This window comes from Nipponia nippon, unplaced genomic scaffold (assembly GCF_047370975.1).
Source record: "Nipponia nippon isolate SJK-2023a ecotype South Korea unplaced genomic scaffold, ASM4737097v1 scaffold_9, whole genome shotgun sequence".
In the NCBI taxonomy this organism is placed as follows: Eukaryota; Metazoa; Chordata; class Aves; order Pelecaniformes; family Threskiornithidae; genus Nipponia; species Nipponia nippon.
Genome location: NW_028262413.1, coordinates 30,192,729 through 30,463,924, shown reverse-complemented (window position 1 = coordinate 30,463,924; position 271,196 = coordinate 30,192,729). Strand labels below are relative to the sequence as shown.

At 38.6% G+C, this 271,196-nt stretch overlaps 3 protein-coding genes across 6 annotated transcripts; 1 reads left to right on the top strand and 2 right to left on the bottom strand.

Moving 5' to 3' along the window:
• Positions 1–120,612: 120,612 nt before the first annotated feature.
• VPS13C (vacuolar protein sorting 13 homolog C) lies at positions 120,613–222,206 on the bottom strand. Of its 4 annotated transcripts, XM_087743245.1 has the most exons (85): positions 221,994–222,206; positions 220,274–220,317; positions 216,217–216,259; positions 215,324–215,419; positions 214,473–214,574; positions 211,941–212,003; positions 209,795–209,860; positions 207,567–207,676; positions 206,647–206,706; positions 205,979–206,038; positions 205,122–205,202; positions 200,862–200,919; positions 200,406–200,533; positions 199,404–199,510; positions 198,564–198,735; positions 198,040–198,102; positions 196,709–196,844; positions 196,063–196,157; positions 194,064–194,206; positions 192,473–192,665; positions 192,211–192,325; positions 191,744–191,880; positions 190,895–191,021; positions 190,158–190,275; positions 189,678–189,807; positions 189,212–189,290; positions 188,085–188,224; positions 187,338–187,491; positions 186,823–186,899; positions 186,615–186,674; positions 184,758–184,911; positions 183,300–183,416; positions 181,855–181,958; positions 181,383–181,550; positions 180,272–180,576; positions 179,803–179,950; positions 178,860–178,968; positions 178,282–178,415; positions 176,073–176,229; positions 175,244–175,323; positions 174,330–174,389; positions 172,999–173,164; positions 171,846–171,962; positions 171,192–171,295; positions 170,567–170,734; positions 169,826–170,130; positions 169,289–169,433; positions 167,977–168,133; positions 166,986–167,116; positions 165,751–165,920; positions 164,965–165,203; positions 161,438–161,667; positions 160,535–160,627; positions 158,600–158,965; positions 157,238–157,327; positions 156,656–156,811; positions 155,336–155,600; positions 154,358–154,518; positions 153,723–153,844; positions 153,183–153,477; positions 151,481–151,870; positions 150,330–150,434; positions 149,395–149,559; positions 148,908–149,036; positions 148,028–148,161; positions 147,513–147,639; positions 145,821–146,056; positions 145,334–145,484; positions 144,124–144,264; positions 142,958–143,039; positions 142,787–142,856; positions 141,822–141,933; positions 140,701–140,814; positions 138,994–139,130; positions 138,658–138,739; positions 138,132–138,245; positions 137,802–137,877; positions 136,979–137,142; positions 135,702–135,747; positions 134,551–134,674; positions 133,731–133,845; positions 126,534–126,625; positions 125,115–125,238; positions 124,771–124,854; positions 120,613–122,355 (listed from the first exon to the last, which is right to left on the bottom strand). In XM_087743245.1, exons 1-85 carry the CDS (start codon positions 222,091–222,093, stop codon positions 122,254–122,256), a joined length of 11,289 nt encoding a protein of 3,762 aa, XP_087599371.1. In that variant the 5' UTR covers positions 222,094–222,206; the 3' UTR covers positions 120,613–122,253. The 4 variants fall into 4 exon arrangements, with proteins under 4 accessions (XP_087599371.1, XP_087599372.1, XP_087599374.1 ...); XM_087743246.1 differs by lacking the exons at positions 209,795–209,860; positions 211,941–212,003 and having other exon boundaries at positions 221,994–222,205; XM_087743247.1 differs by lacking the exons at positions 120,613–122,355; positions 124,771–124,854; positions 125,115–125,238; positions 126,534–126,625 and adding an exon at positions 129,065–132,792.
• LOC148050252 (uncharacterized) lies at positions 221,249–247,274 on the top strand. Its single transcript, XM_087743249.1, has 4 exons — positions 221,249–221,402; positions 233,723–233,864; positions 237,764–237,873; positions 247,187–247,274. The coding sequence occupies exons 1-4, from the start codon at positions 221,287–221,289 to the stop codon at positions 247,242–247,244; spliced, it is 426 nt and encodes a 141-aa protein (XP_087599375.1). The 5' UTR covers positions 221,249–221,286; the 3' UTR covers positions 247,245–247,274.
• Positions 247,275–266,850: 19,576 nt separating this feature from the next.
• LOC104016753 (C2 calcium-dependent domain-containing protein 4C) lies at positions 266,851–268,693 on the bottom strand. Its single transcript, XM_087744103.1, has 2 exons — positions 268,569–268,693; positions 266,851–268,297 (listed from the first exon to the last, which is right to left on the bottom strand). Exon 2 carries the CDS (start codon positions 268,240–268,242, stop codon positions 266,941–266,943), a length of 1,302 nt encoding a protein of 433 aa, XP_087600229.1. The 5' UTR covers positions 268,243–268,297; positions 268,569–268,693; the 3' UTR covers positions 266,851–266,940.
• Between the last annotated feature and the right edge of the window lie 2,503 nt (positions 268,694–271,196).

Here is a 271,196-nt window from a genome sequence, read left to right as displayed (position 1 = left end):
GTTGTATGCAAAAGACACAAAGCAGCATCTTGAATAGCTTTCAAAAATAGTAGAGAAAAAAAGATTTTCCCTGAGGAGTAGCAAGGGAGGAAGATTCTGGAAGTCAGTGCACCCACAAAGGGCAATAAGTGAAGAAGGTTTTGCAAGAACAAGAAACGGCTATAAATCTAAGAGCATTTGAAAAGGAAAGACTTTTGATATGTTTGTTCCCCATGTCTCCACCCATCGCATAATCTCTAATCATTAATGTAACGAAAATCTCTGCTGTTTTAAGGAGCTGACTACTCAAGTTGGTCAAAAGAGAGAAGTTGATATGAGCAGATGGTAAAAACTGTAGGTGCCCTAGGACAGACAGATTACCAAGAATTTATGATATAGTGATTCTGTTTCTCTGAGTCACAGCAATGAATCTACATTTTCAGATTGAGCACTCATTTTATGTCTTACGCTCAAAAAACGTCAGGTTGGAACACTCAAAATATATAAATTAAAATCCATAAAGTGACATCGCTGAGTTAAGAACCTGAGGGCCAAAACTGTGCTGTCATAAAAAGAACCCACCACTACTTACTATCTTCAAATGTGAAATTGAGATAGAGATATGTATATTGTCATTTCATGTAAACTTTCCTTACATCAGCTGTAATAAACAACTGAAGTAATATACAAATGGATTTAAAAATGTGTGTGAAACAAGGGTGTAAGAAAGAAAAAGAGAACATTGTAAAGGTTGAGTAAAAGAAAACTTCTAAAAAAGATGACTGTGGTCATTGGGTCTAAATAGCACAGGGCATAAATAGTCTGATGGGGAGAGCACAAGAATGAGGCTCAGGAGATGGCGAGGTGTATTTTGTGCTTTGTTTCCTTAGATTCAGTGGGGTCACGTCATGTCTCAATGTCTCATCTTTCCCACAGAGAAAATAAGGAATAAAAATACTGAAACTCCTACTGAAGTATTTAGAAATCTGCTGATGGGAGAGCTTGGCATTATGACTTATGCAATACCTCCAACTTGTCCAGGAATGGATCTTCTGAATTGGTCAAAGAGGCAAGGAAAAGGTTAAAAAAACACAAATTGGGCGTTGGACTAGATGATCTTTAAAGGTCCCTTGCAACCCAAACCATTCTATGATTCTATGACTTAACTGATCCACAGAGATACAACATGTACCACACCCTAGTGTGAAGCAGTGGAAGGTTAAGGTAGGAATTTCCCCACAGGAGCTGTATCCTTGGTCCATTTCTCTAGGTCCCAGTACGAAATGGCTAGTGCCTCGGGCAAGCATTCCTACAGTCGCTGTAGTCAGCTGTGCAGAACTGTCTTGCGTTTTTTCCATTAACTGTTACCTGAGGCCCCAAAGCATGACATCTCTTGTCTCTTTTTGTGGTATTTAATAGCCACAAAGCAGTTGTTTTAAAGGCCTTCTGGATCACTGAATCCCAGAACTGGAAAGCAGATCACTACAGTAACTCCAAAGAGGTTAATGACAATGCTTGCTTCTCTCAGCCTCTCTTGGTGAGTTTATTATCATTGTTGTTGTTGTTCTGATGTGTGATAAGAAGCTATATGCACCAGAAACTTGTTTGATGGAATTTGCTTTCTTGACTTCCAGTGGAACCATTAGCCAGCACTCTACCCAGACCGCTAAGATCATGTAGGGACTTGTAGGGGATTGTTGTTCCTATTTATCAGGGGTCGAAGTCCCAACCACTTCAATGGGAGGATTTGTCTCTTTGCAGTAGAAATTTTATTTCTCTCATTAGCCTGCTAATGAAAAAAGACTCCAATCAAATGTGAATATACAGATACATCCAAACCAGATGCTTTCAAGGCTCTCTATTCATCAAAAAATTCACTGCTACTTTTAAAAGATTCATCATTGTTTTCAGAGCTGAACAAATAATTCATGAGTAAATTCACTAAATTCAGCCTACTTTGGTTCAAAGATTATCAATGTGAAGATCATGATTTCCTCAAATGTATTCATCTTTGAATGCGATGAATATGTTAGCACATACTTTGCTCTGTGGATCCTGATAATCCAACTGTAAACTGTATTCTTTGCTGTGATTTGTCAAAGTAATCAGATGGCACTTAGTGTCTCATCAGTGAGTGTGAAGGTACTGCCAAACAACCAAGATCGTTTCCATATTTGTGTCCATAACACTGTAACACTCAATCTGATAACTCAGAAGCTGGAACATGAAAAGTAAAAATGGCATCAAAATGGAAAACAAATTTAAAACAGATACACTTTACAGAGATGCAAAGTGTATGGCTCAGAAGGAAAAGTTACATGCAAATTTCAGACACCTTTTCTGCTCTCCAAATTTAGTCTAGGCAGGTATTGAGGACAGTATGGTTTTTTTACTCCACTACAACTGTAACACTACTTATCTCCAATTTAGAAAGCTGAGAGGGGCAAAAGGGGTCTCCAGTTTTATCTGTGGCTATGCAAATCTTCAGCTTAATTATGCTGTATTTCTACAACAAACTTTAATACCTTTTCCAGATCTAGTCTTTTATTAATCAAACAAGTTTTAATTCAGGTGTTACAGCTCCCATGAAGAAGCTATGATCCAGAGACCAAGGAGTAAAGAACTATTTTCATAGCTTTTAAAGAAAGGCTATAGTAATATCAGTGTAAAATCCCTAACAAAAACTATAGTCATAGAACTACCCCTTTTATTATACACTTCCAAGTCTTTAAATAGAAAAAAAGAACAGATGCCAAAGCAGAGCCATATGTTTTAATTGTAGCTGTATACAAGCATGATTTTATTTTTTCTGACAGAAAATCTATAGCTTGAGTGGGAAGTTACTGAGTGGAATCCTCAATGCCATATTTCTGGCTAAAGAAATAACTCCCTATAGAACATGTCAAAGTCTGAGCTGAGAGATTGAGACATTTTGATAACAATTCAATACTTGTCTCAAAACATCCAATTGCTTTGAAGTAATTGGTGGGAGGAGACAAGCTATTAATATTGGATTTATTTGGTGGAGTTTGTGTCTTACACTAAAAACAACCACTAGCTCCCCTTTAAATTGCTGGCAGGTAGCATGCATTTAAATCAATGGTTGGAATCCAAACTACCCTACTACTGCAATAGCCCAATATGCCTCTCGCTTATTATGTTAAAAAAACATATCTTCTGAATGTAGATGATGGAAAAAAAAATGGTTAATCAGACCTCAAATGTTCCAGTCCTGGCTGCAAAAATACATTTTTCTGTAAACTCTTACTTCACTAGATCAGCTTCAAAGATGTTGTGATGAACACACTTATGCTTACAGTGAACAAACGTCACTCTGGTGCAAAGGGCTGCAGCAACCTCCCTGCTGCATTCTACATTTCTAAACTTAAATTCTGTATCTTTAAATTTGAGCACTCCATGTGCAATTTGTGCAGCCCAGTCCAGAGGTTGTTTTCTGGGAGTACAACAAACCCACAATTAGCCAAAGGGAAAGGTCTGATGTAAGTTGATGGATGAAAAGTTTGTATGTGTGTGTGTGGGGGGAGGAACAGGGGATCTATTTTGAACTTATTTCAACCCCATTTACATGTCCCAAACCAAAAGACTTGATTTAAAACTGAAAAGGGTGGAGAATTTCCTGAGTATCTGCCTGGAAATGTTACCCAAACATAGCCTTCTGCCTTCAGGTGTCTAGTTGAAATTCAGGCCACACCACAAAGAAAGAAGAGTTATTTCCATGTGAGAGTTATTCAGCAGCTTCTGAATTGCATGGATCAATCCAGTTTCTGCTGGGCAGATATTGAGAATGAAAAAAAGCTACTCAAAACAATCATCCTCTGGACTGGCAGCCCCACCAGAGACGCCATCAGCTGAATGGAGAGGAAGCATTAACTGTTTGTGCTTTTGCTAAGGTCTTCTTCAGGACAGGCTACTGTGGGTTTGTGCTACAGTTATGATGCTCTAGTTGTTACGGATACAGCCAGCAGGACTGATTTGCTTCTGCTCAGTCAACTGCGAAACTGGACAGAGTTCCTCTGCTCTCAGCTCTGTGTGTGCACATGCAGGCTGGCGGATGTTTGGAGGCAAGAGGAGGTGGCTGGGTTTTGTACCATCTTCCATTTCTTTTGAGTTGACCCTGTGCTCATCTCACTGCTGGGTTTTGTAGCCCCTCTTAGCCACGGAACCCTGATCTAGAGCCAGGAGTCTTCTAGAAGCTGGAACACTGCAGGAAAACACTGGTTGCATGTGAAAAATAGACACAAATTAAACACAGGAAGATTCATTCAGAAAATATTTTCAGAAGATTAAGGGTACGGACGCACAAATGAGAAGGTAAAGCTTGATGCATAAACCAGGAAAAAATACCGCTGCACCACCTGTGTGCATTTGAAACTGTAAGAAATGAGCAGGCTGTACATGGAAAAGTCCATCTGACAGATTAACAAATTCAGCATGGATTTGTCCAGAGTTAAATCTGTCACTGGTACGATGGTGCAAAATTGCTTTTAGGGGTTCCTAGCTTTTTGAAACTGGGACAGCTTGACTTGACATGCAAAAGTGAATGTGTTAACCTGAAGCAAGGGTTTAGACAGAATTGTTTTTGTGAAGTGCCATTTAAAAAAAAAAACAAAACCAAAAAAAACCAAACTAAAAAAGAATAAGAAGAAAGAACAGAAGAAAACATCCCATATCATTCAAAACCACTTCTGATGTAATGATGGGTTAAAAACAACCCGCATAAATCAAGACCTTGCTGAAACCTATCAGCATCCATATTATTGAAGACTAAGAGCATAATCCATTTTTAAAAAAAGGAGAGCTTTTCCTACTGATTTATCAAAAGGCATCTACTGTAGTAGTGGTATTAGAACTGTGTCAGCTCCATCAACTTCTCAACACAGTGCATCTGATCTCAGATACTTGGACAACATAACTAGTGACAAGGTTGCAAGTCAGATTCGCTGCCAAGGATGCAATCCGAAGAATTATGAAACATCCAGGAGGTTAGAGCTCACAGACAGCATAAATTTATGGTATAATATGGGAGACAGATAAGCAGAGGGTATTGCAGTTGCAGGAAGATGAGCTGTTTATTTAAAGAAAGCAAATGGTGTTTTCTGCTTTTGCTGTTGATCATTCCTAAACTGTTCAAATTAATGTAATGACTAGAGGGTCTCTGACCTGGAAGAACAGGGGAAATTCTCTGTCAACATGAGTGATTACCTAAGCATACAGACAATAACGAGAGATATGCACACGCAGTTGAAGCTAGAAATCAGGTTTTATAAGCCTTGTACAACTGACAGCAACAATCAAAGGTTACTAAACAGGGGAAAACAGTATCAAGGAAGCATACAGCAGCTGCTATCTGCTATTACGCAGTGCTCAGCAGGACACCTTGTCTTCAGGTGATTTCAAAACACTGATGGTAATTCTTTCTGGGCTAGTAGCCTTTATCAGCAAGATTAGGAAAGGACAGCTACAGACATGGCACTGGGCATAGTAGCCTCAACATTTCATGTTATGAGCCAGAAATAAGGCTGTGAAATTAAGTAATCAACATTTGAGACCTGTACTAACATGGCTGGAGGAATGAGTGTTCCCTACCCAGCCAGGGCAACCCTGTCTGAGGTCAATGTAACATATCAACTCCCTGGAACGAGTACCTGAGATCTTTTCACTAGAATAGGAGGTGCATTTTGGAAAGGGAAATATTGAAATTGCTGCTTATTCAGATCCAGAACACAGGTAAAATCAAGCATCCGGCAGGCTATTGCACATTACTGGGAATCTTTCTATTTAAACGTTTGTGCTTCCTCTGCTTCAACACAGGTTTTAAGTGCTAGTGACAAAGGTACAATATCCATGGCAGGGTGCCCTTTTCTTGAAACTGCACATTGGCTACAAAGATGAAAGTCATCCAGACCTTCACATGCTCTAAGTCTGCAATATCACAGCAGCCCATCTCACTGTGGTGTCAGGCTGTGCCCTTTTAAGCAGAATGTGCTAAGGAGCACTTTGGGAAGCCAAAGTTAGATGAAGAGAGAGAATCAACCGTTTGTTTCACTGTTTTATCCCTCTTACAAGCCCAGAACTGAGGACTGTGGGTGATAGGAGGAAGTGCAGGGTCCCGTTGCAAACCAGAGGCTGTCTGAAGCAGCCCTCCCGCTCAGAAAATGCAAAGGTTTGGCCGTGGTCAGCCCTGTTGTACTGTGGTGCCCTTTCTTCCCTCCCCTGCTGCAGCACAGAGGCAGGCATAGGTCCCTGTCCTCAGAGGGGGTGTTCAGTAACACAGTGACACTGGAGCATGGCAAGTGTGACCTCATCACCTTTCACATGGTGATAGAATCATAGAATCATTTAGGTTGGAAAAGACCTTTAAGATCATTAGGTCCAACCGTTAACCTAACACCATCAAGTCCACCCCTAAACCATGTCCCTAAGCACCACATCTACCCGTCTTTTAAATACCTCCAGGGATGAGGACTCAACCACTTCCCTGCATAGCCAGTTCCAGTGCCTGTTCCAATGATAGTGATGGCTAGACCAAAAACACAAAATGAGGAAACTTTTGTTCTCTGGGCTGGGTTGCAAGAGCACTTTGGGAATTAAGAGTTCACAGTGTGCTTCAGTAGCACCTAGCTCAGTAGGATAGGGTACACCACATGGTGACAGACAAGCAGCAAAGGACAGAGACCACCAGACCAGAGTCCTGCACAGTTTGTTACTGCTTCCTTTGCTGTGGACACCTCTAGCCACAGCTGGGCTACAGCCTTTCCTCTAATGGCAGCCCCTCACCCTGCTGTCAGCGCTGGAGAGACTGAGCAAGCAGCGTGCCAGCAAGCTTCACAATTATGTTCTCTCCATGAAAGACACCTGCTGCAATTCCTTTGTCATAGTGGGGCTGTGATGTGAAAAGGAAATTGGGTTTTATTAAAAAATTGGACTTTATGAAAACACCCCCTCCCCCTGCTATCAAATGCATTTCTACAAACAGAAAATGTAACTCTGCAGTAGGGTTTTTTTTCTTTTTCTGGATCTGAATAGTACAGAGCAGACTGTGATATAAATGGAAACATAACAATCGTATAACAGACAAAGCAGTGCTAGGCTGTATCACTAGATCACTATGGTCTCCTTCATGAAAAGGAAAAGACTGGTTGACTATAAAAGAAAATATTAAATAGCTGTAGTTTACCTATAAAGCCTTTAAAGCACAGACGGCCATTATCTAGGGGATATTGATGCGGAGAGGTAACATGGGTTATGCACTATTAAAAAAGAATAAGACAAGGACCACATCTGACACTGTCAAGCAAGAAATATTTGCTCTTTCAGAGAGTGACCAGACCAAGAATCTAGTTCTGTTCTCAGAACTGATATCATTATTTAAAAGCACCCATACCTTCAGCGTAATGCACCCTTTGCTGCTTTCTTCTAAACAAAGTAGCTGGGCATTCTTCTTTTCATCTTAAGAGCCAGTCTTTAATTTTTGTTCAGAAATAGTTTTTAAGTAGTTTTAGGAATCTGCTTGTACCTGTAAAGGTATCTGTAAAGAGATCAAAATGTGGGCGACACGTGCAGTGATGCATCTTCCCTCTCTGACACACAAAGCTCAGTGTGATTAGGCTGAGGTTACATGAGCATCCAAGAGGTCAGTTGCTTATTGTAACTATACAATTTGAAATTAAAAAACTGAGCTGTAAAGCTCACAAGAGTGGATGTCTTAAAATCAAGGATGACATTTTTCTTTTCTCTTTTTGTTTCTATTTTTCCTTCCTTTCGTTCTTTCTTTCTTTTTAACAATTTTGCCACTAGGTCAGTTTTAGAAAGAGGTTCCAAGCCAGACCAGTGCCGAGGAGGAAGCAAGCCCATGAAAGCAGAGTACGTGGCAGGCAATACTTCTTGGTCTGAACTCAACCTTGAGAGATTTTTGATAAGTCTCTTGAAACAGTCTTTAGGAACCAATTTCATTTTCATCAAAGGTATCCTCTCTCTTTGCCAAAAAATGTTGCTTTAAAGCAGGACCAGCTTGAACTGCACAGCTTTCAGTTTTCCCATGAATCACACAGAAAAATGCATTACTTGAATCCCTACTTCAAAGATCTCTGCCATGTCTTGTGGAGTTGTAGCCTGGGTATCGAATGTCCCCCTGCATCTTGGGGAAGGGAAAACAGAGGGTTTCCCTTCTCCCACCCTAGAAAGTTATAAAGTCTTCATAGAAGCTTTATGTGAAAACAAACCCATTTTTCTTTTTCACCTCTACTTTCAGGAAGTGACAAACCTGATGCGCTAATGACCTATACTACAAAAATAATTTTTTAATATTTGTGAGAGGGTTAAATTCTGTTCCCCCTTCCCTTTTCACCAATCTTTGTCTTAAAGGGAGTGAAGAGTTGGTAACACTATGCCTTCCCTATGTCAGTATAAAATTCTCATGAGTACCCTAAATGCTGCAGCATAGTATTTCAATCAAACACCACAAGAGTGTATCCAGTGCTTCTGATTTTATCACAAGGCATACAATATTTGAAATCTTTGAGTCTTATGAATTTGTGTAAATTTTAGCCATTCTGCCTGTAGAGAAAAGAATGGAAGTACAATCCCAAGACACCCTACAGATACAAATACCAGGAAGCAAATGAAACTCATCTGCAACATATAAAAATCATGATGTTTCAAAGAATAATAACAACTTAGTTAATACCACTCCAGAAATAATAATTTTGTAATTTCATGGTCTACCTTAGGAATACCCAGCTAGGACTTTAAACACCTGTGTTAGTTCCAAGAAGCATTTTAGAAAAAGCAATTTCATCCCTATGCCACATAACCCGCTCCAAACAATGTTTTCCACAGTGTAATGTCTATTAAGTGCATCCCTTGGTGACAGAACTTGGAGTGTACTCTAAGGGGGCTGGCACAGGAAAATGTCATCACGTGCGTTTATGATGCACCTACTATGGCCAGGCCATTGGCCATTAAGACTACCCAACTAAAACAGCTGGTTTCTGCTCCTTACAAGCACCATTTGCATAGTAAAGACCCCATATTAATCAGGAACAATATAACCGCATAACCCAAATTAACCCTAAAAATAACTTCCAATATAGAGATGTGAAATACTTAGTTCATGCGTGTTTTCATTTCACGAGAGCCTTGTTACACCAATTACTCTTGTTGGTTTGGCAAAAGTTAGATTTGCTGAGAGCCAAATTCTGCACACAGATGTATGTGCCTGGCTACCACTGAAATAAAAATCAGAGGCTTTGACTTCCACTTTTCTTTTTATCCCTCTGGTCTGGAAGACAGTCTATCAATCATAGACAAATTGAATATGATGCACACCCACATGCACGCCCAAATGGCTTTATGCACACAAAAGAAAACCGGGCCATTTGCATTTAGAAGTGCTTTTATGAGGTATGCATTTAGTAACTATGTTTACAGCTGGGGTCTGGGAGACGATTTCAGGAATGGCATCCAGAGAATTGAATACAGCACTGGCAGTTGAATAAACACTTGCAGCAGCCTGATCCTCATCCTGAAAGTGGGTGGTATCCCTTTTTTTGGCAAGTATACCACATCACAGGGACTGGATGGTGCTATTCCCCTTTCTACCCCTTCTCCGTGCTCTTTCCCCTCTTCCCATTTGTCCTCCTTTAACATGTTCAAGGCTCTGGGCAGAATGCCACAGGAAAGGAATAAGAGAGAGACAGGAACCCACACAAGTAAGCGTTCTTCTTGTGGTTTTTTTTCCCACATTGGAGTTAGTTGAAGAGCGAAACTGTTAAGCATTCGGCTGCGGGCTTTATCCAAATCTGCACCCTTGGATGTCATTTCAACCTTGTTTTCCCTCTGATGCCCGCAGTTTGGCCAGTATGAATGTAATTTACAGCACGTGCAGTAAGGAGCTGTTTCATGAATTCAACACCCCTTTAGGATTAGAGATAAGAAGTACCAGTGCCGATCTGGATGCCTGCAAGCTCATCTTCCCAAGAGAACTACTGCCCCTAAAACCAGCAACTGTGTTATGGTGATTCTCAGCTCACACACAGATGTGGTGAGCACCTACAGCAGCAAGCATATTGCTAAAGCAGAATAATGGTTAAAACATAAGGTCATCAGGCTTGAAACGGCAACAACAGAGAAACCTTCCCAAAGCAGCTGCTGCTTAATTGCTGAATAAACTTTTAAGAATTTAGCCTGTTACCAAAAAACCCCACAGTTCCACTATATTTCAGTGGCTGAAGAGATTTGCATTGCATATCACCTTGGCATCTGATCCCACATCTCACGTTTGCATGCAGCCCCTATTAAACTCTAACCGAAGTTCTGGAAAGCAAGAACAGCACAAGACGGCACATACAGTAATGAGCTCCCGCTTCAAAATACAGCTCCTTCTTCATAAAGACGAGCCTATAATTCTGTCTTTGTAGGCTAAGTTATCAGGTTAAGTACAAATTTGAGAGAGAGTCTGAGGCATGTAACAATATAAAATTCTGCTCAGAACTATAACTGGAATGCTCCCAGTCCGCCTCTTCCCCATCATTATTAGGCAGTAAGAGGGAAAGTAGGAGACACAGAAAATAGGTGTGCTGCTCACCTTGTTTAATTTTACCATCTTACATGAATAAAAAAAAAAGATGAATATTTTATAACCTTTGCTTTCATCATAAATAATTTTGTGACAGTTCAGCATTCCTGTAGATTATTTACAGCTTTTTGGTTGATGTGTGCTCCAAAAACATAAAAAAATAATAATGGTTTTTTGGGTATTGCCACAGTAGCATGAGTACACCTTTCAGATTTGCTATATTCATTTCAAGGACACTCCAGGCTGAGGCTCCACAAACTCTCCCTTTTCACACAGCTGTTCTTTAATAAAGCACCAACAGTCTTGCTCCAAAAATGCCAAATATAGTTGAGAGAACTCCTTGATAACATGTTTTTGCTAAAAACTATTTATATTCATAGATTCCTGACAGTTTGCTTCATTTTGATACAGTCTCTCTGCATTTAGCCTTCCTATTCTAACTTTTTTAAACCTTGTTTTTGGTTTAAGATTCGGAAAAGAAACAAAAGCTCTCATCAGGGAAAAAGATATACAACTATGTAAACGACTTATTCTGTGCACACAATTACATGTAAATAGCCATGAATCTTTTTTTAAAGCAAGACAAAACATAAAATAGACTGCTTAGCTGTAAATTTAAACCTATTTCACTTTCAGGCTTCACTGCTTCCAGTGTGAATCAGCCTATTATCTTTAAGTATGAAATTAGAAAAAAGATTTGCTGTTTGTGTATACCCAAAGATTAACATTTCCCTGAGACTAACAGTGTGTTTCTTGAAGATGGAAAGCATATAACACCAAAACCACATTTTAATACTGCTTCTCAAGAACATTTTTGTTTTTATAGCAAATGCAGCTTGAGATTAAGAATATGCTTGAAAACCAGCTAGTGAAAAAGTGATATAAACCAAACCAATGAAGCTTTGTGGTGAAAGCAAAACAAATTACTACACGGCCCGAAAGTTAAAGACATAAAATCTGCGGTTTACAGTACATTTGCTTGCATCTTTTTGTGGTATGCAAAATAATGCATAAAAATTCAGGATTAAGCATATTTAAATGTCACTTGAATCAGAATTAGAATAATTGTTAGAATGTTATAATAAGGCATCTGTTTGGAGCAGCATCTTCTCTATAATTGCCTGGTCAATATTTTTAAGTTCGCTGAGGAATATCTAGCCAGAGGAAAAGCAGAATATATTATTGTTCCTTCCTTCACATTGCCTGAGCCTTCAGTCTTTCCAGGAATAGTAAAAATATGAAAATACTAACAACATGGGATTTCTCTGCTAAGTTTGCTTTGGGCTAATTCTCATCATTGGAAGACACAAGGGCAGAGCAGACTACTGCATTTACTTCTCAGAGATTTACATACAAGACAAAAGTAAAATCTACTCCTTATTTATTTTCTCCAATCTGCCTGATTTTTCTTTCTTATTGAGCTCTCTCCTTTCTTTCTAGCCCCCAACGGGCCCTGCACTAACACTAGCATAAATACGATCTCAAATATATTACTGTGGGTAACAATATGGCCTGCTAAGAATGACTGATCCCATAAAGAACTAAGGCAGCTTTGGGTAAAAGCTGGAGAGTTTCCTCATCCATTGGCAGTGGAAGTGCCCTGCGCCTTGGTGCTTGTACCTTTGGGTTCCTCTCCTGCTAAGGTCTGGAAAGGCTTCTAGCATAGGACTTGGCTCTCTTGCTCTCAAATCTTTTAATGGTAGTGAGGCTGGAAAGATACCACGCGAAGCCACCATCATTTTTTGTTTCTGCTGACCTACCTGAATCTCACACTTCTTGTCAGAGCAAAGATATGCTGGCAATATAAAGTCCTGACTGACTGTGCTAGGTTGCAATATTGTCCACTGAATTCTGAACAAATTCTGATACCCCTGCCCACATATGGTATTTTGTCTTATCAGGACCAAGCAAAGGTGGGCAGCAAGTAACGCAAGGAAAGAAGGGCCAAGTGCCATTACTAGGTGCTTCATGATCATTCTGAGGACATCTCAAACTGGCCAGGCACTGGCCAAATCATCACAGTGAAGTGCTAAGCAAAGAGATTGCAGGAGATTGGAGAGTGTCCTTGGAAGGCTATTCTGGGATGCAGTCATCTACACTGTGCATTGCGTGCTGGATGAGAGATTGAGATGCAAAGAGAGACTGGGGGTATGTGGGGGGTGTGCGTGTGGAAGGTTTGGGAGTTTCAGAGACTCATTCCCTGAAATTTTGGTAGTCAAGTCCTTATCCACAAGATATAGTGACCTAAATCTTGATAGAGAGCTCTTCAGACTGGAAGGCAAAATTGGAAAACAGAGGAAACACAGGTTGTTTGCAGTTCTAAGTACAGTTCACAAAACTTGTACAATTCGATCAGTGTCTGCAATCCTGGATAAACCCCTAGTTCCTACTTAACATGTAGAATCCAAGGTCTATGCATAATTTTTGTATATCAAGCAGCTGATGGTGCTTGAAGTTGCATATATGTGCAGTAAGTATAGTGGCTAGCTGCCAAAGATTTTCTAAACTGAATGAACAGGCTCACACAGAGAACATCAACCTGTCTGACACCATCCAGAGAACACCGACAATGGGGTTTGTAGCTCCAGAGTTTAGCTGTGTTTCCACAAACATCCATCTCTTGTTTCTATGTTCTTTCTTTCTTCCTCTTTGTTATTAAAATTGCAAAACAGACTTACGCCCACTCCAGACAGTGGAACTGTCTGGAGATTTTTAGCAAGGTATCTGGAAAAGGTGTACAAGTAAAACAGGATATGTTATACTCAGATTGACGTTCTAAGGAAGTTGTTCTTAGAAGGACACAACTTTGTAATTCTTCAGAGCAAATCTTCTCAGATACCATAGACATAGCCGTCTATAGATACCTCACTGAAGACCAAATCCTAAGCCTGCAGCCACAACAACTCCACCTTCCATTATCACCGAAGAATTAACTCCTTTAGTTGTGTTATTCAGTGGCAAAAAGCTGAAAACCAATCACAACAAATAACTGGAGAAAGGCTATTTGACCTTTAACATCAATAAACTCGGAAGTCATGAGAGGGAGTAAACAGGGAGCTCTATGAGCTTTTATTTAATGTTGTTTTTCAGAAGATAACTATATTTTGACTTATTTTATAGGTTTTGCAGTATCCTTTTTCTGCTATCACTAGTCTTGGCAGATTACTTAGCTTAAATATTTAGAGAATCAGTTGGCACAAAAAAACCCTTGACAGTGTAGTTCGACAAGATGAAAGGTGAGCAACAGGTGATGCGGGAGTTCACTGCGAGACATGCCACAGACCGCCACAACGACTAAATGTCCCATGGGCAAGGGGGGAAACAATAGTTTCTTGGAAAACAGAGTCAATATAGACAGGAGAAGATGTGAACGCGAGAGGGTTATCTATTTGAGAATTGAATCAGTGGAAGGAATGACTGGAGAACGAGAAAACAAGAGGCAGATAAGAGATTACAGACAGACGCATCACACATAGGTTTTAACTCTGCTGGAGCAGACTGCCTCCACACTGGTCTTCTAGGCAAATGACCAGTTCGTTATTTCATTGCCTACCAGTCATATAGAGCAGCTGGAGTATATGTGCCTGAGCAGTACTTGTTGTGGGCAACCACTGCAAAGCACAGCAGTTTACACATACACACTCCTCCAGATATAGAAAACAGATCCAAGAAATACACACTCCTCCAGATACAGAAAGAAAACAAATACACATGCCACTTCTCAGAGATGGAGTACCTCAAAGCAGCACTTTAAACTGGGTACTCTGGAAGATGAATGTTAGGCTTTCAGAATACATTATGGTAAAATAGGAAACAGGGAGAGAATAGGGAAGAGAAAAGACTAGCAAAGAGCTGCCATATGCATCTTCTCAACATGCTGTAAAGTTCTAAGAAAAAGGCATTAAAACTCAGTTATTACTTAATATATTGGCATGCTCCATCTAGTAGCTACCAAACCAAATGGGATGTGAAGGAATGAAAATGGACACTCGCACGGCTAGACCGCATACTGAAAACAAGGCAGGCTTTGCATTTTGACTGCATCAGCGCAGATCTGTGTGACGCTAAACCCGTCACAGCCTCCAGCACTTCACCCAGCCTTCTGAAGTACGCAGTGTAAACACAGAGCAGCCTGACCCATCACAGAGGATGTAAACACCTTCTCTGTCAACAGAGCTTTGCAGGATAGTTTTGACTACTTCTTCATGCGCCCTGGAGCTGAACTTTCTCAGAATAGGTCAATGTTTAGATTTCAGAGTGCTAGTCTTTTAAAGTGAGACTTCAAAGGTCAATGGATGCTGTGTAGCAAACGAGCATGAGCAAACACGACAACTACGGGTACTAACAGATGAACAGACTCTCTCTACCCTGGTCGTCTAAGCAAATGACCACTGAACTAAGTCTTCATACAGATTGCAAATTAAGGGACCCTTAGCCTCCTCACTAGGCAGACAACTTTAAAGGAGAAAATTAACCTCTGTGCACTATAGCCAATAAAGTATTAAATCTGTTGTAAAGGCTGTTCAGTTAAATAAGAATGTTGCAGATTAGCATGACAGAGAGAAACATACGTCCAAATACAAGGAAGACCATGCTTACTTCTGGATAAGGTAGTATTGCTAAATACTGTAATGACGAAAACCTGAGGAGAGCCTAGAAAAATGTAATTTGTACCAATACTTCTCCAGATGCCAACTTCTTTTTAGCAACACCAAACTATTCCTAGAATGACGACTTTCCACTTCCTAGTAAAAGTAGGATTTGGGAATCTTACAAGTCAGAAGTTAGTTAGGATTTTTATTTGTAATCGAATGCTGGACTAGGTAAATCAGTTTCCTGCCTTGACTACAGGGGGCAGGACCTAGTAGCAGGTATGATGAGGCTCTTGTTCCTAATATACAGGTAATACTGGTAATATACTTCACTGACCCTTTGTGAGACTATCCCACTTCTTATATAATGCTCCAGTGGAAAAGAGGGCCAAAGATGAAAAGAATGTAATCTTCCCAGGGAAGAGAACTGATTAATCCCTAAATGAGAAACATATTGCAAATAGATTGAGAAAGCTCCCCTACAGAACTGGAGGTTGCAAATAATCCATTGGAAATACTGCAGTCCTCACCAACAGCATTTTTTCTTGAAACTTCTGGAATTTGTTTGGAAATTGAATTTCAAGCTGAACCACCAGTGGACTTGGCAAGCCACTGTGAAACTCACTGATATTGTCACACAGTGTTTTTACAGGGTTATTACTCAGAAAAGCTGAAACCTTGATAACCCTGTTGGTATCTCTTGTGTCTTTTCAGATGAGTCCTTTTTTAACTGGAATTTATCTTACCCTTTGCTTCCCTTAATCCTGACAAATAGTGGTTTCATTTGCAGCAATATCCACATTCATAGGGAGTGACACTCTTCCTAATGCAGATCATTTAAAACAGTTAGCAGAAGGCCTTATTTATAGATGCAACATATATGTGTGAGATGGATGGGACCTCTGTGCAATAAGCAAATGCGTGTCAAAAGCAGACATGTCACTAGCCAGTTACTATGACTTATAAGATGAAAATAAATGTTTAGATCTGTGAAGTGATAAAATGTCAAAAGGGGAGGCAGAATGAATGGCCTCAAATGGAGGGCTCGTTTGAGTGATCCAGTCCCAGAAAGTTCGGTCATGCTGTCCTAACAACAAAAAGTCCCTACAAGTTTCTCCCATTGATCATATGCTTTTTGTACTTGCCAACAGAAATGTATATTTAGTAACTCCCTGAAAGATTTACATCTATTACATTGACACAGAATACAAATGAGGCATTTTAAGTGGCATTTTATGGTTATGTTGTAAAACAAATTGCCACATCTGCTTGAATTCTTGTTTTACCATACCCATCCTTTAATCTTCTTCAACCTGTCTTTGCTCTGAGACCCTTCTCTTGCCTAAGCCTCTGTTTTATACCATCCATACCATACCATTTTTCAACTTCATTCTGCGGAATATAGCCACAGTACCTTTGCAACTTGCCATATATTTCATTAAGTTGAGCTATTGTTCCTGTAACATAACAGAGGAACAGTGCAGTCACAGTTTTCTCAGATAATGTCAGATTAATCAATCATTTTTAAATACCAACAGGCACAAAGTATAAAAGTACTCAAAATCTAGTGTATATAAAGTGCTTTCTTATGAGGTATAATTCATCACACACCTTTGCCATGGTATCAGTAATACTAATTTTGCCCTTGCACTTCAAACAGCATATCACTTGGCACACATTTGTCTATGCACATTCTTAAGGCATGTAGGCTGCTAAAATTCTTCAGCCTTCCCCATTCGAAAAAGACAGAAACTAGCCAAGAGAGAAACCGTAAAAGCATATGCCCATATTTCTTCAGCATTAAACACCAGAAATCAAGAAGATTTGCATTGTTCATTTAATACTTTCCATGCAAACATAATGGAAAGCAATTTAACTGAGCATGGTGTAGTAGGCAGTTATTCAAATGCATGATATTAGGCACTCTCAGTCCTGTTCCTTCAGTGCTGAATGTAGCTTTTCTCCAGAGAGTTGCTGATCTCCCAGCTTGCTGCAGGATGTAGATGTGCTATGTGCAAGTTGACACTTATTTTGTCAATATTGATCATAAAAGAACATTCAGCTTTTGAAAGTTGTGCTTATTGATACCATCTTGTAACATTACACACTATACAGGAACATCTAAGTTGCACAGTAACCCAATAATGCTGCTAAGATCACATAGTAGTTAGAAATGGCACAGCATCACTAAAAGACCTGGCAAACCTTTTGAAACTAGACATCTGACAGAATTATCAGTCCACTGAGCAGGCATTGCCCGAGAATCAAATCCTCAGCAATTTCTGCTTTCTCTTCTCTTACTTCTCTTTCCTTCCCATCCCTGCCCTTCCCTTCTCTTTCCAAGCTCAGTTCTCCTGTTAGACCTAGAGTGGAACTGCATAGAAAGCAGATAGCATAAGCACCAGTACAGCACAGAACAGCAGCTCAAGAGCGCTGTGTCTTCCTAGTGATACCTGTTCTCCACTGTGCACTGCTGGTTCCAGTTCCTCCCTCCTGTGGCTGATGCTCTGAGCATTAATGCATCAGCACAGCATCCATAAACTACACACCATAAATGATCTCCTCACTAGCACTATCCAGGGCATTAATGGATGCCATGAGCATACTCACCAGCACCCTCTCCATAACCTCTGTAGAGAACCAATAAGAAAGGTCTAATATTCTCTGATTCAGTACATATATGTCACCAATTTCATCTGACTCCTCTTCATCTACAACTTTGCAGTCAGTAACACTTTCCCCAGTCTGTAAACACATCTCAAGCTGGCTGAAAAATATGCCCATCTCATTAAGTCCCAAAGAAGAGATTATTAATAACTATAAATAATAAGAGTATTAATAATACTAATAATCATCTACTTCAGTGACAAAGATGCCATCTTCCTCATCCAAACTGGGAACTTGAACTCCTTCCTTCATTTCACCACGATCTTAGTGAACACTAGCTTTCCATCAGATTGTCCCTGGGAAACTCCTAACACCCGCACCAGTTTGCTAGTGGCCATAGTCAACATCAACAGTAATATGTTAGAAATTAAAGTACGTAAAAAAAAAAACCAGCAGCCATCTAAAACATACAAACAAGACTGTAATACATAACCAGCCCCTCAAAGGTGTTAGTTTTTGCTTTCAGCAATCTAAAGAGTAGTTTTAACCAAGAAAAACACTTCTCCAGGGACATAGGTCACATTTTTGAGCAAGCCACTCACTACCATGCATGAATTCAGTTCATGCAGAAAGGAACCCCGTGGTGCTCATAGATCCACGCGTTCAGGTGTCTTCCCTCACCTCCTGCAGACACCTTTCAGCCCTTGCAGTGAAATCTGACGGTGTCATTTATGTGGACATGAAGGACATCTAGTGGAGTCTTGCTTGCTCCCAGCAGAATGCATAGTTTTAGCCTCTGATCCCCGATTTCTTATCCTTGTTCATGAAAACCAGCATATGCTTCCGTTCTCTGAGGACAGGCAGACAAGTCCAAAACCGTACAGATTTCTCTCTGCTTGTTGTCAGTAGAGATGTGCAGTTCCTCTCCAGCATTCTGCACTCCCTCTGTAGAGCGTGCTGTCTTCTGGTCTTTTTTGCAGTCTCCTGCACCTATATTACCCTCCTCTCCACTCAGTCTCCCAGCACAGAGGCATTTCTCTGCTACACCAAGAAGTCTGGAATAGTCAATACCACAACCTGCTGGCTTTCTAAACTGCACAGGGTAATTGGTGAGAATATTGTGCATTTAACCTATTCTGATCCACCAGGGATTACAGCCATGTAGACTTTCACTCTCTGGACTCATCTACACTGTAACACTTTAGGAGCATAATTCTTGGGCAAAACCCTCTTAATGTTATCCTAGCTCAACACCTTAGCACTGAGATTACGGAGGGCCTGAACTTTCCACAAAAAACAACAGAAGGCTTTTGTAGCTAGGGAATCAAACTCTCATATATGGCTAAGTACAATTAAGTCTGCTGTGGAAAAAACCCAAAAGGCTTATTCAGATTGCCTTGTAAAAGCTTAAACATAAATATTTAATTCAGAATATTTTCTAAATTCACTTTCAAAAACCATCATTCACAGTATTTCAAAAGCTGAGGCACAGAGGTGTTTTATCTCTAAAAGAACAAGTAAACAAATGCAAGTTTTCCCCTGTTCATTTAGCTGAATATGTCAAAGCAGGAACTTGCTAAAAAATTAGGAAAGATGTAAATAAGAACCAGTCCAATAAGTGGGTATTTCTCATGGTAAAGATATAACCTGAAAAGGAGGAAGGGAATTCTTGTAAATGAGATGTTTCTACTGGAGTAAAAGCAAATTGCTGTGTTTTGTGTCACTGGATTGCTGGAGTTAACATCCCCTTCCCACAGGGTATCTCTCTGGTTCCCTGAGTGTTACAGTGGGTGCCCTTCAGGGACTGGTGGGACACACTTGCCCTGCAGGACCTGTGTTTTCCAGAGGCTGCCCCACCCAGCTCCATCTTTCCCAGCCCCAAGATAGCAGCCAGATCCATACAAGAGAAACACAGTGGCAATGCAAGCATGGTCAAATTGTGAGCACTTTCCCTCTCTTATCTTAATTGAGACCAATCCTATAGCTAGACAAGACAGCTGAGCCCAGTAAAACAAATCACAAAACCATTAAGGAATTCCTTGTCTCAGATTGCAATGAGGGGGTTGACTGCAATGCGTATTGCGATCTTTTTTCCTCAGCCTGATCCTAATCCCTCTGTACCTCCATATAACTCAGCTTCAGATGGCCAAACTCTGCCTGTCCTTCCTCTGCTGCAGCAGACATAACCTCATCCCCACTGACTCCACAGGGCGAGCCAAGGCCAGCACAGGGCAGGTGAAATCCCCTTACATTCTGCAGTAGGGGAAGTGCCACTTCTCTGCAAGAGACTGCCAAAGGCTGTGGAGGCTCACACATATCAACTGGGGCAAATCCTCCCATGTGCAACACAGACATGGGGACCATCTGACTCACTGCCGTGCCCCGAAACCTGGTTCACCCCACCTGTCCCCTATTAGCTCTGGCCTCCCCTGTTCTGCAGGTGCTGGAGAAATCCATCCCAGCCGGCAGCTCAACATGTGCGCAGCACTGCACAGTGAGCCTGACACCCAAACACTCCACAAAGGAGTGACTCAGACCATGCTGAGAATAGACACAGTTTCCATTCCCGGCTACAAATATTTTTAGCTGTTCTAACAGAACAACTTGTCAAGATGACCCAGGAAGTGTTTTAAGAAGAAAACATGATAGAATGTATGGACAGAGCTACACAATGTGGATGCAAAGACTCTAATGCAAGAAGCATCTTGTGCTGGAGCTGGGATATATGTATGTCTCCTGGACCAGGCAGTGTATAACCTTGAGTCCAGTGCTTGCATCTACTCCACTTACCCTCTCCAGAAGCTATTTCATTCACCCTGCCTATGAAATCAGCATATTAGTGACGGGTAGGAAAGACAGAAAGGGGATATCCAGAATTCACTAAATCAACGCCTGAAACACTGTCAGCAACGTACTGAATTTCTAACAGTTTTTGAAGCAGACTTTCTAAACTTTTTTATGATTTGTTTTATCATTTTTTTGCAGAGACCAGATTCAAGATTCATTATGTTCAAATTTTCTCTCTGCCTCACATGGGAGTAGGATTCAGTCCAAACAATTCCTCAGCAGGGCTGACCAATACAATTTTGGCTGTCCATCAGTTACCAATGCTGTCCTACTTTCCTCCCTTTCAAATTTGAGGGAAGTCCACACTTGATTTTCTTCATAAAGGAAAAGTTCATCTATCTTACCTGAATGCCAACACAAGTGTTGCAAATTATTCTCAGGTGGGATTACAAACCTTGTATGAATTAATCATTGTCCACCGTACTGGTGGAAACCTTAAAATTAGGCTCTCTAACATATTGAGTAATGGCTCCAGGAGTTACCAAACACCTCACAGAATTCTTCCAGGCTAAAATTTTTCATCAGCTTCCACAGCATCCTGACTAGGTCTATGCCCTTTTTGTCACTGCCCTTACAGCTTAGCTTTCTACCATCATTCTGGAACAAGTTCTACTGCTCAGAGCAGCACATGCAGGACGTCACACGGGCAGTTTGTGAGTGAGTTAGCCATTCTGCTCTTTTCAGCACATTGAGAGCAAAATGAAAGGGTTTAAGGTTATTTTAAAATAATACTCAAGTAGATTTCCACCAAACACTAGAGGTGCAACGATTGCCATCTGAGGAACTGAATATGGGCATAAAATGCTCCTGGGAATTTGCACCACAGCATCTAATTTTTCAGAGCAAGCAGCAAAGTCTGAGTTCTTTGATTTCTCATTGTTCAGGTGGAGACAAACAGAGAAGCTGGAGTGAGGGGTTAAGGTGGCTCCGCATTTCTGGAAGTTGAACAGACATGTCTCAGCCTCAGAACTGAGAGCTTGAGAACACCAGGTTCACTGGTGATTTTGGGAATGCATGCCATGAAGTTGTATGTAGGTACACAGATGTGGTGAATTATGCCTTCAATGAGCAAACGCTCTTGCATATAAGGATTCCGATCCAGAGTAACCATTCAAAACCTAAATGAGTAAAGAGAGTAGAAGTACATAAACACCATGAACAACTCCTGTACCCACACACGTAGGAACTCCTTTTGCTTGCTAAAGTTGCCCTTCTCTCTGTGCTGTGATTCCTCTAGACTATACAGTTTTGCTACTCTCAGCTAGATAAGTCACTAATAGCAATAATAAAAGTCATGAAGAATACATTTAACAGCAAGGTACCATGTCCTGTGGAAATTATTGCTTTGTATTAATATTTATTGTTTACCAACTGTATAATAGGAAGGCTAAATGGTCTACTTGAATTGTTTTGTGAGGATGCATTTATACTTACAATGTTTAATAAAACATTTGCCAATAGCTATCCGAATAACATGTACATATTTTTAAATTAGCCTGTCGGCTAGTCTATAGAGGAAATTATCCTCTGTTATGCTGGTGTGTTTAAGCCACTTCTGTCATGCCATTACCTCTCACACAGACACCCTAATTTCAGCTTAACTAAAGCAGAACTCCGTGGTCAGAATGCTCCATGGGAAGAGTTATGTTTGACAAGTGAGTGGTTGAAAATTCTCACCTTGTCTTATGTTAATACAGCTTTCCCAGGGCCCAGATCCATAATTCTGCTTCACAGAAATTTTATAAACATGCATGTACATACACACACACATATTGCTCTTAATTTATATAGAACAACCTGCATTATTGTCACAGAGCAGCTACACTCTGGCCAGGAAAATTTAGGTTACTACATACAAAAAAAGAGTCCTACTGTTTATCCAAAACCAAGGATCACATCTGTGCCGACTGGCAGTTAGGCAGAGCCATCTGTCATTTTGGGGTATCCTAATGGGATTTGGCATCAGAAGATGAGGTTCTGTAACCAGGTAAAGATCAAGGGACAAGAATGCCTCGAGGCTTCAATTACCCACAACTTCACATTGTGCTGCCTTCAGAAATCTGTTCCGGGAACCATATTAAGTGCAATTCATTGATGTTTATGGTTCGCATTTGCTGTTCCTGGAAGCAGAATAGCTTGTAAAATTAGCAGCTGTAGCTCTATAGCTGGGAAAAGGGCAAAAAGATTGAAATAGTGGAATTTTGATTTTATTTCTTGATAATTCTGACTTCGGCACAAATCCAGTTTAACAACGCTACCTTCAAAATGCCCTTTATTTCCAGGTGACCATTCTGTATTTACACCATGTATAGGGTCTATTTTATTCTATCTGTACAGTCTGTATCCAGACCCCCAGAGACCCCTATTTCTGGAGCCTTTTTTCTTTTTATATGCTGAGTGCTCTCTATTACCAAGAATTTTGGTAGTCATTTTATGAGCCTGCAATTAGATATTTTGTGAAATGAAACAAACAAACAAATCACCATGGAGAATGTACAGTTCTGCTGAAAAAAGGTGGATAATTCCCCACCCATTATTCAACAATAATCCAAAATGGATTATTCCAATTAGAGATGTGATTTTGTGGCCGAGGCACTGCACTGATGCAGATAGCTATTTGTACAAATTAGAGCTACAAAATATCTTCCCTGCCCAGAAAAAAGCAGTAAAGTTCTCAGTAATATTAGTAATGTATAATATGATTTGCAGCCAGGACAACTTGTATAAACTTGTCTAGGTGTTATGAAAAAAGCTCTTCTATGAAAGAATCCACATTTTTGAGTCTGCAGAAACAAAGATGCTATTAAAGCCAACAAAGTTTAAAAGAAAAAACAACCCCCAAACCCCCAGAATGAGATGCCAAACCAAATATTGTTACTGACAGAAGACATCAAGTCTTCAGGCCTGAAATATTTCTAATATCTTTTATTTTAGAATAATCTGTGAATCTGTTTCAACATAGCTGTGCAACTGCCAGTATAATGAAGACAATGCTAGTAACAATGCCTTGAATTTTTTATTTGAGAACTGTTGAAGTTCCCAGCAGAAGTAAAACCACTGCTCCACTTGATTGTCACATGCTCTGAGGACAGACTACTTAGGTGTAATTCTCAACTGAGAAGCAAAGTCAAGACACTTAGTTATGTACTTCATTTCCTCTGAGACATTTCTGGAAGAGTTGCAGTACGGATAAACGGGGACTTACGCCGAAGTTCTCCACTCAGACCTTTGGCTAAATGCAGCTTTAAGAGGACAACAGCTAACAAGTTCCCAGGATAACTTTTCCACACATGATTTTTCTCTTGGCCATGTACTTTGTTTCTTCTTAAAACAGCTGTGTTAGGCCCCCCTGCTTGCTCTCCGGCTGGCACACCGGCTCTCCACTTCAGCCAGCCAGGCTCTCTATTGTCTGGCCTTCCCTTCTGTGACGACTGCCAAGGGATTGCTTTGAACCTCCTGCTCACAACCCTAGCTCCCAAAGCTGATTCCTTCTGCTCTTGGATAGCTCAGCTGGTTATTGAATAGCTATTTAGATAACTGGTCAAGCATTCCCTTTGCAGAATGGTATACTCTAATAAAATAGCTGGAAAGTCATTGTGTATGTGAAACGAGGTGGGTTGGGATGTTCTGAGGCACCCATGTTAGAAACCTAATGCCAACAGACTGCCGCTTTGGTGGTTGTGATTGCTCTTCTCCCAGGCCAAGCATCACAGGACACAAAGGTTGCCTGGAAACCGGACTAAACAGCAGGATGCTCAAGAGTATTTTTAGAGGGTGGCACTATCACAAGAAGGATGCAATTTCCATATTCTGTTAAAATATTTAATCTCTTTTGGAATGCAACTGGAACTTTCTGTGCATGTTTTTACTAAGAAATAATTTTAAAAAGGTATTCTCTTACCAAGTTTTCAAGTAGCCAATGGTCACAAGCAGAAAAAAAAGTACTAAATCGGAAAAAGTCCAGGGTGTAAACACTGGGAGAGACTTTGGTTTTTAATTCCCCTTGTCAATTCCATACAGCTATGTTCAAAATAAAGGAAAAATAAGTATAATTGCTTGAAGAGCTTCTCTCTTTTACACAGAACTCTGCAGCAAATGCACATCAACAGACACAAGGTAAATTTTTATATACTGCTAATTGAACAACAGATCTCAACAGCAGAAACAATGTCACTGGCTCATGCTTAGCACCATTAGAGAGGTGCTGTGCATGGGACTCTCTGCCTCACGGCACGGTGACACTTCTGCCCTCTCACCCTTGCCACGAGAGCAATGCAACACTGAGAGCCAGCCCACACTGCAGCAGCAGGAAGGAGAAAGAATGTTTAGAAGAGGGTGCCATGAGTCTCTTGAGCTTATCTGCAGGACCCAAGCAGCCCACAGCCGCTACCAAAGAGAAAAGCAGGTTGTCAGCAAATACTATTTTCTGCCTTTGAACCTGAAAAAGAATGTGATGGACTCACGAATGTTGCAAAGAAAGAGGAGCATACATGTCCAGTGAAGCTTTTCTTCAGGATTTAAATATTCTTTTTTCCAAATTTAAGAAAGCTGCATTGTTCGTGAAATTTAATGCTCTAACTTCGTCCATTTTCAGAAGGTAAATCCCAAAAAGCTCAGTGTGGCATTTTTAAACAACTGCCACCACAAATCTCCAGAATTTTGTGTTTCTAACCTTGCTTTTAAGTGCTTGCATGACTAATAAAGTGTGACATTGCTGAGATTTGCTAGCATTCTTTTCTGTAACATAAGTTCTAGCTGACAAAAATATGGCTAAATTTAGATACCTGCAGCAAACAAGAACCTTCGAAACAAAAGCAGGCTTAAGGATTAAAATTGGCTATGACATGTTTGTGCTCCAACATACGCAAGTTGACATAACCCCTTGTCTGCTGCCCCATTCGCAAAGTCACGGGCTGGCTATGGAAAGTAGTTTGCTGAATGCTAGCTATAAAAGCATTAGTTTCCTGTGCTGCTGCTCCAGCGGGTTGTGCCAGTATGGCAGGTGGAGCCTGCTGGGTCTTTCAACTACAGAATTTTTTTTAAGAAATAAGCCATTAACTAGGGAAAAACAGACGGAAAAAGACCTCCTCTGTAGATAACGAATTGGTGTTAAGAAACATTGTTTGAACTGCACAGAAGACTCATACCAGGATCTCAAAATTCTAAATACATTCAGATACTATATTGCATTTTCCCAGTTTTCTACTGTCTATGTGCTCTTTAAATGGGGCAAATCCATCTGAATCCTTGCTTGTTTCTCCTTATACATTTCCTCACATATCCCTGAAAAATATGAACTGCGGTTCAATATTAGTTCAATAACAGACAAATTGAAGTCACTTGATGGTTTATCAGACACAAATATAGAAGATCTACAATGGGAGTTACACCTAGAAAAGAGAAGAAAGAGACTGTTTAAATCCTGTAGCTGAATTTCAAGTGTCCAATTGTCTCTTTTTTTCTTCTGTTTTCTTTTTCACATTGTGCCAGACAGCTACCCTAGAAGCCACATGAGGATGATATATCAACACCACTGCTTTCTAGTACTTCTGCTGGTAGAATTAGCCATGTTATTTAAATGTCAATTTACTGCAAAGAGAATTTCTTGTAAAAAAAGAAAAATCAAAATACCATTTGAAATTGAATTTTCAAGCCATTAACTTTACTAGGCTAGTCCTACTGGCATATTGAATGTCTGCTAGGTATTCTCATAACAAGGCCACTTCTTCTAGTTCAAACTTTGCATTAATGCACCCTAAGAAAAACAGTCAGCTCATGCAACAGCAGAAACTAAAATAAGGAGCCCAAATAATAGACCTGCTGTGGAAAAGCCTTCTTCTTTTTCCTCACAGTAAAATTCAACTTTTCTTTTCCGAAAAAAGCCACCCAAAAGATGCTAGGACCTCTCTGTAGTAACAGGAATCTACAACATGCATGAAAACTTACGTATTATGTTTCCTATTTATTTTCTTTGCAACTGTGTACTTAGTCCTGGAGAGAACACTGCTCTAAGTACATATTTTGAATTCACTGTCAGATTCAAAAACAAGCAAATGAAGTACCCAAACACAGCAGTGCATCCAGAATCATTTGTAGCCTCTTGTCCTGGAAAAAGCCAGAGCTGCAGCTCTGTGGGAAATTCCTGGCAGGTCTGATGGCTTTGTGTTCCCCATAGACTGTTCTGATCATGGCAGTAATGAACGCACCTTGCGATCTCTAAAGTTTGCAGAAAAATCCCATGGAATACCCAGCATTACTGACAGAACAGTTATCTTGTGCCAGATGCAAAAGCTTCAGACTGCTCAGGCCATTCATCTTACATTGCACCATGCCAAGCACCACTTAGTTGCCTGTGTCTCACAATCTTACACAATTATGTTGATCTTTAAGATCTTTAAATCAAACAAAACCTAGCCTAAATATCCAGAGCAAAGTCATAGGTTTAAATATTCTCTGTCAGATTTCACTTTCTTCTCTCATATTCCGTTTACCAGGAATGATGTCTTCCATATGCACCAAAGTCAGCTCCTCCAGTCTGTCAGAGGAGCGGCCCAGAGAGCTGATTAACCCAGTAAGTAGCTTCCCTTTCAAAACATTTTTCACTTGACAAATCATAAGCAAAACCCCCAACTACTTCACTTCTATTGTTAGCAGATCAGGACAAAGTGAAAAAAAACCAACATCAGAAAGACCCCAGTACTCTAAATCTATACACATTCTGAGCACATAAATAACTACAAAAAATCATCACTTTGGGGAAGTATTTTACTAGTGAAAACCACGACTTTCCTCATAATCAGCATCCTGTTCTCATTTTTCTTCTGACAGCTGTAGGACCTGTGACACTATTTCTATATTTAATCATCTCTGGAAGTTTCAGAAATCAGGAATACTTTAAGAAAAAAAAAAAAAAAAGGCAAGCAGTGATCTCCGGTTGCCCCCCCCGCCCCGTCTTCTCACTCCTCCAGGGAATGAAAATGAGGAGTCAGGAGGATTCTGCCAGTCACGGTCCCTATGGAAGAAGACAGAACACAAGTGCTCGCTGCTGGTTTTTGTCTGTCACCCACCAATGAGTTCCCCGGTACTCAGCGCTTAAATGACCTCCCACGCAGTTTTCCTGTATCAGGATAACTGCAACAGGAACACTACTGTCGCATTAGCTGCCATTAGCAGAAAGCTTCTAACAGCAGTGGCAGACAGTCAGATGATGCTTCTTTTCATCTGTATTGGGGCAACATGCAATCAACCCAAAAGGGATTAGCAGAGGCCACAGTCAGGCTGGAGATGCCAAGTGGGAGGATGGCCCCAGGCAATACATGCTGCCATCCAGGCTCTGGCTGTTCTAATGGCCCAAGAGCTGAGATTAACTCGTCTCCCGCTCAGCTCCCCCTTAGTAACACAACATACGGACACAAAGCAAGACACCTACTGCATAATCAGGCCTCTCAAAAAGCACTAGCAGAGTTCTCAGTAGTTCCTGTGATACCCAGTGTCATCAGAGACTTATGGCAGTGTCGTGCCTGGAGCTTGAATACCAGTAAAATTCATCCTACTGCCTCTAGGAAAAAATGCCAGGGGTCAGGAAAGGGCAGTGAAAACAGGCAAACCACACAGGAAGGTAGGTTGTCCTCTAATGCAGAGGAAGAGCAGAGATACACCAAAGAAAAGCAGGGCTAAAAATATCAAGAAGAGGGCAGAGGTGCTCACATAGTGCAGGCATACTGGGGCCACAGAAATGCATTTGCAGCTAGTTCTAACCCGCACAGATTGAAAGACAGGTACTTGTGTGGGGAGACTTGAAAAGGATGTTTTATTTCCCACCTCTCTGTACCTTTTTTCCCCCAGTTTTGTCCCTAGCAAAAAAAAAAAAAAAAAAAAAAGGGACAGAGAACAGGGAAAGAGAACAAAAAAAGTGTGGGGGGAAAGGTCTTAGAAAACCTGTAGTTTTTCGCTGAGATTTTTAAAGTTTAGGGACATAGTTTTGAAAACAGAATATTGGGTTTGCTTTGTTTTTAACTCAAAAAACCTCAGCCAGCCCTACTCTTAACTAACTTGCAGATAAAGAGATTGTTAAACTACTGACATGCACAAGGCAGAATAACATAGCGTCATCAAAAAGAGAACAAAAATGCTACTGGAGAGAATTAACTGTACAGCTCCATCTTCCATGGCCACAACAGAGCAGAAACACCTAAATTATCCACTTAATAAGCAACAAGAGCTGCAAAGCTGCAACCTCCCCTTGTAGGGACTGGGAACAAAACGCAAAGCTGTAGACTCACAGTCAAGGTTTCAAGCCACCCACGCTAAAATTAGTTTTGGAGCAACTGGGAGTGCAACACAGACAAGTCAATTCACAAACTAACAAAAACAACTAAAAATTATATTTATTAAAAAAAACCCAACAGCCCAACCCTTCTAGGACCATTAAACACAAGTTTAGAGTATGCATCTCGACAACGTGGAAAGTAGCTAACTGAATCCAGCTCTTAGAGACGGGGCTCTGTTTAAGAATAGATTAATTAATGATTTATTTAAATTGATCTAAGTTTAGATTACCTCTGAAAGAGGTAGATCTGCTCTGTTTCTGCTCACCTGTGTTTTCTTGGTTGTTCCCTTGAAAAGGCTGCTCAGTATTGTGACTCCGGACCTGAACTAGTTGAAATCTTTCTTTTTTCTTTATGGCTTAAATTTCACTCAGATCAGCTTCTCATGAATATTAGGATAAGGAAGGGAGGTGTAAGAGGAAGACAGGACGGCTGAACTCCTCCTTTTAGTGGCAGAAGAAAAGTAGAGAGCCTGAAATCAATGGTGAAAGGGCACTCTGCTTTGGATAAGTGTTTATTGTAGGAAATATTACGTGTGGTGCATACATTGGCCATATCAACAGCAATGGTGGAAAGCGCCCCTTAGATGTTATTTTGGATTGTTACTCATTTGTAAAGTAAAAGTGTATTTATAAGAACTTATTTACTTATTGGTACTTGTTACCAGGTCCTTCACGCACCCTTCTTTTTCTTTGATTTTGTTTATAGAGGCAAGGCCTTCCCAGATGAACACAGGCACTCCTGACATTGGGGTGTTCCCTCTGTTCATCTTCGGAAGTGTAGGTGACTTGAGTACGTTCCTGTGAAGGCTGGTTTCAGGGAGCTACTATTTTCTTGACCAGTTGTCCCTGTGAGTGAGGAAGGGTTACAAACTTGTCTCTGCAATTTGAATATACTAGCAAAATGCTCATTCTAACTGGAAAAGAAGATGCTTTTCATCTTTCATCTTTCATTTTCATTGATGACATTCATGTCATAGTTCAGAAGACCACACTTCAGCTTGTTCTTGGCTGAGACAGTGTGCTTTTAATTTATAAATTATGTCTTCTTAGAAAAAGAAAAAACCACTTCATTCTGCCAGTCATATTGTCCTTGTTTTTTAATTACCACCACCAAAGAGAAAAGGCTTTAATGCCTAGAAGAAATGTGCACATATTTTCTACCACAAAGAAATTCATCAATGTTTAGCACAATAGCGTGTAATTAATAGTTGTACTTTAAAATTCAAGCTAGGCTTATTGTAGTTGTTCGCCAAGAGATATACACTAGCACTGCCATACAGAATGTATTTTTCCTATTGTTTCTGTTTTTCAGTAGGTAGCAAGACTGTGAATACAAACCAATGCGGCAATGGCACAGCATTACCAGAACAACTGGCTGTAGCAGCCCCTTCCACTATGAAGGTTCACTACACAACAGTTACAGGTGAAAAATGAACAAAACAATTGTCTCAAGACCCCCCCCCACCTGCTTCACTGCCAGCTGCTTTCTTTTTTTGTGCTTCCCCCCCCCCCTTTTTTTTTAAAAAAAAAATCAGAACATAAGGATGCTTTACAACTGCACTGAACAAACCCTTTCTCAGGTGCTGCTCCCAGGTCTGATCCCTTGTTTTCAAACAGATGATCATTGTCCTGGTAAAATGCTGTGGGTTAAAATTTTCCAACCAAGTGCCTAGTGTTCACTGGCTGAGAAATGAGGCTGGTTAACTGAAAGGTGTTGCACACACACGGTTCACGTGAAAGGCTCCAAGACACAAGGCGTGGTGGTTTTAGCTGACACTAGTGTCCTCTGCTGTGTCTCTCTTCCCTTTCCCCACCCTAGATCACTGCCCTATTGCAAGAGCAGCTGAAGGCCCATAAGCTTACTCCAGTCAGTCTACATCTTCCAGTTATACAAACTTTTCCTTTAATGGCAATGATGGGTGCCAAAATTCACCTCAGCCTTGCCTCCCCCTCACTTCAGCCTGCCTTCTTGTTCCCACCCTAGTGCTACAGATCTCTACTCTCATATTTTTGTCAGTACAGCTGTGTGTGGAAACTGAATATCTGAAACTATCTGGGTTAAGGGCGGGGAAGATTTTGACTTTCATTTAAACCAAGGGGTGGGATCTTGCTAAGAAGTCAGGCGTGAGCAGGGATGACTGGGGCACAGGCAAACATTTCACTGGGCCACCTGGCATAACAGGAGTGGCACCTTTGAGCAGAGGCAGCAGTGGTGGTTTGGCAGTGATGGCTTCAACTGCTGCGGTCACATCTGCTAGGTCTCATCTGCTGCTATGCTGACTTCCAAGAAAATGGCACAGGTAAGGTCTGCTGGAAATCAGGCATATTATTTACAATCTAGTTTGCTGGCCTTAATAATGCACAGAGAAAAGCTCTGAAGCGAGTTTTGTTGGCATTGACTGGCAGTGATCGTCTCCCCAAGCTGTGCTTATTTCTTTCTCCTTCTGATGCCACCGCAATGGCAAGCTGACCCATGCTGGAAGCTGGGAGGAGAATCCTCGTCTGCAAGCAACAGACACAGAGGAGAAAACAGCTTACTAAATGTGATACCATATCTGAGGAGTTCAGATGCAGCAAGTTCATTTTTCATGCTGTCACATTCAGAAAACCCTATCCATGTGTTTACACAACGGATTTACCTGTGCATCCTTGTGCCCATTCACTCATCCAGTTGTGCCTTGGAGATGAAGTGGTTTGAGTCAGGAGCTTCTTAAAGCCTCTGAAGTGACAAATCCCAGACATCATATATGACTAGATTTTTCAGTACTGCTGCTTGCATGAACTGTTTTAGACTAGTATAACTTGTAACAGACTAATGGCATTTGCCTGAAATACCCTCTGCCAGGAGCTGCTGTTGGTCCTGCAGGGAAAGTGCGAAGTAGGTTTTGCTGACTCAATGGCAGAGCTGACTTGCTACGCCCCCCCCCCCCCCCTTAAGTTGGAGCAGCCTTCAAGCAGCAACCCCCAAACCTAGGTTTAAGGATAGGTATGGGTAGGGAATGGCACAAATCCTTGGTGTAGCTAAGTCTAAAAACAAAGCTTATTGTTATTTTGAGAATATTGTTAATTCATAAATCAAAATTCAGAAATATGGCTTTGATCTTTATATGTGTGTAGCTCAAAATCAAATTGGGATCTCCAGCTGTTTACAAATCTGCTGGTTCAGGAAGCAGAAAAAATGGAATCAATTATTTGTTATCCTGTCTGCTCCCACCTGTAGAGTTTTGCCTGACATTTGCTTGCAACTTCTGCAGAGCAGGGGCATTATTTTCCTCCTCTGCGGTTGTATAGCACCAAAGAACCTCAGCCGCACACTGCTTCCCAGGGGCAATTCCTGTACAAATAAGAACGTTACTAGTCCTGATGTACGGGCCAGTATAAACAAAAGCCTCAAAAACTTTTGTTGCCACCCAACACTTAAACATCCTGACTGCCCACAGAAGGTAGGTTCCCAATCTGGGCTAAGAGGTATCACTCCTGTTCTCCAGAGCAGCCAGCCCTCAGTCACTGGTTTTCTTCAGAAATATGACCCATCTAATGGTCAGCCTGCATCTCTGTTTGCAGTCATGTGAAAAACTGAGGGTTCCCCGAAGAGCTGGGGAGAGCAGAATGGAGAAACAGAGATGGAAAAAGTATTTTCAACCTACCCAGCAATTTCCACAGCAGTACAAATATGACCAGGTAGATAAAAATGACACTAAAAAACCTTCCTTCAGGACCATTCCTCTCCTCCCTGTAACAGCATCCTCCCAGGTGATAGTCACAGAAAGGACCGCTAGATGCAACTTTTCTTTGTAAATCCCCAAACCCAAGTTAGACAGTAAACTACTGAAAACAAGTAGTGCTTCAAATAACCTTTCACTCTTTCACTCAGTGATGATTGTTTGCTTTTTGTATTCAGATACAATTAGTTTTTAAAATAGGTAAGGCAAGTTCCAAGCTATGGAGTTTGTAATCCAGAGCTTATGAGCCTGAAGAAGAAAGTTCGAAGTAAAGCAGTACTGGTTTTCTTTTTTGTAAATTACTTCCACCCTGATTATCTGACTTTTTCGTCTACATAAAAAAGTGGAGAGTTTGGCTGTTAGTCTTAAATATTGGGAAATCCATGCAAAAGCACCTTGTCAAGCTGGTCAGGGCTGTCAGCTGTCAGTCTTGTTGAGGAACAATTCAGAGATTCCATAGAGATGAACATGCTGTTCACATATCTATAAATAAAAACTTCTATTTCGTTTGTGGTGAGCTAGAATTAGATATGCACCTACATACATCCAAGGCTATAAATAAAAATTAGTGTCTTGTTCATGGAGTTGAGCTGGACTTAGATATGCTAACTCTCTGTTTTTACAAATACATATTTATTGTTAGTATATACATAGCTGTATCTAGGACACCAAGTTTCTAAGAAGATACCCAATGATGGCCCTCAGAGCTCAGGTTAGGGTTGCCTGCAAGGAATTTCATCTCCCTATGGCCCCTTTCTAAGGGGAAATAACAAAGAAAGGAGGGAGGACACCAGAGTAGAGATAGTTCTTGCCAAACTCAGATATGAAAGACACAGTTCTCCCCAAAACATTTGCCATAACAGACTTTCACCTAGAATGAGAAGGAGGAATAATGGTGACCAGTCCTGATGGATAAGACATTACTACAGCACAAGGTTCTGCTGAGCAGTGACTAAGCCAAACAGAAAAAACGCAAGGCCAAGCCGTGCATGCAGGTAAGTGCAAGAGGATGTGTGGATGGAAGCCTGCAAAAGGAGGCTGCAGCAGTCCTCCGTCATATGACTGAGATCACGGATGCCACATCAGGTGGTGGTAAAAAAAGGCAAGAGGAAAGGTATAACACAATTCTTAGCTAGTAATAGCTACTCACCCTAGTTAATCTCCAGCAGGTAACATACATCCCTCTAGTGTTATGTACACCTCATGAATAGCACTTACTCAGATCATAGAATCATAGAATCGTTAAGGTTGGAAAAGACCCTCAAGATCATCAAGTCCAACCATTAACCTAACACTGCCAAGTCCACCACTAAACCATGTCCCTAAGCACCACGTCTACCTGTCTTTTAAATACCTCCAGGGATGGGGACTCAACCACTTCCCTGGGCAGCCTGTTCCAGGGCCTGACTACCCTTTCGGTGAAGATGTTTTTCCTAATATCCAACCTAAATCTGCCCTGGTGCAACCTGAGGCTTGTGCATGTCATTTCAAGTTTCTTTATCAATGCAGCTCAAATTCCCACTGCAGTCCCCAAACAGGTAAAAATGCTACACAGAGGCCTTCAGCTACAAGAGAGACATGAACCACAGTTCTGGAAGAGAGATTACCACAGGCTGATGTACATCTAGGCATACCATGTGCACATCTACATAATAGATATCGATAGGTAATAGATAAATCAGAGAATAGACAGGCATAAATATAAACAAATATAGCTCAGATAATAGATAGGCATAATTAAATTACAGGCACTAATAGATAATAGTTTTAATGGGAGAGATGGGTAGGGGAAGATCAAGCATATCTTTTCTCTGAGCTGAAACTCTAGTATCTCCTTTATTTCTTCACACTAGTCCTCAGCCATAAAGACAAAATTTAAGTCTTTCAGTTACATTACTGGATACTGCTCCTGGGAGGCAAATGTTTGCTTTGGTGCTGGTTATTTTCTGTCTGTCTCTAACACCAAAAGGACAGAGTGGACCCTGCTCTCAAACATCAGGATTACAGAGTTTCAGAAGGGGGTTTATGTAGCTTTTGTTTTAAGTATTTTTCATTTATTCCTGCACGACCTCTTCCTGCAAGATGCCTCTTGTTCTCATCAGGACTGAATGATGCTTAGGTTTATCTTTAATCTCTCTATTCATAGAAGATTAAATAAATGTTAGCTTGTGCTGTGGCCAACAGGAGCCTCCAAACCGCTAAACTGAGAGTTTTGGCAGATGTTGGCTTGTGGAAGCTGCAAGAACTCAACATCTGCAGAAATTCAACCCTTAGATTTTAAGGCATTGCTTTGTACAACTTTAGGTAGTCTCATGAGATTGGCCAGAGCTAGTGTGGCTTTTTAAGTTAACTCACTCCATCTTACAACTATCTTCAATAAAATATATTCATTCAGTTGGAATTACGTATTGACTCAGTTGTCATTTGCTTGCTAATAAACCATGCACTATGGGGATTTTCACCAGCTCATGATCTGTAATTAAGTAAGTATGCAAAGTATTTACCTCAAATCTTGTTAAACTGATAGCTTTGGCTCTGTTTATTCAGGACATAGCTTTTAGAAAAGTCCTTAAGGAAATCTGTCTTGGACATGCAGCACCATGAAAGAGCAACACGTTACCACAATCTGAACTATTGCTCATGCATTGTGCATTCTGGAACATAGCACAGCCAAGCCAGAATCACAGATGGTGTTTTACATGACAGCAGTCATGACTACTTGCCCTTGAGTCATTTGGAAAAAAAAAAAAAAGAATGAACCAAACTCTCAACATCTACCAGGTTTAGGTCACACTGGAGGAAAGGAGAGAGAAAGAGCAGCATCACTGGTTTATAAACATCTGATTTACACCCTAATAGGTAATTATGCCACAGCTGGTAGGGAAAATTTCAAACAAGCAGTGAAAGTAAACTAAATATAAAAATAAAGAATGAACTTACTTAATCCAACCTACATGGCCTTCTCAGTGCACTGCATCATGCCATTTCGATATGAGAAGGTCCAGAGCAAAGAAGTTATTTTGGCAGCTTTTAGGGCCAAAGTCAGTCCTACAATTCCTTCTTTGAGCATTTGCAGCTACAGAGACTATGGTAGCTTTCAAACAATTTGTTGGGCCATGTGTTTGTCAGAACAGGTCTTTTATTTGATAAAGGCAAGACAGAACCAATTGTAGCATGACTCTCCAACACCAAAACTAGGCCTTGAGCAAAACTGATAGACTGGATAAAGAGCATCTCCTTAATGAAACAGGCATCTTCACAGAATTATCCAAGTGCAAAGCTCCTGGCTCAGGAGTGGCCAGAGCACATTTTGCTTTTAACTTGCTAAATATCTCAGGTTTGGCAATTTATCAAGTTCAAATTAATAATTGATTTGGGGAAGCGTTAGATTTCAGGCCAACGTATCCTGTGTGCTGCTCTCAAACCATTTCTAGCAAATATATCCAGAGTGTCAGACACTCTGGTGCACTGGTGCATCCAAACCTAAAGCCAAGTCCCTGCAAGGACACCCTGGACACACCCTTACTTGCACAGGTGAGGCAAAATCCCGTATCCATGGTAAAAGCCCAAAGTGAGTACCTTTCTACCTACTTGCCAGAGATTTACCCAATTTATCTAAAGTAGCTGCTTAGAAAAAAGGATTCCACGTGATTGTTTAACATAGGATAGCACAGAAGACAGGTCTGTATCCATCCTTGCCTCTGCCTGTGAATGCCCCTGGAAGAAATCCCCTAGGTTAAACTTCACAGAATTCAAATGAGAAAGAATGGTGTTTCTAAGGAGTCCTTATGCCTGACACTTAGGAAAAATATCTACAATGCAAAGCATGTCATACTGCTAGTGGGAATTGCAGGAGAAGAGGGAACATTTTCTAAGACATCTGCAGGGAATATTTTACGAATTGAAGTGTGTTTTCTCTTAGGGGACTGTTTCATTGCTTCACTTGATTGATGATGTTTTAACGACCATGTTTTTAAAGGTTTTTCATAAGAATGAAATTTTGAATCAAGAGGCTATGACATCCCAAAGGGGAAGAGTGTTTTACTTAGGTAGCCAACCATGACATTGAGGGATTTCAAATGGAAGTGGGGAAAATAAAGGAATCTATGCAAAAATTAAACAGACTGAAAAAAGAAAATGGAAAAAAATGCTCATATAAATTGGTCATTTGTGGAATTTCAAAGTGTTCTGAGGAACCTGAACTAAGCAAAATAAAAAAGCAGAAAGGGGCATTAAAATAATTCCTGTAATACTCCTATTCAGATCACACTGTCCATTGCAGTGCAACCCAGTGTAACTGGACTAAATGCACCAGAAATAGCTCCATTTCTCTGCAGCTACTACTCTCAAGTAAATAGTTACGCCAAAACTGGAGACATGAAACCACTCACTTCCTGATCAGACTTTAACACTTGTCATTGCCACACTAGCACTGGTTTTCTAAAATCTATTGCTTTTGTTATGCTTGCTTGCAAAGGTGCAAGACTGGGGTAATGCCAAGTAAACAGAAGTACAGCAGTTCAAAATAGAGAGGCTGCTGACCATTTAAAATTGCCTTTCATCTCTCCAGCTTTTTCACCATAGCTGCTGAAAGCAGTTCTAACACAAAGGTCCAGGCATTTTAGTCACCATGCTCTGCAGGTCTCCATGAGACTTAGCCAGCCACAACGAAATCCTTGTTAACAGCCTCACTCTCACATTTACCCCATGAGTAGGAAGAGGAGTTGCACTGCCTGGATGTATTAGCAGAAATACTAGACAGCAGTTGGAAACATATTGTCCAAAAAAAGTGTACGTTGCGTGGATTACTCCTCACATTGCTTCCAAGTGTCTTTCAGTGACAACTTGAAAGAAAACACCAAAAAACTGCAGTCTGACATGGTTTCTTGATATAGTTGTGGAATTAATAGAGAGAAGGTTCAGGTCATTTCATGAGATGGGTGGGAACCCATTCCAAACCAGCGAAACTGCAGGGTAGGAGGGCTCCTGAACGGAGCTGCCTTTTCGTCACTCTCACGGTACAGTCACGTGGCTACTGGCCAGAGGCACAGGCCCCCTTCTCCCAAGACCAGAAGTACCTCGTCCCCTTACTGCCCAGTCTACCTTTAACGCCCACTGTTGTTTCTTTACCAATCAGTTCTGTTTAGGTTTGCAGGAGAGAAACAATCTAAACCCCAAGTGCTTCCTAACATTAATCCTGCTTTCCCAGCTTACTGAAGACCCCATTGTGCCCCAGTGAAGGGCTGGAGAGCCTGGCTGCTACGCTCTGCCTGCTGCGGTCCTCAATTGGAATGAAAATCAAACTGTTTCTGCTGACTCCCACTCCTAACCTTTTGCAGCAGACAGAATGAGAGCAAAAAAGGGATTCCACTGAGCAAAGAAACCAGGAGGACACAGGCGTGGGCAAAGCAGCCGAGGAACAGAAAGCAGCATTTGTTTTGACTGATGCAACCTGACAAAAGCCAAATTTGCACAGCTGCATATTGCTGTAGATGTGGCATGGACCACACAAATGATATTTAATGTAACAAATTGGTAATACATAAAGGCGGGTTTTTTCCAACTTTCACACATGAAAATTTAATACATTTCTATTTCAAAGAGATTCACACCATCCTTTTAGGCAAACCCTTTTTTTAGAATTAAACATATGATGGGTTTTATTGTACAAAGTAGCGTGGGTTCATGGGGGACCAAGCCATGAACAGTGACAACAGCAGTTGTTCTACTTCAGAAAGTCCAGTTGGTTGAAACCTGGGTTAGTAAACTACAAAACTTAAAGAAACACCTGTCTGCAGCTGGTTTAGGTTCCCAGAAATGTGCACTGCATGGTCAGAGGAGGGATGCTCAGGGAGAAGTAAGCAGCTCCAGCGTTAGCCTTCACTGCTTTTGTTCCCCTGGGAAATGTAAATCACCATCTGGCTACTTTTTTGATAAAGGAAGGGTTAAAAACCAGGTGTAACTGGAAAGAAGATTTCAGCTTCACTGAAGACACGCAACAAAAAAAATAAATAAATGCATAAACCTAGCTGCACGAAGCCATCTGGGATTCTCGTTACATATGGGCCTGAATTTGAATTGCACCTAACCAAACGGTGCTGGGGCAACTGTTAACTGGGGCGCAAGGGAACTGGGCTGCCTGTGCAAGAAGACTCTCAGTACCAAACACAGCCGAGACTAGGTTCTGATCTAGGTCTTGCCACAAGGATTCAAATTCACTGAGTATTAAAGCAAAGAAATGCTAGAACCTCTTAAACAGGCAGTTGGTTTCTCCTCCCCCTTTCCAAGGACTATTAGACCTTACCTTCCTCCTTAAAAGAAGAGTAATAAAGAAGAATAATTACTTTTCAAATTTATAGCAAGGTGTTGATTGAAAATATATAATTTTGAAATTTATGATATGACAAACTTACATTATGATATTACATGACTCAATCTGCCATTATTTTTCAACAGAAAAATGTTTTGATTGAGCAAATCCATTTCCTTAAACTTCAAAACAGGACAGTTGAAATAGCCATTTCCAAAGAACAGTAGAAGGATAAAATATCCTCTGGCAGCTTATCGGCAGGGTTTAATGCATGGACTGCTAGAGCACTGCTAGGGTGGGCTGTTTTCCATGCGTGGTATGCCTTATTGTACCACCAACAAAATGAGTACTGCTGGTCCTAATTGCTTTAGGACCTAATTACTGTAACACTTTTGAACCCAAGGCAAAAGTGTTTTGTTGTGGTTTATTGTGTTTTTTTAAATAAAAATAAAAAATAAACAAAAAACCCACACACACCCCAGTGCTGCTTAGGGAGCAACCCTGCTACCAAGGCTGTACTGTGCTAATCCACCAGCAAAACTGTGGAAAGCAGAAACAACTAACTTTTCAATCACCTTAAGCACTGGTCCTCCTCCCCAGAGATGGCAGAGCACGCTGTGGCATTTCTCAGTTATTTCTCTATAAGAAGAGGCGTAAGATTTGCATCATATATGAATTCAAAGTGGAGGATCCCCAGCCCTTGCCCACCTGTTCCTCCTGTTTCTTCCCATTCACATCACGTTGTCAGAGCACGATTACAATCTCCAGGTCCTATAACATCCTGGGAATAAATGTAGGCTGCTTTGCTATGCAACATTAAGTCTTTGGTCTAAGACTATAAAGAAGACAGTCCTGAAAAAGGTACATCAGGGTGTGGCCAGCCATCAGGCCAGCCCTGTACAGGAGCGATCACCCAGCAGTGCCAATCTCCACAACAGAGCCAGAGTTTTGTCTGCACTAAACCCAACATATTCTTTCAAATCATTCATTACAAGTAATGTGTCCCATAAAGTCCCAATGAATCCACTCTGCCATTGAAATATACATTTCTAAAATACACAGGATGTTTTCTAATACAATTTTCATTTTCTTTGTTTAAACTGAAAATGCAAAGAGCTCTAGCTGCCAGAGAGTACGATGGTAAGTGCTTTTAGGTTAGAAAAATACCATGTTCTATATTCCTTTCACATGAAGAGGACAGCATCAATGACTTTTGCAATGTGCAAAAATGTACAAACAGACTATATTCTCCTGGGCTAAGGCTTTGTACATATAGTCAGCTAGACATACAAGCTAGTTTTGAGATGTCTGCCTCAAAATGTCTTCCAACTGACTTCCAGTTTCTCTGCTATGTTGACATTTTCCTGTGACAGGTCTTTTTTGCACAGCGTAGTTATCTTTGCTTGGAAAAATTAAATTATTAGCTTGTGTACAACTTGCTTAGATTATATGATATCCATCCTGTCAAAAATGTATCTTAATTAGTTAAGACAACAGGCATTTTCCAGAATTGGCCTGTCAGATAACATATCCTAGCATAAGAGAATCTTAAGGGTGATTTCACTTACAGCGCTTTAGTAAGACTATATTTCTTCACCTTCTACATGCAAGTCTTTTCTTTACCTTCTTGAGGGCTGATACAGCTTATCTTCAGGTCACTGAGTATCATGAGACATCATTCTTAGAGCTTTAGTAATTTTTATTGTTTAAATATTTAAACAACAAAACCTCTGGGGATGTGGAATTGCAGTAGAATATCTACCAGAAATTTAAGGTGGAATACATGACAGAGATGTTTTATTTGTTCTTCTTTGGAATTCTCTGTTTCCTGCCTACCCAGAAAAGCATCATTTACTGAGATAAATCAGAATAAAGTTAAGTTTAAACATACTATTATGATAAAATAGAGAGATCACGGTTAGTACAAAAGTTTATGCTTTCTAGCTCCACAAGAGAGAAAAAAGAATCTAGCCTACCTTACAAAACCAACCAACCAAAGCTGTTCAAACTGATCAGAGACCATAAACACTGCAATACCTTTATTGTGCCGATATGGCCCTCCGTACAGGTCACAGAGAGGATGGTAACGCGCCCTATTGCTTAAGTTTCTTTCTTTGAAATTAACCTCAACGTCAGGTTTGTTGGCTTTACAGTAGTTGCTTTAGGGACAGTCAGAAATTATTGATGTAGTGTTCACTGTATTACGTTTATTTAGCAATGAAGGACGTATTTAAGTCTGGTTTAAGGTAGCGAGCCATGTACTCATGCAGCTGAACTCTTGAGCTGCTATGCCAACAGCAATACACACCTGGACGGAGTACTCACTTAACATAAATACACAACAAAGAAATGTAATTCTCTGAAATCCAAAATGGTGTAATTTGGGGGTAGGGGGTGGGGGGTGGGGGTGTTTCTGCTAATGAGGGGAAAGGAATCACACAAGCTGGACAGTAGACATCCCATTAAGGGCATTTCCTGGGAGTAAACTAACCCAAACTAGCTATAGCTCCAAAATAATGAGCTTTAGTATCAAGCAGTTCTAATCTGTATGCTAACCGCACATTTTTTTGTCCACTCAACTCACATGAACTGCAGGTGTTGTAGTGCTAATAACCCATTCGCTGTTCCTATTCCCTCTGTGCAGTAAACTGCTGACCATTACTCATTCTGTAGGTCTTTCTTTTAAAAGCAGGAGACAAAGCATATATGCAAAATGTTTGAAAACAACACAAACAAGAATTCAACTGTAGTGAAAGGCTGCTACTTGTAAACACTTACTGATTGAACTGGTCTCGGGTTCTAGATGTGCATGACACAGTCCTATTTGCAAGCAGTGTCAAGGAGATATGACCAGCAGCAGCTATCTGAATGTTTGACTTCTACCATGGATGAAGCATTACACACAAATGAACGTGTCCTTCCTGTTCAGGACACAAATCTTCGCTTTTTACCTTCACACAGCATGACATTCAGTGCCAGCGCCCTGGCTTTGAATGCTGCCTGCATATCCTCCAAAGGCATCTGGAAAGCACTGGACTAAAGCTTATGAGAGAGAGGGCAGAGAGATCATTTTAAAAGACATAGTTTAAAACACTTTCCAGAGCTTGAGAGCCAACCTTTGCATGAAAACAGCCATCACATTTCAGGTAAGAACTGCTTCTTGGAGTGGAGTCGTACAGAGCTGAGCTGTACTTGAGGAATCTCACACTCACCATGGGACACGCAGGCAGGCTGTTGTGAGACTGCCAGGAGATGGTTCTGAGAGGGCAGTAATGCCGCTGTTCACTAGCAGTTGGAAGTGACTGTGCTTGTGCTTGACAAATAGGAAAAACATTGTTAAGATGAAAACTTGGGAGGTAAAGGTGAATACAAAGGAAGTAGGAGAAGAAAAGAATTGTAGGGTAATCATAGAAATGGACATGATGAATTATTTGAGCCTAAACTGCAAAACCTGGGAGACCATTTAATGCCAGAGAGCCTGTTTCTCTTGTTTCTTCTACATCCCTTCCTTTTGCTCTGTAAAGGACTGAAGATTTGGTCCTTACTAAGTATAGAATAAGTATTCTCCATAACCTCTCCCACTACTGACTGCCTCACTACATGAGCTCATTAGTCTCCACAAAGCTCATTTAACCAAGAAAATAATAGAAATATTTCAGGATTTTAGGTGTCACAAATTTGATTTTGATATTCAAAATTGCCTAGCCAAACCTTCCCCTCTCCTACATGCACACACATACACACACATATGGAGGCAACTTCAAGCCACATCACCTTTGATGGGAGTCAGCTTGGTCTGTCAGTGTCAGAACAGGGACTACATAAACAGGAGCTAAAATCAACACTCCTAACAGCAGCAGAGCACCCATGGAGACTCTGAAACCATCTGTAGCCTATGGACAAGCCTGTCTTACCCTTGACAAGACATCAGGGTAGAGAGAGCCTGTTTCTCTTGTTTCTCCTACATCCCTTCCTTTTGCTCTGTAAAGGACTGAAGGTTTGGTCCTTACTAAGTATAGAACATGTATTCTCCATAACCTCTCCCACTACTGACTGCCTGACTTTTATTTTACCAACCTTGTTTGTCAGTAAACCTAGAAGTCTGAGGGATTTATTATCTACAGATTTCTAGGAGCCATGAGGAACGCAGGAATACACTGTCATTCCTTGTCCTAAAGCCCCCTTCCATCGCTGAATGACAGGTCTTTCTAAGTGCTTCTATATCGCTGTGGGACACTCCAGAGATAGCACTAAGTATAATAATATATCTGGATGGGTAATGATACAACTGTTGCTATTTACTGTTACAGCAATTTTTCTTTTCTTTGAGTCATTATTTTTTATTCTTTCCCTGGGAAACAGAGAGAGGTTGTTACAAATTCTTGAGTACAGTCATACAGGAACTGTAATGATAACAGACCACAAAATGCAAGCATTCACATCAGAAAATACCACAGTATACTCTGGAGGGGGAAACAGTCTATTTTTTCCTCAAGAAAATATTTTCTATAATAAATATATCTGGACAGTTCACAAAGTCCTCAGAGGCTAACCAGTTAGCTGTAACAAGTTCTATACCTGACACATTTTTCTTCAGGGTAACTTGCTTCATTCAGAGTTTTAATGTTTAAATAAACTGCTGCCCAAATCAATAATCTAGGAAATCATTTACTCTGGGAAAGTCCTTCAATCCTTCCCCCCTGTTTTAAGTCAATTTATATGCTATGCTTCAGCTACCTCCGGCTGCATTTCATTACCTTCCCACTCCATCTTGTAGCAGCCACTCTGTAGTTTTGGCTACTATTTTATCAGCAAGGAGGTCCACACTATTTTATTTTGTGCCAACTTGTCTCAGACAGCTGAGAAGCCCTTCTATCTTGTCTCAGGGTTTTAGATCACTGCTGTATTCCAGCAGAGACGGTGAAATCTGAGGCCAAACAGCTGGAACGTATCCGCTAGTCTTTGCCTGGTGACAGGAACTGAAGAGGTATCATTGCTGTTGGCTTTGATAATCTTAGATAAAGCAGGTGTGGGAGGAAACAAACCTATGCTGTATTGATCCGATCCTATTTTATTTCCTTCCCAGCACTACGTTTGTAGATAGCTTCTCTCCTACTCTGACATTTTTTAAAGATACTTAAATTGTCTATTAACAAAATAGTTTCACAAAGACTTCACAGAACAGCATTATCCTCTTCAAAACCCTTGTAACTTCAATGATGTATAGTCCTAACATCACAAAGCATTTAAGTAAATGCTTTAAATTAAGCTAGCAGATATTACTGTGCTAACAGAGATGAGACCACTCATATGCTTAAATCCTTGTCAGTAAATGCAAAGTTTCATTCTGCGTTCAAGGGGGCTCACCTGAGCAGGAGCAGATGTATAACATATCCAGTTTCCAGTATCCTTCCAATTCCTTTCCCAGGCATACAGCACCGTAATATCCAGAGATCCAATTAGATGCTTGGCCTCATGACATGAGGACACAGAGGTTACAGAACGTGCTTCATCTCAAACCACACAAAACAGGCAATGGCTGTACAGCTGAACAGCCTGAATGAGACCGATTCCAAGCCTTGCCTTTTGCCTCCACCTACCAAGGCCGCTGAGCTTGTTTTCCAGTTGTCTGGAAACAGGATACAGTTTCCAAAGGGAGAGGCAGTAGCCAGGAAGCGCCTGCCCTTAATGCTCTACACAGCCTCAAGCTCCCATTTATTTATCCGAGAATCTAAATTGGTCAATATGACCATTCAGAGGTATGTGACAGAAATTTTGTACCTCTTGGAGAATACCCTGCATACTCTGTGAAGACCCTTCAGCACAGGTGTCTGGTGGAACCTACAGGAAGAAACAAGCCCTTACCACAAAACAGACCATTACCAGAGGTGGTGCAGGAGATGAAGGGAAGAGATCCAGCTATTTTAACATGCTGCGTATTAGCAAATAATTAAAGACACGCTATCTTCCATCTTTTTCAGATACAGGAAGACCTTAGTGATTTCTTTTAAAGCCTTAATCAAAAAAGTAGGAAAAAATAAATTTACTTTGGGAAAGTTTTTCCACTTACGCCTCCCCTTCTCTTTAGAATTGGGGTTGCATTTCTCTGTACATAAACAGGGATCATTAAAAGGAAGGGAAACAGATTTCCCTCAGGCTCACTCCTAAATACACTTCTAGCCTACCTTAAGTAATGGCCCTCATTTACCAAACTGCTGAGGGCCTAGCTGTTCCCACTGATTTCAGCTGACTCTCCATGTGAACTGCTGAATACACTGAAAGGCCCTTACTCATCACTTAGAAGTTTAATTTGAGGTTCGTGCTTCTGAAAACCCACAAAAATCCTGAAAATTCAATATACTTGAAAGCTTGTGTAGTTAGCGAGCAAAACCTTACATTAATTTTTCAAATCTCTCTAGAAACAGAGCAATGGTGGAAATACTCAGAGCCACAACATCAAACATCTGCATCTAAGGCACTGATTAGTGGTGGATGGCCATCCCTCCTGCTTCTTCCATCTCTACCAGCTGTTCAAGTGCACAGCTGAGCCTTGGAGCTGAAACAAGAGAAAGCAGTAAATGCATATAGCTTCTTCTTGTCTTTATCTCTGAGGAAAGATAAGCAGGTCTGGGTTTCCTCTCTCTCCTTTTTACACCAATACAAGATGGAAAGCAGTATCTTTCCATTTACAGAAAATCTTTGTAGTTAACTACATAAACTCAAGAAACAAGTGTTTGGAAAAAGTGCAAATTTTGTGAAAAATGAAGGAACCATAAAGAGAACAACTTCGCAGACCAGGGAAACATCCAGAAACTACTCATTTGTTTCTCCTCGCTGTTCTGAGACTACAAACAAGAAGAGATGAGAAAAAAGGAGACACAGGGGGAGAGAGAGAGAAATGTCTACGATAGGACACTTTTTCGCCAAGAAAGCCTTCAACCTTTTTGTTTTATTTCTACTTTGGAAGAATGAACTATCCAGACTTGATTCTACCTGTCAATCACTGTCGACAGCAGCCTTGCTTGGCTGCCTAGTCATTAGGACTAGCTAATACACTCCCTCTACTCTGCCATCTTACACCAGAAAAGCTACCAGCTAATGAGATCCATACGAGGACATGATGGGGCCATCTCAAAGTAATATACCAGAGAAGAAAACTGACCAGAAATATTTCAGAAATTTTTGCATTGCCCATGGCTGTAAAAATGTATTTTTACTGCAAAAGAATAAAATTAAAAACGTCTTTAAAAGCCAACTGAAAAACATTAGACCATTCTGCATTTGGGAGGAAAAAAATCCAATACAACCAAACAAGGACCTTCTTACCGATTTGCCCAGATTACCAGGAAAGCTATAGGAGAATGCTAAAAGAAAACACTACGACAACAAACCGAGGAAGGTTCTGTAACCATAATGCTGTCATCCCAGAATAAACCTGTCAGTTTGTTACATATCCAGGTGTTGTTTTTCTGTAGCTTTTGAGATATTTAATGTGCAGTTCTACACTGTGAAGATGGCACCTTCTTACTCAACAGATCATCTCTGCTTACGTTAGGATTTCAGCTGCTTTTCATCATTACAGTTCTGCAGATCCAAGATGAGTCTGAGGGAGTTATCTACATCCTTGGGTTCATGTGTCACTGTAGCACAATCCTGTACTAGAGCATGTCAGGAACTGATCAGGGACTTGAATCCCTATTCAGTCAGAGGCTTGCATTAGCCACACAGCACAACAGAGCAAAAAGGCACTGCCAGTACTGCTAAGTTCAGATTCTTGGACCAGCTGTGCAGCCTCATGGGCTTCAAATTCTGACACCACCTACACCTGCGCAACCTCTGGGAAAGTCATAGGGTGGCACAGGTAGAAATGAGGGCAGCATTTGCACTGCGAAAACATTTCATGTGTGAACCAAAAGGAAGCTCGTTTCAGAAGGTCAATTCTTCTGCACAGCCCAGGCTCTTATGGAAGGCTTTTTAAACCAAGTTTAAGGACCACAGTGGCAAACAAAATGCATGCAAAAAATTATATAGGCAAGAATGTAGGCATCATTGATGTTTCATTTGCAAAGCCACTTTGCAGTGGAACTGTTCAAAGCAAGTCAGCATCACAACACTCTCTATTTTCAGAGAGAAAGGAAAAAACAAATGGATCTAGCATCTCTGTATGGAGATGCAGGGTTTGCTATACTGGAGCAGACAAATTGTCCAGTTTCATTCCCTGTTTCTGAAAGCCGCTTGCACGGCATGGTTTGAACAGAGGCAGAAAACAAAGCACTCACTCAAATGATGCATCCAGCCATTTGCGCCAGACCTTATCACGGGAGAAGACCTTCTTCCAGACCCCTTCAGATTATCTGACAAAACCACGAAGCCTCATATTTTGCAATCCAACTTACCATAAGTTGTTCTGAAACTAGGCTCAGGAAATAAACCATGAAAGTGACTTTTGAACTATGAGACATATTTGTTGAAGGAGGCAATGCGTTTTTAGCCAAACAGATATTTACAAATTTTTCTGTAAAAAGATAGTGTAAAGTAAGAGATCAAAATGTCATTAGAGCTGAGTGTTCTGCTGCTTTGAGTCTTCTTGCTCATCATACTTCGTAATAGCACTTCCACTTGAATTTAGAGATTCTGCTCACATATTCTAACACTCACTGAGAAGGGGAGGAAGACAAAGAGACAAGGACAGAGTGTGAGAGTCCATCTGAAAGCAGAGCAGCATAAGCACATACACATGTATCCAGTCTACATTTTTAGCATACTTCCTACTGAGCTTAACTAATCACCTCCATGTACAGCTAATAAGAAAAATTTCTTTGTACTTCCTATAGTATAGAGGGATGGTAAAAATTATTTTCTTGGGAATATAGAGCCTCAAAGGAAGATAAGATATGAAAAAAAAAAAAAGGAACACAAAAATAAACTATACTGTGCATTTGTTTGACATGTTATATACCACTTTACATCATTTGGAGTTTTATTAGTAGGGTAGCTTTGACCTTAAGGGAAACTATTTCAGGACCAATATTTCAAAAGCTACCATGTTTCTGTATAGTACTGGATAGGACGTTGGAAGTGAATGCAATATAAGAAGAACATGGGATTGAGAACAGATCTAGCAAATCTCAGAGCTTCCTCTGTTTTGTCATTTACTGAGAAGTGTGCAGGAAGAGGATGGTATTCTTTTAAATAATTTGCAAGCCCTTTATATTTCAACTTTTAGAAGTCACCAGAGACCAAACAAGCATCAGTATACATGCAGCTAGAGCAGGCATATCTTGTACATAAAGAGCAGTGTTTTCAGGTTCATCAGTTTTTGAAGATGAGGCTCCTTTAAAATGTTTCAAATACCAGACACAAGTCAGTACCCATAGCTGGAAACTCCTACTGTGGTTTGTTTCTTCCTTGATTCAGAGGATCATTAATGTGCTTTGTTACTAATATAGTTTCCAGGATCAGTGATCAGAATCTGTGGTATGTCTATGCCTGTGCTTGCTAATCTATGCAAGCTACAGAATTGACAAAAGAACGGATACAGGCCCCAGTTAAAGAAAACTCCTGAAGAAGCCAAAAGAGCTCTCAAAAAGCTTACACACCTGAGTTCATTTTTCATAATATGGGGACCACATTATTCTGGCAGCTGGCAACAGAACAACTGAATATTCACAGCTGCATAATGTCTGGGTGGAAACAAAGCTTTCCACATGGAAAAGTAATTTTATAGGAGCACTTATGATTTTTCCAGTAGAACACACAAACACCATGGTGTTTTTTGACAGGGGCACTACCTTGACAGAATGAGACGATAAACAGAGACCCAGAGAGCACAAATGTTTCTGGGGTCTGGATTTTCACATATTGGGTCATTGGTGGAACAATGGAACAGGACCCAGATCTTTGGGAATCTTCTGCAAGGCCTTTTCCTATGTTCTGCCTTATGTCAGACAAGCAATCAAAATAACCCATCCAGTAGCAATGGGATAAGCCCAACCCTCCTATTGGATTACTCAGACATTTAGGGGATATCTCTAGTACCCCAGCATTCTGGGTGCTGCTGCCCAAGGGTAAAACCATGAGCCATCAGCTGTTATAGCTGAGAAAAAAAATATTTCTAACAGGCATAATGTTTGGATTCCAAGAAACAGTATTTCATGGCTGGAAACCACTTCACAGCAGTCTTTCAGTTTCATATTTTAATATGTCATCTGTTGAGAACAAAAAGAACCATCATGATATTAAAGCAATTTCTCTTTGGCCCGTAGTGATCTCTAATTCACTGGACTCTGTAATTTGCTTTGTATTAGAGGTTAAGTATAGCTGCTGTAGCTGAGGACTGAAGGATGACATTATATCACTCTGCAGTATATTTCTCTCTCTGCATTGCATATATTTCATTTCTTACTAAGATGTGCAGAGAAAGGGAGTTCAGAATGCATACGCATACTAGGATGTGCTCATGCTCTGGAGATGACTTTAATATAACGCCAAAAAATTATATTAGCTTTGCCGCACAATTTATTCTTAAGGAACACTTTCATGTGAATACAATCATTCTGCTAGCCAAAGATGGTTTTTTACTTCTGTTGAAACCACATTTCTATTGTGAACAAATAAAACAAATCGCATAAAAGCTTTTTATAACACCCAAATCTTATTCAAGTAGGGTCAACTCTTGCTCTCTGACACTGCACTAATGCAGTAGATGTAATGCAGATGTGTGTATCAACATATAACTGCATTACAAACGTATTCAATGTATTTCCGAAACTAATTCGTTTGTCATCTAATTGCCCTTTACAAAGTGGCGCTGACAGGACAAACAGTGGCCTCATCCTTTCATTCACTTTTTAGAAAACATTAGGAACTCAGATCTAGGTGTACCAAGTTAGACAATGCAGATTGATGAGGCAGAAAAGACTGAAAAGACAGCCTTCTTCCTGAGGTATGACATTAGAGACTTCTGTGTAGGATGACTTTCATGGTAAAAGGCTTTCTCTGAGAATGCATAGCTCCTTGCTGCCCTACAGGAATAGCTCTGGAGGCTTTGAATAAAAGTGTCTTCAATTCAAGTACTGTGATAGCAGTTTCTAACTGAAGATGCAATCTTCAAAATCGCAGGATAGCCAACTGAAAAGAGCTTCCAGAGTAATAACTAAGATTAGACCTGCTGCTCCACAATATTTTGGCTCTAGCTTCAGGGCATCCCCTCCAAAAGAACTCATTGCAGCAATCAGCCAGAGACAGAGATGTTAATAACTAAGGAGGGTCCCATATAACAGACTGCATTTTCCTGCTTTGTTGAATAGTCCCAATTGTCTTGCAGAAAAGCAGCATGTGTCATGGAACACTACCCTTTTTATGTACAGAAATGTAGACATAGTCATGGAATTCATGGAAAAACTGAGGATTTAGTAGTCCATTGTATTGGGTTTGCATGGCAAGGTTTTGGTAGTGGGGAGGCTACAGAGGTGGCTTCTGTGAGAAGGTGCCAGAAGCTTCCCCTATGTCCAATAGAGCCAATGCCAGCTGGCCCCAAGACGGACCCGCCGCTGGTCAAGGCCGAGCCTGAGCCAATCAGCAATGGTGGTAGCACCTCCGGGATAACATGTTTAAGAAGGGAGGGGGGTTGGGAAAAACCTGAGCAACTGCAGCCGGAGAGAGGAGTGAGAATATGTGAGAGGAACAACTCTGCAGACACCAAGGTCAGTGAAGAAGGAGGGGGAGGAGGTGCTCCAGGCGCTGGAGCAGAGGTTCCCCTGCAGCCTGTGGTGACGACCATGGTGAGGCAGGCTGTCCCTCTGCAGCCCATGGAGGTTAATGGTGGAGCAGATATCCACCTGCAGCCTGTGGAGGACCCCACGCCGGACCAGGTGGATGCCCAAAGGAGGCTGTGACCCTGTGGAAAGCCCATGCTGGAGCAGGGTCCTGTCAGGACCTGTGGTTCCATGGAGAGAGGAGCCCAGGCTGGAGCGGGTTTGCTGGCAGGACTTGTGACTCTGTGGGGGACCCATGCTGGAGCAGTTCATGAAGAACTGTAGCCCATGGGAAGGACTCACATTGGAGAAGTTCACAGAGAACTGTCTCCCGTGGGAGGAACCCCACACTGCAGCAGGGGAAGTGTGAGGAGTCCTCCCCCTGAGGAGGCAGAGACAACGTGTGATGAACTGACTGTAACCCCCATTCGCCTGTGCCGCTTGGGGTGGGGAGGAGGTAGAGAAATTGGAAGAAGGTTAAGCCCAGGAAGAAGGGAGGGGTGGGAGCAAGGTGTTTTAAGGTTTAGGTTTATTTTCTTATTACCCTACTCTGATTTGATTGGCAATAAATTAAATTAATTTCCCCAAGTCAAGTCTGGTTTTGCCCATGATGGTAATTGCCGAGTGATCTCTCCCTGTCCTTATCTTGACTCACAAGCCTTTTGTTATATTTGCTCTCCCCTGTCCAGTTGAGGAGGGGGAGTGATAGAGTGGCTTTGGTGGGCACCTGGTGTCCAGCCATGGTCAACCCACTGCATCCATATTTTGCAGTAGTCCTTCTTTCTCTTCTGAATGAGCTAATTAAGTGAGCAATGAGTTACAGATAAGTTACTATGCAATTTCTCAAAACAACATTTTGGAAGATCTGAAGGTGGCTCAACCTAAGTTTGTCAGATAATACATATTAGTCAGTAAAATCTAACAGCTAGGGGTGCCAGAGTATCCTGAACAGAGGGGCTTTGAGCCCTAGTTTTGAAAAACAGGTGGACTGAAGCACATCTGCTACTCTTGGATATCTGCATATGCAGCAAATACACACTTGCAGATGGCAGGCTTGTCTGCCATTGTTACGACTAAAGGACAATTCCCTACAAAGCTTTTGGAAAGGAGTTAAATTAGTTGTAATGGCCTTTCTGCTTGCTTGTCAAACACCTTTCTTATTTGAGTTCAATGTCATCAACAACTCATTTGTTTACTTTTAGATTCAAAACAGAGTGGAATCAAACACTTGCATCCTTTTCCAGTTTGATTCACAGATATTAAGCCTAGAAAACATCTCTGATCTTCTTTTGATCTGCTTTATCCCTTTTGGTGATTTGTTTCTCTTACTATGTGCCTTCTAGCACATCTCTCTTTTTGGCAGGCAAAAGTCAACTCAGACAATCTGAACATCACTCTGTTCTGGTTAGACTTCCAGCACTGCAGAAGATTGCTTAACATTTACATCCTCTGAATCTCAACGTTAATTTATATTTAGAACAATTAATAAGAGACATTCCTATTGATAGGAAGTTTAGCAACGCGTGACAGAGTTCCTTTAACATCGTATTTCACCAGCAGTTCAAAATTTTCCTATCTAAAAATGGCTGCCTCACCTAAGTTTTTATGGCCTGGTTATAGGCCTGAGAAAAATGGCTTTAAAATAAAAATGCTGATGCAACATTAACTACAGCAGGCATCTCTAGAATAACATCTTTTGATAACACCTAAAATGACTGGGTTTTAAGGATGTTGTTATAATGAGAAAGGAGGGTGTTTAGAGCTGCAGGTGGCATTGTTTCCAATCTAAGAACACGACTGGGTGCAGAAAATGATGCGTTTCTTACTTTCAAATAACAAATAAGACTATGATATATGTTCTCTGAAAGGAGTAGGTGGAAAGCAGAGACCAATGTTGCTGACATAATGGAGAACAACTGACTTTCTAAAACAACATCTAGGTTCTGTACCATGATGTTCAAAGACATACTACATAGCATTGCATCAGATCCACCTTGGGATTTTGCTAAATATTAGAAAATGTTGTTAGCCAAATGTTTGATCCTTAGAGAAGGCTGCTTTCACAGCGATCCACATGTCTGCACCCTCCACCACCACTGAGAAGAAAAGACGAAGGTGGTCTCTGTAGCCCCTTTAACATTTTTCTGTGGAAACGGGCACCCCAAAGTACAACTGGATCAGGGATACCAAGCCAGCAAAAGGGATATGCAAACTTTCACAAACTTTTTCTAATACACACATACAAAGCATTAAATTCTTGAATGGAAAGTACCAACTTAATGCAAAAAAGAAAGGGGACAAATGATTTATACATACAGACATTTCCTTGTTTGGAGGAAAGTCAGAGTAGGGCTCCCTCTCTAACAAGAATAAGAGATACTAGAAGTAGGAAGGAAGCGAGCAGGAAACTATCTCAGTGCACGTTCCCGACACCCTTTTAGGGACTGCAGCAGTTTGTTAGATTCTAGATTAGGATACAAGAATGATAACAGCTGAGATGCCCAGCTAGAAAACTACTGTCTTGTTAAACCTAGGATGAATTTGTTATCTAGCAACCCCCTTCTTTCCTGAAAAATCTCATTCCTACAGTTCATATCCTTGTGTCTCATGTGTGTACCACAATCTTACAGTGCCATTTTAGTGGTGTTGCTTTCTAGCTTTATAAAGGTTATCATTTATCAACGTTGCCTCTCAAAGAAATCAATCTGACTAAAACCAAACATACAAACACATTTTCCATTAAGTTTTCGAGGTAATCACCACTGTGGTAATGATTCCTGTCATTTTTCTTCTGAAAACCTGAAAGCTAGGAGCTGAGCAGATTTTGGACTTAAGTTAAATATTGCATAGTAAGAGGAGGGATCTGAGCTCTTTAAACTCACTGGTGGGAATTCAGCTACAGCAATCACTCAAACACAACAATGTCTGTTCAAGAGCAGTTTAACAAACAATTATATCAATCTTAAAATATCAAATGATATTGAATTGTAAAAAAAGTGCTATAGTATAATAGTGAAAAAATTATTACAGTTAAAGGTTATGTTGGTTTTCTTAAAACTTTCAACAGTTACATGAAAAGAGAACAAAAATCTGAAATCACCATTTTTTATAATAATTTTTGCTCTACAGTTTGCTTGCAGATAGCTCTTTCTAATATTGGCAATTTAAATCCATTCTGTATTCCTAAATATACTTGCATAAATTATCCAAAGCAAAAGACAGAAACAATATCCTGCATCTCATCTTGCAAACAGGAATGTGATCTATTTAATCAAATTTCAAACTTGAGTTTAGCTGTCAATGCAAAAAAAAGTAAAAACATCCACACAAAAGGAATTTAGAAAGATAAGAACTGCCTTTTTTCCTTACATATTTATGTAAATTTTTATTATTAAGATATAAAATTATAATTAAGAAAAAATTATATAAATAGGAGATAAGATTACAGAAATATTGTGAAAAGAGCTGGCAACATAATAAGTTGTCCCTATAAGTCTGCCACCCAAACTAAAATATTCAATGTTTGGTACATTCCTTATGTTGAATTTCTGGGGGAAAGTTGCAACAAAAACTTCACAGTTTCAGTGATCTGGAGGCATAATATTTCTGTTTGGCTTGTGCTGAAAATCAGCAACTTTAGATTGTTTAGCAGCAGTGACTAAAAGATAAACAAATGTTCCAAGTCTCTTAATGACACCTGCACCTGTCAATACAAACCCCAAAGCTTAATCCAGGTTGGCTTTTTGGTTTGGTTTGGGTTTTTTTAGCTTGCATCAAGTATGTGTAATATAAAAAAAAAAAAAAAAAAAGAGAATGCAAGTAAAATAGTACATAATAAGCATATATGGGTCAAAGAAGAAGCACCTGGGCATCCCTAATTCTAGTATTCATTAATATCTGAATTAATAAATTATTTAAAAGCTTAATATTCTTTTCTTACTGTTTTCTGCATGCAGTATAGTACAAAATGTTACTAGGCATTTCTAATGCATCCACTTGTATAGCACAAGAAACTGGAAGTCAACAAGAAAAACTGCTGGGCAGAAATTATTTTAAAAAGAATATCCCACATGCCACACATACCCAACTGACACAGGTGAATCAGATCTCAAAAGGTATGACTAATGCAAAGACTTTAGCAGGATTTAGAGAAATACCCTCTCCTTCCAACATGGCTTATAATCATTAACCACTGCACTGGAATTCCCACTTGTTGCTTCATCTCAGAAGCTAAAGTTTTGTTTTGTTTTTCTAATTAACATTGCAAATCAGCATGGAAAGAATTTGCCAGACCTCATCTGTCAAAACACTTCCTGATATCGTGTGAAATCTGTGTTTCTACACTTCGTATTAGATGCAAAAAGTATGCTGGGGGAGACCTGAAGAGCAGTTAGCTTGAGAACTCCGAGTCAAAAGATGAGCTCACCATTACGTTCTTTAAAAAAAAAAATAGTTAAGAACAGCATTTCCACAAAAGCCAAGATTTCTTCCTTACTCAAGAACCCTGAATCCCTGTCCTATTAGGAAATTGGTCTTGATCATGCACCATATATCCAGTGTCTATCCAGATACCGGGATAAACTGGCAAATATGAAACCAAAGATTATTTTTACTGTTCTCCCTCTCTTTCTCTTATCTACCAAAGGACAAATTCTGCCTTGTGAGTTTCAGGGGAAGTACACCATTATAACTTAAGGTAAAGGAGGGTAGGAAGTCAACATTAATCAAATATAATCGATGAGTAACGAACAGTGTGCTGTTGTAAGAAACTCTAGCTGATACATTCAATGTGTTGAATGAACACTGCACCACAGATTACTTCATGAAGATATTTTAATTGCTTTGCTTTATTGCTTTTCTAACCCCCTTTTTGCTTTAGCTTTATATTGTGTGATAGAAGCCTGAAGACATTAGTCTTCACCACCACCCCTTTCCAGCAAGCTTTTAAAATGCATTTTATATTAATCATAACAGCGAAATTAAGTCTTGTCTCCTGGCCTTGCTTTCAGCATTTGGGGACCGAAGAAAGTTGATTGTACTGCCGTTCCTTGAAAGGGCAAGAGTGATGTATCTGTAACAGAGATTTCTTTCCTACCTCCATCAGAGGCAGAGAATGACAACAAATATTACAAACAGTTTCTACGGTGTTCAGTTTCCCTGCCAGTTAGTCTGTAGCCTCTTTTCTACATTGCTCCTCAGTAGCAGAAAACCATTGAGACCAAATTTTGCAGTGAAAAGTCATACTACAAATCCTCCAGAAAGAACAAAGTGTGTTCTGGAAACTCATGCCATGGGGTGAGGTGTAGCCACCCATTACATATGCTACTGCATGAGAGGGGATACTTTTTATTAAGGTTTTATTAGGTGAGTTCTGGCGAGTCCTTGGGATCACTGACTTCCTGCTGGGCAGCAGAAACAGAACCCCGAACCATATGAGAATCTGTAATGCTGGTATTTGTAACACGAGAGGGGCCTCTAAGTCAGTGACAGAAATTATTTATTTGGGTCCTGCATATTTCAGGGAAGAAAGGTGTGTTTCGCTTAAGATGTACTTGTAAACATGATGCCGTGTGTTGGACATCTAGGTACAATATATGGCCACATAAATCTTACTCAGTATGAAAACATTTGTATAGAATACTTGGCTATAAATAAGCTTTAAATACTCCAGCACTTTAAGAAAAATTTGTAGTTTATGGATTAAAATATGCATAAGTTTAAATTTATCTGCACATTTCTTCTTTGGAAACTGTTCCTTGAGAATAACATTAATATTTATTACATTTTCCATGTCTGAGCAATTATACGGGCATAAATTCTTCAAGAGCTGATTCTGCAGGACCTGAGTGGTTACATGGCATCCTATTTATGTCACTGGGATCTCAGGTAGGGACCTGTGCAAGATCTGTCCTTGGCCTTTAAGACATCCTTTGTTACATCAGCATTAGCATCCCATTTTACACCTATGGGAGGTGAGGTAGAAGGCCCTGGCATTTGTTTGCATTCAGCTTGATGGCCTCTTTCCCAGCAGTGTATTCAGGGCTGTGGAGCAGCTGCCCTCAAAAGTCTTGAAGGCGCAACCCCCTTTTCTCTCCATTTTCTAAGTGTGACCCCTTCAGTGGTCCCGAGCTCAATTCCTCTCCCGCTGAGGAAGGAGAGGTGGTGGCTAAAACTACTGAAGGGGCATCCTCTGCTTCCCTGCCTAGTGGTATGGGGCTGCTGGCAGCACGCACTCTCCTAGGGAAAGCCCTCGCTGCAGCCATTGCTTACAGCCAACTGTCATTTCTCCACTTTGGTTTCAGCAATAAGCCCGTTCCTCCAAATTCCTCTGTGGGCTTACCCAGAAGTTTGTATGGCTCTGACATGCTTTTATACCTTTCAGCATTTATTCTCATTTTCTACTAGAAAATACATATTGTTACAGGATCTTACGCAAAAATTGACAGAGCACACTGAATCATCGGATTAGCTGGCATACTTGATTTCTTCACGGTGGGTCCAAGAAAGGAATCTTTCTATCAAGAACACACTGTCAATTCTTAAATACTTTTTTTCCTGAACTACGATTAAAAGTTCTCCTTTCAGTAATCTATAAATGCAAAAGATATTGCAATGCAGTTACAAATAAGATACAGGCCAAAAAATCCTGGATCCATGCTGTCTGCACCCCTGAGAGAAACGGCAAAACAAATTACACTGAATGGAAAAGTAAATGATGGATCTACCAAATGAGAATGATTCTTCACAAGATGAACAAGTTAACCTCACAGTACCATTTCCATATGTACTTGCTACACAACCAAAAACCCCACTCTTTTTCCAGCTTTGGGAGAGCGTACCTTCAGCTGGCAAAGACAGAATGCTAGCCACTCAGAAAGGTGACTTTTTTTGGACAAATGAGGAAACTTAATGAATTCCCCACGCCACAGACGGCTGTAGTATATGTTAGAGCACCTGCTGCAACTCACTTCATATCACATTGCAGTTATGAAAAATAGTTTGCTATTTTGGAACCCCCTGGCAGCCAGAGCGAATCACTGAGGGCCCAAAGCTCGTTTATCTTTTGTCAGAACTGAAGCCAAATGAACGCCATCTTGCCCGGCAGCTGAAGAATGGGGGGAAAAAACACTCTGCAAGTAAAAATAACCAGAGGAGCATGCAAGAGTTACAAAGACAAGTGACTTCTGGCAGGTAATAAAAAGCTTTTCACAACTCACTCAAGCTTTTTAGACCACAGTATTTCCCTGCAAGGTCCTGAGAAAAGCAACTCGGGGCGGGGGGGGAGGGAGGGAGAGGGCATGGGGAGATGATCAGGTAGAAGTAGGAGAGGGAGTAGAGGAAGAGGGGAAGGAGAGTCTGTCATACACATGCTATCATGGCCTGCTGTTAGCCATGTGACCTCCTGGGTACATACAGATAGACAAGTTTAGGATTTTAGCTCCAGGTGACAAATGTAAGGAAGAACTACTCTGACAGATGCTCTATACCTCCAAAGCAGGAAAGGCAAACCTGAACACTTGCTTCTAGTCAAAACCTGTGAAAGTCGTAAGATTACAGGTGGAAGAAATTGTGTACTATATATCATGAGCTGGGGAATAGCTACTCTCTCAATACTGTTAACCAATAGAAACATTATCTGTGCCACACTCAAAGATCCACACTGTTTTAGCTTCCCACAACTCTGTTGAAACCAATACTTTCACCATGCGAGTGTTGACTTCCTCAAGGATTTTATGTAGTCTTAATAGTTTGCAAAAAGCACACAGTGCAAGGTGATGATAAACCCACTACGTATATCACAGTAGTTCATATGGGATCCTTCTTCACATATTTCCATTTTGAACATTTCAGTGAATCTGACTGAATTATTTGATTCATTGCATTCACTAAATTGAAGCAATGTTTCCTGATGCACACATGACCCTAGCAAATCTGTGATGACTGACATAAAGCAAAACCAGCTCCTCTAGAGTTCTGAAGTCCAGCAACGTGTTGGTGTGTTTTCCTTAGTAAAGCACAGTAATAACACAGGCAGAGGTACTATCTTCTACCAGACAAACTAGAAGAGCTTGAAAGCTAGAAGGTTTTGGCACAAAAGCCCTTTTCCTCTTTCGGCTATGCTAGCTGGTCTAATAAAAGATAGGCCTCCTGCAAACTTTGTCATGTTTAAACTATGCAATAATTGTATAATCTGAATGCGAGGAGTATCTCAATAGATGCGGACACACTATCTTTTCCTTTCCTGTTTCCCTTATGTCTGGTAACGTACATGCTCTTTCTTTGTGAATAGGAACATGTTTTAGTTGTCCATTCAAGCTTTAAAAGAATATGTTTTGTTCTGTGGCAGTCAAGCATACAGGAATCCTTGCAACCACTGTAAGAGGAATTTTAAGGCAACCTATTTCAGGGAAAAAGGCAAAGCCAGGCATTAACCTAGGTTTAATATGTACGACTGTTACATAGGTTTCGTGTTTCTAAGAGTAGCTACACTTTCCTCTCATGCTTCCTAATTATCTACAAAGTACTATTTCTGCTATTAAAGACACTATTCAGGTATTACTAGACATATACTAATAGATGAAATACACCAAAATATGGAGTGATTCACAGAAGGAAGTTACACCTTCAAGTTCAGTAAAAACTGAACACAGGTGTAACTTTTTTTTTGCCCAGCTGGAGCCACAAAGATTGTCCTTGGTGTTTATAATACAAGCAGCATTAAAATGAAGTCATTGCTCTTTATTTTCTGTACAATTAAGGGTACTTCTAGTGTAACATGATCTTCATATGACTAGATGCTCTGATACTAATGTTTTACCTCAAATAGAAAACTACAAAATAGGGAACAATGAAGGGAATCGAACAAAAACAGGTCAATGCTTTTAGATAGAAAGACTTTGACTCAAGATGTCACCAAAATATGTCATTTATTTTGTTGGCAGATTTTAAAAAATCTATTTATTTCTCTAATTTACAAATAACCACTGACTTTCAGCTAATGAGCCGAGCACCTGATTTAACTGTGACTGAAAAAGGCACAAGCACTTCTCTTGACTTCCCTGGGAGTCAGATCAGGTCTTTTAATTACCTTTTATTCTTTGTCATTTTGATAATATGAATATGATCTTAAACACTTGTCTTACTGGACTTCAACTGGAAAGCTAAAGAATTTTAAATAATTCTCACAAATCCAGTTCCTTTACTTGCATCAATTTAAATACACCACAGACTGTTCATGAGCTGAAAAAGAGAGTTTCAAAAGAGTAACAGAAAAGCAGGAAATGAGTGATGTAGCATCATAATTTACAAATAAAGCAATAATACAGCCTCTGTCTTAATGACCTGAGAAAAACAACACAGAATTCTTATGCAATAATGTCAATGTTTGTGATACTTTGAATCACTTCTTTAAAATTCTATTCTATAAAATCATGAAGTACAGAAAAGCTGCCATTATAGCCCCCAACTCTTCTTTGAGCTGAATCTCAGCAATGACATTTGGACAGTGAAATCTTATATCCGAGGTTTAACTTTAAAATCAAATTACAGAAATGGATCTGCTCCTCCATATACAGCTAAGAGGCACTAACTTGATAACTTAGTTCCTAATGTGGTTTCCAATATGTTCAAATATTCTGCTCCTACCCAGATTCCCTCTGCTATGTCTAAAGTGAATGGAGCTGTACAGTTACAAAATACACAGATTACATTAAATATTCAGGTTAATCATGACAGAGAGAGTATGAAGTTTTTAAGAGGGAGCCTGGCGAGCAATCAACATTGTCAAACGTGAGATCCAAATGCAATTAAATGCCAAATACTCTACGCTGGAAGGAATAATCTGAACCATACCAGCATCTTACAGGCTCCACATTACATCATGACAGATGTACATCATTGCAGGCAACTGAATGAAGACACAGTCCCAAACAAAAAAAAAATAATAAAAACCCCTAAGATGCAAAATACATTATAAAGAACATAAATTGGGAAAATAATTTTGATTCCATGTATGTAATTCAGAAATCTAATTTCCCTTATTGGATTGGCTTTTTTCACTTTGAAAAGAAGTAGGAAGACATGACGGAGCGCTTTATGAATGGCAAACACTAAGAATGATTAGAAGCATTGGAAAATCCTCGCTATATATGGAGCTGAAAGAGTGGGAGTTTTTAATCTGCAGACAAGCTAAATGCAAAGAGACCTGACTATTTTGACAATAGTAAACAGAAGTCTGATAAGAAGACTTCTTGTTAGAAATATATTCCTTCAAAATGGATAGAGGAGAATTATTTTCTTTTTGGTTTACAATTAGGTTGTACATTATTTCTTACATTTCTTATTTCTAGAGAGTGATGGCCAAGAACTTAGCAAAATTCAAACAGGCTGAGATACAATGCTGGGAAAAAAAAAATAAATTTCCCCAGTCAGGTATTTCCAGACCTTCCCTAGGACAGCCTTCAGCCATGGGCAAGTAGATAACAGCTTTACTAATGGACAGTTACACATATTACTAAAGCAGCCCAAGTGTTACTGCTAGAACCAGATTTTGTACACATCCAACACCAGTGATTTCATGGACTGCAGTCTCTGTTTCTGCCTCTGCCACAGGTTTCTTTCATCACTCTCCTGGCCCTGTACCTCAAGTTTTTCTGTTAGCAAAATAAAAATAATATTAATGATTTTACGAGGGAAGCTGTAAGAATAATGACTGCCACTTTGCCACACACAATGCTTTAGGAAAGTTTGTAATCACAGTAGAAAAGAACAAGTGCACCATGCAGGAAACTAAGGACACTTAACGATAACGAGATGACTGCAAGTGTTGGGAGGCATCTCAGAGCCTGAGGCTTCATTCAGATGCAGCCTTCCATGCCAAGAAGGGATCAGTCAAGGTATTTGTCATGTGACTTGAGTACAGAGAGTAATATTTTTAAAAATGTTTGTCATGTACTGATTCTATGCTTTTCTGTTTCAATACCACAGATGTAACATTTCACATGCCCCCCTCCTTCCTCAATCACTTCTTTATTTTTAACTGTAATTGCAGCTCCAGCTTTAAGCCAGTGTGGCCAACAGGCTCATTTTGTAAGGCTCTAGGAATCCTCTTCCCGTTAACAGGCTGAGGGAATCAAGCAAAAACCACCTCATCTTCAAGTAGAAAAGATTACCAATCGATAGGGCCTTTTACATTTCTGATGGTTCTCATAAACCAGACATTTTGACATAGGTAATGTTTGGACTTACAAATGAGACACCAGCTATTTCAAGAGCCAGCTGTTCAGCTACAGGCAAAGAGGTTTGTGGGCAACAGGGGCAAAAAGCCCTCTTGGAAATCACATGGGTAAAGCACTAAATCATGCCATAGGGGCTACACTAAGGAGGAGAGGATGTGTGAGACAGGCATACCTCAGCCTTCTGTTTTACATGACACCAGCTCTCTGTTAACAACAGGGATTTGCAAGAGATCTTTATATTAGCTCTTTACTACCAAGTGACCTTACTTAAACAGGGGTTCCTCTCTCTGGGAATAGATAACATCCAATTTGACAAACAAACCCTATATATAATATTATACAACCCACACTATTTAAAGCTTTTACCTGAAATTATTTTATGTTCTTTAGTGGAGCTATTCAGATGTAGAATGCTCATGACAGCATGAGTCTCCTGCTGTCCCAGAGGCATGTAACTGGGCTAGTAAGCCATACAGTTTATGGCTCTTTCAAATCCTGACAGTTCTCAATTTCACATGGAGACAAAGTCCTTCCATAGCTTCATTAAGTGACATTTAAGGACCTCATAAAAATTGTCGATAATTGTTGGAAACTCGGGGCTGAATTCTCAATACCAGACTGAACTTTTGCAAATGAATTTTCTGCATCAGTTTGGAAGGATTGGTTTGTCGCTTGTGGCATTCTCACTCTCACTTTCTCTGAGATTTCCCTGGTGCTTTATCCCATCCTTCTTAATAGAGGAATGTGAAGACAAATGTTTTCTACAAATTTCCTAATAAGCCATTAACCCTTTTCCTGAGCAAGCTTTTTAAAAGGTTAAACGTGTATGAACTTCCTGTGAAGCAGGTACACTTCATGCGGCAGCACAAGCAACATTTGTTTTGTGCTGCAGCTTGTTTTCATTTTACTTTTTTACACGGAGAAAGAGACTCTCATTTCCCATCCTATTTTGAAGCCATTTCACCATTCACCATTTTAAAAAAAAGAATGGCATATGTCACTTGAAATTTTCTCTTGAAAAATATTTATTCATTGAAGGAGCAGTGCTTCTTCCCCCTCTTTAAGAGCCTACAATATAAAATAAATCTAGGAAACTCAGGTATGCCAAAGCAGATCTCCCTATAAACACAATTGGAAAAGTTAAATCATACCACCACTGGAAAAGTACCAAGCCACTTATAGCAGAAATGAGACTATACTAGTACTTATCCTGGTAATATGGCCTTTGGACATGGAACTCAGTTCAAGGAAGTACCATAGCTACGGTGCATGGAATTTTGTGAACTGCGTTCTGCTCTTTCTTCTGCCAGAGAGGAAAAATCTGCTGTCTTACTAGAATACTGAAATTCTTTCATATGCAAATATGTCAGGCAACAGCATAGCCCCAAGGGTACTGGCAAAACCTGTGAGGCACCAGACTCCAGCGAGCTGTTCATTAAAGGCATGTTCTGATCAACAGAGCAAATTAAACGGATTCAAGTTGTATCCATTCTCTTCCTTCCCATTTCCCTTTTTAAGGGTTTGATGAAGTACAGGACACCTAGACTTACAAAAATTCCTGATCAGTTCTAGTTTCCTCGTCAGGAAATGCAAATGCAATGGATTGTTCAAAAACCAAAGAGCTTTCATAGGAATGTATCGAGTTCAAAGACATGCTAATCAGAAAGGGTTTCTTGGGTCCAGAGCAGATTTTCAGGTCAAAGTGAAAACCCTTCTTCTGTCTCATCAGTCACTAGCAGCCTAGCATCCACTGTGGGATGCCAGTGCGATGAAAGTAGCTGATCTGACACAGGGTCTTTCCTCTTCCTCTGAGCACAGTAGTGGTAGGCTTATTCACCTCTGCAGAGACACTGAGGGATACTTCCAAATCTGAAATCGTCATGGCTAAATACATTTCCTACACAGCTCTAAACTACATCCCTTGGCAAGTTTCTTTCTGGCAACACAAAGGTTATGCTGTGTCATCCTCCTGACATAGGAAAGAAAATATCACTTTGGGCAAGAATGCCCTTCAGACAAGGACAGGCTGTTTTTTGTCCTCAAACAGTACGACTGGTCCTATTTCTCAGTGGGATGCTCAAAACATTTCGGAGACAACAGACAAATTTTAAACCCAACGTGATGTTAAAAAAACCCAACCAAACAAACAAAACACAAAACCCAGAAAACCCCACCAATTTGCAGGTAGGAGAAATGAGGTATAGAGCAGAATACATTTCCCCAGGACCATCCAGGAAGCAAGGGAGCCAGGAGAGAAGAGCCCTGCATCTGCACTTCTGACAGAAAGAAGCACCTCCTTTTTCTTATACACACATATCATAAAAATTACTTGGCTGCTACCTGCGTGGGAAGAGAGCCTGTTGTGTGTTGTTTAAATGATCTAGCAGCTTACTTCCACAGAAAAGTCTTCTCAAATAGTTTTAACTACTAAACATCTGCTAGAGGTGTTTCTTATGCCAAACAAATGTCACATCAAGAAGGTCACTCACATTGTGCTAACACCTTAATAAGTCATTCTTTCTTTGTTTAGCTTGATGCTCTAATATTTAGAGACGGTTTGAAGTTTTCTACATTATTAGCAAGCAGCTTGTTCAGAACTATAGAGTGAAGGTTACATTGAAAGTGTCCTTTTTCTTTCAGACGAAGTTCATGTGCCATACTCCAAAGCAATCTAAGAAGCTCAGTCCTCATTAATCTAAGTTTTGAGTCTGAAAATAGAGTATCAAAAGGCTTTGCTCCCTTGCCTGTGCTGCTTAATTTCTCTCTCTCTCTCTCTCCACTTTCCTCCTCTCCATTTTATCTTTGTAGCCATAATATATAGCTTTTTAATGTTTCTGTGTTTGGGTAACAAGCTGAACTATGCACAATGAGATACAGAACAGAAAGTTATCCATATTTCAGATTCCAACTGTTTTGTAAATTCTTCCTGTTACAGTCTGTTCTTCGCCACTTTACATTATGCACCAACAGAAGGAAAATAAAGATCGCTAAGTACAGGTGTGTGAAACTTCCGCACGTTTCTATAGCAAGACTGAATCCCTGCTTATAGAAATTACTTACTATTGAGACAATGCAAATGATCTGTCATATACAGAGTAATTCAGCTCTCCATGTTGTAGAGGTGGCTGTGTTTACAGGCAGACTTTGAAATTCAGCTCTGGGGACTGCACTGGGTTTTTGACAGGGTATTTTGAGAAGGCTATGGGTCTGTACATTAGAGAAATAAGAATCAGAGAGCAAGATGGATCTCTTTCTAGTAAGGCGGTGGACAGCAAAATTGCAGATTCATCCAGCTTTGTGGATAAAACTAGCAGAATTTAGCTAATCCTCACACACAGGAGCAGTGCTGTTACAATTGCTCAGTCAGCCATTGTGGGGTGAATCTGGATCATTTGGGTTTTAAGACTATTATGATGGCTTTACATTTCACTGAGCAGACTACTACACATTTAATTCAGAAAGACAGTGAATTCTTAAATGTGGATTCCAAGTTCACTGTGCAGAAGAAAACAGTGGACAGTTCAGACCACTGTGGATATCATCACTTACCAAGTATCAGGAAAAAAGTTAGTTTTTCCAGTAACAGATATATAAATACAGCATTTCCACACACTTTGGGAGGAGTTATAGAAACACACTTCTGGGAAGAATAAATAGTCTTTATGCCACTTGTCTTCTGCCCTTCAACTCCCCTATCCTACCTTAGATAAAAAACCTAAAAATTAGCTGACCTTTTATATGTCTGAAATTAAATTTCTGTATTTTACTATACTACCCTGATATACTCATTGTTTTGTTCACAAATTCTTTATGCCTTCAAACTGAACTTCCATATCTTTACTGTTTTCTCATCAGTGGATTACTGCATTTTGTAGTTCACTGCTTTGAAAATATGCATTTTTAGTTAGCTTTTATGGTTAAAGCAAACACCAGAACAGCTCTTGTAAGGGACAAAGCAAAAGGCAAATTACAGAAGAGCAAGAAAACTTCTTCGGATTCACCTGTATCTTAGAGCTTTCAAGAAAAATATTGCAATTCTTATAAATGTAATCAGGATTCAGGTGAAAATAAAACAGCATATTTTTTATAAGAATAAGGCACAGTATAGGAAGAATAGCCTTAAATTTATTTTGATTAACAGCATTGCTTCTTGCCATCATTGCAAAACTGCCTCTATCCAACTTACAAGTTATTTTTACAATTAGACAACTACATTTGTGTCTTCCTGAAAATTCACTTTTTTCACTTTGCCTTCCTCATGTCTTGCCTTGAAATTGATTGGAACGTGGTGGGAGGACGCAAGAGGAATTCTTGCAGCAGAGATACCTGATCATAAGGCAACTGCACCTAGTCCAAAGACCCATGTCGCACAGCATCCTGCTTTTAACACTGCCCAAAAGCAAGTCCCTAAGGGAGAGTATAAATGCAGAATAGGCATATATGATGCTTCTTTTGAGTACTCTTATGGCAACTGAGTCCCCAGCTATTTGCAGCTCGGGATTTCCGGAGCTAGAGCAGTTTCTTTGTGTTTAACATCCTTCCAAGGATTTCTCTTCCACAAACATCTACAACCTCCTGTACAACAGTTCTGCTGGACTTATGGATAAGATTTTCACAAATGAATACCAAGCAATTTTCAAGCCAGAAATCTATGGAAAGAGGGGAGGCATGGCTTCACAAGTCAATGAGAAACCTATAGCTTCACCAAGGAACTTAAGAGAAAAAAGCATTTATCCTGCTGAAACATCTGGGTGATCAACATTGACTCTTGCGCTGCTAAGCTGTGAGGGCCCACCGCTAGCAACTTTAAGATGTAGTAGGAAAGAAAGACTCAAAGCTGCCATCTTCTGTGGCCAAGGAAAACAGCCTCACAAATCCCAAACAAGTCTCAAATGTTCAGACCGGAACAAGACATCCTGACACACATAGTCACACCCTGGCAGAAGTTCAGCACCTGGGAGAAAGGGCATTCAAGCAAGAGTGGACAAACCAGCAAGTGACCCTGCAGATTCCACAGCTGTGCCATTCCAAATGCTTGCAAAGCATCTGTGTCCAAACCTTTAACAAGCCTGCTTTTTGCACATGTCCCAGATTATTTTACTAACCTGCATGTGCCCAAATCATGAGCGGACCAGAAATTCCCTCTTCAGACCACATGCTCAGCCTGCTTAACTCCACCAATGATAGCATGCTTGCGCTCACAGAAAGGGAACCAGCTTGTAACTCCAGTAAGGCAAAGGGGTTTTAATTTCCCATATATTGGATGTCAATTATCCCTATTGACATTCAACTCCAAAGTGTTAGTCGTGATTTTCTGCTTTTATGAGACACAGTTGCAGTTTAGCTGATATAATTCAGAGGGTTTGTTTTTTAAATCTTTCTGCAAAGTCTGACCTCTTTTAATGACTCTCAATAATATTGCTTCATTTCATATATGTTAACACCTTTTTATTTCAAAATTGATACATACTTTTAAGCTACTACTTAAAAGATTAATCATTATTGACAGTAAATTCCAGGGCATTTTTTCCAGTCTTTTTGGTCTGTCAGCCATAAAAAAAAAAAATGTAAATTATAAAGATGTGTGTAGGGATCACTCTTGGCTATATAGGTTCTCACATGAGATCACGAAGACTGTAATATCTTTTGGTAACAGCACCATGGGGCCACATACTGTTCCAGAAGACATGTATCAATGTGATGTCTAAGTTAATCTGCCCTTTATGCCAAACTCCTACTGACATTGAAGAGTTCTGCATACACAGAGAGAGTAGATAGAATAAATACAAAAATAAAGTGGCAGCATCAACTGAAGTTCCTTGTTCTCCTGAGTTTGTCAAAGCTTTGTTAGTTGGCAGCTTTTCATACAATATTTATTATGGCTGCAATTTTTCCCCATTAACATGTTTTAATCTGGGAAAAATGTCACATTTTTCTATTTTAAATATACAAAGTCTGACATTTTTGTGAGCTCATCTTTAGTAGATTGCTTTCTGTTCTAACCTCAGAGGAGTGGGGAAAAGATGCTTCTCCTATCTATCTTCTTACTTCTTTTTCCTTTGAAGTCTATATATTCCCTGTGTTTTGGGTTTGTGTGGTATACGGATTCTCACAATAGAGTGGAAGTCACAGGTAGTGTTCAGGCCTTAAGCTATTATTGCTCAAACTACAAGTGGATAGAAAACTTCTTTGTTAATATCAAAGATAGAACAAGCCATATATCAAAGAAATGGGTCAGAGCTGACTCCTTGGGCAGCCTGGATTCTCTTTGGTGCATCAGCATTTCAAATTAGCAGGTGCACATGTGCAATGCATACAACAAATTGGATAATCTACTGCTTGACATCTCAAAAACATTAGCATTCAGTCAGTACTTTATCACTTACTCCACTATAGATGATGTACGTTGCAAGCAGCACAGGACAAAAAATCTAGACATGTCATAAGAATTCTTTTAGAACTTACCAAAAGGCAGTTTCTCCAAGCTAGTATTTCTTTCTTTTTTTTAAAATAGTTGACTCATACAAACTGAAATTTTTATCTGCTCATCTAGAGTTCATGCCACGCATCAGAAGTGAAAGCATAATTTTCATCCTTCTACATGAACTGAATTGTTGTTATCCAGTTTTCCAGATGTGAAAATCTGTCATCTCTGTCAATGTCTGTGTATCTAAATTTGTATTTCAGCAGTCTGGCTTACAGGTCTGAAACCATGCTGTGCATCTAAAAGGAAAAGGTAATTTCTTTCCCTCCTACAAGGAATGTCCTATTGTTATGATCCAACTTTCCTTTCAGAATTTGTCACTATCATTTTTTAATTAGGCATGTAATGCATCTAATATCCTTCATAGCCTTGAATTCCTTACTTAATCTGTATTCTTAAAGTTCAGAAATACCAGCTCTCCATTTAAATACCTGGGGAGATCATTCATGAGATAAATTTTTCTCTATATAGACAGGCTAGTTTCCCAAATTATGAAGTGTCTTTTAAAGGTAACATTTACATTCACATCACAAACATTCCATGTGAGAATCTTGTTAGGAATAAATGGATAATATTACAAAATAAATATGGCAAGTTCTGATTTCAATGTCTTTAGGGTGAAAGGTTTTTTACCTACATTTAATGCCTTGATGAATCTGTAAGACAGCAGTCTTTTACCATTAGTAGATCAGATTCAACAGTATATGTGCTGTTTTCAGCATCTTTTCCCCTCCAAACATTGTTTAATCACAGTGAAAACTCATTCACTGAGCTGCTTATCCGTGGTACTTAGAAACTTAATATGCATTTTTGATGCTATATAACTATCCCAATGGCCTACCTAGAGATCTGAACAAAAATGATGCTTTGCCTGTCTTATGGAAAGCAGAAGACATCCCTGAGAGAGTAGAGTGCGCCTCACAGGAGAATGCCTGAGTACTTCCAACCATATATCCATAATCTAACTCTAGATCCTGATTATGTTACAACAAGCCAAGCCACTTCCATGTAGCACATCTTTTCCTGTTAGCGCCCATGGCCTTTTCCAAAGTAGTGTGTCAGCAGCTGCATGCAAAACAGCTGAGAAACAGAATTGAAAATACTGCTGATAGCATGATGAGAATTAGTCAACAATTCTGCCAGTACAAGCTCCGTCCCACATCCAGCTGTCAAACAGGGGTCCGGACATTATAAGAATTCTCACTGTTTGGTCACCACCACTTTCCCTGATAATATTTTCTATCACCATGAAGTGTTGGCCTCCAGCTGGCAGAATAGTCAACAGGCAACTGCTCATCTTCGATCACTAAGTATATCTGCGACAGCACCATGAGACAAGCAGGAAGAGGTTGAGAGACATGTTGATTCCGGTTCCTGGTAAGAGATTACACTTCAATACTGAATGTTGATTTTGAGCATTATGTCTCTTTACCAGGAAGGATGAGAATTGGCAGAAATTATCACTACTAGGAGTTTATATCTGTAGAATTTACCAGCTGCCTATGACTCTCTGCTAAAATAATTTTAACTGAAGAAACGTTAAAATTGTAACTATATGAAATCTCAGTTATCCACATTCTGGCACATGTAGAGCTCTTGGACCATTCACTGTTGTCTCTTCAGAAAAATCTGCATATGGTGCTACCCAGAACTATACTAGATGGTATTTGGACATGTACCTGAGCCCTCCTCCCCCATTCAGTGGCTACCATATTACAAAGATCTACATGATGATGAAAATAAAGTATGAAGATATAGAACAAGAGCAGCATGGAGTCTAAAATGAAATCCTACACTGCACAAGGAATTCGCTTGTCTTCTGCACCAGACCATGACCAGACCTATTGGACAATTAGTAGAGTTGGCAGTTGTGGAAACTGCAGTGCCACTTCATACACAACTTTCCTCCAATACATTACAAACGCTCTAAGTATTTTACTATACAGGCAACATGAGGCAGCAAATTTATTACCAACTTGACTGCTACACAATTTTGCTACAATTCACGAGGCAAAAAAGTTTGTGGTTGGTTTTGTTTTGGGTTTTTTTTGTTGGTTTTTCTTTAAGGAATGAGGCTAGTTTTGTTATCCTGCTGTAACAGTTAGCCTGGCTTCTATTCCAGCAGCCCCTTCTGCCAAAATGGAGGGCACTACTTGGCTTTTTGCAAATCTTCTTAGGTCAAGCGTGTGCAGCAATCATATAGATCCTTTTGCAAGCAAAAAAGGATCAGAATTTTGTTGATCAGGAAGAAACTGGAGGAATCTTTCCCTCTTTCAGACCACCTTGCTTTGACCTTAGCTACTCCCCTCTCTTACATTTTAGTCCCAGAAATAGCTGTGTCAACTTCAGCTGATTTCCTTCCAGTGCCAGGCTCTCCTTTATTCTATTTCTGAATTTTTTCACACTTTCTACATCATCAGCTCCATATAAAGAACACCAGTGGAAATGGTTTCCCCATTTAGGTGGTTACTATTCACAGGGGATAGAGAAGTTAAGGTTATTTTACACCAGTACTGGTAGACTCCAGCCTCAACAGCTCTCCTCAGGCTAACAACAACACGCCAGTTAGATAAAATGTAACTAAATTTCACTTCATAGTTGCACCAATATAGACAGAAAAGCCTTCACATGAAGAGCCAACATATTTCTTTTTACAACCATCAAAATTCCTAAGAACAGGCCTGTGCTATCTAGTGGGCAGAAGACTTGCCTGGGGTTTAAAGCAATTTCCTAGAATACCTGCTGTCATGCTGAGAGGGTTGGTTCTGTGTCTCCCCTCTCCAGTCCCTGTATTATTTATTTCTCTATGTAAAGGATGAGTTCAGATAGAATAGGGCTACCTGCAAGGACATCTGTACACAGAATGTCTCACAGCAACTTGTTCTGGATGCTCTGGAACTGAAAACAGAGATTAGTTTAGTTTAATAAATGGAAATCTAGTTCTTGATAGATTTACAAATGATAAGTTCCTGAAACTTCAGCACCTCATGAAGGAATGAAGAGAAAATGCCTACTACTACTTTTTTGGGAAGCGTGTAATTTTTGCTTGAATTAACTTCTGATTCTGTATTTCGTGCCATATACATATATACATTTATATATATATATGTTGCAACTTGGCAAAGTCTTTGAAAATTGCAGGATTTCTCTTTGAGAGGCAGAGAGAGTATTTTACAGACATATGCCAAACGTGTTTCCTAACTCTGGAGTGTTTTTGTCTAGGGGAAGCAAGGAAAATGAATTGGCAATCTTCATTCACAGTGGATAGTCCTTCAATCGATATGGAGTCATCTGAAGTTGACCCTCAGGTAGGAAATATGAAGAGTTGTTTGAATTCTGTGCCAGCACCCACTTTAAAGAATGTACTGCTATCATTAGTTGCATTAGAGTATTACTCAACAATTACTCAACTTGGGACAACCGAGGGATCAGGCCCAGCCAGCATGGGTTTATGAAAAGGAGATCCTGTTTCACTAATCTGATCTCCTTCTATGACAAGGTGACCTGCTTAGTGGATGAGGGGAAGGCTGTGGATGTTGTCTAGCTGCACTTCAGTAAGGCCTTTGACACAGTCTCCCACAGCATTCTCCTGGAGAAGCTGGCCGCACACGGCTTGGATGGGTGCACTCTGCGCTGGGTTAAAAACTGGCTGGACGGCCGAGCCCAGAGAGTGGTGGTGAATGGAGCCAAATCCAGTTGGTGGCCAGTCACGAGTGGTGTTCCCCAGGGCTCAGTACTGGGGCCGGTCCTGTTCAATATCTTCATTGATGATCTGGATGAGGGGATCGAGTGCACCCTCAGTAAGTTTGCAGATGACACCAAGTTGGGTGGAAGTGTCGATCTGCTGGAGGGTAGGAAGGCCCTACAGAGGGACCTGGACAGGCTGGACCGATGGGCCGAGGCCAACTGCATGAGATTCAACAAGGCTCAGTGCCGGGTCCTGCACTTTGGTCACAACAACCCCATGCAATGTTGCAGGCTGGGGGAGGAGTGGCTGGAGAGCTGCCTGGTGGAAAAGGACCTGGGGGTGTTGGTTGACAGCTGCCTGAACATGAGCCAGCAGCGTGCCCAGGTGGCCAAGAGGGCCAATGGCATCCTGGCCTGTATCAAGAATAGTGGGGCCAGCAGGACCAGGGAGGTGATAGTGCCCCTGTACTCGGCACTGGTGAGGCCGCACCTCGAGTACTGTGTTCAATTTTGGGCCCCTCACTCCAAGAAGGACATCGAGGTGCTGGAGCGTGTCCAGAGGAGGGCAACGAAGTTGGTGAAGGGCCTAGAGCACAAGTCTTATGAGGAGCGGCTGAGGGAGCTGGGGTTGTTTAGCCTGGAGAAGAGGAGGCTGAGGGGAGACCTTATTGCTCTCTACAGCTACCTGGAAGGAGGCTGTAGCGAGGTCGGGGTCGGCCTCTTCTCCCTAGTAACGAGTGATAGAACGAGAGGAAACAGCCTCAAGCTGCGCCAGGGGAAGTTTAGGTTAGATATTAGGAAAAACTTCTTCACCAAGAGGGTGGTCAAGCATTGGAACAGGCTGCCCAGGGAAGTGGCTGAGTCTCCATCCCTGGAGGTATTTAAAGAACAGATAGATACGGTGCTTGAAGACATGGTATAGATGGACTTGGCAGTGATAGGTTAATGGTTGGACTCGATGACCTTAAGGGTCTTTTCCAATCTTGACGATTCTATGATTGATTCTATGATTAATTGCATTAGAGTATTACTTAATGGCCATAATTGAAGCACTGTCCGATTGTGCAGGATAAATACTATACAACTCTGCTTGTTTGAGTACCACATAGCCCATCAGTTTTTTTAGTGCCACACTAATTTGACTTTTTCTCAGTCTGATATTAATGCTTTAAAAATGTCAGTTTCTGTTGATTTAAGACCTGACACAAAAGGTTTAGCTGTTCCTCCAAAGAAAGCCAAACACACAAAATTACAAACCTGAAGTCTATATTTATTGTGTGATTTCATAAGATATGAAAGAGAAATATTTGTTTTCAGCTGCTGTTCCAGTTACTGGCATGTTACCAGAGCATGTGTAAATACTAGGATAAAATCCAATTTTGACAGAATACACTTCATCCCTACTTTGAGCAGCAAAGATATCACCAATGTATAGAGTTCATGTCCAGAATATTCTTCTGCCTTAGGAATGAATGTGAGTTATATGACACGTTTAGGATGAAACTAACTTCTGGAGCTGAAAAGTCCTGTTTTCCCTCCAGAGGAACTTCGTTCCTCCCTCCGGAGGAACAGCTGCCACGCTAAACCATCGGAGATCAGGACTGTTAGGCTGTAATAACTGGCTTTCAGTTGGTCTTCAGCTCTGCTACTGATACAGCATGATTCCATTTACGAGTCAGCTCCCTGATTCATAAAACTGGCTCTCTTACACTGATTTAGGGCTATGGCAGATCATCTCATTTGCAGAGACTAATAGTTACCAAACATCCATCAAGCCACTGTAACTGACAAATCGCGTGTCCTTGGTGTGCAGCACAGCCTGCAGCAGCCCAATTTCAGGCTGAAAAATAAGACTAATTACTTCCTTTTGTCTCAGACTAGGAGTAACCGTGTAGACAGCCACCACTAAGCAACTGGTGGGTAACCATGTTGCAGCAACAGAAGTCCTTCTCTGATTCCTTCCCATCCTCACTGGGTGGACTTCATTCACACCTGTACAAGTGAGAGCAGTATGGAGCCATGCACAATACTTCCTATGGAAACACTATGTGAAGAGAAAAACACAGCTGAATGACACTGGAGAATAGCATCTTAAGAAGCACTTGCTGCTTGTTGACTCCAAACCTGGGAATTAGGCAGATGATTTTTGAGCAGGGCTAAAGCTGCTACAAGACAACAGACATTTAGGCCATAGTGCACAATAGGTAGTCTTCGGTGACAGCTCTCCCTAGTGACAGTATTTTGTTACACTTCCTCCACATTCCCCTTATTGCTTGCTCTTCTTCCTCCTTCACTTGTGCCAGCACAGGCACTTAGCCTACCAAGTCGAGGAACTGATAAATAAATAAATTAAATATTAAATAAAATCTGGTCACCAGAAAAGTGGGACCACTGAGAAAGCAATAGATAAAAGAGCAGGAGGAGGAATACTCTCAACGAGTGTTGTGAACAAAGGTACACGCTCCTTGAGACCACAACCTTTGTGAATCAGAGCAGAATCTGAGACAATTCTTTTTGTGCCCGTGTAAGATTCCGACATCAAAGTAGAGGTTGATGTAATAGATCACCAGCAATGGAACAGACATGGTATCTGAAGACCAAGCAAGAGAAAAAAACCAACCAAACTTGCCAAGACTGCCAGGAAGCAATGAAAGCTTCAGGAGTTTGATCAAGGGGGACCCCAAAATTGTGGAGGGTGGCTCTTTCTCCTCATTTAAGATCTAGACCCCACTGGGGTGGCTGGAGAAGCTACTATCACATATGGCCAAATCAGGTGGTAAAACCAGGGGTACAGTGTTTGCAGTTTATCTGTCTCTGGGAACATGATCCAATTATGGGTCACTTGTACCAAAAGCAAAACAGGCTATAATCTTATTACCAAGATAGACTGATCATGGAGAAAAGGGAGTGAGGATATCATGCAGGAGGAAAAAGTCCACAAACCTGAAAGTGCACACAACACCAGAAAGCCAAAACGAAGTGATTAGCTCGGCTCCTGACCCCCAACTACCTAGCACAGCATTTATTCCTCAAATGAATAAACTCAGCTAACCAGGTCAAGTGAGGTGACTTGCAACAACGCTATCATCTTGTACTACCTAAGACTGTCATAGACCTCTTCAGTATATACCTAGACTCAAATATAATTCAAACAGCATAACATGCTAAGAGCCCAAAACAAAAATCAGAATTATTGAAACAGAAAACCCAACCAATCACCATGACTGCCTCAATATGGAGGAACAAGAAACTCCTACGTAGTGTCAGGTATTGCTTTCTGCCTCTTTCCTGTATCATCCATAGAAAGAAAGGAGGGCAGAATGCAATAGTCTCCAAAGATGGACAGTTTACAAATGAAGATGTTCTGGCACTTCATTAGCTCTGTGTGGGGTGCTAGTATCAAATTTCTTTCGTATCAGCCACATAGCTTTATTTAGCTGAAGTAGGTAGTGTTTGTCTGTGGAACCAACTATGTCCAGTCAGGCCCAGAGTTTCAAAAAAATGTTCTAGTCATTTATGCCAAAATACTTCTAACGAAAATAGCCCCCAAAAGGGAAAATGGCAGTCATGTATCTCTACTATCTGTTTATTAGGGCATTACTTTAAAACATCTGCAAGTCACAGTAGTAGCTAATGGCACCAAACAGGACTATCTCCCAAAACAGCATGCATGTTGCATTTGTCTTGCACACGACTTAGCAGTCCAGTAACTCTAGTAATATACTGTGCATGTGAATAGCACATGGAGAGCAAACAGGGGCATACATGGACCTGTGGTGAGGGGAGCAGGTGACCCACAATGCTCATGACATGGAGAAAAGACAACTGCAGGGAAAGAGGCTTACTGCTCTGCAAACATCAAGTTGTCTTTATTTGTACAGACTTGCTCAGTGTCAGTAATTTATCGAGTTCCTCTCTGGAAGGAGAGGAGGCAGAAGATAAGAAGACACTTCAGACACCAGCTCACTTTATACCTCACTAACTCCATCACATGGCTGGAAACTAAAAGATATTGCATGAATCTTGGGACGGAATATAGGCTGTGGATTTGAACAGTGCAAAAATAAGGATTCATGATATCATAGCTAAAAGACAACGCATCATATAACACTAGGATGGTCTCTGTGTCTCTTCACCATCCAGGATATCAGATAATCTCAAGCCTATTCCAATACACTCTTAGAGTAGATAGAGTCACGCTATCAGATGCCTCACACATACATTTTTAAATAAATGCACAAACAGATGAAATCTGACTGTAACAAGCTACATATATTCAGACATCATATAAATATCAGCTGTTATTTTCTTATAAATGCAATTGCCAATGTGTAATAAATAAAAGAACAAACCAACACTCTACCCTGCCAGGCAAGAAACAGCCAAGACAAGAACTCATCGCTACAGTTTTATCCTGCTGCCACCGCCGAGCTTCACTCAAAATTTGCCAGGCATAAGCTTCAGGTTTAAAATAACAGTGACTGCAAACTGGAATTTAAGGCAAAGCCAAGAACCTTTCATTCTTGCAAGCTAACTGCACTGACTTTAAAGTACTCGCATAGGGCAGAGTTTTGGCATTCTTTGAAAGAGATTTTCAGTTTTCAGTCTAGAAATAAAAGATGAAGGTTTTTTCTTTTTTGTTTGTTTGTTTGTTTTTTTTTTAAACTTTGGCTACAAACTATTTTTTAGCTTTTTTTCTCCTCATGGTTACGTGTACACAACAAAAAATTCTCCCAGTGTTCTTTGACTGGAAAAAACACAGCATCATTCATAGCACCATTCCTTACAGTCAAGTACCTGGTTGAAAAGCCAGATTGAGCCTCCAAAGGTAGCTGCAAACGGGAGCAATCCCTAGAAAGAAGTTCCAACTGTCAAGTTAACTTGGCTGCTAATTGGATGATTATTAGAAAACAGAGCTATCCTGTGATTCTCCCTTCTGCAAAATGGAAAGAAGGGCTGGGTCAGGGGGAAGTCTATGAAAACCAGTTGTTGGGTTGTTTTTTTTTTTTTAAAAATCAGCATTCTTAAGCTATCAGTGGCTGATCACTTGAAGGAAATATGCAGCTGTTTTGATTAATGATTGAATTTTAAATATTTATGACAGATGAAGTATGTATCTGGAAATGATTGGGGGTACTGCTGTTTGTCGTATGCTTCTCACCAGGACTCTACTGAAAATGAGATAATATCACAACAGGTTTTAATTCCAGGATAAAATATTGTAAGAAATTGTAGAGACAGAAATACTGGGGGGGGGCAGAATCTAAGTAGTTAAAAGCTGATTCAAGGCTATTTTCAGAATATTTTGAAATGAGCTTTTTTTTTTTTTCCTTAAAAATAATTTTCTGATGACTTGGTATTTAAAGTACTCTTGAATCACAACTTTTCATACGCATTTCAGCATTCAGTAGATATTTGCACCTGAAGTGTTTCAGGCAAGGATAAATAAAAACTGGGTGATATTAGTAACTGCTACAGTACCTGCAAAGAAATGATGGCCAGATTGCCTCTAAGTTGTTAAAGCTGGTCATTGCCTATCCAGACTGATACCATAGGTATGGACCTTGCTAGAGCGCAGGGCTTGGGGATCTGGAATTTTCAGTCTTCCTTCTTCAGCAAGGAGGACAGGGGAGTGGAAGATCCCAAGCAGACCAACTCCACGTTCTTCCTCTCTGTTCCCTTTTCCCTCAAGGTAGGATGGTAGCAGAGGTAAACATAGTCTCCTCATCTTCTCTGCTTTTGAGCTGCCATAAGGAAAAACATGCACTGACATTCTTTAATTTTCCATCCAGCATTTTGGAGAATTTTATACTGCCACAACTTTTTTTTTTTGTTAGGACAGTTGATGGCTTAATGAAGATCCCCTGGGAAGATCCTGTCACCCGGCAGATTTGGGCATGGGAGAAGGTCTTATCTTCCCTAAGGACCGTACTGTACAATGAGATGGCCCTCATAGTTAATGCAGTTCAGAGCTCAGTTTGTGCCTCCTGCTGGCAGAGAGGCACAGTGTGAGTGTCTGGTTTGAAACAGCAACACCAGACAAATGAAAAAAAACCCAAAAACAAACCCAACTCCCCCCCCCCCAAAAAAAAAAAAAAACAAACCAAAAACAAAAACCAAAGAAAGCCAACTGCTCACCAAGACCTAGAGATTTATACCTGGAGGTGAGAATTAACAGTGATGCATCAGCAATAGAAAATACTGTTGGGTGCTGTGGCATTGTATCCCTGCTAGTTAAAGCACTTTAAATATGCTGCAGTCTTTACATTAAATGATACTGTTGTATCCAAGATTCTTAGAAGTCTGATTAGGTTGATGCATATTTGAAAGAGAAAAAAAATATCAAAAACTGGCTATGTATGACATATGACTCATAAAGGATGTAAGACAACTGTACCTCATTTTTGTTGTACTACTTTTGGAAGATTCCTACAAATGCGTTGAGTTTCACAGAAAATGCTATTTATAATCTATATGCATTTACTGCTCGTATAATGTGAGGAATTTTTTTCTTTTTAATGAAAAAAATAAAGGAGCCCATGATTTTTCATGATCCTTTGTGTTTTGTTAAATAGTTATGAAGTAACCCAAAGAACTAGCTTGTAGCTTTCTGCAGCAATATTTTCATATCAAATGAGCACATTTTGATTCAGTCTCTAAAGACACATCTCTAGATGTATTGGTGGGCAAGTATATTGCAGATTACAGTAACGTACATTATTGATCCGTAGCAAAAACTTTGTGAGTGAAATTAAATTCCAAGATGGTTTGACTACATCTTTTCTATTTTAGACACCTTCACCAGGGCTGAAATTGTTTATCATATACTTCAGCCTAAGGCAAAAATTTAGGCCTGAGCTAGGATGCATTAAAACACACGTTCATAAGGCAGCTCTGGACACAAGAAGGAATAATATGCCACTGCAACCAGAGTATTTCTCTACTTACAATGACGACTACTAAAATTCTTCAGATATTCATCAGCTCCTGATGCTTACTTTTTGAAAAGTCTCGATAATTACTTCCTGTACTTGGCAATATTCAGAAATTATTTTCTGCTGCCACAAGAAATATTTAGGATGAAAATATTCTCCCATTGGTACCTTTCTGTGTGGTATTAAGACTGGGAATGTATTTATATTTAGTTTTCACCCCAGAGAAAAAGATTCTTGTATAATTCAGTACTACACTTAGAGAGGAAAAAACCTCTAGGCCACAATATGTAGTTAATATTCAGAATTAAGTCAGTTTATTATGCATCAACTGGTAGGTCAAACTCAGCTTTGTGTGCTGTAATTTATAATACAGCTTTATGCCCAAAGCAATATGGAAGCCCTGAAGCAACACTGTGAATTATTACAACTGAATCTGAACACTACCTACCAAAATGTATAAGTTTTCTTATATTTCTATTGCATGCAGGCTATAAACATGATGTCAGATAGCTCTATGCTGCAAGGACATCTAAATAAAATATCAGTTTCATGACCAGTGTCAGCACTTGGCAGTCTACTTCCTGCAGTCTTAGTAAGTGGTAGTCCAGCTGCTTCAGCTGATTTAACTAATTCAGTAAAAGTAATCTAAGGAGCTTTATAACTTTCTAAGAACTAACAGATTTTTCTCCCCTAATGGCATAGGAAATAAAACTGCACAGCAGTTTGGTAACAGTAGAGTTTTGCCCAGGCTGAGACTTTACATTTCTATTTTATATTTAGTGATCTACATGAGCAAGGCATGAAGCAATAGGTTCCTGGAAATCCTCATGAGCTAAAGCTGAACTACCCTACTCCCTTATGCTTCCATACTTGGGCTCCTTCCGGCTCCAGTTGTCTAGGGGCAAAGCTGGGCTGCCTTTGCAGTGCCACCACTATGGAGGGTTTGCTTCTGAATGGTTTAAACTATCCTATACATAATAAAGGAGAACACTGGAAATGGACATCACTGAAGCACTCAATCCAGTTATAGTCTCTTCAAATGCTGGGGAAATAAACTCCTTCCCTCACGTTTATCCAGACAGTGGTCTACAGACAGGATAAGATGACTCTGTAAAACATACAGCGCCTTTGCCACCCCTGAAAACTGGATATTTTTATCTTGATCATTTTAAAAGATAAGGGAGCTTAAGATCTGGGATCATTAGGCCAAACGTGTGTCAGAAGTATCCCCCTGAAGGGTACTTTCAGCCATGATGAGTGGCATGAGTGGAGATAGAACAAATTTCCATGTTAAATATGTTAAATTTTATTCTGCCTCACTCTTCTTCCATCACTAAGAGCTCTGCCCACAACAGGTGCATTAGCAATAAGTTTGCCAGCTCAGGCTTGATAACCACTTTTGTACACTCTTGCTAATACTCTTCAAGTAGTATGTGGCCCTGTGAAGAAAGAAATTTAAAAAATAACAAAACTCTATAATCAAACCCCATTGACATTGGCTAATTAATTCTGAGTATTTTGATGCTGCTTCTCGCCATAGCATAGCATATCTCTCTGAACTCAAAAGGAGCCTTATTTATACACTCCTTGGAGCAGTTTTTCACTTGTGTATCCCTATGACTACATTATAATGGATTTATACATCCTCCTGACTTACACTTCTTTGAGAGATCAGAACTAGTCCCAAGAGGTTTAAGCCTCACCTAAATTAGTTCCCAACGTGAAAGAATCTGCAAATAAACTAATTAGAGATTAATTGGCTAATACATATAGATAAGTTAATTAGGGATTAATTAGTGTTTATATAGTATAGTCCTTAGAAGATGTAAATTGCTCTTAAAGTACTAAGTATTATATGTCAATTTCTATGGCTGTCTGACAGTTCTTAGTTGCTGTACTTGCTGTTGTATCTACCAGCTTACACATCTCCACACAATTCCTTCTGTATAGTTTGTCATTATGAATTTGATCTTCTTGTCTTATAAAACAATTAACTGGAGAAAAACAAACAAAAAATCAAATCATGGTGCACTATTGAAATGCATATACCTCAAGAGAGGAAAATGTCCTCTTCTGTTGTGCAGAAAGGGTGACATAAACCTGGGAAGTCATGCTGAGCTCTGAGTTAGGTGGTTTCACAAATGCCCACGTGACCCTGGCACAAACAAGGTCTCTCCAGAATTTGGATCCAGATGCTTCTTCATAAGCTCTTCTCCTTTAACCCATCAACCTTCCTGAGATATAGGCAGGATTCACAGGAACATACATAAGCAAGACTGTGCCAGTATTACCTAGTAACATGAACTACCTTCCTATTCTACCTACCTATAACTTCCCACCTGGTTTCAACTGATGGTTGATAAAAATTTTATTTCCCTGGATCAATCTAACTCCATCCAAGAGCTGCTGTAATTCCTCAAAGACTGTATTCTATGGGCTATGGAAAATCTCTTACATTGTTAATATACTTCTATTTATGACATGCATTGTGAACTTTCTTTTATCAGAGTTTTCAGTCCCAAGCATGTATCTTCCTACATATTTTCCCCAGTTCTGAAGAGGTTACTAATTCTAAGGTGTTAATCAATGAAGGGGGGGCTATAACTGAGTCTTGAGTCAGCCCTAGAGAGAGGAAACTTTGAACTGCAAGCTTTTCATGGTGAAGTTTTCATAAGTCCTGTATGCTAATTTGCACTCTAAACCTGATACTTGTTATATATATATTAATAATACAGGCTGAGCACAAAGCTAGTGAAAATTAAGCAACTAATGCAAACCTCATAATACAATTGACCTTTAGGATAACCGTTCAATTTTCCAGATCACTCTGATGATGTGCACACAGGTAGAGCCTCAGTAACAGCACAAAGCCATAAGTTACAGGTCAGTAAAACTGAGCAGACTCCAGACACACAAACCCTATAGAAACAGTCATCAAAGCTGATACTTGAAGACCACAGAGGATACCATCAGGACTAGTCTGCTGAGAAAAAGGAAAAACCTTGTGGTAAATTTGTGCCCTGGGAAGAAAAACTTTAACATCATGGCTCTAATCGGTATTGGCAGAGTCAGTAACCCAAAAATGAACAAGTCTTCAAAGTGGATATTTGAGCAGAAGGACGATTATCGCAGGACTAAACATTAGCCAGGAAAGGCTTTTCTTGCAGAAGAATCCAGATAGCACCAGCTAAATGAGATGTATACGAAATCCCCTGTTGTTTCCAGCTACATGCACACATCCCACATGCTAGTAAAGTAATCAGAAAAAAACCTTTCATATAACTCACGTAAATCAAGCTCCTCAGTCACGCTTCTGAACCTTCTTCTGGCTATAACAGAGAGCTTCTGGCACAGCGTGCTGCTTGTAAGCACCTCTGGGAATGATGAATTGGACCAATAATTCTTTTCAGGTGGTTTCAGCTTAGCAGATTTAAATGGAGTTTTATTCTCTTGGCAAATAATGGGACTTGTTATGATACTACCCACAAGACAGTTTGACCAACTACAACAATGATGCAGTTTTCTTTTTTCTTAAGGTTTGACTGCACAATCCAAACACTATAGTTAGCAGGCAAATCCACAAACTGTGAAGAGGTTTTTTAATGCAATACACAAAGTTCTCAATTTACCTCTGTCTTCAGTCTTTATAGGAAGAGCTCTACCTTATATTGCCATACTGGGACAAACAACAGACACTTGAAAACAAAACCTCCATAATAAAAATATTTAAAGGCCTAGGTTTGCTAGAAAAAATTATATTCGGCTAACAAACTTCTCCAAGAGAGCACAATAAAACTAGTTAGCTAAAGAAGTTTGTTGGATCTTCAAAGATGTACTTACAAAAATAAAAGAACCAAGAACTGTCCTCCATTATTTTGGATACCAAGGGTTAATAACCTGCACACAATTTAAACCATACAGGATTTCAAATACAGAAAGTAACATGAATGAATACCAGGACAATAACACCACCTCTAACACCACTTACATACCTACTGCATAACAGCATTTACCAGCTGTTTAACATTAAGCCTCAGTTGTTCTCTGCTGATATGCAGAATACCTCATTCACAAGAGTTTTAAATTAGTTTAAATTCACCTCAAACAATATTTTTTTAAACTTATAAACATCTGACCTGCTTAATAATAAAAGTGATCCAGTAGAAAACTGGATGTAGAGTTGAAACTTGACTCCATTTACAAATTTCTTGCTATATAATTTGCAAGCTTTATACTTTCTCTGCTATAGTTTCTGCCATATTTAAAAAGGAGTTGACGTATATTTCAGAGCATCAGCATTTGTTCAACTATCTACAAAGCCTCAATTTGTCTCATCATTCATCACTCGTCAGTCTTTTTCTTCTTTTTCCACCTATGCTACAGTCCTTACACTTTGCTGACAAAGGATATCAGCAACAAGGGGCTGCCTGACTATGGAACACAATTAGCTTCAAACATAGGTAATGACAAATCATGCTCAGCACTATTTCTGTAACTGGGGCTATTCTTCAGCCCCGTAACCACATTAATCTTGAGTTCAGGACAACTAGCATTTGCCTATATGCATGAAAGAGAACCATGCTTATGAACCAGGAACATCTGCTGGAACAGTAAGGGTGATGGGAGGTGGTGCAGGATGGTGTGGTATGTGCGGAACAAAGAGGGTCAGAGTTGACCAGTGTAGATACTGCTGGGGTTTACCATTACTACTTTTGCTTGAGTACAATCAGAGCGGGTCTAACTTCAGGCAGAAGGTGACAGATTCTCAGAAACACAGCAAAAGACTCACTACCTGGGCACTGAGATTTAACCATTTTGCAAAGGGCAGCAATAACTAAAAGGCAGTAGCTGAATACAAAGGTTTTGGAGTGCACCCTTTAAAGAGACTGATTTCCTCCTAGCCTGCCTTTCCACCCTTCCCCCTTTCTCTTTCCACACAGAAAGCACTGTAGTTACATATGATAAAAAGCCTGTGCTATTTCTAGTCAAGGTCAGTAAAATAATTTTTGTATTTCTGCGTTTCAAGAAAAATTCAAAAATCATTACTACCCTAACTTGGATGGTCTTTTTCAACGCAAACCCATGACGGTGAATCACCTTCCTGTTCGTAGGTGCAACTCTGGCACCTGAGACATAAAATCTTCCTTATGGAAGAATATATTTCCCTAGCAAGGCTGGGGTTGGTGCATGTGCATTACTGTTACCTTGGCACATAGGAAAATTATTCCTGGATCATCCTGATTATTTTTTTTTTTTAAATTTCATTTAATTGTAAAATTCTTCAAATCATGTTCCCCATCTGGACTCTTCCAGGCTTTTCCAGGACATTTGTAAATGTTTTCATTTCCCTTCAGTGAGTACAGCCATCTTTTCAAGTGTAGCCTTTTCCCTGCAAGCAGGCACCACTTGCAGAGCTTTCATACCCAGAGAATGTAACACGCAGTTGAAAATGTGCAAAGCTAGTGCAGGATGAGTAAAAGCTCTTAAGTGTATGTTGCTCATTAATTAGTCAACAGAGTCTCCAGCTGCCTCTCTCATTCAAGGCTGTTTTCCTTTGCTTTTTTTTTTTTTTTTTCCTTCCCCCCCACCCCCAGGGAAACCAGCTCCATACATGCAGCTTGCTTTAAAGAGATTTCTGCTGTGCCTCTGATATCACCTATATTAAGTGCTCCATATAAAACCAGGGAGCACATTTTAGTAACGTTATGCTGACTCCTTTTCCTTGGAATCATTTATAATGTTTTTACTTTTTTTTTTTTAACTGTTAAATTTACTGGTATTGCACAGGGTTGTACTTTAATATGGACAAAGCATTATAAATCCTTTAACATCTACCTGTGTAAGAAAGAGTAAGTGTGTTATGCACATGAGCAGAAAACAGAATCCAGGCACTATATATAATAAAATCATGTTATCCAACCAGAAACATGGGGAATCAGTATTGTTAATTATTTTACAAGAGCGTTCAAAGGCATCAGGGCTAATGATCAGCTCTAGCCGTTCTAGACACTATACAAAAAATATTAATAGCTTCTGACTCCCAAAACTCACCATAGGTGCTAGTGTATAGATAAGTGCATAAATGTGGAAAGTGAGTTTTTTCCAGAGCCAGGACAATATTTGTGATGCAGCCTGGAAAAGGAACTTGTATCCCCTGGAATATAGTCTAGGGCTGTAACCTTGGTTTATCGTCAGTGATCTGTAACAATTGCTAACATTTCTCAAAAGCAAGGAAGATCTAAAATAATGATATTTCTCTGAGCATAAAGGCTTGTGTATTGACATGCATATATCTAGACATACAAATATATATTGCGCAGTAAAAGTTTTCCTCCTTGTTTTAAATAAAAGCTGAGGTTACTTTAACAGTAGCTGGAGGTTGACACCTTTATGGATTATTCCGTTTACCTTGCTTCTCAGTTTAAACAACCTATCAGACAGAAAATAATTCAGAAGTTCACGTAGAACATTTTGCTAGGATGTCAGATATTACAATGTGAGGGAAGTTTAATTGCTCTGTTTTTAAACCTAGCTCTGATAAAGGCCTAGCCAGCCTCTAAGTGTCCCATTCAGAAATACTTTTGGATTGTTTATGTCTTCTTTCACCAAATTTGTATGAAGGACAATCTTGAGCCATCTGGTGCCTATTTAATTTTTAACCACCTCTCACTTGGAATATTTCTTTCTTTATACTTATTTTGTCTTAACAAATTGGCCATAAGCTAAACTGCACCATCTGTGACTTCCAGTAAATACAACTGTTGCTAATGAAATTACCCAGCTTCATCATTTTGATTTAAATGCATTGCCTGCTTTTTCTATGACCTTTCATTGCTTGCCATCAAATCACAGCTTTCACACATTTAGATACACACTCATGTAGGTCAGGCTTCAGGAATAAATCTTATCTGTGAATCTCAAGAAGCCTGGCCAAGCTCGCTCAGCAGGCTGGCATGAGCTACCACAGCCAGGGCCGTGCTAAGAAATCATTATGGCATTTGTGACCATCCAGCTTAGGGGCTCAACTCAGCGTGTTTCATGCTCCAGGGCAGATCCCCCGCCATGTGACCAATTGGTCACTGTTTCTTGTTCTCTTGCCTCCCATTTGTTTGACGGACTGAATTAAGGATTCTGGATGCACTAGCCCAGTCTTTTGGCTACCCTATCTCTTATTCAATCGCAGGACAAATCTGACCAGATTGAACTGGAGGAAGAGACTGGGACCCTTACCTTAAAGAAAAATCACAGGAAACTAAGAGAAGCAATGGAAGATTAGTGGTGGAAGTGGGGTATATCATCACACCAATTATTTATATAGTATTTTATGTATAAAAGTAACCTGGTGTGATTAATTCGAATCTAGAGGAATTCATTCCCTTGCCCTCATGTTAAACTGGTAGGTGCCAGGCATTTAGTAGCATGCAAAAGAACTGCACCTCAATTTACGTCAGAAGGAAAAGATAAAGGTGAAATTTCTTTAGTCAGAATGTGATTTACTCAAGTAGGTATTCATCCAGTAGACACATGTTATTTCAGTGGCCATTTACATGGCCCCTGCAATATTTTTATTAGGAGCACAGTATGTCTGATACCAACAAAACTTCAATCCCTCAAACAGAGGGATGTAGCCCTGGTGAGCTGGAAAAAAAGGAGAATCATCTATTTCACAGTACAAGCATCTATTTCGGAGGTCCCTTAGGTGCTCTGCTAAGGCTTTGGTTCAACATGGGTTCCAAAGTACCATCCTGAAAATGCTGTCCTGGTGAGACATAGCTAAAGACAGCCTTTCCAACCTCACATCCAGAGATACCAACAATATTATGAAATCAGTTAGTGAAAGCACCAGCGGGTCAAGTGTAAGAACAGATCTGAGTACAGCATACACCTACTGTACCCTTCCCCAACCTCTTCCTTATAAAAGCAGTAACGCATATCATACAAATAATGTTCCATTATTTTACAGTGTGGCAAGACCACGAAGAGGTAAAACACGAATGCTGGAAGGAGTAAGGAATGACCAGCCACGTTCCTAGGTCACATAAATTGGCTTGCTGTCAAGCCACATATTTGCACCGGTTTGTGATCCCTCTGCCTTGGATGAGAAACTCGTAACCCAGGTGCATTCTGTATTCTAAAATGAACCCTTATTTCCAGTTAGCCAAAATGGTGGTGAAGAATAAAGCAAATCAATTTAACATTTAAAATCAAAAGATGAAACTGAATAGCTCAGAATAACTTCCTTTAAATAAGAAAGAGGAAAAGCCAACAGAAACTTGCAAAGATCAAAACAGAGTTCATATTTAATCATTGCTCAGAAATCTAACAACTAGTCAGCATTAGAAACACAATGTGATAAAGACACCAATCTCCTCTGTATACTTCTCCCCATAGCAGATGCTAGTCAGGATTATCACAATGGGCCAATGCAGCCATGGAGACAGCTTTGGATATGCAAACACCTTTCCCCAAACCATCCATTGCATCCTTTCTAAATGGACATACTTCTGTTTGACTCCCACTCAATGCCTAATCAACATGTCCTTCTAGCTGGAGTCATTAATTTAGCAAGGCCAGAATCCACTCTTGATCAAGCTGATGACAGGTTACATCATCATGTAAGTGCTACAATTTATGAGGCAGGCTAGAGGACCGATGAGTTAGTAGGTGGGTTATGTTTATACAGAGATATGTTGGTATCCAGATGGAAAAGGCAAACAGAATAAGAGCAGATGGCAATTACACTGGCATTTTTGATAAAATTTCAAAAGTTGGTACATTTTGTCAGAAAAAGACAGGGCTTTTGTAAATATGCTTGATACTTTCTTCCTGTCAAGGAAGGGGAATCACCTTTACAAATAAGCTTACTAGTTTTATTTAAACTTCCAAGAAGCCTGGCAGTGTCAGCCAGTCTTTGCTGCTCCTTTTTCCTATTTTCAGCACAAAATACATTGTCCTATTGCTCCCAGAACTGCTGTCAGTGCAAACTACAGGTGAACACACAGTTTATTTGCTTACTCCACTAGCACAATCCCAATAGAGGCTCATAAAAAGTTAGAAAGGTTAATAATTCATTACCCAAAAAGCACTTTTTTGGTGTAGATTCTATACAGTACATTAAGGAGACCAATGAAGAGAGGGCATTCATACTTTTGGAACTTGGGCCTTGGATGACTATCAGAAGCACTGGAAAGAAAGAGTAATTTTTTAAGTATACTGTGAAGAAAATGTATGTCTGGAATTAGGGATTTTGGCAGTGCAATAATCTTCATGATGTCTGGCAATATGAAAGTTTCTGTACTATCAAGCTGATGGTACACAGAAACAAGACTATAAAAGGAAGCAGTATGAATGGCATTGTTCATCGGGGAAGACTTCCAGAAGCTGGCAGAAACTTTTGTGTACAGCCCACAGAAACTGTTAAAATCTCCAAAATACAAGATGCTATACGGCTACCAGTAGATAAGCTGACTTCCTATGTATTTAAAGCAAGTAAGAACTGAGATAAAAAAAATATGTGTAAACTCCAACCAAAACCCCATACAAATCAAATGTACTCAGCTTTAATGAGAGATAAGATATTTAAAAAACCCCCACACACACCAAAAAAACCCCGAGCCCAATGCTTACTGCAAGCACCAAGAAAAATAGTTCCTCAAGCTTCCTTCTGCAACTCCCTTCTGTATGTGGGTGCAGTCTTCAAGAGACAATCAAAAAAAGTCAAGGCAGGGTTATAAACCAAGACTTTATAAAGGGCAATGGTACATTTTAGATAGGAAGAAATACCACTAAAGGCATGTACTGCCTCAATTGACTTGCTATGAACAGACACAAAACAACTTAAAACTCTTAACAGTTTGGGTTACACATGTTCTAATCTATATCAGCATGTCAACAACTGATAACAGAAAATCACAATGTAATTTGGTATGTTTGTTTAATGGGACTAGGCTTAATGTAAGAGATAAGGTTCTGCAAACCCCTTCCCAGAGTCAAAGCATACATGCAGTTAAACCTGCCTGATATCAATTACCCTGCAGTCAGGTATGTTTCACAACATACTCATGTTATATGGCTAGAACAGGACGACATTTAAACTCACACAGCTCATGGGGATTACAGCTACGTGGATTTCTTTGGAACTATAAGTTTTCTATATTAGGAAAAATACTAATCTTGTTCAGTAACTCCTTAAGAGATTCAAAGCTGTCTTGTCCTGCAGCCACAAGTGATATATATCCAGCCGAACAACAAAATACTGTGTAATCAATTGTATTTTATCTGCACATTTAAGTATCAAACCATTTATCATCATGCCCAAAGGAAAAAAAAAAAAAAAAAGCTCTTCAAAAACTACCTCAAATAAATTAGAATGATCCAAGTAGAATCGGAAACTCAAATATCCCAAAAACAATAACGAACAGCCATTTCTATGGCAAAAGTTATTTGATGAAAATCATTATCACAGTTTATCAACCTTCGATGTTCTGTGTGCCTTTGTATGTTCAGACAAGGAAAGAAGACAGCCAGGCTAATTGAAGAGAACTGGATCTAGGAAAATAATCTATGATAGGAAACATTTTCTGTGTTTTGTAACACACACTTCTCTGTTGTCAACAGTATCATTTCATGTACATCAGGATAACAGGGTGACTGGGCTATCAAGCCAGCCAGCACAGCTTCTCAGAGAAATATTAACTCATTCTACAGATGCAGTCAAGATAGAGCTATGAACATGTATTATTGTAAGTAGGAGAAGGCAAGGTTGAATCTTGGTTGAACTCAGACCCAGGTAATTTCTGTATAATATTTTTAAGGGAAAAACAAGCTTAAGAAGAAAGTTTAAGTGAGGATTAAACTTCTGTTTTGTTATTTGAGGTATTCTTTGGAAAAAAAAACCCAAACCTAAAAGCAAGTCACATATGGTCTCTCACACAGAGGTTTCTATGGAAGACAAGTTATTTCTGGTTTTAATAGCATACATAACACCAAATATTGGTTTGGCATTACTAAGATGACAGTTTTTAAACAGATGTTTTATTTCATCCCCTGTCCTTTTCTATAACCTCCACCCTATGATAACATGTATAGATAGGATAACTAATTATCCCTAGAAACATATTTATTCAAGGCAACACAGACTCCAGGTCTAAGTTTAAGAAGTAGCTTTGCTAGTACCTTTCCCCTTTAACTTTTGCTGTTGTTAAAAGTATTAAATTAGGGAAACAGAAGTCTTCCTAACATATATTTTCACCACTTAATGAAAGCTTAAAATGGTACAACAGTGCCAGTACTGCCATTTAAAAGGGCAAGCACTCTGACCTTCAATTCAGAAGGAAAATCTTTCTCTCAAAAAACTCAGAATATGCATTGTTCCATTAACATAAATTATTTTTAATAATTCGCAACCCTAATTTTAAAAGTTTGGTGTCCTGGTTTTATTAGCCTTCTTCTAATTCCCATTTATATTCATTAGCATTTTACATCTTATGTCACTTCTAATGTTGATGTTTTCCTTCTCAATTCTTACCACACAACCTTATGCCAGTGTATTCATACAATATAGATGCAATACAAAAGAGGTTTAAATTCATGCTGCAAAGTTAAACCACTAAAACAAATCCATTTTGATTCAAACATCAACTCAGCATTTTGCTATTCACTCAGGCCTCTATTTTCTGGTTTTTAGCTGTACCTTCAAAAGACAAAGTTGGTCAGAGTTTGTCACTGCAGATCTCTAAAATATATTGGTATGATTACATGTTAACTCTAGACAGTTCATTATACTTTTAACATAAATTAGCAATATCCTAGGGGAAGAGACAATTTCATGAAAGTCAAGATGAGAAGCACCAGATAAGCTTAGTTTCAATAAACCTAGGTGCAATTCAACAGCATCTCAAGAGAGAGTTCCACGTGTAAGCCTTAATTATGAGTTTCTCTTTATCCTAATTGCTGTCCAATAACAATGCAATTTATGAAATAAAGCTGTATTAAATGATAGTGTCAACAAAAAGGGTAGGCTTTCTTCCTCTGGGAGGCACAAATACCTGATTGGCAGTTAGCTCAGCAGATGAGCAGAAACCCCCCACACTTTTATTTAGGGTAATCACTTTTTCACACTCTGAAACCATTCCAGTTCTTTTGCTGCACGAAGAATGCATGACAAACTCATCACATGCTCTTTGCAAGGTATATGGATCCATCCACCCACTTTGTAAAAGGTTACAAGTGAGATTTCCCAGTGTACTTTCTCATGGAACAGGTGTTCTCAAAAAGGAAAGGTTGCTTCACAGCACAGAGTATTGTGCAGGGGAACTCTACCTCTGACAACATACACACAGGCAGGCTCTGACATGCCTAAACTTTTAGTTATTCTCTCTACATTAGGAATTTCTTGCTAGAAATCCTCTCTACACTAATCACTTCCTTTACAAATAAGATGATTGCAACTGAACCGCACACCCTTAAACTCCCACCTTAAAAGAATGAATTGAGAAGAGCAAAAAGAGGGAGCATGTGACTGCCAAAAAAAGGCAAGAGAAACTAAGATGGAACCACTTTCATCTTGGACACAAGGTTCTGCCAATCTACAAATGAGGAAGACAGAGCAGTGTGGAGAGTAAAATAAAAGAGGAGCACTCCTCCTGGTTGGATTTCAATCACTATATCTACTCTCCACAGGAAAATGCCTGTATTTCACTGTGAAATAAAGAGAAACACCAAAAGCAAATAACCTCCAATCCTTCCCAGCAAATAGCCCTTCCAAACCTTGCCTGCACATTTTTGTTACAACTTCCACCACTTCTAGCAGCTTAGGAAGCGACCAGCAGTGCTACAGAGACTTAAATCAACCCTTGGCTTTCAAAACTAGATGCAACAAATCATGTTTTGTTTAGTTAGGAGACACCCTTTCAAGCCAGGTGACACAGCTCCACTGAAGAATTGCTGAGTGTCTCAATACATTCTGTTTGTAGAAGTGATTTAGTAAATAAAAATCATTTCATTGCTTTCTGAGTCATCAGCTCTGTACTTCATCTAACTTTTCCTTATCTGGGCATTCACAGTTATATCAAAGAACTTCTATTACCTGCTTTGTTCCCTGACACTGGACATTTCTTTGAGCTCTGAAAAGTCCCAACAAATGCAAGACCAGTAGCTTTTAAGATGCTTAGCAAATCCACTGTCCGTGTTATCTACGTTCTGTATTTCTGCCAGCTAAAATGCACAATAAGCATTATCAATCCCTCTGTTTCAAATGTTACTAAATAAGTCGCATCTGTTCACTTGAAAAAAAAATATCTAAGGGAGACTTATGAAAAATATTTTCTCCTTTTATCAGTATTTACAGACAACACTGGAAGAAACAAGACTCAGTATCTGAAGTGAAGTATATCATAAAGGATACACACATACATATACTTTGCCACCAGCTTTCAGATGAAACACACTGCTGATACCCATTTGACTCTTAGAAATACCTAAGATGTGATACCAAATTTTACTAAATAATAGCCCTATTATCTGCGGAAATGTTTAACTTCAGAAATATTAAGGGATAGTATTAAGGAATATCCTTAATGCTGAGGAATTCTCAAGTTCTGTACCTGTAGTGGCCTAAGGACAGTTACCTCAAAATCTAAGATATCCATACTGAATTAATATGTTAGGAAGGATATCAGGCCCTCAGAATTTGATGTCCTCATGTTTTACCTTCCTGAGAAAAGCAAAAGCAGTTTTTGATCTGTGGTTCTAAAAAGAAAATGAATTATGGGCTGGATAAAATTTAATGTGGACATTAATTGATATTGCTTGCTGAGTAAGAGAAGTGTTTTAAATGTTGTTCTAATTCTCACTTTCAGTGGTTTCTGTAACATTTCCCTAGTTAATTCCACAAGTAAAAACCGTATTATCTGTTACTGCCTCAAGGCATGAAGTTCAGGCAGGGTGCTAAAACATGACATGGCTTTTTCAGCATTCTTTGTCCTTCCTGAGAAAAAATTCTGTGTTTATGTTTAAAAAATTATTTCTAATTGTAAATTATTTCAAATGAGCATATTAAAAAATCTCTGTTGAATTAATGACAGGCACTTGCATTTCAGCAGCTGAGCCTGAAAAAAACAGCTTTGTACATGCAGTGGAAACATTTAAAATTCACTTCAGTTTTCCTTACTCAGTTATTTTTAAAAGCTCAGGATTTTTTTTATTATTATTTTAATACCTGGTCATAATTTATGATACTTCCATTTATGATTCTGCAGTATAATTGTACAGAGAAAATTAACTTTATCTTCCTAGAAAAAGTAGCAGAGCTCAAATAGCATGCACGATGTTCTCTCATGTCCATAGGTCTAAAACAGATGCCTTTCACATTTAAGTAATCTGTAAGAGTTTACAGGTGCTTGCATATATAAGACGAGCATATTACTATATTACTATATAATAGTATTACATATTACTATACAGAAAATTAAATCCAGGTCATTACAGGAAACAAACTTATTTCTATCAATATTGCTTCAGAAAGAGGGAAAGAATATACCATGTTACCTGACAGTATTACTAAAATGTGTCTACCACTCCTGTGCAACATCTTTGACTCTGCAATTTAACATGTTTATCAAAAATAAGCAAATTTGTTCCTACTAACTTTCATGTACATATGTGTAATTAATCATCCTCACTATATGTCTTCCAGTGACTCACAGATACTGAATGATTTCCAGATCTTTTGCTTAGAACCTAAAGGCAAATTCATCTTTTCTTCCCCAGTTTTCTCTGCAAAAGGTCTCTGGAGAAACTAACAAACGAACTGCAGTTATATCACAAATAAATTTGCATAAAACCCCTCAGTTTTACAACTGTTTCACATTCCTGGTAAATACTTGTGCCTTCAAAGAGAAGCAGATCTGCAGGTAGAATATACCTATAGCTATCTAACTACTAGCTTAAGGTCGTTGATCTAGAGACTTCTTCAGGAACAGCTTTTCCCTTTTTAAAGTTACTATCCTTTAGATCTTTGAATTGCCATACACTATTCCTATTTTGGGAATACATATTTTTACTTGTGCTAGAGAATTAGATCTAGTAAAACACTATTTCTACTTTAAAAAAAAAATCACATAAAATCAGAAATGCGTCTGGTGATGCTTTTTTAGAGCATCATTTACTCATTATTTTGTGTAGAACATGCTGGAAGACAGTTTGATGTTTAAGTGGGACTTGACTCAGCTCTCAGAAAAATAAGCTTACAGCACTTCATCAAGTCCTTTTAGGGATTAGTTTGTATCAAATATATTCTTATTTGCATTTCAAGTTACCTAAAAGGAACTGCTATCAGCGTTTCAAAGTGGATAAAGCCAGACACTTAGTTCTGAATCAAGGCACTTGATTGAGGGGAAAAAAATATCCATGTAATAAAAGACAGACATGGAGTCACAACAACAACAGAAATTTGCTGTGCTACAAGTTATTCTGTTAAACCATGGCATGATTCTTCTTACCTACTGAAGGAGGTGATAACAGGGAAGTCTCCATGGGACTGAAACCTAAAAAAGGAGATTGAAAGAGCATCAGATCCACAAAATTAAGTGCTCAAAGTCAAGAAACGCTAAAAATTAGAATGCCTGTGAGACTTCAGCAAGTTCACTTTGTGAGTGTGCATCATCTGGCAGTCTCTAAATTTTATCACAGGAGCCCTATCTCACTTAAGAGAGTGAAAGGACAGTGCCCAGGAAATATACTGAATAGCAGGAGGAAGAAAGCTGGTGCCTGTAGTGTCCCCTTGCCCTGTCTTCCTTTCTGAGAGAATCTGGAAAGCTTGAGGAGAAAGATATCAGAAGCAAAAGAACAGACTTCATATCATTCCTTCTACTCTGGATTCTGATGCTGGCTCTGTCCCAAACAATCTGTGATGCTGTGCAAATTACATAAGGCAGAAGCTCTGTGGTTTCTGTTTATTCTTCATTTTATGGGGGTCCAGCTTGAGTAATTTGATTTGCAGAATCTGAGCACTGTTAATCGCTACAGGAGTTGTTGCTACAGTTAAAAAAGTGCAACATTGGTAACTGATGTTCTAGAAATGTCATTATTCAGTAGAGTATGTATCAGACTTTCATCTGCCCCAGCTGTCCATTCGTAAACTGGAAGGAATGCTTCTACCTTGTCTACAAGTGGCATTCCAAAAATAAATTCTTAAATGTGAATGATGAGTGTCCTTACGGAAATCAGTATTTCCATATTCAGCACAGTGTGAGTACTGCACAGTAAATAGGACATGAGCCATACCCTGTGCAATAAGGATAAAATGAAACACTGAAAAACTGCTCATTTGTTGAGTACTGAGTATCCTGCATAGAGAATGAAACGAGGTCCTGCAGAAAAGGTATGTAATTACAGAATTAAAAATCACCTCATAAGTGCATCTGCACATAAGGAGGCCAAACTGAGGTTGCATGGGAACATCTTAATTTTGACATTTTCTAATTTGAACATTTGCCTTTGCAATATTAGGGATGAAATTAACTCTGCTGGTTTCTATGAAGTGCTTTGCACAGCTGAAAACCTGCAAGTTGCAGAATGTGGGCCCACTCACTGGTTAATACCAATAGCCTGATACCACTCAATCAATGGGCTGAGTCCCACCAAAACACCAAACCACCAAACCACCAAAACAGAGCAAGCTGACTAAATTCACACCCAATGAGCACTCAAAAAGTGCGTATCTAGGAAGCGAACAGACTGTTTCTATCTATTCAGCACTGCTGCAAAAAAAGTTTAGTTTCAAAAGAATTTATCTAGAAAAAAGGGAAGTGGATCTGGCAAGAGTTTGACATTGCTTAAGGCATGCACAGGTGGATGGAACTGCAGGCCAGGTCAAAGGAAAGAAGAGATTTATGTTATGTGCAAAGAAAAGGGCAGAAGAAAAATAGCCGATCGGGCTGGGCTGCACTGAAGTGAATGAAACAGCTGTTCATACAGGGAAGGAATGGTCAGGTAAGACAGGTTGGAAATAATAATCATAGGGCCATCTGCTGCCCTGGGACTTTGCACCCTCAAGGTATGAAACAAATTTTTTCTTCTAGGAGCTCAAGCAGTGTAGCTGTTACAAGCCTGTCAAGTAAACAATGCCTGAACAGGGCATTAAAGTTATATGAGTTTCATGTAAAAGTTGTTTAACTCGCAGTATTAAGTCAAAAGAAAACAGTGTCCTTTTAACTAGATTTTCTGTTTCAACCAAATGCTCTGTGAACACAAAAGAAATACGCTACACGAAGTGCCACTACCATTTCCAGCTTACATGGAAGAATTACAGCCATTTAGTTTGATTTTTTTTTTTCAGAAATTACAGTTCCCATACTGATTCTAACTTTCCATTTTTACCAGGACTTTTTTTTTTTTTTTAATAATTTTGACAAAAAGCTTGATAGCTGGAATCCATGGTGCAGGTATTTCCTTGACGTCCGTCCGTTTGTTTCAGGCTTCAGAATGCAGTGCAGAAGCTATGCTATGAGAGAAAAACATTTTCTGGACTAATTACTGCTTTCATCCAAATTATACAGGATTTGCTACTGTCTTGAGAAGAAGGAGAATGAATCCTTCCATCTCTGGAAATGCGTGTAGCTCTGTAAGCTGTTTTTGAGACCACTGTTCATGCCCACTTCACTGGTAAGCCTGTAGTCCACTGCAGGAAAAACACAGGAGAGACTCCAGACCAGTCTTGATATCTTTAATGGGTCACAACGTGGCCAACTGGCCTTCTGCAATAAAGCCTCTCCCAGGCTGGATGCCACAGAAGCCTGTTTTAGTCCCCTCTCTTGCTTAAGTGGTATACCAAAGCATCAGGAGGCTGAGTGACAGCTGAGAGCCCAAGTGTCCATAATTCCTAGTTTTACCTCTTTCTCATACTCTAATCAACCGGAGAGGTGAAGAGCATATCCTGCATCAGACTGAAATGGCAAATAGAAGAGAAAGGCTGAGAGGTAACTTGGTATTAACTTGAAGAGAGATGACAACTGAATGCATTGTTAGGGAAATGCCCCTCTTGCATACCACTATTTTAAAATCTGGATATGATGCTATATTTTTGCTTTTGGATGCTGTCACTACTATAATTAAAATGAGCCTCCTTCAGTATGTTATTCCTCAAAACAAGCTGCAAGAGTATTCTAACGTGGTACACAGCTGATCACAGTAGTTCAGGCACCTTGCAGGTCAAAGTCTGTGACCAATATGCCATGCCTTGCACCTTTTAACTACAAGGCAAAGATGCATTTTAAGTTATTGTTGAACTTTTAAAGCAGAAGTTTTGTGCCACTGCTACCCTGATGACTTCCCACTTGCTTGGACAGCACTGGCCCAGATAGTGACCCAACATTTTCTACTGAGAAGACACCTAATTTGTAACTCAGAAAGGTATTTAAGGAGTCTAAATTCAGCCAAGGGTGGCTAATCTACCTAACACCACTTTTGTAATCAGTGCAGTTCCTGAGGCCAGCGGGTTACAATAGATAGTCAGTCCACTCGCAGAGAGCCTACTGCTTTTTACAGCTGCCCCTTCTGCCCTGAGCCCACCGCTAGGCTGTGGGTTACTAGGCAGTCCTACCTCCCCAGGCTCGGAGCCTGTAGAACACAGCACGCTCCAGCTCCAAAACCTTCCTGCAAGCGTGCCATAGGTCCTACCCAAGTTAGATGGTACTGAAGGATGACATATCCTTGAGGAACAGCTGCTTTCCTTCTTTGCATCACTATAAGCTGGATCTCTTCATCAGCTATAAAAGAAACCTAAGGAGACAGCTTCTCAAGCCTAAACAGCCTTTGTGAATACCTCTGTAAATATCTTTGCATTGGCTCAATGGAAACCATATTTGTTAGCCTGCAGAACACACTGCGACATGCACACCCATTCTTCAGCTCCACTGGAAAGAAGCCTTCGGCTGGTACGTTTTAAGAGAATAGATGCCAGGATAGGGGCTTTTAAAAGAAATGTAGGCAGAGATGACCTTGCATTCAGATTCCCTGCTGTTTGCAGCCATCACTTAGAAATAGCACTTTTACAATTAAGTGTAGCTGAAAACAAAAGATCATTTATTTAATTTAGTTTATTTATTTAAGTTGACCTGCTGAGGGATGCAGTGGGACAGGGAGAAATGAAAGAAGGAAATGGCAATGACCTTGCATTAATGAAGATCACACTCTACTGGAAAAATAGCCAGCATTAGTAGGGGTTTTGCTCTAAGGAAACCTGCAGCTGCTGAGTCTCACCAATACTAATGACTATCATTATGCCCATTTGTGAAAATAAGCCAAATTTTAGACAAACAAATGAAAGTAGTTGGGACAGAGAGATTTATGAAGTAATCATAACATGCCAAAGTTAAGACAAAATGTCACCTCAGTATCTCACTTAGCAACCACCGCTAATACAGTGTGAAACACAGCTCAGAGGAGAAATTCCTCAGTTATTGTGATTAAAAGGCGGATGTCAGATGACTCAACATAGCATAATCCAACACAACAGCCCAGGTTAGGAAATCAGTGTTGGTTTGGGTTTTTTGGGAAAAGGGGAGTTGGGTTTTGTTTTAGGGTTTTTTTTGGTCAATGCCACTGGACAATACCTGCTAATTGAGCTTTCCAGATATGACACACTCATTCAGATTATCTATGCCAGTCAGCTGACACAGATGTAGATAAAATATCTCAAGTCAGAAACAGCTGTGCAAATGACACACCAGTCAGGCTGTGCATCCTTTATAGTAAGTGTGCAGTCTCATTGATTGGGAAATCCACTTCAGCATTACTAGGAAAATTCACCGTTTGGGATAGTCAAACAAAGCCCAAACACAGTGTATATAAATGTTTTAGCATTAACATGGCAAAACCCTTGGAAACCACGCTCCTTGAGTAACATCAAATTTTGGACAGTCTTCAAGCTAGAGGCTAAGCCAAGGGCAAATAAATTTGCTGTGGGCATTATTTAATACAGATTTACAGCTTTTCTTAAAAAACAGAGTATAGCAGATGTTTAATTTATTGCATCTGAAAATTCAGAATATATCTGGGAGAAAACTGTACAGTAATGATTACAAAATAGTGACTGAAGTCACCAAGAGTATTTTTACCTAAAAGATCCTCAATCATGAAGCATAAAGCTTGGGTAAGCTGTTTCCCTTTTCCATGCAATTTAATATACTGCCATCATACAGTAGAGAAAAGGCTTCTGGGTATTCTACACGAAGAGACAACTGGTGAGATAAGAAATTAAAAGTTTTAAAACTCCTCATATATCCTGTATATTTCCACTTGTTAACAATATTTCTTGAGACAAACCAATGATAACACTTGCTTAGAAAGTCAGGCTACTTGCAAGCTAAAAATTCAAAGCCACAGTCAATTAAAATTTTTTCCATTTTACTCCATTTTTACACCACTGATCCCTCACATTAAAGAATGACAGTTAAGATATGAATCCACTTTGAATCCGAGCCAAATTAATGTTTTTAAGAACTGTAATTATTAGAATAAAAATAATTGATCAAGTGAGGACTGAAACCTCCTCAGTTTTAATATCTGATCAGATTTTCACTCACTTTTAAAATATAAATAGAGATTTATACAAAGCATTGTTGGTTTAACAAACACCCAGAAATCCAAGAAATACATTGCTAAATGGTAACAATATTCATGTATTAGACTGATTTTTAGATCTCAGTCTGAGAGCTTTTCATAATAAAACATCCTACAGGTAGTTTGCCCATAAAGAGATTCCTGTAATCAGGCTGCAAGAATTTAAATCAGTCATAAAAGAAAGAAGGAACAATATTGAGAGTTGATTCATCTCAGCTCTGAATTACCATTCTAGACTAGTGACCTTCCCTGAAAGTGGTGATGTTTGAGGACTTCTTAAAAACTATTTTATTGGTTAATGCTCATTCATATCTTTTGCAACTACAATAGTGACAACATTTGACGTACCTTGCAAATACTTCTGAGCTCACAGGCTCAGGCCATCTCCTGTTTGTTGTTACTTCAGCGTACCAGACAAGTATGCCCCCTCAGTGTGTTTGCATGATACAAGTACACAGTAACTTCTACTTAGGACAGTGTTTCTGTCAGTAGGAAGAGAGAACCCTCCCCAGGGCTCCTAGCAACACCTCCTGGATCAGTCATACTACTGCAGCAAATGCATCCTTACAGCTGTCTGCCGTATGACAGGAAATAGTAGGGAGCAACTCTGACAGTTTAGAAAAAAGTATGTCTCTAAATTCAAAAGAACAAAGGATAAGAATTTCATATGACACTCTCTACTTCTGGCATGTAATTTTGCAGTGTGGGTTAATTCTAATATGCATGAGAATGCAGCAAGTAGTATCACCTTGTACTTTGGCTTTTAGTTTAATTGAAATCACTGGTTCATCTGAGATGTAACATCCCTCATGGACAGCCAGGTCCACTTCAATATCCTTATCAGGCCAACGCAGTTCCTCGGGAACTTTGCTTCTTTGCTTTTAAGACTGGCACAACTATGAGAAAATTCAGGCTCTAGGACACAGTGCTCTCTTCCCTCATCCACTTCCAGAAACCATTTTTCTCCCTCCAGTTGTGCAATCGAAGTAAGAGATGTCTTTCAAGTTGTGTTTGGAAGAACACTGTATTAACAGTCACTAAGAAATACTTAATTTACAACATCTTATTGTCTTCAAACATTATCTGTCTGGTCATAATTCATTGAACATAATTTAATGTAAAAAGAATGTACAGGGCCATAGCACCACTATTCATACCTGTTGATAGGGCATGCAGTCCTTACTGAATTGGATTCCTCTGCTCAAGGAAGTAGGGTCATATACATTATTTGTAAACAAATAAGACCACATCAAAGAAATGTCTGACAGCATTGCTAATTTGTCTTGCTCACTGGAAATACAAAGAGAGACTCCATATTTTGCTTAAATCCCCATCTGGGGAGAGAAAGAAGGGAAAGCCTCACGACACCTCAGATATGCACAATACAGCCTTCTCCTTGTGTTCTACTTCCCTGTTTCTTTTCAGAAAAGGGAACATTCTGTAAAGCTACATGGAGTGTGAATGCAAGGACATGTCTATTCCTTCCACTGACCTCTCTGTATCCAAGTCTGCTTCCTTCATATACATGCAGAGAAACAGAATTGAGTTTAGGCTCCAAACTAAGTTTAAAAGATTAACTTTTGTGTGAGCACTAAGACACAAGGACAACTATTTTTTTCCAGCCTTTCTTGATTTTTCATGTAACACCTATTAGCAGTAATTGAGAGTGCATGCACGCATGCTGACAAGATGCTAAACCACTATGTGGCTAGTTAAGATTTAATCTTGGTGTTGCCTGGTACAAAAGATGGTATCATTTATTCCCAGTAAGACCATAAATAGATTACCAGCTTTCTGCCACAGTAATGTATTTGGTCTCACATTTTTAATACCTATCTTTATAAGGTTATTCTTGTAAGTGTCCTCTCCAAGGAGCTTAGCATAAAGGTTTACATCACCTAATTTATGGGATATTAGCTGTGAAAGAAGTCGATCGCTTCAATACCTTTTGGTAGGGGATAGTTGTTCCTTGTTCTTGTTTGTAATAGTCTCTAGTCATCATGACAAATTCATACCATTCAGAATCCCTATAGGGTAATGACTTCCACTGGGGGTGGATTAAGATAGGGTGACTGCAACAGTACCTCTGCCACAGGTTCCTGTCACAGCAACCGTAACAAAATCAATTCTCATTTGGCAAAACAGCGCTCACCAACATCTCCCCGCTAGACTCAGAAAACAAATTGCGTCAGTTTGCTTGCTTTCTCACTAGCATCTAAACTACAGCACAACCAGGAGAGCTGAAAACTGCCCTTGTCAGCTTAACAGATACTTAGCATCTGACATATTACTGTAAAACTCTATTAATGAAATAACTTTTAAACAGAGAAGGTAGAAGAGTGTTTACACTACATCTTCAGCAGCCTTTTTGGTGCACGTGGTGACAAGCACAAAAGGAGCAGAGAGGACAAGTGATGACAGTAACTGCTACAGCCATCTGAGTTTGATTTGCTGCTGAACACAGACAAAAAATTCAGTCTTGCTTTTACAGTAGATAGCCAAACATGGATTATGGCACAGATAAGACCACACTGCAAGTCAGCAAGGCTAAAAGTTATTGGGATCACACCACTGCATAACACGTTCACTACAGGCATCTATTCTGCATACACACATATAACTCATATTCCAGCTTCTTGAGAAGCTAAGTAATAGATTACCACAGGTACAAAGAATACTGTTTCCAAGTTATTCACCTCTGTCATCCTATCAATCTAATTGAAATATATATTTCAAATATGTATTTTTGTTTTAATCAGAAGTCAGACGTGTCTCTTGCCAGTTCCCATGTCAGAGTGTGCAAACCACTCCTAAAGATCATCTATGGCAAGTTTCCTACAAGAACTTGTGTGCTGGACAGGCAATTGGGTATGTTGTGACTGCAGCTGATTAGTATCCATCCTACTGTCATCTTATGTTCCTCCATCCAGTCAACTGTTATATTACTTTTTGTCTTACCTTACAGACCAGTTCAGAGATGTTTAGCATTGGTGCTCTTCAGCTTTGGTTTACAGTGGGTTTGAACTTATTGGAATTGTCAATGCTGTTGAATATGATTTTTATGGCATACTTCAAGCTTATGCAAAAAAAAAAAAAAAAACAATTCATGGCAAGTTCTGCCTGTCTTATTATTTACACTAATGCATATTCATCTCAACTTGCACAGGAATGCATCAGTTTGCAGGGGCAAAATCCATATTTCTTTACCACAAAAGGTGTAACATATTGCAAATTTTCACACTGCAAAATGCACTATTTTTTTGTGGGTAGAAACATCATGGTTTGGCTTCCCTGGTGTATCATCTGTATCTGCTAAAATACTTTCAGTTCATTAACTAGATCCTTAAGTTTCCAGACATATTTTTTTGGCTCTTTTCTCTGGCTTCTTGCTTTAATTAATTTTGGGGGTCTTGCAGTCTGTTCCCACTAGGAGAGAACAAGAGCAAATACGGTGTTTCTCTAGTATACAACATCACTTACAAAGAACATATACAATTCCTGTGCTCCTAATTGTTGTCAGGTATCTGCTATCAATCCAGCTTTACTGTAAGTGTATTTAGTGTATTTTTTTAGTGGTTTTTTTTGGTGTTCTTTTTTTAGTGTATGTATTTAGTGTTTTTAGCCTCTGACAACTAGCAAAATAGCTACTGGTGAATGGATACTGGTGAAGCTGAGAATGAAGCTATGTCCAACAAGGACGGTAGGCAGTAGAGAAGTGGCAAAAACTATGAATAGAAAGCAGAAGAAATGTGCAGCAAAAGCAGCCTGTTAAGGACCAAGGAAAGATGATTCTTTATAAAGTAAAAAGCACATACTGACCCAACTCACTGACTCACTACTGATAGTAAAGCTGCTGTGAATTTTGAAATTCACGTGCTGGAAGGCCTCAACTATAACAACGCAATCATATTCCAGTTCAAACATTACGCCTGACTTGTGTCCTTCCTCTCTACCATGCAAACCACACTAGTAGTGCAGCTTCAGATCTCAGACTTAGATCAGCTAATGGTAGCTCAAATGCCAGGGGACATCATGGTAAAAAAAAAAAAAAAAAAAAAAAAAAAAAGGCATTTGCATTTAGTTCAACAACCTTCAAGGGCTTCAGCAGCACTGGGAGATGTTCAAGCTTAGTCAGCCATTGAGCATACAGCTACACATCCCTTCATAAGTAACGAGATCATTCTGGAAACTGCATCGAAGCTACAGCACTCTTTTTCACTTTTATCCAAACCCAAAACTATTTTTCACATCAAACTGTAAACATATTGGGTGGAAGCCCAACATGTCACAAACCTGGAATGTGGTATTTTATTGTCTCCCATACAAGTAGTATGGAGGTACTCAAAACCTGTGAAAGTTCTGACCATTTGCTTTTCTCAGCTGCAATATAGCAGAAAATTCAAAAGTTCTTTCTGAAACAGATTAAGCATCAGCTAATACTGAAACCTCCTATGAAATTCAAGTAGTGCATTTGCTTTACTATTTAGCTTAACACTTCATTCATGTTTCTGAGGTGACGGTGATGAATGTATACTCGTACCTAACCTGGTGCAGTGTCATGGCTCTTGATGTGCTTGGTGTACATGCAGGACATGCTGTCTTCCTAGAAAGATTTCTCTTTCTTTTTTTAAAACTATCAGTATATCTTGATCACCAGAAACAGAGCAATTATTCACAAAGAAAAGTGTTTTTAAAGTTCACCACCATTTTAAGTAATGAAATGTCCAAACCAGTGCAGTGCTCCTATTACACAAAATTCAGCTGCCACCACTGTAACAAAGAATGGTTTATAAGCCGTTCTTGCAGAATTGGCTCTTGGAATAGGGAAATTCTTTATGGGTTTTCAAAAGCTCATATTCATATGAGCCCAGTCAATATGTAGTCCTGCTTTCACAGATTTGCTATAAAATTAACTATTCATTTCACTGAGATCAAATTGTTACAGTCTACTAATTGGACTTCGTGAAATAAACATGAACATTAAAAAAACAAAAACAAAACCCAAACCCCACCAGAACTTAATTCCTTAATGGCACTTTAATTGCTAGCTCCTCTCCTGAGGCTAATACAGGATCAAGCCTGGAAGATATTTTCTACAAACAGATCGTTCCACATAGAACATTGTCTCTACCTAAGACAGATTGCACTTGTGCTGCTTACACTCAACCCAAATGCAGACCTTTACAGATAGCACTGTATTTCACATCACTTCACATAAAATGACCACAAGTATTTCTTAAACCAGCTACGTAGTGCTTTGCCTAAATTCAAAGTATCAGCCAACTGCACCATACTCATAGAATAATAGAGGATATGGGATTTTACTCAATATAAGCCGCTCCCCTCAAAAGGTCTGTGTAAAGCACACAGCATCTCAAAATTTTCAGCAAGTGAGCTTGCATGAAAGCTATTGTTTCTGCTGTAGCACAATGAAGGATGAATTAAGCTATGATTTCTATAAGAGGCTCTATCAGCCATCTTCTCCAGATAAACTCCAGAACAGCCAAGTTGAAGTATTTTTTCTAGAGAATTTTGCTATAAATTACCTAACAGAAAGAGGAAAAAAAGTAGTGCTCAATTAAAAAAAAAAAAAAACCAAAAAACAGTCTCTTCAATAAAGTTAAATTTATATAAGAAGCTTAGTTGTGTTCCTCAGCTTGAAAGCTACTGGGCATCCCTCTCTCTGACATTACTACTGGACAACAAACTCCAGAAATTATTTACTGGGCTAATAAGCAGTAGTAAGGCCTTAGAGTCAAAAAGAAGGACATTTAAATATGCTCTACTTTATATTTGCCAAGAAAAGAAATGCAGAATGGCTGTGTAAGTATAAATACAGTACACTAATAATATAGTAGTCCTAAAGAGTTTCCAGGAATTAATTCTCTAGAATTAAGATGGGAGTGTTTACTGTATCTTCATTTAAAAACACAGCAGGTGGCAGTGTCACTGACAGGTAGTATTGAGAATATTAGTATTAGCAAGAAAGCAGGAAAACTCTCCTTCAATCCAGAATCAGAATGTGGGCAATACGGTTATATATCTATTCTTTACTTAAATGCCCTTCAATTCTCACTAACAAAGAAGTTCTGACAAGAAAAGGTTTTGCTCATTTTAAAGTGGGTACTTGTTATGAAATAGATGTTCTTCAGAAAGGTCACAAACTACAGGGACTCGATCACCAAACTGATTTCTTTTTTTTTTTTTTTTGATACATACAGATAAAGGAACATCCCAGACATATGCACACAAAACCCTTTTGTTGGGCCTTTTTCAGGTGTTCCATGACCACTCACTGATTTAACCAAAGTGTGTTCACCCACACACTTGAAATATCACAAGCGTCAAATAACAACGCTCCGTTCCACCTCCGAAGGACCTATCATCGAATCAGTACAAAGCTAGGTGAGGCTGGGAGCCTTTACCTGGGCCAGTACAGCATTATTGATGACAAATGCTTCCTGCAGCATTCATTAATGCAACAGACATGCATAGGCCTCAACACAAGAAAGCAGTATTTCCTCTCCAAACAATTGTCAATGCTAATACATGGTTTTCACACACTTTGTGGCCCCTAGGCTCCAGAGCAGTTGCTAACCTCCACCTTTGACAACTATGCCATTGCATTTATCCTGTTAGCTCTTTGAAACTATGCAGACTCAACCATTTTTGTATGCACTGTATTACTACCGGGTCTGTACACTATACCAATGCGTGCCATGCCCTTTGAAACTGCAGCATGCAATCTTTTCCCTCCCGAGACTCTGACTTCCTATGCACTAAAACTGGTCACTGGATTTCGTCGGTGTGCGATTTGAGCCACCATGTTAAAACAATGGATATAAATCACTTGTGGAGGAGAAGGATCATAACTTTTCAAAATATTCATTTTGACTGGCAGGCCAAAACTATACAATCATGCAACAGCGTGTTAACGTCTTCTCATGGTCACAGAAGTCTTTAGGATTTCAACTAGATGTTTAGAGACTAGAGCACGAAATGACAGGTTGTAACAGCAAAACAGGTCTTTTACCAAAGTCTGTAGGCATTGTCATAACAATGCCAATACAAGTTCTACTTCCTCTTTTTTTTCAGAATGTCCAGTAGCAGAGAAAGAGTTCATGTAATGCCAGATAAACAAGAGAGGAATGAAACAAAAGCAGCTAAAACAGGGCCCACTGCAAACAACCTTCAGGAATAGTCTCAATTTTTCATTACAGTCTGTAAACAATGTTTTCCATTAAAAGAAACAGCTGTATGTTAAACATAACTGTTATCCATCTCTTACTGCTTCTGGCTAGGCAGTTGGTAGGGGATTTTGTTTTGGTTTGGGGTTTTTCTTGTGTGCATGTGTGTGTGCCAAGACTGCCATATTATATTGGTACCAATGATCTTGATCTAATTATTAGGCAGGAAAAGGGAAAAAATGAGATGAAATTCAAAATTACAAGCCCAAAACCACATATAATTAAAAAAGACACGTAAATTAAGGGTTTAAGAAACAAGTAGTGAACATCCTTTTCAGATGAGAAATGGAAGCTTCCAGGTATTGTCACAGACCTCTTTATTTAGTTCTATAGACTTAGAAACCTGGTTTTTAGAAATCTTAGAGAACATCTGATCTCAAACATTGATGTAAGACTACCTATGTGTTTGTTCCTCTGCTTAGTTGCTTTCTTCAAATACAAAGAATTTACATTCTAAGGAATACATTTTCTCATCAGAATCACTATGGCAAAAATACTCAGCAGTTGCTTCTCTATGGTACTTAAATTTTAAATAAAGAGAGACCAGAAGGAAAGACAACTGTGTGCTTTCTCAATGTTTCTGGATTTCCTTAAATGAGCCACTGCAAAGACGTTGTGGTCTAGAGTAGAATACAAATAGAATACAAGGATCTTGTGTGCAGGAATTTAACACCAAACCAAGGAAAACTTGTTTTTGAAGTAATTTTATCATCGGGTGTCATTAACAGTATCATCCCCTCCATAGGCTCGTTTTGGGTGAGAAAGTTTTAATTTCTTGAAAGGCAGTTGCAACTTTATATCACAACTTCTGTCTTAGAACTGCCAGTGCTGATACTTCCTCGATTCTAAACCACTGAAAAATACCTTTCTATGTGGTCAACAAGAAAAATAAACACTATGTACAAAATTAGCTTCAGCCCAAAAGAGAACTGAACCCATGACTAATTGTTTAGACTTTGCTGCACATATAACCTGTTTGGACAAACAAACAATAGCAACTGTCAGCTACCATCGATCATTTACATTATGTTCAGAGTGAATCTTAAATCATTGTCTCTCTGGAAAGAAAGACAAAATTGAGATAGATACTGAACTGTCAAAAGCAGAAAGCTTTGTAATTGAGGGTCTTTCACGAAAACTTTTAAGCTTAAGTCAACCAGTGGCTATGCAAGCTATTGAGCTTTTAAACACCATGACGACTCGTTAATGAGCGCACATCTGTAGAAACCCTACATGAACCAAATGCTATAAGCTTCATCATGAACAAGAAGTAAGAGTCTTGGGAAATCTAAGCCTAATCAGAGCAAAAGCCAATTTTTTTTATAGCACAGATGAAATAAACGCCGTAGCAAGTGAATTTCAGCAAGTGGAATCAGATTAGAGGTATTATAAACAGTGATCACTGGTTTAGCACTGACAATAGTGAAGACAGAAACAAGTAAAACACACGGATCAGCTAATTTTTGTTTTTCAAAGTTTATGGCTTTTTTAAACTGTGGAAAACCTTTGAGGAATTTACTTATCATCATAGAGCTATGATTTTAACTAAATCAATGTAGACTTCAGAATGCACAAAGTAAATACTTCTGAATTTAAATATAATCTAAAAATATTCACTGCTTTTATTTACAATCCTTCTGAAGTTCTTAGGAAAATTCTCTAGATAAGCACTATATCTTTTGTAAAAAGGAATGGCTAGCCATCTGAATTTCCTCTGTAGATTAGAACTCTGGTTTAATTCACAGACTGTTATAGAAATTTCTTACAGAGAAAACAAAGTTTAAGCAGTTTGCTGTCCCTACAGATGGCCAATTCAAATGCTCAAACACCCACACAGGAAAAATATAGCTCCAACCTTTCTAGAATACTGATATCTTGAGAAGAAATCAGCATTGTCTTGTGTTCTTCATTCCACAGTATCATGAGAAGACTGATGTACTCAGCAGACAATTTTTTTCTAAGGCTTAATACGACAACGTAACAGGACCAAGTTAACTTTGAAATCCAACTTAGATTCACAGCTATGAGAAAATCTGGTTTCCTGTTCCACTAATACCTTTTTCACTTTTTCCTTCATCACCCATTAGGGCAAAACCACTAAGTTTTGAAGATTTGAAGGGTGATACAATCAAAGAAAGAAAAAAGTTTCATAAGCATATGGTTACCTGGAATGTGGGAAACTGGTGCTCTAACCAGCATGTTACTATTCTTAGCTGAGGGAAGAAGAGGGACAAAGAAGTCTCTTGTTTTGATTCAGTTTTCAACTGAATCTGAGCAACTCTCCTTCAAGTCAGTATGTGTCAACATATTTATGCTTTTAATTATTCTGCTTTCCCTCCCATTAACAAAATATTCCAATTATGAAAATTCAACAATAACTCTTTCCTAAACTTTTTCACATAACATTATTTGGAAGGCTAACAAGCTAGTGTGTTTAATTTGTGTGCTCTCTCAGAGTTTTGGCTCAATGCATTCATTCAATTTTGCAAGAAATTCCTAAGTTTTAAAGATTTGTTTTCACTAGGATTGAAAACAATCACATTTCAAAAAACATTTCCAAGGTTTGTGTGCTGCCATAATAGGGAACTAGATCTCATCAAGCATTGAGTAGGAGGTCTGGACAGCAAAGGATCAGTCTGTCTTTAACCCCATTCCTTATTTAAAAAAAAAAAAAAAAAAAATCAACTTTGACATAATCCAGTGATTTTTAAGATTTCAGTGAATCCATCTATTTTGATTAAAATACTGTTCAGCAATTATTATTGTATTCTTCAGTGCCCCACAGGAACTCTCCAAGTAATTGTTAGAGGTGAAAGGCAAGGCGTACAAAGAGATAGACACAATTTATTTGGCATGCTTTAGCTTACAAGCATCAGCCAAAATGTATGTGTGTAAAGGGATTAATATTTTCTGATGCTTATAGAACATCAAAGGACCGCCAAATATCTATCATGCTTTGTTACTGATACTTGCACTGTCAATGCATAGAATCACTTGAACGGAAAGTTAACTTCAGTTAACGGTATTTACATAATTACATTTTATTACTTGACAATTTTAAACACGAAATACCAGTCAGTTACAAAAGCACTGCAATCCTATTTGCCAGGTGGGAAACTGGAGTTTTTAAGGGTGAGGCTTGAAAAAGTACGTAAGAACTCTGCCGCAAGACACACTAGAAGTCTGGGACAGCATTAGTAACTGCACAACAATCCCAAACTAGCATTGCAATCCCCAGTTCATCCTTTCTCAGTGAAAAGCAAATGCCTCGGTGAACCAGCTATGAAAGAAAACTTTAAATTACTTTGATCAGTGGCTACAGTATTGCTTATAAAGTGGCTAAGATACCTTTAAATGATCATCACTTCCACATGTTTTGTTGCAGAAGTCTGCTACTCTCATGGTATTCCCATGTTCCAAGCAGAAAGTGTTTTTTATGCTCCATAATAGACTATTCTTGTCAGCGCTTCTTTGGAGATCTCAGCTAACTCATCTTGTATGTCACTTAGCTTGTATAAGCTGATAGGATTGTAAAAGACATAAAATTATCTTAATTTCATATTCTAACACTATCACTATATTCTAATACAGACCACATAAACAAAGTAGTACTCACTAGCATACAGCACCTTCATCACTCACACAAACTATCTTTTAACATTTAACAGTTTCAACATAAAAGTAACCTCTCCTATGATCCACCCTTACAACACTTATTGTAACTTTATTGAAGAAATACAAGACTATACTGGGCTTTCTTTTTTGCACCGCCCTCCCCCCCCCCCCCCCCGTTTTAGTCCAGAGTGAATGCTAAAAACAGGGTTTGTAATAGTCTTAATTATAGAGGTTTTTCCCAAATGGAAATGCATTCCCTCTGAACACTTTATTTCCAAGCCCTTATCACCTGTAATAGAATAGGCCTGGTGGAATATTATTGAATAATATATTATGCATGCATTCACTTATGCTATGATCTCCACCTGGGTGCTTAAAAAGCAGCATGTTTTCTGAAGAAAAACTGATAGTAGAAACATTCATCTGTGTTGAAAGGACAATGCTATTATTCTGCCCTGTATTGCTTTGTATCTCATGAACTGAATCTATTTCAGGTTCCACTGAAAATGCACAATAAGTCTCTTGACTGAACTGCTAGAAATTCAGGTGGCCCCAGTTCAGACACATGCTGTGCTCTCATACCATTTTCCTTGTATATTTATAAACTTGAAACGTTAAGAGGTCTTTCTTCCCAAAACTCCTTGGAAAGCAGTATTGTCTTGTGGCAAGCGGATAGCTGCCCTGATCCCAAAAGTGTAGGTATGCTCACACCTTTGATGGACTTCATCCTGCAAAGCTTTTATTTCAATTTATCTTCACTAGGTACGCTGGTGACTGGATCCTAAATCATGCCCTATTTATTGCACACTGGCATCTGTTTGACTAATGTCATTGGAAGGATTTGGAGGTTTAACTGCCTACTTGTTGCTCATCTGGCATAGGCCTTTGAAAATGTCACACACTTGTGTATCTGTTGGTGAATTAGTCAATTGCCTGCCTGCCAACAGCCTCTCTGCTAGAGTTTCACACTCCCTGCTTTGCTTCTTGCCTCTGGTTTTGGGGCATTTTGTTGACTCCACTCTGCCAATGTGAGCATTATTCATCAGCCCCAGAAACAGGTCACAGACCTCAGCACGTAGAAAACAACAGAGGTGATGAAGCCACCCAAAGAGTAACACCTCATATCACACAACACTAACACTTGAAAACCAGCGTATTTCAACTTCCAGCTGAAACATTTTTAAAAATTTCTTTTCTAGTACTCAATTCTTCAGTGACAACAAAAATGGAAACACTGTGGAAAGCTGTCATTTTTCAATGAAAAGCTTAATTCAAATGAAAAGACACATCTTTAGCATGCAGCTTCAATTGAAAAATTTCAACTAATTCTTCAGCCCTGCTAACTTTTGGGATGAAGCTGAGCCAACCTAACAGCTTGCCATCATCCAAAGGGAACATTTACTCCCCTCCTCTCCCTTTCCTTTCCCTCTCTAGGTACTTAGTTGACTGTTAACATGGCACAAAATTAATCCAACATAGGAAAACTGAAATATGCTTTTACCAAACTAATCCACTCCAGATAATCTTGTTGATTGTGTTTAGGTGTTGGTATCACAGTACTTAATATATAGGCAGAGAGTAATATTTAACATGTATACTTCCCACCGTTCCATTGTTTGTTTGATCTCAAAGTTATTAAGACAATTGGTACCACTTCAGTTTCTTCCCAACATTAAATCACGCCACTCATTTGAATTTACAAGCAGTCTGTATTTAAAATTAAAAAAACAAAAACAAAAACAAACCAACACTTATGTTCCTTACAGGTTACAAGAAGCTGAAGAAGAGCTAAAGCACACGTCCTCTGATTAATCAAATATAGGCTATGTCAAGCATACTAACATCTACTGGATTGTAACCATGCAGTGATATACACTATATGCATATACCACGTAGTGATATATGAATTTTGGTGCAACTTTTGCTAAGGTGAGAAATGTAAGGCCACTTCCTATTTTGGTGATCCAAAACAGAGAAAAGCAATTCTTTGGTGCATAGATGCTTTGACTGCTGTGAATAATCAAAACAAATGAGGAAGGTTGTTGATGTGTTGCTGACTTACTACTGTGTTGCAGTAACCAAAAAACCTAAAGTACATGGATAATTGAGTAATTTCCCCAAAAGATGTAGCAGGATAGATAAATTGTGCATACCTTGTGCTTAAGAACAGAAATAACCTTTAAAAATTCCAAGTTCTCATTCTGATGTGCATAAGCATGACATGTCAGAAGAGTAAACACAAAACAAGAGCTACTTCGGCTAAGGCTGTGATTTGACGCTACATATAAATCATTTGGTGGCAATCTCACTACTTCTTCCACCACTGACAGGTTTCACTGGTGTTTAAGCCACATGAGTTTCCTGATCTCATTTAGAGTTCGGTTTGACGGACAGTCGGATTTACTCAACTGAGGGCATGGCACAGAAACAGGAATGAGTGGCTTGGACTGCCTTTGAACTCCACAAACCAATATTGTTGCTGAATGCTTCATATTGTCACACAATGGCCTGTTCCACGCGCCATGGTCCACAGAAGGACCAAAACAAAAAGAGTGAGGCAGACACATGATGAATATCAGTGCCTCCTTGCCAGAACTTCAGCACTGGTAAGACTGCCTGCCTAACTGTCTTTAATACCACTTCAGTCATATTGTTTAATGCTTATTATTTGCAAACACGGCCCTAAATGTGCTTTCAGATAAGTTATCTGTTTCCCAGGTCTACAAGCTTGCTTAAGTCTTTAGATTAGGGAGGGCTTCTACACATGCCTCTGTGTAGGAGGCCATACAAGAGAATAGACGGAGAGCTCAGGAAATGAAGTTTTGTGCTCGCAAAAAACAATCATGTTAGTAATTCCACGTATTATTATATGTTATATCTATTTTCAAAGACACATGCATAGAATTCTGAAGACTTGAAACAGATAACCTGCAACATCAAGAATATGTGCCCTATATACAGGTACAATTTATATTTAAAATTGCAAATGTGCAAATCCAAAAGAAACAACTATTAGAGGCAGAACATGTTATGAGATATCTACAGTGGAAACTTGAAGAAATCTTCCATGCACTCTTATCTATGACAAAAGTTAGTGTTATCTCAGTCTAAGAAAACTTTTAAAGACTTTTTACACACCAAATATAGATGTTATAACAGCTAAGTTACATTAGGGTTTTAAAACTTGTGACTACAGATCACAGGTGCTAGCAAGTACTAGAGTCAGAATATGATTCTCAAGTTTTCTGGCCTTTCCAGGTTTCTCCATTCCACTTTTTATTCCCCATTCTTCCTTTGCACTAAGCTCCTAAATCCTTCAAATACCTATAGATTAGTCAGGCAGGTGCCACAAAAATGACTAGAAAGAAATGAGAGGCCATCCAGAATTTGTTACTCGGCATATCTAAACTGTGTCAGTGCCACCACAGCCAGCTCAGTTTGCCCTTCGTGCCCATGGAAGCCATGAAGCTTCCCCTGAAAAAGGCTAAATATTAACCCAGAACACAATGTCTAGCAGAATTCCAAGAATAAAAAGGCCAAATTGGGAATTAAAAAACAATCCATGTGTTACTTGCTGGCTACCCAGGATATACTAGATGGGACACAGAAAATCACAAGCTCTTGTCTTCTGGATAGGATGAGAGTTGCTAGACAGAGACTAGAAAAGGAGTAAGGCAGCAATCTTCTTACACGTGCTGTCAGTAAGCAAGTGCCTTCTCTCCCTCTTTCCTTTCTTCTTCTCAGTTCTCAGCCCCTGCCTGCAAGCCCTAGATGCTACAGGTTTAGAAAATTGTGAGAGATGGCAGGAGGAACTGAGCAGCCCTCAGAAGCTAGCACAGAGAGCACTCTATGCCTGATAATACCAGAAATAACCTGGTTTAATATGTTTAATTTCCCTATAATGAAGATTTTCTTTTCTCCCATATACCCTCCCAGGAAGATTTTCTAATAAATAAATATTTTTTGCCATTAAAAGATATGGCCAAATTATTATTTTTAAACATTTAGATAGCCTTACCTACTTCCTGTTTTAGATAGTTCTTTCCATAGAATTGGCAAGAGAACCTTTAGAAAGTAAGAATTGGAAAGGATCCTAAAAGCAGACAAAGAGAAGGACACTTGCAACCAACAAAACAGACACAAAAAGAGCAAATGGGCTAATATATCTTCAATTCTTGCAGGCTGCAAAGGAACATACTTGATATTCTGCACAGTCCTGGAAACTCACAAGTGTAAGAACGGCTCCTACAACTGAACTATAGAAGTTGAGTGAAGACTAGTTCTCTTTAGCAGCAGCTCATAGTGGCAATCTCTAAAATAAGAAGTGGCAGTCATCACCCAAATACAGCACAGTATTGCTTATTTTTTAATTTTCACTTTGTTTGCAAGTATTAGTCTTAGGTAGTTTTTAAGTACTACTTGAAATAGGTGTAATATCTAGCATAAAGTATTTATTAACTTTAGCTAAATAGTGCAAAGAAAAAGTATGCAATTCTGTTAAACAGTTCTGAGATGGCTTTTTGGGCTGCCTTAGATCTATCTGAATTTATTAGATACACAGAAGAAAAACAGGACATACCTTATACAACACTCTGTTACACAGCCATCTTCAGATCAATTTCTGCAATTCAACAGTAGCATTAGCAGAATGAGCACTTCAGTAAAAACCACACAGAAAGGCTTTTGCTTTAAAAACATTACCTGCTAAAGAAATTTGTACACATGGAAATCTGCACCAGTTCCTGTAACACTATGTATGAGTAAGAAATAACATGTGAACTATCGCTGTAGTATATTTTTTCAACACTTCTAAAACTCCAGGCTTGGATCTACAGTTTGTAAAGCTTCTGACAGCCTCTGATTTATAGCTCTATGCTCTGCATTGACCATATCAATTAGATGATTTTAACAGTATGGTTTCCAGGCAGAAGGAGGGTGGGCAGGAAAGCTGTAAGACAACAGCAGTAAAATATAAAGTTTCATTCCCCCACCTTGTGGGTAACTACTGAAACAACAATTTACAGTAGCATTTCATCATTTACAACCTAGACACATATTCATCTATCAAATTTCACACATCAATTTCTGCTATACCACAGTGAGTCAAACTTAAAAAAATCTTTGTAATTAACTCAAAGTTGATTTAAGTAATATGCTGTTTTATTTTTAAAATTCCACAAAAACTTAGAGAACGTCTATTCTTTTGATGCTTATCAGCATCAATAATCAATTACTCAAGGTTGGTGCGCCCTGTTAAAGCGTGAAGAATGTCTTAACAGTGTACAGAAAAAAAAAGTTAGCTAACTGGCATTTAAATTTAAAAGAAAAGTTTCTCCAGGACTGTCCCCATGACAAGCCTACTGATACTATTCTAATTTAAAAACAATTGTGCAATTGCTCCCCAATATGTTTGTCGGAAACTTTCATTTTCTCCTGTTATTTGATTATATACCTTTCAAGACAGAATAAGATCTAAAGCTGAGTTGCTTAATATAAGTTACTGACTTCAAGATACTTTCTGTGCTGCTTTTACTGGTAATTAACCTGCAACAATCCTATGGGACCAGTTGCAGAAGTCTTCTGTATGCCTTAAGAGCACCTTAGCCCAATGTCATCGCTCTTTAAAAGTCAACAGCAATTTCTTTCCAGCAAGGAAATGGAAAGCACAGCCAGAGGTGAAGACGACAATAAACACAATAGGAAGCTTTATAAGCACAATACAGTCCTCATACATCAACTAAGTCAAGGGCAGATTCAGGGCCACATTTATCAGAGCAGAGACTAGGACCTGCGCAGCTCAGTGATTTACCTATAAAGCTTTGATTATATATGAGAGGAGCTCATGTCATACCTGATGGGGAAACATTTCAAATCCCTAGAAGTACACTACATTATAGAGTGCATAAGCACTTTCCCTATTTTTCAAGTCTTTGTTTTCGACAAGCATTTTTCAGAATTATAATCCTTACTGTGCTTACCTTCGATAAACAGTGGAGTCTATAAACAGTGTGGACACACACACACACACAAGACGAACACTGGAATTTGAGTGTTGTCATGTTACCAATAAAGAGGATTTTCAGTGTTCCATCTGCTGACTCCATTAAAGTGTCTGGGAATAGCTCTGCCTCCTTGACTGAAATCCAAACAAGTATTTATTTTGCCTGTTAAAATTCAACAGTTATTGTTTTCAAGTAGTGCAGTTTGTCTTCATAACTAGATGAAGTATTTTCCCAGTTACTGATGTAAAAGGAATTTGTAGCGGGATATCAACATCCCAAATTGGCTTTTAACCAATTTTTTACCTCTAAAGAGTTAGCCATTTTACAGATTTATCACCACCCTGCTTTTACTTTCCTTCACTCCTAACCTACCATGCCAATATTATGGGGTTCCTCCCACCTGCCTCACCCCCCTGCCCCAATGCAATCTGAAGACTAGATCAGGATAGACAATGAACATTTTCACTCTAAAATAAATAACAAGGAACATAAAATAATTTCAAAGTAGAAGTTTACTTGCTGACCTATAGGAAGGGCGAGGATACAATGAACTGAATCTAAAGTTCTAAATTCACACGTTCCTTTTGATAGGTCAACTCTTTCCTTTTCAGAGTTATTTCTCCTTTCATACTTAAGCTTTTCTCCTTCAGGCAAGTCAGGTGACTAGATTAAGCTACCATCTTAGGTGCTGACAAACATCTTGAAAACTCCAAAACAGAAGCAAACTGCAGCACAGGGATAATAAATGCTAAAGTCTGGAGATCTGTGTATTTGCATCATTGTTACTTAGTGATTATGCAAATGACATCCAGAATCCAAGGAAGGGAATTGCATTAGGATCATTAGTAAACTGAACAATCTTCATATACTTGGAACAAATTTTATTTTACATCTAGATGTCTAATAATTTTTTTTCCTTCAATCTGCCCTTCATGTGCTGTGTGGCATCATATGCTTAACTGGTAACTGCCCTCTCCCTCAAAAGCATACCTTTGTGCAGGAAATTTTAATAGAGACTAAAGCTTTGATTTTTCCAATGGAACTTGAAGATGTGTATGTTGATTCTCAAATCCCTCCACTTGTTTCTTACATTAAGTTTTCTCCTGAAGCAGTCAGTCCACTGGCATCTATTTCAAATTAAATCTTCACACTCAGGTTTGAATAAATGCGACTTTATAAGCTGTTGAAAGAATTATTTTGTCAAACAAAAGCTAGCTAGTTTCAAAAGGTTTCACAAATCAGTTTTCACTTTTAAAATTAAGTCCTTTTAATTTTATTTTTAAATAAAAGCTCCGAGCAACCCAAGATGCCCTTACATAAATAATCCTTGTTGTCAACCAAAGACCAAGATTAGGATATACCTAGTGTAATCACTATGTTACTCTCCTATAACAAAAGCATGTTTACTGCCAGCAATGAAATAAAAATATTGGTACCTTGATTGTTAAGCTGAACTACTTGATTTATTCCCTCCTTCAACTTCAAAATTAATCCCCTCTAAAACTATTTAATCTCTTACTAGTAAAACACTCCCTATTCAGTGTCTATAATAAACCAAACATTCTTCCAGATTCTGCAAGTGTTGAGAAAATGGTTAAACACAATGATGAAAGGTGTAAAGCTGTTTTGATGGGTATAAGTTAAATTAACAGAACCTCACATCTTTGGGGTTTTTCTTTCTTTGGGGGGGGGGGGGGGGGAGAAGGGGCATTTCAGATTTCTTATTGCGAAAGAATCACAGAATAGCTGGGGTTGGAAGATATTTCTTGACATTGCACAGTCCAACCACAGTCAGCTAGAGCAGGTTGCCCAGGACCATGTCAATTCAGGTTGTTAATATCTACAAGGATGGAGATTCCACAATCAGAGTGCTTTTAAGAGCAAGGTGGGGTAGTATTTGCTTCTTTTGAATGTTCACTTAAGTAGTTTTAAGTGGCTGGCTTATTGTAATTCTGTAGAGAATGACTGGTAGTAGTAAACTTAATGAATATAGGGTCCTTTTAAGAGGAAAAAGAAGTCTGCATAAAATCCAATTAAAATTCCCATTGAAAGATATCCTAAAAGTCCCTCTGAACAGTTAACAGCAAAATGGACCAAGCTCATGTCATAAATTATTAAAGAAGCTGACTGTATTTTCAAAATACAACATTTCATTACGTGAAGACTTCCTAGTCTCCAGATTGGACAGAAATTCAATGAAAATTATCAAAGTAAAATACTCCCCAAAAAAGCCCACAGTTAAGTGGAATTGATAGCACCACCCTGTGAAGAACCACATACACCTATTATCTATTCCAAAAGTTCTCCTTTCTCCTTTTTTTGTTTTTTGAAAGCATTAGATGGTTCTAAAATCATAAGCAAAAGCATATTAACATGTTTTTACACAAAACAGTTTGATTTTATTATCATTTTCTGCTACTGTCCTTTAAAATGGTTATTAGGTTGAGACAGATCTACATTGAGGAAGGACATACTGCCTAGGAAGTAACTGAGCGTGCCAGGGGAGGGAGGGCATGACAGAAAGGACCGAGAAGGTTTCAGAAAGGAGGCTAGCTCAAGCAAGAGACTGAGAAAACAGTTGCAAGGACTAAACACCCATCCAGGCCTTGTTAAAAAAAAGAAAATATTTGCTTCTGAAGAGCCAGAGAAACCTATGATGAACCAGAAAGCAATGGAGTAACTGAAGCAAAGCAAGCACCCAGGCCCAACCTAAATGCTTGGAGTTCTAATTAACAAGCTAGTATTCCATGTTTTATATTCAGTAAAACTTGACTTTTGAGACAGCAAAAACTTCTGGGAGCCCATTGTAAGGAAAGGTCTAGGAAGATCTCAACAGTTTGACCAACTTGTACGCTCAGTAATACTGAAACTCTAGAGCTTCATAGAAACATAAACTCTTAAAGGTATGGGAAATCACTCTGTTGATTTTTCAGTAAAAAAAAAAGCCAAAATCTTTGAAAAAGCTCTTTCACTTTGCATTGCAGCATCTGGTTGAAATTCAACACTGAAGGTTCTCTGAAAACGCACTTATCCCAACAACGCCTCATTTCTACAGATCATCCAAACAGGATTTAATTCTGCAGCTGTTCTTATACTGGACATCTCTTAGGGACTAGACAAGGGACCCTCCTTGTCCCTTAACTCCCTCAGCCAGCACTTCAAGAAGATGTACCAGCTTAAGGGTAAGGGCAGAAACGGAACAGGAAAAGAAAGTTGAAGTCAGAGAGCAAAGCCTAGGTACAGCGAATGGCATTTGCAGCTGGAGAAAAGGCTGGATAAAAAACAAGAGCAAAGACAGAAGGACACATGGTAAAATGGAATAGAACACCTGAGAAAAACACAGGACAAGCATTGGAAACCTATTGGTCCCGAACATCTATCTTCACTTAAGCAAGAACTGGAATTTCTTAGCAAATGATTTCTCTCATGTCCTCTTGAGCGCTTGATCCAAGTGGTAAAGAAGGTCGCTCATTACTTCTTCAGCTGGAATTTTTAGTGCCATCTACCAGTTCCAATTCAGCTAGCAACCCAAACTGCAGACACGCATTTCAAAATAAAAAATTATTCTATAGAACTCTACTGCTTCTTCAGACTATTTTAAATAGGAAGCTACTTCATTGTACCTAAGCACATATCAAGTGAGAAAATAAAATATCTACTGTTTACAATTCAAGCCAGAAAGTTTACAAATAAAAATGAGGAAGTACAGAACTGAATCAAGCAGAAGACTAGAGTCAGAAACACGTCATCAGAACTGGTTTAAGCTCCCATTCTCCACTTTAAAAAAAGGCACATGGTACTGTCTAAACATGCACTGAGAACAGACTGAAGTGAAATCTATTTTCAACTATGAATTAAGAGACAGTACACATAAAACTATCCCTTACATGCCAGACACCAAGTTGAAGGAAACGTCGGGCTGCAGAAAGCTTTTCTGCAGTACGCTAGTACTCCAATAATTTTTTCCATATAGTGCCAGTGACATGTGGCAAACCAACAGCATATAACGTATTTTAGAAGCAACATTTAAAATCATAGCACAAATAATTGCATATAAAAATTTATTGTCTTTTTTTTAAACATGGGCTTGAAATACATACAAGATAGACAGCTAATTTAGTTAATGTTTGAGCAGAGCTTTCTAGAATAGGTGATATCACAGAATTAAAGGTTGTACCACATTTATTTCACCGTAGCAAACCAGATTAATAGCCATGTGCATACAATAGCAATAAAATCATGTCTGCAGATGCTCTCTAAAAGTCCTGTGTTTGGCAGCTTACTTTCAAATATCTTACGCTTTCTGATTTTGGTAAGATTATAGGTACAGGTTAAGAGTACATTTATAGAATTCACCAGCCCTTATGTATAAAGAGAGTTTAAAAATCCAGGCCTAGATCTCATGATTGCTCCAATTACTGAATAGATCTATGCAAGAATATTGCCATTTTTATTTATTGAGTTCATTTCTACAGCTATTATCTAGTACAAGATTAAATTAAAAAACAGAAATCATTCTTTCCAAGTGAAGTAAGTTGGAAGGAGCAAATTTTCAAAAGTATGTGCAAGCACACTTTATATCTTATTCGAGAGCCAAAGACTGAGAGCAAGAGCTCTTCGTTTACTGATCACTGAACTAAAATCTGTTTGCTCATATAGTCCTTGACCCAGACATTACTTATGTACGTGCCTAACGTTAAGAATGGAACTTGTCTTAATGAAGTTCGTGGGATTATTCATACCATTAAGAACTAGGCATATACTTTAAATGTGCTTAAATATCTTGCTAAACTGAATTAACAGTCTTCAGGAAGAGAAATGGCAACAAAAATATTGTATCAGAAGTGACTTTTAGTTTAATAAGATGGCACTCTTCCAGTGGAGTAACTATACACTGAAATATGGAAAGCTAATTACTTTGATTTAAGCTTTTGACATACCATGCTGTCTAAGGAACAGCACGCTGTTCCTCCTAGAGAAGTCTTTAAGCTACAGCAGTACAACAAAAAACATATACATGCACATGACAGGTGAATAATATCTTCCATTTTTAAAGTGCAGAGTTTCATTTACAGCATAAGTGACAACATTCCAAAGTAAGCATTTCCAGACAACAACAGCCTATTTCTTTCATACGTATTCATTCTTACGTTGCTCCAGTGCAGTATTTTCTAATACTAAACAGACAGGGATTAAATTATAGTAGCTAACTTGTGTACGCTTCTTTCTTAATTTAAATAGAATGCTGTCTAAAGTAGAAGGAGTTTTTAATTAGTTTCGATCAGTAACATAAGTACTTTATTTTGCAAAACACTAGAACCACAATTACTACAACTTGTCTGTAAACCATAATCTCAGAGTGCAAATCAGATAACCACTTTATTTTAGAATCCATTTACAAGAACTCCTGACATGAAAAAGGGCAGAAAAGAAAATTTCAGAGTGGGAAAACATTTTAGTTAAAGTTGTAATTTTTAAACTTAAATGTGTATTTTAGAATAATGAAATCCATAGTTTTAGAAAGAGGCATAGCTTCTTAAAATAAAGTGTTTATGGCTGTTAACTTTGAAGGAAGACCTCAGATATTTTATCTTTACTTTCTGCACAATGTTTCCATATTGCTTCTAATCGATTTTAGGGATAAAATTGCATACCAAAGGTCAAACCCGACAAATCCTGTCATTATCAAGACAACATTTGTGGTTTCTTCAACTGCAACGATGCTTGCTTCACCAACTTTTGTTGTTTTCTTATTCCCTGGGCTTCCTGAATGGCACAACAAATCCTCTGTAAAGCAACATATTAAAAAAAAAAGAAAATTAAAGCATACAATCCGCAGTTTTCTTCTGTAGATGCTACTAAAAATAGTAAAAGTTTAAATACTGTAAGAATAAGGTCTTTTGTGAAAAAATTAGTATCAGATCAAATTAAGCATTTTTTTCTCTTCTAAAATGGATAGAAAAGTATTGAGAGCCTACAACTACTAGATTCAGTCTGAGGCAGAGAGCCTCAGAAGAGGACTATGTTCAGGCCAAACAACCAAGAGGTTTGCGTTATCGTTATCTGAGAATCATTCACAATAATTAAAAGAAGATATAAATAACAGCAGTCATTTTTGGAAAATATTCACAATGAAAAGCACTCTCAAACTGGATAGTTAGTTGAAATCCACAGAAGGATAAATTAAAATAGAACCTAACAATAATTCTAAAATGAGAAACAACTTAACTGAACAAACCAGTACAACTAAACCAGTCATTTTTATTTAATTCCTGAATTAACAATCTAATAGTTAAAAAAAAGACCCACGTCTCAACTGCCTAACATACTGTACATTGTGCATAAAATGTGTATACATAACATTAACATAGTGATATAGCTCTAGTCTGAGGAAATGAATGTCAATGCGATATGTGTAAATGCCTAGGGGGAAAAAAAACCCAACAAAGAACAAAACATATTGGGGTAGCTTGGATGGTCAGTCTGATTTTATCTGAGTAATTCCAGCATTTAGTGAAAGCTGAAGTGTTTGAAATGCTTGTGAGGGCTTTTTAATCCATGATTTCAATAAAAGTAGAACTCATTTATACAACAATGAATATTAAAATAAAGAATAAGTTAAGCTGGATGGACAAATAACATGCATCAGGTGTACTTGAAGTATTTCAAACATTTATTGATTTCTGGTAACTCACGGAGGCTGGGGAAAGATTCAGAGGACTAATGAAGGGCAAACCTAAAACTCGTTTGTTTTTCAGGGGAGACAGAAAGAACAAGGAAGCTACAGATAACCTTAACCTGATCTTAAAGACATTCGTTTCATGCACATACAAAGGGCACCCCAGAAATCTTCACAGAAGTGACAATTATTTGTGAAGCGTACTTTTTTTGTGACTTCCTATCAAATTGGTAAAGTTTTACAAGTGGGATCTATGCAAAGAACAGAGATGCAAAATGAAGAGTAATACTGATAAACTCAAGAAACAAAAATCCATAGAAGGTAAATGGGTAGTGTTGCACTTCAGGACAGAAAAAATTTATTTTCCATGTATATATACCAGCATAAACACTATCAAAGGAACACGTAGTTAGGCAGTAACAGGAAAAAAGAGAATTAAACACAAAGAAGCACCCTTCTAGTGTGGCCTGCATGTTGTGTACAATGCTCCAGCTTTAGCCATGACACTAAGATACAGACAAACTAAAAGGATTTAAACTAGTTAACCAAAAGCGTGATTTGGAAGACATGCTGTAAGAGAAAGTTGAAGGAACTTTTTCTTTAGACAAGAGGCAGTGAAGAAATAATATAGACTCTTCCAGAAGATAAAAAAGTGCCTCAAAATAATAGCAATTTTTTTTTTCCTTTCCTGGTCTAACCTATTCTTTTAGAAGACTTGATCAATTTAATAGAAGCAATTTGGCCCCTATTCTGATTCTAGCTGCTGACTTGCCATTTACTGGAGCTACAATTTCAAGTCTGCTTCCAAGATGCTGTGGATCTAATTGATCTCACTTTCAGTATCAAGGAGAACTCCTCTCTCATCATCTGATACAAAAATACAGTAGGATGCATGGTTTCCTAGGTAAATTTTTCTATTGTTGAAGTACCCTGGAATTTATACAAATTGTTAGTTCAGCTTGTGTGAGTTAGCTATGAGACCCAACCACCCACAGAACAAAAGCTCCCAAAATAAATCAGCCTCTCCAGCATCAATATGAACAAATATTTAGAGATAAATGGTAGAAAACCCAGGTGAGGGGAGAGTGCAGGAAGGAATTTAAATAAGCCTTTTCACACAAGGTACACTTATTGGGTTAGTCCAGTGATCTTGAAATAATGAGGAGGTAGCAGAATTCAAAGGTATGGTGAATCCTAGAGACTATAATGAACTTAAGCTAGTACTTTAGGTATTTGAATTATTTTCCTTTAATGAGTTTTAATGCACAAAACATAAGACTATGCAACTTCAACCTTAAATTATTATTGCATACCCTCTCTTGAATGCTTTAGACTATCTCGTCTCATCTTTCTCCTGGCTAAACTCATTTTTCAACATGAAAGTATGGTAAACAGTCCTGAGGCACAGCAGCCTATTCTATAATGGGTCTCTGAATGTTACGATCTTTTTTACATGCTGAGTTTCAACAACTGTTAATAATATCATAAGGAAAGAAGATGAAAGAAAAAAAAAAAGAATATACCCTTGCTGTAGTTTCATCCTGAAGCTGAACTGTCTTTACACATTCATGACCTGTACTGTCCTTTCTTTGGAACATCCTTTGATCCTGTTGCAGAGGGGAACAAAAATGTACTTCAGGTGACTCACAAAACAAAAACGCAGAATCTGACACTTAAATGGCTTGAATGTCAACTTCAGGTTACATTTCCATGTGGACTCTGTCCAACCCATCTCATACTTTCAAGAAATCTTAAGTAAATCCTGTCTCATAGTCCCATGGTTAGCAGTTAGAACCATAAATAAGTTAAGAGCATGTCTGGGCCTATAAGTAGTGTAAAACAAAAAAAGTTTACATGCTTTTCTTACCAAAACAGTTATTTTTAAAACATTTGCTTCATAGGAGGGATGGCGTGTAAAGTCTTCAAACAAGTAATCCCACTCTGTGGTTAAATGGCCTAAGATTTCCACTTCTTTTACATATATCACCCTCCTGTTCAGAAGGAAAAAAGTTAATACTCAGTTTTTCCCTGAGACTAGAACTTTGCCAGAAAAACAAAACAAAATGAAGAAAAGAAATTCATTTGAGAAGGCATTTTCTATGTGGATTAGAAGTATCCACTCAGTCACAGTAGAACCATATTTCCTAAATATATATTCTGAGATAACCACTTTGTCCTTAAGGCTCATAGATGATCTACGATATTGCATAGTATGCACAGGCCAACTTAATTGAAACCCACCCAGCCCTCCAAATCCAAACATTTTACTAGAATTGGATACTAGAGGGTCATCAGTTAATTCAAACCAGTTCCTCAAAGCCAGCCTCTACCAGATGAAGGCAGTCAAACAGCTACATACTAGCTACACAATGACACAATTACTACTAGACTGACAGATGATCAGTTGCTACTGTTTACAGTTGCTAGCTAGCTGCCCCTTAACTACTTCAAAGCTCCAACGTCAGCTAGCACACCAAGATAAAAACAGGTGGCAGTTTTGAATGGAGTTAAACTAGAACCTTTAAGCATGTGGAAAGGAATTGGGATGAGAAAAGTGCACATTTATCTGAAGGTGCAAACAAATAAATCACCTAACTATCATTAAAGGACTTTGTCAGTATCTTGAAAAAGCTTGTTCGGCTGCAGCACAAATTTTGAGGTGTGCTAGTTGTTATAAAACAAACATGGTGGGGTGCCTCCTGGAGTCTCATTATGGATGAGCCTATCTCACACATTCAGGCACAGTGAATACTGGTGACATTTGAGATGTGGAGATCATAATCCATGGATTCCTTTTCATTACTTACATGTATTTAGAAAGTTTTGACAGCTCAAACTGCGTATCCAAGGCTAGTAACATCCTGCATTCTAAAAATTGTCTGATGAGTTTAATATTAATTTTCATACTCGTACAAAAACTTAAGACTCCATTTAGAGTATTCTTTAATTAACAAGATTGTAAACATTATCACAACATTGGTTTGACTGCAAAGACTTACCACAAGCTAATTTGAAAAATAAGAAAAAAGAATATTTCCCTCCAGTATGATGAAAGGGTCACTGACCTGAGAGTAAACCGTCTTCCTAAATTAGTATCTAGTATTGACGTCATTACCATATTACATTTTCCGTAAAGGAAAAAAATTATTAAAAAAAAAAAATCAAGAAGAACATGAACAAGGGAAGTACATATGCAGAGAACAGCAATCAGTTTAGACTTTGCCAGATGTCTAATCCCCAAGTTGAAACCAAGACAAGCCCTCAGAAATCCTTCAAAACTTAATACCTATTGGTAACAATAAGGTTTGCTCTTCTGCCTCTTGGAAGGGCACAGTGGTATCGATAGCTCTCTTTTTGCAGTTTTCTGATGTGCAATTTCTGAAACAGAAATAGAAAATAATTTTTGCGCTGTAAAAAGAAAACTCAAAGCGATGTTTCCAATTCAAAAGCCTTTTAAAAAGTTACCTCGTTGAACTAGTTCTTTAAAGGCAGGCTCTCACAGTGTTCTCACTCCTGAAGCTGAGTCACTGAAAGGTCTGATCCATTCCACTCAAAAGGTGGAACATTGACACTGCATTATCAGACTATTTCTTCAGCTTTCATTTCCTTTCTGTGCTAATAACTGTTTAGTAATGTTCATACTGTTACACCCCATGCTGCAGACTTGATTCAAGAGTGAAAATGCTGCAACAGTACCTTTAAAGGTGGCAGCACATGACCCAGACCCTTAGAAATAAACTATCAAGTTACAAATACTCAATGCACCTCAAGGTGAGGCTTCTGAAGTGTTAAATGGACATGCCTATTCAACATCCAAAATCAGAAAGTATAGGAAACTGTAGATCAAATTACTCATCGCGTTTCTGTTAGACAACTACAACTCAAGTGACAAACTATGAATACAGAGGTTAAAAGTTCTGAAATAAAGTACTGAAGTGCTTCCTAGCTATTTTTTTCAGTTCTTCATTAATTTTTTTTATTACATATTTTTCAGATTTCCTATTCTGTACATGCTGTTTAACTGAAGTAAAATATTTTCTAGAGCATGTCACCAAGTTTACAGTATTCCATCAACTCCAAAGAGCAGCATGGAAGACAGTCTCACAGTCATCCCTACATCAACTCACAATAACACTGGCTTAAAGGCAACAAGATTCACAAAGCGACACATCAACGAATTTGTGGGAAATGGATATACATCAAAACATCATGTAGCAAAAGATAAAACTGTGAAATGAAAAATGGACTACCAATGGAAACCCAACCTCAAACTGGGTCTGAGAATAAATCTATGCCAACTACTGGTTCTCATGCTATGAATTTGTCAGAAAGCGGGCAATCTGTTTCTGTCCACCCTACTTTGCAGCCTGCTTGATTAACTAACATAACACGTTAACTATGTGTTACAGGTGAATGTACTTGGGTTACTTGTTTGAATGAATGTTAGTTTTCAGGACAGAAATGGTCTGCTAGAATTAAATATGTGTTTTCTGTTATAATCCTGCATATATTTAGTAGCTGTAAGGTTGCTAAAATCCACATTCCGACTGTAATTGTCACGTACATGATAAATATGTAATTGTTACTAAAGAACCATCTGTACACAGATTGTATTAAATGCAGAGATCATTAATTCTTTGGGTAGCAAACCTACCATAGTAACAATGTCATATCACACATCTGATTTAAAACCAACTACCAGCAGAACACTCTAATACGAAGCCCCTAAAATACCCGTGCCTACCCTTCTCTTCGGGGAAGCCATACATTGTTACATATAAAGATGAAAACTCTAGCATTAAAAACCTTGAAACAAGGAAGACGCACATCAGGTTAAAAGCTAGTTCTGCATTTATTTTGGACTGCAAAACTAAGTATACTTGTAATATACAATATTCCTATACTTCAATCATCTTGTATCTCTGCACCTGCAAATCAAAGTGCCCTGATGTTGGAATTCTGCGAAGTTATTCATAAGCAACTAGACAATGTTTAGAAGCCAGCAATAGTGGTAATAGTAGAGCACTTGGATTAGTCTCGACCTTGGAAACGTGTTGGAAAGAGGATGTGCATACCCAGGACTTTGCCCTAAGACTCTAGCCAGTGAAAGCATCTGGATCCCATTTATATTCAAGAAGCTTCTAACAAACACAGCTCCCGCACAGTAGTCACAAAAGCCTGGTCAGGGTCACTAACCTAGTTATGATCTCTGACAACCACGACCTCTTTTTATTTAAAAATTATGATGGTCATCAATAGAGGATTTCACAGAAACTCCAATTACTAGTCTTCCTAGGTCACAAAATAAAGCTTACCGTTTATCGCTAAGATCAAGAGATTTCAACTATCACTACAGAGAAGGCAACAGAGATGCTGAAATTTAACCTATGGTACATGCATCTCAAACATCTACTCTACCCTCTGCCACTAAGAACATTAAAACAGTGCAAAAAATCTTTACAAAATACACAATTAGTAAAAATGAACAAAAGACAATTATATAGGCATAATGTCAATGCATGTTAGCTTTGTACTCTCTAAGCCAATATAACTGCCTTTTTTATCATACAATCTGTTTTAATGGAAGATCTGCGGCTCCTGCATAGGAACATGAGGAAATAAAAGGAAAAATGCATGCCATACATGCTTTGCCTGGATGCAGAACATATGCACCTCAGATCGATGTTTAGCAAGTGCCTGCAACTGGATGCTGCAAAATTGGTTTGATGTTCTTCATAGAAAAATGACCATCAGTTCATTTTACAGCTGTTACCGTGGAATTCAGCCTCTGCATAACAGTGAAGTTCTGATGTTGTTTCTGACAAACTAGTGAGAACAAATTAAGGGAGGAGGACTAAAAATTCAGTATGTTTTTAGTTATTCCTTGTAAAGATACATTTCATTCTGTATTTCCATAGCTGGATCTATAAAACTGGTAAGATGACAACAGAAGCTAAACTTGACTCCATATTCATCTGTCTGTGATCAACCACGGAGGCTAAGAACTCTATATAGTTTAAGTAACCAAAACAGAAAGATCTTTTGTCAACTCAGCTTGTATCAGAATCAATTAAAAGAGGCTTCAACATTTATTTGTATTTGCATTTTATTTTCATATATTTAAAAGTTCAACAAATGTCTTAAAGCATCATCATACATTGCAACTGACCCGAAAAATCCTTTAAACTCAAACATGGATTAATATTCAAGAGTTTAAATCAACAGCATAGAGTTTTCCTGGATTTGCTTGCTATTGATGTGATGTTTTAATTCAACATTTTCCAGCAACCAAAAATATAGGGTCCAAATCTTCTATATAAAAATATCACTTTCTGACCACCTTAAAAATTTCTGAAACATACATGAAAGGAAGAAAAATGCCAGAAAGACTGCTTATCTCAAAGTCTCTTCAAAACATCAGAAGAAAGATGGCAGCATAGGTCTAAAATCAAAAGACAAACTCACATTTTATACCTGAACCATAGCTATTTTAAAAACAAGTAAAAACTAAAGAAATACAAAACCCACCACCATGAAAGACTGCAATTCGAAGGCTGCAATCCATATTCTGAATCCTTTTGTTGGATATGCAGAAATGAGATGTGCCACAGATTTAAACAGATTTATTCATAAGCACGTTCCTCTATTTAAACTCAAAGCTTTGGAGAGAAAGCCTATTTCTCGTAACTTCAGAAACAATCCCAATAGTATTTTTAGATTATACATGCAATATGTTACTAAAGTAAGAGTTCCCACTGAGCTCTGTGCTTAAGAGATGCAATGTTTCTCAGAGCTATTCTCAATACACCTGACAGACATCAGCACAATGGTGGTGGCATTCTGTAAAAAGGGGGCTGCACTTGATGCAAATTACTCCATGATCTGCACACTCTTAAAATTTAGGCACCTACATCAAAAGCTTTTATTTCGGTGAGAATACTAGAGCACTTTAAAGAAGTTCAACCCATTCTTATTTTACATGGAAATGAAAGGACCAGTGCAAATTTACACAGCAGAACAGTGACTCAATCAGAAAGAGAATCTGCATTTTCTTGAAACCTAGCCTAGCATAGTATTCTCTCTGCCACACGCTGTCTCACCACCACGTCTCAATTATTCATTGTGTTCTGCATTCTTTATAAAGCTCCATGCTTTAACTGGGAAATGAAACAAAGTAACGTCACAGACACTGAATAATGTATGAATTGCAGCATGTCAGACCCTAAGCGCTGGGGTTAGAAGACAGTCTCCTCACCAGAGCAGGCAGCAATACCTGCATATTAAAAGGCAAAGACTAACAAAGCCAAAGGCATTCATTACCTGTTCTAGCAAAGCTCATCAACTACAAACACTCCTCATAAAACTCATGAGAAGTTATTCCTTGGAAAACAATTCTCCTAGAGTTGCCCTATTTGTTCTTTGATTTCTCCAGCTATACATACTGCGCATTTATGTTTAACAAAACGCATTTTGTACTACTAAGCCTTGCTGCATGAGCTAGAGACGTGGCCTGCAAGATGTCAAATCTGACTTTCCAGGTTTTGAACTGAGTGAGCAGATCCTTATATAGCCCATATAAACTAGATTCAGCACTTCTGGGAAAATGCACTGTGTAAACAAGTTTACACAAGTGAACTGATCTACTCCATCTGGCTACTGTCCTCATTCTGCACAAAAAAACCTGCAAAGTGGAAAAAAGTAACTTGTCTTTGAAGACCCACATATATGCTCCTCCTAAGCCAAGCTCTAATGTCTACCAATGTCTGTATTTCAAATACAAGTGAGTATTTAAGTGAAACATTTTTTTGTCCAACCACTGGATAGTATTGAGGCATCCATTCCTTAAGGTAACCTTACAAGGTTTCAACCTTGTGTGTATTTATCTTCAAGGGCCAAATGCATTAAAATCAGTTAAAATAGACGAGAGGGTGGGGATTCTGGTTAAACTGCTTGTAAAGTGGGGTAAAAACTGGATCAAAAAATTAACAGCATTAGTACCTATAAGTTGAGTTATTTACAATTAAATTTGTAAATGCATATAAAACTGACTTTCTGACTCATCTTCCTTGTTAAATATCCCATTTCCTGTAAAAACACTGTCCTCCTCTGGCTTCTAATTTACATTAGAAAACAAAACCTTCCCAACACTAACCTCTAGCACAATAATAAAAATCAGTTAGTGGGGGAAGAAAAAAAAAACCAAACACAAAAACAACAAAAAAACCACACACAAAAAAACCCACAAAAAAACCCCACCACATGTATTCAATTCACTGACTTCTGAAAGGAAGAAACTTTAGTGAACTATACAGAGGATTCATTCTTGGTTAGTATATAATTCCAATCTACACCATTTAGATATAAGAAAAATACAAATATTAGATGTGCAGGAATGGCATAATATCCAGTTTTCAGTGTTAACTGTGCTACCTTTTCCTTTTTGATAGATGGAAAAAAATATAGTGCAAAAAATAAAAAAAACTCACTACATGAAGAAATTTGGTTTGCTTAATAGATCACGACTTAATTTTACTTAATTAGCCAAAATAAAAATTCACTAAATTTCTTTAAACAATTTTAAATTAAATAAGCTGACTATTGACCACTAAATTCTTAAAAGGCATTAGCAGCAGAAAGATGTCTCTGCTCAACGTTTTTTTCATGTATGATAGGCAATTTGCTCCGAGAACAGCTTGTTAAGCTTAGCTTGTTTTTTTTATGAGATGTTGTATTAGAAATGAAATTTATGGCATCACTTAATTTAGAAATATATATATTTTTATTCATATGTATATGTAAATTCATCTTAACAGCTGAAAGTTTACGTTTAAGTATGTTGAACAGCAAAGCCCCAGAAGATTCTGTGAATGAAACCAGAGTCAACTGAGCTGGCTATATTTTTTAATTGATAAAATTTCATAAAGAAGTAGTAGTAGCAGTAACTTGAAGTGATAGTGGTTTATCAGATGTATAAATGACAGGTCTATGGCATATTACAGAAACCACAAATACAAGTTTTCTTAGCATTTAAATGGAAACAGTATTTCTGTAGTATGAAATTATAAGCATTTTCACAGAAGAAAATTCCATTCAATATCACTCTTAAATTTTGCACAAGTATCAAAATGTTGCTTTCTCCCTTCATCCACAGCCCTAGCTCTAAGAGAATGCTAATAAATGAATGAACTCAGCATCTACCCTACCATGATTTTTTTTCCAAGTGCCTTCTGTTCTTGCCTTTCATAAGGAGCTAAGCATCTTTAGAAAAAAATATACAGGAAACAAACCCTCCCCGTCTCTCTCATCTTACTCACTCATCTAATCTTACTGAAGATGGTTATTCAAGTTTGTTTGGTTGTTTTCTTAGCCTGGACAACATGAAACACTGTTTTATTCAACTGCTACACAGAAAAGATATGAGCGAAGGGGAGAAGACATGTTAAATGCAATCATGCCCTTAATCTAAACACGTAAGGCAGATAAAAGACCATGACTGAAATAGAGAAGAAATATGGAAAATGTTTACTCCGTTATTCCAGCTCTTGCTGCATATGCCAGGAGAGAAAGAGAAAGAAGAGAAACATTAGAAATAGAATACGAAATAAGGATTAAAAGAACATCTAGAAAGTAGTAGCAAATATGCGAGTTTTGGTCTTAAAATGTTAATGTAGACAGTTATTTTACTCTAACTTTTTAGCAACAAAATAAACATTTTAAGATAAGTTTTAAGAATGTGAAGGCTGAAATACAAATTAACCGAATTCCAATTATCTAGGACTTGAAAACAACTGTTATTCATCCTCCATGTATTAGCCACATTCAGATGTAGGAGCAGGCTAAATGTCCACACGATGCCTGTAGCTATGACATATTGCTATTAAGAACAACATAAGGAAATACCAAAAAGGTGGTATTTTGAGATTTCATGTGGTTTTTTCAACTGCTGATACTACCACAAAAAAAAAACAACAAAAAAACCCCACAAACCACCAAAACCAAAAACCCACAAAAAAAAAAAAAATCAATAAGGAATTTCAGTAGTTGTATTATATGCCAAACAATTCAAGCTCTATTCATCTTATTTAAAAGTAAGTTAGTTTGTAAAGCAGCCTCAGCTTTGTTATTAGGCAAAACATTAAAACTGAGTATCAAAATGTTTTTCTTGTTTCCACATATTCAAATCTTAATCCTACTAATTCTTAATCCTACTACCTCCTTCCAGAGCATGAGATAAGCAATTACAGAACATAATGTGCAGAAGATCATTTAACAGCAATGCTGCAGTTTTCTTGTCACATTCAGCTTACAACAAGCACTGGATCTTCTCTGCTATACAGGCTTGGCTTATGAAATAGGCTGGGGCAAATTTTTACTACAGACAATGACTGCTACAGATCCTTAGCAGCTTTTTTGTAACATAATCCTTTATGGAACCCTGTAGAGGTTAGAGAATTTTAACTGTATTTTACAATGCAAGTCATACCTCAAATAAATCATAACCCTCAGCTTCCACCCTATCGTATGGCCGGATGATGCCATCTTCATGAATGAAACGTGGAGGACGGAGATTAGATACTTCTTCAGTTGATTCTGCCACCCTGCCATAGACAGTGGAACAGTATTCTAGTAAACTTACTACAATTCTGAGTTTCATCAGTATAGCTTTAAAAAGTTACCCTTTCACTTGCCACATATCCCACTTACATTTCCTAGGTACTCTACAGATGTAAAGACACACTGCTAATAATAAATCCAAAGTAACATTAGCCAATTAGCTACAGAATAACTTGGAGAAGTTTATTCCCAAATGTGGATAATTTACTAAGGGTTCATATGTTTATTAACACACTTTTCAAAGGTACCCTTAAAACACAAGAAGCCCCCTATGTGCACTGCTAATTTCAAACTGGCAAGTTTTTCTCCGAAAATTTCAATGGTCTATTTTTTACAGTAAGTTTAAATAACATTTAGATATTTGCATTCAGCAGTACACAAACCTACCTCAAAAGTAAAATTTAGATATGATCTTTTAATTACTTTCTGATCAGGGAAAGGAGTGAAAGGAGAAAATGGACTAGTTATCATCTGCCTAAACTACAACACTGCAAGGCGTATTCTGAAGCAGCAATTGCCAGAGATCATCATAAAATACATTCATTATAGGCTACTAGACATCTCCCAACACCATATATCCTACTGCATGTTGTATTTAACACAAATAATTGTGTGTCACTACTGGACCACTTTACCACCTGGTATCCAACATCAGGAGAGTACTTCAAAACTTCCTCTTGACATTTTACCTTTGAATTCCCTGGAAGGTACTGCTTGCCATATCTATGATGCCACCTGTTGGGCGGGCTACCACTCCAACAAGCCCCTTTCCAATTCCTTTAAAGAATCCAGCTGCACCTTCTTTTTTAGCCCCTTTAAAAGAAAGGGAACAGAAAAAGAAATAGTTTTAATGACCTACTTGAAGACGTTACCAACAGAATTAAAACATTACTGCTCCGGGCTGCACTAGAACCGCTTTGTATTGGAAACAGCCCATAGCAATTGATTACATACAATCCACTTGTAAAAAAGTCTTCTGTGAAAAGTCACATATTGCTTCCTTGTCTGTTTAGACACTGCTGTTCACTTAACATCCTACCAGCCTCCAAAGCCAGCATAACTGAGATGTTAACTAGATTCTCCTTCTCACACTTTCGGTCTGGACTGTTGGCCAATGTATCAGTTTTTATAGGTTGATAGTAATAACAAAATAATCTGAAGACTCTAAGATGCACAAGTATAATGGAAGTTAACTATGTCTATCTCAAAATTTCATGTGTCTGGAGAGACATAACTATGGAAGAGCCAAGACTGTTTAGAAAGCATGAGTGTTCATCCACCAATGAGAGAAGGACTACACCTCAAAGTATCTGCCAATAACCTACAAAATACAACAAAATAACAATTAACTTCCAACATTTAAATCATTTTGACATGAATTTTAATAAGAAGCATTTTATCTTGGATTTTTTCATCATGTATCATACTGATAAAGTGAGAGTCTTCACAAAAACAAATACTGATCTCTAAAACCAAATTTGCTTATTAAGATTTCTCCAATCTTCAGAGTCCCAAAAAACTTTTTCAATTGGTGCTTTTTATTTTGTTATTTTTACTACCTTTACTCTGGCTTTAAACAATAAATTGGGTACTACAGCAGACCTAACAAAATACGTCACAGAGACAACCATTCCTTAATTCATACAAAGGCTGAAAAGGCAGTAAGCCAGTAACAGCTATATTTGAGTAAATCATCGTATAAGGTCACATTTCAATTAGAAACATGATCTTACTATGCCTTAGCATCACCACACTTAGATTGATATTTCTTAAAATTACGAAATAAATTGTAAAGTCTTGGGAAAACATTTAAGCAGTACAGTGCAACCTCAGTGCTTACCTTCTACAGGTTTAGTGATTATGCCCGTCACACCTCCAACAACACCCTAAAATGAAGAAGATAATTAAGTTCATACTTAGAAACAGAAATGCTACAGTTCAGCTGGGCAACCAGCTGTCTCTCATCCTTCATTTTAAAACTTTATCATGAAGTTCAATATTGGAAACATTGTTTGGCTAGGGTTTTTGTTCGTTTGTTTTTTACTTAAAGTTTTTAAGAAAATTATAACTGAGGGAAAGAAAAGAGAGGGAAACTAAAGTGGCTGAAGTAACTTTTATGCTGGCAAGAAAGACTAACAAATCTTTTGTACAGTAATCAGTCTTGTAATAATTAAGAAAGTTGCTATTTCACTTTCACTACTAACAGGAAGCTGCCAGAATTCCCAGTAATGAGTGAGTGATATCAAATATTCAGGATAAATTAACATGAAATAACTCTCTGGAAGACTTTAAAGGTCAAGTAGTTTAATGACACTAAGGCAAAAGAATAAAAATCCACTGATGTAATTTCTAAATTTTCAGCAAACAGTACCAGAAACAACTCCACTGTTTTTATTCTGAATGGGAAGCGATAGAATTTATTAAAGACTTAATTTGCATTCAGGTAATAAAGATCTCAGTAATTCTTTATGTGGGGTTTGTCTCACACTTAACATTTTAACTAGAAACAGACATGATCTTTCAGCAACCAGAAAAGGTTCTCGATTTTAGATTATAAAAAAAATACAGGAGTTGCACAGTTTCTATTTCAGAAAAATCTCTCCAGCCTAATGTAGTAGTAGCTTTTATACACATTCTACTTGCTTCATGTTCACGTGCTTTTAAGTCAAGAAAATCTAGTAGTTTTTATAAGACCTCAGCATATAGGAAGCCATTTCTACTATGCAGCACATGCCCAGAACTCATAATTCACAGCCAACTGACTTTAATGACAGAATGCAAGGTAAAATAAGGGCCCAGTTACTTTAATTAGATAACACATTTGTTGAACATGAGTAACTATTTACTTATTTATATAACTCACAGGACAAATTGGTGTTAGTTCCTACACTTCTCCTTTCCGAGACCCTACCTTCAAGTCCTCAGGTTGGCTGAAAACCGTGACCTCAAACACTAAAGCTGATACACTATACCAAGTCTCCTATAGACTGATTGCCTGTTTGTCTCTTCTTTATCAGTTCAGGAACTAAACAGAAGACATTATCAAACTTGCTTGCATATAATTTTCAATCATAGATTAAGAGTTGGCACATCATACCCTCAACTTCAAACTCATACCCGTAACAAGCCTTTTCCTCCTTTGGCCAGGCTGTCACTAAAGTCTTTTGGCTGCCGACCCATTTCCTCTCTCCGTTTCTGCTGAAATTCTTTATCCATAGTAATAGCAGCCAAGCCTTTTCCAACAGAACCAGTGATCCTAGACACCACCCCTGCTGCACCACCTGATGGAACAGGGTGGAAAGCAAAAGTTACTGTTCTTTCAGAATTTAATAGCAGACAACACACAAGAAGCCACAAAGTTCATAGCAATTTCCCTTCATATTCAGTTTAGATACTACAAATTTACGCAGAGTGACTGTCACATGTTGTCCATGAGAAGACTCCAGAATCCGGCCTGAAATCCATAAATACAGCAAAAGGTAACCCTTAAATCACTTCAGTACATGGTATATAGCATATTGGATGGAACCATATTTTCTCTAATTGCTGTAACACATAGCTAAATAAAAATCTAAGGTAACTGTAACAGTAGCTAGTCCTAAGAACACTTCTCAGGCTTCTCCAGTCATTTTAGGACCATTAGAATTATTTTCCTTATTCATCCACAGCATGTTACAAATTCAGTTATACATGCAATGTTTCTCAGTTTGCATGCTCAGTCTACAGAACAGACATTTAGATGGTCTCAAGTAAGTTAGGTATGAATGATCTGTATCACAAATACTGGCAATCATATCTGACAAACTTAAATATTCATTAAAAAATGACCATGTACATATTTTAAAAATATAACTTTCCCTTCAAAATAATAAGAAAAAAAATCTAAACGCAATCCACGAGTTAACCTGATTTATGAAAATGGTAACAATATGATACATACCCACTGTGTGTCCAAGAAGACTTTTAACCCCAATTACAAAGCCTTCAGCAAATTCTTCAGGTCCCTGAACAGCACCCTAAAAATGAAGCTTATTATGAATAGCAGAAAACTATATATTTACGCATCTGTTTCAAGAAAAAACTAGCAACTCCTAGCAAACTGATGAAAGTCAGGCCATTTGAATATGTTATTTCTTTAAAGTTAACATAAAAAATTACTGCTTTCTTAACTGTTCAGGGTGTACAGTACAGTGACAACAAAACTACAACCCTACCAGTATGTTCAATCAGCCTACTATTCATACACTGTTGAAAAATCAGGAAGTCATACCTGGAACGGCTCATAAAAGAAAGCTTCAACTCCCTCAGACAAGCCTCTGATTAAGCCAAATGGATTTCCAAGAACATCTAATCCAAGTACAAGAACATACATCTGCTTCAGGAGCTAAATAATGAGAGAAGGCAAAATAAGCAAAAACAAGAGCAGTGTTAGTAGCTGTTGTTACACACAGTTCTATGTTAGAACCCAAGACGGGTAAATTTTTTAATTTACTACCTAAGACGTTAGAGTACTCAACTAAGTATTCCTACTAGAATGAAGACGAGCTTAGAAGAAAAATACAGAAAAGAAAAATATAATAAATATAAATAAAAAGAACAGAAGTAATCACTTAAAATTCTTAACACACATTTTCAGGACACTTTTGCATTTCCATTCTCATACCACCGCATTCCTACTTCACTACCATGAAATCAAAAATTAATAGCTTTTAGAGGTATTTACCTTTCCTTTCCTATTTTCTGCATTCTGTAAGATACTTAAAATTTTACACAAATGCTTGACTAAATAAACTTACTTGTTCACTATAATGTCTAATAACTCTCTTCATCAGTTGGTCTCTCTTGTAGAACTGATATTTAATTTCAAAGAAAGCAAGTCTGAAAGATGAGTAATCATACGTTAGTTATAGATACTCTTCCTCCTTCCAAGTAGTTCTGTTTTTTCCTTCAGATAATCCTGAAGCCCTATTCTCTTAAAAAGGAGCCCAAGCCCCATCTTCCCTGCATGCCTCCCTTTCCCCAAAGGCTGTATACATTTATACTAGTCAAAGTTTACCACGAAGCAAATTATTACATGTATAGTAGCTATATTCAAAGTATTAAAAAAAAAAAAATAATCTTTATTAGCTTACTTGAAAATAAGATCATCCACATCTGTTAGAGTAGCTCCAATACTTTTCAACAGCAAATTCAGAGAATGGATAGCTATCATTTCCTCCTCCTTATCTGATGCTTCTCCACCAGAAGCCAGAGACAGACTCAAATGCAACTGTCAAGAAAGAATTAGTAAAACAAGACAAATCAAGACAAAAAAAGACACACACCAGACAGGTTGTGTAGCACACATGTAAACAAACCAGTAGTGAAGAAGTGTATTTTTACTCACTTTGAGGAAATGTAGAATTTCAACAAACATGCTTAAACTCACAATGGTATTACTTTGATAACCTATGTATTTATTTATATTTCCATACAGAGAAGTGTCAAATTGCCCTAGAAGTTTAACTCTTGTTATGTTTACATCTGTGAACTTCTGTGTAAACAATGAGAGAAATAACTTGTTAAATAGGGGGAGTTTAATTCCCAGTACAAGTTAAATTTTAAATTTTGATTTACTTAACTAGCTCATGTGTATTTTTGCAACTAGTCACTCTTTTGGAGAAATGCATGAACTTTAGAGAACTGTCTTCAACACTGTAAAATGTGATTGTTTAGAGTCAATAAGAAACTTTTTAAAGGAAATCCACAGACTTTTCTTAAGGGTGGAGAGGGCAAAAGAAAATTATTTTCCTTTTCCCTTGTTAGTCACCATAATCAATGTTGCTCCCTTCTTCTCCCTTAAAAGAGGGCACAGCAGTTAACCTGTATGATTTGACTTTTTCAAGATTCCCCATTTTCATTTTTTTCAAAAGGCCACACAGCCATTTTCATGGTCTTCCCACTATCCGGTGGTTTAGAATATTGGGATGGGTCACTGAAGTAAGGGGAAAAAATAGGAGAGAAAAAAGAAGCCCCTTCCTGTACTTAACAGGCAGCACATCTAGACATTTTAAACAAAGATGCAAAAGAGACTTAAATTTATAACCGTTTCTTCAACAACTTTAGCCAGACTAGCCAAAGGATAATGTTAAAATATCACAATATTGTCTTGTTCCTCTAGTGTTTTCCCGGGCTTCACACTCTTAAGTTTTTAAGCACAATCATATTAAAAAAAAAAAAAAAAATCCAAGAATCTAAGTGTACCCTAACAAATACCTAGTGAAATATGTAAAAAGTTGAAAAAAGTGCCAGAATTTAATAACCTGTATTGGGATTTATGTCTGTCTTTTAAATGTTCAGTCAAAAGAAAACAAAAGTAAGTGATTTTTTTCCTCTAAATTCTTATGCAATCTGATAGCCTTAGGGGAGCATTCTGTACATTCGGAATAATGTATAATTACTGATGATCTTTCTTCCCTTGCTCAAAAAAAAAAAAAAAAAAAATCTAACTGGTTCAAGAGAGACATAAAGACAAGCCCACAAAAGTGTATTTTATTACAACTTATCATACATTACTTGGATACCTTCAGGCCAGCATTTTATCTAGCTTTCCTCACTATTATACCCATTGACTCTTCCCACTTGGCAATGGTTAAGGGTCTGTTTGTAATCACGGGCAACTAAGAAAGCTTTCCAACAAAGTATTAAGTTCTAGAGAACATAAAAAAAATCCCCATTAGGAAGACAGCATGAAGACCTCAATTACCCAGAAGGTTGATCTGATGATGTATTTACTATAAAGAACTAAAAGATCACCGATATCAACTGTTTTATTAACCAAAAGCATCTCTGTTACATACCTTAATTGGAGAAATATGGAAATGCTCAAAGAAGCTGAGCATTGACAGGTCTGTTAGGGAAGACTCCATCAGCTCAGTGTTAAGCGCATCTACATCTTGCTGAATTAATTTAGACTGGTTTTATTAAAAAAAAAAAAAAAAAGAAAACAAAAAAACCCCAAAAAACAAAACACAAACAAAAACAACAGAAGTTTATCTCATCAACATAGAAAACAGCACAATTATATCTATAGTAATATAATTAATAATAGTGTCTATAAATATATGTAAAAATATACATACATATAAATAAACAGCAAAAATAATCATAGCCAGATGTAATAAAACAGTTAACTAATTAGTTAAATAGCTAACACCTCGAAAACTGGAAATAGACTAATTACTTTTGTATACCAGATTATAACTGTACTAATACTTTTATTTAATCCAGGATTAAAAACAAACCCCAAAATCACAACGATTTCTGGGTGACTTTTCCAATTTATGCTATATCACTTGATATTCCCTTGAATTCCTCAACCACTTAAGGTAGCACTTCTAAATTAATTTAGAAGTATTAGTAAAATAACTAACTTCCTGAGGTTCTTTGTGTTTTTGTATTTCCTCACAAAATTAGAATTTTTATACAGTATCTGAAGATCTAATCTCTAAGAAAAAGAAACTTGTAAGAATGACTTTCCTATGCACACTAGAACCAAACGTGACTTTTCTGAATACTATACACCTATTTAAGACTTAATTTAGAGCCATGAAAATCTCTTCCTTCTGCTCTCAAAAGACAAAAGACACTGTAGACTAACAGACAATTAGAAGCCCGCTTTATAAACCCTAACCTTATTTCATCCACCACCCTTAACACTTTGTAGCCACAGTTGAAACACCTGTGTCATCAACTAATGAAACATTAAAAGAGCAGAAAACAGTTACACATACCCAAATATCAGTTACTCAAACTTGTCAATTAGTAATGCTCACAGCCAATGTTTAACAGAAATCCCAATGCTTCACTGAAAATTGTCTTACCATGTCCTTTCATTCACTGTTGTCAAATGCAATATTCGTTCACTTAAACTTAAATAAAAGACCCTGTTCTGGCAAAAATAGTTTCTCTCATATGTTACCCTTTGTCTTTCAGCTTCTGGGTCTGTAGACGGAGTGAAAAGTTCACTAAGTGCTCCTAAAAATCCTTGATCAATTTTCAGTGCCATTTCCTGGATAAGAACCATGAAGTATCTAAAATGAGAAAAAACAAACAGTGTATACTTGTAGAAGTTTAACTTAAATATCACATCCTTACCCTATGTAACTGAATTTTTGTTATGCAATGTTGCATATTAAGACTTAAAATCTGCAATATCAACTATTTATAGTTAGAAAGGCTTACCAGCCTCACTAAGTTATACACTACTTTACTGTAGATGAACACTTTCAAAATTTACCTAAAAATATGAACCATCACCAAATACTTCTTATATTCATACATTATGATTCCATGTGCTCCATAGATAACATCACCTAAACAACATATTTCTTCCTCTTATCCAACTGCCTCTCTCCAAAAGTCATATTACTGAATATTTATTTTATTAAAATACACCATCCTCAAATATTATATCCACACTAGTTGGGTACAGATACTTGCATTAGAAACCATCAATATAACTTTTTGCCTCATTTTTAGTACAAAAACTCAAGACACAGACATACTAACTAAAGAACTTATATTTCACAATAGAACACACTCTACTGGACTCCATTAGCGACTGTATGAGCTGTCTGTTGTTAGAGCACCAAATAAACCCAGCACTGTACAGCAAACAGGCAGACATGCAACTCTGATATTGTAGTACAAGAGGGAAATAATTCTGATTACTAAAGAATTTGCCTAACAGTCCCTTCATGTAGTCAGTCCTTACTTTCTAGAAGTAAGTTTCTTTTAGAATGGTGTTTTTTCACTGGAGATGTTTAAAAACTAAATCTAAAGTCAGGAGTTGTTTGAATAGGAGAACGTGAACTTTAAAACAAGGTTCACTTCTAAAAAGCATTAAATCTCAAAAATTGTATTACAACACACTGTTAAACTCACTTGAATTGCAGTACTTTGCTGTATTCGTTGAATCTAGTGATGATGCTGACATCAATGAAGGGTTTTGGTTCTAAATTAAAAAAAAAAATTTAAGTATATGTAAAAAATAAATTGTCAAGTTACTACTTTTAAGGCTGAATAAATCTGATATTACTAAAAGCTTTCTCTTACCTGTATCCAAAGCAATCGACTTGGGAGGGGCTACAGGGTGAAATACAACAGGAAACATTGATCCTGGTAATTGATTATCAACCTAAAAAAAATTGTTGCATAATTACAGGAATATTTTAATGACATGATAATCAAAGACCATTTCCATTTTAGAAGGCTTGAGGAACTTGTTTATAGATTGTGTTCAAGAAGAATGTCATTCTTATTTTGGGGGAAGGAGAGAAGAGGAAGAGGATTACTCTGATATTTTGGAATGCTACCTATTTAGTTATAAAAGGTCAGATAACTGGAAGTGTTGCACAAGGAATGCTTACACAGGTTCACACTCAAAGATTCATTTAGAGGGTGTGCAGCTGACGGCATACATTGACTGTAATAGTGAAAACTACCTTCAGGCAAAAATAAAAACAAAATGCAAAAGATAAAAGGAAAGAGGAAACTCTTCCCCACCAGCTGGTCAGGAAAAGCATCAACAGAGTTCTCAATGAGTGCCCTCCCCTGTGGGACTCTGAAGTGCAGCAAATGGAGATGAAAATGATGGTTTCTCACCATTATTTTCCTCTAGTACTAAACACTTCTCACTAGTACCTGCTCAAGTGCTCTATTGGCTAATTTAGCAACACTTTTAGTACTGACTGGAGTATGCTAATCAGGTGCAAGTGTTGCACATTAATTCACTGTTAAGCTTACATGCAGATATATTACTGCATACTACTTTTGAGTATTTAAATGTCTATTATCTACTTTCCATTAGACAGGTAGTTTTTGCACTAAAGATCTCTGAACCTCTAGATACACTCTCTAGAGTAATGTTACATGACTCTATGCAAACTATGGTAAGCAAATTTTGAAAGAGGTTGAGGTTTTTGTTTCTTTGTTTTAAAACACCAAAACAGCTCTCTCTAGAAATAAACTTTCATTCATAGCACCCCACTTTACATTAACCCACAATTTTGTGGAGCTTTTTCCATACTACTTCCAAAATCCTGGGATGGCAGTTCTGCAGTACTTTTCCTTCAATGGAGTATTCACAGCCCTTCTGCTACTCTGATGCAGTGAGCAGAGCAACACATATGTAAGATTTGGAGATACTTTTTCATATACATGAATAAAATAAAAGCCTTAAAGTGTCTGTTTAGTTTATAGAACACGACGAAAGATGATACCTGCAGCCAATACAATTGAGCCCGTAAGCTTCTTTGGTGAGGTGACTGTTTGAATTCAACCTGAATTCCTGACAGGAAATTTCGTCGGATGCTGCATTTGACTGGGAGACGCATTTCCATTGGAAACTTACTAAAATTCACCTGGAAATACAAGAAAGCAGAGCTAACATACAGTTTAATTAGAGAAATAGTGAAATGTTATGTTACTAGTAAGCAGACTAGGAAATAAAACATGCATTTTTCCTTATTTCATGATCACATGGCTATTGAATTACTCAATCCAGTTGTCCGCATGGAAAGGAACAAAAACCACCAGTTAGTCTGATAAGCACATTACATTGCAGCTTTAGTTGCCCCAAGCAGGAACTTCTGTGTCATCTTAGTACCTATTTCTTCATGAGTTATATATTACACTGCCATAATTAAAGATATTTACATGCAGCTGACTACTTCTTCAGATGATGCTTTTACCCTGATCCTGAAACATTTAAGTTATGAGAAGCAAAAAGGAAAAAGCTCTCCTTTATTCCAAGTCAAATATAATGATTTAGAGATACAAGTTTTTGATACCACGTACTTTAAATGCACTACTGCAACATACATAAACGGAAGTATTCATACAACTAAGGATATATATGTTTTTCAAATGAAAGGATAATATAGAAAACAAGCCTGATTATGGTACTATAAAATGCCTGTATTTTACTTAGCCATTTCAACACGTTAAATTTATGCGTGGAATACAGGTATGTATAATTAATGTTTGAAAAAGCTCAGGTAAGTGAATTAATTTCAAGAGTCTTTCAATGCTATAGGCTCCTTTATCATATCAAGCCATGGGAACCACAGCTTACTAAGAAGCCAAAACCAAGATTTCTGCAAAGAACTGAAGTTGCATCAATGAAAATATAGGTTCATAACTAACACACAGATACCAAGCAATCTTTTCTACCACACAAAAGCAAAACTCTTTGAAATTCTTACTTCATAATACAAGTCTGAAAAATACCTCAATTCTGCCTCAGTATTACCTCAATACAAAAATATTCTACTGTATAAAATGTGAAACTATTAAAAAAAACCAAAAAGCTTGCTTTTTGTTTGTGTTCCTCTTTAACACAGCATCTATCCTTACTTAGAAAAACAGAAGTCTGTTTTAACTGTTGCACATGTTCTGCAATCATTTGAACACTGAAACCTCAAAACATACCTCAGTATTGCTGTCTAGTTTATGCCAACCTGGAGCTTGGAAAGCACTCTTACAAAGATACTTTTGATAGGCTTGTTCCAACAGGTTTATTTGCTTTTGATTAAACGGTTTCCACTTTTGCCTTGGTTTCATTTCCCAAACAACACCAGAGCTGCAAGGCAAATAACAGGGTTAACAATTTAAGAGTATTGAAACCTTTCTTATGCATGCAAACCATGTATAAAGATATTATCCTAATTTTTCAGGTTCAAAAAAAAATACTGTTTACTCTTTTTTTCAATAGAATCTAAGAAAGCAGGCAGTTACTCCTATTTATTCAAATTGCACAATAAGAATAAAGGCAGAACTTAATTTTATTTAAAAAGGTTTCACTTATATTAATTTCATTTGAAAAATGTCTCCTTCAACTCAACTATATTGCTAAAATTATAATATGCTGTCAAATTTTGATTATTCAAAGGAATATTTAGGCTTCCATGTGCAGTACCTAGTAATTCCTATATAAGAGATTTCTTTTTTGTTTTCATTGTTAACAAGAGAAAGTCCAAGACTATGGATTGACAAGTTTATTTCTTGATCAGGTTGCTCCAGCTCCTCTGCTTGTCGTGCTTTAGAAACTAATGCAACATCATCTGTGAAAAGCAGCACTCGTTGGCGTCCATCCAAGAAAGACACCCAGTGTATTTGAGTATTTGCATTGTAAGGGAATTGGCCACATTCATCCTGTATTGGGGGAAAAAAAAAAATGTATATAGTAAGTATATTACAGCAGTAAATCCATGATGTTGCTGTATGTTTACAAGCAAGCAAGTTTACTGGCACACACACAAACCAGAACTCAGTATTTTTCTTGTTTGTTCAGTTTACCGCATCATACTGATTCGGTGGCATCTTGTATCCCAACACTGGAAAGTTGGGGGTTGGGATTTTTTTTTACCCTCTTGAAAAGTAGGCATTCCAGCAATATTTGTGGATGAGAATAATACTGGAAATTATTAGGAAATGAAGGCCCTCACAGCAAAAGAAAAGACTTAGAATCATAGGTGATGGGGGAAGAAGGCATTAAATCATATGCCACAAAACTGTAAAAACAGACAATGATTAAGATCTCTGCTCTTCAAATGCAGACATTCTTTATTTGTTAATTTGTGAGGCAAAACTGACATAGTTAAAGCCCTTTTCTCAAAAGCCCCAAATAATCATGAATGTAACCATAATTATATACTAAGAAAATAGGTTTCAAACTAAAAACATTTTAAATGCAAGAAGTTTGACCCAAGAAAGTGCTTATACAGTAAAGCACACTGTAATTGGTTAACTGTCAGCATTCAGCTGTGAGAAACTAAATCCATTTCTAGTATAACTGAAACACAAACTTGCTTTCCTGTCCCTACTTTCAGCTACTAATGTTTTCAGTTTTCTTATCTTAACTCTGTGCCTAGTCAACAGAAAAACAAAGCCACCTCTAAAGAATTCAGTTTAGTAAAAGGTGCAAGAGGGCTGCTACTTCGAGACAGACACATAGGACTTTATTTAGCCTACATTCCAGTTAAGTGAGAAAAATCTTCCTCCATCAGTGCTTGCTTCCCCATTCTTCAACAAAATACTTGCCCAGTCTTATCCTATATTTACCTCTGCTTCTAGTTATAGCTTCCCTCTTGCCTCCACTCTTTTTCCATCTTGATCATTGTTATTTTGCCCCTGCTTCAAATATTTTCCTATTTTAATATTGCATGAGTTACAAACACCAAAATAGCTCTTAGCAAGCAACTCAGAATTTTCTGCTCCATGCAAGCATTTCCCATAGGAAGTGAGAGTCATAACAGTCAGGGGTTTTCTCCATCTTTAGGGAGATACTTAAGCCAAATGCAGCACTACTAGATAAGTGGTGGATTATTCATCCTCTGTACTATTTAGGTACGTCCACCGCTCATGCACTTTATCCTCATTCTTTCATATCCAAGAAAACCATGGGGAAAACGCAGGTTGGAGCTTCTGTCCAATCCTCCAATTATATTAATCTAAACATCTAAAATCTGGCTACTTGAGAGCAGGCTTAAAAGTCTCTTACAGGACAAGAGAGATGCAAAGTTACCGAAGAAGCTTTCTCCCACATAATTTTAATCTTGTTATAGTCCTAGATTGGTTTAGCATTTACTTCTCCCCTTTTGAAATTTACCTTAAGTAGGTCATGTTCACCAAAACTCTGGGAGTAGCCCCAAGTCAATTTTCTTGTTTTAGTTGGATCTGTCCATGCAAACAGGCATACTTGCTTGGGTTTCAACTCCATTTCCTCTTGTAATCCACTGCAGGTTAAAAGAAATGGAGTAATATGACAGCATTCACTAGTTAAGACCACTGATTGAAGTGGTGCAAGCAGATCACAGTGCTATATACTCCGCCTCTCCAGCCCCCTGGGGTGAAGCATGAAGGGCCTAGGCTATCCACTCCAAACAAGTCCAGCTGCAGCTAGGCTCTGGGTGAACTAAGATCTATACCGCCACTTCATTCCCTCCACTTTCTGAAACTATGAAGACTGCTTAAAAGTAGACAACATACTTCATTAAAAGAACATGATAAAGGAAAAGGTTTTTTCTATTTTTCAAGGTACCATAACGGTAAAAGAGAAATACTTTCTTCACAAAGGATACCCCCTGGTTAAACAACCAATGGTGAACTGTTTCTTTCACATACCTCTGTTTATATCTGAGAGAGTCCCAGGAAGTATGGTTAACAATAAGAGCTGGAGCAGCTCCCTCATGGTAATCCGAGAAGCTTATGAGAGTAGAATGCTCAGAAACATTCACATCTACCAGTAAGCCCCCATTCTGGAGAGAAAGTTAGACAGAAAGTTCAATATTTATTCTATGCATAAATTCAAGTTAGAACAGACTAAATTGTTATTTTTGGATCAATCTTTCACCAGCCTCTTACAAATGAAAAAAGGAAGTGTACTCTACATTATCTAGTAACAGTAAGCCCAAACACTGGTCACTGGCTTAAAACAGACATCAGCAGCATCCACAAACTATTTGTTGATTTAACTTAACTGAAAAATTATATTCAAATGATAACATTTTTAAGAATTACTTTATTTGGCTGAGTTCAGTAAAAAGTATAGGCAACCATTCCCTTCACTTTCTATTACAAAACTTAAAGTTATATTTAGAAACTGCAATTTCCTTCATACTCCTTAAAAATCTGAAAGGCTACTCTAGACAAACATACTAAAGTTTTTAAAGGTATGACAAACACAGCAATAGCATATTAACAAACTGATCACTGAGCAGAAAAGTTCTGTTGATTAAACCCCTAAACAAATCAGCTGTTCAGCTTCCTATAAGCTTGTCCAAACTAAATTACTTGACCACTTCACACACCTGTGAAAACATTAACAACATTGCAAACTTGATTCACAACCTTTTTTATGCAACAGAACCAAAGTGCAGTGCACCAGCACCTTACGGCACAAGGTTTCAATCTTGATGACCTTGGGGAATCAACGTTTCCTAAGTTCAATGCCATAAAGGTTAAAATGGAGTATTAAGAACAGACCACACAAAGTCAGTCTCACCAATTCTTCCAGCCTCAGCAGAGTACCATTATCCTGGGCTTTAAACAGGAATGGTTTGGACGAGCTTTCATAGCCAACTACTCTTACACAAAGTTCACCAGATGAGTTTTCAGGCCAAAATGGAAGACACTGTAAAACAAGAAATATGCATGACTTTAAGAGTTCATGTATGTTCAAAGTAGTAAGCCAGCAGTAAAACAAACAGTCTTGTGTGACTAAAACTATTTCAAATGCCTTAGCTCTTACCCCACTATTTACTGATTAACATCTCGTCTACATTTAGTAAATTATCTAAACTGAAGGACTTGATTAATTTACCAATATATGCAACCTGTGCTGTTCAAGTTGCCCTGAGATGTGAAGTATCCACATCATACCATCAGAAGTAACCGAGCTTCTGTAAGAGAACTGCTTTTTCCTTAAGTGACAGCTAGATACCAGTTGTTTGACTACAGTAACATCCAAAGGAAAAAACCTGAAACATTACCTCTGAAGCAGAGATATAATTCCATTTATTAGTTGGAAAAGAGCCACTAGGACCAATTTCCCCAACTTCTAGTTCCAGAGAAGATTTGTTTGCTATTGTGTAGAATGGAGTGAAGGTAACTATCCTGGTAAGGTTAAAACTGCTCATTTTGATGCTAACTCCAACCTGTTGAACAAGGACAATTTGAGCAAACAATCAACAAGAAGCTTAAGAGAAAAGTCAGGATGGAAAAAAAAGAAAAGCCAACATTACTGTAATTACAAAGGTTAGCATGTAACACTCCTGTTCTGAACACCTGTAATAAAAGAACCAAACAGCATGCAGTAATATCAGCGAACTATGCAACACAATTAACACAATGATAAAGAGACAGTTTTAGCTGTAGCATTTTGTCGCTGTAGTATTTGTGGGGAAAATCCAACAGGAATCCCTCTACACTAAATCAAGACAACCTAAAATGACCGTATCATCAGAGATCAGTTAAACAGTATATGGAAACACAATTCCCCACATATCTGCACACTAAATAAAAATAAAAAGAATAAAGCATATTCTTTATTCTGCGTAGTTGTGGAAACATAGTCTTAGACAAGGCTGCTAAGTGAAGATCCAAACACTTGCAAACAATTATGAATTCTGAATGTGAACTCTTATCTCCACTATGCGAGTTCACCGTTGTATTTTCAAACAGCCTAGTACTACACATTTGTTATATAAACCACATGTTTATGATTACACTGAAAATTCTGTTGGTGAAACTACTTCTCACCAGGTGCAGACCTGGATAGTTGGGGCATAAAAATTATCACCCTCGATGTTAAATATTTCCATGATTTAAAAACAGTGTAAGTAGTGAAACAAAGGCCTTAAAGAAGAAAAAAGTCAAGCCAAAAGAACCCCAAGAGAGCTCCACAAAACACAGAAACCTATCTTACCAGATAGTCCATGTTATTGGCTGAACATCTGACACATCCATAGCTTCCTACAGTATCAAGGGAAAAGCTACTGGACCAAGTGCTAGTCGAAATACATAACTGGATCTACACACAAAGAAGAACAACGTGGAAAGTACTTCAATAAATTCATTTTAATTTTATAGTTCATGCATTATGGAGTGCAATTATATCACGTGCAGCAGTATAAAGATGACACTTAAGTGCTTTTAAAACCTTCTATAAGTTAAGATGAGCTTAAGCATGTAGTATCACTATTCATATTCTGATTTATTAGTCTGTGCCTGAGTTCTGGGAAAGATGTTACAGTAAAAGGTAACAAAATAGAGGAATCCTCATTGACTCTTATGTTTGTGACAGTACACACATAGATGGGAAAAAGTGCTACAATTTCACGGTGCTTCACAAACTTGAAGAGGTGGGAGGAAACAATCAAAAGAACACCTTGTCAAAACTGTTTCTTCAACCATTTCTTCACTATTGTTGGGTGAAAAAATATATTTGCAAGGAAAGAAGGGCCACTTCAGAAAAAATCCTCTACTACAGTATTCTTCATTTGACTATAAAAATATCACATCAAAACAAAATCAAAAGAAATACGTTTAACATAGGACAGAATATTTACATTGTGCATTTTAAGTGTCAAAGCACCAAGCTGACTAAAACATAAGCCTGTGATTCCTCTTTATTCAATGGAAAATGCCTCCACAGGAAGATTCAGAGCAGCCTTCCTTTTGACTCTAAAGGAATCCACACTCGTAGTTTACATAGCTACATTAAACTCCTCTCGCCAAGGAAAGAGTTTTCTGGTAGGGTACCCACAGAGTTTTCAGGACCTAACCACTCTACACCATCAGCCAGCTTCTGGCCAGGATGAAAGCTAGCCAATGGGATGCAGTGCAAGACCTGGAAAAAGTTACAATAGACTTTTTGTCTACCTGCCTTCCCTTCTACTTAGTCCAAAAAGTCTAATTAACAAGAAGAAAGCAGCAGCCAAATGAAAGCCTATAGACTTAAATACTAAAAAAAAAAAATCCTTAGACAAAAGGGGGGAGGGGCACACATGGGAGCGTCCCCCTCAGAGTAGGATTTTAAACCACCACCACCACAACCACCGCCTAAAATTAGCATACCTTATTTTTACTAAAAATATTTTTCTTTTTAAAGGAGAACAAAACAATATCTCTGTAGTCTGCTGGATGCTTCACATGAGTGTCTTCAGCTCGATACTGGAGAATACGGGAAGTCTTGTTGATTATCCAATAAGGACTGAACACAGACAAGATCATACGGCTTCCAATTCGCCTAGTATGTATGTAAATATCCACTGTCATCACTGGCGCAGAATGGGATGTGAAACACACGGAAAAAAATTCAGGCATCCCATGACGAATTTTAAGATGCCCATTCCAGTCTTTGCCTTGATATTTTATCAAGACAAGCTCCATTATTTCCCCATTGATTCTTGAATGAAAAACATCCACAGCACTCCCTTCTGTCAATTCACAGGCTTCTGCTGTTCCCTGTAGCAAAATTAGAAGGAGCAAATTAAGTTTTTAATATATAAAATTTAGGTATTAAAAAAACACTACATGTCCCAGTCTCCAATCACTTTTATTTGAGCCTGATCCTACGAATAATTTGAGATCAATTGCACTTTTCTTGCAGGACAGTAAAGACTGCTTAATTCTGGATTTCAGGAAGGCAAAATAGTTCCAATGTATCCCCTGTCTCTGTTCCCTCCCTCCCTCCCCCATGAATTCCAATGGATTTTGGCAATGAGTTCTTATTTGTATATTTACAATACTGGGTGCAACACTGAATTGGACTATGCTGCAGACGTACAGTCAGGACTTTTCACATTAAAGAACACCCAAGGCAGAAAGCTGGCAGCTGTGCCATACTGTTTGGCAGCACAGCTTTCCTCAGGCAATAGCATCCCACAACAGCAGCTTTCCTAATTTTTACTGAGAAACAGTATATTTTATTGTATTGAACAGTGGCCAGCTTTGATTAGTCAAGGGGTGTGAAGACAATAAGCACATACCCATCTACAGGTACAGTGACTTCAGCAATAGATTTTAATTACTAGTTTCTAGCTCCTCAGTCAAGGCAATGGCACTCTGTTCTACACTCTGTGACTCTGAGTACTGAAGTACAGTGAAGGTAAGGAAAACTGGAAATAGTGCCATTAGGATGTTGGACAGAAGTGAAAGAAAGATGTAAGTGAATGCCACAGCCAGTTATGCTAGTAGGACAAAACAGAACAAATTAGGGTGATATATCTAAATCCTCACACCTTTTCTATTTACTAAAATCACTCAGCTTTCATGAAGAAATACTAGATACTGAAAAAACAAAGAAGAGAAAAAAAATCTGCATAGCATGCCACAAAGAAATCTTCCAATTTGTGCAAGGGAGACCTCACAGTAGTCCTCAGTAAAGAATCAGTGTCAGAATGGAGAGAAGTTGTGTTTTCTACACAGAAGAAAAGCTCCAGAAAATTGAGATGCTTCTTCCTATGCCTCTTCCTGTGAAACAAAAGGTATCTTGCAAAACACAAACAGGATCTCAGAAGAATGTAAAAGAGAAAGACCAATCCAGTTCAGGATTCATATTGAAGGAGCAATGCAGAACTGCCCAGGTACACACAAATTAAAAACAATTTATCCCCAAACTCCCAGAATCAATCCATCAGCTGACTCACTCATTTACAACAGAAAATACAAGAAACAATATTCAGTATCTTCCACACTACATTCACCTCCACTTCCAAGTATAGTCTTGCTTAAAATCAAGTAAAGGATTTACAAATAAAACCATGAAATAACATACCTCAAGCAAATATCTCAAGGAGTATGGTAAAAGATTCCTCACAGTTAGTGTAGGGTAAAGGTGGATAATGTAAGCAGGATCCCATTCCTCTCCATAAGCTGAAATATAATTTAGCTCATCAGGTACAGCTGTTGAGCTGATTATTAGAGGCAAGAAATTTGTCTCGATGGCTGGGCACTGTAACAAGCACTTTACTTCATTGCTCCTATGTAGCTCTTCCCTCCAGGCAATGTAAGTCGTGGACTCTTTAAACTGACCCTCTAACATTCCTGCTGGTCGAATATATAGATGACACCTATGGGAAGAAGACAGATAATGGAACACAATAGCTTTCCATTGACAGCTAACTTCACCCATTTTAAAGGAATTGCTAATATTCTGAAGGGCTTTTGCAGCATGCTAATTACCTAATAAAGGTAGCATTTTGGTTTTTTAGCCCAGCCAGGAAGAGTTCCAAGTGCAAATGTAAGCTTCCACACTAATGCTATATTTGTGCATCAGTCTTACAAAGATTAGCCCTACAGAACAGAAAAAATGTACCTGTATGAATGTAAAGGAACATGAAATTCCTCTTCTGGCTTGGATATGCCAATTGGCTCCAGTGACTTGGAGTCTCTAGTCAGTTTATAGATTACAAACGGGATTGAGAAATGGTTCTTGATCTAGGATCAAAATGCATAATTTTCATTACATTTCTATGCTATAAATTTCCGAAGGAAAAAGTATGAATAGCAACAAGGAAAAACAACATTAGTAGATTTAACGAAACTCCTCTGGAAAACAGACTTCTATGCATCCTAGCAAGAAGTACGATTCTAAAGCAGAACAATATGCAACCATATGAGAAAACTATGCTACTTTTAAGTTCCATGCATTGAAAAACATGCTTAAAATGCCAAATCACATAAAAAGTACATATTCCAACCTCAGCGTTGAGGATATTAGAAACGCAAAAGTTAAAAATGAAAAATTTGGTTTTTACTTTTCAGGAAGACACATACATAGAGAATACAGATAAAAATTCATGTAACAGAGTAAAATATTAATTATTTGCCTTTAAGTAACTTTTTGGAAAAGTATGATCTCAAAAAAATGCATTAAGCTAGAAAAGTAAAGTCACTCAGAGAAGAGCACTGCTTTCAGGCTTTTGGTTCGATTTGGTTGGGTTTTTTTACCTGCAGAGGTGATCGTACAGTAATAATCTTATTTCCTTCTGTAGCATCTATCTGTACAATGATTGAGTCTGAACGATCAACAAGAAGGTTTCTTACGTTGTACAGTCGTCGACCTGGTTTGGCTATGGGAATGTTTACCACTTCTCTATATCCTTGAAGTTCTAATCCATAAAAATATACAAAAGTCTTAATTAGGCAAAACAAATCACATTACTGTTTTCTATTTGAACAATACTTTAACTTCTCTATACTCAGCAACAACCAGGATCAAAGCACTCTCTGGCAAAAGCACCTTGAAATGGTATTTGTGCACCATTGAAGGAAAGCTATATAGGTCAGTATACTCTTGAAGACCATAACTTTAGATTATGATTTATACATAGCACGATAAATATTCCAAACAGTAAACAAAGGTATTTGTTGGGTGAGTTAACAAAGCACAACACAGAACATGATCTTTTTATCATGGCCAAGTACCTTCATATGGGATGTGATGGAAAGGAAAAAACCCAGAAGATTAGGTATTAGTAGTTATTATATCCTATTCTCCTAGGAGTATTTTCTGGCAAAGGTAAAAACACGGAAAAATCATAACTGCTCTCAAGTAACTGGGTAACTACAGAAAGCTGAATGGTAGTAGGGATATGAGAAATGAAGATCCTGTTTAACAGGAGTTGGAACCCACAGGCCTATGTCCCAGGGGTCTGTAAGATGGTCTATCAATGACTCCACTGGAATGTCTTCCATTTCTTCTAAAGAGGGGGGAAAAAAAAATATTGTACTTTTCACCCTCTGAAAAATTGGACAGAAAGATTTTTACATCTCTTTAAACTTTTTTTTATCGCCATCAGTATTCAAAAGTAGTTTCAACACAAGGTATTTCACCTGAATTTTGATCACACTGAATTTAACCATGTTGACTCCCCCATCTTCCCATTCTCAACATGTCATAACACATAGTGTTCCGTAGCACAATACCTAAATTTAAAGAGAAGATGGAGCTTTCTTGTCGGTACAATGCAGACAACTTTCCTCGCTGGGGTGCTTCAAAACCAGAGTATTCCAGTTCCATGTTCTGACCAATTTCTACATCGTTCATGTTTTCTTTTTCAACTGAACCAACTATCCGAAAATTGGAGCTAGGAAGCACTTTGAGAGGAACACCTAGGGCATTTTTCACTATGAAAGGTGCTGTCTCTTTAAAGGAATAGTCAAATGTGGATGCAGTCCCTTCTGAAAATGCCTGTAATTAACAACATATATAATACGTCATACATAAATAGCCACAATCACATATAAAGGCTTTAAAAAACAGTTCCCAGCAATTACCATTTTAAAGAAAAAAGCAATATATATACAGCAATACCTACACTTTGTATAGTGATATTTCAGGGAAGTAAAGGTTACTTCCAGAAAATTTCATTATATTATTTTGTGATTTGCAGCAAGTGTTAATGCTACAATAAGCATTCATGCTCTTCATAGGAAATTTTTTTACACTTGTTGAGTTGTAAGAGAAAAATAAGATCTGGGACACAGGAGTCCCAAGCACATTCATCACGTACATACTTAATATTCAACCACAACTTATGCTTACAAACATTTGCTTGATTACACAAAAGCCACGATAACTGACTGCCAATATAGACTTACAGTATAAGCAAGTACTAACTTAGAGAACTGTTGCTCATTTAAAATTAAAAAAATAAATAGGCATAAGTGACATTCTGTAAAAATAGCTTGATTTAGTAACCGAAATTTCTTCCCCCCACAAAAAAGGGAAAAAAAAAAGCCTAGGACATTCATAAGCACACATACTATTACAAGAAAAACAGGGGGAAAAAGTATTTTTAACACACTGGACAATCTACTTCTACAGTTTGAAGGCCAGTCCTAAAATGTACACTTTTCTTAGTATTCTATTAAGGAGAAAAGATGAAAGGGAAGTAAATTTCTCTTAATATTTCAGGAAAAGGATTGTAGGAAATAGTTGTGTTTATTGGAGGGGTTTATTTTCATTCAGCCTACTTGTAGGACTGTTCCTTAAGTCCTTCTTAAGCACATTTGTTCTTCTAACACAGAAATTGCCTCTTTTCAAAGCTAGCACTGCCTTTTTGTTAACCCTAAAGGACTAATCAGAGTAAAACTCCTCAGCCCTCCTAGATAACATTTGTCAGAGCTCCAGAACAGTCACTGACTGTGACTGGCAGCACAGAAAGGTCTTTTAAAAAAAAAAAAAAAAAAATCAGAACTTGTATAGAACCACATAATTCGGCACCTTCTGCCTGTTTGGACTACCTTAGCTAAATTACTGAAAACAGTAAGACAACATTTGGATATTGTTATATTCATTGTATCCTTCGAAGAGATGTTAACTGCAGTTTGTGGCTCAGGAAGAACAATGAAGTCATCCCCAGGCATCAAACTTCTCTCTTGGACAGGGTTAGTCTTCATCTAAAACAAAAATTCCATTAGGCAATTATGAACATATAGATTACTTTCTCCTATGTTAAAACAGGAAAAAACTTGACCTACACTTGACAATTTTGCCAAGCAAAGGAAAACCTACTTTACTTTGTAAATCTCAGACACCTTAAACACGGAAGTTTTATACCACCATGAAAGGCAAGCAAGTTATTTTCTTTCCTCTCTGTATGTGTGGTTACACACTACGTTTTGCCCATGCACTGGACAATTAACATTATTCAGAAAAACCTTAAGATGTCTAAAGACGGGTTTTGTTTTGTGTTTTTTTCATGTGAAATCGCATAGCTGCCTCAAAGGAACATCATTCAAAAGGTCAATTTCTGTCTCATAAAACTTTTAAGAAATAGCTGTCTATTCAAACTATTTCACATAGTTTCAAGTATGTTTACATACTTCCAGCTTTAAACTCCATTGCTTTTTTCCTCCTTCAATTCGTTCAATAAGCGGCTCCCACACTGCATAGGTTTCATTGTAATAATGAACCTGAAGAAAGAATCAAAATTAAACAAGGCATCTAAAAATAAAGGACTGAGTTCCATTCCAATAGCATTTAGTACAAAAAACATTAATAAGAAAGCAATCAATCTTCATTTCACGTTTTGGAGGTCTAGCATTAACTTCTAATGGCTTCAACAATTAATACACAGAAGTGTAATATATCACACGTTTTTCGTAAGTGACATAATTTTTGAAGAACTGACTACCTGGCTTTTAGAGCAACCAGACATCCTGGTAACTCCGTATCTTTTTAACACCTTTGCTTAATATAATGCCGTCTCTATCCTCTCCTACACTTTGAAAGAATGACTTTGAGATCAAAAACTTCAATGCCACAAGTACTTCATTGTACTATCAAATAACAATTAGTCTGAGCAAACTTTAGTCTGAATCTGGTCCACTGGAACAATTGATCCAACTCATAATCTACACCAAGTTTTTACTTCCCTTTAGCCACTGCAAATCTGAATAGAAGTTGTGGACCAATTAGTTCTGGATGCTTCCTTTCAGCTATCTTGCTCATCCCTCCCCCATTCTGGAACCACAGTGCCTTCCACAGTTGTAAATGATTAGGCGTGCATCTTCCATACTCTATTTATTATGGTATGCACATCTAGCAATGAAAGAAGGCTACTTGTATATCCAGTACAGAATGGAGTATGAGGCACATTTGGTAAACTGACAAAATATAACTAAGATGTAGTTAACTTATTGCACAGAGCAGCTGCACATCTGGTTGTATAAAATTTTAACATGCTGCCTCTGTGAGAGACTTATACCATCTCCGAATCTAACATATGTTGGGGAAAAAGAGTTGCCATAGTTGGCAAAACAAATACGGTGTGATTACAATCCAAGATGTAGACAAGATTTTGAGAAAAAGATTATAACTTCTATCTTACCAATAAATACAATGCTAAGGAAACAAAAAAGGTGGGCTGTAAGAGTTAAATATGAATATTCAACTAAGCCAAACTCATTGTTCATACAGCAAAAAGTGAATATGCAAAAATAATAGAGAAAGAGAGGGCTAGATTATTCCACAGCAGCAACTGCCATTAAAATCTACTACTGATTGCAAAGTTTCTGTAAAAACCACATTATGCTTAGTCATATGCCTGACTACTAAAGAACTCCTAGGACCATTACAATTTAAACCTATTATTAATTCAGCACATAAAAAGTGTACTAAAAAGTTACTTGAACATTATGAAACATGCAGAAGTGTTAAACTGCTAACAATTTGATTCTACATACCTCCAGTGACATATCAGCAGTGACCTCCATCAGCGAGGACCAGTTTTTAAGGACACCTGAAAACACAGATTCTACTAACAATAAAGGGACAGTACGATGTCCCAGACCACATTCCAAGGTGATCTGAACTGATTTCACTACAACGTCAAATTTCTCTTCTTTTAGAATATGTTCACGGTCCATAAAACTTTCTGTTGCTTCTGTGGCTACATCAACACCAAGAAACCAGGCACTGCACTGATCTATAGGCTTCACTTGCCACAAATTCTCAGAAACTTCAGTTGTTCTTCTAGAATCCTCCTCTGTTGTTTTGGGTTTTATGGCAGCCATAATGGTTATCACAGTATTCAGAATTATTGGTGAGATCTTGAACAAAGAAAAAAAAAAAAATCCTTTATAGCTCAAAACATCTTAGAATTGATTAACCTATGTCCTGGTTTCAGCTGGGATAGAGTTAATTTTCTTCCTAGTAGCTGGTATAGTGCTGTGTTTTGGATTTAGTATGAGAATAATGTTGAGAACACACTGATGTTTTGGTTGTTGCTGAGTAGTGCTTACACCAGTCAAGGACACTTCAGCTTCCCCTGCTCCGCCAAGTGCACAAGAAGCTGGGAGGGGGCACAGCCAGGACAGCTGACCCAGACTGGCCAAAGGGCTATTCCATACCGTATGACGTCATGCTCAGTATATAAACTGGGGGAGTTGGCTGGGGGCCAGCGACCACTGCTCAGGGCATCATTTAGCGGGTGGTAAGTAATTGTATAGTGTATCACTTGCTTTGTATATTATTAGTTATTATTATTATTACTACTATTGTATTTTATTTTATTTCAATTATTAAACTGTTCTTATCTCAACCCACCAATTTTCTCCCTTTTAACCTTCTGATTCTCTCCCCCATCCCACCAAGGGCAGGGAGTGAACGAGTGGCTGTGTGGTCTTAGCTGCTCGCTGGGGTTAAACCATGACAACATACAAAATATATGACAAATGGAAACGGCAAGTAACTCTTGGGTTCTTCACACAGGTACACAGCATTAAAGGCCATTACAAGAGATGCAACTTGAATCCTGTTTCTTTATCTTGGAATTTATTCATGGACCTCCTCTTACTTTCCTTTCATACAAATTTTCCCAATTCCTCCCTCACAATCCCACAGGCTGAAGAACAAAATTCTCAGATTGGAATTTCACTTTTACTGATACGTGGTACTCCCACAACAGTAGTCAATATCAACATTTTCCCCACTACACTGTAAAAAGTGAATTTATTTTTAGACTCTTCGAGGTGTTCAAAAAAGCATGTTTGCAGAGTTATGTACACCACCATTTCAATTAGCAGTACAGTACGTCATGTCAAAAGCCTTATGCTTTAGGAACAATGTACTATTGCTTACAGTTTAAGACTTCGCCAATGACCACCTTTTCAGATCATAAATCTCAATTTGTCAAGTTTTTATAGGAGAATTAGCTAACTACATTCAGAAAGACCTTTATTACAGGCACAATTATTAATTTACCTATTAAGAACAAGGTATTTCACATTGTATATCATTCTGGAAATCATATTAACAGCCTTAAATTTACATGCACTTGTGTGCGTGCTCCTGCTTATAAGTCTCTCTGAAGAGAAAAAATAGTGGTGGTGGGAGCAGGGGGAAGGGTTGTTTCATAAATTTGGAAGAAACTAGTAAGAGGAGTCCTAATATCTGAAGTATTTAAATTAGTCCTTTTTTGCCAAGGGACTGCCAAAACAAGGAACATGCAACGATTTTTTCCAACACAGAGCAGCTCTAAAAAGGATAAATGCCTATTTCTGGAATTAAACTAACGGGGGAAACTGAAATTTTAAATTGCAATACATAAATTAAAAAAACCCCAAGCTACAGCTTGAGAAACACACCTGTTCTTCCAAAGACAGTTTTAATGATCTTACCTTTATAGTAAGTTCTTCTATTGTTACTACCACAGTTTGTAATCCTGAGACATGCATCATATTTTCCATGACCAAATAACATGGCCGTAACACCTGAGTGAAAAATATAATTTGATTATTAAGGTAACTCCTGGAATCCAACTTTTCAATGGTCTTAGCATTTTTCAATCCCATAGGCCAAAGGGACGCTGATCCCATAAAATAACAACATGTTTCAGAGTAACAGCATTCTTTCCTTAGCGCTACTGTGCTTCATTCGAGCATCCAAATTTGCACAAGAGCAATTTTGTACTGGAAGGTTAAAAGTTAGTGTAATAAAAGCTTTTGACATAAGGCTTAAAAAAACCTGACAAAACAAAAAACCAACACACAGACTCAAATATATATACTCAAATATATACTCAAAAAACCCCTGAATCCTTAAGAAAACTGAATCCTTAAGAAAACTAAACGCATAAGGAAAGATACCACGTGCAAGATGAACCACACAGGCCACCTTTGTGGCTCAATGCTCCCTGCCAGGAATGAATAGATGAAGTTCCAGACAACATGCTGATCAGCACACCCTACTGCAACAAGTAAACCGACAGCCAGTAAACAAAGCTGCAGAGAGGTATTCTTAGTCTTCAAAATCCCTCATACAATTTCTTCACTAAGAAACTTTTAATTTAATTTACAAATGCACTACACAGGTTTTAGACAGAGCTCTGTGTGATGAAGTCTTGCACCTACTGATAAAAGATTCACCTTTAAGCGGCATACCATAGATGCACAGTCCCTTCCTATCTTCATAACAATCAATTATACGAAAACTGAATTTTCTGAGTGCTATGGATGCGCCAACTAAAGGACACGCCTGCCAACAGTTCTCATTATGAAAGGTTTTTTAAAGTTTTTTTTTACCGTAGTAACACTCTTGTCTTGTTTTTCTTTGAGAAAGGCACAGGCCAACACTTTGAAGCCATTCACTTGAGCGGTCATCCTCTGTGCAAGCTTTCCAGATGTCAGAGAAAAGTCACATTGGAAGGAAACTTTTAAGGCAGGGGCATCAGCATCGGTCAAATTAGCAACAAATACAATTTCTGGATCCATGATCACAGCTTTTACTGTCATATTTGGCCGTACAGATATTTCTATGAAAAATAAGTAAAAAACCCCCTTGAATATAAAAGGTTTGAAAGCATTATTATGTACATAATACCTAAACCATGCATAAAAATTGCTACATAATTTTAGAGGTACAAAATTAACAGATAATGTCTCAATTTTCACAGGAACACTTTGCTGAAACTGAATATCGCACCGTGTCCAGAAATCAGCAGCAAACTAGTCAGAAGTTTTGTGTTGAAGAAACTTTGTTTCAATACTGTAAAAAGACAGTATTAGCTCTATACACTGTAGTCAATCTAAGCACTGGCTCTACAAAGCAAAGTTGGAAATAGTTATCTTCCGACTAAATACTGTGGTGGTGCTGCCCCTCCCCCGGGCCACCCTGAAATGTCAGGATAAGCCCTATTGTGCTGTTATCTTGGTCACAAGTGCAGTGACTTGGGTGTCAGGCACTCTCTGGCCACACCTGGGCCATCTGCTGCCTGAATGGAACATCAGGACCACCCCGAGTTCTCAGGATAAGCCATGTATGCTTTGGGAAAAACTCCCACTGTGCTGTTACCTTGGTTGCAAGTGCAATAGCCTGGGGCTAGGGTGGCCAGGCACCCCCTGGCCACACTTGGGCCATCTGCTGCCTGAATTGTATACCAGAATGACTCAGCACGAATTGCGGCCAGAATGGAAAATACTGACCAAAGCCAATCATCTCAAGATCCTATAAATAGCGATCCAAAAGTGAGACCTTTCGAGCTCTCTGGGACCGCAGCGGGCTGTGTGACCCAGTATCTCCCCCTGAGCTGGGACACCTCTCACGGTAGATGTCACGAGGATTGAAAGATCGTCCATCGACGATTTCGCGAGGACTCAAAGGCCTGATTTTGCAAGATTCACTGACCGCCCGTTGATTAAGGCCGGCACATAAAAGTGAGTAATTAATGAAACTCACAAAAAGGGAAATTTAAACACAGGTTAACCTGCGTGTGTGTGTGTGTGTGCGCGCACGCACGCAATTTGATTCAGAACTGTTTGTCTGTCTGTGCACATGTGATTCGATTTAAACCCCATCTGTATGTACAACTCTGCTGTAAGTTTCTGGTGACCCTTGCCATTCTCAAATCTTTAACTAAGTCGCTGTTTTGATTGTAACAAATTCCACTGAATCTCTCTGTTAAATTCGGTGATGCTTAAGTGCTGTTAACAATTATACAACCTAATTTTGCGATCTATCAAAAATATCGCCATGTAAAAAATCATATTCTCGACAGCGATATAAAGGAGGGATTGCACATATAAAATCCTTTAGACATAAACCGTTGACCAAGTCTGGGACCAGGATTGCATCTGATACCAAAGACTTAAACAATTTAGTAAAAGATCAGGCCCCTTTTGTCCTTTTGTGTAAATTTTGTAAGATAAGCAAGTCTGCTAAAAGAACAGGCTCCTTTGGTGTAAACTTTGTAAGATAAAGGAGTCTGCATGTCAAAGGTCTCAACGGTAGTATCTCCTGCATTGTAAAGCCTGACAGACTGAAAGTAGGATGTGATAAGGAGGAACTGAAACAATGAGATGAGGAAGGAATGATTACATGTCGAAGGAATAGTTACATGTCTGCCTAAAACCAGTTTTGGACAGTTGAGGCTTTAGAAACTTGTCCATAATCTCATCATGCAAATTACTAACCAGTCATTGTAAAGAGAATGAGCTTGGAAATTTACTAACTTTGCATTTTTTGGGTATAAACACATCGTGGAAGTCCTGTGCGGTGTACATGTTAGGAGGAAAGATTCCCCCATGCACCCAGCACTGCAATAAACTGATGTCGGCTTTCTAAACTACCATTTGGTTTGGAGAGTTTTCTTGGTTACTATTTTCAGTAACAGATCCAGCTGCACTTAAGACTCTTCTCTGAGGAAGAAGTTTAGAAAGCAAGGAGGTCCTTTTTGAATGTCATGACTCAACAGGAGGATTTCCCTGACAGTCTTGTCCAACCCTGTCCTCTATGCAGTAAATAATCAAGTGTACCTTGCCATCAAATCGTGTTAAACCACTGCCACATTGATCATTGAACCTTGTTAACTCACTGGTTTATATCAATAAAGTCTATTTTTGCTTCTCTCTCACTCCATCTGTAACAAATACCTAAAGTAACTAACTTATTTATAGTGAAGATTTACTAATTGAAACCAAATTAGCAATATACAATTTCTTGTCTGAATATCCACCCAGTCTCCAAATAGGAGAGAACTGTATTGTATTTATCTCAGTTAAAAGCAAGACTCTCTAACCTAGCGATGGACCAAGTCACTTCGGTTCTCAGTGATAGGCAGTACAGTGGTGTGTGACCCTCCTGCACGCTCATTATACGGGTATGCATGCCTAACACTTGCTGGAAATATCGGAGTATCACATATGCAATGGAACAGGTGCCAAGTTGAGGCTCACTGCATTACAGGAAAAGCAGAGAAAGCTGGGCATCATGGGTTGCAGCCAGCAACACGTTTTGGTAGTCCTGAGCAGCCCCTGCAAGTGCCATTTTTTTGGAGTGTGTACCGTTCCTCCCTCATCACAGGACTTGTGCATATCTCCAACAAGGGGAGCAAGTGAACTGCTGACATCACTAGGGAAATTCATAAAACCTAAGGCTTGACTCCTAGCACTCTGCCAAGTTCCCCAAAAGAAAGGGAGGGCTGCTGGGAACCAGCTAGACAACACGACCAGCAGATTAGGTTTGACCACAACTCAGGCAAGCCTAGAAATCACTTAAAACCAACCAAAAAAAAAAAACCTCAGAAGTGGTCTTTCTCACCCTTGTTTCATCATGCTTTACCTTCAGTCTTCAACCAAAAAGAGGAAAGCTGTTCATCAAAAGCTTAAGTTTTCTATAACTGAACTGAAAAAATAACCTACAGTTTTAAAATACACAACTTGCAGAAGTAAGGGTAAGACATTCTTCGCCACTTACCTTGAGAGTAAGTTGTTCTTTTTACTTACTTAACTACAATCTACATGGTGCTTTTAACCCTAAAGATGCTTTCCTTTGTGATATTACATGGGTAAAAATCCTGTTTAGCATGAGTGATTTTCAATATTTAGCTCTGCTGGAGAGCACAACTCTGCTACTTAACACAGCAGATTTAGAACTACTGCTGCTTACAATGATCTATGGTATCAGTAGCCAATTTACACTTTATGAAGAATAAGCTTATTTCTTAAGTCTGATAGCAAGATAGCATCTTCAAAACTTTTGGATGATTTATTTTCAGTATGAAGGCTGTAAAGAAGGGGAGTAGGGGTGAGGGGTGGAAATCAGTTTTACAGACCTGTTTCTGGCTTGGATTTCCCAGAAGCAACATGCTTTAATTGGAACTGTGCAGATCGTTCAGTTGAGGATGCTGGCATTGAGTTAATGAAAAAATCTGCTACTGTCAACAAAAACTCCATACTGGCACATACATACAGCTTGTCAAGGACAGCAGTGACTTCAGTTCCATTTTTATCCTGCTTGTAGCTTATATCTATCATAGAACTGTCATTTGTGTCATCTTTCTTGTCTATCATTCTGGAAAACAAGTTTAAGAAATATTTCAATCATCATAACACCTATCTAGAAAAACAAGGATGGGTAAGTAGTGCCATTTTTTCTCCCTGTGCCATTTATAAATAAGAATTACAACATAAGCAAGCAGTGTTTCCTCCAGAAATTAGAGGGTATAGACTTCTCTAACAGAAGAGTAATTTCAATTTAAAATTTGTGTGCTACGGTTTTGGAACTACGTACGCGGCATGTGACAATCAGACTAAAGTTTCAGAGCATAGAACTCTCTAGCTGAGGCTGGTTGCTCTCTACTCAGCTGTTCTACAGTTGCCTGTAATAGTCAAACCTCCCAGGTATTTTTTTGTTTTGGACAACCTGGGAAATCAACATAAAAGAAGAATCGTGCTTAACTATTAAAATTACATCATTCATTGCTCTAGTGCACAGTATGACAGGCAACAACTGACAGCCCTACTATGTGAATCCCATGTGAAACAAAGTATAGAACAAAGAAACAGTCTTCCTCACAAGCTGCATGGAGTTTTTTAATTTCTGATGCACTCAAACTTACCTTGCAGTCACATTCTGAATTCCTTCTCTGAGATCATCCAGGGTACATGCCTTGAGTTTAACATTAATATCCATTGAGCCATCTGAAAACATCTTCCCCGATGATGCCATGAGATGCAGTCGGAGTTCACCAAGGCGTAATTTGTCACTATGCAGCGAAAGCAGAGGCTTCTATATAATGAGAAATAGTAGGACTAGTTATCACAGAACAAAGTAATAAGCACGTTTCTCTTGCTGCTAGCGACGTGCGTTTTGATCCACAAACTGAAGGATCTGATTAGCCTGTTGCTGTCATCAGTCCTTCCATCAAACAAATTAGTCCAAGAAACTCACTAAGAAAACAGAAAAAACAAGTTCGGTTGTAGTAATGTTGTTTCTTTACCACATTTCTAGCAGTTGTTCAGAATGCATGACCGAAGGATAATCCATCTCAACTCTGAACCTCCTACAGAGGATCCCTTTGCTCCCATCACACTGACTCATTTACAACCAAGACCTCAGCAATAAGCGGAAAGGATATGAAGAAGGAATGAAGTAAAATCCCATTACAGTATGTTTCTTCCCACGATGCTCATTTCACAAGAACTTTTTAAAATTACACACCCCTCATACAAAAAGCACCACAAATTCCTGCATTATAGTTATTTTAAATGCAAAGCTACCTCATGTTCACTATATACAAGACTTACTTATAAAGCAAGAACCTTCACATCTGGACATATTAAGTCGTAAAAACAAGGCAACGTTGCACATCTTTCTCTTCTGTTTTCACCACAGGAAGGATGTTCATTATTGCTTACACTCAGCGATGTGTAAGAGGGAAGTATGGGCCATGTACACCTTGGATCAGCCTACTAACTATGTAGGCACCATCCATAGAATTAGCATCATCTATGTTAGCAATTCCTGCTTTTCAAATTTTCATTTTTATTTTGGATAACTGGAATCAAGGCTTGAATGACCAAACCAAATGGTGGGTTGTTTTGGCTGGTTGGTTTTGTTTGGCTTTTTTTTAGCGTGATTTTTAGAAATGCACTTACGTCCTTCAAATTAAGGACATTTTCTCCCCATAAAACCTCAAAAGTTCCAGGATAACTTGCATAAACTCCATAAGGCAAGCATTACAAAGCCAACACAACCAATGAAACTCTTTGTTTTACTACTATCCTGAGTTCTGTCCATGTGAGAAGCTTAAGTTCCCCACCCCGTCTCTATGGTAAAAGCTTTGTCACAAACCTGATTCTTGTCACTATTGTAGAGAGTTACTGAAAGTGACTCAAAATTAAAGTCAAATTTAAGCGTTGTATAACATTCCGCAGAAGACTGAACTGTAGAAACATTTTTTTGTCCAAAAACAAGAAGAGGACCTGTCAGTGAAAAGAAAATATTTTTACATTTCTTTAGAACACTGGGTGTGGGCGCGGTTTTCTGGGTTTGGGGTTGAGTTTTGTTGGGGTTGGTTTTGTTTTGTTTTTTAAATTAAGATCAGAAAGTCACAAAAAGAGGAAAAGCTCTAAATCCAGACGACTACTCAGAAAAATAAGCGCTTTTATTTACTCAATACCAAGTTGTTCTAGTCAATGCCTGCTAAAATTACCTAGCACAGAGTGGTTTAAGAACCTTAAAAAAGCCGTTATTAATTTACTGCAGTTCTTCATTCGTTTTAATGAACTACAGGAAATACCAAGACTGCTCAAGGAGTTTGCACTACTCTGCCTTCCAGTTTCTTCTCATAGCATAGCAATTCAACTATTGGTTGAACAGTAATTTTTTGACATTGAGAATGTTATATTTTGGACAAAAAAAAATATTTTGGCAAAGTGTTAACAATATTTCATTCGAGACATATACTGTTTACATTTACACAGTTTTAATACTAATAATATCCTCAATTGCTATAATTGTGCATTAACATTCTGGGGTAGTTGGTTTGGCTTTTTTCTTTTTTAAGCCACCTGCAACTTATAAGTCATTGATATAGACTGAAGAATACCATCCTATAAAAGGTGAATCACAAAAAACATGCTACAAAAACTTTTGACCATCAACAGCTCACACTCCATGTATGTGCACACATTCCTATTTATAACTTTTCATGTACACAATACATGTGTAACAATTAAGAAAAAGAATTTATTTACATACATTTAAGTGCTTGAGATAAATATTATGTTTGAATTTGCAAATAGCCCTCTGCCTAAACATTCAGCTTTTGAACAGAACGTACCCTCACAGAAATCAGATTCATTTGGAACTTTCCCTTTTTTAACTATCTGTGTATCTTCAACGTTCTCTTGCACAGTATGTGGCTGGGAAGAAGCCCCTCCAAGGTTTTCAAGTAAAATTTTCATGACAACAGTTAGATCATCTTCACTGAGTGCAATCTGTAAAGTGATAAACCCACAACTTCATTTCTCGTGACAGTATTTCCTTCCAACACAGAACCTTATCTTTATCAATAGTATGCAAATGTTGAGAAGAAACAACATGATGCTTTCGCCATAAATAAGCTGTCTAGTCAAAACGATCCTGGCCAAAACACCCTAAATAGTTTGCCCATTTTTCCTAAAATGTAATTTGTTACTTGTTATGAACAGGAGTTACAACAAGAACTAACACTCCACATGACAAACACTTTCTAGTCTTGTAAAGGCTCTTCGCCTGCTAAAAATACGAGTAATTGATCATAAGCACTTCTTAACAATTCAGTAATCCAGAAACATAACCAGATAACATTAAAGCCAAGATTTACATTGTATACACTAAAGCAACTGTCATTCAGTAGGCCTTGAAAGAGTTAATGAATCTGAATCCAATTATAACATGATCATGAAAAAATAAGCAGTAATAAGTGACAAAATGCAGTCACTTAGCCCATAATACATAGTGTTGGAATATTTTTTCTACATTTAATTTTTATTACTGGTACTCCCTTCAGTATCTTATTCCTCTGTGCTTTACCAGTGCTACATTTGGCCACAGCACAGATACAGGAATGAAATGGGGCTCATGAACAACTAAAAGGCCCACCAGTCTGATTTTAACCCACTTAAATCGACATGGTTAATGTAGGAAAAGAGAAAGTAAAGCCCTTCCTCTGTAAAGATATCAACAATAATTTTAAACTATTGTATATTACAAGTCCACATCCACCCTTTTAATTTCTAATAAATCTACTAAACACTCAAATAACCTGAATATTACAGATTAAACAATTTAAAATCTTAAACCTAGATTTTAAATGCTAACTCAACAGATTACCTCAATGACTTTACTGGCTGTTGAGTCAAAGGATAGCTCCAATAGACCCCCAGAAAATGAAAATAGGTTTTATTCCATTCGTATGCAGCTACACCGAAACTATTCATTATACAATCTGAAAACTCTAACAGATCTATAAACTGGACAGTCAAGCTGGAAGTCTTTTAACATTCTGTAAAAAATACAAATTGCCATGAGTTTACAAGCTCCTTAACTAGGCTAAGCACTATTCTGAGAATGTATGTAACTTTTGATGTGGCTCTGATTTGCCACATTACCTGCATTGGTTTTAGGTCTCCTTTGATACCAATTGTTGGGGTTTTATGATACCAAGTTGCTGCTAAATTTCTCTGGACCAGTAAAGTCAAACTCACAGGACGCAGAATTTCAGTATCTTGTTGAGAATCTGTGGATATAATGCACCTACAAAAGACAGTGGAAGCAGCAGAGGAAAAATATTTAGTAGTTACAGAACCCCAAATATCATGACACTAATCTACCAGAATTATGGGTATACTTCTTTTTAAATGAATAATAATGTGTGCTTGCATGCACTTATGCCCAGGTATGCAGTTAAGATCAATTCAGTTACTGTCCTATCATTCCCTTCTTTCCAAGAAGTTTTAGAGGTTGTGGCCATGTATCCCTACCTAAAAGCACTCCCAAACTTAGTTTGCGGGGTGGGGGCAGGTTGCTTGGTATTAGTATGCTTTTATCACCTATCATCTTTAAATAAGAGAACAATGCTGCATATGGAACGTGGACCTGTTTTCTTTACAAACACTTTTCAACTCAGAAGAAAACTCCATGTATACCTTGATAATTTCAAATGAGTTAGCTGCACATCCATGTTGTCAATGACTGGAGGAAGAGAAGATTCATCTGAAGACACCAGCTTGAATTCATTCTGAACTCTGATTAAGCCAAGATCAGCTACCAATGCATTATATGAAGTTGAAGATTCAGGAACAACTATAACTGGAGCTTTCAAGTTGACATCCATTAAGAGGCGGAAGCTCTTTTTAGCAAAGTCTTTCATGCTGGAAGCAGCCTTTTCTGCTGCCTGGACAGTGACTGCAGTCAGGGCTTCTTGTGCCGTTTGGAAATTGTTTAGGAAGTTCTATTCATAGATAGTGAAAAAAGTAAGAGTTCTATGAGAGCAACTAAGCCTTGCAACAAAGGCAAGGCCCAGGCAAAATGTAAATTTAAGAATAATAGTATAGCTGTGGCAGAAATGTGAAACCTTTAATTCAACCATGCAAGTATCCAAAGAAAAAAAGGTTAAAATCATGTACAAGCTAAGACATTGCTTACCTATTTAATTTTTAAGATATTATTAAAGTTATCAACTCAATTCATTACTTGTTTTGTTATCCTTCTCCTTATTTATCATTCTTCTATAAAGCAGTGCAACTTAAATGACATTTTTTCAGCAAAATACTTCTATATGCGTGTACATCAGCTCACCATAAGGCACAGGTCACAAAGAGCTGATTACATTTTATTTTATTAAAAAAACTTTTATGTCAAGAAAAGAACTGAAACTAACATCTTACCAAGAGAGACATAAAGAATTTATGTAGGTAAATTATTTGGATGCAGCCCACTTTCAGAGACATTTTACCATCCACCCTTGACATATCAGCATAGGCTTCCCCTGCAGTAGCATCTGGATAAAGTGACATGTGAAATCTAAACACTTCATCTCCCATTATGGAGACAGCCTAGAAGATTAAAGTCCATATAGTTAATACACCCAGGCAGTAATGTCTGATAGAATTATTGCTTAAGTTATCAAATAAGAAGTATTTCCACAAAAAGATCAACTGCAACTTATCAGCAATACTTGGACACATATATGCTAGGCACAAAAGGAAACTGAATCAGCTATTTTATGGTATGTCTCTTCCCACCTGGTTACCTATAGTTCATTTTATATTTAACCCACGCTACTCAGAATTAAAACACATCAGTGAAAACATGATTAAAAAGAATTAAATATTGAATGGAGGCATGTTTTGCTTCCCTGAGATAAAGGAAATTAATCAATGAAATTTTGCTGAATATTTGGTACATTACATCATACTTAGTATTATACAACACAGCAAATAACAGTGCTGTCATTAAATAACTTGAAGAACTAGATCTTTTTGTTTGTTTAGAATCTGTGCAACACATCACCTTTTTATGGACTGTTTTTGGATCAACATTTGTAATGACAATGTCCTCAAGTCTGGAGAACACTTTAATCTTTTTAGTTTTCATAGCTACAGCTGCATCCATTCCTGATTTGAGACAAAAGGAAGAAGATAATAAATGCACTTCAACAAATGACTAAGTAAACACTTTTTTAAAAAAGAGGCATTATTTTTTCCTGAATATAAAGAATAAGAATAGCTTAGCATCCAGCATTCTACTATGTAACAACTAATGCTAAGTCCAAGACAGAAGTCATGACCTTACTACACATGACAAATTTGCCAACATAAATTGACTCCAAGACTAGAGTAAAAATTCTCAACACTATCTAGGACCTATCCATTAAAAAATGGAAGCTTGTGTTATTTATAACATAGTGCCTTCATTTCTTTTAATTTTACTCCACTTAGAAATTAATTGCCTTCTTTTTCCGAGTCAAACACTTTCTTCCCTCACAGGCATTTTGGCTATTAAAATACTTCACTGCAATCATATCGTACAATCAAAATGTATTCAAACGTATGTTACAGAGATGTCTACAGTGCACACACTAGCCTTTCAGAAGTGAATGAATGGAGAGGAATAACATTTTTTCCTACAACCAACTAGTCTAATATTTAAATAAAAACCCCTTACCTTGTATTCTAATGTCTGCAATTCTACAGGTCTGATCACATACCGTAATACTGAATGCACTTAGCTTTGCAGTGAGTTTTAATTCACAGATATCATCATGGGCTGCATTACTAGACACTGGACAGGAAACATAAGAGACATACAAGAACTTCATTATAAGTCAATTTCTTAAAACAAATGTTAGATTATTTGTTTTGTACATATATGAACTATTCGAAAAGCAACCTGCAGTTATTCCCTAAAAGTTACTGCTAATTACTAGTCAAGACGTGAAATAAAATCTTTTATTGACACAGTTTTCTTCTGGCGCAAGAAGAGTCAATGACTAACACAGGCAAACAGCAATCAAGATGATATTTTTTCTCCTCATTAATATCTAGTTTTCATGCAACAGTATGCTGAATACAGTGTAAATTTCATTATTTGAAACAGTATCTCACATGAGAAATGTTCCTTTCTCTATAGAGTAACAAGGCCAACTTAGGCATATTAGATGAAAAAAGTTTCTGCAGCAAAATTGAAGGTGCCTGCAGAACACAAAATGTAACAGCCAGCCACTGTAAACTCAATCCCAATAGAATTAGGATTAGCAAACCTTGAATTTCCCAAACAACACTACAAACACAGAAATCCACCACACAGGACCTGACGAAACATTCTTAAGGAGCTCCGTAAGCTCAAACAAAAACTCAATACTGTTTCCAGGTTACAGATGCCAATTATTAAAACAAGCACAACACGCTTCAGTTCAGAACTTCTCTTTGCTTGCCCAGGGCTCAAGAACGTTTATTTTCTGCAATGTAAGCACTCTTTAGAGCTGTCAGATTGGAAAGCAACAAAGTTGTGACACTGATGCTTTGGAAAGGCTTTGGTACTGTTCACTGCAACATCGTTTATTTGACTTTTATTATCAAAGTCAGACCACTACCTAGGAAAAAGTTATACTGAGTAAGGAGAATTTATAAAATTAAGCAACAGCAAAAATATCTGGCTTTTTTTTAAAATGAGATTATTTTCTCCCTACATACAGTTGTGCACGCCTTGTTTTTCCACCAAATAGACTGCAATGCTGTCACCTGAAATGGTATCCTTTGAAACCAAAGGCTAGATGCTGTTAAGCAACAAAAATATGGCCTTTCTAACACCGCATTACCTGGTCTAAGAGTACTTCCTTTTTCTTGTTCTTTTATTTGAGGCTTGTGGTCTGATACTTTATCAGTACTGGTAGGACCACCTGATGGAACACTGAATGTGAGAAAACTCATGATGGAAAGCAAAGCCTCAGTGTGAAGTACTATATCCAAACACGAAAAGATGACCTAAAATAAGGGCAAGGAGACAAAGTAACATTGTTATTTAGTAGCAGTCTATTGCATAACAACTCAGAGTTACTGTCCCAGAATTGAGAAAAAAGTGTCTTGCTCAATTTCACAAGTATCTCACTCTTCTATCTCCTTCAACTTAACACCACACAAGCTCCAGAACAGATGAGGGAGCTATGGAAGGGAAGTTTAAAACAGCTACAGAGGAACTGTGCCAATCTAAAAATTGATGCTTCATGTGGTTATGTTTTTTCAGTAAGCTCTCTTAGTTCTGCTGCATTTCATTGTGGACTATTGAGCACTTTGGTTGACATCTTTAGAATCATGTATAGAGATATTTTAGTAGGTATAATACAACAAAACAACAAGATCCAAAATTTGCAATCAGAACAGAAAGTATGTGAATAGCAGCTACTCTAGCCAATATTACTCAGCGAAAACTAGCATCAGCTAACCGACTTTTCCTAGCCCAAAGCAACTCTTGGTATAAAGCTGGTTTTACTGACTCCAAAGTAGTCCAGCCCCTTCAAATTCCACATATGGCTGTCAAGAAGCAAGCTCCACCCACCACTACTACTTTAAAGGAAACATTTTAAAAGCAAAGTGACCTGCTTACTTCAGAAGTCACTGAAGCCATGGAAAACTACACATGAATAGTTGCTTTCAGGAGAAGTAAAAAAAGGACTGATTGAACACAAGACCTCTGAGAATGTTTGTTTGACATTTCACCTCACATCTTGATTTCACTGTTAAAAACTTTCAAGCTCTGAAACACAAGGCCTCCGTTTCACACGCTGCTAAGTATATCACTCCAGAAATAAAACACTTCCTACAGGCCTCAGTTACAAAGATGTCCTTATAAATTTTAACTAGGTAAAAATGTACAGCTTCTAGTTAAAAAAAAAATTAATACACTAAATACTTCTGTAAAAAAAAAAAATCATCTTTTTTCCTCACAGATTTCTCTTTGAAGTAGTTAAATATAAAGCAGTAAGCTTTAATGATGAGAGAGTCAGGGTTTTGGTTTGTGGTTTGTTTTTGGTTTTTTGTTGGTTTTTTTTTTCCTTATTCAGTGAGAAGAGAAAAAGTGGGCAACTAACAAGTTTACACAGCTGTTACTATCTGAGAAGCTTAAAGAAAATTAAATGCATCCAGTACTTACATTGATGTTTTGCTTGGTGCTTCCATAAGTAGTAACAAAATCTGGTCCATCAGCATCAGCCTAAAGGAAGAAAAAAAGCGCAAGGACACAGACAGTCTCTATTGAATTAATCAAATTCATTAACTGAATTAATTGAATTTACCACACACACACATAAGGATTATTGTCATTGCAAAAGAAAACAAAGGAAGGTGATGAAGCCTGAGGAAACATGTTCTCACAATCAAGGCCACCAGAACGGGGTACTCTCAATGCTCTGCTCAGTGACATTTTACAGCACATATTTTCTTAAAGTTCAACCGGCCAGTTACAAAATTTTCTCCTACCTAGGACCTATTTAAACTGGATCAATTTATGCTTAGTACTTTGCCAGAACAAATTAACTTGTTTTTCTCTACAAAAATAATGTCACTATAGATAAGAGTATGAGTAGCCCACTGGTTCTACAACCTGTCAGATTCCCAAGTATTCCTGCAGTTTTTGAAGGGCACTTTTTTTTTTGCTTAAATAAAAGCTCAAGAGCTCTAGCTACCAACAAATAACTCCTCAAATGCTAGTTTTACCACCTGTAGAGAGCCACCTATCACTTAGGCAGGCAAAGACTATCTCACCTATTAAGTTTCACAAAGGTACTAATCTGTACTGCTCACAAAGAAGAAAGCATACAAACATTTGGCTTCACCAGTGATTTCAGTAATTGTGTTGACTCATGAAGCAAGCACTATATGGAAGCAGTAGAGAGTGAAATGAAATGGTAAGTTGAAAAAACAGGTATTTGGTGAAAGAAAACCTAGATAAGTTTTAGATACAAATCCTACATGTTTTAAAACAAGCAAAAAAAACATTCTAACACAGGTTAAGTATGGAAGCCTTATTTTACTCCCCAAATAATCCTAGTTAAAAGGTATTGAAACCTTAATGTATTCCATTTTCAGAAGATGTTCATTTGTCTCACTTGAAGAATTAATAATGCAAAGAGGATCTCCTTTTGAGTCTGCAAATAAAGAAATAAAACTGTAAAAGTATTTCCACTCACAAGCTTTACTCCACCTATCGAATGCTTCCATGCTAATTCTCAATTACATACTAATTATATACTATTCTTGCTGAAATAGTGAAGGTACACATCTCTCTTCACTGAGAAGCTGCAGATTAAGCATTACCTTGTGAAATGCTGTATTCACTTTTTTTAAACTAAACTAGTCAAAATTAACTTATCTTGGTCCTGAAAGAAGATTCAAAATTGGAAAGTTATTTGCATTCCTATACTTAGTTTTGTATTTCTGTCTTTAGGTTTTTATATTCAAAACCATACTTTTCTACTTTGAACACGTGGCTATTTCAGTTATTACTTCAAAATCACTTCGAATTGTTACCTGACCAATCAAGGAAGCACGCTGGATTTCCAGTGCTGCCAGAACTGGTCATAAAGCACAGATTCAGAAGCTCAAAGCACTCTGAACAGATAGAATACTTCTCAGGAATGACCATTCCTACTCAAAGGAGGCAAGTAACTCTAACTCAAGCTAACTCCAGCAACAGGAGTAAAACTTGATATCAGGTAAAACAGATTAATTGAATCTAAAGTACACAGGACAGTGTCATTAAGAGAATTTGTCATGTAACCTCCTGCCCTTTTTTTCCCCTGCCGATTATTATTACTTTTGACCATGCTATCCTCTTGCTACAAAAGCTGATTGCACACACTGTACTGACTGTATACCAGTTTTCTGGAAGACTTACCATTTATTTCAATGCATTTCATAATAATTTTTTTCAGATATGCTGCTGCAGTCAATTCATGATTTCTAATTTTGGTTTCGGTTCCAAGCTGTAGCACAGTTAGAATATGTAATGCATATCTCTCCTTCTGAACCTGCTTCATCAAGGTTATTACAACCTTGAATATGGAAAGGGAAATAAGTTCACTGTTTCAGTAAAGCTGTCCAGATATTACGGCATGCAGTTATAACTGGGCATTATCTCCTCAGCTAAGCTTCAAAAGTAGTATTAGTCTAGACATTTTGCCTTTTTACAGAGAGAACCTACAACACCAGTTTGTTAAATATTTTCCCCCCTCCCCACTCTGTTCCTCTTGGCCAAGCAACCAATCACTTAACTCCTTCAACAACAAAACAAAAATCCCAATTCTATTAATTTGGCTAGAATTTAATTTTGTTGGCCTAGCAGTATATCTTTGCCTTGTCAAGCTATGCTTTAGTTTCGTAATCAGACACTACTCAGTGCTACATACAGAGCTTGAATACGGGAAAAACAGTTACTACAAATCCTACTGCTTGGAAGGAAGGGCAGTAGAGAACAGACAGCAACGTGAATCAATCTTTGAATATCTGATGCTATGCAAATAATAATTAAGGACACAAATGCTTCAACATTACAATTACAATTGTAATTACAAATACAATAAGATTTTAAGCATTACACTGATTAGAACGTTGAAAATGAGAAAGAACTTGTGTTTCTAAACGTAGCTGAAAATTAAGGTAGAAGAACTAGAAACAGTTGTTAATGAACAATGTTCATTTCAATGCAATTATTTAATGAGGCAATTATCTTCCATTCTTGGGAACTAAAAATACTCCCTCAACCTAACTATTTACCACAGAAGGAATTTAAAGAATTCAAGTTTGTCAATACTTTGTCTGCATCATTATGTGGCATATTCTTTGTACACTAACAAATTAGCATTTTATCATTAATCACCCAACATATACAGTCTACACACAATGCGGACACTACCTTAGTAAAAATTTCCATGTGAAGCATGTGTAAAAGTGTATTAAAGAAGACAGAATTGTTAATAAGATACACTAAATATGACAGTATGGAGCACTACAGGCTAGCCTGTAATATGCCCAAGTCCTACCATTAAAAAAAAAATTCTTCACAGCCAAGACAGCAATTCTGAAAGTTAGAAGCTGCCAAGGTACTAGCGATATGTGTTGGATAACTACATGCTATTGTTGGCAGGTACCTCATCAGCCAATTGCAACTGTAATTCTGCAAAAACTGTGAAAATTCAAAATCTGGGATAGTATCAACTTGTTACCTGTCTACACTGCAGCTGCAGGACAAATATTTCTAATAGCCTTAAGACTAAGTTTGCTTATATGATTTCATATCACTCACACAGCATATGTTTCCCTGGTGGCTGGGAATAGGAGGAAGTGTGTAGTCTTTGAATGCAACTCTCACTTGGCAATAGAATAGTTTTGAGTTTGAAGGTGGTTTTTTTCCTGTCTAAAAAATAGGAACCTAGATTTTGTATGGACAAAAACATCCACAGAGATTTAGTGAAACAAAAATTACACACCAAAAAAAAAACCCAACCGCAAACCAACAAACCCCACAGTTACTTAAAGTAACCTGCATACCTAAGCCGTTTGGTCTGACTCTTGAAAAAATGCTGAGGCGATGCTGAGCTCTTCATATTTAAGTATCACAGACATCTTCAGAGAAAAAACATGCTTGGACGATTTCTTACACATGGGTATCTCCAGTAATTGATTGCTTGTGCATTTTTCCAGTACTTCACCTACAACCTAACCTTCAGACTTTGTATCTCTAAGGGAAAAATACTAGTTCTAGCTTAACTATTTTGGCTGGTTTGTTACTAAGAGAATCATATGCAGCATTATGAAGGATTAAGGCTAGGTGAGTGTGGAACATCTAGAAGTCTGGTTTTCCCTGTTAGATGTATTGTGTATGTTAAATATTCTATAAATACAATCTCACATAATATAGACAAAAGAAAACAGCCAAAGAAACAGCTGAAGAATCTGAGTTCTGAGGGGTTTTTTGTTTGTTTTCTTTTTGTTGGTATGTACCGTCTTCGTTAAACAGTTAGAATGGACTTTATAGCCCACTACTTCTAAGAAACAGACTAGAGTACCAGATTCAGTAACAATAAATTTTAGAGATGGATACATACCTCTTTGATTTCAAAATTAAGTAGCATATTGACTACATCTTCATTTAATGTTCTTTTTCTCTTTTCAGACAGCATTCCTTCTGCAACACTCTTATCCTGCGTCAAAACCAATTTCTCTGTTTCTTTGGTTTTACCTGAAGTATTCAATAAATTGGTTAACTTTGAAATTGCCACCATTTGTTTAGCTCAAGAAACATATCCAATTGTTCTATTCATTTAGATGGCTTACATTCACCTAAGATAAGTTAATAACATTTCCAGAAGCAGAGCCTTTAACTTCAGAGCAGGCAAAGGAAATAAAAACATCTCCTGGCAACAAGGCAACTCTGACATCTCAATACCTTGCTAGTTCCATGACAATTTAGCTAACACATTTACCAAATTTTGTCTTGTAATGTTGCCACTTTTTGGAAGTATTAAAGTATGAACACTGTCCTTGCAAAATAAAAAAGAAAATAGTTTAGCACTAACACATCATACTCTCAGATATAAGCTTGCTTTCCAGACAATAAATACTTTTCATTATTCCTGAAAGCTAACACACTTAGTATTCATGACAAACAAATTCCATCGCTGACCTTCCTTTTGCAGTACTGATTTTGCATGAGTTTGTTTTTCTTCTGCTTCACCAAGGTTTTCCGTCAACACTTTGAGAAAGACATTCAAATCCTCTTGACTTAATACAACCTACAAAATTGCAGATCACAGTTCTCAGGAAAAACACATTGTTCTTTAAACTTATCACTAGCTAGCAAAGCAGAACAATGTTTCCTGGCAAGAAGAGTGCTTATTCACAGGTATTTTGTCAGCAGCATCATCCCTTAAATAACACAATGAAATTCTTTTAACCACTTATTGTTAAAGGATTAGGAGATTAAAGAAGGTTGTGACTTCTAAAGCTGTATCAATATATAATGCAGCCTTTATTTAGTGTATCTATGCTTTTAATATTTTCCTGTAAATGACATGCTACTTCATGATATTTTCATTCCAGTTTCACCTAAGATGTACCTGGTATTTTCTTTCACAGTATATAAATTGCCACAAAAAAACAACGATCTTGAGGTCACTCAAGGGAGATAGGAAGTTATGAAGCTGGAGTTACTAAGGCAAATATTTGCATAAATTTAAATTCCTCTCAAGAAGATTCCATTTAAAAAAAAAAAAAAAAGGGCACTGAAAAAAGACTCACTCAGAGAACTGGTCACAAAAACATTTGATTTAAGTAGGTCCTGCCTTATGGCAGGGAATAAACAAGACTCCTTGACATCCCTTTCAGTTTTCTCTTTTCTTTCTCTCAGTTTAATAAATGTACACAGTAGTTTGGGTGTTTTATATGACACTTTCAAACCTCTACATTCACACAGATAGGTTAAACCCTGTTGACATCGCTGAAACTCACTCCACAGCTCCTAAAAATTTGCACCTTGTTGCACCTTTGTGTCCAGAAATAACATAAAGGTTAGTCTTACATTAGTTATTATCCCAAGTTTCTCACCACCACCTTTTCACAAAACTTACATTCATTGTATCCAGATACCCCGTGATCTCCAATATCGGTAATTTGTGAAACCAAGCTGCAGATAGATTTCGTTTCACAGACAGGCTTAAATTAATAGGGTGAAGTATCTCAATGTCGGGATGTGACAAACCTGTCTCCATAGTGGTCCTTAAAACAAAGGGGGGAGGGGGGTGGAGAACAAAAACAAACACATATTCGGGAAGTTAGAAGTTAAGTCATATGTTACATTTTTGAAGTAACATCTTAAAATCTCAAATGTAATAACTCTTTAGGATTAAACAACTTCCTGAGCAGAACAGTATCTCATTTCAATACTGATGTATTTGACCTTAAGATAACAGGTTAGTATTTTAACACCAAATATTTGACACTGTCACCAACCACGGCTTCTAAGCAAGTACATTAATATCCTATAGAGTATTAATATTACCAATTAGCTAAGGCATTACTTAGTAAAGTGCACTTTACCTAGACAGTTTCAGCTTTGTCAGCTGCACATCCATTTTGTCGATGACTGGAGGGAGCGAACTGCCTTCCGGAGACACCAAGCTAAACTGGTTCTGAACCTTAATCAGGCCAAGATCTATTACTATAGCATTGGGGGAAACTGAGGATTGAGGAATGATTATAACTGGTGCTTTCAAGTGAATATCCATTGCAAGTCGAAAACTCCTTTGAGCCAGGTCTTTCACACTGGTAGCAGCCTTTTCTGCAGCTTGGACTGTAGCAGCACTCAGTGCTTCCTTAGCTGTCTGAAAGTTGTTCAAGAAGGTCTAGAATAAGCAGTTGAAGAGAAAGGAGAAATGTCTGTGAACAGTTTTTTAACCTAAATTAGTCTCTCATTTTACAACATCAACCACAACTAACATCAACCACCAATTATGCTGCCTACTGTGTTAAATTTCCCTGGGAAAGGCAACTGAGTGCCTTCTGTCATGACCTCTAACAGAGGGTCAAATGTCCTAACCAGTAAAATCCACTCATTTTAAACCCACCTCTACCTTTTCTTCCTTCATTAGCTACAAGATTCATTTACATCATTAGCTTTTGGGGGACATAAACTATTTTGAGAGCCCCTCTTTGCCCCCAGTGAATACTAACTCCTATTAAAGCCAGTACTGAATGACAGAAAGCCCACTAGTGCTTTATTGAAAAAGCCAACATTAGGATACTTGACGAAGGTACAAATATTTACAGTGATTAATTTGCAGTCCTCATAGCATCTAACCTTACAGAAAGTTTTGCCTCTAATGTTAGCTCAGATATGTCTCCAATGAACTCAGGCTTTTGCTAGGGTGGAAAGGCCAGCGAACATAAAACCCCCAAAATACCTTAGTAGCACCAAGCTTTTCTCTGTTTCCAAAGCAGAGGGTGGGAAGTGACCCACTTGCACTGTGTTAGTTTTTTGAAATTCAAACCAGTTAAAGCTTACTTATCAAAGTTTTTTAATAGTACACACAAAAAATTAACCCTATCCTTTCACTTTCAGAAACCTAAGCTACCACTTGTACTGAGGACATAAACAAGGAAGACTAATTTGAGAATGCAGCAGAAACATAAAAAGGCAAAAAAGACTTACCAGAAGAGACATGAGAAATTTGTGAAGGTACACTATTTGAATACAGCCTACTTTCAAAGATACGGTACCATCCACTTTTGACATGTCAGTGTAGGCTTCTCCCTCAGTAGCATATGGATCTAATGTCAGATTGAAACTGAAAACTTCATCTCCTACTATAGACACAGCCTAGAAAAAGAGAAACAGTACCTACCAGCCATCAGCAGCTTCTAAAAAGATACTTAGCACAAAGAACTAAATATATTGTAAGCCTATCAGATGTACAAGTTAGATTTTTTTTTTTAAAATCTTTTTGGACATCCCTTCTTCAAATATGAAAACTATGCTTTACCATCTATCTTATTTGAAAATAGGTATTCATGACAAATCAAATATTTTTAAGAGTGGAATAAGAATATATATTACATTTCACTTTTATACACACAAAACTAACCAAGAATCAAGTAAAAATTAAAATCTTGTAGTTGAGTACTTTTTTATGAAGGGTCCTTGAATCAACATCTGTGACGACTATGTCTTTAAGTCGGGCAAAGAATACAGTGTGACTTGGCTGAAGGAGAAGAGATGAGTCAAGACCTGTAAAGTATAAAGAGAGAAACAGTAGTATTTCGTAACAGAAGTAACGCTCATTTTCAGGGTGGAGACACACGACACCAGTAGGGGAGGTGAGAAAAGTTACAGAAATTATACATTGCAACAAACAATGATTTTGTTAATAGTTTGCTAAATTCAACAAAGATTGAAAAAAAAAAAAACACAACAAAAAATACCTAAAGACACTTGATTCTCTCCTCTGTTTCCAAACAAAATAAGTCAGTTACCACATCCCTTGCTGAAGAGACTATAAATGAGAGCTCTATTCAATCCAAGGCATTTTAGTCTCCCTGTATCCAAATCAGAATAATTAGAAGTAATTCCCCAACTACCATAACTTCTCTAAAATAAAAAAGTATTTTAAGTTCTGGAAATAGAGACTTTTGCATTTTATCAGTCAGACACAGACGACAAGTGTATTGTCTAGACTTCAAACCCAAGTCAATACACTGTGCTGTCTATTAAGCTTTGAGAATGTGACCATACTATAGCTTTGAAGAAAACAAAATAGAAAAATTTCTAATACAGATAATGTCTCAATATGAATCATCTCTGGAAAGAAATGAGCTACTATTCATACAAAAACATTCAAACAATAATCCATCTCCACCAAGCTACTGAGCTAGTTTACTGAGATTTTCTATCAAAAAAGATGTTACTATACTGCATTTGAATACAACACTTCTGCATACGAAATCTTGTGTGAATACATCATATTAGAGATGGGCATAAGCAACAGAATTTTTATGAACTGTATTACATATTCTTGTATATCACATATTCTGAAATATTCATACTAAGAGACAGCTTTGGCAGCTATTAGGATGGCAGCTATAGCCAAACTTGGAAGTGAAACTCCACCTGCCTCTCCCTCCCCCCCACCCCCCCACCAATTATTGATAGTACAAAAGAATCAAGTAAACAAAACCAAAACAAGAAACCCAAACAAACCCTAAGAGCTCAAACCCAAAAAAAAACAGTTTTAAGGGTTTTTTTTAGCCTAAATAAACCAGGCACAGCAGAAAAATATCCAAAGCTTAGTACAACATGAAAAGCCACCCATAATCAAACTCCTTCAAAACATGAACCTAATTACCTGAAGAATAATACCTCAGGTTTTTCTAGCTGGAGGCCAAAACATTATGACACACTAGAAGACTGACTTTGAAAACAATACCACAAGCCATGCTTGTATAGTAACAATAAAAAAAAAAAAAGTCAGATGCTGATAATTTCCACCTTAAATATCTTTTAGTCCAATTATTAGTAGTTGCTTTGAAACTAAACTACTAGATCAGTTACTACTAACAAAGAATTTAATACCTTGTATCTTGATCTCTGCAATGTTCTTTTTTTCATCACAAATATTTAAACAGAAGGCATCCAGCTTGGCAAAAAGCTTGAAGTCAAAGACATCTTTATCCTTGGAAGGTCTAGCCACTAGAAATGAGAGAGGGGGGGATTTTCAAGGTACATGTAATTCATATTTTCACTTGAACTCCTGAGAGTATTTGAGAGTTGTTTTGGTCTACTAGGGCTTTTTTTGGAATTCAGATGTTTTCAGTTTTGTTTCCTATAGTTTCTTTCATCACCACTATCATGATTAAGTCTGTAACATCCCATCTTAGAGCAACAAGTCTTTCTCTGAAGGCAACTCTACTGAGTAAAACATTTCAGCATTTGCTTGTAATTCTAGGTCTGATATTACTCCCATTTAGTGATGACTTTCTATTGGAACAATTTTACTTTTTTAAAATGGAAGGTAATTGCTGGGTTAAGAGGAAATAAATTTCACAGTATACTTATTTTTAACATTCAGTCAATAACTCAATAGGTTCACAGTAGTGTTTTTTTCAAGTTATCTAATATTTCCTATTCCAAGATCCTAATGTAGGAAGTTTTCTCTTAAACTTCAAGCTTATAAGAAATGGCAAACCTTGGAAGCCTATTTCAGGCAGCCAACACCCAGGTTTTACGACGGCAAGTGTTAAGGCTAGGGAGAATAAGGTGAAGTTACGCACAAATGTCAAAAACTATCTATGGAGAAAGAACAGAAGGCATCAGACCTCACTGATGGTCTGCACCTTCACTAACCAGGAGTAGCAGAAGTGTTAATCCAAGAGCTCAAATAGTTATGGGCTTTGTTAAGCTGTACACAGCAGCAGCTTCTTTTTCAGCCTGCAGATTCAAACCCAGGCCATTTAAAATTGTAAGTGATTCTGAACACTCTTCACTAGACACGTCATTTCTAGCTCACCTGATGCTTGAGTTTTGCACTTAGTATAAAGACAGTGCAGCTGCTCCCCTCTGAGCCTATTTTGATATAAATTCATTTTTTGTTTCAGTGCTACAGGAACAGCAAGATTTTCATTAGGCTAGCAAAGGACTCAACTACTGCTTTGAAAGTATATTTAAATTGCCTAGATCAATAACATAGCATAATCAAAGTACTATTTATCTCCTTTATTTTACCATGAACACTAAGATCATGCTGGTCGCAGAAACCTCATTTACTCAAATTCAAGTCTATTTGTGAAATGGCAATGAAACACAAGAATAGAAAGGTCACCTGAGGACACCATATATGATCGTAATCATTGTTTCATTTATTGCTTGTTTTTTTTTTTTTCCAATCAGTCCTCCAGCCTGGTGAGCTACAGTCACAGGACCTTTGATCTTCAGCCCACACTACAAAGCTGATCAGGTTGCTCTGGATCTGGTCGTTTTGCCAGCATGCCACACATCCTTTCAGAACCATCATTTTGACAAAGACAACTGTACCTTTCTTCAATCTGGTGTCATCTTCTTGCTTTTCATCTTTAGCTGGTGTGTCTCCACTACTTTCATTGCCTGATGGACTAACAGCTGTTAGAAAACTGACAGCAGACATAAGGGCCTCTGTATGCAGTAGAAGGTTCAATGATGAAAAAGCCACCTGTTGAAAACGTGAGACTCCATATGACAAAAAATAACTTACACTTGTAAGAGGTGGACTGAGGTGCAAAAGCACCCAATGGAATATAACAATTTCTTAGAAACAGAAACGCTGCATGCATTATCAGCAACAGATCATAAAAGAAAAAAGTTTTCTGTAAAGCAGAAAAGTGGTAAGCTTAGAAAATAAGAAAACCTAACAACAATTCAACAGCTGTAACTGTTAACCTCTAACCTCCTCAGTACAAAAGCAAAGTGATACAAAATTAATTTAGAAGGATGAGTGAAAAACTCATTGTGGAAAACTGCATTAAATAAGTGGAAAGCTTAATTAGATGACTAAGAGAGATACACCTGCAATAAGGCAGTCTAACCTAAACCAGGATTCAGTCTTCCTAAGCAATATGCTCTGTTAAAACACAGACTCAGTCTTGAATGCTCCTGCAATAGCACAGTACTACATGAACCGGTAAAGTGGTAGGTGACTGCCATGTAGATACTTAGTATAAAGGTATTCCTCAACAAATCCACTAAGGAAGTCCAAAAGGTGAATAAGTGCCTGCCGTGTAGTTTAGTAGAAGTTATCCACTTGAATGGGCTTGAAATTGGAAAAAGAGCCCAAATGCAATTCTTCCAGACACAGAAGTCCCACTGAAGAGTTGCAAGACAACACCTGATGATGCACAGAAAGTTGAGTTCTCTTAATATCAGCACTATCCCATACCGTGAAGTCAGTCAACTCAGTATGTATATCCACCTTAGCAGCACTGGAGTAGTAGAACTGTCATCCCCTGCTGAGGCTTCAGGAACCTTTTCTTGGCAAAAAGGTTCCAGTATTAACTGGACTTCCCTGATGAAATCTATAGATACTTTAAAACGATTAGGTGGCAAGTGAAATATTTCAGTCTTCACACCAAAAAATGGCAGGCAAAATAATGTCATAAAGTTATGAAGGGAGGGAACTACTTATCACAGAAAATTGACACCCCTTTGTAGTTTAATTCCAGAATTCCTCAAGACACTTTTTCCTTAGATTGAAATTTCTGACTCAAAAATACACCATTAGTACAACAGTCAGAACTTAAGCAGCTAGGTACTTGCTGTCTAAAAAAACCCATTTCCCTATATTGCAATATTTAAGAAATCAAATTCTCATTCTAGAGTCTGACAAAAGTGATGGAGAGGAAAATGCAGTGTCACAAGAACCTCCCGAGTCATATTTCAGAGTGAAGAATTAGAACATGCTCCTCTCTGCCCTCCCCCTGCCAAGAGCAAAATCACTCATAAATGGATTTAGACTTGTTAGTGAATTTAGCCAACAGAGCGCTCATTATGTGGCGCTCACAATACAAACAGATTATTTGACAGGAAAGGGAAAGACTTCTAGAGCCCACTACATTTTCCCATACTGAGCATTTGAACTTTGTGATCTCATATCCATGAGAAGATGCATTCTTACATTATTTTGCATTTTATCCACATGAGCTAGCTAGACAGTTTTTTGTCATAGTTAAGAAACAGACTAACAAACTGCTCTCGTATTATAAGTTGTATAAAAACTTTCAAGTACATTTTAACTAAAATCTCCCTGCTGCAAGGCTTGGGGAGGGAGCAGAACAGGAAAGCCGAAAAACCCTTATTGATTCCTCCTTTCTAAGCAAGCCAACCAAAAGAAAATAAGCAATAAAATCTGCAAGCACTCACTTGAATCTTTTGTTCAGTGTTGTCAAAAATTGTCTGAAAGTGTGGCCCATTTCTCTCAGCCTGAAAATAATGATTCACATGAAGGTTAATATTAAATTCCAACCAGTCACTGCTCTTCAGAAGATACAAAACAATCCACTAGCTCTGAATAGTAGGTTTAAGACTATAAAAGTGCTTTAAAAATAAATTTTAAAAGCATTATGTATACCTTTATATATTCCACCTTCAGAAGGTCTAAGCCAGGTTTATCTGAGGAACTAATCAGATGAATGGGTGCTTTTTTACCTGTAACATACCACATGAAATACACAAGAATTAGGGTAATTTCTGTTCTTTCAGAGAACCAAAGAATTTGTGTCTTGAAGACAGGGATTAACTTTCAATACCGTTTGTTAAAATATGTTGCACCACCAAATATGAATCACTGGTTTCTGTTCGCTAAGTCCAAAATGGCAAGTCTGTACCCCTTCTCCATCCAAAGATCGAGCACTAAGCTATTTATTTATTTACCTAATGAGCATTATGGTAGGAGGCCAGAGCTTATCAACTGTACCAATGGGACAAGCACTGCCAATGGACAGTTACATACTAAGTATTCTAACTGGAAAATTAGAACATTTGGATTTCAATGAGCACAAGAGACAGGAGACACACAGTTTCAGACTAACTGCTATATATATATACACACACACACTAGTATACTTCTCTTCCATTGCTTATTACCTCCAATTTCATAGTAATCCAAGCTTATTTTCTTTAGATAAGATACAGATGTTAAATTATAGGTTCTGACAGTAGCTTCTGTCCCAAGATGCATTACATCAAATACAAGTACCGTTTCCTCAATTTTCTTTTGCCTGGTGAGTTCTACTAAAACCTGGATGAGCAAAAAATACAGTTATACCATCTTTTCACATGCAGTATTCTCACCATTCAAACCAACAATGAAAAAAATGAATGCCTTGCCTGCTTCACTGGAAGTACTATCTTTGTTACAGAATTAAAGTGTAAAAATAGGGAAAAAAAAAAGCTATTGCTTGATGGTAAGAGATATAAATATCATAGAAATATTTCTGGTATTTGCTCTTTGCAAGTCACCTGTCTGGGTATTATCTTTGTTCTTCCAGTGCAAATTTCCCACCCCCAAATTATGAGTTGGTACTATTATTTTCTACCAAAAATACTCCAATAAGGGGCTTTTTTGCTGATTTTTTAATACATACACACAGATGAAGTATGTATATGTGTTTTATTTATATACATACTATATATAAAAAAAGAACTCATACGCATACCATATATAACTAATGCATACATAGAAATATGTATGTATATACATCTGTATTTTTTTGTTTGATGGCTATGTTTTTGCATCCACTAAATCTGGAGAACACTGGTAATAGACTACTGGATTTTTTGTTCAAATAATCTTTATGTAGAAGGCAAAAATAGAATTAAAGAGAGACATACCTCTTTAATTTCAAACTTCAACTGAAGATCTGTCAGTTCCTCTTCAGAAGGCTCCTTATTTCTCATTTCTTCTCCTTTAACTAGTGACCTGTCAGTTGGTCCAGAACTTTCCTCAAAATCAAAATATTCTTCTTCAGAGTCTATGGAAGAGAAGTTACTTCCTCCTTAGTAAACTTTTTCCGGAAACAGGGGTAAATACCCCACCCTCTCTTTCCCATTCCAATCGGATTTGAAACTGTATGAGCAGGTTAAACGTAATCTGACAAAGTATACTTTTTAGATCTATACTGCTCTCTTACCCACTGGATGAAAAGACAAGAAAATTAAAACCCTACTAAGGAAAGCATTAGAGTTTAGCTGTATCATTAGGCATGGAAGAACACATATCAGGAAAACTAGTTACAAAGTAAGCTCCAGCAAACAAGTTTCTCAGGTTCCACTATAAGAATGTTCTTCTCTAGAACAGCCATGGAAGTAAATGCTCAAATCCACAGTGTCAATACAGTAACTTGCCATTTGTTATTCTCGTTCTGCATTTTCAGAAAAAGGAGAGCTTTGCAAATGCAAAACACTCAGGACAGTACACATGATGTTTGTAACAGTCTATCTTTGCCACATGTTGGCTGCTTAATGCAAATGTACACATCCTTTAGACATGTTACTCAACTTTTTTAATGGGCCCACCCCAAAGTACATGTCCTGAAGTGGCAGCAGCAGATTAGTATTTGGCTACCTCTGTTTTTAGATTTAAGTCAATTCTGAAATAACAGGTTCCTCAAAACTCTCTGCTACAAAGAGGTCTCGTGACATCTGAATAAATTGCTTTGCAAATGACATACTAATACAGTTGTTATTAATAGCTCACTTACATTTGAAGAGGTTGCTTATGCATAATATTAATTAATCCCCAAAAAAGTTCTTTTTACTTTTTAAAAAAAGGCAAGTTTATTATTCTGAGGTAACATCAGCATCTTAATTGAATCTTCTTATGCACTTGAAGTTAGAGATGATCCATCATACTCATCCATACTGTCTTGATAACATGTTTTAAGATCAACAGCAGCCTGAAACTGTTAGCTATTCCATAAGTTATGGCCTTTTACAAAGGCGTATCTGTAGCTTCTTACCTGACACTATTTCTGCTAACAACTGGGGTGTATTAAGTAACCCTTTACTAACAACAGGAATTGTGGGAATAGCTGGTACCTAGAGAGGGGGGAAAAAAGATACAAAAAGAAAAAAAAAAATCACTACTTTAAGGTTTGTATAACTTGGTACGTTCCGTCATATTTTCTACTGATGATGCATGTTTTACCTTGCCTCCCCCCGTATTACTTAGAAAGGTAAGTTTTGCCAACGCTTATATTGAAACCAGCAGGACAATGACAAAGGCTAAGCTAGCCTTGTTTGAATAAGCCCAGAATGTTCTGATGGTAAGTCATAATAAAGACACTTTGCCTAACTCGGCTTGGCAACAGATCTCTTGTTTCAGGTGATCAAGACCACAGACATTAGCAGGAATTCACACTTACAATGATCACTTTAGTGATGTCTTTTTTTTTTTTTATTTCAGTTTTCTTAGTTATAGCTTACCTTTGTGCTTGGAATTGACACAGATGACTTCTGAGGCAATGGAATGCTATTAATCAGATCAAAAATTGCCTTGATTTTCTGGTCAGAGAGTCTGACATGCACCAAAGGAAGTCCTCCTGACACTTTAAACCTTTTTTCAAAAAAATCTGATTAAACTCCAAGGCAAAAAAAAGTACATACCAATTCTTGATTTAAATCTTACCAATAACTATACTCATATATAAAGATCACATCACAGTAAAGCTAGTGATTCTGCATTAAAAACAGGTCTTGGACTCAGTTCAAACAGTATAGTTAGTAACCAGAGAAGGTGACTAGGGAACCACTGACCAAAAAAGGTTTTATGAAAAGTAGTAAGCTGCTTCTATTTCTTAAGTTATACCTTCAAATTATAAAGTGTAACTGAACCTTTGAGGAAAATATAGTTTTCTGTAAGTATAAAGTAATTTAAAAGAAGTCTTTTCAACATTAATATATTACTTTGCCATCCTGGTATCTCTTTCCACCATTGATTTTGCCAACTGTACGTGAATATCCATAGGCTGTAAGATGTGCAAAGTTGATGGATGTTGAAAACGAGCCTTCTTCCAGTCTTCACCTGCAAATGTTCAGTAAATTTAGATGAAAAAACATTGCTTGCTAATTGCTTTAATTAAGGTATCATTAAAGTAATCAAATGGTATTGCTAGGAAAGGATAAAGAACGCACTCACAAACTAGAGAAACCTAGAACAATTTGGGTAAAGTATTTTAAGAGCTTTTGAATCCATTTTCAATTGTTCTTAACACTATATTGCCTTAGCAGCCTTAAGCCCAATTCTACACTAGAAGATGTATCTGAACATAGAACCCTACAAAAAAAAAAAAAAAAGGAAAAATAAATATATGCACAAACTTAAGTCCAAATGAAGCACCAAGGCCAGGTTCAGCTGTATTTTCCTGCATATGATGGAAAACATAATAGTTCTATGCATTTACGTTGCTCACTGGCATCAAATTAAAGAGGTGATACACAAGTCCAAACAAAAAGCAAGCAGCTGTTTGAAGAGAAACTAATGAATTTTTTCACAGCTTAATACCAGACGTGTATTATAATCTATCTTTTAGTTAACTACTGGTTTTGGTTTGCCTTTTTTCTTTAAAAAACATATTTATTTACTACAGATAAGTAGCCTTCATCGATCTTTTGAGTAAACAGCAACCATGTTGTTTTGTTACCTGTTCTTCCAAAAAGAAGTTGCACATTTTTTATTTCCACATCAAACTTGTCATAAGCTTTGTCCATAATCTCCTCTAAAGATGAAAAGCTAGAAGCTTGACTACTGCCTTGATTTATGCTGTTCAGCTAAACACATAAAGGACAAGATTAAGTTAAGTCTAAAACTTACATACACATGGTATTAATTCTAGTGAAGATTAAGAAGATGATTCATAGGAGTTTATGATTGACATTTGGACTCCTACAGAGAAAAGATCTTAATTCATTTCACACTTCACTTATCAAGAATAAGTAGGGTTTTTTTTGTTACTTCTATCAATCCACTTAATTCAAGTTATGCAAAAAGAATTTTTCTTATTAGTTTACGAGTTTACTGCTAGAGGACAGCTAAAATTAAATATTTAATCAGTCAGCTAAAATCAAGTTAAATTACTGTAATCTTTCAATTTTACAGGAACAAGGGAATCAACTTTCAAACTCCAAGAGAAAAATTATATTCTCTTTTATTAATAAAAGACTACCATTTTACAAAAAAAGGAAACAAAAAAGTTCATGTGTTTTGCTGAAGAAACTAAAGATATTAAATGATAAGCTATTACAATCATGATTACAAAATGAAAATGTTTCTGGGCAGATTAACTAGTACAAGTATATCAGACAACTTAACAGCTTTGAACATTGATCAAATTGCTGACCCAAATTTATTTGGTAAGAAATTTAGTAAGTTAAAACACATCACACAGATTATCACCTTTGCCTTCTGAAAACAAGATAGTTTCACATACAGCTATGTTAAGAGAAAAAAATATTTTCTTCCTTTGAGCTTATAAGAGAGGTCATTTATATACCTGAAATGTACCAAAGTCCAAAATCAGCAAATCTGATTTTTCATGGTAGAAACCCGTCTGCGGAACCACAAAGTAGGAAGGTTTCAGATTAATCTTCAAGTCAAGGACTTTCCGCATTTCAATAATATGAACTAATCCTTAAATAAAAAGGAAGGGACATTAAAATCAAAATGCTATTCACAAGTGAAACATTTGTGCCAGTCAACATATAAAGAGATGCTGTCTATCTGGAAGATAACTCATCTTGAGTAAAGACTTATTTTTGTAATGTTCTACTGATTTCTCACTAAACTCAATACTCTTCCCCACAAAACCTCCACTAATTCTCCAAGTCAAAAACTCAAGGAAAAAAACAATCATACTATTTGTCCAGCAATCAAAACATAAGCGAAGTGTCTAGAAAATCATATTGAAACATTTTAAGACATTCAAGGGTTCACCTCAGGTGAGATTTGTTATTATCTTACCTGTAGCAGTTCTTTCCTTGATTTCTTCCAGCTTCATTAATGTGGCTGATGTTAATCTTTCAAGATCCATTCCCTTACTTGTCTGAAAGAATTCTACCATTGCATTTATTGTTCTCTTTAAAAAAAAAAGACAAACAAGAATTATCAATATACACAGAAGTCACTCAGTAAAAACTCAAAAATAGATCTTCACAAAGCAAAGAGAATAACAGCAGAGAAAGGAGAATCAGAAAAAGAGCTAAGAGTTTTGGTTACTACTCACTGCATCATATTTTATTTCCACAGGCTGTGATTCAATAGTAAGACTCTGGTCAGCAGTACTATCCTCTGGGTTAATATTAAACTCTATCTTAAGTAGAGAAGACTTGCTATCCCCTATGGAAGCCACAAGAGATGGTACAATGTTTTCTTGTCTCAGGCCTGTAACATACCAGTTTTCAAGCTTTGCTTCAACCCTAAAGAAGATGAACAGTTAAATATACTTAATTAGAATACAGAACGCAGTTCCATCTAGGAAAGACAAGCAAGATGAGAAAGCCTTTAATAAAGCCAAACACGACTAGCTTCACAGGACTAACATACCACACGGTTAAGAAATTATTACACTAATAAACTGGAAAAATAAATAGCAGGCAGGTTGTTCACAGCAACACAAGGGTGATATTTTCTTTTTACCTTCTATTATCTGCAAGGTGGACTGATATAATTTTCAGCTCATGTTTAAGAGAATCAGTTACAAGAGAAAAGAAAGGCAGAATATTTTTGCTACAGGTGAAAAAGAGTAGGAACGTTAACTATTATGTATTGATTTCAAAATCAGTTATGGACTTGTTTTGGGGCAAATGGGTATCCTTTACTGACAGCTTCCCTGACAATAGTATCAAGTGGAGTCAGTAGAAAAATGCCTCTCAAAGCAAGCCATAGGAACAGCACCAAACCACACAAGCTTCATTCGTCCTTAGAAGTACCTATTAGATACAAAACTGATTTTCAGGTCCTGCATCTCCACCATGGGAATCACTGACTTTGGGAGGCAACACAGTTTGGGCATAATCAGTGTCACAAGCCTGGCTCCATTGAGATAACGTAATTACATGCTTCCAGAAACTTAAAATCAACAAAAGTATCTGTTCTACTGTTTCAGTTTTGCCGACTAAATTATATGGCATGCATTTATCTAAAATATTCTCAAAGCTCTTTTTCTTTTTGTGCAGCCTTCAAGCTGCACCTTTAATATTCCCCCAAACCGTTTTTAGCAAAAATACATCAGGAGTCAGCAGCTGAGCTGGTGATCTTATGCATAACTCATTAGATGAAGGAACTGCAAATGAAAGCATAAAGAGTGCACAGAATCATTTTCCAGACACTGAAAATCTTATTCATTGACTGTATAAGCCAATAATTTGTGTTCAATATTTCTGGCGTGCCCTCTCTCAAAAGACAGGAAGGACTGTTTCCTATGTGCTCGGTAATCTCCTACCCACAACACAGAGACATAGTTTTTCATTTCTGTAGGAAGCAAGCAACACGTTCAGTAGTTTGGCTGGAGTATGTTAGCCAGACCATTTCACACTGCTTAGGTATCACTTCCCAAAAGTAACATTCAGCACTTCAACATCTGGATTCAAGAAAGAGCTTATTATTGTTTATGAAGACTAACAAATAGTATTCCTTTCTTCATTCCATTCTGTTATTCACCAAATTATGTGACTAACTTTTCAGAGTGCAATTGCAGAATGCCCATAAATTTAAAAGTCAATATACAATATAACGCACTGCCCAAGAAAAGACGTAAAAAGTCGGGGCGGGGGGAAGAAGATATTTCTACAAAAAGAAAATACCAATCCAATTACTTAATGGCTTGTGCTCCTGGGCGCTGTGATATTTTGGTACTCAGATCAATTATCTGTACTTTAAGAGTTTCTGCCACATTCTTGTCTTCTTTAATTGTAAGAGAAGTGCTTAACAGCTTCAGTGTCACAACATGGGCAACATACTAGTGAGAAGGACAGAGAAAATTGAAATTAGTCATCTTGATATGAATAATTTTTCAGAACTCCTAATTTCAACAAATCTAATGAAATGTGTTATTTAAAGCTATTCCAGTTGACTAAAGCAAGAAGCATATCCCTATGCAGGAAGCAAAGTACAGAGTCTTTACCTTCTTTCAACCCTTATCAGTCATTTCTTTAACATAAAACAGTGTATTTCAACAAAAGCAGAGCAGATATAGTCTGTATCTCTTTTCAGGATTCAGGGAAGTTTTCTTAAACCATGAAAGCAAGTGTAGCTAAACTACACTCAGTAGAGAGCTAGCAAGAAACAAAATCATCATAATCCCATCAAAAAACTACATTTTAGAAGACATTGCCTTTGTTGTTCTTGCTGCTGAATGTCATCTCTCAACCTTATCAAGACAGGGTTTTGGCTTCCTGACACATGTACCATTTTATGACTGTGTCAGTCAGCAACTTAAGAATCAATACTTCCTATCTGAATTTGAAGCCTACACCTTTCTCCAGGGTACTGAGAGATGAAAGCACCTTTAGCTTGTCCAATTTAAAAATGGAAGTTTTTCTACACAGGTAAGCAAGGAAAGCATGAAGGGGGGGGGGGGGGGGGGGGGAGCAGGGGGGGGGGAAGACACCAGTACGGGGCTCTGTTTGGGCTGTGTCTCTGTTGGTAAGAGATAGTTGCAGCTGCTCTGCTCTTCTCAATTTGACAGGAACACAAGTTCATACGATAGCGCACAGGCCTCCATGTTGCCACTCAAACAAATCTGAACTTCCCTGGGTGAGGCACATGTAAACTTACAATAATTAAATTTAACAAAAATATACAAGGTTGGGAAGTTGGAGTGTTGGGTTGGGGAGTGGGGAGGTCTGTTGGGAGAAGACACAGCATCCTCCTTGAAAGAAATAGTCTTAGTGCAAAAAGTGCTTCTGCAAGTGATGAGCAACTTAAAGCAGAACCACCAGTCATGTTACAGTTTAAAACAACAATGTAATAGCGCTCACAGAAAATAAGTATACTGAGAGAAACCTTACCATTTCACATTTTCTTAGTTGTCTACTTTCTAGCTTTCTTCCTATAAGCCCTCTGAAGAATACTATACCTGTAAAGTTTTATCTTTTATTCCTTTGCTTAACAAGCCAAAAATATCTGCCACAAAAATGCGTTTTTAATTTTATGCTTTCCTTTGTGTAGCAGAAAAAAAGTACTGAAATCACCTAATATTAATCATTAGCACAAACGTTTTAATAGGAACATAACAATCCTTCTAACAAAAGCATCCCTGAAAGTTATAAACATTAGGTCAAACAGGAAATTATCACATGCTTATGTTCACCTTTATATAAAAAACAACTATGCAATTATCAGAATCAAACTGACTTTGGATTTTAAAACAACAATAAAACAAAGCAACCGTACAGACTAATTTAGTTTTCACCACAACAGGTAGCAAGAAATAGATGCAATGAAAAAGGTAACATGCAATCTTTTTTCATTTACAGTTAGCTTTTTTTATTCTCTTCCAAGTTGCAAATAGGTATCTACCATCCAGTTTCGGTTACTTCTAAATCACTCCAGATTAGGGTTGTGCACAAGGCAGAAGAACAACAACGAAAACATTAGCCATTCTTTGTGTTTCTGAATAAATTTTTTTTTAAAATCTTCTTTGTACATTCATAGATTTGACTTGCACTGACACACATTCTACTGCTTTTCTTAAGGCTAACATGCATCAGAGAGGTTTTTTTGGTTGGTTGTTTTTTTCATTGTTTTTTTGTTGTGGCTTTTTGTTTGTTTGGTTGTTTGTTTTTAAAACCATCTCCATAAGAGGTTGCTTACCTGCTTTGGTAAGGAGAGGTGATGGGAGCTGTCACTATATCCAATAGCAGTAAAAAGCTTAGCTTTCTCTTCTGGTGTCATTAGTTCATCAATAGCTAAAAACCAAAAACACACAAAAACTTGCACTTTAATTAGTAACAATAAGCATTTTTCCTCCCCTTTGTTTTCTACTGTACTTAAGTTCTGCTGACACATTTCTTTGATTCTTCGCATTACACTAAGTTCCATATTGTAAAATAACTTACAAAGAAGTCGTCTTCGTATATGGCGTTACATATGTAGCACAGAAATCAGTATAATTTCTATTACAAGAGTACCCATAATTCCCAGTGATGAAAGTAGCTTTGAGGAGTACTATTAGAACAAATCTCTGGTCCAGACAGTAAATCACCAGAATACAGTATTCCAGTCGTCAGCTACTGCACTACAGCTACTCTTCTCCTTACCAAGGTTACGCTTACGGACATTTCAGAAGTATGCCTTATTTGCCAGCTCAATATTCACTAACATGGATCAATACAGCATTGCATTGTTTATGTCATACTCTCTCCTGCATAGTAGGAAGCAAAACATTATAACTTTCCTCTTAATGTATATAAAAACTTAAAGTCTCTAGAGAAGTTAGTGCATTACAGTCTACACCTACTTTCAGGAACAGGTGATTCTTCATCTTCCTTTTTCCTAGATTCTCTTTTACCCCAGAAACCACCAAACCATCCTCCACTTTTTTTTTCTACTTCAGTGGTTTTCTTCTTCAGTAGTTTTTGTCCTGATCTTATCGTCTACAAAGCAGACATTAAAATACATAATTAACAGAAATACTATATATTTTGTTTTCCTGTAAATAATGCATGTATGTATGCATGTTGAACAGACATTTAACTGATGGACAGCAATACCACCCCTCAAGGGATTAAGAGCTCTTTGACTCACCAGACAAAAGCAAAAAGAGGATAAGGGGTGAGGTGCATATGTGTCTGTGTGCGTGCGCATGTGGAAACAAGCACGTGTTACTTTTACTTTGGATGGTCTTTTTCTATGTATTTCACTAGCATTTAGACTACAAAAAGGCAGGAAGCACATGAAAAGACAGTATTTAAGAGCATATGAGAAGCATTTACATTCTTTAAATCTAGTAGTAACAAACCTGAAGACTGATCCTGTACCATTACATGTATTTAAAACTTTTAATTTGTATTCCGGCTTTCACTTTGCATTTAATAATCAAGGTCTGACCACAAACATCTCAAAAATAAGAAACATCATTATTATTTTTTCATCTTACATACATGCCAGATGTGAAGACAAATACTGAGGCTACAGTGGCATGAACAGTAATTATATGATGCAACTACAGAGGTTAATTTTCATGTTAGGAAAACAGCTACCAGTAGCACGTTTCTCACAAGACGACTATTCTGAACTGGCGCTCAATGTGCTAGGTGTTTTTGATCTTAACTGTAGATACAACACTTTTCATAATGTTATAACATGCAACTCCTTGTTAAGTGTCACAAATGATTTCCAAAATAAAATGCAGCTAGAGACTGCATCTACCTTTTAACAATTCTCTTAGAGTTGTCTTTTGATTAGATTGGCTGTCCACTAAAAAGAGAGTATCTGAAGGTGTAGGTAGGATGGGAACAGCCATACATGTTTGATGTTGAACAGCTGCAGAGCAGTCTTGAAATAGCAGAAGTCAAAGGAAGAAAAGAATCATTAAATCATCACCCTTAGACAATTGCCTAATGGTACACAGCAGATAGCAGTAACACTGTGCACACACACTGGTAGGTTTTTGGAACTGGTTTCCAGTTTGGAAATTGTTTTACTCTTGTCCTGGAAGGATAGGACACTTGCCTTCCCACCTCCCTATCCTATCATACTCATCAGCACAATTTTTTTTCAAGATACTATCATGACAAAACTATCCTATTTGAAGTGTTACAATATTACTGAACAAAAATTATTTCTTACCTCAACGTGTGCTTGTTGCCTTGCTAAGATTATGTTGAAGACATCAAGCTTTCTTTCTAGGTCCTGTAAAAATGTATGATGAAATCATTTGCCTCCAAAACATATTTAGGAAAGGCTCACCACTACAAATCCTCTACCAGCTCCTACGTATTTACACTCCAATTTCTTTCTAGACCTGCTCATTTCTTTCAAGGGTATACCCCGCCCTCCCAGAAGTTCACTAGAAGATGAAACCTGATGTTAGGCAGTCTGATATTTTTTTAAAATAGATTAATCTTGCACATCATTAAATGCATCCAAGTTCATTACTCCGCAACCAAAAAGGGTTTATTTAAATGGCACTTTAGTCCTATTTTCTTTCTTTCCACAACAGGTTACAGTGAACTTCAGATTAAAATGGTATTTCCACAGAACTCTTGTGCTGTTGTAAAACCACCAACTCTGATTACTGTCATGTGTATTTAAAGTATTAATTAATAAAGGGACCAAACCATACTTTCTCCAAAGAGAAAAAAAAAACATACCTGAATTTGCCTCTGTGTTTCTTCTGACAGTTTACTCTGCGTCAGCTTGCTCTTGTACATATTTTTGTAACTCTTCAGAAGCTGCCTATGTTGTTTTATGTTACTCCATGACCACATTCGAGTATGTCTTTTGATGTGAACTTCAAGAACACTGTTACCTGCATATTTCCACCTACAATAATTCCACACTTGTGAGCAACTTCCCATTTCATTTGTGCATTATAACTTAAAAGTTGCAGAGGTAGTTTATTAATATGCAAAAACTTTGTTTACCACTTGGCATTAGAGTAACTTTGTTTATAAAAATTTTAATGGTTTCAACATCACTTCTGAAAAATGGACCAAGTGCTTATATTTAATGCCTGAAGAACTATAAATCTGCATTCTCTATTGACTTCTGCATGCTTGCAAATTTGGGTTGTAACAGCACTAAGTACACTTAAGCACTTTGATAATCAGCATCAGTTAGTACTTAGAAAAAATGCACAAAAATGTATATCAGCTCAAAACTTTGAAAATTACAGTTGACATAATGTTTCCTTGTAATACATTTGCTAATTTTTTTTCTTCAGTCTTTCTAAAATTATACTCTAACCTCTAGAGAGAACATCAGCATTTTGTTCAGAGATTTCTGGGGCCCAGGGTTAGCTTTTCAAGTCTGATTTTCATCACTTGGTTCTTTCACCTGTTCTCTTCTGCAAGCCTTTTCTACTTGGCTAAGAAAAGCTCTGTGAAAGTCAATGATATATACAATCTAGTTTTAAAACTACATTTAGCCACAAAGGAGACTGGAGAGGACTCCAGCATCTCCCAAAGAATGCACGAATGTACACAGCTTACCATTGTCTAGCATTGTTATGGAGAGATACATTTGGCCTAAATCTTCTGTACGGTGCATTGCGAACCATGTAGTCTATGGACTCCAGAAGGTCTATCATGCTGAGGTACTAAACACAAAAAAAACAAGTTTCTTAGCAGAGGTTCAGATTTTGTTGCATGCAGTGCTTAAAGTACATGTATACCATGGTCTTCACTATTCCCAAAACTACAGAAATTTAAGCCTATGCATTTCATTAGTATGTAAGAGTGGACCAGCTATACCCATTGCTCTCAAAGAACACCACCATATGAACTTCTGGTTTCCCTGAAGAACAAAAACAACTTGTATTTCTGTTAGCCTGCTCAGCACAAAGTCTCCGACTTTCTCAAACCAACCATATTCTCTTCATTTGCCAATACACAGTTTCCCCAATTTTAGAACTGCCTTTGCATTAGTCACCCTTATATCGGTACTGTTCTGAGTTCAGATTACACTCTGACATCAGTAAGAGCTAAAAGGCTATCTAGCAAACTAACTGTAAATTGTCACTGAATAAATGAAAATGCTAACATTGCTGGGGAGCTATCTAAATGAGTTCCTTGATAATTCAGCAGGCTTTGCTGTCAAAGCCAGTATACTCCATGCATTCACACCCTTGCTTGTATCTTGGCATCTCTGCAGTTATAATGTTGGCTTATAGTTTTATAAGATAAGGGCTACTCATAAGAATGATTCCATTGTCTATGCGAAAGGAATGCTACTGGAAGGGCTGAATACAGATCAGATGGTCCACAGAGGGTCCACAGATAACAGGGTCAGAGTGTCAGGATCTAGCACCAGGAAGTGACTGTTACACAAAGGGAAAGTGATCCTACACTTTTCCCACAGTTACTGCTAAACAGTTTAGACATTCTACTTGCATATAAGCAGAAAATTCCCAAAGAGGAATGATTTCCAACACAAGATCCTACAGTTCATCACAAACTCTGAAATAGGTGGTAACAGATACCAAGCCAACTTACCTGTGGTTTAGTGAATTCAATGACAATTCTCTGTACTTCTACATTACAGTCAAGCTTGGGGGTTTTTAGTTCTACTTCTGCATATGGGTTGATATACAGTCTTGCAGAGGCTGATACTGGTCTAAAAACTTACAGACAAAAAAACTAAGATTAATTTTATGTTTACAATTAAAATATGGGAAGTGATCTTAAAGTATTTATTTCCACTGCCTGATATAGCAACCACTTTGCACTGATAATGTGTATGCTCAAGACCCACAGAATCAGGATGCAATTCTTACCAAAAATTAAGATAGCCCAGCATTAGTCAAAAAGCATAGAAGCTCTAATATGTTCTACTATGTTTAGGTTTTTGTAAAATAAAGTTAGTATGGGCATGCCTGTATGATCAGGTCAGGCTATTGGTTACTAACATGCTCAGAACAGTTTATATTCACTCATTACTAGCTTACTTACTATACTGGTAGTCTTGAGGATGGTTACCACTACATGGAATTCCTCTTTTCAGCTGATCCTGTAAAGGAATATGATACTGTCTAGCAATTGCTGAAGAGCATTACTTGTTTACAGTTCCCTAAGCTTTGAGCAGACCAACTTAAGTTCACATGTATTTTGCAAGGGCCTCCTCCCCCTACATGGGAAAGCTAACATAGCACAAGCACTTAAGTGTGAAAGGTTTAAATACACCAGATTAAAAAGAATTCTAAGTTTCTCATATCAAGTGGAAGGTTAGTACAGTTTTTATTCAACTTCTGTCTAAAGCTTGCAATAACAACTAGTGTGTGTTAATTTAGAAACATATAGCTCATGTGTACACTCAAACATGTAGCATAATAGATCAAGCATTTCTTTTAAACTCCTTGAAGGTAACAGGCATATCTATTCACATTCTACCCTCCCTCATTTTTAGCACAGAAGGAGGCCACTTGAGCCTTCTGGTATTCTGCAGGTACGAGAGGAATTAAAGACAGAGTCATCAGGAAAATAACAGAACAGCCCGAGGCCTGAGAAATATCATGCTAGAACTGAGTCTTAATTCAAAATGAGGTCTGTCTGATGGTATTCTTCTTCAGCAATTTATTGAAAATGCTATATTCATGCCCAAACATTTTATCTAGTTTCAGAATTCCAATGGCACAATCAGTTAAAGCAGGAGGTCTGCTTTTAGGAAGATATACATATTAGCTATTACATGAAGGCAGATGAAGTCCTTGTTCCCATTATATTTTATAAAGACTACCAATATTGAGTTGTTTTTATGAGGAAAATATTTTGTAACTACGAATTTCTTCAACTTAATCCTTTTCCCAGTTCCTTATTTAAAAACTGGTTTGTATTTTATAAAAGGTACACTTTCTCATTAAAAATATTTGTATTTCAACCTATTTCCTGTCTGCTGATCTATACTAATAAAAGCTAAATTTCAATGCGATTAAGTATAAAACAGCTAATCTCACAACCAGACATATACTCATGTTATTTAAATACAAAGACTGTTGTATGAAAGTAACAGATTGATACAGATTACACACCTTATTCTTACTACAACATAGACCAATTAGCTACTATGATAAATCTGATTTCCTGATAATGCTGCTTAAAATTATGACCAAAACAGCCTGTCTGGATGGAAGATCTAGCTTTCCAGGAAACAAGCTACACTAAAAATTACATACAGAAAAATGTATTCAGGTATTTAATACAGATAATGTTACTGAAAAAAGACATGTTATTTGCTATTTGTTTAGTTTCTGTATTGGTTTTAAAATTCTGAAGCAGAGAGGAATTAAGTGGGAGAGAAGATTTACACAAGTAATCTTATGCCCATCATGAATTCCATTCTTCCCTTGTGCTTCTTCAAATCTTCTCAGATGTGCTCTGAGCTTATTCCTGCTCTCCCTCTCTTCCCCTCTTAGGCACAAGGACACAGACGACTAATCATAATTGACAAATTTAAACTAACAGAAGTCATCAAACAGTCAAAAGATGAAAAAACCCTGAAATAACGGAGATGATGCCAGCATGCAAAGTGATACTAGTATACACTGCCAAAATTGCTAAGGATTTCAAGAACTGGAAAAACTGCAAGTGATGAGGTGCTTCAAGTTAACAGGTGGTCAGAATATTGGATACTAGTTGCTACACTGGAATTTCTCTGCCTCAGCATTCAAAGGAAAGTTTACATGCATGACATGCCACAGGCTTTGGAAACAGGCAACTCCATTTTACAGTCATGGAGGGCAAAATTCCCAATTCTTTCAGAAAGAACCTGTTAAAAACTTGCTTGATGATGAAATAGAAAGTGGTACTTCCTGATATATAAAACTTAAGTTCAACAAAACCACACCAGCATCTTCACTTGCAGCCTAGTCAATAGTAAGTTGAAGTCTCTTTGAAAAGGACTGAGATCTAAGCTGCCAGACAGCATCAGGTAAGCCCACAAAGCCATCTGCCCACAAGCATGTCAAGGACTGATTCACAAAGGATCTTTCCAACAGTGCTGGAATGACACATTTGAAGCACTAAGACTTTTGCTGCTGTCAATTCAAATTGTATATTGGTTTGCATTTATATTTTACTTCAGACTGAGATACAACAGAGAAAACATCCACAGACAGGTAATCCTGAAGACTCCAGTAGCTAAAGTAACTTGGCTGTTATTAAAAACATAAGCATTTCTGCTAAACTAAAAAGGCAGAAGTCAAAGGAAATTTAGTTCTTTAAAGAACAAAGCAAGAGACTGTAGACAGGAAGAGAAATCGACGTATTCATATTATCTTCTACAGTGAATCTACACTCCAATTTTGAGACAATAAGCAGTGCCCTACAAGGGGAACCAGAACAAAAATAAAAGGACTTAGGTTTCACATTCCATGTAACAGACAAGATTCAAAGAACATTAAACTACTGGCTGGTTTTAAACACTTCACAGTTTTGATTCAACCTTCCATACTAGTACCAAGCTCACCAGGTTAAGCCTGTATTTTGTTAGAGATAACAAACCAAAAATAAAGATACCTGTAAAAGATGAGCACAAAAGAAAAAAAAGAAACAAGCAGTATTGTACAAGGAACACAGAACACCTGTATAACCTTTACAAACATAATGGGTAAAAAATGTCCCATTTTTGCACAGAGAACACTTATTCACACCAGAAATAGAATGCAGATATGCAGACAGCATACACTGCACATCTGATCTTCTCCACCGTAAAATGAAATGAGATTCAGACAAACTAACAACACTAATCAGATGTCTGCTATTCCAGGCAAAGTGATTTGTTTTCATAACCTGTTCTAAAGTTCTCTTTCAGAATCTAAGATATTCAGTAATGTGCTACCCAAAAGCTCACTAGAACAACTAACTGTTTCTCATGACCTAAAAATGAGCTCTTTTAACCACATGAATGAAGTGGCCTTCTGAAATAAACTTCTTAACAGTAATGGTGCTTTTGCAACTCAGAAGTCCTCAGCTGTCATACAGAAAGAGGATGTGTGCCCTCAGCCACAATTTATGTCTCTATAACTGCCTATTCATACTGCCAAAGTTCCCAGTTCCTCTTCTGAGAAAGTAAGACTTAGAGGATAACACAGCAATGAAATGAAAGCAAAACAAGTATTTCACACACTTATAATATCACAAGTTGCAGTATTCCACTACTCATCTAGCCAACGGCAACCCAAAACATGAATGAATCAGAAAAAAAAAAATAAAAAGACATAGCCTCCAGGAAGCCCCCCTACACAAACTCGATTTTATTCTTTCCCTGTAATTATCGTTTTAAGATATCTGTCTCTCATTCTGTCTTGATTTACCTGCACTGCCCTCACGCTGCCTCTCATCCTCTGCACTGGAGCACCGTCACCTATTTCTCTAGTCTCTACACCACCTGAGTTAGCTTCCTTCATCAAGTTGGAAAAAAGTATTTCCAGCATTATCTTTTCCTTACAGTCTACCTTAATTATATTCCACCCAACCTCATTTTCAGAAGTCTTCATTATTTAGTCCTGCTGTGCATTCCACATTTAAAGCTGTGACTCTCTTCTGTCTGTCAAGCATAGCATACTCCTTCACCCATCCATATAATTTATTCTACTAAAGCTCTTCAAAATTTTGCCAAAGCTACTTCCCATAATAAGGGTTGCTATCTTAAAGAACCACTACATTAGCCCCTCTGCAATTTTTTATTTCTTTGTTTAGGTCTGACAATGGATACCTACCTATCTAAGCTTTGGTTTATTAAAAAAGCAAAAAAACCTTTTTGTTTTAACACCTTGTTCTTCTATCTGGCTTTGCTCTATAGGTTAATTCCGGCCATGCAGCTTAGGTAATCTGGGTAACATGTGATGTAAGTTCCTGTTCTCATAAAGATCTAATATTCTGAATTTTCCTTAATGCTATGCTCGTTTACTATCTCAATACTGCTTTTTTCATTACGGTAGCTATGTAATAGCTCATATAGCCCAGATATTTAGTAAACAGTACTGGCTAAACAGCATGAAATCAAGATGAATATGCCAATAGAACAGGATTTTACAGACACAGTTTCTGACCATTTCTAAAACCTATAGGGGTTGATAACATACGAAGTCCATAAAAAAATATCAGCTATCAATAGTGCAACGGGTTAACATATGACCCTGGTATCAGAATACAGTTCACCATAAGCGTGAGGAGTGAACATAGTACTGTTTAATGTATTTTCTTCCACATTACCAGTATTTGTTCACGGGAGCCATGATAATACATTTTGCTGTGTACGTTCCAATAAGCACTGAGGCTGTCCAGGCACAAAAGCTGCACAGGAAAGAAAACATTCAGATTCCATACTCAGTATTCAACCCATTCTGTAAACTTAGCTTGCCATTTATGAAAACAGAAAACAAATGAAAGCTTTCCATTTGTGAAAACAGAAAACAAATGAAAGCAGACTAGACAGTAAATCTACCATTAGCACTGAGATGTATTTAATCTTATAATACTATTTTTGAAGTGAAAATTGAATTGCTAAAAAGCAAGTTCTTAAAACACACAAGTTCATGCACGTCTGTTAAATACTACTCCGCATTGCAGGGGTGAGGGTGCACAAACCCAACATTTGGCCTAATAAAGAAGCCAGGACTATTAAACCCTTCTTATATCGTTCCTATAATTTCTTAGATCTATGCATACTCCTTTCAGCATGGGGCTGGGGGGCAGGGAGAACAGAGACACGACTTAGCTACCAGAATCCCATTTACATTAGGCATGCAAACTACAGTAGAAATGGCAATTTGACAACCTGTTTGAAATCATAGTTACCATGCAGACTTGCTGTATAATGCATTTAATGAGGGGATCAGTGTATGCATTTAAGGGAAATTATTTAAACCATGGAGTTGAAAGTTATGCCTTCCATAAAGCCAGTTTTTGTGCTCTACTGCCGTTTAAACACACAGCAAAATTAAGGAAAATGGGAGAATTTGCAAAGCAAATTATTTTTCCGATTTTTATTTAGAAACGCAGATTATTTCTCTCCAAGATCAATTGCTCTCTTCACTGGGGGGGGGGACAAGGACCAAACCACGCATTACCTTGTATATTATTTTTGCAGCTTCATTCAGAATAGAAGGTGTCCAGTTCTCATTTGTTGTCTGAAAGTTCAAAACGATAAAAGTCATTCTGTGCATCTTATTTAATGCATCTGCAGTTTTATCCTACATTTTCAAGCACAGAATGCATCATTTTGGTGCTACCTGATTACAGAAGCCGGTTTCTCTAGACTGCATACACACAAGTTGAAATTCAATATAAAATTTGTCAGTTTATTTTGATTTTCAACTCCTTATCCTACCCATAAAATCCTTAACATCTAAGGAAAAGAGGGGTTAGCTGAAATTTTCTCCCCATTTCTCAAAAGGCCTGGCAAAATACTGTATTCTTTATCATCATGATGTAATGTTTGCCCTTATTTATTAGGCCTGGAAATAGCCTGCCCTATGAAAGTAAACATATTCAGTTTTAAAGATCACTTGGATTGTAAGAACAAATCACTAGTCTCAGAAGAGTGCGATGTTCCTCAATTGTCTTCCCTTCTGCTTGCACAAATTTCAAGTACTATTTGCATGAATGAAAGATTGTCTTCACTTCCAGCTGTATGCATACTTTCATTATATCGTCTTAATACGTTGCTTTTTCCTTTCTGCTACTCTAAAGACAAGTAAATGGAAAACATAAGAACATGCATGCACACACAAATTACCAGTAAACTAAGCTCGCCCAATGTCATTCCCAAGGAAATCGGACACTGTGGATCGGTGATCTACAAAAACAGAAAAATAACAGCTATTTATTTCTCTTGCTGCAAACAGAGATGTATCATTTAATTAAAACTGACTGAAATCCTGAGCTGTTTTGAGGATCTACCTTTGCTTAATTATTCTAGCTGAAGCATTCTTGGAACCCCCTAAGTTGGGCCAAAATTAATACGGCTGTAGTGGAATGACCTAGAACTTCAATTCAAGCTGAAAATTTCCTTCTGGCTTCTAAAATCTTCATACGGGAAAGAACTAAGAATTACGGAGTACCATGGCTCAGTCAGCTGTATCATTTTATGACTTCCATTCCCCCCACCTTTTTAAATTTAGCGTCTCTGAAAATAATACCAAAATAGGCCTGAGAAATACTCTACATCCAATGCTTTTCTTTTACATTCAATTATATCATCACAAACTGCTTTATCATTTTCCTAAGGAAGCTGAAAGCAGGCTAGAATAATACCAGTTTGGTTCACATAAACATTCTCATTTATCAATTAAGCATTTTCAACTATTTGCTTCTGACTCATCTGTAATCCGACTAGTTTCAGCCATTCTGGACTTCACCCAGGACACTGAAAAATTCTGTACATCAACTGCATGCACTAATATATGACAAACAGCCACCATCCACATTTAGCGAGCAAGGCACCACTAGAAAAGGCAAAAGAGAGAACATCTATTTCACATAACCAAAGTATTTCTGGCTTTCAGTCATATCCGGGGTACTTTACTTGAAGAGGTGCAGCAGAAACCACAGCAACTTTTTCAAGGTGGCAGATAACAGTTTCTCTCTATGAACTAGACAATCATGACTGCACAGGAGTCCAATTTAAAATGAAGAGAATATGGTCCAGATACTCACATCATCTTCGTATTTAACATGAATGCCTGTGATTTTGACTTGCACATTTTTTATAACTTGAGTTGCAAGCTTTTCTAAGAAAGTGTCTTTCTTCTCCTCCTTTGGTTTGTCTAAAAAAATAATTTAAAGAAGTCAGCGTTCAGCATAGTAGTTACATCTTGAGTTTAACCACACTAACAGCTATACTAATGTAAATTTAATGTTTACTCCAACATGACTACTTAACATTTAAGTTTTCACTTATTTAGATTACATATTTGCATTTTTTTTTCCTTTTCTGTACATCCATATTCTGAAGATGTGATGTTAGCTGTGTGTGCGCAACAGAATCATACAAAAATTTATGTCTAAGTTTCAGTCAAAACAGTTCAGCCTACAGCAAGTTTTTGTTTAGTATACTTCTCCCCACTCCCTCCAAGGTAAAAGGTTCTCTCTTAAGAGTCCCTCAGCAATTAACTAGGGGTTTCAACAAGCAAATAGGTAAGACAGTGTAATTTAGCAGAAAATACCCTTGAATAACCAGGTAAAGATGACACTTGCACAACAAGAGACCAGTCCATTAGAGCCTTTCATACAACAGTGCCTGAGAAAATTAAAAAGCTGGTATACCATAAGTGAAAATGAACGGTTACTCTGAAATATTCCATTTCTTCCATACTGGACTTATACTGTGACCATGTAAACTAGGTCCATATCAGCCTTTGCTATGCCACATAGTGATACTTGAACTTATGCTGAACGAGATATGAGAGCAGAACTTGCATACCAACAGTTCAGCATTCCACCAAAGATTAATGTACGCATGCTGAGGCGGCAGGGGATATTTACAATCCCTCATTATTTAATGACATAACTCTAACAACATTATCCCAGGCTGAGCGTCTTAACATTTTACCTAAAATACGGCTAGATGAGCTGCTTGTTCTCTAGCTATCTTTAGAGGCTACCATGTCTTCCTCAGTATCACCTTACGAAGTGGCTATCTCAGTGAATGCAACTCATCAGCCTACCAAGCTCGTACATTTTTGTTGGAAATGCTACAGATGGCTCAAGTTGAAGAAAGAGTCATGGCTATCCAAGTAGAGAGAAATAAGGACTACAGGTTTTGACTAAGTTTAGGGTTGCACTCTGAGTTTGACTTCTCTGCTTACTTTAACTGTTTTTAACTTTTTAAATATGCAATGCACACTGAACACCACAGATATATAACTTTGTACATCTTGCTATAAAAATTAGGATTTTTTTTTTAAGCTGTAAGAGAGGTTCAAGAGATTCCTTTAAAAATGAAGAGACTTTGCTACTAAACATGATATAACACTTTTAGTGAAGAGCATTTGATTTCAAGTAAAAAAATCAGTCATGAACTCAGAAGAAACCAAAACATTATACCACCTTTACATGCAACTCATATTTCCTGCCATTAACCACTTCTTCACAACTCCCACTCCCTATTAACAGAGACCAACATAATACTGATAAAGGAAAAAAAAAAGGGCAGAAGTGCTTATCAAAGCTTCATGACCTTCAAGTGCAAGCAGGCAACCCATTAACATTTTTCCAGCCAGATGCAGCTACCAGCAGCAATAAAAGTCTGATAGCTTACAAAACTTATCTAGGGTCCCCACAAAGTTTTTAGTCCAATTACAAGTCTATGCTGCAGCTTCCTCCAAGATCAAATGTGTAACAATACAACCACATTGGTTATGGCAACCCATTCTTAGTCACATGCTAATACTGAAGACCTGCATGGTTTGGTACTTACGGACAATGATTGTCCTCTTTGGGAAAAACATCAATTTCATTGCTTTCAAAATATCAGTCTATGCTAGCTATTTAGAACACAAGCTAAAAGGTGCTGAAAAAGACTGTTCACTGCTGTATCATCACTATAGTATCAGATTTACTTTACATAGCTGTTACTGGAATATTACAAAAATTAGACGAATAGGTATCTCTTCCACATGCAGTTTTTCCAACAGTCACAGTGAAGTGCCACTAATCAGCCCATGAAATGTGTACATTTTTGTTGGAAATGCTACAGATAGCTTGAGTTGAAGAAACAGGCACAGCTATCCAAGTAGAAAGAAACAAGGACTCTCTTTCAAACAGGAGAAAAAAGGTATCAGTGGATGTATATGCAAGACTAAGAAAACTTAATCCAAACACAAAGCAAAAAAAAAAAAAAAAAGTAGTCTTTAAAAAAGTTAAAAGCCATAACTTTTACCCACCTTTTGAGTGATCATGACCTTTAAAGGGTCTCTTAAAACGCTTTTTATACTTTTTACGCTTACGTCCTTTTTCAGTGCAAGCAATTTTTTGGGAAAAGGATAAAATTCAAGTTAGTAAAGCAGAAATGTAAGAAAGCATAAGAAAAGATGGAAGGAAGTTTAGCTTGTCTTAAAGCAGAATGCCTTAGTAAAGTCTCATTAAAAGCTTTTAAAGAATTTCAGATCTGTTAAGGAAGCAATCAGCTACTTCTCCTAGCACAGAGCTTTATTTTTCATAATTTATGTACACCTAAGTTCACTTTCAGGGAAGTAAAAAATTCACTTTTAAGGAAGCAAAAAAGCCTTCTTTTCCTCACCCACCCTTTAAAAAAAAAAAAAGTCATTGAAGTTGACAGCCCAAGTAAACTAAGCAGCCAATAAAAATTTTAGATTAAGTATCCAAATTTCTACTTCATCAATGGTCCTGCCAATTGTAAGGTTAACGCATTTAATTCAACTTTCATATATTCCTTATGTAACATCTCAAGAGTTCAAAGAATTACAAATAATCACCAGGCTTCTCAGCAAATACATACCCAGACTTCTTCCCGACTGCATTGCATAACATAATTTCAGACCACTTATGTACAAAAGAGAGCTAAAACCAGAGCCATGACTGCTTATTAGAAACCCTGGTGAGTAAGTTTTTCTGTAATCCAAGTGTTTGCTTTTTATTTAATGACCTCAGGCAAAAGCATAATTGTGGGGAAAAAAACCATGGAGGTTTAAATAGAGAAGAGGCTTCTACCATACAAGAGCATAACTTCCAAGTTAAGATATTTGAGATGTACATGGAAACCCAAAGAGCACTTTTCCAATATGATTCTCATGCTAATCAACAGTATGATATGAAAGCAATCTGAAAGAATGACACTAGTAACTGCAAAAAAGGCATACAAAAATGATGACTCTTTAAAAGCTTTATATGAAATTAAATTCTATTATTTACAGACAAATTATGACCCACACAGTCACAACCATTTCATGAATTAAATAAATGCTATTTTTCCACATTGCTAAAGAAAACCAGTTTGGTGAATTGCATTGTTTGTTTCCCCTCTCTGGCCATACAGGGAAAAAGAACTTAGCACTAGGGCTGCCTGCGCTTAACTTTAAGAGGCTGTAGCATGAGAAGGGTGTATCCCACTAAAGCAAGAAGGAAGCAAGTGCAACAGTGTATTTACCTCTGAGGAACACCTTTATTTTTATGTAATTTGTGTGCTTGTTCAAACAAAGGAGGAGAAAGTGCCTTCCTAGACTTCAACCTGCCTTGCAGGTAAGGTGATCAACAACGTTTTCTTTTGGACAGTTCCTTTTAACAGTACAAGTAATCCTCTATAAATGGTATTTTAAAAAAGACAGCTTCCTTCCCTTACTATTAAATCTGTAGTTCTCAGGCTTTCACTCCCATGTATGACAAAACTAAGGCAACACGATTTTCCTCTTGATTACCTGCATCCATTACTATGGAAAAACTAAATGTATGATTTTAAGCTCATTCTAAACCTGTGTTCAGACAAAAGCCCACTAAGTAATTTTGGCTAAGAATATATTTCTGAAAATCTGGTTCAAGAAGACAAAAATACAGCAGGTACAACATAATAACAGTTCCTCTGAATTTCAATAGAAACTGTTTCGTTGCCTAACTTGAGAGCAATCTAAATAAACAGAACCAGGGAAAAGCACGCTAAATGCCTTCAATCTGCTATGGTTCATTTTTCCTGTCCATGGTTTCAAGACAGCCTGAACTTCCAGTATCTTAAACCCAGACACTTTAAGTAAGGGTAATTCCCCTCTATTCTCAAAACACCTAGAGATAGTGTTTTAAAACTACAGTAGAATGTTGGTCTTTTAGAACAGCCACTGAATTAAGACAGGACCAGTCATTGCAAGTTTCCACTTCAATACACAGTCATCAAAATCTTATTTCTGGAACTACTAATATGTGGATGCTTGCCAAACAAGTACTGCTTTCTCATTTCTACATTTGGCTGGGTTTTGCGGGGGGGGGGGGGATGGGGGGGGGGGCAGGATGGGGGAGAGTGTTTTTAAAACCGTAAGCTGCATACCCATCATGCACGTGCAAAATGTAACCATGCACACCCACCAGGCTTGGTGTCCTTGTAAATCAGACTCTCCAACCCATACAAGGAATCTTGTGAATGAGTGCCTTGGTCCACACGGCAGCAAATTACCAAAAAAAAGCATTTTGTTTAAAAGGAGGAAATCAGCTCCTGATTTAATGTTAAGTTTATAAAACTCGTATGACATGTTAGTATTGCCATTACAATATCTGACAGCCAGAATCAGATTATCTAGTTTCAAAGATTATCTACATAGGCAAATTACACAATTTTTGTTTTACTTAAAATCAGCAAAAGATAAGAGCTGCAAGCTTTGGTCTCTGTATATGAGTTTTGATACTGACAAATCTTAATAGCTTAGAAAACAGAAAATAATGTTTTGTCAGCTTGTGTCAGCAGAGCTTGTTATCACCTCCTCATCACACTACACGAACCACACAGTGACATGACCATTTTGCTCAATACTCAAATAGCATGTCAAAAGAAAATACGCCCAGGACTGTTCATGCTAAGAGATTCTTAAATAAATGCAAGTACCGAATAGAGATTCTAAACGCATTAAGGTGAGTACTAATCAGAAATGCAAATACAGCTGAGAATTCATGGACCCTGATAACTTTCTATGCAATATATTTCCTAGATTTTCACTAGCTATTGTGGGCTCTTAGAAGCCTCCAGAAAGCTGAATTTCTTAGAAGTTTATGGTGCAGTAGAACAGCTTGGGCCCTAAGACTTCTGTATCTAGCAAAAGCAAGGGATCTGCTCATGCAAGAACTACACAAGTCCTCCTGAGTACAATATTCTAGTACAACACCAGAAACACAAACAGCTACCACCGAGATATGACCATAGAAACACAGAATGTCTCAAGTTGGAAGGGACCCGTAAGGATCATGCTGCAGTATGACTGAAAGGATAACTACAGTTTAAAATAATCCAATTTAAATGTTCCTCTAGCTTCTCCTTCACAAGGCTGAAAGTTCAAAACTGCAAAACACAACTAAATCTAATTCTAGTTCTTTACATAAGGAGTTGAGCTACTGAGGTATCATTTTTATATGATTTTTTTTTTCAAAAGCCTTACAAATGCTTGATGTAGTAAGTTTCTTTAAAAAAAAAAAATATGACTTGTCACATGTGCACAGACTCACTCTTAATTACATGAAGTTCCAGAATTAGAATTCCTCAAGTAGTGCCCATCAGGTTAAATTCTTCTTGTTATATTATCCCTTCATCCCACTGCTACTGGTGTAAAGAATAATGACTGAAACACTGCTGCTTTACAGTATCCAAGTTCCACATAACCAAGGTTAAACCTCTATGAACATTCCTTTGCCCCAGTATGAAGTAACGGCTGCAAAATTCATTCACAGAAGTCGCCTTAGGTCTCATACAGTTTCTGGCATATTGAAGACAAGAAATAAAGCAAGGTTCCTTTCTTCACTGTAAACGGATTGCCAGATTGCTGTTTGAAGGAAACTGCAAATGTACATCTCAAACTAGCAAAACAGAAACAAGGCAGCAGTCCTGTAACTGAAAAATTAAATAAGCAAAGAGATTACAAACAAACCATGTTTTTCCAAGTGTTCTAAGCATCATTTCATTTTCAGTAACTTTTCCAAGGCAAATGACTTGCAGCATTACAGGTATCCTAGAGGTGCATCTTATGAACCATTATACCACCCAACAAACAGCTCTCACTTCAGACAAAAACTTCAGTAGTAACTTTTTCCTCTACCATATGTAGTTAACTGTCATTGGTTCCGAGCTTGGTGTCTGTCCAAGCAAGGCTAATTTATACCATAATTTTGTTCAAGATATTTGTTACGACAAAAAAACAAAACAAGAAAAAAACCAAAAACCACAAATCAGGTTAACTGTACTGAAATGACCAATTATTTTAACCTATAATTCAAAATTTAAAATTTTTCATGACCTAGATCAAAAGTTTAAGTGAAGTTTCCTATGTTCGTGTTCAATTGTTCTCCTGTGTCATGAATTATTTCCTGCCCAAGAGAGTCTCATTTCTCAAACCAGTCAAAATGCAGTACATCATAAAACGACAGCAGAAACTGAAACAAAAGCATTATTGTTGAAGTAAAAACATACAAACCTTACCACTCTCCTTAAAGTTTCCTCTAAGCAAGGAACAACCTGTCACATGCACCTCTAAAACACATCATTATACATCTATTACTGAAGCTCTAAAGCAAGATAACATTAGCCTTATGCAATGCAGTTTCTATCTTTGGTCATGTTCCCCTAGAGCTTTAAGAAAAAAAAAAAAAAGAAAAAAAAGAAAAAAAAAAAAGACATACCAGATTATCAAATTCCCATTTCCAATGGAAGCTGACTGGATAAATGAATGGTAAACAAAACAAATAACATTTCTTTTGAAGTTCAGAGGAAAAAGGCTTTTCAAAGCACTGTAGTAAGATTAGCTAGACACTTGAAAAAACATAATTTAGTAAGTCAATCACAAAACTGGACTTTTCTTTCATAGCACAGTCTAAGTCCTCAAATTCCAATGGAGAGTTGTATTATTAACTCAGTACCTTTTTCTGCCGCTTTCTGCAAGGCTTCCTCAATTCTTGCCAATTCCTTTTGTTTATTATCCTGTAAGTATTTTTCTTCCTTCTCTGCATCATATTTAATGCCTGTAAGCCAAGTTGGGACAGCTGTAACCCTAAATTTCAAGTTACATAAATGCATAATCAAGCAACACACACCATATTGAACATTATGTTGCAAAACACCTTGCTGAGATAAAGGCTATTGTACATTTAATTGCTGAAAGCTGCATCCAGCCTCTGAAATTGTTATTTTTACACAGTAAGACACAAAAGGATCATAGCAACATTTGAGCATTACTTCATAGGAGAACCTTCCCGTGGAAATTCAGACCCTTAAGTGTGGTCTGTGCAATATAATGAAGGTTTGTAAGTTCTACTACACATATATTTGACATTCTAAGAACTTGCAAGTTTTCTTAATACACTGGAGGTTCTGATTTCAGAGAAAACTAACCAAGCTTTCGGACCCTTTTCCCTCTTCCTAAAAACAGTTCTAACAGTTAGAAGCAGATGAACTGTATGACGCAACAGCCAAAAGATCTAAAACATGCCAGAGAAGTGGATTCAGGATAAGCACACTTCAGAGGAAACCCGGCTGCTGAATTGAACTTGGAATGGATACAACCAAGGATTTCCATAAAAGCAACAGGTGCTGTTTTCTCCCACCCTTATTTCACTAACTTGCCAGCATTTGTCTAGAAATTCCCCTGAGGGAACAGAATGTAAAAATGGCAGCTTACATGAAGTACTTGCTATTATTTACTCAAATACATGGTACCCTTAGATATTTTTCTCTTCCATTATTTAACTGTGTTGTTGAAGAGTTTACGTACTTGCTCCAGGAACTATTAGAAGATACAAGCCTTCTAGAGTTGCAACAACTGCCTCGCCGTAGAGATTCTTCCAAGGAATCTTCAGAGTAAGTTTATCTAAACAAACCAGACGCAGTTACATCAAAACAAAAATCTATGCTGTGCTTAGTCCAAACAACACCTCAGGCATCGAAGAGCATTAGCTCTGTAGCCTGATGTCCTAAACATCTTAGAAGGTAAGGAGAAACCATATGGGCCTAAACATTTTATAAGGCCCTTGAAGTGATAAAATACATTCATAGAAAATATAAGCCATAGATTTAAGCAATAAGATGCAGTTTGAGTCAGAAGACTTCAGATCAAAACCTGAGATCATAACTGGAATTCAATTCACTGGGATGAATGTGATTTTCCCAGGGAAGCAGAAGAAGAAATACAACACACATTCATCTCCAACGAATGTTTCATGTGAAAAAGCAATGCTGACCACCAGGGAAAGGAATTTAGAGAAAAAAAAAAACACCACACATATATCTAAGAGTTCCTAAACCCTTGGCATGTTTGCCAGTTTCAGGAATCTTACTTAAATTCTTCATATTCTTAATCTGTCCTTTAAAGAGCCACACACATTCTGCCTATACTAAACAGCTCCCTTAATCGTCCATGTATCTGGAAAGAACCTCTCAGACATATTTTTCATACCAGCCTGTAAAGTTACACAAACAGTGTTTGCCAGATAACATTTTATGATTTATCCAGGGCAGTCACATTAGACTTCTATGCCAGTTTCAACAGCGAGTACAGTTACAGAGATCACTTAAGAAAGCTTGATAAAAGAAATTCAGAGGCAGGACTGACCTTAAGGCCTGTACTAAAATTTCCATTTCAATACTTACACTGAAACAAAAACTTACCTATTTGACCAACTTTTATTCTAAAAGGTACATCCAGTTCATTCTGCAAAGAAAAAAAATATAGTATTAAAGAGATCCATGCTTTTAAAGCTAAGCAGGTTTATAGAGCAAAATTATTATCTTTACTTCTGTTAAAGTTATTTTCTCAAAACTTAAGTTCCAGAACAGAAACAGTTCTCCATCTGACAGATTTAAGTATTTAGCAATACTCACACGAACTCAGGAATCCATAAATATGGTTAGGCTTGTAGAAAGCCTTAAAACAAAGCATTTACACATTTCTGACAATTCTCTCCTACGAGTATGATAATGCTTCACTCCAAAGGTTACTAAAAAGTAAAGTTTTGTCTATATACAAGAATTTAATTTCAAATTTTTATTCATTTGCCACATAGGTCTTTTCTTTCTGGTAATAGCACTTAGTATTTACAAACGTATAAAAAGTCTCACTAACAATACTGAGAAGTTCTTTGCCAAATGCTTGCCAAACATCAAGAACAAGACAGGCTCATAAAGACAAGGAACGCGTGACAAGTGAACAACTATTACCATCAATCAAAACCTCACAAAGTATCTCTCCTATATAGTGTACACCAAAACCAGGTATACAACCACAGGAATATCAAGAACATAATAGGGACAAAGTAAAGAGGAAGTAGGAGAAAATAAATAAATAAATAAATAAAATGAAAAATTAAAAAATAAGTTAAAATATCAAGATTCCAGAACTGTCTTCCACTTCCATATTCTTTTCAAATAAGTTAATGATAATTCAAAGACCTGAAGAGAAGTCTTAATCTTAAAGATTATAAAAAGCAAACCCATTTTCCCAAATGAGACAGATATTAACCACTTTTTTTTCCCCCCATGTACTAGAAAACAACCTTGACACTACCACTTTTCCAACAACTTACAAATATTTAACAGGGCTGCTCCAAAAAATAGGATTAATATCCAAACCAACATCTCCGCCAGATTTCCACAGTTTTTAAAAAGCATTCTGAGCTGCAGTTAGGAGCCTACGAACAACCAACTTTAATTAAGTGACTAAACTAGTGACAATATTTCTGTGGCTTATTCTTTTTTAGCACCTCGAAGAAACAACTGAAAAGCAAGAGCTATGGAATATTTTAACCCTTTTCTGGTATAACTGCATAGTCCTAGAAACTTTTCCTTATGCTTTAAATTCTTCCTGGTGACCACCAGGAATATTTCTTCCAGCAGACTGCTGCATGTTAAAAATCTGGTCAATAAGCTTAACTGGAAGTTTTCTTCTCAGTTTTTATTTTTCATTGAAATGCATCAGGAGAGAAAGAGAAAATAAGACTCACTTTAAATAGTTTGATCTCCGAACTTTGTTTTTAGTACACGCATAAGAGGTTGAAACAAAGTGTGAGAGCAAACAAAGATCTCTGCTCTTGATAGAGCCAGGAGCAGTCACGTAGAAGCAGATACCAGCAACCAAATCCACCCCATTTAATCCTGCATTTATGACTCTCAGCTGAATTCTAAGGGGGACCAGCTCAGTTTGGCCTGCTAAAAGGACAGGACCATGAGTTCGACCTTGAAAAGTTAGTTTTCAGAAGATTAAATTCCAGAGGAGGAAAAAAAAAAAACATAAGGAAAGGCTAGAAATTAAAGATGTTTTAGAGTAGTTGAGTAAAGACAACAGATTAACAAATTAAAAACCTTGAGAGCATTGGGGTTTGATGTTAACATGCAAAAAGATGATTTACTGAAAATACTTCAAGACTGTAACTGAGAAGGTACAGGCAATAGCAGCTTTGAAGATTAAGAGCTGTGACCAACTGGATACTGGATACAAATTCACAAGTAAAGAAGCTCAGAGTTCAAGCTTTTTGATGGTAATGACTCTAACAATCTAAGTGAGAAACATGTAATAGGTTGCTAAAGAGCTTAGGTCATAGTTTGTCAGCAGTCATTTTTCATTCTGATTGAAAAACAGGATAAAGCTTAAGAAATCCATCAGAAAGAAATCATCACTATCACTACTACAAGTTTTTAACGAAGTAAAAAAGGAACATTAATAGCAACTGCCCCATTATACTTCTGTATTTTTATAGCTGAAGTCACACAAAACAAAACACCAGCCTCAAAAGATCAAAGTACGTTTCACAGAATGACACTTCAGCACTTTGTGTCAGCAAACTCTAACATATTTTGGGAAAAAAATGGTTATATTTTCAAGGTGCCTAAGAATTCATTTGTAAAATAATTTTGTACAATTTTATTTTAGAAATCTTACACTAATCTTAAGTTGACTTTGCATGAGCTGAAGCCTAAATTTTGACTGAAGTCTGACAAACTTCCATTTTAATGTAACGTTCTGTTACTATGACTAAGGAAAAAAAAAACCAGACTCAGCAAGTGTAACACTGAAAGTAACTATTTGCTCGTCTCCCTTTTCCTAAGGACTTGATTTTCTTATATTTGAAAAGTATTGTATCTATATACAGAAACTAAAAGCTAGTTATTTTCTGGTAGAAAACCTTAAGAAGAAAACAAAAACAATCCAGACAGCAGCAGACAGGCAAACTAGAAAAGAAAAAGCTGGACCATATCACATTCCTTTAATGCCTTCTTTTTCAAGAAGGCGTAGTCTAGTGCTCTAAAAACGGTATTCAATATCAACCTTCCTTTAATTACTTTTGCATAGAAATTTAATATATTGCAATTGTAAAGCAGTCAGAAGCATCCCTTGTTTTCAGTTCCTGAATTTGTCTTAGCTCTCTTTCAGCTGGTCAGTCACATACATGACTATGCATTTTTCTAAGTCAGAACTGCTAGAACCATAATCAACCTTGCTCTGTCATCATAAGAAAGACACACATGTACAAAGCAGATAACACTTCCTCCCTTCCTTTTTTAACTACCAGATTACAAAAATATTTGTATCAAGAGTTTTCAAGTACAGCGAAGTTATCAGGAATGGATGAAATGGGCACGTAAAACATGAAACCGGAACAATGAAGAGAAACCAATGATTAGATCATACAAAGATCCAACATGCTTTCAATTCACAGAAGAGTAACAGTTCTCTTTACTGAAGTCTGAAGCACACTAAAGATTGCAGTAAGATTCTCTCAGTAGCACAGGTGTTCATTAGCCCAATTAAAGAACACAAAAATCAGCCAAGGTTTTTTTCAGACAAGAATATGGGCACTTAATGGAAGTTATTTCTTGTTTTTTCTTCACTCTGTCATTCTTCTTTTAAAAGAAACAGAACAGAGCATTTGAATAACCATATTTACTTTCAGAGAGTACACATCTTAAAAATGTCTTCCCTGCCAGTTTTAAATAAGCACGAATTTACACAGAAAGTCATAAACATAAGTTTCAATCACATCAACTGATGTAGAAGGATGAACTTTTTCCCCCTTCATCCCCACACCAACAACTGAGAAATGAACCACTGTCTTTCAGAAGACTTCAATGAGATCAATCAATTTGCAGGAGTCAGGCCTTGAAAAATCCATTTATTCAACCAAAGCTGAAAAGAAAAAGAATACGTAGGCCTCTGCAAACCCATTAGATCTAGTAAATCATTCAGAAACATACAAATATCTACTGCATGGACAAACAAGTGAAGAAAAAAACCTAGGACTTACCAGAAGTATGATTATACAGTAGCAGTCACAGCAAAAATTAAATCCTTGAAGTTGTGCTGGATGACCAAAATGGTAACAGAAATGCACCAATACCTTATTTGAAGTTTTATCATTTCAAGCCTCAAACACTAGGACAGGTTGTATATGCATGTATGTATAAAACACAGGGAAACTTACTTTAAAACCCTACTGCTATCTTCTCAGAAGTTATTTCTCTCTTCTGAAGAAGCACACTTACCTTTTCACACATAGCTGCTTTTCTTTCTGTTCCAGTAATATGAGCAAAATTAGAAGCAGTTAACCAAGGACTTACTTCCAGTAACCAGTAAAGAAGGCATATTGTGTAACGTGAGGCTACAGCAATATTTCATCCTATGACTTAGTCTCTAAACCCATAAAAACAATGTATAAGTTTTTAGAATACTTACTAATGCATTCTCCTTTATCTGTAAATTGTCAAGTGCCACATTACCTATTTAGAAGAAAAAGAGAAGTACAGAACAAGTGACTTCAACTATTATGTAAGTTGGAACAAGGAACACAACTATAACCCTCCCAAGTACACTTGGATAAAATTGGAAAAACCTTACTCCAGTTACAGAATAGCACAAGAAATGTCTAATTTTTAAGAGTCATTAAACACTGATTATTCAGACAAAATTTTATGATGGCAGAGATTACAGAAATATCACCAAGTTAGATGTCTGCATGTTTCTACTCCATTAAATACACCTACAATAATAAGAAATCTTTCTTATTATTCACTTTGTTGTGAATGATAATTACAGTTCTATCCAGGTAGGGTAGACTAGGAAAATAGTATCTTGTTTTTGATGATTTTATATAACAGAAAAATCATGAATCATCGGTCCAGAAAAGTACATGCCTATTTTCACAAATACATTAACTTTTCCTGACACAGGCAACATAACAGGATTTCCAAAGGGAACACCAGCACACAGAATTATACCTCCGGAAAGCACATATAATATACCTCTTAGTGCTTTAATGCCAGATTCCTTAGAGCTATATTCCATTTTTAATACAGGTATTAATAATTTATAAATGTTAAAATACTTTCTATCGTGGCAAGAGCAAAATTAACATGACAAGTAAAGTCTTGTCCCTTATGTATGGAAGGCATCTAAAACAGCCAGCCTTCTCTAGACAGTACTTCAACCGGTTTTTTTGCATGCCTACAGGATAGCAAACTGAAACGTTTGATATATTCACCGAGAACTCCACGTTATTGCACTATCACATCTGTTCAATACACATTATTTACCCCAAGCACCCCATCAGCTGCACCGCAACCAAGGCCTCCCCTCCTTCTCGGGCGACCATGCATGAGCCACCCCACGCTCCACTGCACCGCAGACAGACCCGACAGCACACCCGTGCTGCCACCCAGTACACTCTCAAGGAAAGGGAAGAGAACAAAATGGGATTTTTCCTTGCCGACGGTGTCCTGCTTCAGAGCACTCCGAGGCCAGCGACGTGCGCCCACGCCTCGCCTCAGCCTCTCGGAGCAACTGCCACAGCGGGGAACCCACTCAGGTACCCGCGCCCAGGCCCCCGCCTCGTCGGGAGGGAGACCCTAACTTCGCTCTTTCTCCCCCACCTGCTGCCCTGTGACTGCGCGGGTACCTCGCCCCAGCTCCCCTCACAGGCAGACCCTCGCCTCACGGCGGCGCAACCGCCAGAGCCTCCGCCCGCCGCCGGAGAGAGCCCGTCGCGGGGGTGGCCGCCACCGCGGGCAGCCGCAGCCCCACAGGCCGGCCCGATCGCCCGACCACCCCTCACGAGGAGGGAGGGAGGGAGAGGGGGCCACAGGCAGAGACCGACCGACGGCCCCGCACGGCGGGAAAGGGGTGGGGGAGGAGCAGATCCGCGGCTACAGACTGACCGGGCGCCCCTCACGGAGGGCCGCTGCTCCGCCGCTCATCCTCTCCTCACAGGGGGCCGCAAACCCACAGACCGACCGCCCCTCAGCGGGGACGGCGTCCTACAGCCCGCCAACCCCTCACGGGGGACCGCTGCCAACGAGACCCGCTCCCCACAGCGGCGCGATGAAGCGCCCGCCCCCGGTGACAGCGGCGGCCCCGCAGCGCCGCGGAGACGGGGTGGGAGAGGGAAGGGGCTCCTTACCCCCCCATATGCCCAGCTTGAGCTGAGACTTGTTCAGGTTCTCCACATAGTCGCCCAGGAAGCGGTTCAGCAGATCCGCCACCACCGACTCCAGCACCATGGCGGAGGCGGGCCTCACCGCACGCCAGCCGCGGCCCACCGCCAGGGGACGGGACGGGAGGGGAGGGGAGGGGAGGGCAGGGGACGAAAGGGCAGAGGAGAGGAGAGGAGGGGGCGGCCGGGCGCGGCGTAAACCAGCGCCGGGCGTGTCCCGGCAGTCAGGTGACGGGGCGGGGCGCGGCCCAGCGCCTGTCGGGCTGGCGGGCCCGCGCAGGGGGCGAGGGGCGGGCTAGGCGCGGCTGCGCGGCAGTCGCCGGGCACGGGCTGGCCTGCGGGCGCGTTTCCCGAGGCCCAGGGCCGGGATAGGGAGCCCCGGGCTGGGGGAGCCGGCGGCGCCTCAGAGCCGCGGCGGCAAAGGGGCGCGTGGTGCTGGTGGGGCGGGGAGGGGCGGGGAGGGGAGAGGCCGGCGCTTTGCGGGGTGGCGCCCCCTCGCGGCGCGGCAGCTCCGCCGGAGCGCGGCCGCAGGCGGGCTTCTTCCGGCTCCTCGGCGGGCGAAGCGACCGCCGTGTGCTGAGCGCCGCCACGGCAACCTTCCTGTCTCTTACCGGCACCCCCATCTCGCCTCCTCACCAGCCCCGGGAAGGGCGTGCGGGTTTGACTGGAGGCTGACCGGGCAGTGCGTGGAAGGCGCCCGGCCTGGTGCCCCTCAGGCGATTCCCGCCGGAAGCTGTGTTCGCACCTGAGGTACAGCCTAATAACGGGCGTACGCAACCGCGAGGCTTCAGTGCGATAGTGCCTCCTTTCCCATTCAGCTCTATATTTAGGATTTATGCACATGCTGAATGCAGCCCCCGCGATGAACACCTGTTTGTGCCCGTTCAGCTGGCATTAGACAGAACCTGGCTTGTGCTCATGGTTCATAAGAAAACTATCATTTCTGTTAATCTAGCCGTTCAAGTGACGTGAAAAATCGCAGACGAAGGGGATGCGAGTAAAAATGTCACTCGTAAAACCCATATTTTTTTAGAGTTAATAGCACTGCAGAGGAAGTAAATAAGAGCATGCTACTCTGTGGTGAACCTGCAGGCAGTGGTGTCAACACTGGAACAAGTTTTTTAAATCTCGGGGGGGGCTAATTTCAAAACGGTTATGTAAAGTCATTCTGAACTCGTAGGAGCTCCATTATTCATGGAGGAACAGCACTTTGAAGCTCAAAATGACACATTCAGTCTAAAAATGTGTTCCAGAGAAAGAAAATTAATATTAGCAATAGGATTCAATCTCAAAAACATATCAAATTACATCAAGACCACATGAACATGATCAGACTGTTAACACGGTGAGACAAATACTGCTTTAAACAGCATACAGATATATTGTGCAGCTTAGTGCAAGAAGATGTTACAAAACCGCAAATAGTTTAAGCAAAAGGTTTAAGTAAACTGATAAAGGAAAGGTCCATCAGCGACTGTTACCCCTCTGGTTCTGTTACAGCCTGTGTTTCAGGCTTGCAAGCTCCCTTTTGCTGTTGAGGTAAATCCAAAGTTTTGAGTTGAGGTAAATCCAAAGACCTCTGCATGTATCTCTTTTGACTTTATTTGAATAGTGGACACATACATGAGATCACCCTCATCCAAATAATGATGTGTCAAATGCATTTTCAGTTTGTTAAATATATGATAAACCATAGAGTCCAGTCCAGAGCGTGCAAGCAGCACATTATTTATTATTATTTTTATTATTTACTATTAATAATAAATTATTATTTATTAATAATTATTAATAATAATTATTAATAACTATTTTTTATTATTTAACACCTTTTTTCACATTGTAAGAGACAAATGCCACACCTGTACGCCATTACTGTACATATATATGCTTTCCTTTCCTGCAAGCATTTTTAACATCAAAGATTCAATGGATAAGTCGGACCCTTATGCCATAAAGACCAAAGTTCAGGCCTGCTGTGGCTGTTAAACATGATGGTCTGGATGCAGGTTTGACTGGGGAAGTCATATTATTGAATGCTGGAGAAGCACGGAAATGCTCGGGGGGTTCATCGGTGGAAAGTATCTCCTTGCGTTCTTCCATAAGCAGCCACTAGTAATGGCTACAATGCATCAGTGCACACTGGAAGCCCTTTCCCTCCCACCTACTGTGGCAGTTCTTGCACAAGCACTGTCAGATGCTTTATTAATAGTCACAGTATTGCTCAAAATCATCTAAGCATGGTGCATTCTAGCCCTTTTGCAAAACTGGTCTATGCCTGAGTGTGGATAAATTGGTTTTATGTTGAGTTGTTAGTGCTGTTTTTGTTATTTATGAGAACTGTAGCTGTGGCAATCCAGAGGCGATTTCAAGGACCGTAAGTCTGTCTCTGTGCCTTCAAACTAAACATATCATGATTCTGACATGATTACTTTAACAGATGAGATTACACTACAGGTTTTTATTCATGGATGGCATGAAAATAATCTAAAACTATGGAAGAATGAGGCATGCTTTAAATTATTTTAAATAAAGCTATATAAAAAACCAACATTGACTAGAGCCTCTCTAATAACTCATTATGTTAGGGAGAGAAGGGAATTGAAAATACCAGGTAACAACCCACACAACTTCTGTGTGACTGCAGAAGTCGGCATACCAAAGAGTAATGCCAGGTTGTTTCCTGTAAGACAGGAGTTGTTTATTGCCAATAGAGCACACTTTTGCCCCAGTAAATGGCAGTAATGTAATATGAGGAGACCAGCTATTATAAAAAGTTTTTATGGTTTTAAGTCATAGCCAAAAACCAAAGTCATCAACCCAAAACACTTTATTTCTCATCTCGTGATAAGAACAGTCAGCCCCCAAAGACCACTACAATTATGTGTATCTCTACAGCTAAGGTCTCTACATATCTAACTATATCCTATGTACATTCTAGCTAGTGACTTAGCAGTAATGTTTGTCACAGATACAAACTTACATTGGAAGGTTTGTTTCTTTCCATTATAAGAAGAGGTTGCACTGACTCCTAGAATAAAGCAGCTCTCTTACAGAAGTGTTTCCTGAAATACCTGAACAACATAGCGTTAATTTTATTGAACCAGTGCTTTCATGCCATTTTTTCTTGTTTTCCAAGGTCAAATTCATTCCTGACAATTTTTTTAACCTTAAGTAATGTGTTAATACAACTTGTCTTCCATAATGCCTTAAAAGTTCCTGACCACTTAACTGATTTCTGCACATCCTAGTGTGTGAAGTAGAGGAGAGAGTTTTAGTCAAAAATTACTGAATTCTCATTTTATGGTCTATTTAGCTTCAGATAGGAAGACAAATTGCTAATTAGGTAAACTAGAGAAACTGTAGAAAATGCCAATTTATATTTTATTTATTTGTTTACTTCTTTTGTGCAGTGTTGGCTGTTCAAAGCCATTCCTACAATAGGAAAGTGTCAATGCAAGAAAACATGGCAGGAAATTGTGAATAGAGCTCCTGCTGCCATTCTGTTAGGTAACAAACTTTCATTTGTGACTTTTTTTAATGAAGTTTTAGAAGACTTTAGCTTATTATGCTTTTGTATATACAAACCACAGCTGAATAACTAAGGTTTGAGCAAAAGTACTGGCTAATCAGTGGCAGCTCATGCTCTTAGTGTTTGTAAATATAAGAACAATCATGCAAATCGATGGCATTAAATGTTCTCTATAACAATTATACAATATAGCCAGAATGATATATCCATTTTCTACTTCACTTTTCACAATGGGCATAACGATTTCTGCACAGCAAAAACCAAAGAAAAGTTAAACACAACTATAAAGGGTGTTGAAAAGCATAAGCAAATAGGTTGTGTGTGGTTAAGTAATTTCCTAATTGACTAAAGTGTTTACCTAAAGAACTCAAAGAACTCTGTGAATTTTTAAAATCGTCTTGTTATAGCATATATTTGAGTAAATGAAATTTCTGCTGCTCTTTACAAACATGCTTTCCTAACAAACATAAATATATGACCTAGTGGATCAAAAAATTGCTCCTAAACTAATGTGATTTCACCTGGAAAAGAACCCCAGCAAGCCACGTCTGTGTCATATATCCTGTTTCAGTAAAACTACATAGATTTAAAAAAATAAAAGGAAAATGGAACGGAATTAAGAATGGAAAAACTGTGAAGGTGACAGTTTAAATAGATATTTTATCAGCCATGTGTGTGGTTACTTTAAGTACCGAGATATTACTTGAAAATAAAGATAAATATTTTTGCACCTCTATTAGCAAAAAATCCCTTGTCAATCTTCCTGAGCCTCCCTTGCAGATAGGATGCCACTTAAAAATGACATTAACGCAGCTCTGTCTGTTGGTAGGTACCATTCCTTGTGTGTTCTCAAGGAAAAAGGTAAACAGTCCAAAATAGGGGGGAACCGATCCCCCAGAAATCCTCACACACAGTTACATGATGTATGAATTCTGTATGTAGAAGAACAGATACAGGACAAAGAGAAATTTTGGTATTTGCTTACCATTCATTGAATACACAGATAATGTTAATTCGCCTCAGGGAAAAAAACATGCATTCTGCCCATTTTTTCTAAATACCAACATTGAATAGACATGACTCACTTGATAAATATGAATGGAATCAGTAGTTTCACTCAGCAGAAAGTCATCAAAAACAACGTGTTCTGGTTGATGTATAGAGGCTCCTTGTGTATTATTGTAGCACTTCATTAAATAAGAGGATTTGATGATTCCATCACTGCATAACAATTTACTAAAAAGAAAACATAAATACAACACTTAACTTTGTGGGTTTGCTATTTATGTGGCAAGGTTTCCTCAAACCTCTTAGGGAAGCCTTTACAAAAAATGAAGCCTAAAAAACCCTGGAAATCTGCATTGAAAGTATCAGTTAAAGCTTCGGTTTTGTGAATACACACATTGCAACAACAAATACTTGTTTATCATTGCCTGTTACACAATCTTGCATGCATAAATAAATACTAGTCACAGCAATTCTAATGCTAATCTGAGGTGGGTACATGGATTGATAGCTCAATAACCAAGCTTTCTTCTCCTATTTTACTGCATTAATATTACAAAATCTCCAGCTCCTACCATCTGAGTGTTGGCAAGTGAACAGATGGCAAATTTTATCCACTGTACCTCACTAAACAGAGTGTATGCCTATTAGCAGTTGGGAAATCAGCCAGATAATGTGGCATCAACACTCATCACAAAGCCTACAGAGATGAGAGGACTTTGTGATGAGTTAGATCAGGTTGTGAAGAGCTGTGTTTGAACAATTTCGAAAATCTTCAAAACTGGTCATGCCACAGCCTCTCCGAGCAACCTGTTCCTTATCCACTCTGATTATGAGGGGTGTTTTATTCCTTTTAGCTATTGAGAATTTCCCTTGCTGCGATTTTCGATTGTTACAGTCTCAGAAGTAACTATATATTTAAGGCACATATTTTTGGACTTAACAGATGGAAGAGATCAGTATTGATGATTTTGCCATATTGCCTTTTCTAAAGAAAAGTTCAGCATTCTGCAGAAATAATAGTATTTTATGTTGTTTTTAATTTTATTTACTTTTCAATTTAAAAAAATTATAGTAACTTCATTTTTCACTGTTTTTAAGCTTGTTGCTAAGTAGTGCCCAGGAGATTTCATTAATGCTGAATGCATTTGCAGAAAATAAGGGAAAACAAAAGGTTTCTCAACAATTATGTCAAATACTAAAATAAAACCCAAATTACAACAACTAGAATAGCAGAATAGTTACAGTAACTGCTATTACTTAGCAGTTAGAAAACTGCTTAGCAGTTAGAAAACTGCTAAGTAATACTTATTAAGATCACTCTTAGAAATTTTTGCAACACTTAATTACATTAGCAATATGTAAAACCAATAGATTAAGATATATGAAGATGTCTGAAGCACTAAGATACCAACACATAGCGCTCTGCTTTCCCTTTTCCCCTGTGACAGCTGGAGACTCTCAGTTCTCAGTGGAGAACCTTGAAGACCTCACATCTGCAAAAAGCTATGATACTGTTTCAGTGTGTGTCCTCTCTTTCTGTGATGGAACGATAAAATACAAAAGACTCGCCAGGCACAAATGGGTAAGAACTAAGCGATACGCAAATGGAAGCGTGTCAGTATATGAAGCCAGTGTTAACTTCAGCTACTAACATCAAGGCACAGCCATTTTACAAAGGGACAAAGTTGATCTTTATTCATAAAAATAACTTCAATCATCTGGAGAAACTCCAGTTTTGTTTCTCAGGATAATTTTAAGCCTGATAATTTAGATACGTTGCCTAAATTCTAACACTGATTATATTTTTCTCCTACAAAAAATGCCACATCTGTTTCTAAATAAATAAATGTGCACCCTTGCTCATTATCCTCCAAGGCAAACCTTGCATAAAATTATCCTCACTGGCTACTGCGAACAAGTTTTCAGAGAAATCTAGTTAAAAAATGACATTCCCACTGACTGCTCTTTGTTAAAAGCCTAGACCCAAAGCGTTTCATAGCTTTCATGTGATTATAAAAAGCAATCTACAAAAAGTGTAGATACCCCATGATAAGAAATAATGCCATATCCACAAATGAGGATAGCTCCATTGACAATCTGACTATGACAGGTAGTTTTCAAGGGGGTTTGAAGAATCATTTCCTTTATCTGCTGCACCTTATCTGCATCTAAGAGATTTATTAATTAGAATCTGCATTTCTGCATGAAATTTCTAAGCCAAGAGGCTTAGTCTGTCTGATCGGTATTGATCACATGCATGTCATACCAACTGAGATCTGAAATATAAATTACATTGCTATCTTTTATCCTAAGCCAGGGAATCTTCAAAAAAACAGCAAAGTTCTATCATAAGAAGAATCTAACTTAATTTTTCATGAAGGCTTTATTTGATGGTATTTCTGAGAATCATAGCTTTTTTCTTCATTGATGTGCTGTGAAGATGAAAAAGCCACTAGCTATGTAAGAAAATTGGTTGAAATAAAAATGCACTTGTTTTAATTAATATCTTGCCTTTGAGTGGGGAAGGAAACAATAATAGTCTAGCCTGGACCAAGCACATTTGCTTTTAAATTATAAGTGTAATTTCATTCACTTGGTAAAAACTTGAACTTATTAATTGTGAAAGCACATGTTAATATCTATTAATCCAAAGCCAAGCCATTTCACTCGCTAAAAATTTCAGTCATTTGCACATTCACTTGGACATTGGAACAGTTCTCCAGCAAAACCCACCAAGTCATAAATGATAGAATTGATCAAGATAAATTTTCTGAGTGGCTTTTCTGGAAAAGTACTGACTGATATTGAGGAAATGGGATGCTGAAAGGTAGCACAATCACTTATTTATTATCAGCCAAAGTTTGCTTTCGAAATAGTTAAGAACAGTAGGATGTTGCACAGTTACTGTTTACTAACAGAGTTAGTGAATTCCCAGATGTGGAGGTCAGTCTTCAAATAATGCAGTAAAGAAAAATTCCAAATGTCCCACTTAGTATGAACTCAAAAAAATCAAAAGTAAGAAAGAGTTTCTTTCTTCTCAGAGAAGTGACCCTTCAGACATTGCTGAACTACACAGTGTTGCTTTTAGCTAAAAAAAAAATCTAAGGAACAGGAAATACAAAATGTTTACTGTCACTACTTTTCACAGTATCTATTTATAAGATGCCCTACAATTTTCAATATCTTAGTGGAGGCTGAAAACATTAATATAGGTTACCTTATTTGCTAATACATTATGCCAACTGCACAGTCAGTCAGGAGGTCACCTAGCAAAGCCACCACTCAAGTCACAGGAAAAACTCTGAAAAAAAAAGATCTCTGACTAAAGATGGGCTAACAGCTTCCAAAATAAATCTTAAACAGCAGGCGTTATTCCAAAGAGCTATTGTCTTGATATGTTTCTTCTTGGCAATATTTATCTCTCATGGCAATGCATGTACATTACATAACAAAACAAACACCATGTGTGATTCTTTTGTCTCCTCTGTAAGTTTAAAACTGTATTAACTCTGTTAGAAACAGTATAGATACAATATACAAAGTCAACGTGTTAAGAATTGTTCCCAGCATTTCATGTGTCACAGCATTTTTCTCAGCAATTTGTGGCTCACACCTCTTGATGTTTACCAAAAAGTGTAAGACAAAAAAATACATCAATTAGGATTGATGAGTCAGGAAAAAACAAATGCACTGTGTAACTTTTGTTCATTTCACATTATCCAAAAAAACAAACAAAGCAAATAAATCCCTTTCTTGCATGTTCTTGAATTGTCAGTGGCAGCTGAGCTTTGCAGCATTTGCAAGACTTCAGAAAATGCTTTCAGGACACATAGAAGTGTCTATAACATAATGTCTGAAGAGCTAATGAGAAATACCTTTTGTATAAAGTAGGGACTCCTCGTGTCCAGATGGCATGTACTCGATAGCTGTGGTAGCAGTATTATCAGAGGTAGCACAAGTACACTTGGGAAATACCTAAAAAAACAGTTCAAGGGATTTCAATTTTTCATGAACTGTATCACAGTCTGAAATGATTGCCTTGTGGGGCTCTGTTCCTTCCACTGAAAACCCCACATTCATCTTCTAACATTTAGTTTCTGTGCCTATTTCATCATCTGTAATGTATGAAAATGTCAAATTTTGGAAATTCTGAGTTTTTCATACTTTGTTGCACAATATGAATTACATTTATCACACAAATCTCTATGTGCAGTATACAGTTACCATGAGTAACAGTCATCCAAGTGAAAGCACTTGCTATTAACTTAACCTAAAAAATGAGTAGTCCCACCACAAGGCCCTAAGTGTTTCACTCTACTCTGACCATTTGCATAGATACATCAATACTGTTTTATAAAGTCCAAGGAAGAATAAAAACAACCTTTAATAAAACCCATAGCAAGTGGCAAGCTCTGACTTATAACTGACATGATAAATTATTGGAAACAGGGCTAAGGTGGGACTTGCAGCACGTTCCTGTGGCAGGCAATGTGTTCTGCAGAGAAGCAATTGAGGCTGTGCACTATCAGGAAAATATGTTCTTACCTTATTTTCTGGAGGTCTGCAGCAGACTTTGAGTGTTGTCCATCATCACAACACAAAATGAGACTCTCACAGTAAAACTACCTGGATGCTTACCTCAGTGTTCCTTCCAAATGATGTAAGTTGGAAAAAGCTCTCCTTCGAGAAGCAGACTTCAAAAGAACTAGAATTAGGCACTATATCTAAAACAAATTGTTCATTGGCAACAGAAATGAAGTGAATTCTTTATATTTTTCATTTCATTCTAAAAGACTTTTTAAAAATCAGCATGGCAATCAACAGAAGTCAAATGATTGCTACAATTTTGTGATAGCAACAATCTAATTAGTGTCACAAGAAAAACTTACGGATGTTCCTCTACATTCCAAGAGAAACCTGTCAAGTGCCCCTCACCATTTGACTTTAGCCATTCAAAAGAAACTTAGAATCACAGAATGATTACAGGTTGGAAAGGACCTCTGGAAATATCTAGTCTTACTTCCTGCTCAGTGCAGGACTAATTTCAAAGTGAAATAAGGTTTCTTCAGGCCTTGTCGAGTTCAGTTTCAAAATGCTTCAAGGTCAGAGATTGCACAGTGCCTCTGAGCTACCTGTTCCAGTGCTTGACCACTCTCACTGTGGAAGTTCTCCTTATATCCACGTGAAACTTCACTTCATTCCATCCATAATTAGTTTCACTTGTTAGATATTATTTGGATTTAGATTTTATTTATTTACTATCTTGTTCAAATTCACTAACTCTAAAAATCAGATGTAGAGATGTGTCTCAGTTATGCAGTGCTGAATTCCACTTCCTTCCATACCATTAGAATCGTAGAATCGTTTAGCTTGGAAAAGACTTTTAAGATCATCAAGTCCAACTGTAAACCTAGCACTGCCAAGTCCACCACTAAACCATGTCCCTAAGCATCACATCTACACGTCTTTTAAATGCCTCCAGGGATGGGGACTCAACCACTTGCCTGGGCAGCCTGTTCCGATGTTTGACAACCCTTTCAGTGAAGAAGTTTTTCCTAATATCCAACCTAAACCTCCCCTGGCACAACTTGAGGCCGTTTCCTCTAGTCCTATTGGTGCTATCTGGGAGAAGAAACCGACCCTCACCTCGCTACAACCTCCTTTCTTGTAGTGAGGAGCCCAAAACTGAACACAGTACTCGAGGTGCAGCCTCACCAGGGCCGAGTACAGGGGCACTATCACTTCCCTGGTCCTGCCGGCCACACTATTCCTGATACAAGCCAGGATGCTGTTGGCCTTCTTGGCCACCTGGGCACACTGCTGCCTCACATTCAGCCGGCTGTCGACCAGCACTCCCAGGTCCTTTTCCGCCAGGCAGCTTTCCAGCCACTCTTCCCCAAGCCTGTAGCATTGCATGGGGTGCATTGTCACCACTCGTAATTGGGTACGGTAACAGGTAATTTCCCTCTGTTCCAGGCTGCAAGAACCCACCTTTCCCTGGGGAGAGTTTTCTCCCTGCACCATAGGAGTGGGCTGACATGATGCCTGTACAGTCTTAGCAAGGGGTCAGGTCTGGTGAATTTGCTAAAGGAAGGCTTTTCCTGCAGGAATAGAGCTGGAAAAGAGCAATGATATATAAGTAGTTAACGTTATCGTTACCATAAGGAAAAAACAGGTATTAAGCATTTAGAGCAATAGCAAAAAGTCAGATGTGATAATACTATTTAATAGTCAGACTACTAGATTGTTAAATTAAAGAGATTACTGGAAGATTTTGCTTCTTCCACAATTTAATTCAGCAAAGCTATTTTTAGTACGATACATTGATTTTATCCATTTTTATAACAATGCAGGTAACTTCTTTAATCATATTACTTTATTATGTTAACTAATCAATTAGAAATTGAGGCTCAGGTACCTGTTTGTTGGAAGTTCTCCAAAAATTTTGAAAATGTAGTCCATGATGACTTGTTCATGAAAATATACTGAGCAAAGGGACTGTTTACTGGAAAGCCTGTCTGTTCTTGGAGATAGAGGGGATTTACAGACATATCAAGAAGACTCTGCATTTGATATTTCTCATTGTATAAAGGGGCACAATTTCACCAAAATGTCTTCAAAAGTCCACAAGCAGAAGCCAACCGGGGGAAAAAAAAAAAAAAAAGTGCTAGTTACGCAACTCAGTAAATTCTCAGTTAGGTCATTCTACATAAAATGGGGAAGGATATGACCTTATCTCCCATATTTCTATGGTATGATCTAGTTCTAACAACAGGGAAGGAAGGACAGGCAAGCAAGAGGGAAGGGGCAGAGTAGGGGAAAAAAAAAAGATATTTCCATTCAAGGAAAAAGAAGGTTTCCATATCATTTGCTCCTGGCGGTTGAACCATTGACAGTAAAAGCAAGAAAGACACAGTTAGAAGCCTGCAGAAAATGCCAACTTCAATATTGATTGTAGCAACTTGTTATATCAGCCATTTGAACAAGTTGAGGCACAGGTGCAACACAGGAGGAATCTTATAATAAATTATAATACTATTAGTACCAATAGCATATTTTACAGGTTTATTTTTGTGTTTCTTCCATTAATGCAAATCCATGCTTCTTAATGGAAATATGTTCTTTTTCTCCTTTACCCTTAATAATGAACTTGACCCAGGGTTCCTCTTGCACACCGGCTGCGTGCTTCAAGGGATGCAATCAAAGCTGAGCTTATGCAGACTTCTCACCAGTGGGTCATGAGTTCTCCAGACCCTGCAAGGCAATCCATCGCTGTACTGCAAAGGCATACTCATGAGCAGGTAAGTTACTAGTTTTGGAGATAAGTCTTTCCACACATCTCAGCGAGAGTGCAAAGACACTTGAGGGTTACTGTAATCTCTAATTACAGAAGAACATGGTCTTTATTTAGGTTTCCACTTCACTGTTGAGACTAACTATTCATACAAGAACAAACCTTTGCGTAGTGTTTTTAAAGCTTATCTAATTTTGGAGTTTATCGTATTTAAATTTCCACTGATGATAACACTTACTATTCCAACTTTATTGTTTTATATGCATAATCTGGGTGTTCATTATACCAGGATTCTTACATAAGAAGTATGTATGTACATGAATGTAAGTGGCAAGTTATCAGTTATCTCACAAGTAAGGCACTTGAAGGTTAGGTCTCAACATATAACATATTCAAATACTGTACTTGAACTCAAACACGTAATACCTGCCCTTAAATTCTTTATTTTTTAGTTCTTCTCAACTGATAAGGGATACTGAGCAGCTCAAGCCTGATTTTAAGAGCAAAAGTCTGCCTCAACTTTCACTCTGATATTTGGCCTTCCCCTCTTCTCTACAACTTGGTATTCTTTGGCTTCTTCTGACATTCCACTGAAGCAGGAACACTGTTTCCTTGCCCTGGGGTCAACAAGGGAAATATTTCACTGTACAAGAACCGTCACACATTATAAAATGAACTACAATAGCTAAATCTTCCAAGAGCTGACATCATTTAAAAAGAGGACATGGACTGGAGAAGTGGGCAACCAGATACGGAGGAGACTGTGGGCAATGTAAATACAGGCCAAACACTAAAGGAAACCTTCACTTCATTTTTTAGTAAAGATAGGGATGCGCAGGAGAATAACGTTAGGGTACCTAAAGCAGCAAGTACAGAGAAGTAGAAATCACAGCTTTTCAGGAGGGGCCCAGACATGAGCTGTTCCTGGTGATCTCCATGACAGAATACTGAAAGGGCCAGAACAAAAAACCATAAGTCCTGTAGCAATGATTTTTAATTATGCTGTCAGTTCAAATGTGAATATCGGAACAACAAGTATAGTACTAAAATGCCAGGGTAAAAGTGATGTAAGTAGATATGCCTGTAGAATTGACAACAGCTCTAAGGAATACCTCACACAGATTATGTCAAATTGCACTCTGTGGTGCCCAGATTATGTGGGTGGCAAGCTCAAGCAGGAGGAATAGCACCTGCTCTTACCTCTGTCAGGGGAGGTGATACCCTGCCACAAACTGGTGCCTGGCTGGCTGAGCACCTCTGTCTCTGGTTTAGCTCCACATTACTCCTCCCGTTCAACTCATCTGGTTTAGTCAGGAATAAAGTTGAGGAGGAACCCCCAAACAGTAGTTTACAGCACTGCCTCCCATAACACCTCCACATCAAATTAAAATGCAAACTCAGTCCTACTTGGGTGTGTTGTTCCCCTCCAGCACTACAAGCCATGCAGGCCCTAGGTTAGAACATAGCCCTGGCTTTGGATATCAATGGATGGGAGCTAGGGAGGAGACTCTAGACAGAAGATGCAGTGTAGATATCAAAAGAAATTAAGCCTGAGTCCCCAGAGTAGAATAATTTGCAACATAGATTTATCAAAAGTAGATCATGTCATACCAGTTGCTGTCTTTCTTTGACTGGATAACTAGCTCCACAGAACAGAAGAATTTGGTAAACCTATTCTAGGTAAATATAAGCAATGCATTTGATACAATACCCAGTGGCAAATCACTGTTTTTCAAATATTATTTAAAGTTTGATTATGCTTTCAAAATATTTAAATTATTTTAAAATCATTGCATTAAAATAGAGAGGACAAGAATACATATGAGTATGAAGTGGAAAAAGGGGAGATTTTAACAGGTTGTGTTCAAAGAGAAATTGTGAAGATGGAACAAGAATCCATCACATAAATGATAGTTTTTCGTAATAACAGTGTTCCTCATGGATTGCTATTGATGTCCACTGTGCTTAATATTTAATAGTAGGGAGAGCTGAAGTTCCAGAACAACCTGGGTACTTATGAAATAAACCAAAGCTGGATGGTATGACCAATACCAGTAATGGCTACTTTATCATTCAGGAAGGACTAGACGACAATGTAGTCTAGGCAGATTGATGTCCTATCCGTACAGAATCTAATTATCAAATAGACTAGTGCTAACCTGGGTGCTCATCACTGATCCCAGTGGTTGTTATGGGAAAGAAGAGCATGCCAAATGACATCTCCCTGAGCTCTGCCTCAGTGGTCCCAAAAAGACCATGCACACAGCAGCCTCCCCTCCCCTCCATTAACTGCTGGAGCCAGTCCCCTGGTGTGGGGCAAAGCCAGCTGTCATGTTCCCTCTTTATTATGTGCCTTCAGCATCAAATTACATCACCCTGGCCAGAGAAAACAAAACCATCTCTACTGCTCTGTTCCCTGTCTTCATCCTTCTCAGCAGAGGGGCTCCTTATTTGTTACAGCTCTCCTACAAATTAGTGTCACTTTTCCTTGTCCTTCATTGTGATATGAATAAAAAGCTTTCCATAAAAAGAGAGAGTTCCATAAAAAGAATCAAGTTCTTCGGCAACATCCAATTCAAGTTGATTTTTTGGCAGTGCTAGCTGTATTCTAGTCTTTCTGACCTCTTAGGTAAAAAGGAAGTTGCCCCCACAGCCTCTTGCAACCTGCTTAGGAAGCAGTAAAGGTAACCTGGCCTAGACTACATAATTTGTTAACTATTTGTAGAAAATATTGGGAAACACAAACCCTTCATTTTCAGCATATTCCACAACCCTAAACACCAGCATTCAATAATAAAGCTATTTATAGATTTAGCCTCATTTCATAAGCTTGCCTTTCTCATGAAACATTAACCCTCTGAAGAGTCAGCATACGTGACTTGGAAAGGCTGAAGCTTACGGATACGAATTGTATGTTAAGTTGTTGTACATATTGTAAGCTGTCCCTTATCAGGAGGAAGTAAAAGCTATTTAATAATGCCTAATAAATATAATAGCATAGCAACTACCTTTTACAGGTGATTGGGTTTTTTAGGTGAAAGGTTGTACTTGGCAGATGAGAAAGAAATTAAGAGCCTCTGCTTACCGTGCTTCTATGTCTTTATTTTTGACAGCAGCGAACCATATGTACTCTTTTCCTGTTGTTACTATAATAAAGAAGCACTCTGTTAAACATTAAACATGTACATGAATTAAGCACTCACATGCTGTGCTGCAGGAGTCTGTGCAAATCAGACCATTTGAATGACAAATCTCTTGGTTTATGCATTTTTAGAATTCAAAGTAGCAATCCTGAACTACAGACACACGTCAAGAGCCCTGTTACCTTACACATTATACCAAATCCTAGTCACATAAATGGGTTAACTGCATGGGCACAGGGATCCATCTGAATTCCACTGCTAGATCAAAAACCTCTCATGTTCAAACATTTCTCTATTTTAATCTCAGTTTAAAAATAATTTAAAATACCAAACTAAATGTTGTTGCTCCAGCTGAAACCTCTAAATGGTAATCTCCAGCACATCTTGTAGCCTGCCTGCCCATGCTGCCTTTATTCAACTTGTTCATCTTTATATAATACCAAATTCTGTCCTGGTTAGATATCCAAGTGTTTTGTCCCAACATTAAACATTTCTCCTGCAACTCTGAGAAGCAGACAGTCCTTGTCATTTCAGTATTTTTTAAATTTTCTCTCCTCCAAAATGCACAGGATGATAAGATCTACACTGGGTTTAAATGACACACTCACTCATTTGTTTAAAAAGCATATTCCCCATTAAATGGGAAGCAATTAGTAAGAACAGAACAGCCAGTCCTCACTTTAAAAACCAAGGACCGACAAACATGGAAGATATCTCCTGATCCTCTGAACTGAAGAAAAATGTCTTGTGCTCTCTCACAAAGCTGGAGTCAGCATGGAGATGCACAGCCTCCAAGCAAAATTCGACTTGTGAGCTGGCAAACTCCCTGGTGAGACAGTGCTCTCCAATGAAGATCACGGCAGCTGAGCACACGTAAGTAGGGTACAATTGCCTGCATAACACACATGCTCTGTAGTTTGTCTGTTTTCACTTTACAAGAAGAGATTATTTGAGCACAACAAATACTTGCCATTACAGCAACTAGCAGACCAGGTTCTGTATTCAGCATTTTAGCGTAACAACACAAGAGTAACATGCAAACCATGACTGTGGTGTTGAAATTGTCTGATCTGCAATGAGATTTCTTCCCTGTAGTGGCTATGGGGCCTGTGAAACTGTTAGTTGCTATCAGAAAATTCCCAGGGGTAAAACTGGGAGCTTGAGATTTTTATGTACAAAGTACAGAGCCAGTGAGTATATGTAGCTTTCATGAGCTCAATTTTACTAGCATCCTACTTCTGAAACTTGTCACCAGCATGAAAGGGAACCCACCTCCAGTCTCTAACAGAGTTTAGAAAGATCCTTCCACTATCCTAAACTTCATATGAATGCTCTATGTATACCTCTGCCATTAAAATAGTCAAATCTGAAGATGACGCTACTTCTCTTGAGAACAAGAAAAATATTTGAAATCAGTGGAGTCGTAACCATTTCCATGACACAATGATTTGGCCCATAACCACATCAAATTTTATCTACTTTGAGAATATACAATTTTGAGAAAAGCTATTTTAAATTGAAACACTTTCCAAGGTAGAGCTATCCAGAAGTAAACAAAAATGTTCCTTGGCACTTAGGTATTTAAGGTAGTAGGCACTGAAGTGTCCTGTCACCCAAATCCTTGAACTCTAGCTGGCATTTGTCAGCATAGGTACCGTCTGATAGAACTGACGTCACCTGATTTCCGATTTCATTATAACAAGACGATCTGTAGGAACAGATGTATCTCTTGCCTAATGCCCTCAGTCAGCTGCTTTTACCACTGAGGTAAAAGTTATGCAGGAAGGAAAACACTGAGCAGATGGGTATGTTTACTAGGGAGTTAAGCTGTGTGCAGAAGCACCACTTACAATATTTCTGGGAATTGGTGTAGTCAGGAAAGGATAAAAGCATATTATAATTAATAATGGCATCAGTCAGCTCAATCATAAATGAGTTTTTCAGGCTGTGATTGGAAAAATAATTTTTTCCAATTTTTATCTTTCATAGTTAATGCTATTAAGCTGTATAAAAATACTTTTCACTTATGAAATATTTTTAAAAACACTTCTTTTTACTCAATATTTAAGAAGCACTAAGAATATATAACCATACAATGTTAGACTAGGATCTAAAATAGGTCAAACTCCACAATACCACCCATTTACATACTGTAAAGACAAGAGATGGCAACTTAGAAAGATACACTTCCAACATTTTAGAATTTTTTTTTATGAAAGAAAATGAGTGTTCAGATTACCCAGAAGTTGGAAAACTTCAGTGGATGCAGAAGAATTATCTTGAAAAATACATTTGGCACATAAGTTATTATATATTCTCAGATGAAATTGAAAAAAAATGTTTCCAGTTGTATGATTCTCAGTAGCTAACCTAAAAAAAGATAGATGCATGCTTTCTGAGATTTTCTTCTTTAGCATAGAGTGATGAAGATCAGCTCTGAACAGGACTTAAGTTTAAAGATTTCCCACTTGAAGAGGAGTGGGTCACACAGATTGTGTCCAAAGTGCACAGCTAACTTGACTGTCAGCCAGGGCAGAAGATCAGACAGTACTGGTTTGTAGAGAAACTCCAGAATTAGCTGAAAAGCAAACCCCAGCTCATAATCCTGGTGTTTAAATTGAGATCAAAAAAGAGCCGTCTGAAAGTAGGCCATATTGACCTACTGTTGTTAGTCCTAAGGCTGGTCCAGAAATTAACTTTATTGCAAAACCCTTGGCAAGCCTTGTGCTCATACAGGTAAAGCTAAGTAAAAACTAAGGAGGGTAAACAATAGCTCTGCAACTGCAATGAAATTTTCAGGAGAAAGTGTTGAAGCAGAAAACTGCAAAGGGCCTGCTTAGATCTCTGTAGTTCTTTAAGACTAGCTAAATAGGCTTTATCCTCTCTTCCAGGCAATGTCCTTTGTTCAGTGAATGCTGGCACTGGCAATCCCCGGGTTGCTGAAGTCCTCTATTACAGATAGGCCTTCACCAAAAGGAAACAACTCCTCTTTCAAACACCTGATGCAAAATTAACAAATAGCAATTCTTCTCTTTGTTGGGCACACACTTTGATTACACACTGTACTAACTTTATGACTTCATAAACTAGTGAACTAAGCCAATATAATTGGTAACACATGATCTAATCTCAACTGTCATTTTGGTATTGTTCATTTTAAGGTTACAGTACTTGAGCCTATGTGATGTGCTTCTGTGATGTTAATATTTACCTTTCTCATTTAAAGTAATAAAATAAGAAAAAGCACACAGAACTAGATTATGCCCTCATATTTAATAACCCTTTGCGGGTCTCTCATGTAACACAAGTTAGGACTTTTAAAAACAAAGGTCTTCATTAGAGTAGGTCAGCCTTGTCAAGAAACATGAATTAAAATGTATCCATTAGCATGATGAGAGGACAGGTGAGCATATTTTACAGGAGAAGAATAGAAGAGCTTGGCTTGATTAGCCTAGCAAATTGAAGGATGATAGGGATACAGCTTTTCTTCATAGCTGTCACAAATGTTATAGAGGGAGAAGAGCTAGTAAGGCCAATGCTGGCAGAGATTGACCCTGGTTGAAGATAAGGAGCATACACATCCAGAGAGTGAGGCTCCGGACAAGCTGTCTAATAGGACAAGACCTAGAAACCTGCAAAAATGGAAGTGCTTAACAACCCAGTTCCAAATTTTTACATTTCTGGTGTTTCTGAAGAACAGTTTCTCTTTAGCAATGTCTTTTTCCTCTATTGGAAAGTGGTGTCCTTCAGGGGTCCATACTGGGGCCAGTGCTGTCCAATATCTTCATCAATGACATAGACAGCAGGATTGAGTGCACACTCAGCAAGTTTGCAGATGACACCAAGCTGAGCAGTGCAGTTGACACACCTGAGGGATGGGATGCCATCCAGAGGGACCTGGACAAGCTTGAGGAGTGGGCCAGTGTGAACCTCATGAGGTTCAACAAGGACAAGTGCAAGGTGCTGCACCTGGGTTGGGGCAATCCCCGGTATCAATGCAGGCTGGGGGATGAAAGGATTGAGAGCAGCCTGGTGGAGAAGGACTTGGGCGTACTGATAGATGAAAAGCTGGACATGAGCCGGCAATGGCAATGGGCTCTCGCAGCCCAGAAAGCCAACCATACCCTGGGCTGCACCAAAAGAAGCATGGCCAGCAGGTCGAGGGAGGTGATTCTGCCCCTCTGCTCTGCTCTGGTGAGACCCCACCTGGAGTACTGCATCCAGCTCTGGCGTCCTCAGGACAGGAAGGACATGGACCTGTTGGAGAGGGTCCAGGGGAGGGCCACAAAAATGATCAGAGGGATGGAGTACCTCTCCTATGAGGAAAGGCTGAAAGAGCTGGGGTTGTTCAGCCTGGAGAAGAGAAGGCTGCAGGGAGACCTTATTGCAGCCTTTCAATACTTAAAGGGGGCCTACAAGAAAGATGGGGATAGTCTTTTTAGCAAGGCCTGCTGCAACAGGACAAGGAGTAATGGTTTTATACTAAAGGAGGGTAGATTTAGACTAAACATAAGAAAATGGGGTGAAATACTGGAGCAGGTTGACCAGCGAGGTGGTAGATTCCCCATCCTTGGAAACATTCAAGGCCAGGCTGGATGGGGCTCTGAGCAACCTGATCTAGTTGAAGATGTCCCTGCCAGTTGCAGGGGGAATGGACTAGATGACCTTTAAAGGTCCCTTCCATCCCAAAGCATTCTATGATTCTATTGATTGTGTCTGTGTTGTGCACCTGGTAATCTGATTTGCAATTTTTACAGCCATAAATTTCCCTGGAAATACGAGGTAAATTGTCGTGCTTTTTTAATTAACTTGAATTAAAAATAAAAAAGTCTTGCTCTGCAACCAAGAAAGATTAAAAACTGTTTCCTTTCCCAGGAAGCAGATCAAAGGCTTTTATGAAAGAAAGTGAATATTTTCTGAATGGTTCAAGTGCATAGCAACATGATGTAATTCATAACATAAGTGCAATTTATGAACGTTCCTCTTATCCTGAAGCTTGGCAGGAACTGTACTTCACTGGTAATTGGTAAGAAATGTGCAACTACTATGAATGGAACAAGTTCCTTTAAAAAGAGGCAGTGTTTAGACTAACCAGTGAGTAAGATTTTTAAGTGGCATGACTGACGTGATAAGTTTTAAAAGTCATGAGGCATGACAGAACATGGAACATGGTAATTCCAAGCAATCTGCTGTCCAGTCTTCCTGTCATCAGCTGAGCACTGAGAATTGTGTGATCCTGACAATTTCATATAGTTCAGTTTATAGATACATTTCAAAAGTTAGTGCCTCTGGACACTACCATTTGAGACAGTTCCTCTGACTAAGTCCCTATAAAGAAAGACCCTCATGTAGGACTCTCCTTGACCTCCTCCTCCACTATACAGCCTGACCCATTTGTAACGGTTTTTGGTATAACCTTTTATTTCATGTGCCGTCTTGTATATACCATTTCCTCAATGAACCCTGTAGACCCTCTGGCAGGTTTTTCACTTTAGATGCGTTTGGGGAGGAGGTTATTATTTCTTATGGCTTCCTTTTCTGGGGAAGTTAATTCTAAACCAGAGCTTATGCTCTTCTCTGTTTTTGTGATTTGGATGTGATTTTTTTGGAGGATGCTTGTTCATTTCGACAAGGCTCCCTTTTCTGTTTAGCTATACCGCTTTCTTTGTGATTTGATCCTTTTGAAAGCATGTTAGATAGGGGTGCATACATCCAAGTCTCTGATAAGCGTGGTTTAAATGAGCTCTGCACAGCTTAAATTAAATTTCCTTTTAGCAAGCCTCCTCATTTGTCTGCCGTTATGTATTACTGTAGCGAATCTGGTTTTTTCCTCCCACGAGGCTGATATTTGAGCACATGATGCTCTCTACTGCAAATCACAACTATTCATTCATTGTTATGTATCTTGCACACTGGTCAGGAGTAGGTCAGGACTGGCTTCTCATGCTGTGGGTCTCTGGCTACTTGAAGAACAAAGCAATTACTCTGCCCTGTGTCCCAGCATGGCATTTACTCAATATGTCCAGGCCGTTTGAGTTTCTCAGTCTCACATCTGTTATCATTTCATGGTCACTATTCAGATTTTATGACGGATGATATTACTTCAACTCACCTCACTTCAAGCATAGCATTTCAATTCATAGGATTTCAGTGCTGACATACTTAGCATTCAAAAACAAAACAAAACAAGCCACAAAATAAAAAAAAATACAAAAAACAAACAACCCCACAAGACTTATCAGTTTTTATAACATAAAGCTAGAGTTTGAAATATTTGGCATAGACTTTGCGTACGTACTCATCAATACCTAACGGGTCTGCAATATCCTCTGATTGCCTTTCCTTCACTGTCAGCTCAGGTTTGTCCCTAAGTTGCAGTGCTTAGCCATGAAAACTTTGTGTTCTCTGCTCCATCAGGAATGCTGGATGTGCAGTTTCCTGGAAGATACTTATAAATAACTCTTTTGCTAATGCAAACAGAAACTGAGAAACTGTCCAGTACCAGGGTTTTTTTAGACGCTGATAAACAGGGCTGTCTCAATATTAGACAATTGAGAGAATTAATTTTGGCCTTCACTAATGATGCTCTGAAATGGTTTCTGTGCAGTCATACCTAATCCAAGCTATGGGCTCTTAGCTCTGTGCCAGCACAAGAGTGGGGGCGTGTCCCATATTTCCCAGACCAACCTGCTCAGGATACAACCACGGAAATGCAGACTTCATGCCAGCACCTCCACTGTTACCCTCCTCCTTTTGGCTCAGCTCTCCATAATCTCAGGCTCAGCACAGCAGCATAATCCTCACTCAGGCTTCTGAGAAAACCACTAAGTTGTGAGAAAGAGCTGTGAGACAGTATGTCAGCTAGAGCCAGACAAAATAATAAAAGTCACAGGCAGAGGCAAGATTGTTGAGACGGGGAAGGTCGCTTCCTGGAAAGGCATAAAGCCCTAATAAAAAAACAGGGAATCAAGGATGACAACTCAGCAACTGTGAAGGTGAGCCTGTCCCAGGGAACAAGGGAGGCCCACGGTCATCCCCCCGCTCACTGCCAGGTCTCTACCAGCTCTCCTTAGCCTGGGAACTTGTTAGTCCCACCTATCAGCTGTGTGCATAAGGCAACAAATAATTGCTTTGTACCTTGAAGGTGCGTATATCCTGCTTGCAGTGTCTCTTTGTATGCACTCAGAGTTGCCAAAGCCAAATGACACAGAGAAGAAAGAGGGCACCTCCAGTATGCCACAAATGCCAGCGTGGATAGGCTGTCTGATGAGATGTCATTCTCTGAATGACGGGTCATACTCTGCATACAAGTAAGGAAAAAAACTGTTGGTGCTTTGTTACATGCAGACAGATTGTTGCTAGACGGAGAAAGCAAAATCTGTTCACTTGTAGCAAATGTTGAGGGGAAAGGAAAAAAAAAAAACAACAAAGCAAACATCTGATCACCATTCACATATATTTCTATCTGAGTATCAAGCTTTATGGTCTACCAGTTTATTAGGGCCACTGCCAGGAAGACACCCCATCCTCATAGCTGGCAGCACAGGACATGGAGGCACAGCCCAGGAATCCTACTGATGCTCAGCAGTCACAAGGTTAGACTGATAGCTGCTGTTCTGAAGGATGATACAACTTTTTAAAGAGTAGCATTCTTATTTTCTTGCTTTATCTGTAAGGCTCCTTAATTTACCTGTGTTGCTATGGAAAGTCTGTCACATTTATCCACAAGCCAAAAGGATGCAGAGATTGATATTTAATGTCAGACAGAATCTGAATCACTGCCTAAACCACCATAAACTAACTACTCTATAATCTCTCAGTAAATTAGTTTTACCTATTCCTGGCATGAGGAAATGCCAATAAGCTTAGAAACAGGAAGCTGAAAATAAGGCACCAGCAAAATTATATCATTTGTTTAACATAGTAGGGGGTAAAATTCAAGAAATACTGGCAGCCGTAATGTAATCATTTTTCCTTCACTGTCTTCCATAATTTGGATTTGAGAAATTCTTAAATGAATGCATATTACCTGCAGGCATTCATTGCTAACAAGAAGCATTCGTCAGATTATCTCTGACTTTAAGTGACTTTACCTGGGCTGCCTCCCCGCCAAGCCGCCCCCAGCACTATGACCAACCATTTCCCTTTCCCAATATCCTTCAGAAATAACTTGGGAAACTTCTGCTCCAGGAAAGATCTGGATGCTTCCTGCTATGGTAGCAATCATGCTATGGTTAATATTATTCTTTTGAAATAGTTTGTTTTAGAACTTAACTTTCAGAAAACACACATTAAAAAAAATAAATAAATTCTATTGACCTGGGATATTTTATCCTCAAAACCAATAAACTGGTTTTGCTGCTTGAGAAGCTGCTGCTATTGTTTGTTTCCTTACCTTGACCAGTCCAACTACAGTCCCTCCCAAATCTCCATTGCTTTGCCTCTTCCCCTAGTTTGACGCTCTGCCCTGTTCCTCTTCTCTTCTCAGAGCCCCAGTTCTTTGAGCTGTTTTCCTGCTGACTCCTTGGTCAGCTGGGCTGGTCCCCCCCCAGCCACCACTATCTTACCAGTGTCATTACCCGCTTCTCCAGAGGGCTGCCATGTCCTGCCAGCTCCCTGAGGTGACCCCTCCCTGCCCCTGAACTTCACTTCTCCTTCTTCTCATACATCCATTAAGTTCTAGCAGGAGGATCAATGTAAGCATAAAAAAGATAAGCTCTGTGCTGGGGCCAGAGCAGCTTTGATGGGGAAAGTCTGACTCTACTCGCATGCATGAGCTGAATCAGGCTTCATTACTCTTTAGAGTTCATGCATACCCAGCTTGATCAGAAACAAGAAAAATCAATTTTATCAAGCATGCACAAAACAGATAAGACATACTGAGATTTAGCAACTAAGATCTAAGTCTGCATGGAGCATGTGCAAATTACAATTCATCAAAGCTTTCTAGCTTGCATAAGAACATCAAGAGGTCTATCCCTGCTGCAAAAGCCATGCCAATACTGTATTTGAATCACTTTTCCAAGCCTTTGGAGACAAGTATTAAAACCCAAGATCTCATTCCTAAACTCAGTCCTTAGAGAAGGCTGTGCCTTTCAATCAATGTTTCTCACTAAAATGCAGCCTGAGGTTAACATTCAGGCTAGAAAACATGAGGCCAAACACTTATAATTTGACAAAGTTACAAATCACTGAAATGCAGCTCTGATGACAAGAAGTGTCAAGCAACCTGAATAACCAGCGTTATGAGCTACAATTGTAATCAGCTTCCTAATGTTTCTGGTATCTGTGCATTACCTCTATTGCTCTGGAGTCGTTTTTCAAGAAAAGTTATAAAAAGAATCTGTTTTTGTAGGTTATTTTTACACAGCTGTTTAGAGCATTATACGTTCACTTGGTGAAAGGATGTTAAATCAGCTTCACAAATATTTAATCAAGCTGCAGCATTACTTAACTTTACTTCTCTCTTTCTGCAGAGAGCTAATGGCCATGCCTGGTGGTTGCTGTAGTTAACCCTTACGGGAAAATCATCCAGGCTGTTCATCCCTTTGGGTCTAAGACTTCCTTCCTGGCACTCCATATCAACTAAAATGCTAACTATAGCTTTTTAGAGAATAAATCTACTATAGCCAAGCTATTTCACTGGCTTTCTGAAAGGGTGGGTTTGGTTTTTTGGTGGTTTGAGGGAGGGTGAGGTGTTGTGTTTGGGTTAGGGTTTTGGTTTTTTGGGTGGGGTTTTTTTTGGTTTGTTGGTTTTGTGTTTTGTTTTTTGGTTTTTGGGTTTTTTTTTTACAGAATACTATTCTAGAGTGCTGGAATAATAACTATAAAGTTCATATTTATTATAGTATATTCACTGAAATGAAAGCTCACAGACTTCATGTAATGAGAGATGTAGTTGTCCCTTTTATTCTTGTTGTGTAAATTCTGTTAAAGCTAGTAAAAAACAAATCGGAAGAAATTTAAGCACTGCATGTTGTTCCTGGAAGAGCTTTCCTAAGGCTTTCCCAGAAATGCTGTGGGGTTTTTTAATTCCAGCAATGAACACTCAAAGAGGGATGATTAGTTGTTTTTTAGGTTGTAGGTATCAAGTTTCTCCTCTTGTTCAGGCTTAATTAGATTGTTGAATATGGCTGTCTGGGTATTTGCATTAGTGTGACTGAAAATGAGCTCTCTTCTCCAACAGACGGTGGTATTTCAGCAGAGAGGCAGTGTTTCACTGTCATGCAGTGCCAGCCACATAATGCTGAAGATGTGCCAGACTTGGAAATAAAAGGGACCTTGTTCTGCTTCAACCTCTGCCTTGTCCAGCATCAGGTAGTGACACTTGGAGGGCTTCCAAGAATGTGTGTCACAGGCCCTGCTAGAGCAGATACCAAAGTAGTGTAACTACTACACGGCTTTGTGCTATAACAAAGCTATTCCCATACATGCATGTTTAGAAAGTTACTACTGAATAATGAAATGACATTTGAAAACATCTCTATCCAAAGACATATGTGAAATGCACGTTGTGGTGTTTTTTTCCACTACTAAATTTAAGTGAAGAATATAATAGAAGAAGTACCAGAAGATGAAATTTGCTTTAGGAGAGTACCAAGGAAGGAAGAAAAGGTAAGTAGTGTCTAATAGACATGACATACTTCTTGAGCTGTTTTAAACAGCTACTCTGCTTCATTAAGCCTAACCATACCTGTTCTTCTATGTCACTCCAGAAGCTACAGTCAACATCTCCTAAATGGGTCACAGGGGGCTGGAGACCCTCTTTGCTAAAATGCAGCCATGAGACTCCAGCTTCAGGGCCAAAACATTACCTGCTGCAGAAGTTTATCTGGAAATGGCTAAGATAAGTAAGCAAAATACTGATGAGGTAATAGAGGAAAAAGTGATAAAGTTAGGTACAAAACCCCCTTCCATATCAGAAATAGCATAGAACTCCTCAGGCTGCAAAGCATATCAGATGATAAAAGAGACTTATAAAATCATGAGTGACACAAGAACAGTGAATAGGGAACAATTGTTCAGTGTTTCTTCCAATGCAAGACCTGCAGATCATCAAAGGAAGCTAGTAGCAAGTTCAAAAGAAGGGGAGAGACTTTTTCACATAACACACAGCTAAGGTATGAAGCACTTTGCTACAGGAATTAATGTTTACACCGATTCCAAAAGCTCTGCAACAAATTCTTAGAGGAGAAACCTGTCAGGCACTATTAAACACAATGAAATGGGCTGCAGGTCAGGAAGCCCCAAAGCAGCCTCAGCTCTGTAGTCTGGGCTGTGTCATCTGAGCTGCTCCATTCCTGTTTTCTGGCACAGCTGCCTTGCCTGCAGGACCATAACGTGACAGCAGCATTTGTGGGCCATGCAGCTGCTTCAGCAGGCAGTACGGTGAGCGGAGTACAGCACCACCATGCATTTGGGTTCCCTGTATGGTGGAAGTTAACCTGCCTGTGCTTTGAGCCCACCCCATCTATAGAATCAGAGCGCCAAGTTTCACCCTACTGCTATGTTTATTTATAGTAATTTACTCAAACATGGACTGTCACCGTGAAAACATAACAGCATGAATATGCAAATAGCAAATCCCAGTCAAACAGTAAATTAACAAGATGCCAGGTACCTTATCTTTCCTCTTCAATTACATCGTGACTTATCACAGTTGACATTTCAGTAAGGCTGTAGTAGCAGATCTGAATTTGAACATTCATAAGGAGAAGATGCAATATACCAGCTTTGATGTCAATAGAATGTCGGTCTCTGTCTGCTTCGTTCAGACTGAACTGAATTGCAGGAACTGCATTAATAGTCAACATAAGCCATCTGTTTAAACATGTGTGTTTTGAAAAGAACTGCCATGTACAATAAACATACTCAACTGTAATGACTCACATATCTGTTTATGTGAAATGAGGATTTGGCAATTGCCCCCACAAAAACATTACATTACAGGTTAAAAGCAGTTTTATATAAAGTTCATTTATTTACGTGGCAGGTCCAATGGTCTGACAGTTTTGATGCAGTCTGGGAAGTATATTAACTGCAGAGCTGCTGAACCAACCTATTTTGCCAACCTTCCCTCAAGAAACTGTTTGGTAAGTCAAAGCTGCACCAAGGAACATCAGCAGTTCATGGAATTAAGTGGCTGACAGGGACATAGTTCGAGTTGCAAAGTGTTCTCAAATACATTTGACCAGGGTGCCCATGGAGGCAGGATACCGCATCCCAGGTGTGGTGCAACAGTTCATTACAGAACACCCCAAGTAAGCCTGGTGGTGCTGGCAGTCTGGCTAGGTGATGTCTGTAACCACCGCGGGCTCATGAATGAGAGCATTCATCCTGATCATACATTATACTAATCTTCAGTCCCTGATCTTGCATGGGGAGAAGCTGTTATGCTCTCCTTTGCAGGCCGAAGCTGCTTCAAGCAGCTGACACAACACCCGAGTAACTACGTACCAATGTGGGAAAAGTCAGAAATACGCAACCTCCCATTTTATCTGTCAGACTGTCTCGGAAAAAGAGGCTTTCATTCCTTTGTTGTTCCTTAAAAGTAACATCTATGCACTTACAAGAGTGAAACAACATGACATTAGTGATGACTTGTGGTGTCATTTCTAAGTAAGCTTTGTTAAATTAATCATGACAATGCACTGGTGCCTGGACTTATTCCGCAGCAGCATAAATTATGAATCTGCTTCCAACACATTGAGCAGGGATGCAGAGCCTGGCTGCGTGCTTCCTACTCACATATACAGAGTAGAATTCTATTACCTTTATCAGTCATTAATATGCAAAACATTTATGGGTGCCAGTATAGAGAGGCTCAGAAACTGGAGGGGGCGGGGGGTAGGGGGGAGAGAAAAAGAACATACGGTGAAGGCACATCGTGAATCAGCAACTCCACCACCTTTCTACACCTGGAAAGTTAGCTTGACATCAGTATGGCCTTACTTGTTTTGTTTTGTTTTGCTTTTCTTCCTTCTAGAACCATTTTAAATGGGAGATGTAAGGAGGCCTCATTTTATTTCCTAAACTTCTCTATTGCACAGACTGCATGTTCCAGTGAGGTGCAATGCTTCATTAAATTAGAAGGTCAATAACTGTGTTTTAAGATGTACTTTAATATCACCAGTTTCCTCATTACATGTTTCTGCTTCATATACCTGAGTGAGTGCAACTCCGTCAGTGGGTTTTGTTAATGTTTATATTTGTGTGAATTTGAAGCGGACATGGTGTAGAAGAAACCTGTAGGACTAGAGTTTTGCGTGACGAGCTGGATCTCTCTCCTTTCCATTTACATCGTATTATCTCTCCTTCTTTTGTAGTTTACAGAAATTCTGGTAGCACGGGCATATGTTTAACCACATTTATGTAGCTAACAGGTCTTCTTGCACTTACCACTGCTCGATGTATAAGAGCACCACTAACAAGCCAAGCTGCAGTGTGTTGCCAGCTCTTTCCAAAGCAGACAGTTGTTACCCACATTTCAAAATCAGTCACCAGGGCAATGTGAGGCACTTAAGTGACAACTCAGTAGCTTTGCAGAGCCCAAAATGCTCATGTCATCAAACGCGAATTAAACTGGGGTTGATCCCCAGCTTTCCTTATGATGTATCCACTAGAAAACTATCTTTTTCTCATTAGCTGTCTTGTAAAATTGTTCCCAAGTATTTTACTTGGAGATATTTCATGTTTTTTTTCAAGACACAAGCCTCCCTTCAATAGACGTAGATTTCTGGTGTTGCTGCTATTATACCTACATTTTCTTGGGAGACCTATGGCACATACGCGCTACTTTCCCTTTTTCTTATGCCTCACAATTTGTACAACGTGATAGATCAAAATAGCATAATTTTGAGGTTACTCAGCCGGATTTATCCACTTAAGTCTACATACACAGATGTCAACTTTAGATTACTTTGTTTTTCTGCATATAGCCCACATCTGAAGTGTCCAGCCCCCTCAAATAACCCTCACATAACAAAATGGCGATGAAGAGGAGGGCACACTGAGGCAAATGGAGAAGGCTGTACAGTATCAGAGGAAGAGGGACTGATGGAAAGCAGAGAGAAGGGGGTAAACTTCCTCTCCTGTCACACATAGGAATATAGTTCTTACCGCTGCTACCACTAGCTCAGTTCTGCCTTTTTAAAACAAACAAACAAACAAACAAACAAACAAACAAACAAACAACAAAAAAGTTACTCACATGGTAGCTATAGGCCTGGTATATTTGAGAGCATGGTAAAAAGAATTTTCTCTTCTGATGTATCCTGGGCAAAAGCTTCTCTTCAGAGTATCACATGTACAATATAATAATGTATGTTTATCTAGTAAATTGCTTTGCAATGAGGGTTCAGAGTCACTCTTCAGAAGAACATTAAACAACCCCTGTCTTCACTTTTAAACTGCTGTCACTCTGGGTTATGCATTTGGAATTATCTTGAAGAAAGAAACTGAATTTAGGAATGTGCTGAAGAAAATAAACCAAAAAGCCAAAAAACAGCAATAACTTTTCTGTTCTTGCATCTGACAGACAAGTTCCTAATTACAGAACCCACAGATAAAACACAAAACACATTGACCTATTTAACAGGTTCTAGCTACAGAAGAACTCAAAATCAACAGAAGACTTTTTTCTAAGTTGCTTCTCAAGGACTTATTGCAAATTAAATTCAATAACCAGGATCATAATCAGCACCATGATTGCAAGGAAATCTGTTTCTTCTCTGCTATAATGGAATAAAGAAAATAAGGAAGAGAGATTTTTAAAATGGGGTTTACCCCCCTCAACCTTTCAAAGGACAGTCAGTTTTGGTCACTTTATATAAAAAAAAAAAAAAATCCAATTTCTTATCCCATTCTTTATATACGTCAGCATTTTTATATCCTTTCTTGCTTTGAAACCAATTATATTCTATTTAGACAGCAATGTTTCTAAGTGTAGATAAGATATGGGTTAATTTTTTTATATATCCCACTTTAACTGAGGTATGTTTTTATCACATACTGGAAGTCTTTTCATCCTTTGAGCCTTTAGTCCTGCAGCCTATGCAGTCACAATCTTGTTAATTTAAGCGTAACAAGCAGAAAAATGGACCACGGCTGAATCCCATGCTGTGCACTGGTAATTTATCAAAGAGGCAAACCTTCAACCTTGCCAAATTATTTTCGTCAATATACTTTAAGCAGGGGAGATGCCAGCCTTGGAGAAGCTGGGTGTCAAAGGGTCCATCAGGAAAGAGGCCACCTCTTTTATCTTTACAACTAAACCACAAAATAAGCCATAACATCAACGATGAATGCTCAAGTACTGGATCTGGAAATAGTGAATAGAGTCAAAGCTAGCTGAAGGCATAGGCAAAGCAGACATGTGCCTATGACAGTAGCAGGCTGCCTGCTCTGGCAGCAAGTGGCTCAGGGGGGGAAAAAAACACAAACCCAGCCATCATGTGCTGTAGCCTTCCCAGGGAGGGCTGGGAAGCCCAGGGAGGGTAACATCAGTACCAAGGGCAATTGCCTCTTTTGCATTAGCCAGCCCTTTTATTTTATTCAGGGTCTGTGTGTAACAACTTACAAGTCCAGAGATATTATGTAAAATAATAGCTTGAAGCAGTCTGCATGATGAAGTATTACTTTTCGTTTGTGTGCACGTCAGTCCAACCATTAGTAAAGGGAATAATGTTTTAACTTTTGAGGCTATCTATCTCCTATGTAAAAAGTATGACGTTTCCAGGAAAGGAGCTACAGTAACTGGGCTATATATTACTATGTACCAGTATTGCTCTTGTCCCATAGCTTTAGATTAGATTTAAATAAAGCAACAATGATCTGCATTGAAGTTCACGCTTTCAGTTTTACTCCAGGTGCTCAGATATTACCAGTCCATTCTTTGGATGGAATTGCCTACTGGAAACAGGAGATAAGTGATGTCGGTGCGAAGCTATACCACTTACAAGGCATGACATCTGTTTCATATCACAATTGGAAATGACACAGTTTTAGCAGTCCAAGTGGAAAAACACATTATCTAGAACTTGGTAGTTTTGGAGCAAAGAAGACATTGCCAAAGGTAAATAAAGTCCCTGCAAAGAGGCAGAAAACCTTAGGAGAGGGCAGGGAGATGGAAATGTGGAGAAAGATAAAGGAAAATAGATGATCAGCTCTGTCCTTACCAGAAAAAGATTTTTGACAGAGGACACAGCAGGGAGAAAAGAGAAGTTTACTGTATGCAATGGAGGGAGATGGAAAAAGACAATAATTTCCAGGAGAGAAGAGTCAGAAAAAATACGGAAGTGATGTGCTAAAAGTCTGAGATGAAGACTTAGGGGGACTTACCTTTGAACCAGTGACAGCTGATAAAAGAGCAAGGTATCAGCTAATAATACATTAGGTAAGACTCTGCACTGCAACACAGCTATGTCATTACAGAATTTACCCTTGAAATAACTACCAGTTTGTTGACAGTGTTTTCTGTTTATTATAAATAATTTAATTTAGTAACCATTGCTTGTAAGCCTGCCTGCTAATCCTTCAATAGCAGCTCCCATTATATCCTGAAAGGGAAGCAGCAACCACAATTTGGAGCCACTCAGTGTCCGCAGCAGAGCACTGGGGTGGCCGCCCAGAGAAGGCTTCTCCCAGTGTCAGCATGCACTGCCCATATGCTCAGCATATGGAGTGTTCACTGAAAGGGCACCTTTCTCCCTACAACTATCAAATCACAGAACTGATGGCACAAAACGGTATAATTAAACCATAAGCAGGACACACTCTAAACATGTTGTACTCTGAGGTGTATTTTAGGAAGGATATTGTTGTGTTAGCCAGAATTGTTCTGCCTGTCCCATAATTTATATTTTTAATTTAAGATAAGCATTTATTGTTTCAGTTCTTGCAATAGTGAAAAATCAAAACTGCACCAGCAAGCTAGTAGACACTGCAAGGAAAGGGGCAAGAACCCCTTAGCCTCAAAGCATGACCAGCAAACAATGAACCATCTAAATGGCTGCATTAAATCAGAATACTTTCTCATAAATTAAACCTATGCATAACTCATGCCTGTGAGCTCTTCAACACAGCAAATGTACCAAGAACTACAGGAACGACTTGTGTTGGAACAATGTCCACAGGCCTAGAACACTGGCCTCAACTTCAGAGTGCAAAGATGCAGTGTTAAAACAGTCAAGTCAGCCTCAAAAATGTAGATATTTTAAGCTATTCAGGAAGGTGTTCCAAAAGCAGCAAGTTTCTCTCAGTAGCACCAATAAGAAGAACTTAAGAAGCAAGGAGCAAAGCAGAGAAAGATTCACATATTTTAATAGCCTGCAGAAGACATGCTTCACTCAATATCGAGATCCCAATCTACCGATGCCCCATCTGGTTTTAGTACGTAGTCAACTGAAGGAATGTTATTCTGATTTAAAGTTTACTGGGGGATTTCAAAAGGTTAGGGTCACAATTCAGTGGCTTCCATAAAGGCAACATTTTGAGACTTAACTACTTAATTGATTTCCTACTACTTTTTCTGCATTAGAACAGGAGCCTTTGCTAAGAATTGCCATGCATTTTGTGCAGTTCCTAGATGGCAGCACCTCTATCAGCACCCTCAGGTGAAGCTCTCCACTTTTCTGAAAAGTGGGTGCAGAGTTATGTGACTCTCACCTTGAATAAACTTTGCTGTCTAGAGGATGTGAATGTAGAGGAGTTTTAAGCAAGGCTTGTTTTTTTTTGATGTACAGACCATCAATTATTAAATCTGCAGCTGGTTTTCAAGTTGTTCAAGCAGATGGTGCACCATAAAGCCCCCTGCAGCAATCCCAATGCAGCTGTACTCCTCAGGAGCATATTCTTATCTTTTCCTAAAACTACAATTTTAAAAAAAGGTTCATGGCCAGAATCATAATTCACTATAGTTGTGTTACAAATTATTGTGTTTTTCTCTGCAGCATTATTTGCAGCACAACTTTTATCCTAAGGTACTTTCAAAAGAAACATTTTACCTAGAACACCCAAAGATGACATGAAAGGGACAGGTAGGACTGAGCAGAGAGCTCTACCCTCATTCTCAAGCTTTCTGCTGGGGCCACCTCCAACACTGATTTAATGACCAATGACAGCATTTATCTACCTAATACAAAGATGGCCTGAATCAGATTAGTCTGACTTCTTTCTCTCTCTCTCTCTCTCTCTCGGCAGTAATTGAGTGACAAATGTCCACAGGCTGTAGAACCAGAGCCAAAAAACCCACATGTAAGTGTGTTCAAGAGACACTTTATTGGGTTATTATAAGCAATGCAGATGTTATTTTCTCAAATGACTCCCTTTGATTTAAGTTGCCTGTATTCCAGCTAGACCTCTTTGCTATGTACCCCTTACAGGCACAACAAGAAGCAGTCTGTGCAGTTTGGGCTTCCTTTCCCCAGCATCAGGGTGAGCTGTTATTTATTGACAGCTGTGTGGCTGCTCTGCCATCTACAGAAACACCTCTGGAGCAGTTCCCTCCTGAAACTGCCGACAGTTTGGGCTCCCCTAGCTGGGCTCTAAGATCAGACACAGAAAGGACAATCCACCCTCTGTTAAGATTCTTATGGGAAACCTTACGAATGAGAGCAAAGTGTGGCTTCTTGGACTATTTCTGTCTTCATCTTCCTGCACTGTTTCCTCTCTAAGCCTTATTTGCAATTCAAGAAGAGAGGAGGCCATAGATAACAATATCTTATTTAGCAGATCAAGCAATATGTAGGCAAGATTTCCATTAAGCAATGTCTCTGTCCATTTATTTCACTATTAGGAAAGCTACCAAGTAATTTGATGGGTGCAGGTGAGAAATAACAGTCACACAGGAAGTTGGTTTTGTATATCTATTACCCTAAACTGAATGTTGCTCATGCATCTGAGGCGGGGGAACATCCCCTCCTACAGCTTGTCAAAAGGGTTGTACTCCCAATACCAGTGCTGTACCTGACCCAGCCATGTTGTCTGCCCCAAAGGGGAATACAGCATGCAGTTAAACGCACAGTCATTTTAAAAGCTTGCCAAGAATTTGCACATTTGCTGTGGTGGCATTGACAGTTACAGCTGCCTGAAGCTCTCCACATGAGCAGGTTGCTTCTTGGTTACAAGTGAAACAAGACAGTTCTAGAAAGGGGAACTCCCCCTGGCCACAGTCAGAAACTACTACAGCCCAGCACAAGTATATTACCTGTTCCGCTTTAGCAGTTTGAATAATAAAACTTACTGAAGTCAAGTGCCGGATGAACTGCTACTTACCTCCATCATCAGTTCAGTTTAAGGCATTGTCAAAACTATGCAAATCACCCCAAGAAGGCCACTGCTGACCAGCTGCAGACACTATGCACACTAATTATCATTGATAGGTACGTTTTCAGACACTTACTATTTTAAGCTTAGACACAAAAGCCCAAAAAGTTTAAATCCTTCTAGGCATATATCTTGATGATCAGGGCCTTAGTTTCCTCATAGATAACAAAGAGTATTTGAGTATCTAGTAATAAATATACTACACTGCCCATTTTTGGGGGGGTGGGTATTGGTTTAAGACTTTTCTCATCAAGGTATTTTGTCCCTACTGGCTGCAAGCAAATTAGTTCCTAACAAAGTTTGATTAAAATTCTGTAGCCCACCCTTATTCTCTAGGCACGTAGATCTTTTCTTTCCACAGGAAACTGATACTAAGTCTTCCAGTGTTTGGCATCACACATACTAAATATTTATGCCTATCAGAAGTTCACAACTCGGAGCAAATTACATCCCACCCTGCCCCATACCAACACTACAGATGCACCAAGTCTTGGAGCTTCTCAGTGACATTTATTTTTATAATCCATTTCAGCTAATCACTGGAAACACCTGCCCTCACAGCTTTGAATATTTTAACTCTCTGCAATCCACAGTCCAAATAGGTCAAGATCTTTGCTGACTTATCCATATAGAATGTAAACAAACATCAGCAATGATTTTATTAGTGTTTAGTACACCAGTCTGATTCATATCTCTGCTGTACTCCATTTGTGTACTTTTTTTCTACAGACTTTCTAGTTCCCCATTGTTGGAAGATGCCTGTTTTTAATAAAAAATGAGATCGTTCATTAGTTGCCTTGCGCTCCTCTGATGGGCCACACTTTACTAGTAATTTTGGATTTCAGTTGTAAACATCAAGTTCTGCATTACAGGTGAATAATGGAAGGGGAGGCTTTAATATTGCAATAGCTCTTAGAAGTAAATGTGTAAGGCTTTCAGCTTTTCAGATTTTAAGTTTCACTTAATTTTCCAACACTTGCATTTTATAGTGATGACATTACATCCCACATGGGTATTAGAAGTTTTTAACTTGGCACTTATGACATTCTTCTGAGATTCCCTTTGCATGTAATGTAAGCAGGATCAGACCACAGATATTTGTAGTACTTTAAGAAAGCCAAGATAGGTGAGACATCTTATATTACATTTCTGGTATTAGCAAAACATATAAGCAAAACACATCCATGAAAGTTGTCTCCTGTATCTGGAAAGTGAAACTGAATAAAAGGAACAAGGGAAGTGTGATTTGAGGAAGCAAAAAAGATGGAGCCAGACTTTTCTCAGTGCTATCAGGACGGACAAGAGGAAACAGGCACAGACTGAAACACAGGAAATTCCATTTGAACATAAGACAACACAAGAGGAGGAAGAGGAGAAAAAACCCACAACTTTTTTACACTGAGGGTGGTCAAGCACTAGGACAGGTTGCCCAGAGAGGCTGTAGAGTCTCCATCCTTTGGAGATACTCAAAATCCAACTGGACATGGTCCTGAGCAACCCGCTGTAGCTGACCCTGCTTTGAACAAGGGGTTGGACTAGGTGATCTCTGGGTCCCTGCCAGCCTCAACTATTCTGTGATTCTGAAGTTGACAAAAAGTCATGGGCCAATGCCATAACAAGGACTGTTTTCCTTTTGGGAAAAAAAAAAAAAAAAAAGAAAAAAAAAGAGTTCTTATCAAGAAAAAGTGAACTATGAGTGGTACCCAGTCTTCAAATAGTATTTGTTTACAACACACTGAGTGGAAATATAAATAAGTGGAGCAGATTAGCTCCATACTGATACTCCTAGCCCTGCATTTTGGTTTTCTACTTTATCAGTTTTTTTCTTCCAGTAACTTCCCTGAGAGTATGCTGCATTTTGACCTTTAAAAATGTCCCACAGTTTAAATATCCCTTTGCTTCCCTTCGTATTCATGCAGTTCTCAAGTGTTTTGCTCCTGTGGACCCTTTGACATTAAAGCCTCATCTTCTCCTGTGCCCATGTAGTAACTTCCAAGGGTGACGAATCATTCCTGCCAGCTGGACATTTCTGTTGTCCAGTAACTTCCATCCAGTCCCATCCCTGAGGCATCCTTAACTCATTCATGCCTAGTAAGGTATCTTTAAAGGAGATGGCTAAAGGAAGCCGTGTGCATTTTTAGAACAATACAGAAATATTCCAGATGCTTCACATACCTCTTTGTCTACATGTACTAGATGTGCCTGTTCCTTTCCAATAAAAATATTTAGGACAAGTCTTAGGAAACTCACTATTTAATTAGATTTGTGCTTAAGTTTTATGCAGGCTTGGATAATGTTCAATGCTCCCAGTGGGTTAGGAATAGCTCTCAGTTTTACCAACTTTTCATACCGATGGTTTTGCTTCAGATTCCTCTGGATGACATACATACCCCAGCAAAGCATCCTACTACAAAGGCGGCTGGGTTAATAAGCAACAAAGCTGTAGAATAGTTCAGGAACTTTTCTGGACAGAAATCAGTTGTTTTATCTTAAAAACGCAAAATGATTTGTCAGGTGCATTGCATCCTCTGTCAGGGCACAGGGATAATCACCCTAGCTGAGGAGATGTTTCTGGAGCCAGCTGCACCTGTTCGGATATTCTCCTTTACAGCACCCCCCTTGACAACGCCTCTGCTCCCAACCCAGCTGTCCTCCGTCACCAATGGAGCACACGTGGCAGACAAACAACACTTACCCCTGGATGTGCCAAGTACTTTGTTGTCTTAGTTGACAACAAGATCAGCTATTGCTCCACAGCTCTTTCATAGATAAAAGAAAACTGGTTACCTCTGAGCAAGGGGAGAGGAAAGAGGTGTTTACCAAGAAACTTGGTAATTAGGAAGCACAATTTAAGTTCTGGTGTATATACACCCCTTTCTCAGTAATCCCACTGCATGCAGCTTCTCATAAATTAATGCTGTTTCCTAACAATGTTTCTAACCTTAGCCAGACTGACCTGTACTGTTAAAGTAATTTCAAAAAGTCAGTTACACAATTCACACGAGTTCAGGAAATCACATCATTTGACAGCTACGAACAGGACAGCCACTGGGCAAACCTGCAGTATTTCAGAGCCCTGTAAACACACCTTGTAGCTAGGTTATATTTCACTCTAACCTTGTTTTGAGAACAAGGTTAATCAGGTCTTGTATTTGGGAAAATTCAGGACACAAACCTTGCAGGTGTCACCTTCTGAGCCCCTCAGAAAGGGACACTCCCTGCTGGAGGTGGCATTTACTTCTACCAGCCCTATGCCCTGAGAGCAGCGAGGGGTGCGAGTCCCAAGGACCACTCACTTGTGGCATCAAATGAGGCAATCTTGCACTGCTGAGCTACTCATGCAAAAGCAACTCTCCTTACATACAGCAGTAAGCCAAGAGACCATTTGACACTGACCAAGTATTATCACTGTGGATTTGAGGCTACAGCCCACTGAGGGGCAGGGTGTATCACCACGCACATCGATTGCTGCTTTGTGCTTTCTGCCCGTTTAGATCTCTCCCTGCCCCGCTCTCCACAAAGGATGAACTCAAATCCTCTAGCTGTTCCACAGTCTGGGGCACTGAATATCAAGTACAAAGCTGGGCTAGCCAACCTTAGATTGTATCTCTGAAAAGCCTCAGCTATGACTTGAGACAACTTTTCTTATCGATTAAAAGTCATCTGTGGAGGCTTGACTCTCCTCCTTCCCCCACAGACCAACTGATCCAAGACTGCACAGCTGAATTACTTGGCTTGAATCAGCTTTGACGGCAAGCTAATTAGGGCTGTGAAAGTCAGCATTTGCCACAGTCGCTTTTTCATCATTGGCGACATTGCTTTTGCCAACACTCAGCATGAGCTATTTGCCTTTAACAAGCTTTACTAGGTGATTCCCACACCCCTCCCGGCCGGACTTCAACTCCAGAGTTTAGTGTCAGGTTCAGCACAGCAGTGCCTACAGGCTGGGCAGCAGGTCGTGCTGAGCTTGTCTTTAACACCAAAGCTTTGTCACGCTGTTTAAGTACACCCAGGAGCAGTGCTGGAGCCTCCAGCTCAGCTGCAGCTCTGGCATCCAGCACTGCAAAAGCCAGCTGTGCCCAGTGCCCAGTTCCTTCTGCAAAATTTAATGGTTGGGATCTCAGCAGAAAGCAATTCTGGCAGGTACAGCTTTGCTATGGGCACTGGGCTGCCAGAAGGCATCAAGTAACAACATGCTTACAACCAGGATATCTTCTAGAATCACAATTACATAAATTAAATAATCTGGTGAAATCAGAGAAACCTCACACAAACTTAAGTTGGCTCTGGCATTTCAAGACAGCGTCTGTTACTGGTATTATATTCACTGGGATGGTAAGTTCAGGTTTATTGCTCACTGGAAACAGCTAATGGTTAGCACAGGACGGTTTGACAAAAAAAAAAACCAAAAAAAAACCAAAAACAAAACAAAAAAAAAAACAGCCAAGACTGAAGTTAAATGGTTTCAGCTTCTGGAACTGTGCACTTTCATAAAGGGATGATAGAAATAATCATGAGGATTTATGCAGTGCCATTGTAAGCTACATCATCTCATCCTTTGCGTCTGCACGTGAGAAAATAAGCACCTTTAATATAAGCCTCTTACCTGAGTGCTTTTCTCAATGTCTTTCTCACCTATTATGTCAAGACAGGGAAGAACTCTTCCTTACAGGCAACTGAGGAACATGGTGAGACATAGCCATATGAAATCCACAGCATCTGGGGATGCAGGCACTGGAAAACTAAACTTGTGTGACCTCCTGTACGTCACAGCAGCAGTTTAAACAGGCGGGCTGTGACTTGGGTCCCTGTACGTGCCTCTTCAACATAGCAATGTAATGAAGACCCAGAACCTTTGCTGGCCCTCTCACTAAAAAGAAGCAACTCTAAGGTTTTTCAGCCAACTTTCTCTCTCACTTTGTGCTCCTTGAAATGCTTCCTGATTTTGCACTGAAGAGGCTGAGAAATGCAAGTAGAGAAATCATTAAGATTTAACAGAAAGGAAACAAGCTGGAAAATCTTGTTCAGTGCTTTCCTGTCTAGTACATGCAATGCTTGACAAGGTCAGGTTCTCACTGTACCACTCAGGATAGCTAATTTTGCAGCATTAGAACATTTATAGCCAGAAATAGAAAAGTAATAGCAGAAGGAATAACAAAATCAGAACACAGAGCTGTCTGGTCACCTGTGGTGGCATCTAGGCAGAAGAGGCTGTTAATACTTCTCACTCCTGTTTGTTGGACCCTTCCTCTCATCTCTGGGACTGTGCTCAGTTCCCAATACCTCACCTCAATTGCCATAGACCACCAGCAACCTGGGCTGTAGCCATTTCTGTTCCTGACAGGAGCAAAAAACTACTGGGAGCTCTTTTCCTTTCATAAGGATCCTTCAAATGCAAAGAACCAGCAGCATAAAACACATGACTTTCTTAGCAATCCTGATGGAGGCCCAACGGGCCGACACACAAAGAAGAATATAGCCCCTTTTCCCCACTCTGCAAGCAGCATGATGCTGTGCACAGACCAGGCTGAGGTCTGCTTCTGGGCATCTGCAGCTCTGTCCCCTCCTGCCACCCGTGTTTTATATCAATCAATCACCTTGACGCAAACTAGGTTAGTTCAGACATTCTGCAACATTAAACTTCATTTTACCTCTGTTATGAGGACAGATTGTTCAGCATAATTTTAGTCTTTTCTTCTAAGACACTATTAATAATGATATTAGAGTACATTTCAGTGACAGTCATCAGCATTAAGTCTGTATTGAAATGCCATCTCATTTAAATATGCAGATTAATCTTACATGCATTTTTTTGTTCAGAGCACACAGTAATGGAAAACAGATAGCATCTAATTATGCCATTCATTTTGTGAGCGTAAGGGTACTGTTTGTTTTAATCAAACATCCTGCTGCAAAAAGCTATCAATAGATGTGACTCATTACCTTTCCTACCTTGACCAAATATCATGCCCAACAATTCAGCCCCCGATACAAGCTAGAAGATCTCTAACCTAGATGCAGGACAACTGCCCATCTCTGAAGCAGGCAGCAGTTGCTGGAGGGCATGGGGATGGCCCAGCGAGCACATGGCCTGTGGCATGCCCTCCCAGGGGTCCCGCAGAGAGGTCCTTATACTGATCAATCCGATTTACACAGGTTTCTCCAGGACAACTTCCCCAGCCTGGGGGAAGTAGCCTGGCAACCCAAAGATAGGCTGTTTGCAGATTTATACATTCATCTAGCTGTTCTTTCCTCAGTTCTCTGAGGAAACTAAAAGTTACCCACAACACTTAATAGTTAGACTAAAAACTAGAAGAATTTTTGCCCATTAGGCCCCATCATATGTTCAGTCTTTCACCACAGTCACTACAGCTGACTGAAGAGCCAAGCCACAGGAACGGACGTACCAGCCTCCTCCAAGAGCCCCCTCAGAGGAGGCACTTGGAGGTGGCACAGGTGCCGTTTTCAGCAGTGCCTCTCCAGAACCAGCCTGAGAAATGGGAGCAGCTTAGAACAAGCGGTGCAACAAATGGAATTTGATACTGCAAACACTGTGCTGCCTAATCTCCAGTCTACACGTCTGTCCTGTTAGGCTTTTTAGGTCATAGACGTTTGCTTCCCTTGGTAGTATTCCTGAACTTTACCTGAAAAGCAGCACTGTTATAGGAATTGCATTTTACCCTACCATACTTCAGTACATTGCACCACAAACTGTATTTGACTATAACCTGCACGGATTTCTGGAAAGAAAAACATAAGACTTGCTTTACAGTAACATTTGTCCAGAATTGAAGAGGCATGCTTAAAATAACTGCGTTTGAAAAGGCCAGCACAATAAGTACTTCCAGTGCAGCTGAAACAAATAATATTTGCTTAGCAAAACAGAGTCCAGGATCTTGGCAGAAAGACCTTCTGTTCCTCAAACAATTGTCAGGGTTTTTTTTAAAAATGAAATTAAGACGTGATCTTCCAACCAGTGAGCACCACTGAACACAGCTGATCAGACTACCCCAAAACAGTTTTGCTTGAGAGAGTCATTTATGCTACGATATTTTCGTGGTATTTCAGAACTTCAGAAAACTTCTGAAGAGAGTATTTCTTAACTCTGAGTAGCTGTTTGCTAATGCCAGGAGGTGGATTTTCTTCTTGCTGTTGACTCTCATATAAGCATTGAGGCATCATGAGATTTTCCAGGCTGAAGTATCCAGTTGCCTTCTTGTTTGCTTATGCAGGTGTTTTACGTAATAGCCCCAATAAGGCTGACGCTTTCGGAAAGCACCTGCAGCATAGGCAGCATTGTAGGAGTTCACCACTTACAACTTAGTTGACCTCTAAGAGCATAAGAAAACAAGTCCTATGCCCTCTAATATTTAAGCACGTTGAAGTGTTCAAATTGTATTATGGCTTTGCATTGCTAATAAGAACAACATCCTGATAAGCAACACCCCAAAGCTTAGAAGGGATCAAATACCCCAAAATGTAAAAAGACATTTTTACATTTACATTTACAAAATGGGGGGGGTGGGGGCACCAAAACTGTTTTCCATCTAGTGTTACAGTCATACTTAGTCTTGAGTCTGACTAATGTAGCTGAATAGGTACTTAATTCAAAGTTCTTATATTAAAGAAGAAAATTACCAAGAAAAACATGAAGTTAGATTATTTGCCAGAGAAACACAGGCAAAGTCCAGCTGTCCTTCCCAGGCTTAACCTCTGCCTTTGAATCAGGTCCGCAAGTCTTCTGCTGCTTTCAGCTGAAGGAGCAAGTCACCCTCTAGCATGCAGGCCTATCCTGAAACTTCTGTAGGGAGGCTTTCTCAGAAATAAGTCATTGTTGTAAGAGCCTTAAAAATAGCTCAGTTTTCTTTCAACCAACCAAAGATGCAGCCTTTACCTCTTTAAATAGGTGACTAGATGAGCCCAGCTGGAAACTTACTCTCCTGTGACAGGAAGGGAGGACTTTCTCCAAGGACTTAACTCCTTCCCTGCCTGATGAAGGATGAGACTTTACAAGCACTTCTGGTTTATGCCAGTAACTACACTCTGCTCATTAGCCTGCAGAAGAGAAGGCTCAGGGAAGATCTCATTGCTGTGTATGAATATCTGATGGGAGGGAGTGAAGAGGGTGGAGCCAGGCTCTTCTCAGGGGTATCCAGTGACAGGACAAGAGGCAACGAGCACAAACTGAAATACAGGAAATTCCACTTATGCAGGAAGAAAAGCTTTTTTACTGTTAGGGTGGCAAAATACTGGAGTAGGGTTCCCAAGCAGACTATGGAGGCTCCATCCGTGGAGACACTCTAAACCCAACTGGACATGGTCCTGGGCAACCTGGTGGAGCTGACCTTGCTTTCAGCAGGAGTCAGGTGATACAGTCTCCAGAGGCCCCCTCCCACCTCAACTGTTCCATCATTCTGTCTCCCTGCAGTACAGCACTTGCATGGCACATATCATAGGGCAGAAAGATACCCGCTGTAGTGTGACTGTATGTGATCCTCTGACACATGTAACTGTCCTCTTCTGTATTATCTCAGCCTCTTTCTCCATGTGGGTGTACCTGTGAAGAGACCTGAAGCCCTGAGAACTAAAAATGTGATGGCGGATGACTGATGAGCCTGAAGAGGCAGTCTCTGCCTTCCTTCGGGAGACCCCATGAAATAACCAATTAAATAGGCTTAATTTTTTGCAGCATTATTGATTCTTTCTTGAAGTCACATTTTTTAATTTCACTTCTCCCTACTTCCTTTAGGTTTTCCCTTACAGTCAGTTTGCCCAGATTCAAGGATACAAGTGTCAGTGCATCACCTCCAGCTGTGCAGTGTGTCAGTACATTTAATTCTTTCCTTTAGCACAAATGGATTACTATTCCATTTGATTTTAATCAGCTCCTGGGAATATACCCAGCCATTCTCCTGTGCAAGTTGTCCTTTGTACGAGGATTCCGTTTTTAGAAGCATCTCACGTGAGCTGGATCAAGGATTAGCAGTGGGCATCTCTGAGCACTTGTGGTCACAGTTAACATCCTTTGGGCTTTTACTGCTATCTGAAGAAAAAAAAAAAAACAACCCTTCCTGGGGTACTTAAGTCTGAAACAGAATCAAATGATTCAGTGGCCAAGCAATACCAGAACCTCCCATGAACAGACCGATGATTTGCAGGCAGTTCTACTCTTGCCAGAATAGGGCAGAGGGAGGATCTGCTAGACATCTTTTTGAAAGAGCTTTTAAGCTGTATATTTAGCACAAGCAAGGCCCTGTTTCTACAGCCTCACATGGAACACAGAAGAAAACCTTCCTTTTCTGTGCCCCATGCCTGTGTGGATTGCTCTGCCATTAAGGCTTATCTACCTTCACATAATGAAGCCTGCAACTTAATCGAGGGAGGCAGCAACAGGCCTGGACTTTCAAGACAGAGCTTCTGCCTCCTCCCACCTGCACAGCTGCAGTTTCTACCAGTTATCATCTGTTTTACCTAGCCGCCAGTCCACCTCAGCAAGAAGGAAAAAAAAAAAAAAAAAAAAAGGAAGGTGGCCTTAAGCATGCAGGAGCTCTGCACCTTCATGTTTCTTGTGGTGTTAAAGCAAGTGCCTCAGCCACTCACTGCTGGTAGAGGACAGAGAAAAATTATACTAATTTTATCACAGTGACTTGAACAAGGTACGCAACAAGTCACTACCTGAAGCAGGAATTCAACCCAGAGACCCCAAACTATTCTTTGCCCTTGCTGCATTGATACCTTATCTGCTTCAGTTTCAGAAAGAATGCAGTAGCTGAATTGCTGAGTGTTAGAGCTCCAGTGTGCATTCCTGACCAAAACACAATTACCTGGCAACTTCATCCTGACAGCTGTGAAATCAACCATGGAAAGGAAAGGTAAATGAAGATGCTACCTGTGCTACAGCAATCACCCCCTTCTCAGTGACCCCAGGCAGGAGCCACCTCACTGTTCAGTGTTGAGTGTAGGTCTGTGGAGAGAAAGAGACCCCACCTGCAGTGCCTTTTAGCTGCTGCTCAGAAGCTGATCTTAAGTTATCCTCAACACAAGCTTACACCTGCTTTGGGAGTCCAAATCTTCCACCCCTGTCATAGGAGAAGGGCTGATTCCCAAACAAACTATATACTCTCTCTCCCCCCAAACACAGGACACGTTAAAACATTCACTTCTGCAAATATGAGTGTTGTCAAAATGGTCTATTTAACCAATATAATACCTGGGAGCTGCAACAGAGTTCAGTGCCTACTGTGTGCATATGCTGTGTACCTGCTTAGGGAACCAGAGTGAGCAAAAACCAACCATTCCGCACCCTGAAAGCCATAAACAAGAACAGCTTTGACTTTGTAACTGCCTAATCCTTTATCCTAAAGGCAAACTAGCCCTTCTGCCCTCCTCTCCTACTCTACAGGCAGAAGGTCTGCTCCACAGCCACCTTTTAATTTAGCTGCAAATACCTCACAGACTTTGAAGTGTTAAGCAGCAAAATAAGGCACAACAGCTAAGAGTAATACCAAGCAATGCAGTGCTTTGAAGTATTCTTTAAAAAAAAGAAAGTCAACCCAAAACTTTATTTAGTAGAAAACTTTCAGAAGACAAAATTAGTCTGTTTGAGTGTTTGAAGTATTACACTGCCAACATACTCATTAAAGACAATTCCCGTTCTCCTAAGGTGTAACCCCGTTTCATACTGCACCCTTTATTCATTGCTTTCATCCTTACAGAGAGGCTGTAAAGCTCTTCTTCTGCAATGCCATCGAAAAAGAAGTCCTCATTGAAGATGGGATTTCTGCTTCTCTTTATAACAGTGCTCCTCTGCTTCTGTGTTTTCCCTGGCACTAGAGAGAAGGTGATACAGCAGTTTATGTTTTTGGGCTCTACAGAGTCATCGTATAAACCCTCTGCACTGATGAGGCGGATCCGCAGCCTTTCATTTTCCGAGCAGTATTCAGCCGATAGCCTCAACATGCCTCCCTTGTCCATTACCACAGTGCTCTCTCCCACTAGTCTCTCCCGGCTGCAGGTCAGATCCAGGGGAAAGATAGGAGAACAGGACATGCTAAAGCTCCGTGTGGCAAGCAGCCCCTCTGAGGCCCGCCTGATGGCACTGGGGCTGGTATCAGTAGAGCTGCTCTCCTCTGTAGAGAGAGAATTGTTCCTGGCCATGCTGGATTTGTTCTTGGCTTTCAGCGCTCGGCAGAGCAATCCCTCCTGACTTTGTGTTTTGATCAGGGAGCAGGATCTGGGAGGTGATCTGCTGAGAAGCGGAGAACTGAAAGGAGAGGAATCGCTGGAGGAGGCAGTATCGCTGTCGCAGGCACCTTGCCTGTGCAGAGAGAGATGCTTGGGAGGCAGCCGCACAGAAGCAAAGCTGATAGCAATGGGATTAGACATACTCCCTTTGCCACTGAATGTGTTAGCTCTGGATCGAGACAGCATCAGGCTGGGCAGAGCACCGCATGGGTCGCCATGGAAGATGGACTCCTTTCTCCTGGTGTGGGGACTCTCCAGCAACGTGCAGAAGCCATAGGAAGTGGGGGCTCTGGGAAAGTGAGGCAGGGAGAGCGCTGCTTGGGACTGTGGGTCGGAGTTGGTGCTTTCTTCCTCCAGGGCTGGGATCTCTTCGGCACTTTCCACCAGAATGAGATGTGGCAAAGAAGAGCTGGGGCTGCAGTCAGAAGAATTAAAGTCTGCATCCTCTGAACTGTGGTCCTGGTGGGAGCCAGTGCCCTTAACAGGGCCAGAGCTGGTCAGCCTGGGGGGAATGCAGAATTCAGGGATTCTGTCAGGGGTGAGCACATTAGGAAAAGCAGCAGCCCCCAGTCGGCCTTTTTCAGGCAGATTTTGGCCAGGTGGCAGTCCCAGGAAGGAGGAGCTAGAGAGGTTTCCATTTTCATGTGATGCTCTGATCTTTTCCAAGAACCACATCACTGTAGCTGGGCAGGAGGTCCTCAAAGGGGAAAAGCTCGAAGTACAAATCCACCTGCAGACACACAGAGATGCATGAACATCCTTCTTGGACACACTACAGCCAAGCAAAGCACAGACGATACTATTCAAGACGGGACTGGCACAAGCCCAGTCGATCCACAGGTTCAAAACAGCCTCTGCCCAGCATGCTATCTTTAGCGAAATCAAATGGATTTTGCCGCAAGAACAGAACTAAAGAAATAAAACAGTATCGAGTCACGGCCAGGGAAAAACGTGCCGCTCTGATGCACCCCACCGATTTTCTCCCTTGGCAGAGGACGTACCTTGTCAAGCACAAGCCACTTGCTCTTTCCAGCAGCACCCTCTCCCTCGCTCCTCGGGCACCCCGCGGCCCGCCCCGAGCCGGCCCTTTTCTAGCGGCGCCGGGCGCCTCCCCCCCGCGCCGCCGGCGGAGGGCGGGGGCCGCGGGGCCGGCGGGAGGGGGCAGCCGGGCCTCCCGCCCCCGCAGCGCTCCCGCCGCCGGCGCTCAGGCGGAGAGAGGGGGCGGGGAGGAGAGATACCGCCGCCACCGCCTCCGCAGGAGCTGCCCCTGGCCGGACGCTGCGCTGAGCAGCGGGGACGCGCCTCGAGCGACGGGGAGCGCCCTTGCAAAACGAGCCTTTCGCGGGAAAGCGCCTTTTGGTTCGCGCCCGGGCCCCGGGGAGCGGCAGCTGCGGGCGGCGCTGGGCGCCCGCCTGCCGGCGCGGCGGGACGGGGCCGCCCTCGCCCGGCCCCGCGCTCGCAGGGGTGGCCGGAGACACCCGTACGGCAGGCAGCGCCTCGTCCTTCCTCTGCTTCCAGCTGCTTTTTGATTAAGAGGCGTCCCGAGGTGTTTCCAGATTAACTAGCAAACCCAGGACAAAAGCAGAATTGTCTCGGTGCTTCTTTTCTTCTCGAGGTCCTGGCAGGTTGCCAGCATTAGAGCAGTAGGAAGTGGGGATTGCGGTTTTTCAAGCTCACTTGAAAAGAAACTTTGCTGCTTTTCTGCATCTGAATGTGCGCCCCCCCCGGCAATATCCCGCAAACAACGTGAGACAACCGAGCCCTGACCCAGTGTCCTGCCACTGACACTGAGCAACAGCAGCAACAGGAACGCAGATGCAGCGAGGAGAAAGACAAGGCAGAAAATGCCCTGGCAAGTCACCTTGAAATGGACTATGTCAAAAGCACAGGCGTGCGGGACGCTGGGCAGGCGCTGCCCAGAGCCAGCGTGGGATCCGCAGACTTTCTCACCGCAGTTCTGCAGTGCAGCAGAACGCGAACGGACCTCTGCAAGCTCCCTGTAATTCTTCTGCAAGCTGCAAATAGGAATCCTAACTGCAAAGCCAGGAAGGCCTGCCAAACAGGTTGGCTAAATACTCAGTTGAAGCTGTATGCCTGTAACACAGCAATAGTAGACAAATTATTTTCAGTCTTGCCTTTTCCCGCTGAAGAGCTAAAGTTCATGTTTACCCAGTGCTTGAAATAGACAAGATGTGCTCAGAGAAAACAGTCAAGTGGGCTACAGGGGCAGGGAACATTTTGAACCTGCTGAAAGATTTAGCTGGGAGCACACGTGTTCTGGGTCTGAGCCTTGCCTCTCTCCTGCTTGTTTTAACACCAGTTAAGCTTCGATTTCATAATAATCCTCTAGGGAGACAAATCAGAGAAAATTTCTTCTGCCATGCTTTGTAAAAAGACTCAGGGCACCCCAAATGTCCGAGTAACATTTCAGTTGCCAGTGCTTTTGCAGTGTACTTCAATGGACTTACTTGCTGTGGGTGTGGTTCAAATATCTCCAATCTAATTTAGAGGCTTCAAGAGAGGGTTTGCTCTTACCCGAGCAACACGGGACGAAGTCTGGAATTTTCCTTCACGTGTCGCACGGATTTTATTTCCCTACCGCCGGTTTGATTCCGCTCGGCGTGACGACCCTGCCCAGGAAAGGTCCGGCCGGCCCCGCTCCGCCTCCCTCGGGGCCGGGGCCGGGGCCGGGGCCGGGTCGGGCCCCGCAGCGGGCCCCGGGCCCCCCCTGTCGGCCGCTGCCTGCCCTGCGGGAGGGGCCGCTGCGTGTTAACGCACCGGTGGCAGCCGCAGCGTACTTGAAACCCAGCCTGCCGGGCCCCTAGAAAGCGCCCCGTTCTTGCTGAACTGAGCCGATTGAAGTTTTTAATTCAGTGTTTACTACAAATTATTTCATTCTCCCGCAAACAATAGCAATGTCCCCGTTATCGATTAAAAAAGCGGTCGTTTTACAAGCTCCTGAGCATGGGGGTGCTGTGCGTGCACATGCACAAACCACCATAGCGTGTTTGTGTAAAGGGAGGAGAACATCATTATCCCGTACAACTGCAAGGCCTGTCCAGTGCAGCTATTATGGTAAAAGGCATTTCTACCTGGAACGATTACACAAATTCAGAACTGTTTTCTATGGCACTGACAGGTTCACGGGCCTGGAAGCACAAGGGGAAACCTTTCACGCGGGTCAGTGGTTTTCAGTGGGCAGAGGCAGGAGGTCTTTAGGAGCTGAGCGCCTTTGGATGATGTGCACCAGGGAGGTGGAGCCCTCCTCGTCCAGCCAAGATGAGTGGGAAGATAAAAAAGAAAAACTTCTGGCCCTGCTGTGAAAGGGGGAGGTGTGGAAGACAGGCGTGGATGAGACAGCGCTAACAGCTTGCTGTTCTTAAAGAAACAGAAATGGCTTAGTGCATTATACTACCTAAAATATGCAAAATTTCCACAGGCTTCTGTGAGAATAAGTAATGTTCAGTTTTATTTTCCTAAAGAAAGCAGCAGCAATCCAGCTGCAGTTTCTGGAAAAACCCCTCAACTGACTGAGAGGCACTTAGATTTTTTTTTTTTTTTTCATTAGAGATTGGTATCATGAGCAAATTTATAGCACATTGATTCATTCCTGTCATTTTGACAAAGGT

What these genes read in the sequence shown, in the direction of transcription:
- LOC148050252 (XM_087743249.1), top strand. Translation starts at nt 221,287, where the DNA reads ATGGGATTTTTCCTTGCCGACGGTGTCCTGCTTCAGAGCACTCCGAGG. An exon ending in ACAGCGGGGAACCCACTCAG is followed by an intron (nt 221,403 to 233,722) that starts GTACCCGCGCCC and finishes AACTTGACCCAG; the next exon opens with GGTTCCTCTTGCACACCGGC. An exon ending in AAAGGCATACTCATGAGCAG is followed by an intron (nt 233,865 to 237,763) that starts GTAAGTTACTAG and finishes TCTCTCACAAAG; the next exon opens with CTGGAGTCAGCATGGAGATG.
- VPS13C (XM_087743245.1), bottom strand. Translation starts at nt 222,093, where the DNA reads ATGGTGCTGGAGTCGGTGGTGGCGGATCTGCTGAACCGCTTCCTGGGC. An exon ending in TGGGCGAGCTTAGTTTACTG is followed by an intron (nt 206,039 to 206,646) that starts GTAATTTGTGTG and finishes TTGAACTTTCAG; the next exon opens with ACAACAAATGAGAACTGGAC. An exon ending in ACCTTCCAGGGAATTCAAAG is followed by an intron (nt 133,846 to 134,550) that starts GTAAAATGTCAA and finishes TGTCTATGGCAG; the next exon opens with GGTGGCAGAATCAACTGAAG.
- LOC104016753 (XM_087744103.1), bottom strand. Translation starts at nt 268,242, where the DNA reads ATGTGGTTCTTGGAAAAGATCAGAGCATCACATGAAAATGGAAACCTC.